The 243,148-nt window shown below is 33.3% G+C and overlaps 37 protein-coding genes and 1 long non-coding RNA gene across 76 annotated transcripts; 18 read left to right on the top strand and 20 right to left on the bottom strand.

The window, feature by feature from the left end:
• Positions 1-1,034: 1,034 nt before the first annotated feature.
• On the bottom strand, positions 1,035-5,790 carry LOC105196589 (probable E3 ubiquitin-protein ligase RNF144A). Its single transcript, XM_011162608.3, has 4 exons — positions 3,836-5,790; positions 3,553-3,715; positions 3,120-3,442; positions 1,035-2,989 (listed from the first exon to the last, which is right to left on the bottom strand). Exons 1-4 carry the CDS (start codon positions 4,622-4,624, stop codon positions 2,753-2,755), a joined length of 1,512 nt encoding a protein of 503 aa, XP_011160910.1. The 5' UTR covers positions 4,625-5,790; the 3' UTR covers positions 1,035-2,752.
• A 1,556-nt stretch (positions 5,791-7,346) lies between these two features.
• LOC105196513 (activating transcription factor 7-interacting protein 1) lies at positions 7,347-26,851 on the bottom strand. 6 transcript variants are annotated; one of them, XM_026135109.2, is made up of 15 exons: positions 26,710-26,851; positions 16,085-16,406; positions 15,550-15,651; positions 14,397-15,374; positions 13,047-13,363; positions 11,648-11,908; positions 11,160-11,564; positions 10,887-11,031; positions 10,523-10,710; positions 10,047-10,142; positions 9,854-9,914; positions 9,634-9,707; positions 9,451-9,550; positions 9,198-9,367; positions 7,347-9,101 (listed from the first exon to the last, which is right to left on the bottom strand). In XM_026135109.2, the coding sequence occupies exons 2-15, from the start codon at positions 16,341-16,343 to the stop codon at positions 9,006-9,008; spliced, it is 3,252 nt and encodes a 1,083-aa protein (XP_025990894.1). In that variant the 5' UTR covers positions 16,344-16,406; positions 26,710-26,851; the 3' UTR covers positions 7,347-9,005. The 6 variants fall into 6 exon arrangements, with proteins under 6 accessions (XP_025990894.1, XP_011160813.1, XP_039309155.1 ...); XM_026135110.2 differs by having other exon boundaries at positions 9,006-9,101; positions 16,097-16,406; XM_039453220.1 differs by lacking the exon at positions 26,710-26,851 and adding an exon at positions 21,527-22,181 and having other exon boundaries at positions 9,006-9,101.
• A 304-nt stretch (positions 26,852-27,155) lies between these two features.
• Positions 27,156-27,904, top strand: LOC113003850. Its single transcript, XR_003268709.2, has 2 exons — positions 27,156-27,288; positions 27,678-27,904. It is a non-coding gene; the product is annotated as an uncharacterized LOC113003850 (long non-coding RNA).
• A 3,593-nt stretch (positions 27,905-31,497) lies between these two features.
• LOC105196535 (striatin-3) lies at positions 31,498-38,005 on the top strand. 2 transcript variants are annotated; one of them, XM_011162526.3, is made up of 11 exons: positions 31,498-32,270; positions 32,697-32,800; positions 33,632-33,835; positions 33,999-34,197; positions 34,390-34,551; positions 34,652-34,796; positions 35,408-35,532; positions 35,645-35,823; positions 35,937-36,268; positions 36,484-36,795; positions 37,186-38,005. In XM_011162526.3, the coding sequence occupies exons 1-11, from the start codon at positions 32,001-32,003 to the stop codon at positions 37,353-37,355; spliced, it is 2,202 nt and encodes a 733-aa protein (XP_011160828.1). In that variant the 5' UTR covers positions 31,498-32,000; the 3' UTR covers positions 37,356-38,005. The 2 variants fall into 2 exon arrangements, with proteins under 2 accessions (XP_011160828.1, XP_011160837.1); XM_011162535.3 differs by having other exon boundaries at positions 31,499-32,270; positions 34,393-34,551.
• A 1,548-nt stretch (positions 38,006-39,553) lies between these two features.
• On the top strand, positions 39,554-44,540 carry LOC105196546 (lysM and putative peptidoglycan-binding domain-containing protein 2). 3 transcript variants are annotated; one of them, XM_011162555.3, is made up of 5 exons: positions 39,569-40,006; positions 40,180-40,453; positions 41,713-41,862; positions 41,949-42,076; positions 42,813-44,540. In XM_011162555.3, the coding sequence occupies exons 2-5, from the start codon at positions 40,274-40,276 to the stop codon at positions 43,048-43,050; spliced, it is 696 nt and encodes a 231-aa protein (XP_011160857.1). In that variant the 5' UTR covers positions 39,569-40,006; positions 40,180-40,273; the 3' UTR covers positions 43,051-44,540. The 3 variants fall into 3 exon arrangements, with proteins under 3 accessions (XP_011160866.1, XP_011160857.1, XP_011160848.1); XM_011162564.3 differs by having other exon boundaries at positions 39,554-40,453; positions 41,949-42,072; positions 42,813-43,262; XM_011162546.3 differs by having other exon boundaries at positions 39,569-40,453.
• Positions 44,541-44,659: 119 nt separating this feature from the next.
• LOC105196562 (E3 ubiquitin-protein ligase RNF180) lies at positions 44,660-45,718 on the bottom strand. Of its 6 annotated transcripts, none has more exons than XM_011162590.3 (3): positions 45,619-45,718; positions 45,043-45,248; positions 44,660-44,948 (listed from the first exon to the last, which is right to left on the bottom strand). In XM_011162590.3, exons 2-3 carry the CDS (start codon positions 45,223-45,225, stop codon positions 44,802-44,804), a joined length of 330 nt encoding a protein of 109 aa, XP_011160892.1. In that variant the 5' UTR covers positions 45,226-45,248; positions 45,619-45,718; the 3' UTR covers positions 44,660-44,801. The 6 variants fall into 6 exon arrangements, with proteins under 6 accessions (XP_011160892.1, XP_025990897.1, XP_011160886.1 ...); XM_026135112.2 differs by having other exon boundaries at positions 45,623-45,671; XM_011162584.3 differs by having other exon boundaries at positions 45,458-45,660.
• Positions 45,719-48,072: 2,354 nt separating this feature from the next.
• On the bottom strand, positions 48,073-49,581 carry LOC105196468 (trafficking protein particle complex subunit 3). Its single transcript, XM_011162427.2, has 2 exons — positions 49,306-49,581; positions 48,073-48,795 (listed from the first exon to the last, which is right to left on the bottom strand). The coding sequence occupies exons 1-2, from the start codon at positions 49,342-49,344 to the stop codon at positions 48,298-48,300; spliced, it is 537 nt and encodes a 178-aa protein (XP_011160729.1). The 5' UTR covers positions 49,345-49,581; the 3' UTR covers positions 48,073-48,297.
• Positions 49,582-50,358: 777 nt separating this feature from the next.
• Positions 50,359-54,647, bottom strand: LOC105196477 (intracellular protein transport protein USO1). The gene is made up of 9 exons (XM_039453019.1): positions 54,180-54,647; positions 53,911-54,014; positions 53,678-53,841; positions 53,387-53,605; positions 53,157-53,276; positions 52,790-53,025; positions 52,639-52,708; positions 52,094-52,554; positions 50,359-51,606 (listed from the first exon to the last, which is right to left on the bottom strand). The coding sequence occupies exons 1-9, from the start codon at positions 54,245-54,247 to the stop codon at positions 50,409-50,411; spliced, it is 2,640 nt and encodes an 879-aa protein (XP_039308953.1). The 5' UTR covers positions 54,248-54,647; the 3' UTR covers positions 50,359-50,408.
• Positions 54,648-54,827: 180 nt separating this feature from the next.
• On the bottom strand, positions 54,828-61,310 carry LOC105196492 (ATP-binding cassette sub-family B member 7, mitochondrial). 2 transcript variants are annotated; one of them, XM_039453020.1, is made up of 11 exons: positions 61,286-61,310; positions 58,194-58,442; positions 57,900-58,107; positions 57,455-57,621; positions 57,095-57,373; positions 56,838-57,012; positions 56,448-56,605; positions 56,169-56,332; positions 55,917-56,046; positions 55,550-55,825; positions 54,828-55,474 (listed from the first exon to the last, which is right to left on the bottom strand). In XM_039453020.1, exons 2-11 carry the CDS (start codon positions 58,227-58,229, stop codon positions 55,223-55,225), a joined length of 1,845 nt encoding a protein of 614 aa, XP_039308954.1. In that variant the 5' UTR covers positions 58,230-58,442; positions 61,286-61,310; the 3' UTR covers positions 54,828-55,222. The 2 variants fall into 2 exon arrangements, with proteins under 2 accessions (XP_039308954.1, XP_011160755.1); XM_011162453.3 differs by lacking the exon at positions 61,286-61,310 and adding an exon at positions 60,981-61,279.
• Positions 61,311-62,142: 832 nt separating this feature from the next.
• LOC105196500 (all trans-polyprenyl-diphosphate synthase PDSS2) lies at positions 62,143-65,100 on the top strand. The gene is made up of 7 exons (XM_011162466.3): positions 62,143-62,298; positions 62,994-63,355; positions 63,434-63,559; positions 63,656-63,863; positions 64,262-64,528; positions 64,629-64,784; positions 64,889-65,100. The coding sequence occupies exons 2-7, from the start codon at positions 63,027-63,029 to the stop codon at positions 65,042-65,044; spliced, it is 1,242 nt and encodes a 413-aa protein (XP_011160768.2). The 5' UTR covers positions 62,143-62,298; positions 62,994-63,026; the 3' UTR covers positions 65,045-65,100.
• A 685-nt stretch (positions 65,101-65,785) lies between these two features.
• LOC105197346 (nudC domain-containing protein 1) lies at positions 65,786-71,326 on the top strand. 2 transcript variants are annotated; one of them, XM_026135102.2, is made up of 5 exons: positions 65,786-66,039; positions 67,104-68,076; positions 68,921-69,288; positions 69,809-69,940; positions 71,050-71,192. In XM_026135102.2, the coding sequence occupies exons 1-4, from the start codon at positions 65,925-65,927 to the stop codon at positions 69,910-69,912; spliced, it is 1,560 nt and encodes a 519-aa protein (XP_025990887.1). In that variant the 5' UTR covers positions 65,786-65,924; the 3' UTR covers positions 69,913-69,940; positions 71,050-71,192. The 2 variants fall into 2 exon arrangements, with proteins under 2 accessions (XP_025990887.1, XP_025990886.1); XM_026135101.2 differs by lacking the exon at positions 69,809-69,940 and having other exon boundaries at positions 65,791-66,039; positions 71,050-71,326.
• A 248-nt stretch (positions 71,327-71,574) lies between these two features.
• LOC105196455 (ras-related GTP-binding protein C) lies at positions 71,575-76,148 on the top strand. Of its 2 annotated transcripts, XM_039453018.1 has the most exons (7): positions 71,575-72,298; positions 72,607-72,767; positions 73,767-74,173; positions 74,255-74,391; positions 75,261-75,403; positions 75,487-75,635; positions 75,749-76,148. In XM_039453018.1, exons 1-7 carry the CDS (start codon positions 72,296-72,298, stop codon positions 75,946-75,948), a joined length of 1,200 nt encoding a protein of 399 aa, XP_039308952.1. In that variant the 5' UTR covers positions 71,575-72,295; the 3' UTR covers positions 75,949-76,148. The 2 variants fall into 2 exon arrangements, with proteins under 2 accessions (XP_039308952.1, XP_025990888.1); XM_026135103.2 differs by lacking the exon at positions 71,575-72,298 and having other exon boundaries at positions 72,755-72,913.
• A 995-nt stretch (positions 76,149-77,143) lies between these two features.
• Positions 77,144-82,619, bottom strand: LOC105196434 (gamma-tubulin complex component 5). 2 transcript variants are annotated; one of them, XM_011162374.3, is made up of 15 exons: positions 82,429-82,619; positions 82,036-82,152; positions 81,525-81,956; positions 81,179-81,444; positions 80,904-81,072; positions 80,518-80,734; positions 80,135-80,435; positions 79,879-80,057; positions 79,498-79,804; positions 79,205-79,421; positions 78,820-79,111; positions 78,547-78,747; positions 78,111-78,193; positions 77,865-78,024; positions 77,144-77,545 (listed from the first exon to the last, which is right to left on the bottom strand). In XM_011162374.3, exons 2-15 carry the CDS (start codon positions 82,105-82,107, stop codon positions 77,499-77,501), a joined length of 2,943 nt encoding a protein of 980 aa, XP_011160676.1. In that variant the 5' UTR covers positions 82,108-82,152; positions 82,429-82,619; the 3' UTR covers positions 77,144-77,498. The 2 variants fall into 2 exon arrangements, with proteins under 2 accessions (XP_011160676.1, XP_039308950.1); XM_039453016.1 differs by lacking the exon at positions 82,429-82,619 and adding an exon at positions 82,342-82,410.
• A 270-nt stretch (positions 82,620-82,889) lies between these two features.
• LOC105196423 (E3 ubiquitin ligase Rnf157) lies at positions 82,890-89,314 on the top strand. Of its 2 annotated transcripts, XM_011162363.3 has the most exons (9): positions 82,890-83,277; positions 83,390-83,508; positions 84,747-85,012; positions 85,087-85,228; positions 85,630-85,833; positions 85,929-86,171; positions 86,786-86,946; positions 87,079-87,346; positions 87,570-89,314. In XM_011162363.3, exons 1-9 carry the CDS (start codon positions 83,190-83,192, stop codon positions 87,744-87,746), a joined length of 1,668 nt encoding a protein of 555 aa, XP_011160665.1. In that variant the 5' UTR covers positions 82,890-83,189; the 3' UTR covers positions 87,747-89,314. The 2 variants fall into 2 exon arrangements, with proteins under 2 accessions (XP_011160665.1, XP_039308951.1); XM_039453017.1 differs by lacking the exons at positions 82,890-83,277; positions 83,390-83,508 and adding an exon at positions 83,523-83,677.
• On the bottom strand, positions 89,305-91,239 carry LOC105196408 (60S ribosomal protein L10). Of its 2 annotated transcripts, none has more exons than XM_011162347.3 (4): positions 91,099-91,239; positions 90,916-90,944; positions 90,230-90,535; positions 89,305-89,692 (listed from the first exon to the last, which is right to left on the bottom strand). In XM_011162347.3, the coding sequence occupies exons 2-4, from the start codon at positions 90,936-90,938 to the stop codon at positions 89,362-89,364; spliced, it is 660 nt and encodes a 219-aa protein (XP_011160649.1). In that variant the 5' UTR covers positions 90,939-90,944; positions 91,099-91,239; the 3' UTR covers positions 89,305-89,361. The 2 variants fall into 2 exon arrangements, with proteins under 2 accessions (XP_011160649.1, XP_011160655.1); XM_011162353.3 differs by having other exon boundaries at positions 91,055-91,162.
• Positions 91,240-94,579: 3,340 nt separating this feature from the next.
• LOC105196389 (trafficking protein particle complex subunit 8) lies at positions 94,580-104,284 on the bottom strand. Of its 3 annotated transcripts, none has more exons than XR_850750.3 (11): positions 103,876-104,032; positions 101,963-102,404; positions 101,403-101,648; positions 100,178-100,702; positions 99,520-100,039; positions 99,124-99,309; positions 98,308-99,048; positions 98,065-98,233; positions 96,577-97,648; positions 95,731-96,098; positions 94,580-95,647 (listed from the first exon to the last, which is right to left on the bottom strand). XR_850750.3 is itself a non-coding variant. In XM_011162325.3 (11 exons), exons 1-11 carry the CDS (start codon positions 104,030-104,032, stop codon positions 95,625-95,627), a joined length of 4,341 nt encoding a protein of 1,446 aa, XP_011160627.1. In that variant the 5' UTR covers positions 104,033-104,284; the 3' UTR covers positions 94,580-95,624. The 3 variants fall into 3 exon arrangements, 2 of the variants coding, with proteins under 2 accessions (XP_011160627.1, XP_039308949.1); XM_011162325.3 differs by having other exon boundaries at positions 95,839-96,098; positions 103,876-104,284; XM_039453015.1 differs by having other exon boundaries at positions 95,839-96,098; positions 103,720-104,283.
• A 1,033-nt stretch (positions 104,285-105,317) lies between these two features.
• On the top strand, positions 105,318-109,505 carry LOC105196371 (cytochrome b561). Of its 4 annotated transcripts, XM_039452371.1 has the most exons (6): positions 105,641-105,877; positions 105,963-106,181; positions 106,933-107,151; positions 107,236-107,444; positions 108,508-108,665; positions 108,742-109,505. In XM_039452371.1, exons 2-6 carry the CDS (start codon positions 106,130-106,132, stop codon positions 108,890-108,892), a joined length of 789 nt encoding a protein of 262 aa, XP_039308305.1. In that variant the 5' UTR covers positions 105,641-105,877; positions 105,963-106,129; the 3' UTR covers positions 108,893-109,505. The 4 variants fall into 4 exon arrangements, with proteins under 4 accessions (XP_011160614.1, XP_011160606.1, XP_039308305.1 ...); XM_011162312.3 differs by lacking the exons at positions 105,641-105,877; positions 105,963-106,181 and adding an exon at positions 105,318-105,439; XM_011162304.3 differs by lacking the exons at positions 105,641-105,877; positions 105,963-106,181 and adding an exon at positions 105,429-105,611.
• Positions 109,506-109,889: 384 nt separating this feature from the next.
• On the top strand, positions 109,890-113,631 carry LOC105196363 (chitinase-3-like protein 2). The gene is made up of 6 exons (XM_011162284.3): positions 109,890-110,386; positions 110,745-111,011; positions 111,413-111,694; positions 111,792-112,028; positions 112,110-112,533; positions 112,837-113,631. Exons 1-6 carry the CDS (start codon positions 110,328-110,330, stop codon positions 112,984-112,986), a joined length of 1,419 nt encoding a protein of 472 aa, XP_011160586.1. The 5' UTR covers positions 109,890-110,327; the 3' UTR covers positions 112,987-113,631.
• Positions 113,632-113,905: 274 nt separating this feature from the next.
• Positions 113,906-118,891, bottom strand: LOC105197340 (signal recognition particle 54 kDa protein). The gene is made up of 9 exons (XM_039452370.1): positions 118,814-118,891; positions 118,183-118,359; positions 117,386-117,615; positions 116,731-116,881; positions 116,502-116,650; positions 115,380-115,641; positions 115,138-115,246; positions 114,782-115,048; positions 113,906-114,316 (listed from the first exon to the last, which is right to left on the bottom strand). The coding sequence occupies exons 1-9, from the start codon at positions 118,889-118,891 to the stop codon at positions 114,219-114,221; spliced, it is 1,521 nt and encodes a 506-aa protein (XP_039308304.1). The 3' UTR covers positions 113,906-114,218.
• A 1,788-nt stretch (positions 118,892-120,679) lies between these two features.
• Positions 120,680-123,537, bottom strand: LOC105196356 (COP9 signalosome complex subunit 1). The gene is made up of 5 exons (XM_011162271.3): positions 123,349-123,537; positions 123,067-123,159; positions 121,839-122,963; positions 121,559-121,693; positions 120,680-121,232 (listed from the first exon to the last, which is right to left on the bottom strand). Exons 1-5 carry the CDS (start codon positions 123,373-123,375, stop codon positions 121,155-121,157), a joined length of 1,458 nt encoding a protein of 485 aa, XP_011160573.1. The 5' UTR covers positions 123,376-123,537; the 3' UTR covers positions 120,680-121,154.
• A 1,074-nt stretch (positions 123,538-124,611) lies between these two features.
• LOC105196349 (homeobox protein MSX-2) lies at positions 124,612-127,349 on the bottom strand. The gene is given in 3 exon segments (XM_011162259.3): positions 124,612-124,881; positions 125,493-126,073; positions 126,076-127,349. Coding segments are annotated over 3 exon segments (780 nt in total). The 5' UTR covers positions 126,200-127,349; the 3' UTR covers positions 124,612-124,806.
• Positions 127,350-132,774: 5,425 nt separating this feature from the next.
• LOC105196342 (adenylosuccinate synthetase) lies at positions 132,775-137,687 on the top strand. 2 transcript variants are annotated; one of them, XM_039452928.1, is made up of 7 exons: positions 132,775-133,262; positions 133,705-133,761; positions 135,614-135,716; positions 136,025-136,388; positions 136,462-136,854; positions 136,988-137,244; positions 137,322-137,687. In XM_039452928.1, the coding sequence occupies exons 1-7, from the start codon at positions 133,062-133,064 to the stop codon at positions 137,369-137,371; spliced, it is 1,425 nt and encodes a 474-aa protein (XP_039308862.1). In that variant the 5' UTR covers positions 132,775-133,061; the 3' UTR covers positions 137,372-137,687. The 2 variants fall into 2 exon arrangements, with proteins under 2 accessions (XP_039308862.1, XP_011160549.1); XM_011162247.3 differs by lacking the exon at positions 133,705-133,761 and having other exon boundaries at positions 132,780-133,262.
• Positions 137,688-137,835: 148 nt separating this feature from the next.
• LOC105196327 (protein ARV1) lies at positions 137,836-150,605 on the top strand. Of its 2 annotated transcripts, none has more exons than XM_011162223.3 (4): positions 137,836-138,116; positions 149,388-149,491; positions 149,562-150,078; positions 150,218-150,605. In XM_011162223.3, exons 2-4 carry the CDS (start codon positions 149,408-149,410, stop codon positions 150,340-150,342), a joined length of 726 nt encoding a protein of 241 aa, XP_011160525.1. In that variant the 5' UTR covers positions 137,836-138,116; positions 149,388-149,407; the 3' UTR covers positions 150,343-150,605. The 2 variants fall into 2 exon arrangements, with proteins under 2 accessions (XP_011160525.1, XP_039308865.1); XM_039452931.1 differs by lacking the exon at positions 137,836-138,116 and adding an exon at positions 144,213-146,945.
• LOC105196318 (1,5-anhydro-D-fructose reductase) lies at positions 140,025-143,911 on the bottom strand. The gene is made up of 4 exons (XM_011162194.3): positions 143,183-143,911; positions 142,366-142,533; positions 141,655-142,008; positions 140,025-140,685 (listed from the first exon to the last, which is right to left on the bottom strand). The coding sequence occupies exons 1-4, from the start codon at positions 143,255-143,257 to the stop codon at positions 140,308-140,310; spliced, it is 975 nt and encodes a 324-aa protein (XP_011160496.1). The 5' UTR covers positions 143,258-143,911; the 3' UTR covers positions 140,025-140,307.
• Positions 150,098-155,549, bottom strand: LOC105196334 (WD repeat-containing protein 37). Its single transcript, XM_011162237.3, has 6 exons — positions 155,149-155,549; positions 154,359-154,780; positions 154,154-154,279; positions 152,258-153,020; positions 151,685-151,931; positions 150,098-150,502 (listed from the first exon to the last, which is right to left on the bottom strand). Exons 2-6 carry the CDS (start codon positions 154,633-154,635, stop codon positions 150,380-150,382), a joined length of 1,536 nt encoding a protein of 511 aa, XP_011160539.1. The 5' UTR covers positions 154,636-154,780; positions 155,149-155,549; the 3' UTR covers positions 150,098-150,379.
• A 606-nt stretch (positions 155,550-156,155) lies between these two features.
• LOC105196316 (DNA replication licensing factor Mcm5) lies at positions 156,156-159,834 on the top strand. Of its 2 annotated transcripts, none has more exons than XM_026135084.2 (8): positions 156,156-156,437; positions 156,513-156,768; positions 157,148-157,320; positions 157,390-157,724; positions 157,824-158,170; positions 158,278-158,711; positions 158,800-159,097; positions 159,369-159,834. In XM_026135084.2, exons 1-8 carry the CDS (start codon positions 156,286-156,288, stop codon positions 159,429-159,431), a joined length of 2,058 nt encoding a protein of 685 aa, XP_025990869.1. In that variant the 5' UTR covers positions 156,156-156,285; the 3' UTR covers positions 159,432-159,834. The 2 variants fall into 2 exon arrangements, with proteins under 2 accessions (XP_025990869.1, XP_011160464.1); XM_011162162.3 differs by having other exon boundaries at positions 156,159-156,437; positions 158,800-159,071.
• Positions 158,539-161,844, bottom strand: LOC105196317 (aldo-keto reductase family 1 member A1). Of its 4 annotated transcripts, XM_026135086.2 has the most exons (8): positions 161,216-161,844; positions 160,909-161,073; positions 160,564-160,767; positions 160,375-160,491; positions 159,892-160,286; positions 159,535-159,770; positions 159,385-159,461; positions 158,539-159,076 (listed from the first exon to the last, which is right to left on the bottom strand). In XM_026135086.2, the coding sequence occupies exons 1-6, from the start codon at positions 161,276-161,278 to the stop codon at positions 159,725-159,727; spliced, it is 990 nt and encodes a 329-aa protein (XP_025990871.1). In that variant the 5' UTR covers positions 161,279-161,844; the 3' UTR covers positions 158,539-159,076; positions 159,385-159,461; positions 159,535-159,724. The 4 variants fall into 4 exon arrangements, with proteins under 4 accessions (XP_025990871.1, XP_039308864.1, XP_025990870.1 ...); XM_039452930.1 differs by having other exon boundaries at positions 159,385-159,770; positions 160,909-161,098; XM_026135085.2 differs by having other exon boundaries at positions 159,385-159,770.
• Positions 161,845-162,214: 370 nt separating this feature from the next.
• LOC105197320 (eIF-2-alpha kinase GCN2) lies at positions 162,215-172,393 on the bottom strand. The gene is made up of 13 exons (XM_039452925.1): positions 172,272-172,393; positions 172,016-172,185; positions 171,484-171,745; positions 170,850-171,401; positions 169,587-169,961; positions 168,585-169,118; positions 168,270-168,424; positions 167,390-167,832; positions 167,039-167,315; positions 166,324-166,837; positions 164,517-164,999; positions 163,099-163,994; positions 162,215-162,525 (listed from the first exon to the last, which is right to left on the bottom strand). The coding sequence occupies exons 1-13, from the start codon at positions 172,326-172,328 to the stop codon at positions 162,399-162,401; spliced, it is 4,845 nt and encodes a 1,614-aa protein (XP_039308859.1). The 5' UTR covers positions 172,329-172,393; the 3' UTR covers positions 162,215-162,398.
• A 1,291-nt stretch (positions 172,394-173,684) lies between these two features.
• Positions 173,685-175,570, top strand: LOC105196309 (eukaryotic translation initiation factor 3 subunit I). The gene is made up of 5 exons (XM_011162146.3): positions 173,685-173,801; positions 174,154-174,400; positions 174,483-174,763; positions 174,850-175,050; positions 175,168-175,570. Exons 1-5 carry the CDS (start codon positions 173,799-173,801, stop codon positions 175,414-175,416), a joined length of 981 nt encoding a protein of 326 aa, XP_011160448.1. The 5' UTR covers positions 173,685-173,798; the 3' UTR covers positions 175,417-175,570.
• A 1,238-nt stretch (positions 175,571-176,808) lies between these two features.
• LOC105198471 (MOG interacting and ectopic P-granules protein 1) lies at positions 176,809-198,668 on the bottom strand. 9 transcript variants are annotated; one of them, XM_026135092.2, is made up of 10 exons: positions 198,491-198,668; positions 190,529-190,781; positions 186,313-186,412; positions 183,065-185,449; positions 182,857-182,945; positions 180,714-180,851; positions 179,780-179,956; positions 179,380-179,502; positions 178,978-179,082; positions 178,550-178,864 (listed from the first exon to the last, which is right to left on the bottom strand). In XM_026135092.2, the coding sequence occupies exons 3-10, from the start codon at positions 186,380-186,382 to the stop codon at positions 178,550-178,552; spliced, it is 3,402 nt and encodes a 1,133-aa protein (XP_025990877.2). In that variant the 5' UTR covers positions 186,383-186,412; positions 190,529-190,781; positions 198,491-198,668. The 9 variants fall into 9 exon arrangements, with proteins under 9 accessions (XP_025990876.2, XP_025990883.2, XP_025990877.2 ...); XM_039452926.1 differs by lacking the exon at positions 198,491-198,668 and adding an exon at positions 198,259-198,278; XM_026135091.2 differs by lacking the exons at positions 190,529-190,781; positions 198,491-198,668 and adding an exon at positions 188,019-188,084 and having other exon boundaries at positions 176,809-178,864.
• A 1,266-nt stretch (positions 198,669-199,934) lies between these two features.
• On the bottom strand, positions 199,935-200,946 carry LOC105196295 (uncharacterized protein KIAA1143 homolog). Its single transcript, XM_011162121.3, has 3 exons — positions 200,712-200,946; positions 200,448-200,580; positions 199,935-200,333 (listed from the first exon to the last, which is right to left on the bottom strand). The coding sequence occupies exons 1-3, from the start codon at positions 200,820-200,822 to the stop codon at positions 200,152-200,154; spliced, it is 426 nt and encodes a 141-aa protein (XP_011160423.1). The 5' UTR covers positions 200,823-200,946; the 3' UTR covers positions 199,935-200,151.
• A 531-nt stretch (positions 200,947-201,477) lies between these two features.
• Positions 201,478-206,028, bottom strand: LOC105196279 (vacuolar protein sorting-associated protein 26B-like). The gene is made up of 6 exons (XM_026135105.2): positions 205,894-206,028; positions 205,594-205,737; positions 204,703-205,097; positions 204,508-204,614; positions 204,114-204,325; positions 201,478-203,684 (listed from the first exon to the last, which is right to left on the bottom strand). The coding sequence occupies exons 1-6, from the start codon at positions 205,894-205,896 to the stop codon at positions 203,421-203,423; spliced, it is 1,125 nt and encodes a 374-aa protein (XP_025990890.1). The 5' UTR covers positions 205,897-206,028; the 3' UTR covers positions 201,478-203,420.
• A 1,187-nt stretch (positions 206,029-207,215) lies between these two features.
• Positions 207,216-208,489, bottom strand: LOC105196270 (cytochrome c oxidase subunit NDUFA4). The gene is made up of 3 exons (XM_011162094.3): positions 208,302-208,489; positions 208,080-208,226; positions 207,216-207,440 (listed from the first exon to the last, which is right to left on the bottom strand). Exons 1-3 carry the CDS (start codon positions 208,350-208,352, stop codon positions 207,381-207,383), a joined length of 258 nt encoding a protein of 85 aa, XP_011160396.1. The 5' UTR covers positions 208,353-208,489; the 3' UTR covers positions 207,216-207,380.
• Positions 208,490-209,477: 988 nt separating this feature from the next.
• On the top strand, positions 209,478-213,344 carry LOC105196263 (palmitoyltransferase ZDHHC3). The gene is made up of 7 exons (XM_011162084.3): positions 209,478-209,865; positions 210,159-210,341; positions 210,635-210,820; positions 210,910-211,046; positions 211,213-211,297; positions 211,447-211,659; positions 211,739-213,344. The coding sequence occupies exons 2-7, from the start codon at positions 210,261-210,263 to the stop codon at positions 211,898-211,900; spliced, it is 864 nt and encodes a 287-aa protein (XP_011160386.1). The 5' UTR covers positions 209,478-209,865; positions 210,159-210,260; the 3' UTR covers positions 211,901-213,344.
• A 1,998-nt stretch (positions 213,345-215,342) lies between these two features.
• On the top strand, positions 215,343-221,779 carry LOC105196254. The gene is made up of 3 exons (XM_011162073.3): positions 215,343-215,597; positions 219,934-220,012; positions 221,164-221,779. The coding sequence occupies exons 2-3, from the start codon at positions 219,965-219,967 to the stop codon at positions 221,425-221,427; spliced, it is 312 nt and encodes a 103-aa protein (XP_011160375.1). The 5' UTR covers positions 215,343-215,597; positions 219,934-219,964; the 3' UTR covers positions 221,428-221,779.
• A 3,970-nt stretch (positions 221,780-225,749) lies between these two features.
• On the top strand, positions 225,750-231,261 carry LOC113003841 (serine-rich adhesin for platelets). Its single transcript, XM_026135088.2, has 3 exons — positions 225,750-225,835; positions 226,377-226,432; positions 228,537-231,261. The coding sequence occupies exons 1-3, from the start codon at positions 225,812-225,814 to the stop codon at positions 231,259-231,261; spliced, it is 2,805 nt and encodes a 934-aa protein (XP_025990873.2). The 5' UTR covers positions 225,750-225,811.
• Positions 231,262-235,501: 4,240 nt separating this feature from the next.
• Positions 235,502-236,370, top strand: LOC120358342. Its single transcript, XM_039452285.1, has 3 exons — positions 235,502-235,594; positions 235,993-236,045; positions 236,147-236,370. The coding sequence occupies exons 1-3, from the start codon at positions 235,502-235,504 to the stop codon at positions 236,274-236,276; spliced, it is 276 nt and encodes a 91-aa protein (XP_039308219.1). The 3' UTR covers positions 236,277-236,370.
• A 989-nt stretch (positions 236,371-237,359) lies between these two features.
• On the top strand, positions 237,360-240,756 carry LOC120358508. The gene is made up of 3 exons (XM_039452940.1): positions 237,360-237,418; positions 237,787-237,854; positions 239,748-240,756. Exons 1-3 carry the CDS (start codon positions 237,416-237,418, stop codon positions 240,478-240,480), a joined length of 804 nt encoding a protein of 267 aa, XP_039308874.1. The 5' UTR covers positions 237,360-237,415; the 3' UTR covers positions 240,481-240,756.
• The last annotated feature ends 2,392 nt before the right edge of the window (positions 240,757-243,148 follow it).

Genomic DNA, 243,148 nt, shown 5'->3' with positions numbered 1-243,148 from the left:
CGGAACAGCGCAATGAAGAAACAATTTATGTGACCGAAACAAAAATATTCTTTTTACTCTAAACGCATACATGTGCTGACTCAAAGGGTTAATATTGAGAAAAACACGACTAAAAAGATGAGCGATTTCTTATCAACGAGCATAACATCTAGATTTATACAATTTCACGTATTATAATTTATGTATTTACACTATATATATATATATATATATATATATATATATATATATATATATATATGCATGTATGTACGTATATGTACATAAATCTAGAAACGAATATGTAAAAAATAATTTATATATATATCTTTTTTATTATATATGTATTATGTTGTATATATTTATATCTATTTGCTTATTTGTAGACACTTGATATTATCCTGAACAAAAATTTTTAATTTTCCTTGTTCGGGTCCCTGGAAAAATTCTTCACGGACCGTTTTTTCGACGGCCCTGTAGAAGTATCCAAGTATCGTCGAGTGGGGAAAAGTAGAAACGCAAGCAAGAGTTCGGCGGCTTCCCTCCCTCCTTGACTTCGCTGAACCGAAAGGCCTGTTAACGGGACAGTTTAACGCGTTCGTGATATTTCAGAGTAGTGGCATTGCCGATACAAAAAAATATAACTCGCAAAGAAAAAGAACCAAGGCTTACAAGGCAGAAATACTTTTCAGACCACGGCCGCGCTAAGCAAACAGAGCTATCGTCCTTTTTATCAGTTAAAATCTCGCATGCTAGACGCAAGTCACAGAAATAATTTATACCGCATTTCTCGGTTTTGACGTCATCGATATCGATTGGCCGACCTTGGGCAATTCTTTCTCTATTTTGTACGAGATGCTGTACACGTATACATCTCATTAATATTTAACAAATTCTTGTTTTTCTCTTCTCACGCTCGTGCATGCGAAATATTTAAGATCTGAATTTAGGAAGTTCTTCTAGCGACCAATTATCGCGGTCGATAAATTCGAAAATAAAAACACGCCCGCAAAAAAAACCATTTGGAAAGATAGATACGCAGAGCATACAATAGATTACTTCTAGTTCATTGTACCTTTATTTTCTTAACACACGAGTGCACACACACTCAAATGCATAATTACATACACGCACACGTACGCGTGTAGATCTTCCTTTTTTTATTTACATACGATATTAATAATACAACAAATGAGATATTTCAACAGTTCTGACAGTAAAATAATGAAAGTCAGCTACAGAGAAACTTATCAAGTAACGCAATCGTCTGCTAAACTCTCTGTACCGTATTATTTGCGAGAAATGCATTTTTTGTCCAAACGTAACGACTTTCCACACTCTTCATCATTTAAGCGTCCACATTTCACTATATATACAAAATACCACATATATTTATTATGCAATCACATACATATATATATTGTTTTTCTGTTGTTTCCTTGATATTTATATTGTTTATTATTTGCGAAGAGAATCTGTTTTTTTCTTTCTTGAAGATAACATATAACTATTGTCCAAAGTTGATTATTTATATCCGTGACCTCCAATAATCTAAATTTAATTAATAATGCGTATTAGATGATTATGAATGTAATTAACACGTTTCGGTAAAGCGAATTTGCTTCGTTGCGGATTTCGAGCTTCTGGAAGTAAATTCTAGTAGAGTCTCGCAATCACATGGCACATATTGATTTATAGATTCTTAATGTCAAACGTTAACTGCACAGCTCACACATCGATCGATAACGATAACGTGTTAAATACATATTAACAACAACATTCCCTCGATTTCAATGATAAAATGCACGTGAAATAGATTCTTTTGTATGTAATAGTTATTTTTACTCGCTATGCTTTTATACTCTCGTTCTAAATTAATGTACATGTAATATACATGCGCGATTAAATCACCAAAGTAAACACGAAAGCACCCACAAATTAAGATAACAAGAATATAGAATATTGTGCAATCTAATACTTTACATGATCAAAGATTCGTTTTACTATAAAAATGTAGATCCGAGCCTTACACATAATTCGATGCGGGCACACATATAGATATACACACACTATATAATTTCAATATAATTTAGTTATGTTACATAATCTAATAATTGAATAAAACCAAATAATTATATTATCGGTGTCCCGGTCGCCATTTTACAAGGGCAATAAAAAATAAGCTCACATAGAAATCAACAAAAACACAATTATAATTTACAGTACAAGTATTTTCACGACGTACGATCGTAACATGCTTTTGCGGCAGTATAATAAATCTGACATCCCCAATATACGCAAATAAATTCCTGGAATGTTTTCGTATAAAAATTCGTTGAATGAGTATTTGTAAATTATTAAACTTGCTTGTGACTCACATAATTAATTACGACTCGTCATAAAGACTATCTTTTTTTATAAAATCATCATATAAAACTTATCAGGTGACTATATAAAATAAACGTATTATAACTATACAAATTACAACATCTCTTATTTTGTCCAAACAATGTCTAAATAAAACATAAATATATAGTTAATCACAATATACTCCCATCTATCTCCTCTCTTGACTGAGATATGCACATTCTTGCCCTTTATATTATCTTCTAGGAGCAAAAATAAAATAAAACGTAAACTTAACAAAATGCAATGTATATCTATATAAGTTGCCAATTATATTATCTCCCATGTGCGGAAGCCTAGGAAGAGTGCTTATACTTTATCTCAAGGAAATAATTAAGCGAGAATCTATTAAAACGTTTGGAAGGTCCTATGTCGTCGTATCGCCTTCCTCTTGTTCGAGTCTGGAAGAGCCGCAAACGCGACATTTACAGCATACGATGCAAGGTGCCGCTAACAATAGCAAGGGCGATGCGACAAGTAGAAGTAGGCCAAAACCAGCGAAGATCCCGATTACTTGCGTTCGATGCCATATCACGGACGCACGTGAGTGGCCCAATTTATTCTTACATGGTCCCTTGTCGTAATGTCGCAATAGAAAGTCATCCTATGCACCAACAATTTACAAAATTAATTTAACATCTTATGCCGAAGCATTCTCATATGTATAAAGTTAGCAATAGTTTGGTCTGGAACGTTTAACCGCATACTTCCTTTACCGCTACAAGAATACTTACATCTAAGGATGTTAAGCAGTACCAGCAAAACACATGTTTACATCTTTTGCACATCATTTGAGCACAACCTTCGTCCTTTTCTATCGGCACGGAGCACATAGGACAACATTTAATGTGATCGCTACCGAACGGTATTCCTAATGGAAGATCTGAACAGGGCCCATTGTGCCAAGGCTCGCGGCATATTGAACAGAAATTTGTAGAGCAGTTGGGACAGTGAACAGGACCTAAGGGAGTGCCGCTTCCACTGTTGCCATTTATCGAACATATTGTTTCACAACCCGCTCGTGGACACCACGCGCGTCCCTTGTCCATCGACACATCTGCATACAGATTATATTGATTATTAAGTGTATAATTTTCGACTGGATCACTTTGTGAAAGAAGGAATACACAAACTAAATAAATACACTAGAGAATCCATATTACTTACCTCTATTTAAACGAAACTTGCAGTGCTTCTCCACGAGTTCAGTGTTGACGAGGCTTGATATCTCTTTCAAAGATAGGATGGCGCCGTGATCACACTGAGCATCGGGGCAACTAATTTCATATGCACCTTCCTCAATCTCAAACTCTACATAGGCACGCATGCACTAAAAGAAATCGTAGGAAAACAGAATGATATAAGTGTATTTCTCTATAATATCTGATGTAATCTGTAATATCTGATGTCCTTCCTAAATGACAACAGAGTTGGAAAGGTTTAGACTTACATCTTTACAATAGGAACAACCGCATCCATCGATCTTAAACGTTTTGGAGAGAGAGGTGTCGACGAGACACAGCTTACAAAATATCCGTCCGATCGTCTGCTGTGAGCCCGCAGGGACAAAATTACCAGCGGCTAGGCTGTAACGTGAGCTGGATGCCAGGGACAGCAGGCTGGAGCAGCGGGAGCAGACTCTGCTGCGATTGATGGGTCTGCCCTCGAGGGCCGAGGTGCTCAGTCCCACAGCGGTCTCGCACTTCCTGAGCGCGCCGCCGGGACCCAGATTCATCCAACTACCGCTGCCACCGTCGCCGCTGCCGCTGCCGCCGCGCGCCTCCAAACTCGCGCTACTCTCAGGTCGCAGGAGAGGCGCGTCCGCCTCTCTGCCCGGCAGCGTAACGCCGGTCCTCTCCGTCAGGGACAGGTTCACCACGCTGGCCTCTTTGCGTATCAGGGGCAGCCTGATGCCGCTGAGTTTGGACTTGTCGATCTTCTTCTGGTTGGCCGTGACTTTAGCGGATGGGTTGACGGACGTGACCGAACTGGTCGCGGCACCCATGTCCATCAGTGGTGCCCGTCGCAGGACGAGCGAGTGTAGGCTAGGCATCCCCTGGACGTCGCTGCTGGTTACGGGCGACGAGGAGGAGGAGGAGGAGGAGGAGGAGGTGGTGGTGGTGGAGGAGAAGGAAGAGGAGCAGGCGGCCTGCGTTCGCCGATCCTCCGCCGACGAGGTGCTTCCTTCCGCGCCCGTCGTCGTCGTCGTACGCTCGCCGCTGACAGTGAGGGAACGCATGAACCCGAATAATCATATGTACATGGCGAAATCGCACAATTTACCCCGGTGTAGCTGCGCGGACGTCGATGGGCAAGCCTCGCGCTGCTCGTCATAATCCTCGTCGTTCGTGCGTCACCTCCTACTCACACGTATTCTACGTACTGCGCGTCAGGTTTCTGAAACGGCACCGTGCACCCACCTCATCTCCGAGTGTCGTAACCAACTTTTCGCACCTATACTGTTTGACGTTTACATTATTTAGTATTCCCAGTCTCGGTACCGAGCTCGCGGGACGGGCATCTTCACGACGTACGGAACACCCACAACAGCTGATCGTCCTCGGCACTTCAAGACGGAGAGAGAGAGAGAGAGAGAGAGAGAGAGAGAGAAAAAGAAAGAGAGAGTGAGCGTGCGTGCGCGCGCGCGCGCGTGCGAGGTAACCGTGAAGGAGTGCGAGAAGCAAAGTGGAGTAAACGCACTGCCTGGCGAACGCTGCTACGATGCGACAATGTGCACCCGAATGCGACGCGCGGCACCTCAACGTCAACGGCGGTGACGGTCGTCGATGTAGCGCTTCTCTCCTCCGTCAACGATTGTCGCACGACCGTCCAATTCTCGTCCTCGCTGTTGTCGTCGTTGTTGTCGATTTCACTATGCGTCCACGGTACACGAGACGCGTCCGACTCCGTCGTGTCGCCTATGTCAGCGCGCCGCGATCTTCGCCAACATTTTCACCTTCGCCGTCGCGTATACATTACTGTGCACGCATACACGCACACACGCACACACACACGTATACACCCACCCACTCCGGCGCGCGCGCGCGAGCGCGCACGGCGCGGCGCGCGTTCATAAATTATCGGAGCCGCAATAGTACTTCCGCCCCCGCTTCCTCATTCGTTTTCCCTTCTCGCTGAGATTGACGGCGACGGGCCACCCTCGCCTCGCGATGATTAGCGGGACTGCGTCTGCTGCTACGACGTTGTCGCGACGTCGCACCCCGCTGCTGACTCATTTGACGAGCGAATCGTGCGGTAAGCACGAGGGATCACACCTCGGGAAGAGGCATGAGACACGCGGGAGAACCGAGAGAGCGACGGTTCCCACGCAGGGAGACTGCGAAAGCGCAATTTCAAGACTAACGACGCTCCGTTGAATTTGCGTTCGCCATCCGAGTCAGCTACACCTTCTGCACTCTATTTCTCTTCCTCCCTCTCTTCCGCGCCGCCCTCCCCCCCTAATCCCGGTTCGACTGAGTTTAAAGGGGCATAGGTACCTAAACGCGTCAAAACAAAGCCTAACTTTGTAAATTTTTTGTAGAAAAACGGAAAGAGATAGAGGAATTGGGTTTATTTCATTGCAAAGATTGCATTTTTCTCTCTTTGTCATTTAAATTTGACTAAAAAATAAATGAAAATGGCGTCGTTATTAATATTCTTGTGAAACTTTAAAGACACGACTTGCGGCGACTATTGCCGTACTCGCAAAACTTATCTAAATGACACCAATTTTATAAAGTTGAAACATAAATTTAGTGTTTCAAGTAGCCGTGTTTCGAAATATTACGTTTGAACAAAATGCAGGCAACTAGTCAAAGTTAAATATTAGATTCTTTTTCAACAATTTTATTTGGTTTTTTGACTACGAAAACAAAAATGAAATATTGTGAAAAAAAAGTCTACGTCAAAGACTGGTTTTTATTGTGTCTAGAAAAAGTATGTAAAATTACAAGTCACACGATCAAGCTGCATTTTAATTTAGGATTTGCAATATAAATATAGATATAATATGTTTAATGCTTAATAAAAAAAATTCGTTACATATGTATACATATTTCACAGAACTATAAATTTAAGCACATATAACTCCGCAAAAAATTGTCGTATCTAAAGTTTCTTTTGCTCTCCCAAGGATAAAGTCTGCAGTTTTTAAAGAACATTCATTATAATTTATCCTCCCTTTCTCCCGCCGTCTTTCCAAAACTAGGAACGTGTTACGTCCTTCCTGTTCGAAATATTACATTATTTGACACAGTTTATAATGGAATCAACTATTTCGCAAATATTATTACAATTTTTTATTTTAAATAGCATATTAATATTCTTATAAAATTTATGTTTAAAACACTATAATTTGAAGAGCTTGATCGAGTGACTTGCAATTTTACACATACTTTTTTCTAGACACTAAAAAATAGTCTTTAACGCAGGATTTTTTTTATAATGCTTCGTTTCTTTTGCGCAGACCAGAAACCAATAGAATTTTTTTGTAATAAGATCTACATTCAACTTTTACTAATTGCTATTTTATTCAAACGTAATATTTTGAAAAACGGTTGTATGAAATACCAGATTCAAAGCTTTTATAAAGCATTTTGCTTTCTAATAAATTTTGTGAGAACGTAGTCATCACAAACCGTGTTTATTTTTTTTTTTAAACAAATTTCACAAGAATGTTAATAACAACATCATTTTTAAATATTTTTTTAATAAAATTTAAATAAAAAAAAATATATATATAATCTTTACAATGAAACAAATCCGACTCTATCGCTTTTTGTTTCCGTAAAATTTGTAATGTAAAAGTGAATTCTTAAGTGAACCCTTAAGAGTTTTTAAAACAAAAATGGGCTGAAAAAAATATATTTAAGAATTCAAAAAGAATTTTTTTCGGAGTCTCCTTTTTTATTTGGGATGATACTAGTATGAATAGAGAGTTACTCAATAGTTGTGAAAGGAAGTTAATTAGAGTTGAAAAGTTTATTGTGTTCATACTGTTTAGATACAAAAGAGATGATTAATTTAACTATTTAGTTTATTACATGAGTTATGAAGTTTATTATTTATTTTTAATCAGAATTGAAAACGTTCACGTTCTATATATAACGAAGACATATAATATATATAGGCTGATCCTTAAGTATTCTAAAAAATTTTTAAAACCAATTCCTCACATTAATTAAAAATGAAAACTTCATATAACCATACATCCGAAACAACTTAGTTTCAAAAATACAAAGTATCAAAGTTGAGAGAAAATTTTGTTTTTAAAAAAAAATTCGAAAACCTCTCAAGTTATTTTGATAAAACTTTTGATCGGTTTCAGCAACGTCATTAACTTGAATCGACCGGTTAAGTGTCAACCGTGATTAGGTATTTTTGATCAATTCTACCGACAAATGCGATTGGTTAATTACAATATAAAAATCAGTCGATTAAGTTAATAGCGTAAAATCGACTCTTTGTATGTTTCAAGGAACTAAAGGCTTATTTTTTAGGTCGTACATTTTTTATTCAATCAGAAGCAATCCCAACAATTTTTGAAACTAAGTTTCGGACATAATCATGTTTTCATCTTGAATTAATATAAGAAATCACCCCTTAAAATTTTTTAAATATTTAGGAACCATCCTGTATAAGTATGTACACACATTATTATTTACACACAAACGATTTAATTAATGCGTTTCTCGTATATAAAAAGAGAATTCTCTATGACATACATTAGCGTTATAAATATTCACCGGAATTTTGGTGTAAAAAATTGAGCAAATTATATTATCCAGAGTAACGATCGCCTCGTAATTACTGGAAAATATTATATTAAAAAATACGGTGGTTGGAAATACCAAGCACCCAATAAAATAGTATTCAATGATACTGATTGCAAATAATTTAGTGCATCACTTAGACTTTTCGGTTGGCCACAAATAATACATTTCCTTATAAACCAAAATTTTCTAAAAACTTATCTAATTTATGAATTATGTATGTTTGAATTGTATATGAAATCTTGTTTACTAAAATTCTCTATTTTATACAGTGCAACGACAACATCATGACTAAAAACGGGACATTAGATGTCTTAAAAACGATTTAAAATGTCTTTAAATCGTTTTATGTCTTGACATGTGTACTGTCTAAAAATTTATTGTTTACAAATGATAAAAACCAGAGCGCAAACACGTCCAGATAATTTCATGAATTTATCATTAAAATGTTTTTAAGAAATTACAATTACATTGTAATATCAATATTTTGCCCTAAAAGAATGTATGAAAATTTATCTGTTAAAAGAAATTTAAAAAAGAGAATTTATATATTATCATTATAAGTTGGAAATTATGTACAATAAATTATGTGTGAAATTGGAAGCATTTAGATGGGTAATTAATGGAAGCAATGGCTACCACATCTGCGATCAGTAGTCACGCATGTCCAAAAAAAAAAAAAAATTTTGAAATTAGTTACATTAATCGTCAAAAGAGATTGTTGTAGTATATCGTGTTATTATGAAACATTATCTACAGACTATTTTTATCACAATACGCATTAAACGTAAAAGAAATAAAGAAGAAACAAAAAATGAATGAAAATCTCGACAACTTAATAGTGCTCCTTTACAAAGAGATGTTGCCAGGTAAACTGTACTGCCCCTTTCTAGAATGTGTATCAACTGCTCTGACCGCAAAGTAATAATTGTTACCCTCAGAAAACTGTAACAAGAACATAATCATTCATATTAATGTAAATTCCAAACAACTCGACAGACTATCCTCTTGACAAGTTACAAAGTTGATGTTACAATTTACCTGAGTCAAAGTACATGCCATAGGAAGTGGCAGTGCACGCACATCTCCCACCTTTTTCCACAGTGATGTGCTAGGATTCACACCAGCGACTTCTTGGTATGCATACAATTGATAACTGGCGATATCAGCATATTTATCCGATAGAGTCATGTTCCAAGATAACACTATGCCTATAGACATTATCGTTACATTAAAAGTTTCGTAAAACTTAAATATCAATTATTAATATAAAATAGAGACATTCATAGTTTACCATTCGAGACTTTTGAGATCTTTAACGATGGCGCAGGTGGTGGCAGTTTCCAACCAGGCGTTACCGCATAACTTGGAATGTCTGGCAGTGCCGCTGGATGCTGAAATAAAACATCACTAAAATTATAATCGTATTGAACAAACAAATGTTCACAAGAATAGAATCGTTACTTTTGATACTCACCTTACTTATCTGTATATTCGATAGAACTGGCGTGGCTAATACACGTACAGCACCATTCGTGATTGTTGATATTCCTATTAATAAGAAAATGAATAAATAACAAAGTAAAGATATTACGACAAATATAACATTTTTTTGGTACAACTCTTTTCTTACCAGTTCTTGAAAGCATTAAAAACGTTAAAGTATGATATATTAATATATATCTTTATTTAATTACCTGTCTTATATGTAACAGTTGAAAACGGTGATTTATTATTAGGTGCGTTCACCGGCCGTATCTAGAAAATATTCAATTTTTTTATTTATATTATAATAACTTTTTCAGCAATATTACAATAGCTTTCTCGTTTTTAGACATTTAGAAAACAATCGTTTTTTTGATGAAAAAACAACAAATTGTTACTACCAACCTGTACTTGCTGATTAGTATTGGCTATTAGTACTTGTCTTGGAGAACCCGTGCCACTTTGCATTACGTACGCCACTCTGGGAGGATTCACATTATTCTAAAAATATTTAAATATGTAATAAATATTACACACACACACACACATATACACATACATATGACACATTGACATATGCACGTTCGTACATCTCTTTTATTTTATTTTTTACTAGCTGTGCCCCGTCACACGTTGCTGTGGCTCAGTCCGGTTAAATGGAAAAGTAAGAAAAGAGAAAGCGCGGTATACAATTTTTGTGGATATACATTTTTTTTTTAAAACACGCGCGTATTCGAATGCAACGTTGTGTCAAAATTTCAAAGCATTCGTTAAAGAACTTTCGGAGATTTAAGATTTTGAACAAACAAACATTTACATTTTTATTTATATAGATAGATATTATATTCAGATGTATAGTATAATAGGCAAAAAATACTTACAACGAGGGTTTGTGCTGACGGCTGATTAGTTGCTATCACTTTTATACTAGCTGGTTGCGTCGTCGCAATTGCGACATTTGCCGGAATTGCTTGTATTACTCTTTGGAAGGATTGAACAGGTTTCGATGTTACATTTAAGGTTGATGATTCTATTATAGAAGTTGCAGTTGTAGTAACTTTCGCATTTGCTGTAATACAAGATTCGACATATTAATGTGGAAAACGTGATAATTACAAATGTCATTAACTAGCATCGCAATGGAAATAGTTTATGGTTTTAAAGTATACTCTCTTTGTCTATATACTTTGCACATATATGCGTATTTATATATAAATCTATATGTAGAAAAATAGGTGAACATACATTTATTTTTTTCCTCCTCATCCGTAAGATCAATAAAATCGTTTCTTGGTTTTGGAGCTATCAATGGCGGCCGATTTACTTGATTTTGTATTTTGCCATTTAGAACAATAGTCTGATGTGATTGCGACTGAATCTGCTGTTGCGGCTGCAAAATTTGTGTGTAATTAAATTAATGCAATATTATAAAATAAATGTTCTCATTTGCATTTGCTATAAATATTATTATTTTAATAATATTTACAATAAATGCAATCTTTCTCACGTTATACTTACAGCAGGCAAGATTGGTTGAAGATTGCTAGTAGACTGAGTGGACAACGTTAACGCGGGAGGGTCCAATGGTTTAGCAACAACTAAGGCTGCAGGTGTCACAGTGGGAATTACCGTCGTTTGGACAGAGGTTTGAGTGACTATAGGAGTAGTCATAGTCACTACAGGCCGGCTCACTACTGGTGATCTTATTTTGATTCCGCGTCTTGGACTTATCGCAATGTTATTCGTCGTCTCAGTAGATGTAGAATTGTTCGTAGCATTCGTAGCATTCGTGGCGTTTGTTGTATTTGCTGTATTTGTGGTGCTCGTGGTGTTTGTAGTGTTTGTGGTGTTTGTGGCATTTGTATTGTTTGTAGTTACAGACTTGAGATTCGTGGCTTGCCGCAAGTTCTGTACTCCATGTTCCTATCGAGTGAAGCATTTAATCACCATTAGCATAATTTCAAATAAACGCAAAATGTGTTAGAATCTTCGCGATAAATAAATACCGTTATAAAGTTAACTTGTAAGCCGACGGATCTGTTTATCTTTATAGGCGCCACAGATTTGTCGGGATTCGCACGACGATCTATCTCATTGCGCTCCAGAACCATCTTGAAGTCCTTCACTTGCTTCATCAATTGCTGCATCCTTGTACGCGTTATTTCTTGATATTTTTCGGATAGGCGAGCTTGTTCTCTAAGATGTCCAATTTCACTGCGCATCGTGATCGTTTCGACAATTTTTTGAATCAGAAGCTCCTCCAGTTCCTTAAGTACATTATAATAGTAATATATAAGTAATAATTTTATATTTTGTAACAAATTGAGATTTATTATAGATAAAGGTCACCAATATCGATATATTCATTTTGGGATTGTATTTATTTTTTAAACAAAAATTAAAAGTAAAACTTTAGAAACATAAATACAAACTAGAAAGTGTCTTCTATCACAATATAGCAACTTTCATATTATTTCGAATTTTGCAATGATTGAGATTTTGAAGAATAAAAATTAATCAGTTCTTTTAATGAAAATTATACATAATGCATAATGGATACGAATAAGACATAAATGTGTCTCGTACAAGAGACGACATAATTTATTATTTCTCTATAGTGTTCATTGAGAAAACTAATTCTAAAATTTCTATTCCTATTCCTAATATTCCTTTATTGTGAGCAGGGTCTAACTCGCGCGCGCGCGCGTGTGTGTGTTGTATGTGAGCATGTGTTGTATGTGTGCATGTGTGTGTCATTGCATTAGTCAGCAGAACTCGGCACAAAATGCACATTTCAACTGATTTTCAGCTTAAAGCTTTCCCCTTACCTCACTACTTCCAAATGCCGATTAACATTTGAACTGCGTGCAAGTTGGTGAGATAAAGGAAATAGCGTTAGCTGAAAATCGGCTAAAATGTGCATTTTGCCGAGCTCTATATTAACGCAATACTACCACATGGATCACTTGGAGATAAATGTTGAAAAAATACAAGAAATAAAAATAGTACACAATCTTGTAAAAACAAAGGAATGACTTCAGACTTCGAGCGATTTGTCGATCTATCACAGTAAATCAATAAGATAAGGTAGCAACATAAGTCGCGTCGACTGTGTGTATGTGCTCTTACCATAAACTACGGTCTACTTGATGCTAAAAATACTTCAAAGCATTCTTTGATTAGTCAATTTGTAAAATTTTTTGTTTTGATTGGTTAATCAAACACTTCAAAACATCTGTAACATCAAATGGACTACAGCTATAAACGCGTTTAGGTATACTATATTCTTATAGTCTCTAACAAAAATTGTATTAAATAAAATTGAAAAATTGTACTAAATGAAAAAACAACTACACTCTAGAAGATAAATAAAAAGTCAAAAAGTGTCAGTCAACTTTTTTTTACCTCTTGTGTAAGTTTTGGTAATTTTGCTTTAAGATCCCTCCGAAAAAATTTCTCAATGAAGGATAATTGTGTGATATCTTTTTTTTCCTCCGAGTTCATCCTCAGTTTCTTGATATTACCATTACAAACTTCGTTTTCCGAGCTACGTTTTAACGAAGGAGGTGATGCAGGACGTATATCCTTTTTCAGCTTGTGATTTACTGTTATAAGTTCTGTACTATCGTTAGAATCACTATCGCTATTAAGATACTTTTTCCTGATTATTTCTTCCGCATTTTTAGCAGTTTTTCGTTTTTGTCGTCCACTCTCCCTTTCTTCTGTAATATATTAAAATGCAAAAATAATTTGATATTTAAAAATATATAGCAAAACTTACAAATAAACTATAGTAAACTTTTACATGTACAACAAAATATACAGACTTGTGTAAAAAAATTATTTATTTTATAGCATGTACTTTCTTATAATTAATATATTAATAAAATTAATTTTAAAAAATAATAAAAAAATAACAAAAAAAAGTTCAAAAGTTCAAACAATTAAAAATTAAATGAAATAAGCATACAAGTCGAATTAGTTGTTAGGTGCTTTTATAAACTTTATATAGCAATATCGTTATAAATTTTATATAGCTACATACAAATTTACAAACGTTTTGATGTTAATCATACTCAGTTGGATAAAGAAACAAAATAATAAAATTAAAAATAGCCGCAATGTCGAATAGAAGCTGATGTCTTCTGAATTAATTTCGAAAAATATCAAAAGAGAAAGAATTGCATCAGAACACAGTGCCTCAATTTTGATACAATTTCTTTTCTTCCAACATTTTCCAGAACCGGCTTACCAAGACATCAGCTTCTGTTCAACATTACGATTATTTTTAATTTTATTATTGTGATTCTTTATCCAACTAAGGATGACCTAATCTATGATTGAAACATTTATATATCTATTAACCATTGTTATATAAAGTTTATAAGCACAACTAGTTCAACTCGTATGCTCATTCATTTATATTTAATTTAAATTTTAAAACAGTTATCTCTATCTTCTTTGTATATATTTATCACTTAAATTATTATTACATTATCATAAATACATATAAATATCAGGACACTTATAAAATAATATATATAACTCGCTAAAAAATTTCTGCGTAAAATAAAAGTTATGTATATAAATCATCCATAAATCTGCTTAGAAATCATAAAGTAATATAGTATTTGACTATATAAAACTGAAGATCTCTATCAAATCTTCTTTGCTTAATGTCCTCTTTTTTGTTAATCTCTTATTATAGAAATTGATGACATGCCATGTTTTGCTTTTGATGTAAGTATTTCCTACCTTGTTTATCTTCATGATTTTGTACGGTATCAATTGTTTTTCTAATTCGTTTTTTCCTTGATACAACCGTTTGATCGTTTTTAGTTCCATTATTAGACTTATTAGAATTATCCGCACTGATAGGTGATAATAATATATCTTGTAATACAGACGATTTCTTATCTACAATTGTGGTTTCAGATTTATCAATATCATCATCTTCGATCGTTACTTCCATGTTGTCTTCAACATTGGATAAATTATTTTGATTTTGTTTCAGTGAAGTATTCGTCAACTTGTCCGTGACTTTTGACATATTTGATACATTTTTGCCTTCTGTTTCGTTCGCAGGCTCTGAATTTTTGTTTTTACTTTTATGTAAAAGAATATCTTTATGAGATAGTGAATCATTGGAATTATCAGATTTGACTAAATCCACACAATCTGAACCATTATTAAGGTCGTCTTGTGAGCGTTTTAATAAGTGATTATCATCTTTAATATCTTTATCTATAATTTTGTCCCCTAAATTATCATCATTGTTATTAGAAATAATTGTAATCGTAGACGATTTTTCACTATTAGATATATTAACATTAGCAGAATCTCTAGAATCATTACTGTCTATATTGATATCTACTTTATTTTTTAACTCACAAGAATCTGTTGTCATTATTTCTTTACTATCGTTAGCTGTCTCTTTTAGATTTTCTTTATTCTGAATTGTCAGTTCTGCGTCTCGAACATTTGTCTGTACACGATTATTTGTAAATAAATTATCATTTTCTAATGCTGTATGTTGTTCAATAGCTGCACTAAAACGTGCATCGTTTACATCAGTAATTGTTAAATTTATGTTAGATTCTAACGTACACTTTTCATTAGATTCATTAATAATTGCATTGGTATTTTCCGAATTATGTGTACTATCTTGTATTTGCTTATTTTCGGATGTACATTCATCTAAGGGTAAGGCTGAATTTTCTGGGACGTTAATTGCTGCAACAAATTTTGATGAAATAATTCATCTCTTCTTTACTTTCAATTTTGAAAGTGAGGGCCAGTAAGAAGTAATTATATGAATTATGTTTAGAAATTTGTATCAACATTTTTAATACTGTAAAAACTACTTTTTTCATAAATTATTTACAATTTTGTCGTTCAGAGACATTACCTGTATTATGCTCCTCCTCTACTGCTTCTTCATCATCACAATGCTTGGAAACTTCCACAGACTGCTGCACGTCAGAGCACAATGTCTTCTCTACGATTGTATCTAAAATTGAACATTTTAGTAAAGAAATTAAATTAAATAAAAAAATTTTTCTTAATTATATTTTACAAAACATAACCACTCTTCCTCTTTCTTCCCCCCTCCCTTCTCTCTCTGTAATATTTATATTTCATATTTCTATAGATTTATATGTATTTTTATAACATTTTATAAAGGAAACCTGACACAACTTTCCGATATTCATTCAATTCTCCTTGAAATATGTTACTAAACCTACAACATGTTTTTTTATATGTCTAATTCGAGATTTAAAAGACGAAAAAATCTCTTAAAGTTAACATTTATATTTTATTTTAGACAATTATTAAACAAAATATATTTAAAAAATGTATTAAACAAAACTTCAAAAACTACTTAATAACATATAATAATAAGTAATGTGTTAGTCTAATGGTCACAGATAAAAAATAGTTACCAGTTGTTTTACTTTTTAGCTTTAATTTCGCGGTATTTATATCATTTCTTGTAGCGTCTTCTCGCTCAATATCATCGTCGTCAGATAATCTCAAGCGCAAACTATCATCGGACAGTGTATCTTCATCGTCTCCTTCTTCTTCCGCACCAAATAATAATTCTTCTTCTTTCTCTTTCGACAGTTCATCAATGTCAGTATCGACACATGAGACTATGAGATTAGATTCTGAATTATGCACTCCAGTATGTGCCTTCTCCATTATAAAATTGAGCACAGTAAAGTGTCACTGTTCATTTATCTCGTCTATTAAATATCATTCAATCTATAATTAAATAGAAAACTACATGAGAAATGTATGTACAATATAATACTATAATTTTATTTCATACATTATATGTATATATCTGTACTATATATACCGTATAGCATATATTACTCTCCTTATTATCAATGAAACTAAGTGTCCAAACTAGGATACTGGGAATTAATGTTATGCTACATTCACCAAATATTATTACTTTTTTAAAGCAAAATTCGATTAGAAATTTCGATTAAAAATCTTTGCTGTTTGACCGAGGCAAAACATGAATCAAATCAGTTAATTGTAAATTAAAGTCAAAGATCAAGGTCAACTTTTTAATCAAGTTTTCCTGGTTACAACAGTTTTTCGCTGCACTACTTACATCCATTGCAAAAAGTTTGTTTATTTATTTAATATTGTGTTTTATTAATTATTTAATATTAATTTAATATTATTTTACTATCTTTCACATATATTTTTAAAGTTAAGTAGAAACAAAGATACAATAGAATCAGATCTTTATTGTAATTTTATATAAATACACCTTTTGATCTGATGTTAACAATAAACCAGCGAACTTGAACACAAGTATGCTTACGATAGAGATGCACTGGCAAAAATTTTCACTTTCAATCGAGTTTTCCCTAAAAAATTATATTTACTAAATTTGTAGCATAAAATAAATTCCAATAGCCTATATCCGGACAATTGTAAGTTTCATGACTGTACATACAAATACGTTAACAAATCTATTAACTCAGAGATAAATTTAGTAAAACGGAAAAAAACTGATATTCTAGTAAATATATTTATAAACTTTTATTACCAAAAATTTTTACAATCATAAAATGGTGTGTTTATATTTTCCGAAAATTTATTATTTTATGATGTAATAGAGGTGATATATTATTGGCCGTATAAATATGTATATTATGACCAATCTTATTATCTCCGTTATTAGGCAAATACTAGTAATTAACTTATGAAATCATTTGTTTAATAGTTTGCCGTTATGTGGTGACGCGCGACGCCAATACACAATAGCCGATATTTGTTATAAAGCATTTTTACTTTTAAAAACATTTCGAAACTTTTTCAAGGTACATTTTAACATTTAATTACATTTCCTCATTCTTTTTAAACGTATTATCATACAAATGCATGTATACTGTTTTTTTTTGTTGTTTAACATTTTATTCGACTATACATTTGGAGATACGCAAAATTAAACAATATTATAGAATTTTACTAATATGACCCTTATACGTACTGACGTTTTAATAGGCCTCTTTTTCAAAATTTTCATATCAAAATTATTTGATAAGTTGACTGTAATTTTATTGCTAATCTATAGAGTACATTATATGTATAGATTTTCAATACTGCAGTCTATATACAGAAGGTTTATATGTATGCACATACATATGCACATGTTCTACAATATTTTCTCTTTATTTGGAAAAAATATTTAATTTTATAACAAAATATTATGTTTTTCAAATTAAAATCAACTTTTTTAATTTATTCTTGTAGTAGCCATATTACCCGTCTCTGTCCCTCTTCAATCTATTATGCAATGTCGTTATATTTTTATAATAATATTTAGTAATGTTCAATATAATAAGGCCCAATTTTTTATTATCTGTGACTTATAATTAAACTTAACCTGATGTTTTAGCTTCACCAATGAGCTTCACCTATGGCATTATCATAAGTGAAACCCATTGGATAAAACGTCAAGTTCAATTTAATTACAAGTTAACCAGATAATGAAAAATTGGACTTAAATATGTCGTAATTTTGAGTCTAAAATCTATTGAAGAATAGTTAAATAAATATAATTTAAGTTTTCAATTTAATAAAGTTACTATATAAAATGTAAATGAGTAATCACAATATCACCTTCTCCTCTACTGTCTGTAGTTTTAAAAAATATATCATAAATTATAAATGCGCGTAATGTTTTTAATACTAAACCACTTACAATTTTTAAGGCTACTACAGAAATATTTAAAAAAAGTTTTAATATTCGTGAAATAAGTTATACAGGCAGTTCCATTTCATATTCCGAGCGACAGCATCAATAGTCGCGCATATACATCCGACACTTATCCCTCATCATCAATCCTGCGCGTGAAGGTATTGTCAACGAAAAACGCAACCAATTATAGAGTTGGCATTATTAAGACATTGTTTGTCCCATGAGTAACCTCCCTACATGATTTATATTTCATCAAACATAATAGTGAGAAATTAATACATTTCAAAGAATAGAAAGAAGAGGCAGGAGAAAGAGCAAATAATTTCGATGCGGTTTTGAACGATATCTCTCGTATGAATTTCAAACAAAGAATTGTTTACTTTGGAACAAAGTAGGTAAAGGAATATAGAGACGACTGTTCCATTATCACTTTACATTTGCATAATTTCTATATTCTGAACTATAAACTAAAAGTAAACAGGAATCTAATGTCTATTTCCAATGTAGATTAACTTTAATCTACACTTTACTTTCTCTAACTTTTTCTAATTCTGAAAACTAAAAAATAAAGAGAACGTTAAACCAAAGTGAAAGTTAAATCTACATTGGTGTAAATGAACATAGAGAAAAGTAATTGTTAAAATTGATTCATGTTTAAAATATCCCTCTCCTTTCTCTTCCTTCCCCTTCCCTTTTCCACACGATATGGTTAACTTTTCCTTTTAGTGCCTTTTGTGGCCATCAAACTCATTTCTTCAATCAGCACTATATCCAAAATTGAGAAATTAGACGTTTTAAAAGTGTTTTTAAGCTATGTCAAACTGAAGGTCAACTTTAAGAAGTCTTTAATGTCCATTTCCATCAATCAAAATTTAACTTTGATTTCGATTTAACTTATTCTTTCCTAATTCTTAGAACTAAAAGATAAGATAAAAGTTAAACCAAGATCAAAGTTAATTTGCATTGTTAGAAATGGACTTAAAGATTTCTTAAAGATGTCCTTCAGCCTGACATTGTTTAAAAACACTTTTAAAACGTCTGATGTCTCAATTTTTGACATAATGCTGATTAAGAAAAAGAAATGGACAACCACAAAAGAAGGAAAAAAAGTTAAACATATTGTATAAACAAAAAAGGGAGGGGAAAGGTAAAAAAATGAAAGGAATATTTTGAACATAAGTCAATTTTAAAAATAACTTCTTCCACCTTTTGTGGTAGTCTTTTTTTTTCTCAAGTAGCACCATGTCCAAAATAGAGACATTAGATATCTTAAAAATCACTTAAATGTATTTATAAGCTATAAAAAGACATCTTTACATCTATTTCCAATATAGATTAACTTTGATCATAGTTTAACTTATTCTTCATCTTTTTCTCATTTTTAGAACTAAAAAAGGTCAAAGAATAAATTATATTGAAATCAAAGTTAATCTGCATTGATGAAAATGAACATTAATGTGTATTTTCACCGATATAGATTAACTTTTATATTGATTCAACTTATTCTTTATGTCTTTCCAATTCTTAGAACTAAAAAAGATAAAGAGCAAGTTGAACCAAAATTAAAGTTAATCTACATTGACAAAAATAAACATAAGAAGTCTTTAATGTCCATTTTCACCAATGCAAGTTAACTTTAATCTTGACTTAACTTTTTCTTTTTCTAGTTTTAAAAATTAGAAAACGATGAAGAGAGTGAGTTAAACTGAGATTAAAGTTAATTTACAATGATGGAACTGGACATAAGTTGTCTTGTGTCCCGATTTTGGATACTCGTGCTATCTTGGTTGGAAGCGAACAAAATTCATCTCCGTTGAACACGCCGATATAACTGTCGCCCATCGCCTTAATTTTTGCGATCAGTGCAGAGAGGTTACCACCGGAGATTTCGCTACACGAAAAAGCGTCTTAACGTTTTGACGCCAACTGTACACATGCGCGCGTGCGCTCGTGCTTCATTCTGGATCGATGCCCATCGTGCGCGAGGTCACTATTTTGCTGAGCATAACGAGTGACGTATAAACACGACCCAACAATGAAACGAGAGATTCGTCGCGCTCATAAGTGAATTGTGCGTAATGCCTCATGGAGATTGCTCATGGAGATCAAACGGCGCGATCAGGCCCTGCCTAGGGGGCCGAGGGCCCTGACCTCGTCGAGGCAAAAGATGGCGGGCTGGGGACAGGCGTCTCACGCTAAGAATCGTACAACGATGTGCTTCGTAGAAGGAATTGCTCTTATCTTTTGTGATTTTCGACGCGATCTCGTTGGTCTAACATTTTATTTAATTTTTTGTTTACTCGGGCAACGGCCCTCGGCGAATCACGTTGCCATGCAACCTCGAACGCAGAACACGTTAGAGGAAGCGCACTTACTATGTAAAATCACTTAATAAAGTGCATCACCTTAGAAAGATCGTGCCCCTTAAATGGAGCAAATTGTTTTGTACCGGCATCGAGAGTTACGTAGACGGTGGACGCGCGAGCTGCAGTTGCGAGAAGTTACGCTTGATCGGGAGGGCGTTCGTTCGGCACAAACGAGACGCCACGAGAGAAGCGAGCGACGGCACTTCGATCGGGAACAGAACGCTTTGCGGAACGGTCGTATATGTTGTTATCGCCGCTCCACGCATCGCTCCCTTCCCCAAACGCGTAACGTCAAAACGCGAATTAAAGAAACCGCGCGAACTGGCCTAAGCGTCATCACCACAGGTCTGCGCATCGAGCGTGGAGCGTGGAGCACACTACACTTAGGCCCCGAGTTTCCATTCCCGATGATTGCCGAATGTGCACGAAGCGTCGAAAACGCGAGCAGAAACTGCACTCGTGGCCTCCCGATTCGCTGCGCAATAAGAGGATCTTATTTTTAACCCGCCGCGTACAGACCCCGGGCACATTGGCGAATTATTTTTCGCAAAATTTCCCCACTCCGTCGTTTTCATCCGTCTGTAGGAGCGATAAAAACATATGGCACAATCCAAATACAAATTTCTTTTTTCACGTAATCAAACCCAAAGAAACATGGTTCGTTTCCCACTACTGCACTCATATGTTCCATTCCATTCAATTTTTTTTTTCTTTCAGACATTTTTGCAAATTTGTATTTTCATTCGAATGTAACACTGTGTGACACGATACGCTGGTCTTATCGATTTTATTACCTTGTCATGTAAATATTTGCATAATTACTGACACACATGCAATTAATAATCCTTATATTGGGCCCAAAATTATTTCATTGGCTACGTCTAACGTACATGTGAGATCTTTTAACAATTTATACATAGAATCTTCGTCACGGATTCGTTTTATTGAACGGTTGATGAACAGAACCCTTCCCTTTTACTCGGCGCACCAATGGCAGAGCTCATGGTGGGGGGAACGGCGCAGCTCCTCGTCGTATGCCGATCGATTTTTGTCAGTTTACTTCGATCTCAAGTCCAATACTTGACCGTAATATGGATTCTGATCTTTTGATTTTGATAAATCAATTCTATCTTAATCATGTTTATATCCATGCGTATCGTCTGGTAGACGTCGATACCAATATGAAAATTCTTATTATACAATAAAACAATCGAACATCATATTATATGACTCAGCATATTTTTGATCTTAAAATAATATCTATTAGGAAATTAACATGCTTCCTCCTCCTGTTTTTATTTCCTAGGTCGGATGTTATGTAACCTGTATTTTCCGATAAAAAAGATTTCATTACATTGCCCACTTGCAGGATTGAAAAATTACTTTTTAACCCTTTCAATCTCGAATTGTTTCTATTTGAAAAAAATTTTTTCTCTGTCCTAGTTTACACCGAACACTTGATACTAACAAGTAACTTTCTATTAAATTAATCATAATTTCGACGATGCATGTAAATGTATACATGATATGTATATTTAATTATCTTAATTCATCTTCTTAATATCAGCTTAATATATTATTCTTTAAATTTATTACCGAAATTAAGATAATTTAAGAGAAAGTTACTAGTTAGTCCAAGTATCAAGTGCTCAGTATAAACTAGGCCTCTGTTATTGTTCTTAATAGTTCAGAGATGGTGATTTTTTCAAAATTTTTCTATTAACGATTTTGGAGAAATCAAAATATTGTTCTTATTATTGTTGTTCAAATATCGATTAATTTGACATCTAGATGGATCTGAAGATTGCCTCAGAACAGAATGACGGGTGTAAAAAGATTAAAAATAATTCGTCACCGTTATTTATATTATATATACGTTTTCGAATTGAAAAAATAAACTGACCAGATTTGATAGCCATTTAAGTCTATCAAAAAATAGATTTTGCAAAATCTTGCTACAAATCTTGTTGAAGCATACAAATTTAATACAAATTTAATTCATGATGATATTGGCAAAACGCTAGCAGACATATACATCAGCTGACATAATTTAATAGGCGAAAATATACGGGCAAATGTATATATAAGTGCACATAATCGGAGAGTAAATTGGCGGCTCAAACCGATCAAGCTCTGTCGTCAGAGAGCGCTATGCAAGCTTGCTCAACTTCCCTGTCAATTCGTTATATGGTTATGTTTGCAGGCTTTGTTAACAAAACACAAGTTTATACACAAGTGACACTGAGGCCGGTATTCATAGTCGATTCTTATATTTAAGATCATCTTAAGTATCATCTGAAGATGCCATCAATCAATCAGAGAGCCGTATTAGCATCTTAAGACGTTACTTAAGACGATCTTGAAATAAGAATCGACTATAAATCCCGGCCTGAGTATGTCATAGTCTGAACGATTTTGATCCAACTTAATGACAATTTGCTATCAATTTGTTTAATAAATATATTACTAATAACGTGATAATTAATTTGTAATTCTGAAAATTAACTTGTTACTGTTATTTAAAAAGTAACAATTACTATTTCCGTTACTTTTTTAATGCTAAAACAAGATCAAATTAAAAACACAAAATTTACTTTTCTAATACTTTTTCTTATAATACTAATAAAATAAATCAACAAAAATAAAATTAGTAAAAATCGTAAGTAGATTATTAGACTAGAACGAGATAAATCAATAAATATAATATTTTACCAATATGAGCCAGATATTTGTGTGTACAAAAATTAATGAAACAATATTATATTGTATCCTTCATTCACAAAACCACAAAAAATTGTACATTACTGTTCTTTAAAAAATATAATTATCTTACTATTATACAGTTATAAAAAAAAATTACACAAATTAAACTAACTAGAAATGGCAATACCGGTCAAAAGCAGCTCTTAGTGTTCAACATTTTTTAGGTGAATTTACAAACATTTATAAGATTCCCCAAACTGAGCGCCGAATTATTTTTCTGGACTTACAACACAGATTTTTAAGAAGAACCCCCAATGTAATATCACGAAATTAAATTGCTAATCAATTTAATTATTTTAATGCTTGCACGCATCTGTACTATATCCCCCCTAATCCCGAAAAATCACACAATTTTGATATTTTTTTGAGACCTAAATAAATAAAAGGTTTGTTCGCGTCGCATTATCCAAGAGCACTTGGATCACTTGGATCACTTTTACCACCAATCACAGCAATAGTTCTAATGCTGTGATTGGTGGTAAAAGTGATCCAAGTGCTCTTGGATAATGCGACGCGAACAAACCTTTTATTTATTTAGGTCCCAAAAAAGTGTCAAAATTGTGTGATTTTTCGGGATTAGGGAGGATATAGTACAGATGCGTGCAAGCATTAAAATAATTAAATTGATTAGCAATTTAATTTCGTGATATTACATTGGGGGTTCTTCTTAAAAACCGAACAAATCTAAAATGTTAATTTAGGTCCCTTTAATGTGGATCCCTAATATCAAATTGACCTATCACGTTTTCGAAAAAAAAAACTGAAATTAAATTGAATAGATAATTATCTATTCAATTTCATTGTAAATTTGTAAATTATAACAAAGTAATAATACATAATAGAAAGAAAAATCGGCAGAAAAGCACAGTTAATTTTGTCCGTCTTATTTTAGAAACTTTTTTTTTAATCCTTCCAAGAAGTTTTGACATCGATGTTCTAAATTCAACTCCTCTAACCTGATCCGCCCTTCTCCCCCACTCCCTTCCTACTACTGTCTCAATGTCCCAGTGCGAACTGCGCATTGCGGACACTATCCGCACTGATCAAAAACTACTTCCTTTTTTAGTAAAAAAAAAAAAAAAAACTTATCTGTAATTACGGTTTTTCAAAAATATAAATGTCTGAAAATTAGCGATTGGACTAAAACGAAAATATTTGTAACAAAAATATCACACCATTTTTAATTTCAAGCAGTTTTCCAATTCAGGTTTAATCTACAACGTAGACATTCTGACAGTTTTTTGTCTACTTCCAGTATAACCAATGATCATGCGAAATGAGCGATTACGAAGCCTTAGGCAGATGCAACATAACCTCGGCTCGTGATTGGTTAAAGGCTACATTCCACGTAATTTCAAAACTACTCGGAATAGATTAACAGAAAACTCTCCTCATGTAATGTTTTATGAACTTATTCACTGTAGTAATGTTCGACAAATTTTTGGAGATTGGATAATGTACAATATAAAAATCTAAGAAATATGATATATTGGATTTTAAAGTAATGTTGTAATTTTAAATTAATAAAAATATTGTTAGCTGTTATTAACGATTCAAAAATTCATCCATATGATAACGATAAATTTATTTTATTATAGTATATTTAAAAGACCGCACTCAAAATTTTTATATTTCATCCAAACATTTTATAATTTATTACTAAATAATTTTATATATATATATATGTATATGTATATTATATATTTATTATTTATGTAGTTTATGAAAGTATATAATAATTCGTTCAAAAATGTCTGAATAACATATATTATACGTACAGAAAATCAATAATTGCAGTGTAACAAGAAAATTAAAATTATACAAATTACTAAGAATTTAAACAATCATAAAATATTAAAAGTTCAAAGATATCAAAATTATATTGTATTATCTTTTCAATATGTGTTATTTTGTGCAGTAGCTTTTAGATAAAAGGTCAACCAAACAAGTAGCGCCATCTGTTGTTACTTTTATCTTGATGACAAAGAATGTCACATTGTGATGCAATAATCTTGCAAAACATGAATTTATCTTTCAGTTCATCATGTTTTAGTTGCAAAATCTTTTTACAGAAATAAAATCTTATCATAATTGATTATAACTAAATACATTATTCTCCAATGTATAATAACATCAAAAGACACTTGTAAGTGATAGATGACAGAACATTTATTGTTATTAATAGCTATAATATATTCTTGTAAAATATTATAAATTTATATTAAATAGTCTTCAAAAAAATACAAAGCATTTTTTTATTTGAATATATATAAAAATACAAATACAAGACTATATGATAAAGCAAAATATCATGCATTCATAATCCTCATTCAAAATGCTTTAATCATAATAATAAATAAAAATATATCGAAAAAACATATTAAAAAATTTTTCAAAAATATACATATCAAAACATTTCTATAAAAAATTAATCAGATTGAATGAAATCTTTAACATTACGCGTATTTGAAATGACCAGAGTAATATTTTGGTCACATGTTATTGATGAACAAATACAATTCGTATACAAAGGTCATGGAAGACAATTGAAACAAAAACTAATATTTACATTAACCTAAAATTTCAGAAAATTATACCAATATTTGTCAAATTTTGTGAAAATATTATATACATCCGTATATTATTGATTTACAATACTGCGACGATATATAATATATAAATCGTGTTTTCCGTACATTAAAGTTCTATTGGTCTCAAATTAATGAAATCAACCATACATTCTGAAGACACAACAAAATGGCGTACATAAGATAACCTAAAATGGTTCCTTCGTCAAGACGTCTCTATAGCAACACCGCTGTTGTGTAGATTTGGGCCTTAAGACCCAATTTTAGTTATATGCTTCGATCCACGGTTAATTCCCATTTCTAATCATTATATTTATCTTGAAAAAATTACATAAAAATAAAAGTGAAAAAAAATTATCTTGTTTTAAGCTTTAAAAGATACACAATCTCCTCTCATATATCTTGAAAATCTGAACGGGATTAAGATATCGTATATAAGACATATAAATGAGTTCAGAATTTGGAGGATGAAAATTTCGCGAAAATGTTCCGTCCCCACGCAAATGTTCCGTCCCCACGCAAATGTTCCGTCCCCATAACGTTTCGATTCCCACGATTGCTCCTCACAAGTCCAGGCGGTCTGAGCTAGATAAGAGTATTATCAAAATAATAACTGATAGACTTACGTTATATCATTGTGTGGGGAGCTTTCTGGCAGTGGTGTGTTAACTTTTCGCCACGTGGAAACAGGTTATATTTACGATAAATATGCCAGAACGGACTGCACTGCCGATACTTGACCAACGAGTGACTACAACGTCGCAAACTAAACAAGCGACGTTGGCAACGTTGCCGGTTCCCCACTACGATTACCTCACTTAATGCTCTGGCCTCTGGTACAATAATCTGGAAAATACAACAAAATTGCAATTAATTAAGCGATTAATATGAGGTAGTCAAGTGAAAGAAATTTATTAAGAGGCAAAATACCAAAGTACAAGGATAACGTAACGCAAGCAAACGCATATCGTCAAAAAGTTATCGACCTACACATCGTCGTATGTCCGCACACAATCTCATCTGCGCGTGCGCAAATGTTCCCTAAATTCTCCGACCATTCTACGATCAACAATTTTAGCCTAACTGCAAAGACTGCCTCTTTCCTTTTTTCCCTTTTATCGAAGAGCTTGAAGAGTTTACGCGAATATTCCTTTTCGTTTATTACAATCACACTCGCACGAGATGTGAATGTTATCGCAAATCCGGTAAGTACTGCAAATACGCGTCGAAATACGTCACAAATGTGCTGTCATATTTTGTTAAGTATATTGTACGATTGTACGTACAATGGTAACGAAACGATGTGTTGACAATTAATTTAGTACAGAAATGCTTACAATTACGTTACTATACTGTTTTGAAACAACAATGCCAACGGTATAGTGTTACAATGTTTACCACATACGGGAATTACCTTTGAGGCCGTTGTTCGAAACCATCTTGTTTTTCTATTTGTGTTCATAATACAATTACTACTTTGTGTTATAAAATTGGCCATTGTATACATGATATTCTTATCTAATTATGATAAAAATACAAAATTATGTACAATTATAATATTCCTAACTTAGGAATAATTGTTACAATGTTCTAGATAGCAAACTGGGCGTATTATTTGTCGTCATTTTAATATTAAATTAAATATCATCATGACGTCATTTTGATGTCAAAATGACAACAAATAGTAGCAGCTTTCTACTTGGGATCTTTACTGGACGATTACTCTGGGATATTAAAAAAATGATGTACAAAAATTAGAATAAAATAAGCATTTCTTTATTTTTGTGTTATATTTTTTATAATAAATTATTTTGAAATTGATGAAAGAAGGGCTTAACTATTTGTTTAAATAAAAATATGCCATTGACAAATAATATATAATTTTATATATATAGATGTGTGTGTGTGTATGTAACACAAATACTACTTACTCTTAAATCTATATGTAAATATAGAGATTTAAAAATTATTTAAAATTATTAAAGACACACACACACACACACATCTTTGTACATACATATATGTAACGCGATATACATATTTCTATTGTATACATAGATATGTATATCTATCTATATATATATATTTTATATATATATATATATATATATATATATATATATATAATATATATAGATATTATATATAATATATATATAGATATATATATATATATATGTATATATATGTATATATATGTATATCATGCGCGCGTGCGTGTATGTGTTTGTAGTATCTCTTGCCTTCTTCTTTTACATAAAGAAATGTACACGATACACCCAAGCGAACAACGAGTCACAATAACGTTAAAATAACATCAAAGTGAATCGTAATTGATTGAAAAATTACTTTCAATAATCATTTTGCAGTCACTTTAACGTCATTTTGACGCCGTAATGACTTCCTGTTCTGTTTGGGCAATTATACAATAACTCCATAAACAAAAAAATAAAAAATAGTATCAATTAGAAAAAGCAACTAGAATAATTAATTATCCATTATAATTCGTCTTTATATTGGATTAAGGAATTAATTTTATTTGCTCCTTTTTATTTTGTATAAATTATGTTATAGCTCTTGCCATTTATAATTGTAATAGCCTGACATTAATCATTCCGCGCACTATTCAATATTCGGGTTCAATCGAGAAAGTAAACCACTCTCGAATTCCGGTATACAACCTGCTAGAAATCCATTGAATTTCTCAAAGTCCGACGAAGTCCAGTATAATTTGATGAATTCCATATATTATACGATGAAATTTAGCTTTTATAACGAACTTTTGGTTAAAATCAGTTAATCAGTTATTAAAGAGGGATTTTTGATAACCTTTTTTTAGGGAGATCTCTTAGCAATCATAATAAATTCCATTGAATTCCGACGAAAGTCCGATGAAGTCTATTGAAGTCCGTAGTCTAGTATACATCTATTTTCTGAATGATTACGTCCTCGTTAATTGCTCTAGTACTTTTTTAACTGATACTATTTCTTACTATTCTATTTACAGAGTTATTAGAATTATATTATTTGCTTATAAAATATTTTTCATCTCCTTTAGAAAAAATAAACTTTAATAAACATTAACTTTTAATGAATAAATAACACAAACACACAAAGAAAAAAGCGTTATGTCCGAGAGACTACATCTATCTATTCCTATATATTTTGACGCTCTGAAACTGAATATAACCTCAGAATTACGCCATCAGATCAAGATTTTTTTTACTGGGCTGAATAGTGTAATTTTAAAGAATATTTGGCCATTTTTTGAGTGTAAAAAAAATCCTGACCTGATTGAGTAATTCTAAGGTCATATTCGGTTTCAGGGCGTCAAAATACATAGAGATACATAGGTGTAGTCTCTCGGACATGACACTATTTTTTGTGTGCTTATGTAATCAACGAACTCTCGAAATAATCAATAAAAAAAAAGGATAAAGTGGAAAATGAGAGTCAAGCGCTGTAGATGATGCGCATCTATTAATATTAAAATTATATTTCATACACAAGTTCAATGTTCAACATGAAATTTTTATTTTTGTCATATATTTTTCTAGCAAACAGAAATAAATTGATATAAATAGAAATAGATTCGTATAATTGGCGAATCTAAATTATTGATTTTTTAATTTCAATCCAATTAAAGTTTAAAGTTCCTTGAATCCATTTTAATCCATGAAACAAGATTGAAATGAAATGATTTCTATTCTTTCAATCTAAAAAAATGTTTTCACAAGTCTTGCAATCTATTTTCCCTAACAACATAGATCTCCGAGGGACGCCCGTGAGACGTCTTAAGAACGTTCCTGGGACGTCCCCTGGATGAAGTGTGCTGTTAGAATTAATTTATAGAATTGAAACGACTGCTAATTGCTAGTCTTTAATCCAAAATTTATTCAAATAAATAATTAAACTAGATTACAAATTTTCAATTTATTTAAACTCATTTCCATTTATGATTTATTAGGGTTTGCTATTTGTGTTCAAGTCATGCGTTTTATCATTGATAACTCTTTTAATATTGAATCTATTAACTTTCTAGTGAATCTCCACCTTTACGTGTCATATATCTACGAAACTATAAAAAGCAAGCACATTCCTTAATGATTCCGATCAATGTTTATACAATGGTTATTTTCTATCTATATATGTTAGTCACTATTGCATCTAGAATTCCAATAGACTATTCCGTCAAACGGAATGACATTTAGAGACCTTTAATTTGGGTGTAGGTAAGGTGACCTTTGCTTACTATGAACCTGACCTTTTCCATTTCTCTTATATCTTAATAATAATTTAAAATACAGTAAAGGAGATGAAGAACTTAAGGTATGAATGAATAACAGTTATATCTATCAATACGGCATTTTAAAAAATTCTCAGAATCAATTGTACATTATTGTAAAGTTTAATAAAATTGTAATTTTCAAATTAATTAAATAAAATGCATTTAACACTTAGTAATACAAATAAATTTATTATAATAATTTAGGAAATAATATAAATATATCTATGTGTGCGTGCGCGCCCACACACGTATTTGTATATGTATGAAATAAACGAAAATCAAGAAAATTTATAATTCCGATCGATGAAATTTATCAAGTTATAAGATAAAAATATGTTCTGTTAATAAGCGTCATAAGATAATAAGTTTTCATAAACTTTTTACATTGACTATATATTAGTATTTTTAGGTAATATTGATCTGCACATGCGCCCTATTTATTTATACAGCGAATGAATTTATACAGCGAAGTTCGAACTTTGCTTTCTTCATTTCTTTACCCGATTTCTTAATGTCACATATCTCTCACTCGTAATCTAAAATTTAAATGCGATCAATTAATTTCTAGCTCTCTCTACGCCCACGCTCATTTAAATCTACGCGGGCTTCAAAGAAATTTTCAAGTAAGCCGTATAGCGCTTCAACCGCAATGGATTTGAACCCAACCCATGATAAATTAATGACATCATATGTTCTACATTACGTTCTAATTGGACGGTTTCAGTACGTGACGTCATCAATTCAACTTGGGTTAGGTTAAAAAAAAAAAACAATCAAAAACGCTAATAATTTCATTTTCGTCGAATAACGAGCGAGTACTTAAATGTTTCGAAAGTAGGACGGGAGGTGATCGAAGGTTTAAGTACGACGCACATGCTTATAAATACTGATATTATGTGACGTTCATACAGTGACGAACGAACGGTTGTGCGGTCGACATCACGTTCATTGGCCGAAAAGATTGTCGCGCAAATAGGATTGGTGGACCAAGCATAGGCGAAATAACGGGATTGGCTCGCTATCAGTCGGGATGGGCCAATGGACGACCTTCGTCGCGATGAAACGCTGCCGTCCGCCGAGTAGCAAGGACTAGAAAAACTAACGGGCGATCTACTTGGGTGAGAGGGTCGCAGCGCACGACGGCGACGGGGGTAGTGAATGAGGTCCGTCGATGCCGATAAAAAGGGCGAATTTCCGGTGATGCGCGGATGTACCGGTCGGCAAGGTGCCCGCGGCTGAATTGCGTGCGGCATGCCGTGCGGTAACTTTCACCTGCTGAGCCGTCGACGTGCAGCGAGGCCGACGCAGCAGTAGAGAGAGAGGAAACAACACGGGTCCCTAGTCCCCCGTGCTGGCTGACCGACCGCGATCCCTTCCGCTTTTCCGGAAGCGAGCGTCGCGCGGACGTGTGTGCACGTCGGGCGGCCGCGGTGAGAGCCGAGAGCGCGAGAGCGGTAGGGCTACGGACTTTTCCTCCGCACGGGGTCTCGGAACGTAACTGCGTCCGCATGCGTAATAATTGTCTCCTTTTCCGACGGGGCCGATCGAAATACATTGTCCGACCGGAGAGCACTCTCGGGGTACTCCGCGAAGGAAGGGAAGTTGCTGTAATGGCCGCCGTGTCATGAAATGAAGGTGCCCAGCCAGTTTTGTGGTGCCACAATGGAGGATAGCTGCAGCCCCGCGTCCCAGAATCACAACGGCCAGCTGGCCGGCGGCGTGAACGTATCCCTCGCCAACAATAAGCATCAGGGCGGCAGCGACAATGGCAGCAACGGCGACGCCAAGGACCAGCGGCCGCAGTACTCGATGCCTGGCATCCTGCACTTCATCCAGCACGAGTGGGCCCGCTTTGAGCTCGAGAGGTCCCAATGGGAGCTGGACAGGGCAGAATTTCAGGTACGGGGCCCACCTCCCCCCGCGGCCGACGGCGACGCGGTGCCCGAGGGTCACGCGCGACCTGCGCGCGACAATTGTCAATCCGCCTTATTATCGCCTCAGCTGTCATGTGACGGAAAGGGGGCACATAAGGAAGCACCGAGCGAACTCGGTTGTTTCGGAACTCACGCGGATGAAATATGTTAGCGACGCGACGCAACGTGTTGGCGAGCAACACTTAACTTCTGAACACATACTCGTATCAATGTTGCTTTGATTTGTCACTCTGTCAAAAGCACAGTAAACGCAGCTGTTATTCTTTCTTTGTATTCAACCTATCCGGAGCTTGATGCTTACACATAGTATATACTATATACGAGGAAATTATGAAAGTGACATTGCTGTAATGACAAATTGATCAACTTTTCCTAATGTTTCATTGTGCAGGCTAGGATAGCTTTTCTTCAGGGTGAAAGAAAGGGACAGGAAAATTTGAAGAATGACCTCGTAAGGAGAATAAAAATGTTAGAGTATGCGCTTAAACAGGAAAGGTAAATGAATTAGTAATATTAATTGCAATTGTGTCATCTAATACATTGACTGCTACAATATACACAGTCATCTGTAAATGAATGGAACTCTTTGTTTTTGAGAATGTTTTGTCATTCAATTGGAAATGGTAGCAGTCTTTTATAAAAAGTCACATTCAACAATATTTTATGACAAAAACTATGAAAGAGAATATGTTTGGTTTCCTGAAATCTTTTTTAATAAAATTATATATCATTTATATATGTATAATATATATATGAATAATGCTATCAATGTATTAAAGAATTTGAGAAATATTTTTGTTGGTATTAATATTATTTTGCAAAATTATGTCATTTATACTTGAATAATATGCATGAGTAATATTGGCAGTCAATATGTTAAAGAAAGATTTAAGAAATATTGTTAGTATTAATAATTATTTTATGAAATTGCATGTTATATATGAATAATATGTATAATACTGGCAGTCAATGTGTTAAAGATTTAAAAAGTATTTTGTTAACATTAATATTTTAAATTCAAATATCATACATCTTTAACAAATAATACTGGTATGCACATGTATATTGTATATATTAATGTAAGGAAAATAATTATACTTTTTAATTTTTTTTTTAATATCATATGTTTATAAATTTTGATTGTCAAGTCCATAATGTGAAATTAGATGAACTTGATTGAAATTTAATATTAGGATTTCCATAAATGAGAGATATAAACACTAATATTATACCACTGGACTATCATTAGACTGATTGCATTATATCTACTTTACAGTAACATCTATTACAATGATCTTATAATGTCAATTCTTGTAATTTCTACAGAGCAAGATATCATAAGCTAAAATATGGTACTGACCTAGTAATGCAAGGAGATGTTAAACCTCCTCTTTATGAAGAAGGTACCACGTGCAATATCTCTGAAAGTGGTAGCGGTGGTGGTGGCGGTGGTGGAGGAGGAGATGGAGAAGCTTCATTTACATCCGTCAGTAACGTTAGTTGGAGACAAGGTCGTCAACTTCTGAGGCAGTATGTAAAATATCTGTTTTAATTTCATCGGTAGTTTCAAGCTGTCAAAGCTAATTTTTGCATATTTATTTTTATATTTAAGTTATAATTTTGTGTAGAGATAAAAACAAAACATTAATATCGGATTCATAAAAAAAAGTCACACAGTAAAATATATTTTCAGATATTTGCAAGAGATTGGATATACCGATACGATAATAGATGTACGGTCAAACAGAGTACGATCGCTGCTTGGTTTAAACAATAACACTGACACAGAGGAGATGAATACTCCAGCGTTAAATGGAAATGAAGGAGTAGCACAAGATAAACAAGAATATAATGAGAGTCTCGTACGTCGAAAGCAGCAGCATAATAAGAAGGTAATGTTTCATATTTTTACAAATACATTTACATTTTCTGAATTTAACAATAAAGTTTTAATTGCATAAGTGCTAATTGTTGAATTTCGTATATTCGAAAGGTTTATAATAAAATGAATTATAATAAAAGCTCAGAAAGCAATGGAAAAGTATCTTTACATAATCTTGTATAAAAAAAAACATTTATTTTAGCAGCAGCCATCTTCTATAGCAGAGGCAATGATATTAGACACAGAAGCGGCTGTTATAGCGAATTTCGAATTTTTGCGTCATACGGATATGGATATGGAAGAGGAGGAGGGAGATGTGGAAGATGAAATTTATGATGCAAATACAGATACCAAACCAAATAAAGTAATTTCTATATATTATTACTTTATATATTTTTATACTCTATATTTCATTTCTTTGCCACATCTGTGCTTTATTAATATGGTTTTTGTTTGTCTTTTAGGCATCTATTCCTCTTCTAGCGGAGGATGTTGATACAGATGCAGAGGCAGAAGAAGTGTTAAACGAATTAAATCTTCTCACAGAAATTGAAGAATCACCACCTGGTTCTATTCATCTGGAAATGAATTCTAATTCTTCAGAATGGAGTAAGTATGTTATTTTACATGTATGTATTTCAAATGTTTTTATATTTTAAAGTATAAATCTAATTCATGGGTTATAATACTTATAATATTACTAAATTTCAAGAAGGAGAAAAAATATCATTTTTCGAAACTGGCCTTAATGCTTAATAATATTGCTATGTCTTTTTAAATACATTTTTCAGTTCTATAAATTGCTGGTTCAAGTTGTCGGACTTAAAATGCAATTATAAATTAAAGCTATAAATAATATCTTAAATTGATCATCAATTTTAATGATGTTATAAGCATCTTAAAACGCTCTAAAGAATTTATTGCGAAAAATTATCACTCTAAAGATTTAACTTAAAACTCCTTTATTCTATGATGGATATCTTATCAATTTGTCCAATTTAACTTGAGATGTTTCTAGCTTCAATTTATAATTGCATTTCAAGTTTGACAACCCATATCGGTACACAGTACATAGAACTAGAACACATATTTTTTTTTTTAATTAATACAGAAATATTAAGCAACAAGACGTTTTGATCGAAAAATAGGTATTTCTTTTCTTTCTTGATTTATTATAGTTTTACATTTTGCAATTTGATAATTTAATATCTTCCCCAAAGATGCAATACTACATAGAGGATTACAACCAGACTCAAGACGCCCGAATAAGGAAGGTGACTCTACATTGGAATTAGGAGAATTAGAACAATTATGTGTTAACAATGATGCAGAAATATCGTATGATGTAAGTTACTAGAATTTTTCCTATACATACTTACATATATAGATATATATATTGCAGAAGGTAAATTGGTATGATTTATTAATACTCATAATGCCTAATGTTTTTTTTATAGATGGTTTCCACTACAAAAGAGACATTCAGGAAAACATGGAACGCGAAATATACGTTACGATCGCATTTTGACGCTGTCAGGGCACTTGTCTTCCACCCCACAGATCCAGTCCTCATCACCGCGAGCGATGATCACACGCTGAAATTGTGGAATCTTCATAAGACTGTACCAGCGAAAAAGTTCGTAAATTCCATTTCGTTTTGAGAATAATCGATCAATTACAGCGTGTTATTTTCCGTATGTATTCTGTATTGTATTTATTTTTATATTTATGTTGTGTTTTTTTTTGCAGGTCAGCCTCGTTAGATGTAGAACCACTTTACACATTCAGATCACATACTGGACCTGTATTATGTTTGGCCATGTGCAGTATGGGCAACCGATGTTACAGTGGTGGCTTGGATGGAAATATCCATTGTTGGACACTTCCATCAGCCAACATCGATCCATACGACTCGTATGAACCAAGTGTCCTTAGTCATACGTTAACAGGACACACGAACGCTGTTTGGGGCTTGAGCATGAATTTACGTACTATGCTGTCGTTCAGCGCAGATGGAACTGTAAAATTATGGGCTCCACAGGCACCACAACCTCTCCTCCATACGTATGTTTCAGAACAAGGTACGCAAATATTATCTAATATTTTAAGCTTGAAACAATACGCTATTAGATCATGACTAGCTAGTAGCGAGTTGTATATTATTAAAATAACATGGGAGTCTCAAATTTGCACAGCTTTATCTAACAAATATTGATCAAATGTAAGTTTTCTCTCTGTGTTGTATATTTCTAGATGATTGTGTGTTATAATGATTGCTTTTCTTCTTGTTTTATAGACGGTATACCGACTTCGGTTGATTTTGTCAGGGACGAGCCGCACAAACTAGTTGTGGCTTACGAAGGAGCTTGCGTGATATTTGACTCTGAAACCGGCGCGATCGTGGCGCGACTCGAGGCGAATGAGACGAAAGGCGTGAATCGTGTAGTAGCACATCCGACGTTACCGCTCGTCGTGGCCGCACACGAGGACCGGCATATTCGATTTTACGATCACCGGTCAGCTACTCTTGCTCACGCAATGGTAGCGCATTTGGACGCAGTTACTAGTCTCGCTGTAGATCCTCATGGTTTATATTTACTTTCAGGAAGTAAGTACAGGGAGAAAGAAAACTAACTCTGCGATTATAATCTTATCGCGGTAATAAAAATTCTGTAGCATAAAACGGTCATGTAACACGCATAAGTTAACATTAGAAGTATCAATATTTGTGTACTTACTAAAAGGAAAATGAATTATTATAAAAATAAAGAAAATAATGAAAAATGAAATATTTAATCATGACAAAAGAAATAACTGATGAAAAATAATAAAAATTTCAAGTTCAAATTTTATTTTCTCTATCAAACAAGAAAGGGGGATTAATTTAAAAAATAGAAACGTTTAATAACTTGCTCGGTACTTCTAGTGTTAAAAACAGAAATAAAATACGTTTTAATGTACTGTTCTAGTTTCTAACTCAGTATTTAATGTCGTGCAGGTCACGATTGCAGTATAAGATTGTGGAACATGGACAACAAGACTTGTGTTCAGGAGATAACAGCGCATCGGAAGAAATTCGACGAAAGTATTCTGGACGTAGCGTTCCACCCATCACGACCGTTTATAGCGAGCGCCGGTGCCGACGCTCTCGCCAAAGTGTTTGTGTGAAATGTGTAAAATCCAAGAGACACTCTCGTTACATCAAAATGATTTCTACTATTACATCAAATCGAGCAGTTTTTGTACTCGTATACTTCATTTTAGATAGCCTTATATAACTTTATGTGTCACATCCACCATACATACGAACTACACATACACATAAACACACATAAACACAATTCTGATATATTTCCGTTATAACTCTGATCGTTCTACCATTTCCGAGGTACAGATTTATAAGGAAATCAAATCGCTCGTGTAGTTATTCATAAAGAAAAAATGAAAAAATTATCAGTAACTCTTGTCTGTGACAGTTTATGGGGAAAAAAATAATTTTAAATAATATAAACGCTGCTTGTTGATGTTCAATCATCATTAAGTAGCCGATACTATTTGGAATAGCGGGGAGGGGTAAATCGTGTAGAATATTAGCCGATATAGTCCTGATAATTAGAGAAAATCAGCCCCTTACCCACAGAATCCACGAAGTACACTGCCGCGGTAGCGTAATATTTATCCTTACGTTAACTATTTATTACCAATATCGCCGTTACTGTTGCACAGCTACTGGGGATTAATACATCGTAATAATCGACTATACAGTTGCCCTAAATGAATAAAAAACAAAAATATATGCATTAATTAGTCTCCCATTACACATAATTTTTTTCCTGCTGCCTTATATATTCATTGAGGCTAGCACATAGAGTAATGATAATGATAATAATAATAATAATCGTAAGCTAAATATAATAGACATAATATTAATAACAATAAATTATAATTGTGTGTTTCTCTCTCTGTAATATATTGTATTTAAAAATAGATAACTGTGTAACGTATTATAATGAACATTTTTTTATTAAAATCTCATTCCATTATTTTCTTATTTTACATTCCCACGAATATCTGGATCGTCCCCCCCCCCCCTCCTAATACCCCGCGAGCTGCGAGCAAGCAAACTCCTTTTTCCTATTCACCGCGTAAACAAACGGGGTCGCGACGCGATTAAGGAGCGATCGATCGCTCACGCTTCTCGGTGAGAAAGTTTCGCGCGGTCATATGATTACCTCATTTTTTATGCAACCGCACGTGATTCCCAGACGGGGCGCGTCTCATCTTAAGACCGGTCTACAATAGCGTAGTTTTGTAAGTGATTGTAAGACAGGTTAAACGTTTACGTGTAAAGTATAAATAAGTATAATTTATAAAAATATAAAAAGTATAAATAATCTACATTATATGTATACAATGTAAGCTGTTTTGCACATCGTCTGTGTAAACACTAATTCATGGATAGAAGATTCAAATTTTATCAGAAATAGTGACAATTATACTGTTCCTTTATTTTTAACATTATACATATTTTTATTTTATATCAACACTACAATCACATATGTACAATCACATTAGTCTATACAATTTTATAATTTAATTACTTTTTTTGTACTGTGCTGTTCAATTTATAATAATTTATCAGGGATTAAGCATTGGCACGTAAAATATAAAATAAATACTCAACTACGTGCAATGTAAATTATGTAAACAATAATCTATGAATTATGAAAGATTGAAAAGTAAAAATTTTATTTTATTTTTTAATTTTTAATATTATATACTTTTATTTTATCAATTCTTAAGTTAGATATATTTATAATTTTGTAGCTTAATTACTTTTTTCCTTTATTATATTAATTATCTATAATTTGTAATAATTTACTATAGTTTTCCGTGGATGTTTTTGGTTCCTTTTCTAAGGGAAACAAAATTTATTGGAAAAATTTTCTTACAACTGAGAAAATCAGCGAAAAAATAGAAAAAAATAACAGTTTTTTCGAGCTCTTAAAGTTATATAATTTACATTATTTCCAATGTCTAAATGAAAAAGATACATGTAAACGTAAAGTAAACAGTCTACGTAAGCAGTGTATATTGACATAATCTTGAAATTTACGGTACAACCCTGTTGTAAAATACGTATTGTACGGCGCAGTTTGTACATTTCCATCAACGTAAATTACCTTTAATCTCGGTTTCTGTTATTCTTAAAATTAGAAAAAGATAAAAAGGAAGTAAAACTGAGAATAAAGCTGATCAGCATCGGCAAAAATGGGCATAGAGTTGCGCTTTACAACTATATTTACGGCTACGACTACTACATTTATTGTAGAACGGCCTTTATAGAAGGAGGAAAAAGATAATCCTTTCGATCTTGCGACTCTGACAGGCAGTTTTGCGGTTTACGCAGTAAACGCGTACAATTGTCGCGCGCTCACTCTCTCTCCCCGGGACATTTCATTCCACCCTTTCGCGTTTAATGTCATTTCCCAACGACGGAAGAAGACTATTGCCATCGCGACGATTGCCGCCTGAGAAAGAGAGGGAGAAAGAGAAAGAGAGAAAAAAAAACACTCTCCGTTCACGCGCGACCGCCGCTAAGGCCCGCTAATCAGCTGAACGCGATCAGCCATAGCGCGGGGCGATCTCGTGATACTTTCCCGTGATTCGCGATCAGAAATCGGGAGAGATCAATCAAGGGCCCGTCAATGATTCCGAGAAAAATGACAAGGTCTCCCGTGAACGCGTGCACGCCGTGCCAGGCATGAAAGTTGAGCATCTCAGTTCTCCGAGTGATTTGTTGTCGTTCCACGCGCCTCGTAAGTGTTCAAATTCATCGAGCGGTCTCGTCCTCCCGTTTTTGCGTACGGGAGAAAAGCTCGAGATCGAGCGAGACGATGCGCGTTTTCCTCGACGAGGCGTCGAGAGACAACCTCGCCGACGATCGGGAGAGCCAGAGAGAAAAATCCATCCTAATCCGCGAAATCCTCAGACAGGTTATGTGAAACTCGTGCGAGTGGATCACCGAAACGTACGTTGACGAGTTATGGTGCGTGCCGGTTTCTCGTGAGCGTCCTGGAGGCCTAATGATGGAGAGGAACGGTGCCAGGGAGATGGAGGAACGCCGGTGCATTCGGGATACGGGGAGGACCCTGAAGAAATACGGCAGCACGGCCAAACACATAACGCGGACCGAGAGTCTGGTGAAGCACACGGTGTCTCCTACGGACACCCTCCAAGGAATAGCGCTTAAATACGGAGTTACGGTACGGCCCGTCCTCGCATATCGCCCTCTCATTCATGTGCCTTATTGATAATATGCCTAGATGATGTTACCAGATGTTCAACCTTCAGTGGGACAGTCCCACTTTTGAGAAGTCAAACATATTAATCCTACATTGATTAACCTGGATCATATTCACTAGAGCAATTTTTTTCTAATTTTCCCGATTCTCTTTCTCCTTTTCTCTTGAGTGTTAAATGAATATACTAGAATTTCTTTCAGACTTTAAGAATCCAAAAATTCTTTTTGAAAAAACATTATCTTTTTACAGTGACTTAGGTAATTTAACCAAGCAGTGAAAAATAAGAGTTTACGGAGGGTTAAATGTCTTTATTATAACAGGAAAATTCTGCTAAAATATACTTTATAAATTTAATTTGTAGCTACTTTATGATTGCATTTTAAATCTAATCATATTGGCATAGTTTATAGAACTAAAAAATGTTTTATAATTGATATATGGAAATATTATTGAACATCAATGGCACTTGTTTTTTTATGTTATATCCCAAGATTATAAAATGCTAGCAACTTATCAACGGTATGCCAGCAAACTCGATCATGACTGTAGAACATATTCTGTCTAATGTTTTTTTTTTTAAGAGCCACTTATCAATTCCAGTTAATCTAATTAATTGATTAGTCTATTAGAATTGACATAGTTGTCATTTTACATAACAGACAGATGCAGTTGGTCAATTCCAATGGAAAATTCAATTAGATTAACCAGAGTTGATGAAAATGGCCCTAAGCTTGGTTTCTATTCATTACAATTCAACTATAATATAAGAACAGAAATGTGTTATCATAGGAAAAGACCCATTTGGTCAAAATAAAGATAGCACCAGATTTGATAATATGAGATGCCATGAACTTTATAAGCCGATTATCTATTGCCTATAAATTACCATTTAAAACATAAAATATCATATTAAACATTAATGACCAAATGAGCCTTTTCCTATGATAATGACACAAATGCAGGAGAAAATAGTTGAAATGTTGTTGGCATGTTTGGCTATCTGAGTCTAATATATTCAATTTATTATTTTTTATTAATTTTGCTAAATTATAATGATAAACCTAATACGTTTAAATGGTGACGAAATTGTCCCGCTTTGGATTAGAAAATATCTGGTCACATTGTTCATTCACGTGCACACGCCGTTTCGGGCAACATTACGCTTGTTCAAGGCAAAAATAGCGTATCTAATATGAGATTGACGTTTCTGATTCTTGCAGACAGAACAAATAAGAAGGATCAATAGATTGTGGGCGTCGGATAGTTTATTTTTACGGGAGCATTTGCTTATTCCTGTAAGCGCGGACAGTCCCGCCTCTACATGTAACAATGAATTGGTAGCTTCTGAAGAGCACGATGTCCCTCCAAATGTAAGTAAAGTATAGGAGGAGTTGCCTTATTGCGATAGATATGTTTTACGAATGTCTTATGAATAAATATGTGTCATATTTTGCAGATATCTAGTCCTTCTTCAATATCGTCACCTATTGGCGACGAAAGTTCAGTTAATGATTTCTTAGCTAAAATGGATACCTCGATAGCTAACGCCAAAAGAGAGGTCAAACGCGCTCAAGGGAATAGTGAGTAAGTTATTTTCTATGCCTTATAAGCATTCAATGAAATTACATATTTTCACATACATACAAGTGTTATATAAAAGATCTTATATAAAAAGTACTGGTGATTTAATCAAGATATGAGAGGCGAGCTAGATAAGAAAATAAAAATTTATTATCTGTAAGCTCTTGAGTTTGACAAGGGACCTCTTACAACTGTCCAGAACCGGGTTTGATTCTCCTTGAAATAAAAATTTGAGACATGTAAAACAAAAATATAAGAGATTTTAGAAATACACGTATATATAAATATATGTATTTACATACATAAAATGCAATACCAGATAATTATTTTGATAGGAATCTTAGACTATTCTTAGTCCTACTCTTTTTATATCAGACTAACCTAAGATTTTAAAAAATGACTCAAAACTATGAAAATATTTTGAAAAATATTAGATTTAAAAAAAATTTAAATATACAGTAAAGCATATTTGAAAAACCATAAGTTTTATCTCAAATATTTTACTATACATTTCACTGTTTCATTAATAATTGTTTAGAATCAAATATAAGCGTTAGTTTTTAGGGATTGTTTCATCCGTCATAATTTTTAAATATTGAGCCGATATAAAAAATTAGATTTTTATGTTTGATAACATATTTTAAAGAGAATTTGTTCTGAATAGTTGTGACCTTTGCAAGTGCGTTACATCGAAAAACATTAAATTTTATATCTTTATTCCCATAAATTACTTTTGCAGATTTTGCACTGATGGCAATGACATTTACGTACAACGACGGCGTGGGTCTGCCAAATTACGAAACTCATTCCCGACCACATCGAATACATACTCGACGTCCTCCTCTGACTCCGTCAGACCTGTGTCCTCTAGTGATATGCACAACTTTCCAACTGCTGTAGTTATGACGCAGGGAAAAAAAGTAAAGACTTCCTTGCAAAGACTCGAGCAGCAGCAAGACGAGATGTTCCAGTTGTAGCGTCTAAATTTCATTGGACTATAATATCCTGTGTGTCGATTGTAAAATTAAAAAACTTGTAGGAAAGGATGTACTGTATATCAATGGCGAATAGGAGGTCTTGCTTCTCACGCGTCTGACACGTTGGTTGATCCAATATTATGTATATTAATTGAACTCCGCATTGCTCTCTTTTTTTTTTTATTATTGAAAGACCGTTCGTATCCATGTAGCTGATCTAAGCAATATTCTTATATAACTATCGCTGTATCCCCAGTTTTATGACTGTTTCGTCGAGAATGATATCATGAAGAATGGATCAACTAACTTTTATACGTAGCGCTGAACTGTTTTACATAACGTTGATGAGTGGACCATATGTGCCTTGAATATGAAACTCTACGTTATGTAATAATCCTTTTCTGTGCTTCGTCTTTATCTGATTAAGTCACATAAAATGTTATATATGTTTCTTTTTCAAATACTGTTTTTCTTCTACTTTTTTTTTTAGTTTAAACCACTGTGATGAATTACCTAAAAATTTGGCAGAAAACCAAAAACAGCTTTAAGAAAACTAGTTATTATGTAGTGAAAATGAAGAGTGCAAAACTATAAATAAAATATAGACTCTACTTATCTGAAATATGACTTCTTAAACTAATTGTTACATCTGTTATAACGAAAAAATATATTTTATTTTCTCTCTTAATAAACCTTATAAAAATTTTTTTCACAAATAAAAAAAATATCATACGTATACGATATTTTTCTAATATTAAATATATATAAATGTTAGTATTGTTTACAAAAGAATACTAGTGAAAATGATTATATGTAAATTAAAGGGGCAGAAAATACTCCTGGCATTACTAAAGCATTACGAATTAGTTCTTCTAATATTGATTCTTAGCTGGACTAAGTTTTCTAAGAGTAATATTGAATTCATGGAAGTGTAATAATAGAACACATTTTAAATAACATTTAATCAATTCAAAATTATTATTGCAAAATTATCAGCAAATTCTTCATAAAATGTATCGTACAAATGTTACGAAGAGATTCAGCAAATAAAGAAAGTTTATTTTAAGTAATGTTATAAATAATATCATTTAATGTCGCAAAGCGATTGAGATTAGAAAATAGCAATTTAAAATTTATAAATATATAAACAATTTCACCTAAACATAAATACACATTGATATACATTGTACATCAAAATCTATAATATATCCAAGTTTTGTACATAATCTCTAAGAAATCCTCTATTTTACACTGTACATACAGTATAAATAGCAGCACTGTTGATAATGTTGTCTGTAATTAATATTATGCAATACCATTTCACTGTAAAAAAATATATAAAAATGTTATATCTTATAAATTAAGATCTCTGATGCATCCTCGCCACTATATACATATATATAGACAATATATACATAAGTTGGAAAAGATGTAACTAAGTAATGTAAATATGAATTAAATAAAAAAGATCTAATGAGATCTAATAAAAATAATGAAAGTTTGGCTAGAGTCCATTATTATTTGGCGCATGACAACAATCTAATAAAAAAATAATTTATATATTATTTAAAATTATAAAGTTGTCACAATATGATTTATTACTCTATCATTATTTTTATTAGTTATCATTTATTATTACTTCTATAATAATAGAAATATAATTTCTATAAAAATGTATCACACAAGATCATTTACATAAAACACAGGCAACACGTATACACAGTTCTGTTTTTACTTATTGTCTTTAACTTTCACATAATATCTATTTTAGAGTTAACTATTCTTATAGGAGGCCTCACATATTTGTCGCAGCAACATTTCATCTCATTCACAAAGTTGAAAAATCCTAAGCGACTGTTGCAGTGTGGACAATGTAATTTTCCTTTGGTCCAAGATTCCTATCAAAACAATTATCTAGTATTGCATTTCACGTACACGCATAATATATTTATATATACACATATTTCTAAAATCTTGACAAAGAAAGTATACTTGATTGATAGCATTCATAATCCAATCTGGTGCATTCTCCGGAGTCAAGTATGAACAACAATCGGACTCATCTGCTTGGCATCCTACATCTGTTTCCCGCTGCTTTACTTCATGATGCGCATTAAACAAGACAGAGTCACCCTTGAAAAGAGATTTGCAGCAACGCCTGCATCTCACTTCCATGATACAAAGACAGTGATAACTACCTGAGCAATAAATTATTGCTATCATCGATTTCAATGAATTTATGAGAATGCCTTATCAATCACCTATATATTTTTTAATATTTTAAACTAGTGGAAATTTAATCAGAAATTAAAATGTGAATAATCCTTTGTTTCAAGAATTTTTTAAACTTATATAACTTTAAAAGATTCTTTAAAGAAAGGATAATTCCTATTTTAATACTTATTACCTTCTAAATACCGATCGCATTACAGAATAAATTGATTTTCGAATTGGTTTGACAGATCACAAAATTCTTTTATACAATAAAAATACACCAAAAAAAACTTGGATAGCATAGATTTTACAAGAAAATCGAAAGAAAGAAAAGAAGCCTGAAAATGGGCATACCCACGATTTAGATTTTAGCCACACAACACCACAGAACATATTTTTGAGACGCCATCTCTGCAACGTGGATATACACTACGATGCCAATGTACAAATCAGATCTCGGAAAGCATATCATGTATCACTCGCGACTGTTGGCACACCTAGCAAGCGCCAAGAGCGCGTATACAAACTTCAAATTTTTTCCTATCCTAACGGCCGGCTCTCGCGCGATTCATTGAGCCATCTTGTCGCGATTTATGCGAACGTAATCGAGACCAGGCGCGAATACTGAAACATGAGGCCGAATAAACAGTAGATACAATTGAATTGACTCACCGTTCACCGATGGTCCCTCCATCCAGCTCTGTCTCGGCCGCAGCTCTCGAACGTTTGAGCTCCAAGATCCTCCTCGCGACGATGCGTCTTGATTCACACTTGGCACGCGCGTATTTCGCTTTCGACACTCACGCCCGTTGAAAACTCGAGATACGGAATACGGGGCAATGGAGAAGACGTACGCGATTGACGCGTTGCCGTCTGAGTGGATCCAAGATCCTCCTCACGAGGATTCGTCTTGGTTCACACTTGGCACGAACATGCGACACTTCGCTTTCGGAATTCACGGTACTCACGCGTGTCGAAAACTCGACAATGCGGGCATACGAGGCGACGGAGAAGACGCGAAAAACAATAGAACATGATAGAACGCGACACGACTTCGCACCATGCATCGTGTCCAACACGACGGATGTTGGCACGAACACCCGACACTCAGTGGCAACATATATACATACTGGCCGTCCGACACAACTTCACTGTCAACACTCCACGACATTCTCGAAACACTCGCTCGCATCAAAATATTGTATAGTCGTGAGCTAAAAGGTTGCAACACATTTTCTTCGATTGTTTTTGAAATGTAGACTTGCTCATTAAACGGCGAACGTCATTGGTTCTTACCTGTGGATCCAACCAATTAAGCATCAAACCATCTACCATCAAAAAATGTGTTGTTATCTTTTAGCTCACGACTATACGGGACGACGAGGATGCGAGTTGAAACGCGCCACGACGCGCCCGCTGGACTACGCACAGCAACGCACAGCCGTGTATGTGCTGCGTGTGGCGCTGCCGTCGCTACGCAGTATGTATGTATGTACAGTCGCCTGCATTGTAGTTGCGACACTTTTTTTTCGATGATTTTTGGAATGTAGCCTTGCTCATCGAGCGGCGAACGTAATTGGTTAGCTCCACAAGTAAGAACCAATCACGTTCTCAGCTCTCGTTATAGTTGCGCGTTCAGAAAAAGTGTCGCAACTATAATGAACACGACTGTACACGGACGAGCGGTCACTCCGGTCAGTCGGTCGGTCAGGTCGGTCAGGTAGGACGGTACGTAGTAGCGACGTGTCGCGGCGCATTTCGACTCGCATCCTCGTCGTTCAGTACGAGTGTTTGACGTGAACGAGTGTTTCGAGAGTGCCGTGGAATGTCGAAAGTGAAGTGAAGTGTCGGGCGTTCGTGGAAACATCCATCGTGTCGGATACGATGTATGATGCGAAGTCGTGTCGCGTTCAATCGTGTTTTTCATCTTCTCCTTTGCCTAATATCCCGAGTTTCCAACGCTCGTGAGTACCGAGAGTGTTTCGAGAATGCCAAAAACGAAGAGTCGTGCCAAGTGTGAATCAAGACGAATTGTGAGGAGGAATTGCGGCCGAGACGGAGCTGAACGATAAACGAAACGACCAGCAGCGAACGGTGAGTCAATTTGTACTCGTATCTACTGTTCATTCATCCCTACAATTCGGTATTCGCACCTCATCCTCATTGCGTTCGCGTAAATTATCGTCGGTACAGTACGACAAATCAGTCTGCCGCGAAAGCGGTTAGAACAGGAACGGTTTGAAGCTCATGTACGCGCTTCTTTTCGCCAGGTATGCCAACAGTCGCGGGTGACGTGCTTTCTAACCTGTACATACATTGGCATCGTAGTATATGTCAACGTTGTAGAGATGGCGTCTCGAAAAATCGTATCTGTTTTATCAGTTTTTTTTCAAAGACAAAACGGAAAGAAACGTAAGAGACAATTTTTATAATTTCAAAAAATTGTTAAACTATTAAAAAAAAAACTTTAGTGTACCATTTTTTAATTTCAAAAAACTTAATATGATTATCCATACAAACTCCCCTGGTGGATTTAAAAATGTTTTGTTTGTACTGGAAATTAATTCTTATTCCTATATAAGCATACCATTAAAAATATATTTCTAAGCGTTTTTTTTTAATTTTCATATTTTTTTCTCAACTTTACCATCCTGTATTTTGAAAACTTTAAGATACATTTTTTACAGTTTATAGGATCTTTTCTTCACAAGTCAAAGTATATAACTCCTTTAAATTTTTTACAGTCTTAGGAATTACTATATAAAAAAGATTTTTTATACTAACAGAAGATAGGAAATAACTCGGGAATCAATGTTAAACAAACTTGGTATGTATTGCGTATTCTCACTATCGTTGCGAACATTAATATGAAATCCACCATATATTACTTTTACTCGAAAGTATGCGGAATGCAAGCATTGGAAATATACGCCTAATTATTATAACATATCAAACTTAAAGATACAAGATACTTTATCATTAAATTGACAAATACGTAGATATCGCTTGTACATATTTGGATAATGAATGCGTTTAATCTTCGCCTGCTGGTATTGCATCCTCTAGCCTCTTGACAAATTTCACCCGCAGTTCCGTGACATTGTCGTTCTTGAGCTGATCCTGCACAAACCAGCAGGCGACCTCCATTTGCACCATTTCGCAGGCACCTCTGAGCACGCCAGGCAGAATGTTACAGTACTTGAGATTCGAATAATTATCTGGTAATTCTGCGAATTCCGTCAGAGGATTCGTTTCGAAGCAAAGGGAAAACTCGTCGCCAGCTGGGCTCCAGTTTGTGATCGATGGCGTTATGCCTAGAAATATCTTGAAACCGCTTTGAATCTTCTCGGCTGTGTCTCTGAAATCGTAGCATCGGCCGGAGCCAGTCCTCGCCAGAAAGTCCTCTATCAGCCGTATCCCAATGTTGTATCCCATTCTTTCCAGCTGTTTGTTAACGTCGTCCACGTTTTCATAATCCTGGAGTAACTGGGCTACAAGTGCACCATAAGTCAGAGTGAACAGTTCAGAGTTCTGTAATGAAAAAAGAACAATGTTATAGTTCTATAACTCAATTCGATATCAATATCTAAAGCATGAATATGTGTGCCTTGAAATTTGGTATCTATTAGGCTATTACGAGCTAACTAAATTTAACAATGTTAGCTTTATTGAGACTCTGATATTATTATCCATTCTTGGAAAACGATAGTATTAAAAAGATATCTATATTTTTAAAAGTATCCTAAATATAATAAAGGGTATATTTGTGTCTTCACAGGTTTAACAATGTTAGCTTTGATAATTAACAAATCAGATTTGTTAATTATCATCGATTCTTGGTGAACGACTGTCAACTACGTAAAAGAGATCGTATGAAATATATTCTAAAAAATATATCCCATAAAGATTTACATAATCATAACCTCAAATTCCGTTCGATATTAATCTTGTATTTGAGACAGACGTGAAAGAATCAAACGCACTCCATTAACGATGAACGATAGTATGTAAATATTTCGTAAAAAATAGTGTGACACTTGCCACTTTCTTTGCATCGAGTTTCGTTCCTGTTCTTGACATGTTGACAGTAAGCGACGTACGGTCGTATTGGTATTAAACCATTGACAACTGTTCGTGTCCGTTTTTGTCCGAATAAAAATTAAAGGTTAAATAAAAAATCGATTGCTAGGAGACTAAAATTATTTAAATAATTTTCATTGTCTTCTCGGTAATTTATGTTTATATTTATTTACAAATATCGAGTTGTCTGTTATATGCAATGCACTGCCCTGCACATTGAAATGATCAGCGTTGCTTTTTATTGCACTTGTTGCATTAAAAATTAAATACATACGATTAAATACATTCGATCTTCAGAGAGAATAAGTAACAAGAAATAAAGTGAGAGCACGGTTAAATTAAATTATTAAATTGAGTAATCGTAAATTAACGTAAGTTCATATTGTTTATTAATTCTTTGCAATACTGTTCTTTTTACAATTGCACTTTTTACACTTTAGCTACGTTCCTTTTCTCTTTTTAAAAATTAATAGTTAAAATATACAAATGTATTTTAAAAATATAAATAAAAAGGGCAGAATTAAAACAATTAATCTACAATCAGGAATTAAAGTACAATTGGGATACATTCAACTTAATAAATTTTTACTATAAAATAATAAAGATAACTGATAAAGATCTAACATTGAAAAAAAACTTTACATTTGTTTAAATTTCTTTTATTTATTTATATAAAATAATATATACTTAGTTTCATTTTAATAATATGTACTTAGTTTCATTTTAATTATAGAAAATAGATGAAGAAAATTTCTTTTATTTATTTATATAAAATAATATATACTTAGTTTCATTTTAATAATATATACTTAGTTTCATTTTAATTATAGAAAATAGATGAAGAAATGAAATAAAGATGCAGTGTACATTGCATTTGTTATTTTGAAGAAATATATGCAATGATATCTTCAAGCAAATTGATGAAAACTTCAATACACCAAAAAAAATGTATTCCTTCTTTAAATACTTCATTTTTAATATTTTTTGTCGAAATTAAGAAAAGCGAGACGAAAGTAGGTCTTGTGCTATTTATTATGATCCTTAAAACAATCGTTTCTAAAATTTCAATGAGATTTACTACAGGTGCTCCTGACTTTACTTTCTATGTGATTGTCTTCGAATATATCTCTAATAATATCGCGCTTCGGCTTCGAGTGCGCGGGTAAACCCCGATGTAGATTCTCCATTATCTGCATCCGATTCACGTTGGCATTCTTAATTCTTTGGTTTAGGAACTCGATATTTTCATTGTCATCGATAGCTTTCATCGTGGCCAACAGCTTCTCTTTGTTGTAATTAATTGTCTTCTTGTCACTCGTTTGTATCACCTCTTTCATTTCGCTCTTATTACTCTGCTCAGTCTGAGGAGACACGTTGAACGATTTGTCAACATCTTCTAATGAAACGTTTAGTTTATTTTGCGTTCTTATACTGATATTTTTATTTGATGTTTCCCCACTGTCATGGTACATTGTACTGGCTATTTCCTTCTCTTCAGTCCCAAGATATTCTTTTTCCAAATTGTCCACGGGCTGACTGCTCCCATCCGAACGATTAATCGCAGCTTCTTTTTCATAGACTTGCTGTGAGTCTTTCTCCACTGTCTTCCTCTTCGAACTCGTCAAAGTTTCCATTTTTTCATTTGTGTTATCTATATCATGATAAATCTTGTCATGCGACATGTCTACATACACTGGCTGATCTTCCAAAATTTTTCTTCCTTCCTCTTTTGTACAATCTTCTCTTTTGATGTCCGTAAGGAAGTCGTCTATTCCATTACTGTCCAAAAATTGTTTATCCAACGACATTTTGTTTGAGTTTGAAAATTGTTGAGGAATCTCTGTACTTCCTACATTGACGTCGTCTCGAACGTTATCTGATATCCTCTGCAACTGTGCACCCTTTAATCTCTCCATAGACCGTTCCGCGACGTCCAAAGTGTTGTATTCTGAATGAATGGCACTGTTAAAAGATTTATCGAAGTGTTCTTCAGCGTACCTAGATAAACTGGTTTGAAAGCCATTGCTTTCAATGGAAGAATCTCCGTTCGTATTTATCTTCCCTTCGGAATCAACGTCGGAGCCACTCTCATAAAGATCGTTATGCCTATGACGTAATACTTTCGATTTACTCTCATACTTCTGAAACGTTAAGTCTTCCGCTAGACGTGTACTAAACTCTTCCTCGTCTTCGTCGCTGTAGTTTCTTGCCTTTTTCATTATATCATCCAAAGTGTCGGAGGTATCTGTGCTATTAATCAATCTAAAACAAATACAGCAAAGAAACACTGTAGCACTGAATCAAAATCAGGAAACCATTATATTAATATAATTACATAAATATGTATGTCTCCCAAAAAATTTACATAAAAAGAAACGTCAGATATTATAAATAAATTATATTTATACTCGTATTTATTACTTATATTTACACATATATTTATACTTTTAGTTGTAATTAAAATTTTCCCCTCTAATTACCACGCTTATATTTTCACTTTTTATTTATTTTTATAAAGATTTCATTATATAATATTGCTTTATGTGATTTCTCAGGATATATTCTTCTTACACTGACAAGTTGTTAACTTGAATAAATTTTTCAACTTGATTAAGTTGAAAATTCTTTCTTCAGTTCAATTTATATATTTAACTTAATATATTTAAATCTATATAATTTAAAAACATAAAAAATTGAAAAATTGAGTCAAGTTAACAACTTTTTTTCTAAGTAGTGTATACACACATACCTTGCGTACAATTCTCTAGATCTCTGTGGGGCGTTGTAAGACTGAATGAAATATTCGTTAGCATTCTCACTTTCTCCATCTTCGGACGAATAATCGAAATCAGCGTTCAATTGCCTCTGCAATTTTTGTGAATTCTGATTTTTTATTCGGCTGAATAATTTTCTCAATTTGCCACTTTCACTTTGATTATTTAACTCGTCCCTCTCCATCGCTTTGTAATCTATCGATGTGACTTTTTCATCATCACGTACTCTCGTTTCCGAATCCTTTGATCTCAAATCATCCATAGAATAAGCAGTTTTACGCATGTGTGGCGATCTTTGTAAACGAAACTTTCGTATCTGTTGAAAGTTTGCCATTGTTTCTGACTTTAACTGATCTACTGAATGATTGTGATTAACATTATTTGTTGGCCGAGTTACTTTTTCATCATCATTGGATTCCAATATGTCGAGTGATGGCTGTAATCACGTTGAATTTATGAAATCTTTGTGAATGCTTAATTACTTAAACGCTTGATCACATACAAATTACAGTATGCTCACCAAATTATCCTTTGGCGTACCATTTTCACTCCTTTTATTTCTACTAGACGCTTTAATTGAATTAGAGATGCTAAAATATAGAACATTATATAAAAAATTTTACATATTATTTTACATATTATTAGACAAAATGCAAATATAATTTTTCTACCTGACATCCCTGAGATTTGTGAGAGAATGACTACCTAAGTTTTTTTCTTTGCTATAAATTGGCAATTGACCATTACAATACAATCTTTTTTCTCTATTGTCTAATAAACATTCTAAACTTTTCAATTTCTCTATCGTCTCTTGTAAGTTCTTCTGTGTCTCTTTGTGTTTAGAAATCTCAACATGTAATTGATGCTTCAAACTCTTAGTTTCAAGAGCGAGTTTTCTATGTAATAGCTGCAAAAGAAATATTTTTGCTAAAGCCTTAGTTTTATAACATAAATAATATAATCTAACAATGTAATTAGCGTACTTAATTTTTTTTATTTATGTAAATGTAATTTCTAAAAGTAAACGTTGAAAGTCACCTGTATAGTTTCTTGTTGCTGTTGCATTTTATAATTCATGTCGGATAATTGTAACTGTAATTTTTCTCTCTCCTCAAGATTTCGATCTTTACTCAGTTGCAATAGATGTTTATTTTGTGACTGTAAATGAGAATTTTGAGAAATTTATATGGACACAAAAAATGAAACATTCATATATTTTATTATTTTATAAACAACAATATTATCTGAATATATTATGAAAAACTTACATTCGCAGAGTAAAGTTCATTTTCTTTTTCCCTTAGCAGGTTGCACGTATCCTTATGTAATTCCTTCAGCTTCTTATATTTTGTTTGAAGTACTCTTAGCTCTTCATGATGCGAATTTATAAGCCGCGGTAACTCGGCATTTGTTCCCTCGTAACGCCTCAATGCAGAATCCTGTCTTTTCTGCAGTGCCTTTAATAATCTATTTTCATTAGCTAATTCCTACAAGAAAAAATCAATTTTATGTTAAATATCTTCAATATTAAATTAGATGTCACAATTTTTGGTACTTACATTGAGATGGTAGTGTGCGTCAGCTAATTGATTTTGTAATTGTTTAAAACGAAGCATTTTCGCTGACATTACCCTTTGGCCAAGCATACTTTTATTACCAGATTTTGGTTCACCTGAGTGATTGCCCAGTGATTGCTGCTTCATGCTGTCTCTATATGGCGCACCTATATATGTATTTACAACATGATAAAATATTACAATGTAAGTATATTCTAATAAGTTTTTATACAAACCAAGTAAGGGATTTAAGCATTTTTTGTTTGGAAGTAATATATTTTTGCAAGGTAACAATTTTTTGGATTCCAGTGTTGAGTCTTTTGAACAAGGCTTTGTTTTTCTACAAATTACATATTATATTTAACATATAAAAGATAGATAAATTTTTAAATCTAAAATACATATATATAACTTTATACACATGTATAGAACTTTATAATATATCTAACATTAATATTTAATTACATCATAATTTATATGTTGATACTCTCAAAGTTTAATTTACCTAGTGACTGTTTTGTGCACAGTTGTGTTAAGTTGTACTACTGGTAAGATAGAGGCTTCAGTTTGCATTTTATATGTAGACGCAGCGTATGTTACAACTCGCGTTGTAAATGCGTGTAATTCATCTTTATAGCATCAAATTGTCAAAGAACTGTCAAATGCTCATTGCAGGCTAGTCGGCAACCATAACTGTTTCAAATGGTTGGCATGGCAACATCTGTGCAAGCATTAGTAATCAATGATCTTTTCATTAATCTAAAATAAAATAATTCTTAACATTAAAACACATGTTAAATATTAAGATCTTTGATTAATTATTTATTGCAGTTCAAATTTTATCCATAATAAACAGAAAATTCAATTTTAATATTAAACTGATTAAGTATATTATATATATATATATTTTTTTTTTATGTTTTAATAACTTCTCTTTATTCTGCCTAAATTACATTTCACAAATAATTTTATAAATATTTTAACATTGCATTATATGAGAATTATTTAATAACATTTTTTAATATAGGAAAGAAAATTATGTAATATATACTACTATATATAGATATTAATAAAGATAGAAATATATATATATATATATATATATATATATATATATATATATATATATATAACGCTATTGAAGACTAATAAAAAGATCACAAACGTAATATTTATTATTATTTAATATATACAGTAACTTTGTAACAAATATTGTCGCTTATCTTTGATACTTATATTTGTATGCACAGCATTGTAATATTTTGACATTTTTAAATATATTTATGAAATTATTTTTGTACATCTCATGCACAAAAGTTTTATCACTCTCTGTTAAATTTAACGTATAAAACAATATTTGAAATAATTGATTCCTAAATAAACTAACATTCACATAAATATCGTCGTCTATTTTTAATACTTATATTTGTATACACAGCACTGTGATATTTAATAAAATTTCACAGATAATAATCTATTATTTTTACATAATTTATACATTTGCCAAATCTCGGTTATAGAGATTTAAGGTAATAGATTATATTATCTTCAATTAAGCTGTTCGACTTGACTTTCTTCTTTTTGTTCTTGAGACTTTTTCATACCTAAATATTGAGCCTCCCATAATTTGCTATAAAAAGAATTTGGTATAGATAATAATGATTCGTGGGTGCCTCTTTCGACTAAATTACCCTGATCTAGAACAAGTATATCGTCAGCATCCATTACTGTCAATAAACGATGTGCAATTACGATTGAAGTCCGTTTTTCTGTCGCTTTACGCAGAGCATCAAGTATGTTCTGTAAAAAAAAAAATTATTAAAGTCTATGCGTTCTTTAAATAATACGACAAGATATAGCAATCCTGAAACTTACATGTTCTGTAATGGAGTCTAACGAGGAGGTAGCTTCATCGAAAATCAATATGGGACTGTCTTTTAAAATTGCTCTAGCAATCGCAACCCTTTGTTTTTCTCCTCCACTCAACTTTAAACCACGTTCGCCTACAGGTGTATCATATCCTTGCGGCCATTTCAGTATCGAGTTGTGTAAATTTGCCATTTTCGCAGCTTCGAAAACTTCGTCGTGTGATTTTCGCAAATTGCCATAGTGCAGGTTATAAAATATGCTTTCGTGAAAAAGCACTGTATCCTGCAATTTTTAATGAATTGTAACAAGTCCTACAGTATTTGTGCATAAAATAATTAGCCTTATTTATCAGAATTATAGAAACACATATTACCTGTGGCACAATTGAAATACATTGTCTGAGATCTTCCAAATCAATATCTCGAATGTTCTGATTGTTGATGTAAATATTGCCACTCTGTGGCTCAAAAAATCTGTACAGCAATCTTACAATTGTAGTTTTACTAAAATATAAAAGAGAGTATGAAGTAATCGTATTATCAACAATTATTAAATATTAAGCATTAATGAATCTATAATCAGTTAGTCTTGTATGTATCAGATGTTAGATTTGTATATACCTTACCCACAACCAGATCCTCCAACAATAGCAACCTTTTTGCCACTCGGTATAGTGAACGATACATTTTTAAAAATAGACTTTCCTTCAACATATTGGAAATTTACGTTTTTAAATTGAATTTCCGACGAATCTGGCGTCACATGAAATCTTAATGCGTTTTCTTTTGACTGTTAATAAAGATCCAAAGAACAATTTGATTATTTGCGAATTACAGATTATGTGAATTATATTATAGATGAAAGGATAGATGACTTTTAATACTTTGCATCCAAACAATCTTACTTTGATTGCAGTGTCCGTTGTCATGAGAATAAACATAGTTTGCATGTCGATAAAAGCTTGTCTCACTTCTCGATAGACAGAGCCTAAAAAGCCTAAGGGAACTGAAAGTTGAAATAACAAGGCGTTCACCATCACTAAGTCACCAACAGTCATAGTACCTATAAAATATAAAAATATAAAATATATTTTAATGTTTTAAATATTATATATTTAAATATTAAATATTATTCATAAATAAAATATTTTACATATTTATACAATACTTATAAAACATAAATATTTGTAAAATATCTATAATAATATAAAAAATATATAGGCGTTAATTTTTTTCTAGAAGTATTCTATAATTTGATTTTATAAACTAAAGAAACAACTATAAATTAGTGATACCATTTACGATATTTTGCGCTGCCAGTACCATGATAAGACTCAGTGCACCGCTGAAAATGGCATTCTGTCCGAAATTCAACATTGCTAAGCTCGTGCTGGTCTTGAGGGACGACGTTTCATATTTCTTCAAAGATTGATCGTATCTTTCCGCTTCGAACTTTTCGTTGTTAAAATACTATAAGGCAAAGAATAATATAAATTTAAAACCATTTTTTTAACCCTCTTTAAAAGAAATTTGAACGAAATTTCCTACTGACCTTTACAGTTTCGTAATTGATGAGCGAATCTATTGCTTTATTGCCTGCCTCATTTTCCGCTTGATTCATACGTATTCTGAATTTGGTACGCCACTGCGTAACACCCAGCGTGAATATGGTATAAATACCTACGCAACTCAATGCAACTGCCGAGTATTCCGGTCCACATTTTATCCCCAATATCACGCTAACCAACGCCAGTTCGAATATTGTAGGCACAATGTTAAATACCATGGCGTTTAGAACAAAATTAATACCGCGACTGCCACGATCGATTGTCTGCAAGGTATAAACATTTTTCAAGTACATAGTTTTAATATAAAAATAATAAAAGAAAAAAATTGAATTCTGAATAATTACCTTCGATAAAGCACCAGTCTGTCTGTTTAAATGAAAGGCCATATCGAGATTGTGCAGATGTACAAAAACGTTTTTCGCTATTTTACGAATAGAGTGTTGCGCGACTTTTGCGAAAACCGCGTTCCTAAGCTCGCTAAAACCGGCTGCTCCGGCTCGTGCTATTCCATCTGCAAAGAAGATCACTCTGGAATTATTTAAAATCATGTATGTAATATGAAATCTTTGTTACATATCAATTTTTTCAGTGCTGAATACTTTCAATGAAAAAGTAAAAGTAAAAAAGTAAAAGAAATAGTGAGTTTAACAAATAAATCTTGCGTACACGAAATTAACGTTCTTCAATTTTTGTTTATTAGTTTTGTTTACTCTTAAAGTTAAACATGTTTATACGGTCATAGCACTGAAAGACTTAAAATATTCCAAAATAAGACGTTAGAATCCCTACATCCTACAAGTAGTGAGGTTGCTACAGTCGCGACTGTTGCAGGTGCAGTTGTTAAATTCATAGCAGCACTACCAGATACCGCCGCTGTATGGGCGTTTAAAATATCTATGGCATACTTGAAAATAAATGGCACTAGAACGTTTAAAACTTTAGCTCCTACAAGTAGACCCACTGCTATTTTCACTCTTTTCCGTATTTCTGGATCATCCTACAAAAATACAATAAATAAATATAATAAATAAGTATAAATATTGTACATATTGCTTGAACTCTAGGTAACACAATATTACTTACTTCTGGCCAAATGTATCTGAGCATGCCCTTTAGCATGTCCGTACTGGTAACTGATTTATCCCGTAAATCAATGACATCTCTGCTCAAACTAGAGATGCCAGGATGGAAACAGTTTCTTTTCTGCTGGCCAGGCTTCGCTCCGGTTAATCCAGTAACAACTGATACAAATTTCACTGGCGGCACGACAGACTTAGATTGCGGCACATTTTTCTTTTTCTGAGCACGGTCGATCACATTGCCACTGCAACACTATAAAATATATAGCAATATTTAATTTTTATAAATAATTAATTTATGTCGCGACAAGCCTGATAATTATATATTTATATAGAATTATATAAACATGTAACAAATGTATTCATGTGCTTCGTCAAATCAAAATCTTTGAAGAATAATTAATGTAAAATTAAATGAGAAACTGATCACCTTTATTTTGCGTAACAAAACATATAGTATGATAAATTGGTAAACTATTATTTACATAAAAAAATTTACGGTTTGAGAAAAATTTAGCGCATTTTTAAAACATTTATATATATATAGTAATTTTAAAAAATATATATTTTTTGCACGCAATGAATGAGAAAAAAATTAGAGAAATACTTCGATCGCTATTTATTATTCTAACATCACAATGTTTTGTAAAAACAAGATATCTTATGTTTAATACAATTACACATGCAGTACAAAATGCATTTTCTAAACATATTTTGTGTATTATATTGTACAAAATAATTTTTATATTATACTGTAAAATATTTAATATAACTATGTTTTCTCCATACAGTTAAATGCCGCATCTAAGATATTAATATATTCTTCTACGAGATTAATCGCGATTGAAAAGCTCAAACTCCTGAGTTTTACATTCCTCATGTTATTTAAAATATACACATATTCCATTTTTTTCAAGTTTAAAATATTTATTCCTAGCTTATTGATTGTATAACGTTCATTTGTATCAAACGTTTCGCTATACATCTTTAGATTCCAACGGTTCCTCTCCAATTTTGTACTCAATATAAATAATGTTATCGTCGCATTATAATTTAGACCGTCGCGAGTAAATGACATACTCTTATGGAAGCCGTTGAGCATAATAAAATCTAACTTGTTCCTCGAAACGTCAAAACATCTCTGTATGTCAAAGATGTCAAACTTAATTTCATCAAGAGGATTGTGTGGAATGAAAAATCCATAATCAATGTACAACTTAAGACTGTCATGCGCGCCATAATTAATAAACACTTGCGATCCTTTGTCGAATGGCTTTAAAGTGACAATTTGATAAAATTTATTTTGACAGTCTGACACAGTGACGATAGATACTTTAACGGCAGTGTTTATATCGTGATTAAATAAATCTAAGAAGGGCGCGAGCGCCAGATTATTCGGCTGTTTTATATTGAATACATTTTCTTTGCATACTCCATTGTCTATATATACTGCTCGTGTATTGACAACGTAGTATGCCCATTTATACTTTGCAAATGTTATTATCTTTTGCAAACACGCATTGCAATGAGGACAACTGTTTCTACTGTTAATATCTAGGCGTTTTACAGCTTTCATTAGCAAAGAAAAGTCTTTTTGCAATTTATGCGCTTGATGTAAAGGATGTAAAATAAAATCTGGTAATATTGCTTTCTCTTTGTTTGAACAAAAATCTGGATTCGTGAAAGACTGCGGCAGTGTTTTCAGATAAAGATACCACTTCGATTTTATCCCCAAATGCGTCTCGTATACAAGAAACGTCGCGAGCATACATTGAGGACTAAAACTATCAGTAGTGCTATACAGAAACAAAGTTTTAACGTCACTCTGCATCAAGATATCCGTCGTTATTAACATTCGAAGGGGTAATTGAATTAGTACTTCATTTTTCTCTATGCGCTTTAGTGTTTTTAAACCTCTGCCTGAGAGAGGAAAATGCTCCGGTATAAAATAAGAAATCGACATGCAGTTTTCACTTAAAAGCCAAGATTTTAAACATATCAAAGATTCATCAGTGTTCTCATTCGAGTTTACAAAACTAAGCCTCTTCTTCTGGCAGCGTCTTCTCAACGTTCGTCCCATTGTATACACGCAGATATTACATCTGTAGAATCAGTAACAAAAAACCTTTATTGCATATAAGTTACCTGTAATAAATCTTTAAATTAATTATAATTATCATATTATGTAATATATGTATTACATTTCAATAGCTTAAAATTTTTTTGTACATAAGAGATCTCAAAACGTAATATAACGTTGCATAAAATAATTACTGTATATGAATCTGAATTATTGGGAATCATAGGAGTTTTTCGATTCGACGATTGTACAATTGCATTAAGCACAAATATATTTTTCGATAAATTAAAAAATTCTTTTTAATTTAACGAAAAATTGTGTGTGCGGCGCGCAGTTTGAGGGAATCATGTAAATGTCCATAAATTCACTTAGAAAAAATTATTGAACACTAAGAACTGCTTTCGACCGGTAATGCCGTTTCCAATATTTCAATTTGTTAAAAAATTCTTATTTTTCAAACAAAAAAAGCCTTGTTTCTCAGACAATAAAAACAATCATAATGTAAAAAAATCTATATAATTAAATACTAACTGAAATATAACAAAATATGTAACTAAATAATAAAATAAATGTATAGCATAAAATATTATGTAACATTTTAAAGCAAGTGTGCACAGAATATACGTGTAGTACATGTTTACATAATTATGTCAGCAACTAAATACAACTGTTATAATACATTTATAAATACAGAATTATTGGATGCATTACCCTGACGCCCGGTGGGGAAAATACGGAAATACGCCCGGCAATGTGGAATCTATTAGATAATATTAATCGTGTCGTGATCCCGCTGCAGTGTGTATTTTTCGTCGTACTCCACAGTTTCTTGTTGCGCGGTACTTCGCGCGATAGATGACCGCACAGTACGCTTAACATTTTTATAATTCTTTTTTTTCAGTTCTTTCTTTTTGTGAAAATATTAACTGAATACTAAAATAAATGCCATTACAAAACGTTGTATATAGACATATATCAACCATGCGTGATGATCATGTAATCACAATAATCCTAACCTTATCACGATACAGCGATTAGAACCATGGTGGAAGTATGATTAGAACGGAAATATTGCTCCCCCCCTGGTATGTACACTAGCGACGCATATCTATTCTGGCCGGAATATGAACTGAAAAGTCATTCATTTTGCGACCCATCGTTAAAAACAGTGTCTCGTAAAATGGATGTGGGTTGTTATCCGTACTAACATCCATTTTGCTGTCGATAAATCATCTGTCGTAAAATACATGATTTAACATTATATATTTAAAATATTATTTTCTGATAGTAAGAATATATCTACACGATTTTTTGAAAGTCGACATATAGAATATTAAAAAAATAAGTTAAGAAACGCTGTTTCATTTGCAGAAAATTTTATTTAGACACAACCGGGAGATTAATCTGAATTAAAATCTTACGTTACACAAATTGTTCAATTAAAAAATGTTTCGTTTAAAAAATTGAAACATCTAAGAAATATTGCGAAATGTTTCTGTAACATCTCTGAGACAGCTCTGAAAGGTTTCACGTAAAAGAATCGTGAACATTTTGCTATTGCAGAGCTGTCTCAGAGATGTTGCAGAAACATTTAGCAATGTTTCTGAGATGTTACAATTTTTACATGAAATATTTCTGAAATATCTTTGAAAAATTTCGGTGCAGTATGGGGTGTATAGTTAAACCTGTGCAACGGGCTTTAAGGAAGAAAAATTCTCATAAAATTTCAATAATGGCGTTTTCGACTACAGTGGATTTTAACCCAGGTTTGACACCATTTCCCGGAATCGTCCAATTAGAACGTCGAACAATCCGTTCTAATTGGACGAAAAACCCACTGCAGTCGAAACACTATAAGAGTGTGAGCGTCTTCAATAATACTATAGCTAATGCTTTTTGGTGTTGTATGTATGTGTATGCGTCACAGAACATATGTGTAACGTAATGTGACATTCCAGCAAATACGATTTGAACGTTCAAGCTGTCCACACAATATCTCTTTTATTTAATTGAAACCGTACAACAATCGGTAAGTTTCTTGACAAATATCATAAAAAAATTTGTCAATTTCATTTGCAACTATTACGCCATCATTAGCTTTTATGTATATGTGAATAAATCATTTGACCTATTTTTTTGCATCACTTGTGAGTATTGCATGAGAGTCAGTTCAAGTTTTTTTTTTTTGTTATTAACATGCTTACGTAGTTTTTTATCTTTGTTGATTCCAAGAATAAGAAAACTATGTTTTAAAGAATTTTTACTGACTAACAATTTTATATTGACATAACAAAATTTTTTTTTAAATTACATTATTATTAGTATTATTAATTTATCGTCAATACTAATTACCAAGGTTTTTTATAAATTTTAATATTACTTTTAAACATTAAAAAATATTTTTTTTTTCTAATAATATGGATGACACGATTGCGTGAGAAATTTTGGAAAGTTAGGTCAGAAGAGAAAGTTTTGATGATTCATACCTCTTCTGTTAATTCTTAAATACACAGACATATAGTTTCTCAATTATATTATATATAAACTTTTGTTTGTTTAATGTTTTGAAAGCTTTTATTTTAGTTTTGACCATTACTTAAACATTTATTATCTGTCTCTTAGTGATAGAGAGCAATAAACTGCAGCCAAAACCTATGCTTTTTATTCTGTATTTACATATCAATTCTGAGTCTCTTTGATTAATTAACAATTTTTTTTTTATAGAATACCATCTACAGTATTCTAAGAAACTAGACAATGTTTGTGAACATAGTTGTGTTCAGGATTTGGAGAGGTAGCAGTCTTGTGAATACATTTCCATGGAAGTCACATAAGACTTTCCAGAGAGCAATCTCTATTTCTGCACGAGACAAATTCTATTTTAGTGACATTAATCAGGCTGAAAACAAAGTAGCAGTAAGCCAGAAAACAGACTGGAATAAAACTATGTCAGAGGCAGAGAAAATTGTTGGATATCCAACATCCTTCTTAAGTTTAAGATGGTTGTTGAGCGATGAAATTGCCAATGTTGCATTGCACTTAAGGAAGCTGGTTGGATCAAATCATCCTGTATTGAAAACAGCTAAGTAAATATCATGAAGTATAATTAGCAACAATCCTTTTTCAATAACAGAAATTTTACTTATACTTCTTTCTTACAACAGGTCTATTATTTATAATGGACGTAACACACAGGCATTTGGTCTCATTTTGCTGTTAATTTCCAAAGCTGCTGGCCACTTGAATGCAAAACCTATAGAAGAGGATAAAGCTGCAGGTGTATTACATAGGTATACTATACATACAAATTTCAACACTGTTGACAATATGAAAAAAAATATTGCTTTGAAGAGAAAAAGATACCAAATAATATAAACATGTTTCAGTCAAAGAGCATTGGCGGAAATTACAGAGATGATACGTACCAGCAACTTAATACATAGAGGGCTAGTAAACATAAACACAAAAGATACAGGATCTCTAGAATCTTCAGAATTGAACAATATAACTTTTGGGAATAAAATAGCATTATTGTGTGGTGATTACTTGCTCAGCAATAGTTGCACTGAAATGGCAGCTCTTAAAAATCAGGATGTAATTATTGTTATTTTATTTTCATGTACTGTTTTTCATTATCCCAGCAGATGAAAATGAATTGAAATGAATAGAAATGAAATTATTTCGACATTTTCGAATTTATGCTTTAGATTTTTTTAATTTATTTGAATCCAAATGTAACATAATATGCATAAAATAATATAATATGAGTACTTGTATCCAAATTCAACATGATGAATAGCTCATTTTGTACTTTATTGTATTTGAGTCTGTTTCATTTTAAAAATATCTGGAACTCTAAAGCTCAAACTTGGATAAATTAAACTAAATTGCAATTTTCAATTCATTTGAATTTATTTTTGTTTGCAGGGATTATAAAAAAAAATATTTTTTTAATTTAAAATTTTTATAATTAAAAAAAATATTTTTTTCAGCTTTTGTTACTAATATCGGCTGCAGTAAGAGATTTATGTCAAGCAGAGTTTGTATCGCGCAGAGACAATCAAAATTTTCCCATACCATCAATACCACCTGAGGATCGAACGGGCTACGCACTGAGGGAATGGACGCTTTTAAACACTTATGGTGCCGGATCATTGCTTGGGAAAAGCTGCCAAAGTACATTAAAAATAGCTGGGCATAGCAAAGAAATAGAGGAAAAAGGTTATGAGTTTGGGAAACACTTGGCTTTAGCTTGGCAGGTAATGTATTTTTAATTCAAATTTCCATTAAATTTATATGATTTGTGCTATAATTTTTTAAACTGTTGATCACGTATCTTGTGCAATAACATCTTTACAGGCTTCATTGGATTTGGGTTTGTGCATCAATAAAGATAAGGAAATTTTGCAGAACTTATGTGCAGCTCCAATTATGTTCCATGTTGAACATGATCCATCAATTTTAGTAGAGCTTGATAAAGGATTGGAATCAGTTGAAAATGTCGATTATTTAAAGGTTTTAAATCAATATTTAACAAGATTTATACATGATTTAATTAATTACTATCTCATCATGTTCAATAAAAATATGATTATATGAATAATGTTTTATGTATATAGGTGCTCGAAATTGTCGCAGCTGGTCCAGGAATTGGACTAACTAAAGAACTTGTGAAACAACACTCGCAAAAAGCAATGGAAATCTTGAGTGTTTTTAAAGAAAGCGATGCCAGAAAAGCATTATCTAATATTATTGTTGCTATAGGTGACTTTTAACAAAAAATGTATTTTTTTTTATTTTATTTTATTGGCTACTAAACCATTTCAGCTTATATACTTTATATTATTTATGTAACTTATTTGGTCAATTTTCTTCTATATAATTTTGCTTTATGTGTGTGTATGTGTATGTATATGTATATATATAGCCAAATTATATAGAAGAAAATTGACAAAATGAGTAGTTATTGCCGAAATTAGTAGTTTTTTTCGTTTCTTTCTGGAAAGAAAAAAGCCTTCTCAATCTCCTCCGTGGACATTCTAGTTATATAATGCTTATATCACATTGTTAAAAAACAAATTGTTTATAATATAAAATGTAAGATATTTATTATATAAGAATTGAATTTATATATATATATATATATTTTATAAATATTTCATACATATATATATATATATATATATATATATATATGAAAATCAAATATTTTAATATGATCATGTTGCTTTTATATATCTTTATACATATACATATAGTATTTATTACATGTTAAACTAGTTTTTTGTACTTTATAATATATTGTAAAAACTGATGATTAAATTATATTTTTTAAAGTAATTTAATATTTTAATTTAGAAAAATTGTGACTACTTTGTATTATTTTGACACTATATTTGTATTTTATTTTGTATTAGTTTTGTATTAGTTTTATTGCATAATATTAATATATTTTATAATTTTTTGCTATCTAGAAAATATATTTTTTATTATTAACATATATATTATTTGGCACTAGATGGCGACATGACCGCGATAACAAGCGTTCTGGTTTGGTTGGGTTATGTTATCATGTGAACAAGTTGTCCTGTCAATCTAGAATTCGTACATTTTTTTCTTTTCTGGTATTATTTTATTTTTATTTTATAAGAAATAATGACAGAAATAATCGAGTTACGTCCTAATAAAAGTTTGATAAACTCGTCTTTTGAGAAGTATCAATTTTCTAATGAGATTGTACCAGTAATTTCCGAAAACAAACTATGTAATCGTAAGTACACAAAGCATATATATTTTGAAGTATTAAGCTACGTTCCGTTTCACGCATGATGTATCATTTTATCCTTGTAATTCTCCGAATGTCAAACAAAGACGAATTGATACATCATGCGTGCAACAGAATGTAGCCATACGTATAACTATACAGGGTGAGACAAAAGTTTGGATACACCTAAATAACTCAGAAAATATAAGTTTTACAGAAAAGTGTTTCAGACAAAAGTTGTATGGCTCAAAAAAATCTATTTATTGATCTTATCAATTTGACCTTGAATGGCATTGCCAAGGTTAGTTTAATATTTTTAAATGGAACACCCTATTTTTGATTCCAGAATCTAATAGCTGGTGTCAAGACCTTTCCAAAACACTGTAAGAAAGTTTATTTTCGTAGAGTACTTTCTGAGTACTCAACGAAAGGCTTGAAAGCTACAGTGCACTGTAACTTTCAAGCGTCATAACTCGGAAAGTACTTAACAAAAATAAACTTATTTATAGTGTTTTAGAAAGCTCTCGAAATCGACTACAAGAAAATGCAATAAAAGCTATAATTTTAGAGTATCGGTACTTCCCTAACATTCTGTATTTTTTATTGCATTTTCTTGTAGTCGATTTCGAGAGCTTTCCAAAATACTATAAATAAGTTTATTTTTGTTAAGTACTTTCTGAATTATGATACTTGAAAGTTACAGTACATTGTAGCTTTCAAGCCTCACAACTCGGAAAGTACTCAACGAAAATAAACTTTCTTATAATGTTTTGGAAAGGTCTTGACACCAGCTATTAGATTCTGGAATAAAAAATAGAGTGTTCTATTTAAAAATACCGATCTGACCTTGACCTGACCTTGGCAATGCTACTCAAGGTCAAATAGATAAAATTAATAAATAGATCTTTTTGAGCCATACAACTTTTGTCTAAAACACTTTTCTGTAAAACTTATATTTTCTTATTATTTCAGTTATTTAGAAGTATCCAGACTTTTGTCGCACCCTGTATAACTTGGATGTACCTCCAAAAAAAAGACAGAAAATATAGATAGATATTAAAATATTTCAGATGTATATAGATTGGAGCCAAATCATAATCAAGAGTCCTGGCTGGAAGCAAGGCTCTTCGCTTTTCATAATCATTTATTTAACAATGTGTATGACATGTCATGCTGGTTTATCGATGAGACCTCGGCCATCTGGCGTTTAGATAAAGATGGTTCCTTAGATCAAGTGTATAAATTACATACAAAAAAATGCCCATCAAATGTAATTTATAATCCATCGGTTGGATTTACCTCAAATAATATTGTCGCAATTTCTGATGGTGGTGAAAGCCTGCATATATTGATAGGATATACGAGAGAAAATAGAAAGGTCTTTCCAATGACTCTTGAAGAGCCTGGAATCATCATGAATGTTCAATATGTAGAAGAAAGTTCAAGAATTATTTTAACAATGTGTGCCATTGCTGCAGACGATAACCAGAAGAAATATACACGCCTCACGTTACTGTCATTTAATTTGTGCATTGAAAATGAAATAACAGAAGTTCATAATATAGATAAACAGATATTAAAGGTACAAGGTACAGTAGATTATGCCTATGTCGAAGAAACTGGAAATTATTTACATTCCATTTGTCAGGATAATATCAGATTTGAGAATGAGAATGCACAAGAATCTGTAACAGAACAGCCAAGTGTCAGTTCGCAAATAACGATTCCAAAGTACTATTGGTCGCAGGATGAAGATTCGCTTACTGTTTGGATTAAAGTACCGAAACAGCATGGCAATAAACAACCTAAAATAAATGTGAAGTCATTAGAACTGTCTGTTACAATAGATAATGAGATATTAATACAAGGACAATGCCAACATAGATTGGAGGAGAACATGGCCACTTGGAGGCACAAGGAAGGCACTTTGCAAATTGATTTAAGTAAATATGAAAATGGATTGATGTGGAGCGAATTGATCAAAGGTGATACAGGAGGTGAATGTTTACCCAATGAAGCTCTTGCTTCAGAAATTCATACAAGGTATTTTTTTTAAATTTACTATTTAATTATTACACGTACGTAACATAAACAGTTTTAAATTCTCAGCTTATTTTTATATAATGTTATTTTTAATATTTCATACAATATTTAATCAAAGGGTTTCCAACAAAAATTAGTTCATAGTTCAAAAAGTTAATTTTCAGGGAATGAAAAACTTATTTTAAACTGTTTATTGTACAAATATGATAATTTTTTAGAGATGTATAGTAGACATGAAAATAAAGTTGTAATCTTTAATTAATAGTTTGAGGACACATTTAAAAGATAAAAATAATAACCTCTAGATTTATTTAGTTCTTGCAGAAATTTTGTATTTTCTAACTATTCTATAATATTTTACATTCATCTTTTTATAATATTAATGATAGAGTGAAGAAGGAAATATTATTTAAAATATAAAGCAATAATTTTTTTGCTTCTATACAAATATTTTTTTTTAATTTGTATATAAATATAATTTTTTTTTTTGGACTTATAACAAGTATGAGAATTAAGAAAATTAAGTTGTAGACTTTTATCAATACTTTTAAGGATCGATTAAAAAAAAAAGTTAAAAAAGACTTCTGGTCTTGTTTAGTTCTTGCAGAAATTATATATATTTAAGTATCATTTATTCATATTTCTCATTTTCTGTTTGATTCTTGCTGAAACAAAATTATTGACAATGAGACTCCACTGATAGAAAATAATTTGGCCCCACATCATAATTCAGATTTTAAACAATGAACTTGTTTGGATTTTGTAGAAAACCTTTCATTTACCTTTAAAATTACTTTATTTTATTATATTTTAATGGTTATTTATAATGCTATTGTTTACGTAGGCTAGCACATTTATGTACAGACCAACAAAATAATAGTGTTGGAGGAGATCAGCCTTGTGTGGGGTTCAACGCTGAGCAATTAGAAGAGTGCGATCTAGAAGGAAAAGATAACTTTTTGCAAAGGATCAATCTTCTAACACGGGCAACTACTCATCTAGCTAGATTAGGAAGCAACAATCATGTTTTGTTTACGTACAAAAGATGTGGGCAAATAGTATGTTTAAGATACGATCACGATGCCTGTATCTGGGAAATAGGCAACGGGAACGACGATACTCAGTGGAATTTGAAACACGTCCACAGTTTTCCTGGATTTGGCTACGTCGAAGCTAGCAAAACCAATAAAAAATTTTGCGTGTCTCCGATTGGTAAGATAGCAGAAATATTTTTTAAATATAGTTTTTCTGATTTAAAAAATAATAAATATAAGACAAAAAGTGGTGCCAGTCGAAACGTATCTTGGTTAATAATATTGTCATATTAATTATCAAATACATTTTCAATTTTATTAAGTGCCGATATAATTAAACTTAAAACGTAAATTGAAATTAGAATTAATTTTCAAGTTAATTTGAACGGTTTTTTAATAATAAAGCTATAAGAATTTTAAAAAACTATAAAGAATGTAGTATAAAAAATATTCAGTTCTTTACACTTAAATACTAGGTGCGCAACTAAGTGTCCGGGTTTTTTTTTTATCAATAAAAAATGGAAAATTTCAAAAGAAATACAAAAAATAGTTTATTCAAAGTATCGTCCTTCGCTAGCTACACATTTTTGTCATTTCTCTGGCAATACATCAATACCGCGATGATAAAACGATGCGTCTTTGGACCGAAACCATTCATCCAACCAATTTTGCACTTCTTTGAAATTGACCAAGTGTAGCTCAGCCAAGCTATGCGCCAGCGACTGGAACAAGTGAAAATCAGAAGGGGCCAAGTCTGGTGAATACGGCGGGTGCGGTAACAGATCCCATTTCAGCGTTTTGATGGTGTCCTGGACGATGGAAGTGCGATGGTACGGAGCATTGTCGTGCTGCAATATCACTCGTTCGTGTCTCGTGTCCCATTCTGGTCGTTTTTCGAGCAATGCATGATTCAAATTAATTAGTTGTTGTCGGTAACGATCCCCATTGACAGTTTCGCCCGGTTTTAAGAGCTCATGGTACACGATTCCTTTCTGGTCCCACCAAACGCAGAGCATGGTCCTCTTTCCAAAGCGATTTGGCCGTGCTGTCGATGCTTCGCCAGATGAAAGCCACGATTTTTTGCGTTTAGGATTCTCGAAATATATCCATTTTTTATCGCCTGTAACAATTCGATGCAGGAAACTCTTTCTTTCATGCCGCAAAAGCAAAATTTCGGAAGTGGTTCTTCGATTTTCCATCTGTCTCTCAGTCAACTCATGCGGCACCCATTTGCCTTTCTTTTGAATTTTACCCATGGCATGTAAACGTTTGGAAATACCTTGGCGAGTCATGTTTAATATCTCCGCAAGTTGATCTTGTGTTTGTGTATCATCTTCATCCAATAACACTTGCAGATCGATGTCCTCAATTGTTTTTGGTCTTCCGGAGCGTTCCTTGTCCTCAGTGTCGAAATCGCCACTTCTGAAGCGTTTAAACCAATCTTCACAGGTAGTTTTCGATAGTGCATGTTCACCGTAGGCCTCCTCAAGCAAACGACGTGCTTCAGCTGCATTTTTTTTCAAGTTATAGCAGAAAAGCAAAGCTTCCCTCAAATACTGTTTACTTGGCACAAAACTCGACATCTTTATTGTTAGAAAAAATATTTTTGCGTTGTGATATGTGTTGGTATTTGTGAACAGATGTCCAAGCTATAACCAAACACAACTTTAAACATGTATGTCGACTACATGTGTCGTTAGCGCTATCCCTGTGTGAAACCCGGAAACTTAGTTGCACACCTAGTAGAACTGAAAATGTATTTATAAAATTAATTTGAAAATATCAACAAGCACCAAGTTTATTCGACCAAACAATGGCACTACTTATTTCTTGTTCATATATCAGTCTATTCACCTTATTGTCAATAATAAGTAATGTAATAATTCTATTCTAATATAATAATATTACACTTGCATTAATTACACTTGTTTTGCCACAGATGGTTCGTACATAGCTATAGTAGAACACACGAGACATGTGTTTTTGTACGAAAAACCTGATGCCAAAGCAAAGTCCGCCAAACAGAGAATTGTGGACCTCGACTGCCAAGCTTCCCCCATTATGGGCGTCGTTGCTACAAATAAATATCTGATTGTACTTTCGAAAGATAAATTATATCGTTTACAAATTCGCACGTGATAATTGTGATCTGCAATTATTACAAAAATAAATTAACATTTTTTAAACACATAAATGATTACATATAATGACACATATAATTATGTTTTTTATTACATACAACAAACTAATAATTTATCATTTATTTATTTTAATCTCAATTTAATATCTAATATATTGAAATTGATACTTTTTGTGAAAATACTATTTAATAATTATAAATTTTTATTTTTAATAAGAATTCAGTTTCTTGCAACTCAATTTAAATGATAGTTTCAATCATTGAAAGTATTTATATATTATTTTCTATAAATGAAGATTTTAGAATGCGTATTCAATATGCATACAAAAATTGTACTGAATTTAATTTTAAAATTTGTCACATTGTGTTCTATTTATCGCACGCGCGATTGGTTGATTTGTTTTAAGTTTCATTTAAACAGAACAATCGAAAATTGTCATAATAAATGCCTGTTTTTTTATATAACTGCAGTAGTATTTTCTGTACTTAAAGTGAAATGAGTGGACCTATTTGAAATTTGTTAAAAAAAAGAGGGAAAATTCTAGTGCAGTCCAGTGCAGTAATAAAAAACGAACCCTGGGTTGTTCTCTTCGCGGCAACAAAGAACTGACCGAAATCACAAAAGACGCGACAGTATGGCGACCTTTGTACCGCACGTGTGATCTTTCTGGGCATATGCCTCGCGCAGATAAATGTGAATTGGTCCGGATACGCCTTTGAAAGGTTAGAGATTACTCTCCACAAGATTCGTGATTACGGGACTGTGACGTTACGCGGCCACTGCTTTGACGGAAGGCCAATCGGAGTGTCGAGTGATATATAACGTGTCAGACGACTGCTGGATCGTCACTCACGTCGCACACCCTGCGCTCCAAGTGCTCCAACTGTAAACAAAGATATATTAAATTTTGTCGCCTATATAATTTTCTCTTATATGCAGTCGTGCGGCTGAACGGACACGGCGTGACACCACGTTTCTCGGAGTTTCTAATCCTCCGGGAGAACGGCCGGAACCTTGGAACAAAAATTATTTAATCTCGCGAACATGGTAAGTGGGCGAACAATGTTTGCTTACGATCGAATCGAATCTCGTTGAGAATATGTATGATAATTAAATGTGTTGCTAATGTAAAAAAAAATTATATATATACGTAATCTTACTAGTATTTCTGTCGATTATTGTATTTTGAACGTATGAGCACGCGGGAGTAAATTATGATAAATTGTGACAGTGGAGTTAACAATAGGGCTATCCCTCTAATTGCGAAACGATATCGATCGAGAATTTGTCTGGCGTGAGTCATATATTTACAAGTTTTTTCTTTTAATAGCATTTCTTCCATAACATTGTTCCAGGATGATGATGATCATTATCAAAGCGGTTATGACGACCACTATCAAAGCGGTTCCTTTCCAAAGGATTTCGGGTATGCGCCGTTCGACGGTGAAACTGAGGGATCTATGGATCCATTAGCTGGAGAACAAAAGCCTAGAATACTTTTGATGGGTCTCAGACGGTAAGGTTAAGTTCTTTGCAGGGTAAATCAAAGGCTATTCTGCAATAAATGCTTTCCAACAACACTGGTGACATTGTGTAGCACAATGTACGTTCCAGTGCTTTCCAACTGTGACATAAGTTGACACAATGGTGCACAGCTAAAATGTGTGTGCTAACTGTGTGTGTGCTAACTGTGTTTGTCATCACTTTGTATCATTTCCCACACAGAGATAATGACATAAAGATGTTATCACTTATAACTATATGTAGGATACCCTGATATTGTGATATCTCATCGAGTGACAAATGTCATTATTACGATTTCTATGTTCCTGAGTTCATAGGTACCAACATTACATTTTTAATGATAAAATAAAAATAAAATAAGAAAGCTAAGCAATGTTTCAGCTGCAAGTGTAACACAGCATCATACAATGTGCAACTATCTTCTATTGCTGGAAAGTAAATGTAATGTAGGGTACAGTTATATACCCATCAATACAAATTAGCTTTAATCTTGGTTTAATTTTCTTTTTATCTTGTTCCACTTCTAAAGAGAGATCCAGGTGTTTATCTTATGGATTTTAAAAAGTTTGATATTGAAATATAGTATTTGATGTTATAAAAGTAACATTTAGTTGACCCATGCCAGTGAGTTGAAAAAGTGGTTATAATTTTTTTTTTTTACTTTTTGAGACTGATTTCTTTTTTCTTTGATATATTTTTTTCGTATTTTTAATTTGCCCTGTAATATTTTTTTCGTATTTTTAATTTGCCTTGTAATATTTTATGAAATATTTTATATTTATTTAATAAACAAAAATAAATTATTTGAACAGATCACAACGTATTATTTCAAAATCTTTATAAAAGTTTCTATAAAATCTTTAAATATTAAAAAAAATAAATTTTTAGAATATGTATGAATAATTATAAGTGTTTTGTGCTGTTTGGGAAATTCATCAGGCATTAGATTTGATCAGTATTTATCCTTTATCTTTTTCCTTTTGTTCTTCAGAAGTGGCAAATCGTCGATACAGAAGGTGGTATTCCACAAGATGTCACCAAACGAGACGTTATTCTTAGAGAGTACAAATAAAATAATTAAAGACGACATAAGTAACTCGAGCTTCGTACAATTTCAAATATGGGATTTCCCTGGACAAATCGACTTCTTCGATCCTACTTTTGACAGTGATATGATATTCGGCGGTTGCGGGGCACTGGTGTTCGTGATAGACGCGCAAGATGATTACATGGAGGCACTCAATAAGCTTCACGCGACAGTTACGAAGGCGAACAAAGTCAATCAAGCGATCAAGTTTGAAGTTTTTATCCATAAAGTGGATGGACTGTCTGATGACTGTAAGATGGAAACACAAAGAGATATACACACGAGAGCCAATGATGATTTAGCAGATGCTGGTAAAGAAAAGAGATTTTGAGATAAGAATTTAAGGAAACAAGCACTGATTCTTTACTCACAATATGTGTATTTTTTTCTAGGGTGCGATCAGATACACTTGAGTTTTCATTTGACCTCGATATATGATCATAGTATATTTGAAGCATTTAGTAAAGTTGTTCAAAAGTTGATACCACAGCTGCCTACCTTAGAAAATTTACTCAATATACTCATATCAGTAAGTATATTTCCTTTCTTCTTTTTCTTTAGCAGTGGTAAATACCAAGGTTGTGCCTTAAATCTCAAGGCATTACATCTTCATGGATTATTTATATTATTTTATATGAATCTTTTTTTATATATAATCAATACAAATAATTACAGATGTGCAAATTAATATTTTTTTGATGCTAAATTGAATCATTGAAACACAACTTTTAATTAACAATATGAAATCTTACTCTTTGAAGATCCGAAATTTTTGAATAGTTCAGATTTTATCATAAAGATTCAAATTTGAATCAAATAGTTTGCACATTTCTACAAGTAATGTAAATTATTATAAATTGGATAAATCGGATAGTATAGAAAAAAGTTTTATTTTACGTTTTATCCTTAATTGAGATGTATGGATCCTATAAACTCCGATATTTTTTTCAATTATGCGCTAAATTTTTAGATTGTGTTTTTAAATATTATTTATAGCAAGTGTTTTTCGCAATCTTACCTAATTTTTGATTAAAAAATTATTTTAAGTTATATAATTTTATTTTTTGGATTTTCACTTTCAAAATAAAAAAATCATTTATGTTAACTTTAAGTAAAAAAATACAATACATTAAAATTTTGTCTAATACACTGGATCTATGAATACCAGTTAAAAAACTTTGGAGCAAATTATTAAATTACAGTTAATCTGATTTTAGTTTTAATAAAAGAAGAATATATAATATTTACTTAAAAAATAGAAAATGATTCCACTACTTTTAAAATCAGAATTTTCAATCCATAGATTATTGTTTACATTGTGTACATATAGATTATTTATTTTGCGCTCAACCCTGGTAAGTAGAATAATTTTTTAAATTTATAATTGTGCTCCAATAGAATTCAGCGATTGAGAAGGCATTCCTATTTGATGTTGTTTCAAAAATATATATAGCAACAGATAGCTCACCTGTTGATATGCAGAGTTATGAACTATGTTGTGATATGATTGACGTTGTTATCGATGTTTCGTGCATATATGGGTAAATAATCACATTTGCTTACATGTGTACTTATTTAATGTATAATATTTTATTTTTTTTTTTTGTACTTACATCTGCTGCAGATTGAGAGAAGATTTAGAAGCCGCTGCATTCGATAACCAAAGTTCCAGTTTAATTAAATTAAATAATGGCACAATCCTGTACTTGCGTGAGGTGAATAAGTTTCTAGCGTTGGTCTGCATCTTACGAGAAGATAATTTTGACAGACAAGGTGAAAATAATTATTTTAGTATATTTTATACGTTTAAAAAGAATGACGTTTTTTTTTATATAATAACGCACACGGATCGCACTATTATTTTTATTTGTCTTTCTAATTTACAGGTGTGATCGACTATAACTTTCTTTGTTTCCGCAAGGCAATACAGCAGGTATTTGAATTACGAAACAAAGCATTAGCCGCGACAAACGCAACCAATCACTCATCGTCGCCTGTTAGCACAAACGAAACACCAAACGCTCCCACAGTGTCACAAACTGGAACTATTGGACAGAATGGTACCGTTGTAATTGCGCAGAGTTAATCTTTATGTGCAATCTGTATAGAATCTATTAAGCACGAATGTAATATAACAGACTTTAATATTAACTTCATTTATTAATTATTTGGAGAGATCTCTTTTTTGCAAATATATACGTTACAAACACCACACATCTTTTTTCCCTCTTAATATTATACTTTTTGTAATATATTATTAAACATGAAATATATCTTTCACATCAAGAATGGCTTATATAAGTGTGTATAAGCTGTATATAAGTTATATATATATATATATATATATATATATATATATAAATATATATATATATATATATATAATTATACATAATTATTATACATAATTATTTTCATATTTTTAACCTTAAATTATAGCAAAACTTTATAATTAATATTTGTACCATAGAACATTGCAATGCATATATATTATCAGTTATTGCTTTCCTTATGTATCTTAATGAAATATATGGCAGCATCTGTGTGCGTGTTCAAATCTATATCTTTATATATTGTACATACAACATATTTACGTTCTCTCTCCTAGCTTTGGATTATAAAATTACAGTTTGTAATTTCTTTTATCCAAATGACTATAATTTTATTGAATCATTAATTATTATAGAAATCGTAATGCGTTTCATTGTATGTGGAATTATCGAATATATTTTTATTTTTGTACATATCTGCTTAAAATATTCCTTACGATGTTACGAATTGGTGACAATATCTTTCATCTCGTCGTATAAGGCACATGATGACGAATTCAGAACAAAGAATTGTTCCTCGTATTGATACCAGCGCATATAAGAAAAGGTTTGTTCATACTTGTTCAAGGATACTTCGACGGGCAATAATGATTCTGAACTAGAATTTTAAAACCATTGGTAATCGTATACATTAACTAAAATAACGTGCATCAGTCACATTTTTTTACCTCATTTGCCAAGTTCTTCCGTAAATTAATTTTGGGATTGGCAAGGAGATACCTGATGGTGGTAAACTTTGGTGCGCGATTTCTGTCAGTAAAGTTCGACTAAGATCGGTGATAAGTTTAATGAATTTATCATTATCTTCGAATGATTTACTATCGATGGAGGCCGCAGACACGGGCATCAACTTATCTGGAAGGGATCGTATAGGAAAATGGGATATTGGAACTTGACACAATGGATAATAATTGTGTTGGTAATCATGTACAATAAGAACGATTAGGGTAATTTAAATAATTTTTATTTTAAAAAATAAAGCAACATATTTTTCTCTTCTTATATATACAAAAACAATGTTACAAAATAAACGCGTAATGTTCTTATGTTATAAATATTACAGATCTTTGTGCAACAATTATTTAAAAAATAATTAATATAAAAAATTACAATTAACATTAATCATGAACAAAATAATAATGTACTGATCTAAACTAATGACTAAATACTACATGTATATTGTTGTAGTATAAAGCAATGATTGATATAAGTGAAATGGAATTGATGTCGTTAATCCCAAATGGAAAACTCGGGATACACACTGTTGTTAAATCGGTACAAGAGTTGACATTCTATTAATATAAAGTTAAGTACACGGCATACTGCAATTAAAGGCCGAACTTAAGGCAGTCACTGTAAATAAAGCAAGAGGAAGGTGTTATGTGTCAGAAGCAGTATTGTTAATTATCATGCAGCGATTTAACTAATCTATTAGTTAATATTTTTTTATAAATATATGAAAAATATATTCAAAATTTGTCAGTGCATATTAATTACAATGATATATCTTCGAATAATTGATTTAAAAAAAGTAATTGAACATTCTTTGTTCTCAACATTGTGATGATTGGCAAATATTTTGACAATATTTATGAACCATTGATTGAACTGTAGAATTGTGGACAACTGTATTGAAATACATCAAGTACCGCTAATAAATTATAAAACTTACAATAATCCGCATCCTTATGTTGTACCGCATTGTGCAAAGCTAAGGCAAGATATGTATGGTATTTTATATAACTGTGTTCCATCACGTCTAATTCTGTAGCAGCTAACAATAATTTTTTACGTGACCATCGGTCTCGTATGTGAATACACATTTCGATCATCTAAAACATAATAATTAAGCAATAAATAAATTCTATATAAATGGATATTCCATCGTTATTTATAATCATCCATTACACATACATACATTATTTATAGTGGTCATCAAATCTTCAAATTCCTCTGTTAACAAACAATGCTCGTGAACTTTGTTCAAGTATTCATTGTGCACTGCAAAATAATCACTTGTGTTTTTGTTAAAATTATTGAGGTTATTCCATTCACTTGGAAAAAGCTTTATACAGCCTTGGCCAAAAGTATTAAACATCAATATTTATTTCATTCATCGGAAATTCTTTTGTACATATTCTTTCTTATTATCTATCGACATTATATACAAGTTTAAATGATTCTTGAAACAAAGGATATGTATATAACTTACATTTTAATGTTTGCTTCAATTTTTTATAGTTAAAAATATTTTAAAAAATATAGTTTAATGTATTTGGCCAATATTTCGCAATCGCACAAGACGAAAAAATTTTTCTCCCATCTTGAAAATAATCTATCACAACTATCATTACCTGATATAATTGTATCGAGACTATCTGCCTGAATCAAAATTTTTTCCAATATAAAACCCAAACTCTGTAACACTTGACCAGACAAGTACGTATGTATAGACCCTATTGCGTGCAGCAACCAAAATCTTAAGCACTCGAGACGTCTTATGTGAAACTGTTCCAATCTGTCTCTTACACTTGGCGACCTAGAACCCTCTAGATCTGGAAAATAAAACGATGAAACGATATAAATGTATCGCAAAAATATCGTACCTTAAGTCGCGTGTTATTTACCACCAAATCTCAAGTTATTTAATGTCCACAGAGCCCACTTCAATTTCAGTTGAAATCTAAATATTTCATTGTACTTTTCCAAAACTTTTTTAGTCAACACTAAACTTATAGGCCATTCTACTGTATAATTCAGTGTTATACTATTTACAGCTTGTAATACTTGACGAGTAGTGATATTGCCGTGAACCGTGATCGACCAACGTGAACTTGTATCTGGCCAATATTGAGAGAATACTTCTTCGACAATACACGACAAAAAATACGAATTAGCCCACATTTGATTATTTTCAATCTAGAACAAATAATTATTATATCACAAAAAAATATTAATAAGAATATTATTTTATAAAAATATTATTTTTAATTAATATCTTTCTCTTCTTACCTCGTGAAACAAGATTTGATAGAATTTATTCATAACATGTCCAGCTTCCATCATATAAACAAACCTCAGTAGCTTTAAATGTGTTTGCAGCTTATATTCCTCAATCATAATATTTTTCACTAATTTGCTAGCACTGTTGTAACGTAAAATTAAAATCTCAGACAACGTATTCTCCAAAATGTTTTGCATTGGCAATATATATGTTATCTTTTGTAATCTATAAAGAAACATGTTATCTTTAATGTAATTATCCTAATATATTAATAACTTTTTATAAATAGAAACATATGTACTCTTTGTATAAATTATGTATCTGGCCTTGCTTTGCTTTGGAATTATGAGTATTATGCATACGAGCATCTACGGTATCATTTTTATATAATTCACATGGCATGTACTCTTCCATAGCTTTTATGAAAAACGGATTGTGCATAGCTGACAATTGTTGTATTATATTTTTTTCAATATCGGCATCGTGTTCTTGTAATGATATTTTATCTATTTGCAGCGCAATGTCTGTCTCCTCCACTGACGGACTATATTTAGATATTTCTGATAATAATTTATTTTGCAGCTCGATATTCAATGCATTCCTTATATCTGCAATAAATTATAATGAAATATGTAAGTTCGCAATAAAAAAAAAAATAAAGCAAAGCTAGCCAGAGACTTACCCTCATCGTCCATTCTCCATATATCAGCAATTCGATCTAGAGAAACAAGTAATTCAATACTGTGACCCATATGTTGTACTTTTTGCAATAAGAATTGCATAATTGGATCTGTCGAGCAGATATCATCGGATAGTCGAATCGTAAATTTTTCAGTTTGTTCATCTTTATCCTCGCTAACCCTAATATACAACTTATTAAATATAGAAATAAAAAATATATGGTTAACTTTGTTAGAATTTTAATTCTAATTTTTCACCTTGCAATTATAAATTCATCTCGCCAATCTTCTAATCGTCCTTTACTCAGCCACGTATCAATTATGTTAAGATAAACAGTAAGACTACACAGGTACAAATTTATACAAATATTTGTTCTTTCACGATTATGAGAATTTTGCATCTCATAATACAAAGATGATAACAGTCGAGATGCGCATTTCCAATTAGGGCTAACTTTCCAATCAATTATAATATTCCGATGTATATCATAGAGTATTTTTATAGTATTTAAATGTCTTCTCAGATTGGATGATAAAGATAAAAACGTATTGCAATTTTCTATAAAATAGAAAAATATTTAGCAGTAAGATTACAACACAAGATTACAATGGAGATAAACAGATGATTCACGTGAGCTCACCTTGCTTCATAATATCCTTTTCCATATTAATTACTTCAGTCTTAAATTCGTATAGGTGTTGCCTAAGTGCAGCATTATATGCTTCGTAAGTTAAAGGGGGATTCTGAAGTTCTGATTCTTGATTATAAATAGGTTGCAAATCACCTCCAAATCTTTCCATATCATACATCATTGAATAATACTTGCAGAATGGTGCAAGGATACTTTCAAAAGCAGTCTGGAAATAGCATTCAAATACAATAATTAGATATAAAAAAATAATTATATATAATAATTATTTTATTCGATATATCAAATAATTATATCACTCAAATAATATAATTCTGTATAATATAATCCTGCATAAAAGATTGTACAAGATGTAAAACCTAATTAGATGTACGTACTGTTGTCAAACTTGGTATAGATATGTCAGCACATATTGAGAATTTTGATTGACTGTCCTGTTGGAACACTACCATTGACGTTTGAACATAAAACATCCATAACAATTCTCTGCACACTTGATATTCGCTGAGAGTGACTACCTTATATGAGGTTGACTTTGTTTCATGCCTGTAAGTACATTTACAATATTATGTATGCAACTATTGTCTCTTACAAAAAATAATTTTAAAAAAGTATAAAACTATAATTTAAATAATTTTTAATTAAAAAGTACCATATGTCACAGATACTAGTGTCACAGGATCGTCTAACAATGGGATACTTTAGACATTTTAAATTATTCCACCAATCAGTTTGAACATTCGATGAAAGCCATTTTCTAGATTCGAGATCTTGCATCAATGCCAGGGAGAATTTGTCTGTTGCACTATCAGAAATTTCAGGAGGCTGTGCAACATCTAATTGAGTATTATATACTTGTACTGGCAAAGAAATATCATTTTCATCAGTCCCTTCTTCTTCTGACAAGTCAGACCATTCCTAAACAAATAAAAAAAAAAAATTAAAAACATTTTGAACATAATAATCTTACGAAATATATTCCTTTTAGAAATACATACGCTCTCGCTATCATCGCTTTTATAATCGCAAAAAAAATTTTCCTGACCCTCCTTTAAATATTGCGCCCAGTCTATTTCTTCTGTAATACTGTCTTCATTTCCAGTGGCCGCGTTAAAACTGTGTTCCCCACGCGTGAGTTTCAAGCTATCTAAGTTTGACTTGTTAGTCTCAGTGGCCAAATCCAGTAAGAACGTTAACAAATACCACTGTAGATCATACTGTGGATGCTGCTCAAAGTCAAAACTTGACAAGAAGGAGTCGATCAGTTCCTGAAACGTTTTAGCTACCTCATATTTTCCATGGATCGAAAACTTTGTGATTAGTGCGTTTATCGCTTCCTTGGTCTCGTGACTGTTGACAGAGAGGTAGCGATGATGTTTGATATTTGACAAACAGAATCGTTCACATATTCGAAATCCTTCTTCATCTTCCTATACATAAGAATTCGCATGTCTTATAAGATGTCATTGTTTCCCATACGTATAAATGTCAATTGGATCACACACATACCTCGAACAATGTAAGCGCTGTTATAAGCCGCTTTAAGTCATTGTGAATATCATTTAATATCCGAGTGCTCATTTTTACGTTGCACTGAAGTCATTGAACAAATATATGTGGGAGGTACTAAAACACAAATTTCATATATACATATATAATTATCTTCTAATCCGACTTTTTAATTTAAAAAATCAGGGAAAATGTACAATGAAAATGGTGACATTTTTTTTTCGAAAATATAAGCATGTTAAAAAAAAGGTAATAGATATATGATATCATTAAATTTAACATTCAATATGAATCAAAGAAGTTTACACTTTTATTCCAAGCAAATGCTTAAATCGGCTAAATCGTCTTGCGTTTTGATGATAGATCTCCTAACCTTAAAAAATGTTTATTTACCTCTTCATAAGACGCTAATCATTTTCTAAAACTGTTTTTTACATAAAAAGACTTCAAACAAATGTATCATTCTCAAAAATTAAAGTGAACAACCTAAATTATACATTCGGAATACATCAGCATTTCGCGCGAATGTATATTGGCTGTGTTCCGATATTAACTGCCAGTACTGAAAATGTATAGTATATGTGACATGAACTATAAATTTTCAGTACTGCCAGTAAAAACGGAATACAGCCTATATCGACATTTTAGGTTTGTTTTTTTATTACTGCAGTGAATTGCACTAGATTGCACTAGAATTTTCTTTCTCGCTTTCACCAATTTTCAAACATATCTACCTACTCTAGGCCTGTTCTTTTTATCTGAACTGCCTGCACTAGTTCACAGTTTATCTTTTTCTTCTCATATCGGAAGAAGAAAGATAGTTGAGAATATTATTTAACGTGGGATTGGCAGCATTGACAAGTGATTTCCGATGACCGCGATCATGTTCGCTAGTGCGATCTTCCTGTCTCCTTCGCGTACTCCTTTTTATTTTTTACTTTTTTATCAATAGTAATAAACCGACGAAGTCGAATCAACTTTACTCATGTTCGCGAATCAACGTGATAACCGTCCACAGTTTTTGTTCGCTTAGCGGTAAAGTGCACGTGCACGCGCCCTTGTTCGTCGTTAACCGAGAGACAGATACTGACAGATACACATCTGTGAACTTGCCGTTTGTTTGCCGTTTGATTACCGTGATCGCTGAGCGAAAAATGGGATCATTGACGAGTAGGCAGAATGCTGGCGTCGAGGAGGTCGATATCACTTCGAACCACGCGTATAAATATCCTCCGCGATCTGGTATTCAATTTACTTATATAACTGCAAAAACTTTGCGTTTGTAATTACAAACGTGTCCAATATTTCTTTATCTCCTCTCTACTAATACGTGAATGTTACTCCCGAATCGTAGGATCCTACTTTGGCAGTCATTTTATAATGGGCGGCGAACGATTCGATACACCTCAGCCCGAGGCGTATCTCTTTGGAGAGAATGCAGATCTGAACTTCTTGGGCAGCCGACCAACTCCAGTACGAATGTCAAACAGTACAAAATTATTTTTTCTTTAAGCAGCTCCTAGACATTCAAAATTATTGCACAGTATTTGAATATTACAATATTGTCCAACAATAAGCTACAATCATGGCTAACTTGTCTTCGACCGATCTCTATCCATGGAAATTAATTGAAATTTTGAAGGTAATTTAAACTACATTTTATATTTTTCCAAAATCAAGTACGAACATTTATTTTAGAAACTTGAAAGTATATTCATAAATTTTTCGAGTTTTTTTTACCATTTGAAGTAGATGAAAAAATGATCAAAGAAGCAAGTTGCTCATGATTTTATTAAGAAAGTACCCAATTAATATAATTTATTACTGCTATAATTTGGACATAATACTTTACATAACAAATCTTTCGTGACATTAATAAATGTGCAAATATTATACATTATTTACATAACAAGTATATGATACTTTAATATATAGAATTTAAATGTTGATAGTATATAAACTTCTGGTGGAAAAAATTGTACAAAATTCTACACAAATTTAAGAAATGCTACAAAATCTACATGAAAATGCTAGAACTGAAGCACTTTAAAATTTTTGTATTTTTGTAGTGTACTATGTCTGTAATTTCTATAAATTTCTTTGTCATGTTATAATGTACTACATTTTACATATTTCTAAATAGCTCTGGCAAAAAAATTTCTATGAATAAGTACAAAGTTTTATTAACAATAGGAATGTGTAGAAATTATTAGTTTTTTCATAGAAATATTTAATTACCAAAATTAACCAAAGTAATGATTCTCTATTTAATATTATTTAGCAAAATGACTTCAATTCTAGCATTTTTTGTAGAGTTTTATAGCATTTCTTAAATTCATGTAGAATATTTTTCACCATGTACTATCATCATTACTTTTGCAAAAGAATGAAATTATAATATAATTACAACATTATGTCTATAACTTTCACATTTATATAAAATATGATACTAAAACTTATAACTGTTATATAGTAAATACACATCTGTATTGCTTGGATACTTGTTTCACATGGTATCTGAATTATTAGTTGTCTGAAAATTGTATTGAATTTTTGAATCATCTTGAAGAATATTGTATAATATATTATCTACGGGTTGCTTTATGTGAAAGTATTAATATATAAAGGACCCATTTAAATGTGGATACATATACATTGGACTACAGCTGTTTCATTTATTCTCTTTTATTAACTTTTAATCCCTGTTGCAGTTTCCATATCCTCCTCCACAAGCCAACGATCCTACGAAGACATTGAAGAGCCTAGTGAACATACGCAAGGAATCCCTGAGACTAGTCCGCAATATGGATCAGACGTCGACATCTTCGCATTACCACAGCGTTAAGCATTACGGCGACAGTGATATCGACAAGAAACCCAGTCGTTTCAACATTGAATTTGTGTTCGATTGCGATGTGAGATGTGCGATAACGATTTATTACTTTTGTACTGAGGAGGTTTCAACGAAAGGAGTGACGTACGTACACTGCAAGTAGGAGACATTGCTACACAAAAATCACTTCATAAACAAAGTTATTTTATCGAATACAGATACATACCGCGAGATCCATCTATGAACTCTGAAACATATCATTATAAGAAAGGGGCAAATCAACTCTTCTCACAAACATCGCATATATTCGATCCAACATTGTATACTGAAGAAGATCTGATGTATAATGCAGATAGAGAGGTACTTGCATGTGTATATGTATTATTTTTAACTCTTTAGCGGCCTCGTCATTTTGTCGTTAAATTTTTTTTTATTTATGTCACCACACCAATCAATGAATAAATAAATAAAATACAATTACATTTTTAAATAAAAAACTTTAATCAAATCTGTATAAAAATTAGATCTATAAAAATATCATGTAGTTTGCAATTTATTATTTTAAAGTCTTATTATTTTAATAAGAATTCAAAATAATTTTTCTTAAAGTCATTTGCTGATGACTGGTACAATGACCTTATACATTCTTATACCTACGCGTAAAAAATGAACGTTGCAAATATGTAACACTCGCCGCCATAAAGGGTTAATAAAATTGATATTTTTAAGAAAAATGAATAATTTTTTTTTGGAATTTGCAGATTATCCCAATCGCTATACATTGCGTAGCAGAGGAAGGATCGGACGATCTGAAACAGTCTCACACAACAATAGCCGTAGTTGAAAAACATTCCGATGGAACATACATATTGAAAGCGCTTAAACAGAAACTTTATGTGGACGGTCTCTGCTATTTGGTACAGGAGATATATGGAATTGAGAATAAAAATACTGAAAATTCAAAGGTACATAAGACTGTACTTTCGCCAATATTTGAAAGAACAAATTATTCCAAGTATCTCTAAGAATTATATTTTTACTTCTTTTTCTTTTTGTACAGCAACAAGGTAGCGACGAGGATACTGAGGACAATGGCTCTGAATGCGTTATTTGTATGAGCGAGGTACGCGATACGTTAATTTTGCCGTGTAGACACTTGTGTCTGTGCAACTCCTGCGCCGATTCGTTGCGTTATCAAGCGAACAACTGCCCCATATGCCGTGCGCCATTCAGAGCGCTCCTGCAAATTAAAGCTCTTCAGAAGGCGACTGGTACAATTATATCTAATCCGCCATTGCCGGAGGTGAGAATAGTCGAATAACTCTTACATGTTTTATCATTTTTTTATTATCTTTAAATGTATTTTATAGGGCTGGTAATCAGTTCAAAAGTTAAATAATAAAGTTAATAATTTTTAACTTTAACTAATTATTTTTAAAACAAACTTATTAACTTTCTTCCTAAATTAAATATTTACTTATTAAAAGAAAAAAATACATTCCCATGTAAAAAAAACAATATTTCATATAATTTAATTTACAAATAAAATATTAAATTTTTATTTTAAGATCCATATTGTGATTGTTATTTAAAATAATTTAATTGAAAAAAATTATGACAATCTAATTTAATATCACTAATTTCTCAAAATTAACTTTTAATTTAACTTAATTGAATTTTAACTTTTAATTGAATTGGCTTTTGTTTATGTAATTTTTAACGTAACTGAATTAATTTTATCAGTTATTATAATTATAACTTAATTTAAAAAAATCACTTATTCAAGCTCGGTATTTTGTGATAGTATTTAAGTTAACGCACTCTTTATGTACATGATTATTGTTTATGTACGATATTGTTTGCTATTATCATTAAACATTTCCTTTGATATACATATACTTTGAATTATTATTCCAGGGAAGCTGTGAGAATATCCCGTCTGGCTACGAGGCGGTATCTCTGATAGAAGCTCTAAATGGACCTTATACTCCACGAACTGCCATTATCGCGCCAGAATCGCCGGATACTCCCGATACAGATACAGCGAGTGCCATTCAAGCCGCGGAAACTTTAAATCGGTTTGTATTATTTATATCCTTAAGTGATCCCTAGATGCTCAATTATTACACAATATTATTGATCGTCTAGGAGCAGCTTCATAATCATTCTGTAATTAATGTTTATAAAAAATAACATGTACTCATTTGCAGCTCGGCGGAACGTACCCCAATCTCAAAACACATATCCGCCAAAGAAACCGATATGCCAGCCAGGTCTAGCGGTACTGCTTGTCCGACCCCCGAATTCCGTATGTCCGTACTGTTAGCCAGGGATGAGCACTCAGGTTCTCAAAAGGAACTGCACAATAGATCTCCAGCTATGCGAACCAAATCAGTACATTCACGCGATAAATCTGGTTTAAGAACACGCGACACTTTGAGATTGGTTAATGAAAAACAACCAACTTCTTTATATGAAGTAAGCATACTTTTATACGACAAAAAAAATTAGCTTAAGGCAACTGATTTCAACAATTTAAATTGGACAAATCTGTGTTTAAGAAATCACTGTTTTTTTTCCAATATTATTGTTTTAGAAATTGCTCAATTAGAATTAATTCTAAGCAATTGATTTGTTTTTATCTATATAGAATAAAAATTACATTTATTGGAAATTTAAATATATTAATACATTTTTAAAGGGACAAGGACAAGACGAAGATAGCGAAGCAGAGAAGTTATCACCGTTGTTAGATGCAGCGAGAAGTACCGAAGCTCTAGATGTACATTCCCATAGAATATGCGACATCGATATGGACGATGAGATTCAAAACACAGGAAACGATAATGATGCCGACATCACCTGTCACTCGCATTAGAAAGTGACCGAGAATATTGTTCTTTGCATGATATTCGTTTTTATTTTTCAGGCATTATTTACGCAAAAGTTTTATTTTGTGTAAATTGTAAATGCAGATCATTTATTTATTCAAATGTTTTGAACTAGAATCATACTGAATTTTTTATAATTTTTCAAATGTAACTTATTGTTATGCATTTTGATTCAGACCAGAATGGGTGCTTTCCATTTACATGACTTTTAATAACGAGAAAAGAGTAACGCGGAGGAAAAGATATTATTAGCTTAAGAAGTTAGGTGCAATATGATAAATGGAAAGCTGATACATTATCCAATTTGTGAATATATAAAATGTAGAGATATTGATTTATATAACTTTAATTGTAGATATATATTTGTATACATACAAGCGCGCAATTGTATTCAGAATACAATATTTATTTTTGTAAAAAAAAGAGATTTATATAATTTAAATAGGATTTAATAAGATTTAGGATTTAGGTTTAGATTTTTCTTCTATCTTTCAAGGTACTGTAAAGTACTATTAATCAGAGTTTTATGAAAGTAGAAATGAAAAGTTCAGTTATGTTACTAAATGGAAAGCCCCTAATTTCCCTCTTATAGTATAAAAATGTTTGTGCAAATTTTAACTCTAGTGTAAACAGATACGAAAAAAATTGTGTTTCTAAATCCTTTACTATAATTCTTAGAATCTCAAGTAAAATGTGCAATTGTATGTACAATTTATCAAATTATAAAGACTGGGACAGTAGACTTTGTAAAAAAGTAATGATATATATCGCATTTTTTTAGACAGTAAAATATAATATATATTATCAAATTCATCTACATGCAAATTGATATTAGATAAGAAATTTCTCTATTTGACATTTATCGATTTTTACTTTGCAGGAGGTAACTAAACTTAGAGGCACAAATTGAACGTTGGGTAGTAAATCTAATGGTGTAATGCCTGTATCAAACTAGAGATTGAGATTGGATTAGAAATTAACTAATCGAAAGAAAATTAGAAAACCAATCTGAAATTTAGTGAATTTTGTTTTAATTGGTCAAATTCTAATTCAACCTTAATCTTTGATACAGGCATCACATAAATAGATAAATATCAAAATGACTGTCAAGCCTATCATTTTTAATCCTCACTAGCCAATGTGGGATCACTCATGTTTTAAAAACACTTCTATTAAAGAATACATCATAATGAGATGGTTGTCAACCGTAACTTTATTTAATTTCAGCCTTCTAGTATATGATTAAAAAGTGAAATGGCAATAATAATTGGTGAAACTATGTAATTTTGGTACGTACTGTACCGATGTATGCAACGCGGCAAATTTTGCCCAGATGCGAGTGACCCCACGTTGGCTAGTGAAGGGTAATTTGCATTTATCAGTTTTCTTCACTTTTCTTCAATAAAATCATGTCAATTGAAAGATTCTTGAAAAGTAATAGGAACCATTATTAACTCCTGAATATTCATAATTATAAGAAATAAGAGATAATTCAGGATATTACATTTTAGATTGTTCTAGGATTTTTTTAGTAAATATACTCGCTTTTTTCTGATTATGTTTTTTATTCTCAATTCAATGTCCAAAATGTCCTGTACTTATTTAAGCTGTAGCAAGTACTTTCCTGAACTTCTTCCACTCGTCAAGTGGTCCATGCTCGGGTAGATACTTGACATTGCAACCATCTGGGGCAAGGCGGCCTGCTGTTTTCAGGTCTTCGTATTCCGTACGATCGTATTTCGTGAAGCCCCACTTCTTCGACACATAAATCTTTTGGCGACCAGGAAACTTGAACTTGGCACGTCGCAGAGCCTCGATGACGGCCGCCTTGTGACGATCGGAGGAGCGCACGCTCATGATTGGCTGGCCAATGTGTACTCTGGCTACAGTACCCTGAGGTTTGCCAAAGGCACCTCTCATTCCAGTTTGAAGCCTACAAAATAATAAATAACTCTGACTATCGAATTTATAAGTTTAAAAAATTACATATCAAACTATAGAAATCAAAAGGTCCATTTTTCTGCAATATTTAACTTTTCTTTTTTTCTTTCACATTAGAAAAAAAAAGAGAAAAATGAACAGAGCAACAAAATCAGCTAAAAAGACCACAGATCAAAATTGTATGAAAAATTTAAACAAATATTTAAAAAAAAGAAATAAATTTTATTATCTTATGTCGCACAATTACATAATATTTTTAATTTAGAAAAATAAAATTGAGAAAAAAACCAGTTTTACAATTTTTTTCTAAGTTACAAAAAAATAACTAATAGTGAGATATTTTTATTTTGGAAAAATATGCTTGTGATAATAATATTGATGAATTAGTTATTAGAGCTTTTAAATTTGAAAGAAATTTTAAAACCATTGACATAGAATAAAGATAACATTATTTCAAAAGAAAAAAAAATGAAAAAATTATTTTTTTTTTTAATTTCCAAGTAGTTTTCTGAGCTAAAAACATACATACCTATCAGCTCCAGCACACGATAACATTTTGTTGATACGAATAACATGGAATGGATGAAGTCTCATACGAATATGAAACTGATCTTTTCCAGCATTTTTCACCATGTATTTGTTGGCGCAAATACGTCCGGCTTCCAAGGCCTCGGAACTGAGCTGCTCATATTCATCCGACACCAAGTGCACGCACAATGGAAAATCCTCAACAGATGCCTTCTTTTTCCCAAGATCAAAAATACGGATCTTTGGGTCTGGTACACCACGACAAAATCTCGATTTCGGGTACGGCTTGTTTTTACAATACCGATAACTAAAAAGAAAGAAAATTCTCAAAATACAGTAGTACTATTACACACTTTAACATTAAATGTGTCACATGCTTTAATGTTAAATTTCAATATTAAATTTGTATTGTTAAAATTGTAACAATAAGTCAAAATTATAATGCGTTTTCATAACGAAACATTACGCAAGATAACGTAATTGCAAATTTAATCAGAAATATGAGGTCTAAAAAAAATCTAACCCCACAACACATGGAAGCTGGTGCGTGGAATATAAGCAATTTTCGTAAATGTCTCTCGAGTAAAAATACCATATGGTATCGAAAATAAATGTTATGAAGTTCGCTGATAAAGTACAAATTATGATTTGTGAAGGCGACAAGTAAAAAAATTTCACATTACGTACCATCTCGCTGGTCGGCGTCCCATCTTAACCTGCAAATTATATTAAATTTACATGAGAAAATGCTAGAAATATATCGATTAACGTATTCAGAATAGTTTAAAAAAATTTGACATGCAAGAAAATATTTAATGTATATTACGATGTCGAGAGATAACGATGGATAAAGAAATTTGATTGTCTCACCAACTTCAGGTGGAGCTAACCCCACATGAAAAGGAAAACGAAAGAGGGAATGAACATCATGAAGTTCTTCACGATTGGACGACGAGAAATTCATCATGAACACCACGTGAGCAGAACTGCCAATCCTTGATCACAAAAATTCCTTGATCACAAAAATTCCAACTCACGTTTGAAAAACGCGGCTGATTGGTGTATCTAGGATACCGATGTACCAATCATTATCGATGTATGTACAGTCGTGAGCTAAAAGGTTGCAACCTATTTTCTTTAATGCTTTCTGGAATGTAGACTTGCTCATTGAACGGCGAACATAATTGGTTCTTACCTGTGGAACCAACCAATTACGTTTGCCGATCAATGAGCAAGTCTACATTCCAAAAACCATCGAAAAAAATGTGTTGCAACCTTTTAGCTCACGACTGTACATAGGGTGTTTACGATAACTAATCGGATCTCGGATTGGATTGAACAATGGTACTCAACGTAAGTATAGAAAAATTCCCTAGGCTAATCGGATTGACGATTGCTGTCTCAAATGTAATCCGATTGATGACGAAAGCGTGGAGACCGAGAAGCATGCTTGAAAAGTAAGTCTCTTTATTTTTTTAAATAATAACACAAAAAATCAAAGATTAAGTTAAAAAGAATGATTTGAATTTAGATTTATTGTAATTTTTTTGTCTAAACACTGGATTTCGTTTAAATTTCTGTTTGTAAAAATTAATTAATCTATTCTAAAGTTTGTGGTTATATCGGAAACAAATCAAAATTAATAAAACAATTATTAATTATTAGGTACATATTAAAGCATATAATATTTCAAGCATATCATATAGAATTCCTGTTTATTATAAACTTAGTAAACATAACTTTGAAATTATTCAACTACATTATACATTAATCAATATTAATTTATATGTTAAAAATCAATAATGTTTCTAAAAATGTTCTTTTTATTCTTTTCCAGATCGTAAATAAACTTCAATTCTATGAATAAATAAAAATTACTGGAAAATGGATTTATATGAAGAGGGCATTATTGAACAATATATCAATTTGTGCTAACTTAAAATTTGTAAAATCTACTTTTCTTTATTAGTTGTTTATTAGAGAGTAATAATATAAAAATGTAATATACGCATCATATATGCATACAATTATTTTAATTTTATTTATGTATATTCCGTTCTTATATTATTACTCTCTAATGAACAACTAACAAAGAATAGCAGATTTTACAAATTTTAAGTTAGCACAAATTGATAATGTTCAATAACGCCCTTTTCATGTCAATCCATTTTCCAGTAATTTTTATTTATTCTTGGAGTTGAAGTTTATTTACGATCTGGAAAAGAATAAAAAAAACATTTTCAGATACATTATTGATTTCTAACATATAAATTAATATTGATTAATGTATAATGTAGTTGAATAATTTCAAAGTTATTTTTACTGAGTTTATAATAAACAGGAATTCTATATGATATGCTTGAAATATTATATGCTTTAATATGTACCTAATAATTAATAATTGTTTTATTAATTTTGATTTGTTTCCGATATAACCACAAACTTTAGAATAGATTAATTAATTTTTACAAACAGAAATTTAAACGAAATCCAGTGTTTAGACAAAAAAATTACAATAAATCTAAATTCAAATCATTCTTTTTAACTTTATCTTTGATTTTTTGTGTTATTATTTAAAAAAATAAAGAGATTTTTCAAGCATGCTTCTCGGTCTTCACGCTTTCGTCATCAATCGGATTACATTTGAGACAGCAATCGTCAATCCGATTAGCCTAGGGAAATTTTCTATACCTACGTTGAGTACCATTGTTCAATCCAATCCGAGATCCGATTAGTATCGTAAACACCCATACATACGAGGTGTGTTCAAAAAGTATCGCGAATTTTGAATTTTCGCGGGTTACGTATATTCGAATTTCGATCTTTTTGTGGCGTTATGTTGGTACTCATGTCTCTCACTTATGCCAACAAGGCCATTTTGAATGTTCACTTAATTGTTGACAGCTGCTTTGCTTGCACGTGTTTTGGATCGTCTTCGATTTTTACCTATTCAAAAAAATGGATCAAAGAACCTGTATCAAATTTTGTGTGAAAAACGAAATTAAGTGCGCGGATGCATTCCGAATGTTGACTGTGGCATATGGAGAAGCTACCTTGGACCGAAGCAACGTTTATCGGTGGTACAAAATGTTCTCAGAAGGCCGAGAAGATGTGAACGACGAAGAGCGTGCCGGACGCCCGAGCACTTCAACAACAGACGAAAAAATTAATGAAGTGGAGAAAATGGTATTGGCCAATCGTCGAATCACCGTTAGAGAAGTTGCTGAGGACCTAAACATATCGATTGGCTCGTGCCATTCGATTTTTATCAATGATTTGGGCGTGAGACGGGTCGCCGCGAAATTCGTACCAAAATTGCTCAATTGCGACCAAAAACAGCATCGCATGAACATTGCTAATGAGATGTTGGACTCTGTCCGCGACGACCCAAATTTGCTCCAGAGGGTCATAACTGGTGGCGAATCGTGGGTTTATGGTTATGTCGTGGAAACCAAAGCTCAATCATCTCAATGGAAGCTGCCGCACGAACCAAGACCGAAAAGAGCGCGCCAAGTTCGGTCGAATGTGAAAGTTTTGCTGACAGTTTTCTTCGATTGCAGGGGCGTGGTGCATCATGAGTTCTTGCCACAGGGTAGAACGGTCAATAAGGAATATTACCTGCAAGTTATGCGCAATTTGCGCGAAGCAATCCGCCAGAAACGCCCGGATTTGTGGAAGAAGAAAAATTGGCTTTTGCACTACGATAACGCCCCTGCTCACACATCGTTGCTTGTGCGCGACTTTTTGGCCAAAAACAACACACTAATGATGCCGCAGCCACCGTATTCCCCAGATCTGGCCCCCTGTGACTTTTTCTTGTTCCCTAAACTGAAGAGGCCCATGAAAGGACGTTACGCTACGCTTGACGAGATAAAGACGGCATCGAAGGAGGAGCTGAACAAGATAAAAAAAAATGATTTTTTGAAGTGCTTCGAAGATTGGAAAAACCGTTGGCACAAGTGTATAATATCTCATGGGGATTACTTTGAAGGGGACAAAATAGATATTCATGAATAAATAAATAATTTTTGAAAAAACACAAAATTCGCGATACTTTTTGAACACACCTCGTACATACACATTTGACTCTAACAAAATTCAAATGGCGCGCATTTCAAATTTAAGATACGTAATTAAGATAACACTTTTCAATCATGATAAATATTTGTAAATACTAAATTTTAAATTCATATTTTATCTCAATTATTTTTCGATAAAATCATGCATGTTGCAAAATTTTCCGTGTTTTTTAAATAAATTTATGCAAAAGAACAAATATAATCGCGATGTGTAAAGATGTACACACAGTTAAATATATATGCAATTGTTATATTAAATAACAACATTTATATCAACTATATCTACACAATTGTACATATATTTATATTATCAAAGATTTAATACATTCTCTGAGATATACTTACAGAATAAATATTCTAACACATGCTATTAAATTTACAAAAATCTAAATCTCTTTATTTTATAAAGGATAATTTGTCCCATAGTGATTATATATTTTTTTACAAGTTATTTAAAAACTTTTTATGTTCAATAGGAAGTTCAACGTGTTATGGAGAGAAAGACAATATGCTACAAACGCCGTTAAAAGTGCTAAATAATTGTACCCATTATTCACTTAACTCACAAATTTAACAATTTTTATATACAGAGTTCCTTTCTCGCATTATATCGTAAACTATACTGAAACTCTGTTCACGGAAAATTGACTTATGTACATTTCTTAAAAAATACACTGTACAAAAATTACAAGCCTATTACCTAAAAGATCTCCTTTATATTCCTCCAAACGCTTAAAAAAAAAATCTTAATATGCGTCCGCGTTTCATGTGTTTGCAAAATGTTTAATCTCTATTCTTCACGTTATCATAAACAATCACATCATCAATCGCCAAATTATTAATACATGTTGAGTTTACGTAGAGAAATGAAAATATTTTTTTTCTTTACAACAGAAGAAGTTACTTTTTGCTTATCCGATACGTCGGAAATTTAAATAAACTCATTTGTAGTAAAAGAAAAGAATCTCTTTCGTCGATAAAAGTAGAAAAAGCACAAAAAGTAGAAAAAGTGAGGATAATTATAATTATTGATAATTATAAAAGTGTTTTATAGACGATATGTCTCGATAAAAGGTAACGTGTATCATTTATTTGGCAGTCAAAGGTATGCAGTCATCCCCAATTGAGAAAAACTGTTCAAAAATTCCTGCCATGCGCGCTCAACTGCTTCGTAGATTTACTGTGAGGTAGCTTGTGACTAACGGGTTGTAAAAAAGTTAAGTAATTACATTATAGTGACTGAACGTAATCGATCCCGAAACTGGAGATTTTGATTCACGCAAATACCTCGCCGTGTACCCACCTCAGTACAAAGAGTTATCGCGCAAAGCAATCAACGCCTGAAACATGATATATCAGGTAAAAAACATCTTGACATTATTAAAATATCAATTGTAATATAATGTAACAATTTTCAACATACGGCGTATGTACATATACTGACAAGGAATGATTCTGAGTTACACTAAAAAGTAGCACTTCCATATCCATTAATGACTCTGTAATCGCGCGATGAACATAATCTACGTACTGCCGTCGTTAACGATACATATACTCTCCATTTTGCCTTTCTGAGCGACGTACTCCTGGTTATTTACAACTTTAACGGAGATCTCTACTCGTGCGGCCAGATCGTACGTTCCCGCGCTAGACAGCACGGCGTGTAACTCCACATTATTACTCGCATGCGCTTCGACGTTGGAATAAATTGACGAGTGACCAGCGTATTTGTAGTACGTCGAAGCTTGCGGTGAATATAATTGAGATTTAATACTCGGAAGATGAGTTTCGCTGCAAAAAAATTGCATATATACATATATGTGCAAAGAAAAAGAAATAAAAACAAATAATAAAATTGCAATTTAAAACATGAAAAAGTTTAAAAAAAGAAGAGAGATAGAATACATAGAGAAAATTTATTTCTTTTAACGATATTTGTTGATTAAAAAACTTAATTGTTTAATAATAAAATAATTTTCAGGGATGATTTTATCTCTCTAGAATAATTTTGGGTAGCAAACAAAAATTATTTATATCGGAATATCCTCTATGCGCAGGGCTTATAAGTAAAAAGTATTTGAAATACAAAATATAAAATACAAAATAATGGCAATCTTTTGATTTAGAGTTGTATTTTGTATTTCAAATACTTTGTGCCCAGCTATGCCTGTATGTATTGTCAAAGTTTCATAATTTTTTAAATTTTCGAGGAAACCTTTCTTTATAAGTAATGCAATATTTTATACATTATATTATTTTTTTTTCTTACCTACTAGTACCTATCGTGGTTATTTTAACATCAACTCGCATCTCCGAGTGATTTTGCAAGTACATCGTGACGGGAACAATACACAATCGGTTTCGCTGAAAATTGTGTGTGACATGCCTTTGATGACTAAGAGAAAAAGAGATTAGACTTTTCATATGTTCTGCTTCCCACACGGAATCCTTAAGAGGAATAGTTATTGCACTCGATACATTTCGATCCGGCCCAAAAACTTTCAAGCGTGCGCCAAATTCGCTACGCTCGGTACGCGGTTCCTTCGGATGTTTGTAGGTATTGTTCAAATGCTCGAGCTCGAGATGATGCTGTCCGACCGCCCTTCGGGTGATCACGCCGCTCTCCGTCACGTTGGCGCACCACTTGACGATAAGCGTAGAATTCAATGCCATGATATCCGACACAGAGTTACGCTCGGCATTCTGTTGCTGAAATTGTTGCGCGTCGTTCGCGCTCTCGTTCATATCCAGCGGCTGAATGTGACGTCTCTGTACAAAATTGATGAACGGATAATCGCTGATCAGTGTATTGTCGCCCTCAGGAGTTAGGGACACGTCGGAAATGGTCGACTCGCTGTCGGCTTTCTTTTTATTCAGCTTCAACATCAGATGGAACACTTCCTGAGGTTGCACTTTTACGCTCGATGGCAGAACCGAGGAGTGAAATGCGGACCATATGGCGCTTTGAAGCGACACTTCAGACAGGATGATTTCATTTATAGATGGATCATGAACCTGATTGGTATTCTTAACAGACATGATTAAATTTAATGTTGGCGAATCGTCTTTAAATAATCTGCTTCTGACGGCAACTGCGGTGATCTGTATCGAGTCTAACACCGTTAATTGCCAGCTGTGCCGGCACAAACGGTGTTTCAAAGTGGCTTTTGATTCGACGCTTTCGTAATAGAAGAGCAGATCTAATCTGTGAGTTCCCTTCACACGAGGTGCTTGCACCCAAAGTGGCATTTTGTGAGTCTCCCCTACATTCAACACACCGTTCTTGGAAACAGGTAATGTCACTTTCGTGACTGATTTACTGCTCTTCTTTGCTACTAAATCTGCAAAAATAAATTTTTAATTTAAAATCATCCAACACAATTAATAACAGACATTTTAGGCAAAAGAGGAATATAAATAAATCATTAGGTCTTTTTTTATTAAATTAATTACGTTTCAATTGAATTATGCAAGCCAAAAACAAACATATTTTTACAATCATTTTATAATACATTTTAGCAGATATTAAAGCATAATTTTTGTAATATAAATTAAATCATATAAGCATAAAAAATAAAGGAACATGCTCAATACAACTTTATTACTTATTACATGAAATAAATTATTTTTTTTAACTTTATTTTTTATGTTCAATTATTGACCTTGTTTTTCATATAATTTGCTAAAACTTTATATAATAGAAAATAACTTATACCAAGAAAATATATTTAAAAAAAAGTCTTATAAAGATGCTTACCTTCACTTCCAAGTTTATCGACTTCCGCGTTTCCTAATGTAAAAAGTTTGGCGTCGGTCGATGCAATATATATATTTGTCAACGGAGCATTACCTATGTTCTTTAATGTAATTTCCACCCTTTGTACCTCACCGCACAACATTTCCGGCGACAGTTTAGTAAAGAGTATCTACGAAGAAGAGTAGAAATTTTAAATTTTCATATTTTACGCAATAGGTAATGACATTTTTCGAGAGAATATACCTGCATGAATGCCGCCTTTTCTATCACGTTCATTTCCAGCCTATAATCTTTCCCATATACGTTCACACCAGGTTTCTCTTTGACATTCTTGAGTTTGGGTGGTGTAATCTCGAACAATCTCTTACCGGCAATGACGATGGATGAATTTGCGATTGACGGATCGCTCATCGTCTGTACCGGATTGGACAATTTGTAACTTATACCTAGGACTTTTAACTCGCCCACCCGCCTGGGCGTAAAGGACAAGACGATATTCTGTTTACACGCCGGTTGCAACAAAATCGCGTCTATGACGTCCGAATCAACTGGGCTTGAACTGTCAATCGTTTTCGTTTCGTTCGTGATAGTCTCGTTATTGCAAGTAAATGACCATAGCAAGGTCACGTCTGACAGCGGTAGCGGAACGTGTAACGGATTGTGCAACTCAATAGAATAATGTACCGGTTCGTCTAGAACCGCGTTGGGTTTTACGGTATTATTACTTGTTTTAGAATACAGCGCGACTGTCGGTTTAAATATCATGGGTGAAGAACCCTGCGTCTCAGTTATCAGCAATTCCTCCATTTTCGACCATCTGGCGTCGTCCATTTCGATATCGAATGTGACGTGACTCGCCGGAATATTATTTTCGGTTTGTTTGCCCATTGGGCCGTATAATACCTTGATATTGTTACTGTCCAGTAACGGCAAAGGTAAAATAGGAAGTTCTATACAACTCGTGCCGTTTTCCTGAAACAACAACTGCGTACGGCCACATAAAAACCATTTAACATCAATATCTATTGTAATTATCATTGTGTTGCGTGTTATACTCACGTTATGAGTGTGTAAAAATTCTCGTAAAAATGCAGCTTGTTGCGGAGCGTGCTGCTTACTAGAAGTATTAAGTAATTTTTCAAACGCCTTTACAGCTTCGGGGACTTGTTTCAGGGATGCGGCTTGCCTACCAATTGTGAAATGGATGTGATCTGCTGCTAAAGACCAGCCCCTTTCATAATATACCTAATGTCACAGGTATCACTTATAAAATAACAATTTCATTCATTTCATTCAATAATAACAAGTTTAGATGTTTTAAAAACAACTAGAAGTTATTATTCTAGTTATTAATATAACTAGAAGTTAAAATTAACTAAGTTAAAAGTTATTAACTTTTTAACTAAGTGTTACCCAACCCTGAGTTTTCACCAGAGACAATACGATCGTGCCTACCTGATACGCTTGCTGATAACATCTCAAAGAGTGCTTCTTTTGGCCGGCCTTCGAGAACCTATGTCCAGCCAGAACTGCGTGAAATGCGTATTTGCGCATCATTTTCGGCCCGATGAAGCAATAAGCGGCTTGTTCGAGCAATAAAGCTGAACGTAAATCGGAATCCTCGCTGGTCATCCGTATCAACTGCTTCGCGGCTTCTCCGTATAATCCCCGACCCTTTAAGCACTCAGCACTGAGTAGCGTTGCCCTTGTCGCAAACTGAGGCATTTTACAGCTGTTCGAATAAGTCAATATCGCATCGTCCATGTACTCAATGGTCTTTTTGTTCGTCTCGCCTTGCATGAAAGCGCTTAAAGCAGCCATCTCAAGAGCGCCTGCATAATATACCCAAGCTTGATCCGCCGCAAAGTCGCGTTTTGCGCTGTGATACGCCTGATAAGCGAGCGAGTAGTGACCAAACATGAAACACAGATCACCCAAGCGTCGTAACTGTAACTCTGGCGATTCTGCTGTGTAACTGAAACGCAAATAAAATTTGCAAAATTTCTGAACTGCTAAACGTGCTAATATGGACTAACTTTAAGATTGGAAAAAAACTATTTCTTATAAATATAAGTAAAATAATAAAGATTAATGAGATACAATTTTCTCTTACATTACAGCATTCGATGGAGCCGATCCTGGTGCACCAGGTTTATTTGTACTAAACCACCTTTTCGTAGCGCTAAACAGCGATCTACTGACCCTCTTGTTTGAAATAACATCGTTCAATAGGCCAATCTGCTTTTCTACATAAGGCAACAAACTTCGCAAACAAAATTCCGTTATCAACGTTCGTAATCTTTCTAGATCTTGTGTGGAAAGACGAGCACCGTGTTGAGCAACTACATAATTCGGAGAATCCGCCCAGACATTCGTATTTATTGGTGAATTAGTAACAACAGATTGACCCTTGGTATTAGTTGTGGGAATAAAGTCTTGCAATTTTTCATTATCTGGACTGAGTGGATGAATTGTGACTGGAACTGCTTCTTGGCCAACTTCTAGATTCGCATTTGCCGACTCGGATATTTCAGATGAGAGACTAATCGTATCAACTCCAGTGACTAACTCCGCCAAATCAGGAGAAGGCAATGGAACACAGTTGTGTGGCATCAATGGCGTCCCGGCTTGACTTGTTCTGTAATAGAAATTGTTTTTATAAACTATAATTTTTTAAAATACGTTTAAAGTATAGAAGACTGCTAATATATTATTTACAATATATCTAATAATACTTATATTATTATTGTTATATTATTATTAATAACATTTAATTATTAGTATAATTATATATAACTATTATAATTATATGTACCAGAGATTTTCTCAAAGTATAAATTCCATTGATGAGTCGCAAATTGCTTTTTCATGAGTCATGAGAAATTTTCAGCAATGGTAAAAAAATTGAAATCAAAACCAAATTTTTAAACTACAAACTTCTTATGCATAAAAATGATTTGAATTAGTGAATTCAAAACATCAGAACTATTATTAACAAATGTAAAAAATAAACGCATTCTTAATATTATTATATTTATTAGAAAAAATTTTATAAAATTATATCAATCGATAAAAATATCAATAAAAAATAAAAAAACAAATATAAATAAATAAAAAATAGTACAAATAATCATCTATTTATCCATCTCTCTGCGCTTTTTCACATCCACTAAAACCAGAAAGAGTCGTAAATTTGCTCTTTTAAAAAATGAGCGCGGTTTACACTAATTTTGGAAACCCTGATGTATACTTTATTATAATTATTAATATAATAATGTATGATTATCAATAATTATAAATTTATTATAATCATAAATTTAAATACATGAAAAACATACTTTTCAGTCTCTGTAGTCAGCTCGCTCGGCATGGCAGAAACTCCACCCATATCCGCAGGTGTACGCGGAGAACTGTTCTGTTCGCTGCTACCAACCAATTCCGAATGTTTTGTCAAGAATTGACTCCAAGGGTCAGGTAAATGCATGTTATCGTCAGAAACACCAGGCGGTCTCGAATTCATTTGCAATAGAAAGCAATTATTAGCGCCATAAATAGTCTTCATGTCTGTAAAAACTGTTTCTGCTCTGGAAAAAAAAAAAATAAATATATTTATTTGTAAAAAAAACTGATTTAACAATATATAACGCTTATCAATATTAAAAAATAGTACATCATTTTCTCTCTCTCTTTCTATCTTATAATTTTAACTTGATGTATAACTAAAAAGCAAAAAAATATACATTCCTTTATTAAAAAAACTGATTTATTACTTTAAGATATTTATCAACGTCAGCAAACTAAATTATTATTTTCTCTTTCTCTTATAATTTTAACTTGATATATGTAATACAAAAAATATCTATTGTATACACAAAATAAAAAAAAACAATATACTTACTTATTTCTATCATCCTGAATAGCATCATGAACTAAGATGTAATACCTAAGGGCATTATTATTGAACCATTTAGGTAATTTTCCCGGTATACTTTGATGCAATTGGGCTCCCATAGTCTGAATCTTCTCCAATGGATTGTCCTCTGCCGTAGAGACAACTATCATACACGCGAGCAGATGCTTCGTGAATTCGTGATCCGACGGAAACTGGACGCTCAGAAACGTTTCTCTCCATGCCTCGAACCAAGGAACAGAGACAGGGATATCTAACTCAGTCGTGCCGATGTGAACTGTGGTTGTGCGTTCGCACAGGGCAGTACTGACCGCTTCACTTAACAACTTCTTGGCAAGACTGGGTTCTGGTGGCCGCATATTAATGTCTTGTATGGAAAGTCGAAGATTTCTAATCGCTACCGTGTTACCTTGGGGATCCTTAAAGTGACCTAAGGGCAGATGCTACTATTAACACTTGTATAGACTATAAAAGATATTAACAGAGTGTTTACTCAAATTTCATAAAAAAATTCCCTGAGAATTCCAGGATTTTTATTTAAAATTCAAAGTAAGATTACAGAATTTTTTAAATGCAGTTTAGAATTTATTTTATTATATAAGTTTTTCAATGTACCTTAATACAATCACCAAGAAAAGCCATTTAAGTTTTAAATACTAAATTTGAGAAAGTAATATAAAAACATGTAATATGAGTACATAAGTGGCATATAATAATCTGTCTATAATACATGGATCTAGTTCATTGGAAGTACAGAAATCTGATTAAATACAACATCAATTTAAAATAATGCATTGTCCTCTATTATTATTTCTACAAAAACAAGTTAGGTGGATGTACATGCTATATTTATTACTAATAGATTATCCACATTTTGTGTTTTATTAAGAAAACAATGATAAAAAAAAACAATTTTGTCAAAAAGAGAAAAAAATAAAATTTAAATTTAAAATTTCTTTAAATATTAGTAAAATCCCATAAAAATCCATAATTTTCAAAGATATAAAAAAAAATTCCTTGAATTCCAAGTTTTTCTCAGGTAGTAAATACTCTGTATTAAGCTTAAACTTATAAGTTTGCAATAAATGTACAATGGAAACTCCACTGATTGCTGATAGAAATTAGGTCTTTTGTAATAATATATACAGAGTATATATAACTCACACCCCTTATAGATAATTTATAAAAACTATATTAAATATTCAAATTGCTTGCATTTTCTTGCAAACGTTTCATTCACTTGTTTGACACAAAGCTTTTGAACATTCCCAAATATACTTTCCCTGACGTTCCCAGATCCCAATAATGGGTATTTTTTAAATTATCTACTGTTCTGATTAACACGAGCTACCACTCAATTTGATTCTGATAAGAGACAATCCAGAGTTCTGGAAATCTTAGTTCAACATGGTGATTCTAATATTAATATAATGTACATAAATTTTACATACAATCCTTACAAATTCTATTTCCTCCATCCACCCTAATCCACCAGTAACCGTCATTACTGAACACTAAGCTATGCCCAGTTATGTCATTGACATTGACATATAAATTTTGCATCAGCAAAAATACAATTCTTAAACCATTAAATTTTAAAACTAAATAATTAGATTACAGTGTGTTTATAAAGGTGAGATTTTAAACATTTTGTCAATAAAAATGTGAAATACGTGAAAATGTATTACATGGTCTATTTCTTTGGATGTAAAATTTACGCATCGATAATATAATTTAAACTGTACATCATTCAATAGCATTAACATTCCAGGTTTAATAAAGCACTGCAATTGGCGTGTAAAGTCCAACTTTTGGTACAACCCGTACGCAGTTTCCAATGCGTAGGCATCCTTGGCGAACGGATGACGTAGCTGGCGCGGTTTACCGTCCTCTCGCCTTACCTTCGGTGTTCAATTTACAGAACGGCTGGAGCAACTCGACGAACGATAGATTATTCTTCTGGCACGCGACATCGGCCGCGGCCGAGCAGACCACGGCGATCTGCGGAGAGAAAGCGTTGCCGATAAACTCCCGCGGGGTTAACTTGCACTGCGCCATGATCCTTGCGCGCGGGGCCACCGTAACATAACCCGTAAGTGCCGTAAACTCTTCCTCACGCACGTAGCACCGGACGTAGCGCGCTCACCACCAATTCGTAATCGTCCCACATTCCGCGATCACATCACGATCATTCCCGCCCGTCGTTATCTCGCGAGTCGACGTCGTACGTGTCTCGAAACGACAACGCATCCCCGTGCGGCCGCGCCGATAAACATGTCCACCGTCGAACAGCTGTTTTTCCTTCTCTTCCCCCTCACTCGCGCTGCTTGATGACAGAACGTCCACCATGAAGTAAACAATATGCGAGAATTGCGACCGAACCATTGTAGGCCGGTATTGGATGCTTTCCAGCAGATAACTTAAAAAAAATTACCGATCAAACCAAGCACATTCAAGCATTAAGCCCGTATCAGACTACGCATTGAAAATTGAAGATTGAAGATTAAGCTTTGGCCAATCAAAATAAAAGGAGTTAAAATTTCCTTGTTTTGATTGGTCAAATTTCAATCTTTAATCTTCAATCTCAATCTTCAATGCGTAATCTGATACGGGCTTAAGGGCCTCTTTCACCAATCTCGGTTAACCGAGAGGTTAATCTATTGGAATTGACCAATTGCATTTGTTATTTCACACAACAGGCAATGCAATTGGTCAATTTCAATGGACTAACCGATTGGTTAGATTGGTGAAAGAGGCCCTAAACGCAACTTTTATTTGTAAAAATTGTTGCATTTGTGCATAATGCGATCAGTCAAATCGATAAATTATTTTTTCTTTCATCAAATCTTTCACCAATCTTTGGTTAGCTACAATAATCGAACGAATAATTCATCGGAATGGATCAATATCGCATCTATCTGTTATGTGAAATGACATATGAAATGAGGTTTGTCAATTCCAATGGAATTGACAAAATAATTGAAATAATTGGTCAGTTAGATTTAATTGATTTGATTGATATTTGATTTGTGTAAAATCAATCAAAAAATAAATCAATCAATAAATTGATTTGATTTGAGTTTTTTTCTGATTAGTTAATCAAATGTTGCGAAGCATTTATAACATTAAAGCTTTGTGTCCACGATGTTAGAAATCAACTCGAGATCTCAGACAGATGAGAGAGAATTGACCAATTGCATTAATCAATTGGACGAATTGTTCAAATGCGGTTGGTCAATTTTCTTTTTGTCCAATATCTCGGATTGATTTCTAACATCAAGCATAAGGCTTTAACGTTATAAATGCTAAGGATTAATCAATTTCCTCGTGCACAGTTATGCAGCTATGCAAGAGTATGTGCTTCCCGCTTTATGCTCTGTTATGCATGTTCGTGTAGAATGCGCTTTATTTGAAATGTTGTTCCACCAGTTTCACTCATACCGTTGATAGTGTATGGAGCTGCAGGTGAGAGTTTCCTACCTTCTCTTTTTATCTCGGTGAAAAATCGATAAAAGGTCTCTATTATATGACGTCACATGGGGTAACGCATATATGCATACATATATATAGATCTTGCGATACTTGTTGATTTCATCCGGCAGGCATCATTTTTTTTTTTGTAGAAATTGCATCGGGGGTGAGTACATACATGTGTGATAGGCTTGTTATGCTTATTGAAAGGCCTCTCTTGTATCGTTTTGCGATAACAATTATCACGTCGCCGATAAGCAGTAGAACCGACTGGTGTCGATCTATTTAGGAGATAAGAGTGACAGCTGGCACTCGAGTAATTTTCATATCGGCTGGCGTGCATAAGATAAAATACACATTGTCATCTAATAACGCTGCACATTTCGTATAACGAAACGTCACTGTTCTTTTATACACACGCAATTCGCACACGTATGAAGTTAAAAATTAATTTATTTTGTTATTATTTTTATTCAACACGTTTAAATGCTTGAGTAATTATTATACGTTCTTGCAGACAGCGATCGCGTGCATTTTGTTTTAATTGTTTTGTATGTAAAAAGGTATCTCACCATTTGTTCTTCTGTCTTTTGCTTCACCTGTTGCTCCTACAAAGTCCTACCATTACATTAATGTCTGTATGAAAAGAAATCCATCGTCATTATTATTGTTATTTGGACTTTTATGCATAAAATGCATATGTCAGATTATCCGTATGAATATGCAAGATGCGTAGGTACGTGTACAACAGCTAAGAAGTTGACAAGTTTAATAATGCCATGGTTATTAATTTAATATTTGAATAAGATGAAACGCAAAATAAACTTTATTTAAACATTAAATTAATAATAATTAGAGCTCATTAGAAGAAGATAAAATAAAGATCAAAATACAGAAATAAATGTTAATAGCAAATTCAGTCAGGCACTTGCATTACTAGTTTAGTGCATATTAAAAGCTGCTATACAGCTGAAGTTATCAAAGTTAGGTGTAAAAGCAGATAAACATTTTAAATAATTAAATAGCCAGTAATAATAATGTCATATTATTTAACAAAATATACATATATATTATTTCTTTGTTAAAAGTGATTATATTATTGCTATTGTACTTAAATATTTTATTTGTAGCAGGCTTTAATATGCACTAATCCAGTGTTATGTGCCTGAATTAGTAAGTTTATTCTACAAATCTTGCATTACATAAAACTGGTTAACTATAACTAAATTTAAATTTAAATGTTGAATTAAAATTTAATTATTCTTATTAATTTAACGTTTAATGGTTAAATTTATAACTGTAATAAAACTTTTAAATTTAACATATAATTATAGTTTACTGGTTTTATATAACACAAAAGACATTTATAGAATGAACTTAATGTGTATTAATTTATATATTTTGAGTTTTATCTTATTTTCTATACATGTATTTATTAATATTTGTTATAATTATTAATGTTTATTAATATTTGAAACATTTGTCAGATATGGAGCAGATAAGAGAGTCACCCGAAACGCAATCTCTGGAAGGTTTTATTCCTCTTCTCAGTATTACTGAGGGATGTGGCGTTCTTCTTATAATTTTAATGTTCGTGTGGACGGGTTATTATAGAAATGGTTTCTCATGGAGATCGAATCCCCAGCTCGAATTTAACTGGCATCCTTTATTAATGATTATAGCACTCGTGTTCCTATATGCTAATGGTATAGTATATACATATAAAAGTAGATTCCTACATGTTATATGCTCGCATAGGTATGATTTACAAGTCTGTTTTCTGCTTACAGCCATGCTTATCTACAGGACGCAAAGGAACGTTCGCAAACGACGATTAAAGTTAACTCATGCGGGAATGATGTTATTTATCGTATTATTAGTGGTGATTGCTCTAGTGGCCGTCTTTGACAGCCACAATCTAGCTAAACCTCCTATTCCGAATATGTACTCGCTGCACAGCTGGGTCGGGTTGACTACCGTAATATTATTTTGCTGTCAGGTAAATCTACAATATGGAACCTGCCTTTTCAAAAGAATTTGCAAAAAAATGTTGAAAGATATATTTTATATGTTTTTCATTACATGGTATTTGTCAACACATAAATGTGTTACTATTACGTTTTTGCAGACGGTGATTAGATATATTTTATTTTCATGTTTTTGTATATGTAAAAGGATATTCCACTATCTGTTCATCTTATGTTTCACTTGTTGCTCTTCCAAAGTCTCACATTACATTACATTATATGATTACATTAACGTCTACATGCGAAGAAACCCATCATTATTATATGAAGCATATGTTAATTTGCATGATTGGCTAGTAACTAGTTAAAAAGTTAAAGAAGTTAAAAGGTAAATAACTTTTAACTTAACTCGGTTAATTTTTATTGAATTAACTTTTAATTTTATCTAGTAATTTTTAAAACACAAACTTTAATTTATTAACTTTTTTCCCAAGTTAAAAATTTACTTACAATTAGATAAAAGAAAAAATATTTAAAAAATTTTTTTTATTTCATAAAAATTTAATTTATAAATAAGACATTAAATTTATTTGAGGATCTATATTATAATGGTTTTATTATTAAAGTAATTAAATTCTGATTTTAAAAAATTACAATATTTTAATTTAATATAAATAATGTTTTTTAAAATTAACTTTTAATTTAACTTAATTTAATCTTCAAAGTAATTTTTTATTAAATGACTTTGTTCTTGCAACTTTTAACGTAATTAAATTAATTTTATAAGCCATTAGTTTTAACTTAATTTAGTTTTAAAAAAAACTTAATTTATCCAATTCTCCTGACTTGACAGTTGATTATCGTTATATAATAAGAGAAATTTGCAACTTTGTTGACATAAGTATAATACGTACAGTTTAAAGTTAATATTTAATTATTATTGGTTTTATACATTTATATAGATTCAAAAATTAAATTAACAAAAGTTCTAGATCAACTCATATGTGAGTCTAATTATAGTGAATTTTCATGGAATTTTCTGGAATTTTTAATATTAAACCTAAAGGTACGTGTGTTAAATTTCCTCGTTTACAGTGGGTCGCTGGATGTGTCTCGTTCCTCTTTCCCGGGTTGCAGACTCCATTACGGGCTTCTTACATGCCGATACACATGTACTTCGGTATTGCAGGCTTTGTAGGTGCGATTGCCTCGTGCTTGTTGGGACTTAACGAAAAAGCGATTTTCGCATTGAAGTTAGTAGCAGCAGATTATTGTTCAGAAAAAGAGCAAACAATTGGAACATAAATTTTTTAATGTTCGAAATTTCAGGGATTACTCGTCCTTCGTGAGTGAGGGAATTCTGATAAACTTCATGGGATTGCTGCTCGTAGCATTCGGAGGCTTGTCCGTATACTTGGTGACACAGGAACGTTATCGACGCATGCCAAGACCCGAGGATGAAGTCTTGTTGTCTGGTTAATGTACGAATTGTTACCTGATTCGCTCCTTGATGTAAAAATATCTGGTTGCTGTTTCCAAATTAATAAGTATTTTATTAATGAGTACCTACTACAAATTCTTCGTTATAAGCCTTATATTAACTTAATGAGTAAAGACTCTTTATCAAGTTAAGATTCTTTAAGTAAGTTTGATCTGATTAATCGAAGCACAAATGCAAGGATTAGAAAACGGTAATATTTTATTTTGTTACATTACGTCAATATCTATTATATTCTAGTCCAAAGATTAACTTTTTATTGGCTTTTTGATATTTCTTTTTGATAGACAAGATATATCTATTTATATTTTTATGTTAATATATATTATACACATATCTACATTAATATATATAAATTGTATTTATAATTCTAAAGCAATCATATTTTTCTAAAAACTGGTGCTGTGTATGCAATATATAAGTATGTAATATATAATTATATTATACATGTGTGTGCGCGCGCAACATATACGTATATTTTGCAGCTATTTTTTGAAATAATTTAATTGATACTCGTTAATTGATTGAATTGTAATATATACGTATAAAATATGTAATACCAATATATATGTATGAGATCTCATCGAAAAAGCAATTTTGTTGTTTAACATTGTCTGTGTTGAAAAAAAGTAAGGGCCGTGCAGAAGATTAATTTTTGAACTTTGAGTTTAAAAAGCCGATCATTCGCTCGTCACAGTTTCCGGCCGAGAACAATTCTTTTACCTTCTTGTACGAATTAAATTATTCCTTGGAAAACAAGCTTGGTATTAAACTTGAATTGGCATTTATTAGTTGAAAATTCACCTAGTAGCACTTTAGAGTTAAATATCGTAATTTCGTTCACGGAGTGAAAATCGGAGCCATGATTCCTTTGAAATTGCAGCGGGAAACGAACGAACCTCGACACCCACGCCGCTTTCTGGTTCCACCCCCTCCCAGAACTGCATTTCCGAACCAATCGGCGACGGTCCGCGGTAACGCGAAAGAGAAAAAAAGAATAAAACTTTTCGCGCCGTCGTACCGTGCGGGGTACGCGCGTATATATTACCGCGGCCTATTTACTGCTATTTACTTGGGTCGCGACGGGTCGCGATGGCATACGCCCATTCCGCGCTTATGCAATCGTAAACATTGCATATTCCGCGACGCGTGTACGGGCATCGCATTCTTCTCTATTAGCTACGCTCTCGCGGCGTACCGCCCCCGCGTCTCTCGGACGCTGTCGTCAAGGGGGTTATCGGAGCGAGTGCATTTGACACTCGATCGCGGCTGACAGCCAGACAGCTGCAGACAGCTGCGCGATCGGTCCTCGATCGCCCACATCGACGAATCGTCCTCTCGTCCCTCATCTTTCGCGCGCGGAAAGCAATTCGGAGCGTGGGCGCTCGTCAGTGCAGGAAGAATAATAAGTCATTCAATGGTTAACCAAATACCTGTGCCGCAGGCCAAGTATGAATTGCTAACCAACATACGACAGTGAGTATTCCGTGGCGAGAAAGGCACGCCCGAGGGGAACAGATGCACTCGCCCTTCGTGGCTGTTTATAATTAATTTGTTATTAATATATATCGCGCACGAGAGAGGGGGAAGAAGGGGAGAGGGATAAAGGAAATTTGTATCGATTTCTTGTCAGCGCTCTACGACAAACTGCACGTCATCGGTGGCTTTTGAACTTCCCCGCCTCTCGTCGCGAAAGGTCATCGCGAGGATCCGCGCCGTTGTTGTTTACGTAAACGCGACGTAAATTGTAGCGACATAATTTCCCGTATCCGGCGGTGTCCTCGTACGTGTCTGTATACCAATGGCATGATGAAACGGAGCATCTCTTTCGCAGACCGCGCTGGAGAACGCAGGTAGTCTGTCTCACCTTGTCATTCTTGATCGTCGGGGTGCTGTTTATTACGCGCGCTTGGTTCGGCATACTTCTGCTGAAGGCACCTAGGGCCGATAGGTTCGTCGAAGAGCATATTGACGATGCCAAGATTGCTGCGTGGTTACGTCGGGCTCGGATGTACGCCGAGTCGACGAAGGAGAATCAGAATGCGGACAGGAACACTAGTGTCGCCACATCGGAGCAATCCCACCACCATGGTACAACCGGGTGAGAATCCTCCCCCTTCCTTGATGAACGTCTTTACCGCGTGATCTATTTTACATCTTAGTAAATTAAGTTTACATTAAATAACAAAAATATATCTAGTTTTTTTACATAGGAAATGTTTCTTTTACAATTTTATTCTTTTACACAGTAAAAGATACAATTTTTATTTTTGAAAAAAAAGTTAATAAGTTTATGTATTTTAAGAACTAATTAAAATTAAATATTAATATATTTAAAATTTAACTAATTGTGATAGTTGCATACTCCAGTTTAAAATTTTGTTATATTTCTGCTAGCATATTCTGTCAATAAAATTTGTAACAAACTCTATACAATCTTTTAACAAGTTTGATTGTCTGCCACAAATTTGTATTTTATTTGAAAATCTATTCTATGTTTAGTCAGGTCCTCGTATGCTACTATACAATATCGGGGGACCTGAACACGTCGTGGGAGCTCAGTCCGTCGCACATTGACCCTCATCTTTGTACGCATATTATCGTGGGTTTTGCGAGCGTGGTGAACAACACGCTTGACATAGGTGACAATGCGCGAGTATACGAGCAGGTAGTTGCTTTAAAGAATCTTGAACCCAACTTGAAGGTCATGATCAGCGCCGGCGGAAACAATGAGCTCCATGATGGTTTCTCCGAGATGGTGAAGAATCACGCAAATAGAAAAAAGTATGTATCACCTTCTGCTCTTTCCATTCATGCACACGATATTACATTAGGGATACGTGAATATCTTTTAACTTTATTATAATATTCTTATTTCCAGATTTATTCAATCAGTATTAAATGTTATCAAAACCTTCCGTTTGGACGGCTTTGACGTTGACTGGGAGTTTCCAGCCTGGTTGGGAGCGGACGTTCGCGAAAAGATACACTTTGTGCAGTTACTAGAAGAATTGCGAAAGGAATTTGATCGTAGTGGACAAAAATTGATTTTAACAGTAGCAGTTGCAGCACCGCAAGCCATTGTGGATCAGAGTTATAGTATTCCTGAAATGGCAGAGTATGTGTATCATTAAAGAAAAATATGATAGTTGCGAGAAACTTGAGAGAAACAATTTTATAAATTTTCACTATTTTTCAGACACATTGACTTCATAAACCTTATGTCGTACGATTATCATTTCTACGTTTGGTATTTCCCAGTGACAGATTTGAATGCCCCGCTTTTCCCTCGTTGTACTGAAACAGGCTATTTGTCCACGTTAAATGTGAATTTCTCTGCTCAATATTGGATAGCGAAGGGAATGCCACGGGAAAAGGTTGTCGTCGGCATACCGACTTACGGTCACACTTACAAATTAGACAATCCATTGAATCATAATTTACAAGCGCCAACCAGCGGATTCGGACAGCTTGGCGTAAAAGGTTTTGTGTCTTATCCTACGGTTTGTCAATTTCTTCAATCTGGAGCTGAGAGCGTCTTCAATAAGGAAAGCCGTGTACCATATGCATTTAAAGGCAGAGAATGGATATCTTACGATAATGAGGAAAGTGTCTATTACAAGGTAACATATTTTACTTTAACACAAAAACAGATTTGTAAAATCTAATGTATAATGTAATATAGGATCACTGCATCAGTCAAACAAATAAAAAAAAGAACAATATATTTTCAAGTAAAAGATAAAATTTTAATCAAATCTATGAAGATTGGATCTAAAAAATTTCATTTTATTTGCAATTATTTTTAAGTCTTACTATTTTTAAATCTTATTTTTCGTAAACATTCATTTACTGGTAATTATTCAGTGATTGGTGCGAGACTATTTTACATTGATATAAACTAAATTGAAACGTTTGTGTTGCAGAGTACATGGATTCGTACCAATGGTTTCAAAGGAGCTATGATTCTATCTTTAAATGTTGATGATTGGAACGGCAATTGCTATGGTACAAATGAAACGTTCCCTTTGACACGTACCATCTCGAAAGTATTATTTAAGGAGTCGGACAAGTAATAAGAACGTTAATAGGAATTAAACTCTAATAAATACGCGCAGTCAATGAATCTATCTATTCCGAAAGCTTATAGCATCTTACATTGAAATGATCCATTCCGTCGCATTCCTACTTAATAATTTGTTATTTATATTCTACCTCAGTTGCCCAAAGGTTCTTTGTACAAATAAGTTGCTGAAATATTTAAAGCACAAAGTATTATACGCTAAAATAGGGCGTAGCACTTGTACCTGGTTAAGTCGAATCAAAACTATTTATACGCGAAAATATTTATGCGCTCGTTGAATTTTATATTAGGTACATGTATATATGTTATTTCCTACATGGCTACTATTTTCTTATGCTTTACAAGCAAATAGTATCTGAAATAATTCTAAAGTATTCTGTATTAATAACTTCGAAGGAAGATACTGTAATTGATGATAAAAAATTATAATTGATTTTAAAATGATGCTATTATTTAGAATTGAAAGCAGTCTTTTATCTGTTTTAGAGCAAAAATTTTCGAATTTGCGAATGGTCAGTTTTATTTTTCAAGTACTGCATATAAATAAGATAATTATTATATAAGTTTTCAAGACATGTTAACTGATTATACCAATGTCAAAATATGAAATATATGAAACTGTTTTGCCCGAAATTTAAAAACGGTTGTATTACTAATTTTTATTTCTGTATAACAATACATACATTCCTCCTTATATGAATACTTATGTTGATAATTACATTTATCACATATAGTACTTTTATTATTCGATATCAATAATAACATCTAATTGAAACGTTTTCCTACATTTGTGTAATTGTAGTTTATTTATATATTAAAAAGATAACAACAAGCTTATTCATAAATAATACCGTCTAACAAAATTTATATATAAGGATAGATGAAAGGGCTATGAATAGTGTCGAAATAAATTAGTTTTCTCGTTATGACACGCATTTCATAGCGTATTTTGATAATTTATTGCATTTACATCCAAAGATATTTACGAATTCGATCGGCGATTTAAAAAAATCATAGAAAGATAATCGAAGAATCCAATATTAACGTCGCTGCATATTATTTTTATGATTCCATTACTTATAAAACGCATGTGTGAAAACAAAAAGTTTTAAACACAAATTTCTCCAGTATTGTAACTCACATACTGCATAACTTTCTTGTGAGACGTTTGTATTTGTATTTATCTTCCTTAACGGCAGCACACATACTGCCTAGAACCTCATCTCAGGATTTACCACCAAAACCTCCCATCAAATTTCCCAATCCACCTGCCGCGCCTTGTTGTAATTGTTTCATTATATTTTGAAGCCCTGGCATACCACCTAAAAGTAATCATGGTAAAAATATTGTCTCTAAAAAAAAATTGTAAAATATAAATTTAAAAAACTATCGAAAGCGCACACCATAATGTAATGAGATCTTGCGTACAACATTCTTGTGAAGAACATTCGATAGTAAGATGTAGAATTTATAATCAATTTTCTCAATGAATATTAAACCTAACACACATACGAATAAGATAAAAAACCTAATGTCATGTCATTTGAGACACAACGGACACAATTTACTATTTATTTATAAATGTTCATTGAGAAAATAAATTCTAAAACTCTAATTTCTATTCTTTTAACATTTCTCCATTGTGTACAGAATCTGAGACTTAACTCTGGTAATGAACTATCAAAAATGAAGAATTTGTATATATATATATATATATATATATATATATATATATATATACAATTTTAAATTACATTTAAGATTTTAATCTGTATAAAATTGCTTACCCATTTGATGTAATACACGCGGATCCATCATTTTAGCCATTTGATGATTTAGTTTTGCCATTTGTGTAGGATTAACATTTTTCGCCATATCTCCTGCTTTGAATAGACCCTTTATGCCACCCATTTTCTTAACAACTGCGGCGAATTTTGTATATTGCGTAATTAAATCTTTGACTTCTTTTTCTATTACACCAGAACCCCTCGCCACTCTCGTTATCCTTCCAGGTTGTTTGCTGAATAATTTAGCGCCATCTCTACTATCCAATTCTGGAATAAAGATATGATGTAATAAATGTTGTTGAGACGTTAGATAAATTGTTACAAAAAAATAATATAAAAACATTTAAATAACGAACCTGCGTCATTCATACTGTCCATAATAGTCATGAGTCGTTTTAATCTTGCCATTGATTCTTGTTCTGTTCCTTTCGACATAAAATCTTGACTAAACCCAGGAATCATACCCTATAAACAATTAAACTTTAAACTTAATCATAAAATATTAATATATTACAATATTCAACTTTTACAACAAATACAAACATTATAAATTTTGTTAGAAACATATAAGCAAGTGTTAATTTTTAACGTTATTTACCATTAATTGTGAAAATGGTCCCATCTTCATGATATTTTGGAATTGTTCATACATGTCTCGTAAGGTAAATTGACCATGTTTGATCTTCTCAAGTAATTCTTCATTATCGTCTAGATTGAGTTCGTTTACTTTGTCGATGAGACCTTCAATATCCCCCATTCCCAACAACTTGCTAATAAATGGTTTTGTTTTAAACGGTTCTAAGTCGTCTATATGTTCTCCTGTACCAACAAATATTACAGGACTTTGCGTTGCTGCAACACTGAAGAAAATTAAAATGTCAAACACATATATAAATACGAGAAAAATGATTAATTATTTAATTGCTTATTCTAAAAGTAAAAGTCAACATTTATAATAAAATAAATTAATTTTTTAGTTTGCATATATATATATATATATATATAAAATAAATGTACAAATGTCTCTACTTATGATATTATGTTCCAAGCGAGTTTTATTTGTAAACTGAATAGAATTTATATTTCATGTAAATAAAACATTATGTAAAATATTTTATTATTAAAACCAACTATACAAATTCACACATCTATTTAAAAAAGACAAAATAAAAAATTTGTTTAAAAATTATAATTTCTAATATATTTGTTATTATTAAATTGATATCTAGCTCAAATACAGATTAACTTTAAATATTTAAAAAAACAATACTATTTTTTCTCAAATATATATATATATATATATATATATATATATATATATATATATATATATATTTATATATAATATTTAATACTATAAAATTAATTTTTAATTTGAATCAGTTACAAGTGCTTAATTAGTTTTTCTAGATAGCACACAGATTCAAAAAGAATTAAAAAATAATTCAGACTTATGTAAATTTAGAATTCTTTTTGAAATGTAAAAAGAATTTTTTTTCTGTAAAGAGTTGTTTTTGCATTTGAAAAAAAATTTTGGACTAATAACACAAGCCTGAATTCTTTTTGAACTCTCTGTGCTTTCTGTGTTGTCATAATCTATATTAGTTAATCTTTAATCAATGACGTTGACAAAGTCCGAAAATTCACAAGTCAAACTAGTCGTAAGTAGAGTGATACAAAATTGTATATAAAATTACTAGAAATAAAAAAAGGAACTTACGCAGAAAGTGCCCCACCACCTTTAGCATGGCCATCTAATTTTGTAATTATGATAGAACCAACGTTAACGCGTTCTTTAAAAGCTTTTGCCTGCGCTTCACACGCCTGACCTATCGTTGCGTCCATTACAAAGATTATATTATCTGGTTGCTGCAAAATGTGAAAACTCGGTATTAAACAGTTGATTTTTTTTTCTAAGCATATTAGTAAAAACGTGCTATATATTTTACCACAGCATTAGCGACTTGCAACATTTCCTCGAACAACGATTCTTCCTGTTTATGTCTTCCACTCGTATCTACAATAATAATCTCATATCCTTCTTTTTTAAACATATCGACACCATCTTGTGCAATTGCTACAGGATCTACTTCTGTATAACTAAATTCAAAAATTATTCGTTAGTATAACATAAAAAAATACTAAACAATAGTATAATAAATCTGTTCTTTTTAGCTGAACTTTTTGTATGGTTCATCTCTTCTCCTTTTTTTCTTTATTGAAGAAAAAAAAAGAGAGAAAAGATACAAGAAATTCAATAAAAGAACAGATCTAATACTACAGAATGTAATAAATGTTAGAGATGTGCAAATCAAGATATTTTGACATCAAATCGAATTGAACTAAAACGGCAAAATTTTGAATCAAGTTGAATCAAATTATAAAACATTAAAATATTACTATTAATTAATAACATAACTGTTGAGTAGAATTTAAACACACATATTAAATACATAAAATAAAAAAGGTTTTTATGTAAAAAAAGAATCAAATTGATTATATAATATAAAATCATTCAATTACAAATTGTATAAAATTGTGTGATTCATATTCAAATAGTATGCATGTCTCTAATAAACATTTTCTTTATTCAACTTTATTTACCTTCCATAAAATGGTATTCTAGCCTTTGTGGCGTTCTGCTTTATCTGATCGTATGCACCGGCGCGAAAAGTATCGGCACATACTAAGCACGCCTTCCAATTTTTCTTAAGATAATGATACGCGAGCTTGGTACAAGTTGTTGTTTTACCGGAACCTTGCAAACCGACGAACATAATTACGTTAGGACGGCCTTTCACTGGTTGATAAGCTTTCACTCCAGGATCGATCAACTGAAAGAGAATTATGGTTAAACATATTTTCGAATGCTAAGCTATACCTTTAATTATTACACATTTTTCCAGAATTAGTAAAATTTCATGTTGACAATATTTTTAATGAAGTCCATGTTAGTGGTAAAAATTGGTATTTAAAAAAAAAACCTAACAAAAGCTGGCCTTTCCTATTAAAAATGATAAAATAAATAGAAAATAATGAGTGTAATCAAATAAAAGCTTTTTCAATTTAAGATTTATCCAAACATCTGTAACAGATTATGAACTGACATAGCAAATAATTAGTTCTTTATTATAAGATGTTGAATAGCAAATGCAAAACTTTATAGGTAAAACTTTTAAAATTTTTTTTATTAAACTAATAACTAATATTTGAGTAAAATTTATAGCTTCAAAATTTTTGCTAAAAAAGTATTTTGAATATTAATTAGAATTGCAAAAAATTAATATTACAAGATTTTATTATTATTAATTTATCACCCAGTTTTTCCCACCCAGTGGACTTTTACGACTAATTCTATATGTACATATCATTGCCAGTAAAAATTCTAATGATGGACTAACCTTCACAAGTTCTTTAAAGACTGCACTCTGTATCATCCTCCTTTTATTAAGACCACCAGCCATATCTTCAAAATCGATAACCTGGCGTACATTTTCTCGTAATTTTTTGACTAATCTAATATTTACATCAGCTTCAAGTAACGCTGCACATATCTCCTTCAGCATAGAATTTAAAACCTGTCGAGACAGAAGCGTTTGTCAATAAAACTATCAAACTAATTACATTAGAAAAACAGAATATATAATGTGATGTCAAGAGCAAAGCACATAAAACTCATTGACGCAGAAAATTAAAACAATTCCAAGAAAATTATTTCTAAAAAATCAACAAAGATAATTCTTTGAAACTCGTTATGTCGTCTGTAATGCATGGCAATGTTGCGGATTAGGGCAAATCGAAAATTTAGTTAGGCTATGGTGTAAACATAAGTTTGGCACATATAATGAAATTGTTGCAGATAAATGGGGATTTAGAAGTGCGCCACGTGAAAACGGGAGAAACGATATCGAGACGCAAAACGGAAGATGCGAGATTCTAGCATTCGGGTTTTCTGTTTACAAATCATTATCCTCGTGGGAATCCACGTTCCATGTTGTCCTCCGCGGGCGGACCGATGATAAACAAACTCACCTCTTCATTGATGACGGTCGCATTGCTGAGCGACCGCAGGGCGGACGTAATCTTACGCCCGAGATCCGCCAAAACCATGTTTGGACGTTGACGCGTTCACGTCCGGGCTGCGAGAAAAAAAATATGTATTCCGCCGAATTAGCGGTTAGGATGCTAACGTATAAAATCTGTCATCATGTCCCTTGGCCAACACGGCATGACGACACATCCGGTCGCGAGAGAGCGGTCAGCGATCACGCGAGAGAACGACGGACGTCGTCGTCGTCGGTCGTGCGGTACGAGAGTGCCTGGCGTGCTGACGCCTGCGGCCGATATCTCCAGTTCGTCCGTTCACTCGCGCGTCAGAAAGCACACTTGGCTTGTTTATACATGATCGACGAGACCCCGTACGTGGCCGCCGTCGTCCATATCGATTGGAACTTGCACTCGTACCACTACGTGCACTCGGCGCGACCTATATCCCTCGCGGCCACTCGCGGCGCGGTGGAAAACAGTCACTTCCGGATCCGCGAAACCGCGAAACGTGCGCGCTTGTGGTCTACCTAGGTCTGTTCTTTAACAATTTGATGAAAATTGACAAAACTGAGCAATTTGTTTGACAAATAAGGTCGTTGCAGATAAATAAAAATTTTGGATCGCGCCGAATGAAGACGGGAGAACCGATATTGAGACGTGGAATCTCAGTATTCAGGTTTTCTGTTTATGCTAAAAATCGGTTCGAGATCTCTCGGACAGAAAGAGAATTGACCAATCGCATTTGAAGAATTCGATCAACTGATTAATGCGATTGGTCAATTTTCTCTTTCCATCAAACTTTGATTAACGTAATTGATATAAAACAAATGTAAAACAAAAAAGGAAAGAAAAAATAGGAAAGATGAACCATATAAGTTCAGCTACAAAAAAGACGAACATAAGAATCGGCCTTACCAACTCCGAGTAATTTAATTGATCAGTTAAATTCATTAAATTGTCAACTGCAAAATTTAAAATTGATATCTAATTTAATTTTTTAATAATTTTAATTAAAAAATTATTAATTTAAAGTGTTATACTTTATATGAATAAATTATAATTAGAAAATGGACAAATAACAATTAAGTTTTGCAGTTAGTTATTGTTAAATTTAATTAGCTAATCAAGCTAATTGTAAATGGTGATAACGGTCCTACAAATTGACTGATTAAATTTATGAATTACTAACTATAAAACTTAAAATCTTATTAATTTTTTTCGTTTATTTTTTTTCAAATTATGATTACTTATGTAAAATAAATATAATTTCAATTAATAATAACAAAGGCTTAATGAAATTAGACGAAAGATAATGTTCACATAAAATTTTTCCTGGGAGGCTAAAGTTTTCCTCGGAATGTAGTACTGTCAAAAAAGAATAATTGGGCCATACTTTTCAATTGAACTTCTTACACGGATCTTTTCACCTTCTCTCTCTAAAAAAAAAAAAAACCGACTGATTAAGGCCAATTAAATTTATGAATTGTCAACTGCAAAATTTAAAACTGATCACGCCTAATTTAATTTTGTAAGTATTTTAATTTGTAGAGGAAAAAAGAAAAAAGAAAAACTGTGCAAGAAGTTGGCTATATAAAAAAAATAGACCAAAATCTTATGCTATATACAAAATCTTATTTAAATTTTAGTTACAACACTTATTACTCGAACTCATATAACAATTATATATTTTATCATATAAAAATTTTTATTCGCTCGATAAAATACTGCAAAAATATCGCTCATATAAAAAATTAAAAATATTACAAGTCAAAATTGTCTTACCACTTCCATTGGATTAGGAGATTAGAAATGTGAAAACAAAATAAATTTTAAAAGGATGATAGATCTGCATAAAACTGTAATATAAATGAATTTATTTATAATTATTCTAAATCCCAGCAGAATATGTTAAAGTCTTAGGTTTATTCACATCGCTTGTATACAGAGGAACTTAAGATTTACAGTTTCTCGGTATAATTTTGTTGCAAAAGAGACCACATCGGTATGTTAATTAGTCGGGAAGTTAGTTTATGTTACACATTTTCCTCTTTTATGATTCTATTATCGTTATACTGAAGATAAAATCACTTTGTTCTTTCAAAACAACGCAACAAAGCGATAATATATTTATATTTATATATATATACATGCCATATATATTATATGTGGAAAATGAGGTACGGGTCATTGACTTTGCAGAAATAACACAATGTCAAATGTGATAGTGAAATCTTATCTCATACCTAGATGGACATGGCAGTTGAAAGAGAGAGATACGCATATAAATTTGCTTCATCCGGAGTGAGACGTCAACGCGCGTATAATTTTAATTTTTTACCGCTAAAGTGCCATTTCCAGGTGCAACTGACATTTCACCTCCTTGTGTGCTGTCGCGTTGAGGACTCTATCATAACAAAACAATGCATTTTTAAATAAAGTAATAGAGATATTTCTTAATAAGTTTATACAACTGATACGTATATAACAATCAAAATTATCAGTTCAGTTATATTTATTATAAATGTATTAAAAAATTAATGTATTTATAGATTAACAATACCTAAAAAATACTATAGATCTTTATATTTTTTCCTCTAAAATTTGCCTAAAACTTTTTATCTTCTTAAAAAATCTTCTATGATAATAAAATACCAATTAGAAATTTTTTCATGTGGCAACTTTGGTAACAATGGATGAATATAATCACGAAAAGCTTTCTTTTCAGTTTACCTTCACGTGAATTTGTTGTTTCAACATCGCGGCTCTTAGAATCAACATACGAGTACGCCTCTGATAATCCTTTCCAACGCTCATAGATTTTTCAAAAGTAGTGCTACGTTGATCGACGTCCTTTGCATACAAAATCTGTAAAAATAGTATCAATTACGCAGTTAGTTCTGTATATTTCCCGATAATTTGTTAAAATATATCTATTTACATTATGTAGATATATATTTAAAAATAAAATTTAAAAAATATAAAATGTTATATATAAATAAACAGCCCTCACCTTGTTGTGAGAATCTATACGAGCTTGAATCTGACCGTCGAGAATAAGTTGCATCAGCTCATCTTCTAATTCGGATACAGTTCTATTGAATGCAGTCGCCATTCGTCTCATGTCCGCGCTTAAGTAAGGACTAAAGTATTGTATCAAGGCCCTATTTCGAATTTGCGTATACAACAGGTTTACGTGAGGCGCTATGTACATATCCAAGAGAATATTATCCTTTATCTCGTCGAGCAACTTCAAACAAGATGCATATTTTGATTCGTAAAATTTAAAAATTATATCTCGAAGTTGGGGTTCTAATTCTAGAAACAATTTGAAGGAACTACTAAATATAACTTGTTTTTGCAATTCGTGTCTGTCGAAGGTGGCTAGAGCACAGAGTCCGCCGTAGAGAGCTACGTTTCCCGGGGACAGTAATTCAGGGCAGTCGCAGTGATCTAAGGATGCTTGTAAAAAATGCTTTGCAGCCATTTTATATTTTCTCGTTGCCAATTCCGCCAAGCCCGCCGCTACTTTTAACTTAGTGACTATCGCCTGATTGTTGTCTTTACCATGCAATTCCGGAAAGTCTGGTGTACTTTCAGCCTTAGTAACGTAACTAAGTACGTGAGACCAGTTTTGTAAATAAACAGAAACTTTGATCACGTTCAAACACATGTTCACAACGTGCTTGCCGCTGGTACAGTAATCCCGCGCCCGAGAATAACATTTTAAAGCATGAACGAGATCGCCACAATTCAAGTAGTGATCTCCCAAGTCATCGTGGCCTCTTCGTATACTCTCCTTGATAGAGTTACTCTTGTAATTTTTCAGATCGGTGTCAAACTTTTCTAATTTGAGAGCAGCCTTCTTAGATCGAGTCTCCACCCATGTCTGATCCATCGTCGGCATATCTTGAGAAGTTGATTGCGCCGCTATATCCGGTAGTCCAGGGGTATAACCCATGGCCTCGACAAGCTTTTTATGCAGTACTATATAAAGTCCAACATTATATGTGGTCATGACATAGGTAATCGCCATTTTCAGCGCTTCTATTCGTAACGATGGACAATGATCGGCGATATATATAAGTCTGTGTAGTTTTGCGAGTCCAGTATAGCTGTTGGCATATACTTCCAAGTCCTGACAAAAAGAAAATATAGGTAATATAGTGAGAATAGAATGAGAACTGAATTCTTGTGTTAAACAAATAGAATTTCTAGAGTAAATTAATCCTTATACATACTAGAGTCGGATTTTCTACTATATACGGTTCTTCCTCAGCATTATCATTATCCTCTGTAGGAGCATCAACCTGCATTGGCTCCACGACATTTTGCTGAAAAGAATGCAAAAGAAAACATCATTCGACCCTGTGCTAGAGTATTTCAATCGGGATTGCAAGACAACAAAAGGGATGCGAGCGAGAGAACATTCGGGATAACCCCCACGACGGTTTTTTTCTCCCCCAGGTCGCGCGCGATTTCAGGAAGAAATCGCCCGCGCCCGAACCAGACAGGATAATTACCTGAACGTCGTGAACTTGCAGCGGCATTATTAGCCTTATCTGTTATATTAAAACGGTAATTCGTCGCGCAGCTATTGTGATAGAAATTACCGCTCGTGAGGGTGCGAGAACTCCGCGTACCAAGTATAAATTAAATACGAAGCACGCACACACGTACACGCGGAACGCAGAGGCCGACGCGCATCGGGATGAAAGATCGACGATGCTGTCATCGATAGGGAAGCTGTGTTCTGCTGCCCTCGCGCGGCAGCTATTCAAATTACACGGCGGGTTATTCGATCGTGGAATAAAACATCGCGCGCACCGACTTGTTCTTTCTCCGCGTGATCATACTCTGATTAACTTAATCGGTATTTAATCCAAACAGTAAAATTATTTTAAAGCAGTGACGTGGTCTGCCTATGAATTCTTTGTCGCCCAGCGATTTATTCAGTCGATTTATTCGAATAAAATCACATCTTTTCTATTTTATGTAAACGATAAAAATAGAGTAACACAATACGATTTACAAATTTTGGTTATTTTAAAAATAATTTATATAATTTTTTGTTTAAAAATGTAGCTTATTTCATAAATAATATGTTTGTAAAATATATAATCGTTATCTGGTGGGTATTTCTTTTATTTTTTTAGAAGTTATTAAACAGATCCATATTTATAATAACATCAAAAACTAATAAATTGTAGAGAATTCAATTAATAATGTATGTACAGTATATATTATAATAAATAATAGTGATTTTAAACTAGAATTTAAATCATTTCAGGAAATTGTTTACTTAAAAATAGTTGAGATTTTTCAGATGAAATATAAGAACGGAATATGAATATACTCTTTTCAATCTCACTTCGCGAAACGGAAAAATACGATGTAAATCATGTTTATTTTTTTTATTCTCTATATCATAGACTTATCCCGAAAAAATTCCTTTGTAATGTGGAACTTTCTTATCATCGCGTACGAAAGATTATGGTGCTGTTTGCCGCGCGTTCGATGATTTATAACAGACGACCTTCGGCTGCGTTTGTCTTGGCACTTGCAGTACTTTAAGCATCATTGCATCCTTCTTGTTTATCAAACATTAAACAAGGATAAATGCAAGCGCTACAAGCGTCGAAACGAATGCAGCCTTCCTCTCCTCGGTCGTGCAAAAATTTTCCGTTAAATGCTAACGCGCGATTTTTTCAATAATCGCGCGTTCACGAATTTCGTTGCGCGGACCCGATTTCTTACGTGACTGAAAATAATGGTAACAATCTTGCTCTAAAGTCATAAATAATTTTATTTACAGTACAATAATCGAAGAGCACGAAATAAATAGTCGCAGTGCCGGAGATTGGGCTACTCGGAATAATCGCGATCCAGATTCGTCGGCGCAACGTCGATCTTGACGACCGAATCGTCCGTCTCGATTCGGATTCCAACAGAACCGCTGCCGATTTCCACCCGTCGTCGAGTCATCGCGCCGTTATCGTGGACTGCAACGACTCCTTTCTCTGCCTCGCTCGACGATTTTGAAACCAGATCTTAATCTGCAAGCACAATGAGAAGTTCGAATTTCGTTAATCGCGCTTCTTATCGATCGCGACGAGTCGATCGATACGGAGCGGGACAATTTCTTTATTTACTAGCAACAGAATAGAGACGCGAATAGACACTTTTTATCCGCAGAGATAAGCGCGGGTATCGCAATGCGACTTTCGAATTTGAATGTTACACTATACATTTTATACAAATTTAGAAAATTGTTCCAATTCTTGCATTTTTATGTGTATTTTTGTACTCTTTAAATTTTTTGGAGTGGAATTTCATCTAAAAGATTGGAATTACACTCCAAAGATTTTAGAGAGTAGCATTTCTTAAATTAATGTAGAATTTCTTTTTGCCAGAGAACTATTACAGTACATGTACAACATTTCAATATTAGAATTTTCGTCTCGAAACGAACTCAGGTGTCTGTTGACGGGTGTCACGGTATAAGCCTGGGACATCCTGTATATTTTTATTTCTTTATTTATCCTTGTATTTATTTTAGTCTTTCGCACAGTCCATACGTCTACATTTATCGACAAAACGCTATTTCCCGGTGGCTCGCGATCATCCCCGCGACATTAAGGGCCGACAATCCTCGCAGCCGACGTACTTTGCTCTGTGGCAGTCTCAGCGTCGCGGACATCTCGACGACTTCATTCCTGGTCAGGTAGGCGCACCTCCTGTACCTATCCTCCAACACCTGCAGCTGAGACGAGGAAAAGGGGATGCGGGGATGGTCGCCCGCTCGTCGCTTGATTCGTCTCTCGGCAAAGGACCTCCTGGGCAGCCTCGGCGGTCTGTACCGCGTATACTGGAGCCACGTGAGATCGGTCCGCCGCGTCGCATCCTCGCCGTCGCGATCGCCACCCCGCGGTCGTCGTTCCCCGTTGACGAGGAGAGCGTCGTCGCGGCGCGTTTCGCCCGGCGGCGCGTCCCGCTCCTTCGATCCGTTCGCGCGTTCGCCGATTCTCGTGCCCCGTCTTGGGGAATCGCACCCTGGAGACTCGCGCCGAAATTTCCGCACGTTGACATCGGCGTCCGTCGGCGGGAGCTCGTCCGCGAGGATGCGGGCTATGCTGAAGTCCGTGTTCCCCGTTCGCGAGGCTCGTGCTTCGCTCGTCATCCCGAGAGTTTCACTAAATCCTTCAAAGGACGAGCCCTTCGCTATATATATAAATACATACATACGTATGAGGGATACACGCGAGAGTTGCCGGGGCGCACACGCCCGGGCCCCGTGGGGCACGTACCCCTCCTCTTCTCTTTTTTTTTTTGCGAGGCGCATCCTCTTTGCGGACAGATCCAAATTAGACGCATAGTTGCACCGCGCGATGGCTATCGCGCTGCTCGCACGACGGGGACCACGCTTCGGTAGACGCTCCTGTGTACCTGTCCCATTGTTGCGGCATGCTCTTATACCAGTGTATTATCTGCGATCTCGCCGCATCTTCCGGCTACTCCCCGGGTAATAACAATGTAATTGATACTCTGTAGCGAGGAAAACGGATCGCCGACACGGAGCGGGGAGCCAATCGGGGGGATCGGGAGACCCGATTTCTATAGGGCAGATGTCCCGGCGCACTGAGGCCTGTATAATTAAAAAGCCACAGGGGTCATCGTAATCCGGTAATATATCCACTTCGTTAATGTAAATATTGAACAGCGTGCGGGAAACATGGCCCCGGTATATTGTTACTTTACCCGATACACACGCGATCTCTCTTTCTCTATCTATCTATCTATCTAGCTATTTACGCTCTTATGTCAGACGATACGCGAGCAGATCGGGAAACCGTTGCCTCGTACTACTACTTGCTCGGAAATTTGCAATTTCGAAACCTGTCGCTCTTCTTTTTCATATCTTCGCCCTGGGAACCTTTCCCAGACAGAGAGCCAAATCTATCGAAAACGGACGATGCTACCGAGGATACTCTCTGATGCCATCGTCAGTGCGAAAGTCTTGGCTCTTTTTGGCGCTAGAGCCTGCGTACGTACAATAAAGGAAGAAGAGATATTGGGAATGAGAATTGAAAATTCAGAATCAATTTCTTCAATAAATACTATCTGATGAAACAAGTTATGTTGTATTTTGCACAACACATTTATGTCTTACGTTTTATTCGTATCCATTGTGCGTTACGTTTAATATTCATTAGGAAAATTAATTTAAAAGTTTTTAATTCCTATTCCTTAATACCTAATATTTCTCTATTGTGCGCAGAGCCTTGAGGTCCTTGTACAACGCGAAGGAATAGTGATAACAACAGCGATAGAATGTATAACAGTATAGAAATGTTCAATCAATCAGAAGCCACAAAAGCCACATCTGTTGTCTATCGCTATTGCTAAAAATCATTATTTAATAAGTTTTATGCAAAATATTGATCGTAATGCATGATCATGTGTTACGATCACTACAACATGTAATGGGTATATATTCAATATACTCTCTAAAATCTTTGGTGTGGAATCCCACTCTAAAAGTGTGAAAATCCTGCCAGTCTTGATAAAGAGTGGCAGGATTTTCACACTTTTAGAGTGGAATTCCACTCTTTTAGATAAAATTCCACTCCAAAAAATTTAGAGAGTAAAGAATGAATCTTAATGGTTGTTCCACCACTTTATCATAAGAGATGACTGCAATTTTAAGATTCAGTCTGTATATGCGTATACATGTATACACATTTAAAATAAATATTACAGTTGCAATCAGCAATTTAAGTCAGTAAAACATTGGGATAACCATTGAGTTGTATATTCAGTTTCTGCAAAATTATCAAAAATTTTCCGCAGCCGAAACAGTAGACTACACGATTCCGCGAATTCCGCTACACGATTTACGATGCTTACAGATGAACTTTGTTACATCTTATTTCCTGGCGTTTTGCCGATAGAATTTGCATTTTCGACAGACTTGGCCATCTGCAATCCAGAGCAAAATGTTAGCGGCATGCTTACCAAGTTTTAAGAGTTTATTCCAGAGCCAAGTCTGTCGAAAGCAGCAAAGTATCTTACAAATTTTGTCGGCAGAACGCCAGCGAGGATGTAGCATAATGAAATAATCTAATGAAATATCACTCTTGCTACAACGTATGAGTGCATCATGCACAGAAAAACATTTTTTAATTTAAATGTTTTAAAAAATTTTCTAATAGATGTAATTTTTAAATGCGATTTTGATGTAACGATGTGATAACTTCTCTTACAGAAAAAAGTTAATTAGCTCTTTACTGATAATGAGTGTATTGAGTTCCCTTAGAATTTTTTTGCATGCGCAGCTTAAGAAGAATTTTTGAGTTATATCGTTATTGTAGTAAATGAGCAATTAGAAATTATAATAGACATCAAGAAATGGCAGATTAAAAGTAGACATCAAGAAATGTCTGCAACGGAATATCTCATTTAAATGTTACGAAACGACGGACTTCATTCAATTCCTGTCGCCAAATCCGTTGTCAAATTACGTCAGCGGATTCTGCGGAACAAAATCAAAGTAATTATTATTGATACGGTGACCTCTTTAATCGAAATATCCGACTGAATCTGCTTCAAATCCGGTAATGTATCGTTAACATTTTGTTTACTGAATTAACACAATTAAGCAAGTAGATCAAGTGCGCATAACTCAAGAAATTTTTTTCTGTTTTTACACGCCGACGATCGTTCCGCTTGAACAAGAACCGACGAAGAAATATCGTCTCTGTTTCGCTACCCGTTTAAAAATAAAAAAAAAAAAACAATAGATAAAGGCGCAATTTACATATCGAGCGCGCAGTAGATTATCCTTCAAATTATCGCTGTCACGCAAACAGATTCTTTATTTCATCAGCAAAATCGTAACTATTTTATTCCGTAGTTGCATCCAAAGTTTAAATAATTTTGCTTGCAATTACATATTAAATTTCTATAATAAATAAATAATATTCTTTAATCTATCATTTAAAAACTGATAGGCTAAAAAAATAATGCTTATCGGAAAAAAAATACGAGGGAGAAGATTAAATATAATGCGAGGCTAACATAATCAGTTTTATCGATTAAATGCAACACGCACAGACGATTTACGAAGCATATAGATCCCTATATATCAATATTTCACGTACATATATACACAATTTGTCAAACATTACATTCTTTTAAATTAGATTTTTAAACTTAATTTTTACGATTCAACATTATTTATTTTACACCTAGCTCTGCTTTTATACAGCTTTTATATAACTTTTCTACAAAATAAATGTTTGGTAAAGTAACGGTTTTTGTCGCCATATTGAAGTAAAAGTCGATAAAAAAATATATAATTTTTTCATTTTTTCTTGTTTTTAACAAAAAATAGACTAAAGTCGTATAGATTAGAATATGATTTTAATTACATGAAAAGAATTATAATTTTGTGAAACAAATAGAAAATGTATTTTGTTGGTAAAACAGACGATACCATCATTATTTTTAAAAAAAGCATTACAAATCAAATTGTTATATAAATGTTCAATATTTAAAACAATAATTAATATCTCGTAAAATAAATTTTGCGCAAAATTACAATAGATTTGATAGAATGTGTGTTATATTTTAAGAAATTATCTCTCTTATAATTGTAACAATTTTTATACAAGATTCAGAAAACGTATAAAATACAATTGTACAACAAAATATAAATTTAAAATGCAATAGACAGCAGTAATGAGAGTCGGAGAAAAAACTCCGCACGATTTATGTGAAGAAAAAAAAGTTTTCAATTAATTTGCTTGAATTTTTTATATGTTTTAGTACTTGCATCCTTAATGAAAAATCTACAATTTACAAAACATTTCTATGTCTAGTTTCTGAATAAAAAATATTCGAAGGTGTCTTTCATATATGACATCCGCTCACGTATGTATATTGAAACATATGAATGTCCGTGGATGATTGCGTGCGTGCGTGCGTGCATGCGTGTGTGCGTGTGTGTGTGTGTGTGTGTGTGTCAGCAGAAATAAGAACCATACGGTTCAACACTCCTATAGTATTTAATGACTCCAAACCTTCTCTGCGTGTGCGTATTGTGTGAATATGTGTGTGTGTGTGTGTGTGTGTGTGTGTGTGTGTGTGTGTGTGTGTGTGTGTGCGTGTGTGTGTGCGTGCGCGCGTGCACAATCACTCGTAGGTGAACATATGAGCGGTTGTCATGAAAAAAACCTTCAAATATTTTTAATTCAAAAACTAGACATAAATGTTCTGTAAATTGAGATTTTTCATTAGGGGTGCAAATACTAAAACATAAAAAATTCGAACAAATTAAGTGAAAACGTTTTTTTCATATAAATCGTGTACGGGGTCCTTTAAAATAAACTAATTAAAAATCGATATACCAAGTTACAAATTATAGTAACTTTGTTTTATTGTAACTTATTACAACTTATTTGTAATAACTTATAACTAATTTATTATAACTTTCAGTGACGTATGTATTTTTTTTTATAATGCATATATGTTATGCTATTTTTTTCTTTGGTAAGAAAATACTCTATTCAAAATTAATTGTAAGCTTTTTAAGAAATAAACTGATATAGTAAAACTGTGGAAGAGATAACAAATAATATATTGATAAAAAGAAAATTGTTTAGAAAGAAATTGTACATTTTACAATGCAGCAACGCGCATTGCTAAGAATAACAAAAGTCATCGTAACGTCAAAATAGTCTCAAAATGATTATTAAAAGTCATCTTTCATTTAATTGCGATTCATTTTAACGTCATTGTAACAATTATCGTGACCTGCTGTTCTACTTGGGTCATGAAAGGTTAAAGACAAAATTTTAATGTCTATTTCTATCAATGTAAGGTAACTTCGATCTCGATTCAACTTACTCTTTCTTCTTCTTCTTTATCTAGGATTGAGTCCTGTTATTCCTGCTTTCACTTGTCCTGTAATTCTGACGTCCTATTCTCCCCCTCATCTTTTAAATGGACAGCCAGAAGGTCTTCTGCTTTGTGATTTTTGATCTTTGGTCCATTCTGTCCACGTGGTCTCTCCATTGCTTTTTCTAGATCTTATCCATCTGATTAAGTCTTCTGTGTTTGGTTGAATAAAATTTAACTAAACCAATTAAATTTCTTATTTAGATATGGACAAACAAATATATGGATTGACACAACAAAAGATTATGGTTGAAAATATTTGTGATATTAATATGAAAATGTGATTCAGTGAATCAAATTTTTAATTATATAAAACAAAATTTTTGATGGTTGATATCAGATTTAAATTTTATTTTAAATCAAATTTGTATTAGTATTACCAAATTTTCCAACTAAATTATATTCTTGCGTCAACTAATCCACTTTTGTTTGCTTATATCTAAAGAGATTTAATTGATTCAATCAAAGGTTAATTTTGTTCAATTAAATGTTTCTTTCCATATAAGTTAGACAAAAAATGCATAAACAATAAATACATAATATATAATTATGTCTATTTCAAATTATTAACTTAATGATTTGATAGATAGAATGCTTGATAGACATAATATCCACACAGTATGCTTTTTCCGAGAGATACTGCAGTCAAGAATTGATAAAATGTTTCAATAAACTGATTATTATATCAGTAACTGATGATTACTATTCAGTTACTAATGAAATATCATCAGCTACTGATATAGTAATCAGTTTATTAAAACATTTATCAGTTCTTTTTTTCAAAGGTAAACTTCAATTCGAATACTTATTTATATATTTATAATTTAAATATATAAATATTTGAATTAAATAAAATTTAATCAGTTGTCCAACTTTTTGTTCTTAGTGTGGCATGTCATATTTTCATAAATTAAAGACATATATTAAAATAATTATTATATAAATGAATAACTATCTCCCAGACAGCACATAATATTTATGATAAATATTTATTACTATTTATTTTTTTAAATATATAAGTATTTTGTAGATATTTTATATACACAAAGAAAAAAATCAAAATCTATTAAAAATGTTATTAAAATGTAGACTATATACATAATTTATAAATATATTATATATTTTTACGATAAATCTTCATAATCTATTCAATCTAAGGATATAAAAATATTTATAAAATATTTAAATAATTTTATTATAAAAATTTTATAAATCTTTTTAAAATATTATGTGCTGTCTGATGATCTTATAGAAATATCTTTTTTTTTTTATTTACTTCGGTATTTAGACCCTGATTGCATCATTGCGCGCGGAAATAAATCGCCCCGCATAGGAATCGCGTTTTCCTCCTTCATGCGTGTCCGGAAGATCGGGGCAAGATGCCAAACGGAAAAGCGAACGAGTTTCCCCACTTCCCAGACAACGTGACGTGCACGAAACTGACGAAACTCGAGTCACGTGCGCGCGAGTCTCGTGCAATATTAACGTACGATTCATATGAAAATTGTAATGACGTCGGCCGACGAGGTCGTTTCCACTCTAGGACTGAAGCGTGGTTGCATCACTTTTTTTATGATAAATAATAATAATAATAATAATATACGCTTCTTGTTCTTAACGATAGTTGTCGGTGTCGTTGCGCAGATATTTTACATGGCAAGAAACCTGCGCAATAACATCGACAGCTATCGTCATCGTTAAGAACAAAAAGCGTGTCGATACATACCCGGTACGACCTAAAGAGATAATTTGCCATTGTTTTCATTCTCTTGTCAGCGGAAAAAAACGGTCACGCATGTCACGCGAAAGAAACCACGAACTCCTATTACTATTCGTGGATAAAATTCGCTGATCGATGCGCATAAAACGGAGCACACGATGCGAGCGATGGAAACCAGTCCTAGAATCCGGATTAGGTTAGGTTTTACAGAATCAGCGCGCGAATTCGGCGCGTGACGGTGACAACGCGGAGGGGCGTACGGTGCGCACAAGTGCGGGAGGAGCGGCGTCGGGGAGAGTGGAAAGGAAGGGGAATGTGCGAGCAAAAGTGATCGAGAGCGACGGTGGTGACGGCTGATTCTTTCAGGTTCTTCGCCCACGATCGTCCCGGTCCCCACGAGCTTCGCCGCGTCAGCTGTTTCTCGGCGAGAGGCGGAAGGATTCGGTTCGGCAACGGAGCGACGACGCGCTTCTCGATCGCGACTTAAAAACGGCGGGCGCGTGACCCGACGACGATCATCCGTACGCGTGTGTTCGCGTGTGTGAACCCGATCCGAGGATGCAGCAGCAGCAGCAGCAACCGCAAGCGAACGGCAACGGCGCCCCGGCTTCGCCGAGGAAGAAGCAACGAACGTCCACCGTGAGCGGCGGGCCCGTGTCGAAGGTCACGGTGGTCCTCGGCGCGCAATGGGGCGACGAGGGCAAGGGGAAGGTCGTGGATATGCTGGCCATGGACGCTGACGTTGTTTGCCGGTGTCAGGTACGGTTTCCCTAGCGCTCCGGAAATTCGCGTCACGCGACGATGCTGACGATGACGCCATTCTTTCTCTCTCTTTCTCTCTCTTTCTCTCCCACAATTCCGATCACGCGGCTTGTTTCCCCCGAGGAAAGGTCGATTCGTCGCGAAATAGGGTTTTCCTCTCCACCCGCCACGCGGGACGACAATCCGGTCTCGTCTCCTTCTCGGAGAAGAGAACGTTGTCGTCCGTCTTTCTTCTCGGGTTCTTCGCGCCCGATGATTGATCAAGGAACAGCGCGTTCAGTGAGGATTCAGGGAGGGTTGTTTAGGTTAGCCTGACACGCGGTTCCAGGAAGCATTAAAAATATTTCCACGAAAGTTGACGTTCCTCGGCGTCATCCGCGTGATACGGAAAATGCGAAAGAGTACGTCGTCCCATTCTTAATAGCTTTTATATTTTTAGCCGCTGCCGTTAAACGCTTGTGTGTCATCTGACCTGTGCGCGCGAGCATCAGCAAACGTATAACCTGACGTCTGATATTACATAATTGATGGCCATAAACGAAATGTATTTCCCGAGGTGGAAAAAAAGCTTTACATAGTTGTATCGTTCACGGTCATATCTTTACGACACGAGAAACGGTGAATTATTTTATTTCTCTGTAATCTATATCTGTTGCGTGTCATAAGAAAGAATGTGGAATTTTTTTATTTTTTTTTATTTTTTTCAAGGACACTCCGCATAATTAACGACTCCGCGGAATCAATGTTCTGAATAACTGATCGATAATTAGGCTAATGTAAGAAAATTGTGTAATATCAGTGTCTTATGTATATATACATTCATATCTCTATGAAAGAAATAATTGCAGGGTTGGGAACAATTCGTTACTTTTTTGTAATGATAAAATGAATTATTGATGTTATAGTATTTAATATCGAATTTTAAGAGATAGTCAAGACATAAGATTTGCGCATCTGTTCTCTGTGCCAAAGATTTAGGTTTAAATTCAAAACACAATCAGATTTTTATTTGGTCACTACCTCTTTGGAGACAATGGCAAATCACCAATAGGCTTTGCCATTATGGAGCATGCATGAGCTTGCATTAAATAAAGACCATTTGTATTAAATTTATTTAATAATTCTAATTCTTTATATCAAGATCTTTATTTTGTTATACAACACTTGTCTTTATAGAAATGTAAATTGCAATTTACAATCACACACATTTTATCTACAATCTTTATCAAATACTTTTTTTTTTAAATATTAATGTTATTAAGAATGCATTTTAATATTCACATTGCCAATACTGAAAATCTTTATAATTTATGTTACATACATGTGAGTGTAAAGAATATTTGTACAGAAAAATGTATTTTAAAAAATAATTTGTACTTAATGTTTTAAACTGCTTTTCAATATAGTTAGTCATTATCAATACTGAGTACTGAAATATCATTTTTAGAAAGTAAACATTACTCAGAAATTTATTAACGAGTACATATATTCACACATAAAATTTATTGTGTTTATGGTTAATAAATTGCTATTAATATTTACTTTTTCTGAAAATAAAGTTTTAAAAAATATTCTCTAACTTTTTTTTACACTGTATTGCCAGTATTATAAATTTAGTGTTTAATATTGATAATGACTATATCAGAAAGCAATTTAAAATATAAAGTATGTAAACTATATATTTTTCAATATTTAAATTATATTATAAAATATAAAAATAAATAAAATTTATAATTGCATTTATTATAACTAATCATTAATTTGATTGACTGCATTTGCGCACTGAAGAGGTGTGCAAACTATTAAATGGGCACAAAGATAATAAAGGAATAAAGTAATATGATAAATGTAATGGTTGAATTTGTTATCATAAAAATATAACGACATTACCATTACCATTACAGACAGAAAAAAGTAACAGCTTTACAAGTAACGTGTTATTTCCCAATCTGAATGTTAGATCCATGTATATTGAAAAAAAAACTTAATGTTACAATTGGAATTAATGTACTGCTTTTTTGAATAGAGTTTAGAAATTATGTAGTAAATCCAATGTGAAATGTTACATTCTGACATTCAATATAAATTTATTCTTTATAATATAAAAATGCCACGATATAAAATTACATTTTGTTTACATTTTTCTTCTTTTTTGCACCTTTTTTTATTTTTTTTATTTTTTTACTCTAATAGGCAAACATTTCTACTCCCATTCAGGTTTTAATGCCATTTTTATGTTGTCGGGAAAGTCATCGCGTATTTTGATTTCCAATGATCAAATTATGCGATATTTTCTGTCATAAATAATGGCAAGTCCTGTTTCTTCAAGTATTAATGTAATTTCGCAGGGAGGAAATAATGCAGGGCATACTGTAGTTGTAGAAGGTGCCGAATTCAACTTTCACCTTCTGCCTAGTGGAATAATCAATCCCAGATGCAAATCCGTAATAGGTAATGACTTTTTCAAATCAACCAGTAAAATTAATTGAATTATAGATATTCTGGTTTGTGAAAAAGTAACATACGGTCACTGTGATGATTTTAATGATTAACGTAAGATGAACGAATGTAGAATAATGCTTCATGAAGATAAACAAGATACTAAGATTATGGATATATATAACAGACAATTATTCCACTTGTTCTCATAGGTTATTCTATGTCTCTTCTATAGATATTAATTTATTACATGAATGACTCTGTTAAATATCGCGAATTATATAATTGATTTATTCATTTGGGGTTTCTTTTGTTTGCAGGCAATGGAGTAGTGGTTCATTTACCCGGTCTGTTCGAGGAATTGGAGAAGAATGAAGCTAAGGGACTTAAGGATTGGGAAGACAGGCTTATAATATCGAATCGAGCACATATAGTGTTTGATTTTCACCAACAGGTTGATGGATTGATGGAATTGGAAAAGGGCAAGCAGTCATTGGGAACTACGAAGAAAGGTATAGGGCCGACATATGCGGATAAGGCCGCCAGAATCGGGCTCAGGATTGGAGATCTTCTCGGAGACTTCGACAAGTTCTCCCAAAAGTTCAACACCTTGGTTACGTCGTACCAGAGAATGTTTCCCTCTTTACATATCGACGTTAAATCTGAATTGGAGCGTTATAAGGTGTATGTATAATAGACTGTTCTTCAGTTTGATTGTATTTAAAACATTTGTGATATACGGCTGATGCTTTTGCAGATACGCGGAACGCGTAAGGCCGTACGTGAAAGAAACGGTACAATATTTGCACCAGGCTCTGAAGGACGGCAAAAAGGTTTTGGTGGAAGGCGCCAATGCAGCGATGTTGGATATCGATTTTGGAACTTATCCATACGTGACAAGCTCGAATTGTAGTATTGGCGGTGTATTGACAGGTCTCGGCTTACCTTGTAGCACGATCGGCGAAATAATCGGCGTCGTAAAAGCCTATACCACCAGAGTTGGCGACGGACCCTTTCCCACAGAGCTTTTAGATTCTACGGGAGATCTGTTGCAGAAGAGAGGCCACGAGTTTGGCGTAACCACGAAGCGAAAGAGGCGGTGCGGATGGCTCGATTTGCCGTTGCTGAAATTTACGACTGTAGTTAATGGGTGCGTAAAATGATTTATTATTTAAAATAATGTATTTCATCCAATAGCTGCTCGATGTTATATTACGTATAGACATTGCAAAATGTCGCTTTTACTATACTCTCTATATAGATCGTTGTCTTTTTTATTCTAGATACACCTCTATATGTTTAACAAAACTCGACATCTTGGATACGTTACCAGAGATAAAAATATGCGTTGGATATCGGTTAAACGGGAAGGACATAGATTATTATCCGGGCAGTATTTGGGAATTGGCAAAGATTGAAACGGTGTACAAAACGATCGAAGGCTGGCAATCCACTACCGAGGGTGTACGTTCCTTAGACAAATTGCCGCCCAATGCACACAAGTACATACAGATCATAGAGGAGTACTTAGATGTACCAAGTACGTAAACGCTTTTCGTACATCGTAGCACATGCTTGAATCTACGAAAATGTTAAATGTAAATTATTTTGTTACAGTCAAATGGATCGGCGTGGGAGCGGGACGAGAAAGCGTAATTGCCCTCTGACGATACACGATCTCCATAATGTTACTTAAACGCACGGCATTAAATGTATTATTAATTTTAATTCTATCCGTAGCATTTGCAATACAAAGCTGATAAGCGCACAGTGAGCGGTATTGTTACAATAAATTTTCAGCGAATGTATTAATCTTGAAACAGAGCAATGTACAATTGTAACAATTGTGAATGCTTAGTCATTTTGTAGTCGATATCTAACAAATGAGCGGAAGATTATTAAAAAATGTTCGTTATATTATCCATTTATTTTAAATGGACATTCTGTTTTATTAGACATATTAAAGTATTTTTGTTTCTCGTCCTTTTATTCTTCAATTCATTTCCAGTTATACAATATAAAACTTGTCAGATGCTAAGTTTGGCAGTGTTACCGTAATTTTGTTGAAAAAATTAAAAATATGCAGTGATAAAAATGATGCACATCAATATATTACAAAAACTTTAAAATCCTTTTTTTCATATTTATTTTAATAAATTCAAAGCATTCATTAATTTGCGCGTGCGTACTGCGAACCTAACTTAACCTGATTTAACCTATAATCGCGAGTCAACCTGCAGTTATTAAATACCATAAAACTTCATGGACAGGTTAAAGAGCAATTTTCCACGAGCCAGTGGAACATATCAAAAAAGTGTATTAAATAAAAATCCTAAAAGGCTATTTCGCCTACAGAATTAATAAAAAAAAAGAAAAAGAGTAATCACCATCCGACGATATAACCAAAAAACTGTAAGTTTTTATATTTCTATATTTTGTATAAATTGATATATGTTTTGTATATACAAAATGATTATAATTTATGGAACACAGTAACATACTATAATAATTAATAGCTCGAGACATTGCAATATATTTCTCATTCATATTTTGCACATTTATGCGAAAACAATTTTGTCACGTTTAATTCTTACCCTATAAACATGGAAATTCATATTTTTACTCACGAAAATTTTTCAAAAATAAATTATGCGTTTTACTTTTTTACAGAATTAAGTACAGATATTTGTTCTAGAAAGTATATGAATTTTTAGAGATTTTTTGAATTCTTTTAAATAGATGAAAAAAAGTTGAACTTGAAATATCTGTATTTATAAGACTAGAGTATCGCTTTTCATACATATAGTAAGAGTTAACATTATATGAATACAATTTATTTGTAACAATGTTTTAGTTATACAATTCCAGCTAAAGTTATTGAAATTTAAAAACTGCAGGCTTCTTATTAGAGGTTTATTCTTTTTCCTAATCAACGAAAAAATTTTTTATTATAAAAGCTTGAATTTTGGCTTTGAAACAAACTGCAAAGACAAAATAATGAATAATTTGGCTTACAACAGCTTATGCTGCATAAATGATCATATTTTTCTATAGTTTTAGGTAGAGTTAGGTGGTGGTAACTATTTAAAAGAGAAATAATAAAGTTAAAAGATTGATAATTTTTAACTTAACTAAGATAGTTTTTAATTATTATAATTATTTTTAAAATACATAAACTTTAACTTATTAACTCCCTTTTCTCAGTTAAAAATTTACTTACCTAGAAGAAAAAATAAAACTATTTAAAATAATCTATAAAATTTTTGATAATATTTTGGATACATACCTAATACGTACATGATTAATCTATTTTTATAGAAAAATAATAACATTCAGAATTACTTTGCTGATTTATTGTAAAGAGATAGGCATTGTTTTTATTTGAATATTTATTCACTGTTTACTCATGTTTATTTAGGATCTGTTACATGTGCAAAATGTGTATGTGTTTTGCTTCCGATAAGTAAGACGATTAATGATTAGAATATGTAATGCACATATCTTATTAACAAAAAGTAAAGACAATAGAATCACGAAGCCATGGAAAAATGGCTCAAAATAATTGAGGTGAAATTAGGTAACATAAAAGCATCCTACATTTTTAAGTATAATTCTGAAAATACCTAAAATTTTATATTTAGTCGCTTGTATTGCAAATTTTATGCGACAATTGATCTAAATGTTTAAGTGCTAATGTAAATTGTGTTGGAATTCTATATATCACTGTTTTATTTTTAATAGAACAAATCTGTGTTGGAAAAAAAGGTTCTTTATAAAAATCAATTCAAATCGTATATCTGACTGTATTGCCTTCATTATCTATAAAATGATTTATCTGACAAAACCCATTAAGAATTACAACAGTACAAACAAAATACATACACAGCATCTGCGCCGGTTACGCGTCGATTTTATAACGCCACGACGACGACGGGATATGAGCGTGCTCGACAGAGGTCTAACAATAAGCTATAGTCTTTGCTGATTGAGGCTCTTCATCGTTAAGTCTAATTTTTGGCACTTAACGGAAGCGTGCAGCGCGCAATTACGTGTGTCCGCGACCTTATGTGTATCCTGCGTATGTATATTTACAAATATCTACGCTCGTGGCTTAATTAATGTATGGAACTTTTCGATTTCATTGAGATATCAAACCGGAAAAGCTAGAAAAGGAATCTTTTACCCAATGATGACACTGTCGAATGTGATTTGGCAATTATTCCAAGAAAATATTTTCAACCTGATACGCAACAATTTTAGTTTAATATATTAAAGAACATATTTAAAAAATCACAATTGAAGGAAAAGATGGATGGTCTCTGCTTGTTGAAATTAATCTTTATTTTTAATGTTTTATGGAAATTGTAAAATTACACTTGAAATATTTACTTTAAGTTGAATATAACGGGAAGTACTTAATATACGTAATTAACTCCATTGAGTTTATTCTTAAGCTGTATGCTTAATTAGAAATTATGTAAAGATAGCATCGGTTATAACATACGATAAGGTTTTAAATAAAGAAAGCAATCTTTAAATCATCATAGCGAGAAACAAAAAAAATAGATATGGCATATAAGAGAGTTGAGGCGTGATCTTATTTTTAGTAAGGAAATTCTGGATGCTCCGAAACACCTACGAAAAATTTTGTGAAATCACATATGCGTCCAGATTTCCCTTTGTCGAGAGCATTTAACTTGTCGACATCTTCAGCCTCGAGGTTCCAATCAAATAATTCAAAATTCTCTTTAATTCTCAATGGATTGCTACTTTTCGGTATGGTTATAATATTTTTTTGAATGTTATACTTGAGTAATATTTGAGCAGCAGTTTTTTTATATTTTTGTGCAATTTCTAGCACAGTTGGATTTTGTAATAAATTTGGTACAGCATCTCCCCTTCCTATTTTTTCGATAAATCCACGAGTACCCAAAGGACTATACGCCGTTACGCTGATGTCATTATCTTGACAAAATTTCACCTAGAACATAGAATATCAACGTTTAAAGCTATATCTACAATGAGTGCATTCATACAAGAGCGATATTTAAGTCTTATTTTTAGACAAAAACAGCAAATTAGCAAAGTGTTAATAACGAACATAATAGATTGTATGTTCTTCAATATTATTTTAATTAGAAAGATGTAATAATTAGGTTATCTTATTATAATGATAACGAAAATGAAAAATTATATTATTTGGATGCACAGAGTATTCGAGCACAATATAATCAAGAAATTTAGCTTCTAAAATTATATGTACGATTACTTTCGCGGAGCTGTTTTATTTGCATTTAGAACATAATGTTTGAAGAACAAATAATATCTTACTGTATTGATTAAGTAAAATGTGGAAAATTTTTTTCTTTTCATTCACACGACTTCTATCAAAGGCATAAATAATAAATTTAATTTTATCTGAGAAAGTTAATATGTTTAATCATCGATTGAACTGTTTATTGAGCTTTGTCGATGACCTATGCAATTTTGCGAAAGATTTTACACTGATTGTGCAATAATATTAATTTAATATTAATTTTTCGTTTTTCTTCGTTCGTCTTTCTATCTTTGTGCTGCATTCTGCTCGAACAGCAGATATTATTTGTTTTTCAAATAACATAATTGGAACAAATAATGTTTTATCATAATGCAAATAAAACAGCTTCGCAAAAATCATCATGTTTATGGTCTTAGAAGCTTTCTCGATTGTATGAATATTTTTTATGCATTCACATAATATAACTTTTTATTTTCACTTATTACAAAAATAAAGTAATTTAATTATTTCATCTTTCAGTTAAAATAATATTGAAAAATATACAATTCATCATGTCAGCTATTAATAAATTTTTTATTCGGGTTTACTTTATAAAGATAGGGTTTCTTTCAAAATATCTCTCCTGTGCGTTTTGCACTCACTGTATGTACGTATAAACAAAAAGATACTTACCAATTCTTTCTGCTGAAAATATACGTGCAATTCGATTTGCAAATTTGAAACGGGCAATTTGGCTTTATTTAAAATTCTTTTAATTTGATTGATATTGAAATTGGATAATCCAATCGCTTTCGTACGTCCTTCTAACACCTGCTTCTCCATTGTTGACCAAATTGCCAAATGATCTGTATTTGGATCAATCATAATTTCTCCTTTTTCATTCATGGGAAGTAAATTTTCTTCAACTTTTGCGAATGCAAATGGTACATGTACTAAATATAAGTCCAGATAATCCAGTTGCAAATTAGAAAGTGATTTCTGGAGCCACTTTTCTACGTCTTCAGGTCTGTTACCACACGCTGGCAACTAGATATTAAAATATTAAGTATATAAATATATAAAATTAATAAAAATAAAAAAAATTGAAATTAATGATAATTCTCTGTATAAATGTCCCCGTAAAACTTTTAAATAAACAATAAAAAAAGTTGTAAATTATACAGCATGACTCATAAAAACAGTAATTTGTATATTTTGATTTGAATCGAAGATACATAAATAACGAAGGAAAATGAGCTTGAATTATCTCGCTAAAATATACATACTGCTGCAATTTAAAGCGCATGCGATGAAGTGCGTGCTAAAACAATACTTTTCTTGATTTATTACTACATGTAGACATTATTATTCATATTGTGTTTAAAATAAATTCGATTGTTATACCTTGGTAACAATAAATAGATCGGATCGCTTGATTTTGCCAGAATCTAACCATTTTTTTAGAACTTTGCCAATAACATGTTCGTTTTCATATACCGTTGCTGTATCGATGTGCCTGTATCCAGCTTCCAAAGCCGCGTTTAGAGCTACTTCCAGCTCCTCATCCTTTGCCTATTTTATCAATATATATTTTATATATTATATATAATATAATAAATAATATGTACGTGCTAATCATATGTCATCATGCCAAACAGAAAAAGCTGCTGGCAATGAACAGGGATAGAGTGAGCTCGAAAAAAACCCACCGGGTTTTAATGAGTTCGAGCCACCTAAAAAAACTCATTTAAATCCACTTAAAAAAATTTGTTCACATAAACCTACTATATTGTGTTAACAGATTGGCGACAGAAAGGCGAGCAGGATTTGTAGCTCGTATTTATTTTCGGCTGTCACACAAAAATGAGTATCAATTCAACAATTCACTATTTTATATATAAGTAAGAATATAAGATCTTTTTGGATGAATTTATAATTTTAAACAAGCGTAACATATCATGTAAGTAAATTTAAGATCATAAATTCTTCCGAGAAGATTTTATATGCTTGCTTATATGAAACAATAAATTTTTTATTTGATAATAATTTTTTTCTGTATAGTAAACAAAGTAACTTATTAATTGACTCTTTATATAATAAACAAAAATAATAATTACGCGTTACATTGTAGTAGATTTATTACATTAATAATGGCAGTCAGGCGCGTCACTTTGACTCGTGGATTAATTTTGCAATGCAAGCTGCTCTTTTATAAACTTACATTCCAAGTTCCAAACCCCAAAATTGGCATTTTCTGCCCTGTTGGTAGAGATACACTTGACATTTCTTGAACCATGATCAGTGTGTCTTGTAACGATAAAGCAACTGCAGACTGCACGCTTCAAATCACAATATAAAAAGGAACAATAAGTTCACTTTCGGTGTCGGCACCTTTAATCAAATGAACGACAGATCGTTATATTCCTGGTTGTGTGGATCCAATAGCGCTTTCGAACGTAATGCTGCGTGGTGTTTTAACGGTTTTAACTCGACTCGTACTTCATCATGATCATGATGTACCATACCCCCACTCTTTTCCATTTTCCGTTATCTTAACTTACGCTCTTGCCTACGTTTGCCTGTTACCCATTACTTTCACAACACTATACGGGTGTCCCAAAGTTATTGAAGCTTTCTTATATGATTCTTTAGAATAATATAAGACAAAAATCCCAATATCGAGACTAATACTTTTCAAATTATAAGCGATTAAAGTTGACCAATTGTAGCGATTAAAATTCGCGCGTTTAGGAAGATACGTCGCATAGTAGTGCCTTTGAACAATGATTTTTCAATATTTCTTTCTCAATATTAACATAATTTTGCATATAATAATAAGACGATAATGAAATCACTTTTAAGCTTTGTCTTGCTTATATGTAATTACACGTAAGAGTTAGTGTCAGTCTATAATATTGTTACGTTCACGTTACAGTCGTGAACCACGTATTCTCGCGGAACCACGTTCTCACTCGCGCACAAAATAATGAGATAAACTTTGTAAAAATGTACACCCATGGAATTTGATTCTGTCCATGGGGAAATTTTCCAAACTAAGAAGTCGCTATCTTTCTACATACATTTTATGATTAATGCAACGACCAATAAGCTCTAGTTGTTACATTAATCATAAACTGCGAGTATGTAGAAAGTGGTGACTTCTCAGTTTAGAAAATTTCCCCATGGACAGAATCAAATTCCATGGGTGTATATACCCCCATAGAATTTGATTCTGTCCATGGGGAAATTTTCCAAACTAAAAAGTCGCTATCTTTCTACATACTTACAGTTTATGATTAACGTAACGATCAATAAGCTCTAAATAGAGCTGTCAAAACTGTTAAACGAAGTATGTTACGAGCAGGAATAACTTTCCTTATACTTTCTTATATTTTATTTATTAGTTTTGGTAATTTGATTTATGCATAACTCGACATTCCGATTCCCGATATTAGGCTTAATTTAAATTAAATTACAAATAAGCAAGACAAAGTTTAAAAGTCATTTATTATCATGTAAAATTATGTTGATATTTAGAGAGTGAATCAATGTTCAAAGGCAGTGATGCGCAACAGCTGCTACGGCTCGCGAGCCGCGTGACCACATGGCCGTAGGCATTACGCATTTAATTTGTAATGTATATATAAATTACATACGCACTATCGAATTAGATATTGTACAGCACGCAAGATTGTGTCTATTTTTGAAAGTCGTTGTTTAAAATAGTAGTTTGAAAAAAGGTTGCGCGCGTGCAGCATTGTTCAAAGGCATCTTCACTATTATGCGATGTTCCATATATGTTTATTAAGCGCATGAAATTTAGTTGCTGCAATTGGTCAACTTTAATCGCCAGACAACGTATAATATTTATGATAAATATATATTAATATTTATTTTTTTTTATATTATAAAAACATTTTAGAGATAAAGTAAGATAAAAGTAAGTTTTTTTCATTTCGACATTCAAGCATTCAGGATACATTATGGATCTGTTTTACAAAATTTGTTATTCTAATTCTTCGCAATATTTAACAAATAAAAAATTGTGATGACTTGTTACGTCTATCAAAGCTATTCAATATAAATCTAAACATTGGATGCATAACGTTTGTCTTTATGAGAAATAATCACTACTTATCTATCTCCATCTCTATTTACATAAATTTTTCAATTGAATTCATAGATGTTAACAGTCTGAGTAAGAATATATAGAGACCTGTACTGTTTTACTATTGCTTTAATAGTACAACTTTCATATTCCTGTTATCATGCAACTAGTCAACTCAAGGTTGACTCTATGAATATATTTGTTACTAAATACTATTTAAAGTAGTATATTGAATGCGAGTGATGTAATATTTCTTTTAAATGTAGAAAATATTTAAAAAATTATAAAATTTTAAAGAAATTTACCTTTTAATAGAAATAAAAAAATTGTTAGAAAAAAGGATTAAACTCCTTATTACTCTCTATTTTTTTCCCTTAATATTATTTCTGCATGTTATTTCTTTTTCCTTCTTCCATTTCCTCTTCTCTTAAATTTTTTCTAATTTTTATGAACATAATACTCTTCGTCATCTCTCTTATTGTTTCTTATTGAATATTGCACTTTCCACTTCTACTTTCATGGCAGCTTTTTTTTAAAGAAAATCCTTTTCTCCCTTCGCTCTTACTCTTTCTTTATGTATTTTCTTTATTCTTATTCTTACTATTCTTCTTTCCTTCATTCTCTTTTATTCCAATAATACACTTTCTCACTTACTGTAAAAATCGCAAATTCTTATTAACTGTAAACGGAAGAATTTCGTAACGGTGAAAGAATCTTCATAAAAATTGATTCGATTCGTCTCGTATATTTTATTATATTGCTTTTATTATCTGTAAAATGATTTATTTAATAATCCAGTAAGAATTACAGTAGATGAAGTGAAACAAAATAAACGATAAGTATATCTTTGAAGATATATCCTTAAACATATTTTTAAGATATTCGAAATTTACGCAAAAATAATAACAATGTTATACATATAAGCAATAGCTGTGTTTAGCAGAAAAAGCTGTTTTGCACTGTTGTAAAATTCTTTAATGCGATTAACTTTTACCCTTGATTCCTGTCAAATCTAAATGTACAAATCATATTAAAGAATTTTATAACAGTTGCAAAGCTGCTTATTCTACTGAGCGCAGCTAATTATACATGTGTAGTAGCTACAGATTAGTAGTAATTAATTAAAATGATTGCATTCTTGCACGCTTAACAACCGTAAATACTGGGAATCTCTTATTAACAATCTATAAATCGTGCTGAGGTAGTAATTTATAGATTTTATGAATTAATTTCTCGATAATTATTGTGAAAATTGCAAAGTAAGATTTTATTATTCAATTTAATCTACTCTATAACATCCATGAGAGATATTACAACTATTATCAGACACCTAATAATTATTTAAATGTACATGTGTGTGTGCGTGCGTGTGTGTGTGTGTGTGTGTGTGTATGTGATATTATTGTATAATAAAAAAGTATGAATATATTATAAATATATAAATCTCATATTAAAATATATTATAATTATATGTATCAATTTTGCCTGGATTGAAATATAAGATGCTCTTTTATAAACTTACGTTCCAAGCTCCACTCCAAATTCCAAGCCCTAAAATGGGCATTTTTTGCCCCGAGGGCAGAGGTACACTTGAATTTTGTTCACCCATATTCAATGTCTCGTAACAAAAAAAAAACCAGATTGTATATTAGAAAATAATATCGGATATATTTCTACCACTTTTTTCTATACTCCACCACTATCTTTTTCTTCCCCCTTGTCTATCTACATAATTATCCATAACTTCTACTATACTATCTATAGACTTTTGTATAGAATGCTTATACTCCTGAATAACTCCTTGAATAATTCGTAGGGAAGTTTCAGCAAGTTTACAGAGCATACTTTAGAAACAGTAATTTGATCTGGATCGAAGGTACATATAAATAATAAACCATCTTAAACTCAAAAATTCATAAAAATCTAAAATTTTACAGAAATAAAATATACGTGAATCTAATTATTTAGCTGTTTTGACGATTAGTAAAAATATATTGTCTTTGGAAAGACAAGAAGTTATAGATACAGAATGTAAAATATAGAACTACAGAAGTATAAAAAAAAAAAAAAGATAAAAAATTTATAATATGTAGTATTTACAAAAAAAAAAAAATTAAAAATACGCTTTTATAATATCTGATTTCTTTTTTCGAAATCTGAAATTTTCTAATATTTGGACATTCAAATACGCCATTATAGATGATTTAAAAACTTGCACATACAACTGTGCTTTGACAATAATACTTGATAACAACGCTTACGTTATTATAAAATAAAACTATATTCTTGTAAATCAACCAGTCGTTCAATTTTTTTCTTTATGGATCATTTCATCACTGCGCATTCCCATCACTTTTGTCAAAGCTTACGTTATACTTATATAAAGTCGGACGAACGAATCGAATATGATCGTTGACGTGTTTGGCCGCGATTCATTCAAATCCAATTATTTGCTTCGTATAATATATAACCTTATTAAATATAATTTTAAAAAAATTATTGATTGTTGAATTATTTTTCGCATGCAAATACAATGACTTGTAACGTGAAAGGTTAAATCAAAAAGTCTTATTTTCAACATCCTGTATACCATATAATGTATTTGTTTTCGCAGATGCTCGGCATCTTCTTAACATAATACATATGTAAATTAGAAAAAATATAATTCTCTGGTTATTGCGTTGTTACATATTGATAAGTTAATAATTGTAAAAACATCCCATTAACTTGAAACATAATACACATATAAATTAGAAAAAATATAATTCTCTGGTTATTGCATTGTTACATATTGATAAGTTATAATAATTGTAAAAACATTCCATTAACTTGCAGGAAACATAATACACATATAAATTAGAAAAAATATAATTCTCTGGTTATTGCATTGTTACATATTGATAAGTTATAATAATTGTAAAAACATTCCATTAATTAAAGGAAACATAATACATAAATATATAAATTAGAAAAAACATAATCCTCTTGTTATTGCGTTGTTACATGTTGATAAGTTAATAATTGTAATAGAGTTAAAATATATTAATACATTTTATTATAAAAACATATTAATACAATTCATTAAAAGTACATACATATGTTTAATAAATTTAATTTAGTGTAATAAAAGCAATAAATTTAAAAAAGAGAAAAAAGGAAAAGAAAAGAAAAAGCGACAAAAAGATAATTATTTTCATTAACTATTAAGTTCCTTTAAAGTATTGAAAAATTTTCTTTTTATTAAGTTATATTACATATACATATGCAAAAATATATTTCGATTAAAATGACTGGGATGCGTGTACTAATATCAGTTAAGCTCACGTACTCATTCCTAGTTTAATAAAACAATTTATAAGCAATTACCAAACAAACTCATTCCAAGACCAGTTAAGCCCTGATAAAGTTCTTGCGCCATGCGGACGCCTTGAGGACACATTCTGCGCGATTCTTCCTGTCGCTGAAGATGTTCTTGAAAATCATACGCGAAAACAAAAAAAGATGTCGAAATTACTAATAAACCTGTCTTTTAAATATTTGCATAATAATAGCAAAATTAAAATTAATTATTAATCAAACTTTTTTAATTAATTTAAATTATTATTTTTAATAATATAATTTTTTTTTATAGTCAAAATGTCTGCTCAAAATGCTTTCATAAATAACTACTACAGAATCACTGTTTAAAATTGCTGCTTAGTGTGACGTAGGCTTTGACAAATTCCTGATTAGTGCTTTCGGAAATATGCGCAAGAGCATATCCTTGTCTTTATATCATGTATTTTGTTATCAATAATAAATGCAAGTATGGCGTAATATTTCTGCTAAATTTAGAATATGTAAATGTTAAAAGAATTAAAGAATTTTAAAGAAATTTATTTTTTAACAGAGATAAAACATTATTAAAAAAAGGCAACCCTTTCTTTAACTCAACAGTCAAGTCTTTAAATCAATATTTGCTGAACCTCAATAAGAAAGTGAATACGAGAAATCGTCAATATAATGAGACAAAGATTCTAAATTTCTCTTTATACATTATATATCTGTGTAATACAAAACGTATATTTTATTAGTCCCACATGACAAATATCTCGTGCAATTTAATTTAATTTTAATCTTCTTGGATTATAATAATAGATAATAGGCATTTTAATAATATATATGAATAATATAACAATATAAATAATTTTATTTCTAAAAATAAAGGATTAATGTCATTTCTATACGTGTACATAGAAATAAAAAATATTTATATATATACGTACATACATACATACACATATATATATATAAAATTATTCATTACTAATTATTTCAGATATTTGACTCTGTCTAATAATGTATATTTGTATAAATTGTGGAGTTGAATGCAAAGAGCTTTTTCGGAGATACTGCCCTAGTGTCCTTAAAATTTTAAAATGTGTAAGTGAAACATGAACTCACATGCTTACATTGCAATTATATTTGTATTGTCAATTTTGTGTTATTTTAGGAGAATTGTGGGATGTTAGCTGACAAGTATATCGAATACGATCCTGTTATAGTCTTTGTAGACCTTATTCTAATAGAAAAACCAGCTTATAGACATCTTCTATATAATAGTAATTTTAAATCTTATTGGAAGATAGGTATAATATTATGGCTGGCCGAATCATTCAGGGTTTGGTCTTTTTGCGACGTAAAGGAGACAGAATCAACTGCGTCAGAAATGGACTTGGTTGATAATGCATTACAAGACCATTGTAATTTTTACAATTTGCTGGCACACACAGCACTCGCCTTTGCAGCATTTATTTGTGCAGTTATCATAGTAACCGAATTAAAATGGTTTATCATCGGCAAAAAACCATACAAATACAGCTTAAAAGATTTAAGTCGCGCTCTAATAGTCGGGGGCTGTGGTAAATTATTAGGATTTCTAGGAATAGTGTGGCGGCACATAGCCTCAGGTCCATATTACCTTCTTATTCAAGGTTACACCGTTTTATGTCTTTTAACTGCATATTCAGGTAAGAATCCAAAAAAACATACGTAAGACATTTATAGTTTTATTGCAACTTCAAAATTCACATTTTCTATTTATAATTTATCTTTGATCAATTACTTAATAATACGTACAATATATTTTGGTTTTTTTTTTTATTGCAGTTGTCTGCAAGAGTGGAAGGGGAGGATCTTTGATTGGATTAATTGCTGGATTTTTACTGTATGGTTATATATGTACTTCCATTTCTAAATTGCACCTAAATATTCCCAATATCACACTAACATGACATAAAATACCCGATAAAACCACACAGTTTTTGATGTTCAAGCATCTTTAACGGGAAGAACGCTCCAACCTAACACTAGTCTATCGAAACCACAAGAAAATAAATTACACACACTGCTATCTTCCAACCAAGCAACAGAGCACACCATTCTACGATGGCCCTGCAAATGTAATTATATTATTTTTTATTAAGATACATTTGTAATATATATGTACATATTATAAAAAAAATAAAGAATAAATTTGATCGCGTTATGCAATTTTTATACATTATAGTTATGATTCAATATGAAGTAGCAAAATACAGAATGTTCGGGTGCAACAGGTGGGAAAAAATTTGAGGAGTGATTCTAGATGATGATACAAGACGAAAATCAAGAATAATAAAATTGCGGTTAGGGCTTTGTTTGTAAATGTTTAAATATTTATGTAAAGTGTTTAAACACGTAAATATTTAGACATAATTACAAACAAAGCCACCATCGAAAGTTTGTTATTCTTGATTTTATAATTTTAAATATTTAAATATTCACATAAAAAATTTAAACATTTGTACGCCTAAAGCATAATTTATAATTAAAAGAAAGCCTTAATCACAATTTTGTATTCTTATTTTTTCTCTTTCTCATCTATAACTACTCTTTGAATTTTCTGTCATCTGTTGCCAACTGTCCTGTATATTTGAAACCTATTACATTTTAGTGTTTAAATAAGCTTATATTCACAACTGCATGATTTTATAGTTCCAGCAATCTTACAAATTTTCTTATAACATCGTTAGATGAGTTAATATTTTTTTTAAACTAAATTAAGTTAAAGTTAATGGTTTATCAAATTAATTTAGTTACGTTAAAAGTTACACAAACAAAAAATTAATTCAGTTAAGATTAAATTAAGTTAAAGTTATATTTAAAAAGCAATATTTATATTAAATTAGAAAGTCATCATTTTTAAAAATTAGATTATTCAAATTATAATATAGAATATCAAAAAAATTTCTGTTTTTTGTAAATTAAGTTTATAGGAAATAGCAAACAAATACGTGGAAATGTATTTTTTCTTAAAACATTTTTTTTACGTAAGATGTTTAATTTAAGTAAAAACATTAATAAGTTAGAGTTTATATGCTTTAAAAATAATTAGTTAAAGTTACAAATGAACTAAGTTAAAAGTTATTAACTTTTTAACTTTATTATTTTATAGTTATTACTCAATTCCATTCTGTAATGTAATGACTTACTTGTTATCACATAAAATATATTAGTAAAATGTCACTAATTAGTTACCTAATTGAAAAGGTAAGTTTTTAAATATGATAATAAAAACATGTAATATGTCCTTACCTGTCTACTAGTTCTAGGTAACCTCGCCAAACGTTGACCACTTAGATCAAATAAACGTATTTGTCTATTGTCATGTGGTATTGCCACTATCCCGGTACTAGAAACTGATAGTCTATTAGCAGCACTATCTCCACGTATTGTCGCTAATGGACTCCGTATGTTACGCAATTCCCATACTTTTACACTTCTGTCATCCGAGCCAGATACAATTTTATCCTCCCTCGTAAAGACTGCAGACGTTACTGTTCTGTAAAAAAAACACGCTACATATTAATCTTATGCATTTAATGTAAAGAATATAAATAGAGTTATGAATATTAATTCTTTGAAAAAGTAGGTTTGTTATGTTTCAACATTTCCCTATTTTAAAATATAAAAAAAAATTATTGAAATATCTGTCTACATTATAGTTAACGATTTCACAGTTATTTTGATAAAACGTTTGAAGAAAAATTAATTATTGAATATTTTATTTTTAATGAATGCTGGTTTTACAATTATAAGTTTTGTTTTGAATGTCGTGGACCTACGTGTTCATTCGATTATTGTTAATATTAATATCAATATACGTACTCTGTATGACCTTGAAATACCGAAACCGAGTGTATTGGTTCTCTAAAATCCCACAGTCTGAATGTATTGTCTCTGCTGGACGTGACGCACAATTTTTGCGTGTGATGCGTTGATACGTGGGTCAATTCTTGATCGTGTCCACACAGCGTGTGTATAATCTCTCCTGTTTCTGTGTCGTACAAATTCGCCGTTCTGTCCCAAGAAGCTGTGACTAACTGCTCAGCACCAGAAAGCCAATCTGCAGCTATTACAACGCTCGTATGACCTAAAAGTTCACGTATCGGCGTCCTTAGAGTCGGAGGATCGTCTTGCTCGTCATTATTACTAATTAAATTATTAGCAGTGGATCGTTCGGAACCGGCTACTGGTAATTCTTCTAATGACGACACTCTTTTCGGCATATCCCAATCGACGGCCGCCTGCCACACGTGAGCGGAACAGTCGCCGCTTGCCGATAAAGCTAATTCTCTATTTGGATGAAATCGAACCGAATTCACGGATCCATTGTGACCGATATATTGCAGTAAACATCGGCTGTTGTCAATTGCCCATATACGTGCCGTATGATCGGCGGAAGCAGTTGCTATAATGGATTGGCCTGATCTGCCTACGGACACTTCCCATACACCATCTCGGTGACCCATGTATTCTTTTTGCATGGTGCAAGTCATAGACGGAGTTTTAAAGCTTGAAACTATTTTACTAGTCTGTGCTTTCAATTTGTGAGAAGCTTTAATCTTTTGCGCCGAGTTTGCACCCATTGCTAAAAAAATAAAGAAAATTGTTATTACAATTCAAGAGTTTTTAGATTATTTAAAGTTGTGATGAAATCAGTATATAGTTTACATGTGAGATAATTCTACAGATCGGAAGCACTCTTGGATGTAGAATGTTAGTTCTGGTCTACAATAAGTGAGTAAGCTTTAAATTGTAACAAATTGATCAATCACAATTGAATGTGAGCAGAATAATCAACTACTCAACGGTTGTTCAATTTCTTATGGCTTAACCTATTGTAGACTGGGATTTTAAAATAATCTTTATTTGAAACAATTAAGATAAGAAGAGCTTGAGAGCAGAGTGTTAAGAATACAGAAGTTTCTTTTTATTTTTTATATTCGTAAAAAAGAAGCAAAGTGACAAAAAAAAAGAAACACAATATCAAAACCAGAGTTGGATATTAACTAGTTAAAAAGTTAAAACGTTATAAACTCATAATTCTTAACTTAATTTTAAATAAGTTAATTTTTAACTTTAACTAGTTGTTTTTAAAATACAAAACTTTAAGCAATTAACTTTTTTCTTAAATTGGATATTAACTAGTTAAAAAGTTAAAAGTTAAATAATAACTTAGAAGGTCATAAAGCTAATAATTCTTAACTTAGTTTTAAATAAGTTAATTTTTAACTTTAACTAGTTTTTAAAATACATAAACTTTAATTAACTTTTTTTTTAAATTAAAAATTTACCTACATAAAGGAAAAAAATACATTTATAACATAAAAAAATATTTTTGTTATTTCATATAAATTTAATTTTTCAATAAAATATTAAATTTATTTGATATTGTAATTTTGTTATTTAATTTAATTTTTAAAAAAATAACATTTTAATTTAATATAAATGTTTTTCAAAATTTTTTCTTTCAATTTAACTTAATATAAGATTAAAGACTCGTTTTCTGTTATATTAACTTAATTAACTTTAATGTAACTTTTAATTGAGTTAATTTTTTATTTGTGTAACTTTAATGTAACTAAATTAATTTTAACTCATTAACTTCAATTTAGTAAAAAAAAAATATATTGTCCAATCCTGTATTTTTCTTTTTTGTAACGCCTCACATAATACACAAATTAATATGCATTTCTATATCAACATTAAAATAAATCTTACATTTCTGCTTAGACAGATTTTTCGTTTCGGGATAATCCGTGAGATCTCCAGGAGGTAAACTGCGCTCACCCGATCCATAGCACTCCCTTTCAAGTTTATCATTCAGGATGTCGATCTTTTCCTGCACTATAATGAGAAAACCCAACAGCTTCAGCAAGCATATCTGAGGATGATGAAATAAATAAACAACCAAAAGTATACTTACACCCAAGATTTTCTGTGTACAACATCTCAAATTCCTTTTCGATTTGCTGAAAGAGTTCATACAAGCGGCATCGCAGGGCCGGTGGGATCGGGCTGTCCTCTAGCTCCGAACGGAAGGTGACATAGTGCAACGCAGTGGGTTGCAACGGGGTCGAGCCACTTTGGCTCTGTTGGGACTGTAGCTCTGTGTCGGTACTGCTCTGCACGCGAGGTATGGAAATCCTCTTTGCTTTGCTACTGGATTTACTTCCAGCTGTGGCTGGCGGTTCGCCGGGCATGACTCGTCACTTAACAAAAATGACACAAGCAGCAGACGAGCATGTCCCAGTGATGCGTCCCCGCGGCATACATCGCCGATCTCACTCCGATCTCAGCGCAGGACTTCGACCTGCATTATTACTCATCGCGCATACCATACACGACCTAATCAACAGAATAACATGAATTAAATGCGTGAATCAACGTCGCGTGACATTTTCGAGCCTCCGCTAAATCGGAGACTGTCCCCGGACACTTGTCGCGCGTCCTTGTTTCGGCGGACGCAAACGTCAAAATCGAACCCAGTCGGACCTCGAATTCGGGAAGTGCGAATGAAAAAACATGATGTCAGCTGTGAAAAAAAAGGAACGTGGCGGGAACATTTAAGAACCCATCTCTCCGCCCGGAATCCGAGGTCCCATGTGATTTATAAACGTGCGGCAAATTAAAAATGCGATCGGACCACGTGAAACACCGAGTCTTCGGATCTCGTAGCTCCGATAACGCAAATCTGGCGAATACATTCTGCGTACCATTTTGCAGGTGTGATCTCCGACGTTGATTCTCTCTCGCATTGCGTTCCTCCAAGCGACACCATCACGTGACCGCTCCTCTGAGATCACCAAATCGCCGCTGATCCTCGGAAATGAAGTAAGAACGTATTTTCAATGTCGCTCGCTCTTTTAAGATCGCAGACGGAAGCGTAGTCGTTCGCCAGGTCAATAGGGTAATCGGGAGGCTCGAGCGGCACGACAGCTCATTTACGATATCTCGCCACCAATTTCGTGACTCTCTTCACGCTGGTGACGTTATCGAGCGTAAACTCGCAACAGTAGGGTCGCATTTATCTTTGATATTTCGTGACACCTCTTCCGTCTCCCCGTCGACACAACGCACCATGTTGATTGCGTTCTACACATGCGGGGAATGCGGAGAACGGGAGAACCCCGCGTATGACGAAGTGGACGAAACGTTAGGCCGAATTCAAACTGCGTTCGATGTTCGATATTGACGAAGGTCCAAAATATCCAATGGAAAAGCCCGCTTTGTCGGCACGAAAGAAATGTCGCGCTAGATACATTCTTTTATTGGATGTCAGGTCGATTCTTTTTAGAGCGCTTTCGTTCGACGCTCACAATTCGCTCTTGGAATATCATATGTTGTTAAGGAAAGTTCGAAATTAGAGCAATAAAAGTATAAAAGCTTTTTTTTTATTATTTTACATTTGTAAGAAAGAAGAAAAGCAACAAAAGAAGCGCAATATCGAAACGCGTTGATTGTTTTACGAACAATAAACACGTTAAATACAATAAACGGTGTTTTCAAGAATTCTCTTTAAAAGATTCTTTAAAAAATTGACCAATCACAGAAGAATATAAAAGAAACACTCTTCTGTGATTGGTCAATTTTTTACAGTTTGTTATCGATCAAGGCTCGAGGAATTTTGGAAATATTCTAAACAACCAATCCCCTGCCGGTATTTCGTTCATTTGATTGTATTCATGAAATACCGGCTTATGACTGTCCGTATGTATCAGCTTTAGAAATGCCTCGAAAGTTTCCCGCCGAAATGTGGATATTTCGGCGGCTTGATAGACACGCTTGTGGATTTACTTACATCGCATTCGCACGGTCCTTTAAACAAACCAAACAAGCTACCGACTCGCGAAATGGAGGGCTTCGATGATCCGGGAGTGTTCTTCTCCGATAATTTCGCGGTTGACGAGGTACAAGAGAACCGCGTGAATCTCCAGCACTCGAAAAAGAAATTCAAGGAGTTCATCCGACAGTTTCACGAGGGCAACTTCAACTACAAATACCGGTAATAAGAAATGACGATTCTTTCTGCACGCCTGCTATTCCATCTGATAATTCGACAGCGTTTAAATTTCTCCAGGGATACCTTGAAGCGCAATTATAATCTCTGCAAGTACTGGCTGGAGATCAATCTCGAGGATTTGGCGGCTTTCGACGAGTCCCTCGCGGAGAAGATCCAAAAGCTTCCAACCGAGTACCTGGCTGTTCTGGAGGAAGCTGCGAAAGATGTCGCGGACGAGCTTACGGCACCTCGACCCGAGGGCGAGGAGAAGATGGAAGATATTCAGGTGTTGCTGTGTTCAGATGCTCATCCGAGCTCTCTGAGAGGAATGAAGGTAATATAATTCTCGTGATTCTTAGAAAAAATAAGTTTAACAAATTTGTCTAAAGCTTTACTGCCATAAAAAATTACTGGATGACAAGCAAAGTCACAAAAAACTCTTTGATATTAGAATGAATGGGAATATTCAGTAAATATAAAAAGTATCGGTAGAGGAAATATTTTTTAAAATCTTGTTTTTAGAAAGTAAACATTAATTAAAAATTTATTAACAAATATATCACACAATCTATTATTTATTATTAACTGTTATACATTGCTAATTAATGTTTACCTTCTAAAAATAAGATTTTAAAAATATCCTCTTTGTACATACTTCTTATACTCATAATTCAAATCAGGTTTTAACATAATTATTCATGTAACTGTTGCAGCCAGATATTGTTTCCAAGCTTGTTAAAGTTCCTGGTATAATTATTACTGCATCTGGCATCAGATCAAAGGCGACGAAGATCGCGATACAGTGTCGCTCTTGCAAAGTCACTCAACCCAACATTCCTATCAAACCTGGTCTGGAAGGATACACCCTACCCAGAAAATGTACCACGTAAGGCCCTTTTTAAAAGTGCTTTATTGTTCGCATTGCAACATCTCATAAATAATTTGGTTTGTTCAGGGAGCAGGCAGGTCGGCCAAAGTGTCCCCTGGATCCATTCTTTATAATGCCAGACAAATGCCACTGCGTAGACTTCCAGGTACTGAAGCTTCAGGAGTTAACGGATCACATACCACAGGGCGAGATGCCCAGGCATTTGCAATTGTATTGCGATCGATATTTATGCGACAGAGTTGTACCTGGTAATAGAGTTCTGATTCTCGGGATATATTCCATTAAGAAGGTATCTAAGACAGGTGGCAAGAATGCAGGAAGGGAGAAGGCATTAGTAGGCGTCCGAGCTCCATATATTCGTGTTCTTGGTATCTCCGTGGATGGAGAAAATACCAACATAGGTACTGACGTAATAAGATAAAAACGAAATATTACCAAAAAGTGTCACTCAGTGAGTTGCATTTATTTCTTTTTTTCTTTTTTCCGTGTTTTCTATACAGGAACTCAGCCACTCGTTACATCCGAAGAGGAGGATCTTTTCACGCGCTTAGCGGCGGATCCTAATTTGTACGAGAGAATTGCAAAGAGTATAGCCCCTAGTATTTTCGGTGCAATCGACATCAAGAAAGCTATCGCAAGTTTACTGTTCGGCGGATCGAGAAAACTAATGCCGGATGGTTTGTGCAGGAGAGGCGATATTAATGTCTTAATGCTGGGTGATCCGGGTACTGCCAAGTCACAGTTATTGAAATTTGTAGAAAGAGTTGCTCCCATAGCAGTTTATACATCAGGAAAAGGTAGTTCTGCAGCCGGTTTGACGGCGTCTGTATCGAGAGATCCAGTAACTGTAAGTTATATTTTTGTTAAGAAATATTTTTTATGCACACAATATTTATAATTAATTTAATAAGTTTATTTAAATATTTTTATGACCACATATATTGCCGTTTCCAGAGAAATTTCGTTATGGAAGGAGGCGCTATGGTTCTCGCGGACGGTGGAGTTGTTTGCATAGACGAGTTTGACAAAATGAAGGAGGACGATAGAGTAGCGATACACGAGGCTATGGAGCAACAAACGATCTCTATAGCAAAGGCGGGAATCACGACAACGCTAAATACACGATGCTCCGTGTTAGCAGCGGCAAATTCGGTCTTTGGTCGCTGGGACGATATAAAGGGAGAAGAGAATATAGATTTTATGCCGACGATACTATCACGTTTCGATATGATATTTATTGTTAAAGATGAGCATGAACACAACAGGGATGTAACTCTAGCTAAACACGTTATGAATATTCACTGTAACGCTGGGCAGATCACAGAACAATCGGTCGAGGGTGAAATTCCTGTACATATTCTCAGAAAGTATATCAACTATTGTAGAACGTAAGTTTGCCGTATTTTATCGCACATAACGTATACATCTTATAAAATATAACACATTTTTTTTTACATTATTTCTTTTATAACATAGGCGTTGCGGTCCAAGACTTAGTGTAGAAGCAGGGGAGAAATTAAAAAATCGTTACGTAATGATGCGAGCTGGTACGAGAGAACATGAGAAAGATTCTGAAAAACGATTGTCGATACCTATAACAGTCCGGCAGCTTGAAGCTGTTATACGAATCTCCGAAGCTTTGGCCAAAATGCAATTACAACCTTTCGCTACTGAACTTCACATTAATGAGGCTTTAAGACTCTTCCAAGTATCTACATTAGAAGCCGCGATGTCTGGATCACTAGCAGGTCTACTACAAATTGATAAATATAAAGTATAATTAAAATTTTCTTAAAGTAAACACAAGTATTTATTTTTGAATCATGTACTGAGTCATATCAAATAAAATTTGTATAAAAATATACAATGTAAATTGCAATGTATTTTTTAGCGGTTTCAATTTTTTATCTATTTTATATACTTTATATATTTTAAGTTAAACGTGAATAAATTATATTTGATATAAATAGACCAAAGAAAATACTTTTAATTACATATTTTAACTATTATAAAGTTTTATAACATATGTTACAATCTATTATCAGGAGCAGAAGGATTTACCTCGGAAGAAGATCATGAAATTCTATCCCGCATTGAAAAGCAATTGAAGAACAGATTTCCTATTGGACATCAAGTCTCTGAACAAAATATAGTGAAAGATTTTCTCAAGCAGTCATTCCCGGAACGCGCCATTTACAAAGTTATACATACGATGATACGCCGCGGTGAACTTCAGCATCGTTTGCAACGTAAAATGTTGTACAGATTGCACTGATGTATAACAGAAATTTCTCCAATGTATAATTACATACTTTGTATCGTTGTGCTCGTATGTGGTAAGTTATGTAATTCTTTCTCAACTATTTTGATACAAACTAACAATTTGCACGTTAATTTATGATTATGGAAGTTCGTTTTTAAATGGATAATGTGGATGATCTTGAATTCTGAAACAGACACAATAAATGTAAGAAAATTTTATTTTATATGAAATATACAATTTTTAAACATCATAGAACATTATGAGTTATATTTGCGATGAAATAATACACATATTCTCTAACTTACCCTTTAAAAAATAAGAAATTAAAAATTCTTCCTTTAGCACCTTTATCTAAGGTACTCAAGATTTTCATATTCTCCTCTGTTAAGGCAAAATTGAATAAATCGATATTCGACTTGATTCTCTCTGGAGATGAACTCTTAGGGATAATTACAACTCCTAGTTGTAGTAAATGACGCAATAAAACCTGTGCCACCGTCTTTTTATGTTGTGCAGCAATATTTTGAATAATTGGATGATTCAGCAAATCAGGAAATGATTCTGAAGTGTAGTCATATTTTGTTTTGAAATGTGTCTTTGCAGCTGGAGAGCCTAATGGACTGTAACCGGTCACGACGACATTGTGTTTCTTGCATAATTCTCGAATTGACGTCTGCTGCATGTACGCGTGTAACTCTACCTAAATTATAAACGTCATCTCGATTATATTATCAATAAAGATTAAACTATATTTGAAAGATAGATTTATGTAACAGTCAACGATTTACCTGCAAATTACTCGGCTTAATTTGTGCGTTTTCCCAAATGGTCGAAATTTGCTGTTCGTTAAAGTTGCTTAAACCTATAGATCTGGTCCGTCCTAATTCAACTTGCTTCTCCATCTCCTGAAATAAAATCATTCTGATTTCTCAGAGATCTTTTTTATGTCAATACATATTACAAGATTGATTTCGTACTTTCCACACCGAGACAGGGTCTGTATTAAAATCAAATATGTAACTTCCATCTTTATTTGTCGCTGCAGTGCATGTATTCTCATCTAACTTAAATGCAAAAGGCATGTGAATGAGGTACATGTCTAAATACTCTAATCCAAGCTTCTTTAATGACAATTTAATAAACTTTTCTACATCGGATGGTCGATTGCCGAAATGGGGTAACTGAAAAAATTATAAGAATCTCTAAATACAATTGTTGCAAAGATAGTAATTAACATTATTAACTGTAACATTGTAATTATTAAGTAATAAATTTTGCGTCAATTCAGTAATCACTGAACTAAATTCCGTACAGTGCATTACCTTCGTCGTGATAAAAAGTTCTTCTCTAGTACCACCTTTGTCAAACCATTTTTTCAAAGCTCTGCCGATTGCATCTTCATTATTATAATTCGCCGCTGTATCAATATGTCTGTAACCACATTGTAAAGCAGTGCTCACAACAGTTTCGATCTCTTCTGGTTTAGCCTGGAGGAACAGTTGTTTTACTCTCCTTATCAGATTGTTTCATGTCAATGCAATTGGTGGTAGTGATGACATAAAAAAAAAGTGATTGATGAGATGCATTATTACTATTGTCGGATATCACATTCTAATATTATTTTATCACCTGCCATGTTCCCAGTCCCACTGTGGGCATATCATATCCTGACAGCAACCGTACAGAATGCATACTAGATTCTCATCAATGTTGTATTACAATGAGTGTAAATACAGCTGTTAAAATTAAACGTGTTAAAGCAGCATTGTCATTCGGAAGTAGCTCCAAGTTTGAGTTCGCAGCACCGTACGCAGCACTAATTTCAGGTCGAATTTTAGCGTACGAAATGTAATATGGTGGTGATACACTCGGACAGACCGTTTCTAAAGTTAGAATAGCTGCACACTAGTGGACACGCGAGTCTCTAAGGTCCCCGCGCGTCGTAATCGCAGTCATATATATCGTTTCAAAGTCGTATTGATTCGGGGAGGAGGGTTGCGCCGCAGATCATTGATTTTAATGCGAACGTATGCTATTTCAGGAAGAAATGAAATTAAAAAGAGCATTGTCATAATGAATGACATCGGAAATTTATATAAAAGATGCTATCAAAGCTCAGGTATTACCGTAAATTATGTAACTGAATAATTCAGATCATTAGCTCACGTGAGCACGTCTTCTGTTCATATGTAGCACGCCGTTAATATCGTCCAACTTTCAAAATTTGTTTCCCCGAGATTGACATTCTACGAAACAATAAAACAAACGACGTAAAATTAAAGATATGAAGATAAAAAGGGTGTAGTGTGACACGTTCGTAAAACATAACACAAACTGCGATATATAATTGCGAATTGTATTCATATACGTTCATGCAAGTTAAATGGAGATGAATTTTAGAAAGAATTGCTTCTGTTTAATCTTAGATTTTATTTTTATATATAAATAAAAGCATATTTTTTAGAGAAATCAATTCTCAAGTTGGGTAAAAGTCATGTACGTCTTTTGAATACATTTTAATCTTCCAATAAGGGTTGGAACAATTGAAGAAAATGTATATAAAAATATATGTATATGTTACAATAAACACACTTAATTACATTACATTTATATTGAAATCGTAGAGCATTATGTCTTAATCTCATTTTTTTTATTAAACGTTGATCTTTAAAAATATATATGCAGTACAAAAATGCTTAAGTATCTAATGTATATGTCTTGATCATCTATCATACAATTCCAATCACTCATCAGTATTGATCTCACATAATTGTTACGAAAATATATGTATATTCTTCGGCGTCGATATCACTTATATTAGCGTCATATGTTTACTATCTATTAAGCTATAAAGGATCTCTACAGGCTTGGACTTCTCGTTGCGTAATTCCCTCATTTCTTCGCATATTTGTTTGACATACTTCTTATGTCGTGGATGCCTAACGATACAATATTATTGTTATTAATACAGTTGCGTCATTATTTGTATATGATATATAATATATTACAATCAGGGTTGAGTAAGTTTTTTTTTAACTAAATTAAGCTAGACGTTTAGTGGTATACGTAATCAATTTAATTATATTAAAAGTTGTATAAAAAATCAACTCAAGGTAAAGTTATGTTAAAATTAAATTAAAAGTTAAATTTTGAAAAGCATTTATATCAAATTAGAATGTCGTAATTTATCAAACTAGATTACTCTAAATAACAATTGTTATAATTTATAAAAAAAATATACTATTTAATATATAAATTAAGTATATACGAAATAACAAAGAAACATTGTTTTTATATGGAAATGTATTTTTTCTTTTACACGGATAAATTTTTATAACTTGTAAAAAAAATTAATAAGTTAAACTTATGTGTTTTAAAAATAACTAGTCAAAGTTAAAAATTAACTTTAAATTAAAAAAATATTTTAATTTTTTAATTAATTATTATTACTCAATTCTGATTATAGCATATATTATATTTATTAAATATACGTGATTGTAACTTATACTAACTTGTCTATTACGATCTGAATACTTTTTTGAAAGGCCTGTTCCTCTTCGTCGATCTCCAGAAAACTGATCATTGTTTTTATAACGGACATCTCCAAAAAGACTGCAAAGACCTCTACAGGAACTTTGTACGATATTCTTTGCAAGGACGAGGACATTTGTGCTAATATGGTATTCTTAAAACTTCTCCTGCCACTTCCGGACAGTTTGTCTCGCTCAGAGAGAATAAAATTAATGTTAACGTTAACGGGATTGCTGTTCGCTACAGATATATCATTCCCACTCATTTTACTTTCAGATCTATTCAAGATCGGCAACGTGGTTTCCGATTGTCGTTGTAAATATTCGACAATATCTTGTATGGTGTTCCATTTTTTCTCTTGAAATCGATCCCTCTCCCACGTTTGCACTCTTAAAGTACCGTTTCTTAATAGTACTATATGATTTATAGAATTTTCTTGGCAGTATTCCAATATCTCCTCCATAGTGCATAGATCTAATGTTGTAACTTTTAATCCTAATGACCAGATTTCTCGTAATACATTAATCATATCCTTTTCTCTTCTTCCCTCGCTATCAGGACTTCCTTCGCAGCATATAGCCACGTCGATACCGCATTTACTTTCGCCACCCTCGCACGCCTCGATAACAGCGGACACCAGCTTATCTAACGATATGCTAATACCAGCGCCGTATTGTTTCGTCTCCTTACCAGCCATTCCAGTACGCTCCAGAACTTTTCTAAATGACACCAACATTTTATCGTATCGACCACCCGCGGCTATTATATCTTGACCGCCTCGTCTCCGTCTATGCTGTAGCTCGCAAGTTATTTGATATATCACACCGCTGTATTGTTGTACATTGTACGTTAATAAAGGTACGACAGTAATAGGCCACTGTAAACAAAATTATTTATGTAAATAATTATTCAAATTATGTATAAATATCTTTCTACGTACGGGGTTACATTTTGAGGCTTTTGTCATAATTTGAATTGATTAAGAACATTATTCATATTTCATATAAATAAAGCATTATTTATACAAAATAAGTATTACTAAATACAATTATAGACTTTTACGAGTATATTTAGAAAATAATAAAAAATTATTTAAAAGATTATAATTTTTAATATTGGGTCATTAAGTATGAAACTTTACACATGTGAATATTAAGATATTCACATGTGTAAAGTTTCATACTTAATGACCCAATATAATAATATATTTGTTATTATAAAATTAATATTTTGGATCACTGGTTAACGAGTGCTCAATCAGTAATCAGCTTTGTTGAAAAATAATCTACTAGTTTATTTTTAGTCAATAGCATGTCAGTCGTAAGTTCAAAAATTCATAAATCGAGAGTCGTAAATAGAGGGATATTTATAAATATATATATACATATTACGATGTTACCTTAACGCCCAAACTTTCTACATTAGATATTACAGTCTCTATGTCTTTTAAGCCTTCTTTGGCTAAGCCAGCAGCGTCTCCTTTTCTTCTCGTTATTGTTCTCAAGACACTGGTGATTTTCGCAACGGAGCTTTCCGTTTCGAGTAAATTGAAAAGTGTTTCCATAGCTTGATCGGTCAAGCATAAACTTATCAAATGTGTTTGGACCTGGAATTTAGTTAATTTCCCGTCGCGAGCATCCTGTAGTATGGAATATATGTCCTGATACTTGTCCTTTTCCACACCGCAGTACATTAGAACAGCTTGTAATAGCGACGTATGATTTAGGCGCACTATAAAATTATGTTCCCGAATCTGCGGTAACTCGTTAAAGATCTCCCATATAATGAAGATCAATTCAGCCTCCGTCATTAAATTGCTATCTATAGGACTAATGATGTCGAAAGCACATTCGTATAATTCCCTTGGATGAAATCCTCGAGCCTATGGTAATTTGGTTTTAAAAAATATTAATTTACAATCATTATACGAGGTGTGTTCAAAAAGTATCGCGAATTTTGTGTTTTTTCAAAAATTATTTATTTATTCATGAATATCTATTTTGTCCCCTTCAAAGTAATCCCCATGAGATATTATACACTTGTGCCAACGGTTTTTCCAATCTTCGAAGCACTTCAAAAAATCATTTTTTTTTATCTTGTTCAGCTCCTCCTTCGATGCCGTCTTTATCTCGTCAAGCGTAGCGTAACGTCGTCCTTTCATGGGCCTCTTCAGTTTAGGGAACAAGAAAAAGTCACAGGGGGCCAGATCTGGGGAATACGGTGGCTGCGGCATCATTAGTGTGTTGTTTTTGGCCAAAAAGTCGCGCACAAGCAACGATGTGTGAGCAGGGGCGTTTGGTACGAATTTCGCGGCGAACCGTCTCATGCCCAAATCATTGATAAAAATCGAATGGCACGAGCCAATCGATATGTTTAGGTCCTCAGCAACTTCCCTAACGGTGATTCGACGATTGGCCAATACCATTTTCTCCACTTCATTAATTTTTTCGTCTGTTGTTGAAGTGCTCGGGCGTCCGGCACGCTCTTCGTCGTTCACATCTTCTCGGCCTTCTGAGAACATTTTGTACCACCGATAAACGTTGCTTCGGTCCAAGGTAGCTTCTCCGTATGCCACAGTCAACATTCGGAATGCATCCGCGCACTTAATTTCGTTTTTCACACAAAATTTGATACAGGTTCTTTGATCCATTTTTTTGAATAGGTAAAAATCGAAGACGATCCAAAACACGTGCAAGCAAAGCAGCTGTCAACAATTAAGTGAACATTCAAAATGGCCGAGCTTGTCGGCATAAGTGAGAGACATGAGTACCAACATAACGCCACAAAAAGATCGAAATTCGAATATACGTAACCCGCGAAAATTCAAAATTCGCGATACTTTTTGAACACACCTCGTATACAAAATATTATTCGTTACTTTTATTCGCTGATATAATCTATTTTGTACGATGACAACGTATTATTTCAAGTTAAATTTAAAGTTTAATCAATTTAAGATGGAAATCTTGTTTAGAAATTACTTAATACTAGAACTGCCGATGATGTCAATTTGGTAATTTTCTATTCTTATTTTCGGTTAGTGGAAAGTTACTTTGATATTATTTGTATTATTAGAATTATTTGTATACTCATTCAAATATTTTCAAAACGTTCTGTTCTGTATAATACAAAAAATTAGATTAACAGAACCAAAATAGCACATCGGTGGTTCTAGCGTCAATGTATCCTCTTGACTTAATACATACCTTTTTATCTCTGAAAACACGTTCAATAGAATATCTTCGAATATGTGAGATATTATTCCACACGACGTATCGAGCAAAAGGGGTACGAAGATCATGAGGAATGGAAACTATACTGCCAGTGCGGGTCATCAATTTCACGCTGGATTCGGTAAAGTTGGAATGCTGAACGGATTTAGGCATTAAGAGTGGGGTCGCAAGATGTATTCCGCCGTGTTTTTGAAATATCTCAACGATCTTTTGTTTGACACTTTCCTGTAGAAATTGCTTTTTTGAGGAAAGAACTGGCATTCCCCTAGCAGGCAAATTCATGTCATAAGTAATATCTTCCGCTGGCGTAACATCTTGCGTGAAGCATGATGCCACTAAATATTTATATGCTTTACTTTGACTATTAGACAACGTGTGACGCATCACTTCTTGCAATTCCGTATCTTCTAATGGCGGCGGCAAATACGCGGAAGAGAGTAATTCTTGAGCAGTAGGCCGTTGACTTGGATCGTGATTCAGCAACCAACTAATATAAGTAAAAGAATTTAATATTATTATTTTGTATTTCGTGTAACTTACAAGGAGTAGTCCAATTTGAAAATCTTTTAAGGTAAACTTGGATAGAAAAAAAGTTTATCACATATTAGAATGTCTGTATTGCCAGTTTCATAATTTAAAAAATTTTTGAATTGCAATATTTTTTTGCGTTGAAAATATGAATTTTTACCGTATGATATGAACTTGAGGTGACATATCTGTTTCCGATATCTCAGGAGGGAAAATAATTTCTTTCGAGCGCAAGTTTAACAGGATCTTGACGCGCTCCATTCCGGTAGTTAACGATTTGTACGTCATTTCGAAGAAGATAATTCCCAGACTGTAGATATCCACTTTTTGATTATAAATCGCTTTGGCGGCTTTCGCAGAAAGTTCAGGTGCTACATATAAAGCTGTACCAACTTGACCGGTGAGAGATCCCAATTCTTCCACGTCATAACTTCCACCTAGATACAAAGGATACGGTTGAAATAATTTGTCATTAATATATGCTATACTATATAATCATGCGTACTCGTACCTTTCTCAAACTGTGATTCTTTATCAGCATCGATGGTGTGAACCCACGACGATAATATATTAGTTGTGGCCAGTCCGAAATCTCCTATCTTGACATGATCGTTACTATCGAGAAAGATGTTTACGGGTTTCAAATCTCTGTGTATCATACCCTGCTGATGAATATGCGCCAGACCTTCTACAATTTCTCGAAACAGTCTCCAGTAACGTTCCTCATCTTCATACAAACCATTATCTATGGCAGTTCTTAATGTGCTTTTCTCACAGAATTCCATTTGTATATACATAAATTGAATCTCCTTTACTGTGGTATCTTCACTAGAGGTTTCTGTACTTTTTACGTCATTATTCGAAACGTCTGATGCCACTGCGGATTTTTGTGATACACTATCTCTTTCGAATTCAATACTATCAGAAGATTCGATGCGTAGTAAATTTCGCATTCTATGAAAGACAAGATTGAAATTAATTTTTTTAACAGCAAGATTTCTTTATGCGATATATTTTTATCTTTTTATGAATTAAATATAGATCTCATATATTAAAACAAGTTACGTGAAAATATTAAATATTATAAAGGTATTAAATATTATATTAAAGCTCTGCGCACAATGAAAGACTATTAAATATTAAGAATTAGAATTTTAGAATCACACAGTTTCCTCAATGAACATTATAGATAAATAAATTATACACAAAATAATAAGTTGCGCTGTATCTTGTACACATTTGTCTTGTTCATATCTATTGTGTTACATTTAATGTTCATTAAGCAAACTGATTCTAAAGTTCCAATTCCTGTTCTTAATATCTAATATTCCTCTATTATTCACAATGTGTTTTAGATATAACTAGTATTATCTTGAAAAAAATTATCTTACAGGAACGAACAGTGTTCTTCGCTATCGGAATCAGTCGAAGAGTCGCTATTCTCATCATCGCTATCAGCCACATTCGCCCGAGATTCATACGATATATTCCACTCAACGTCGCGTAACGGTGGAGCAAACTTTTCTATCTCATCACTTTCCAGTTGCTAAAATTCACGTCATGTGTATTTATAAGCACAAAAGTCTGATTATAATTATGAATTTCAATTAAATATCTAAGATATCTGAATTTAGTTCAACTATAAAGTAGAATGTTGTTACAGCTCTTCCTGTTATGAGCGACATCATCGTGAATAATATAATTACATTAACTATGTCCATTTTGTCCTGTGTGATGGCCATTCTATCTGAAGACGTGGTGATTGGCGTGAACTGACTATGCCTGATCGAATCCGTGGTACTCTCGATCCACGAATTGTAATAACGTACTACGTTCTCGTGATTCATTCTGGAGAGCAATTTCACTTCGCGCGTAATCTTCTTGTTCAGTTGTTTTTTCTTTGGATTCAATTCTATGCGTTTGATAGCGTAAATACCGCCGTCTAGTTTATTTCTCACTTTCAGAACATCGCCAAAGGCTCCTTTTCCTAACCACTTTAAGACTTCAAATTCATTTCGTATTCGCGATTGTCTACCCATCGATGGCAAATGCAATTGAATATCGATATCTGGTTCTTCCGGTTCTAAATTGTCTTCCTTCTCATCGTGATTCGGTATCGTGGGTGATAAGCCACGTTCTAACGGTATTCTTATAAAACCATGTTGTTGCAATTGTTCCGCAGACCAGCGCATTCTTTCATCATCGATAAGACATTTCGAAATAAAGTCTCTCAAATGAAGCTGAAAAAATTATTTAATTTAAAATACATGTATTGACCATTGACACTTTATGAACATAAAAATGTGCATTATTATTTAAAAGTTTGGTTTTTACTCTGTTTTTAGATATAAAAAAGAACAATTCTTTATAATTATTTTATTAAAAATATCAATTTTTAACGTACACTATTGGAGTAAAACTTATGATTGAAGTTCAATTTTTCCACATCAATATTTATCAATATTAGAAAGAAAATATTTTTAAATAACAAATTATATTTATTGCTCAAATTTTATTACTTATTATTTTGAAAATGGCAATGCTAAAAATTACTTTATTAAAAGATATATGTGAATGAAATCATGTCACTGTCCTTCACATTTTTAAACTGGAGCATTTTTTTTAAATTTTAATTGTTTCCAAAATTTAGAAATGGTTCAAACTTTTAAGTGGCAGTATATACTATACAAAAAAAAAAAAAAAATTACCTGTGGGATTACAGTTAGATCGATTTCCTCCCCGGATATGATAGTTCCTTTAAGTAATGAAAGCAGTAATATTCCATATCTGTATATGTCTGCCTTTTTACCACCTCGACCTTGAATCGTCGGAAAATCGTGTTCAGTCTTTGCTAAGGAATTTGAATGATACATATCTGACAGTCTCTTATCTAAAGAGTAGTCGGACAATCTTACAACACCCGTATGGTCTATATAAATGCTGGTGTCGCGTAAATCTTTATGCACTACATTATTCTCGTGGAGGTATCGCAACGCTTCAAGGACACCTGTTGCCAAATGTCTCAACATGTCGACGTCGACTGGAATGTTTTCCATCAGAAAGAAGGAGCACGTGGTTCCAACCTACTTTTACATACAATCAATATCGTGAACGTGAAAATTATATTTTTATGTCCATTTCCACCAATGTAAATAAACTTTGATCTTGATTAAGGGATTACAGGATCTTTAAATCGAAAAATAGAATATTTTTAACACCATGTAAAACTTTTATTTAAAAAGATAAATAAGTGTTTTTGCTTTAAAAATATGTATTTTTATCTAAAAAAAAGGAAGATGTAAAATGTAGACTAAATATGAAAATAAATAAATAAGTATAATAGCGTTCTAAAAATATTTATATGATAGCCACGATTTAGTCGCGATAAATTATCTGAAATTAAAAAACATTTTTTTTTTTGCTCGAATACTTATCACTTTCGGACCACAGAGGGAATTTTTATAATTTTATATTTTTTTGCGACCCTGAAACTGTACACATTTAAATTTGAAAATTGTTTTTCCAAAATGTTTCTTTTTCTCTTTGTTACTTGAGGAAAAAATTAAAAATCTGAAAAAGCTTCCGTGATCCAATGCAGAATATTATTAAAAATATTGCTTTAAAATTAAGCAGATAAACCATGTTTGAATTATCGTGGCTATCACTTTGAAAAATGTTCAAAGTTTAATATTTTTTAAATATAATTTTGCATCTTACTTTTTTTAACAAATGCATATTTTCAAAACAAAAACACATCTTTAAAAGTTTTACATTATGTTGAAATATATCTTATTTTAAAATTCCCTAGGGTTCTGTGAAGTATTCTTTATCTTTTTCTAATTTTTAGAACTAGAAAAAGATAAAAAACAAGTTACACCGAGATCAAAGTTAATCTATAATGATACAAATAGATTTGGCATTAATCTCACAAAATATTGCTGTTCCCAATATATGTGCACATATTTACATACCACGAACTCTTGCAGCACGTAAATCACCACGTTGTTGTTGTTCTGTAAATATTTCATGTTTAAATAATGCACGAGATTTGGATGATGCAATCTGTACAAGTGATTCAGCTCCTGCTCCAAACTGGCAATCTGCTTCATAGCGTGATGTATATCGATGGCTTCCTGAGTGGCGCATCCACCGTTCGCCATCGAGCATTTCAACGTCCATTCCGTAATGGCTAATAGTTCTCCAGTGGTCATATCTACGCCAGCGTATACCACGGAATCCTTCATGCTATGCCCCAGGCATTTTCCTCGGTGCACTTGCCTCTCGCCTTTATTACTGTCAAAGTGGATGAGCTTGGTGCCTCTATGCTCGCATAGTGATCCTTCGGAACTCTCCGACGTGCTGACACATCGACGTCTGAAACGGTTCGTCCCTCGCTCGTGTGGAGACGAAGGTATGGATCGAAAGACAGTGTCAAAATCTGTGTTCAGTCGAATCGTTTCCTTCCGAGTGCGCATTTCAGCCTTTAAGGCCTCCTGACGTTTTTGAATGGCGTCTTGTAAAACCTGAGAAAATATCAGCAATATTAGTGATAACAACAACTGAGCTTCATAAAGCGCAATCAGGATGCAATGTATTAAATCAAACCTGTCTTTCTTTATCCTCTTTCATCTGTTTCTCTTGCATCTCACACTGTATCCTCTCCTGATTTCTCGACACCATCTCTTCGTAAAAGCTACTGTAACCAGGTTTATTATGCTCATGCAGGTATTTCTGTATATGCTGACTGAATTCAAAAATCATAACTTCGCCCTTCAATTGTTGTGCCAGGTTTTCGAGTTCCGATGACAAAACTGCGACCTGTTGATGAGACAAACCTCTGCTGTCCTTCAGCTGAATGGTTGGTACTCTAAAACATCAAATAATGACAAATAATCACATATATTTTAAATATTAGATGCATTGGCTGAAAAAAGCAATTTCACAATTGTTATAAGTTTCTTTAGTATTATTATATTATTAATAAAAGATTCTTTAATATTACTTATATATTTAGATTCAGCAGAAACTAAGGGCAAGAACCAGCCATATTAATAAATTTTGTAACAATTGCAAAACTGCTTTTCCATTGAACTCAGCCATTATAAAGTAAAAGTACTATAGAAAATGCAAAACTTACTCATCAGGATATTTGTCGCAGCATATAATGTGCAAATCTATCTGCGCATAAACCTCCGCCGGTCCAGACATACCTTTCTGTGGTGTCAAGGTAACTATGATATCTAGAGGTTGCCATTTCTTTTTGTTCTTATTCTTCCTCAAGTCGCGCAACTCGTCCCCAAAGATGGACTGTTGTAAATGACAAAAAATTATTACGAGAGCTGTGACACGGTTCAAAGAACTCTTTCGCGCTTATGCGTAGCATATCGCAGTACCTTCAAGACCTCCAATTCATTTTGCTGCCGGACCTTGCATGATTCGACGTGAGACATCTTGCCACGTCGCTATTCGCCCATTATACGCAGATATTAGCGAGTTCAAAACAAAACGGAGTAATCTGAAAAAGAGAAAAATAACTTTCGTACTTGATCTGAGCATCATTTCTTGAGGATACATTAAATTCAGTAAAAACAAATCGGAGCGTCCGGCGAAAGGAGCTGTCGCGAATGTGTGTATAAACACGTGTATCATGTGTGAATGACGCGCGTGCACAGAAACGCAACAAACGATTGAAATAGGTAAGTCACGTCTGCTCACCTGGACTCGCTACACATACACACTACATCGCGACACGCTTCGCTATATTTGACGTTCGTCTTGAGACACCTCGAAAATATCAATTTCAATTTGTCCAACTTGCTCCAGAGCCCGGCTCCAGCTGAGCTGCACTTTTGGCAGTTTGTGCAACTCGTCGCGGAACACCAACTTTCGCAACTTTATTTTGAAGCGCTTCTATTTCCCGAAAAAATGGTCATTGAACTACGTAGCCAATGTCCATTTTTTTTTGCGTCGGTAATGCCCACGTTTACGTGGTTTTCAACGGTGCTATGCGTTAGATAAAGACAGCTTGTTTGTTATATAGGTGTAGCTAAAATAAATAATTATTACATCTAACAAGATCATTGATGCAAATTATTAAAAATATATATAATTACAGAATGGTAAATATTATAAAATAATAAAGAATATTGTTTTTTTATGTAAAAATGTACCCTTACTTATAATAATTATTATTTAAAACTATTATTTTTTTATGTAGATAATTTTTTAACATAAAAAAAATTAATGAATTAAAGTTTAAATGTGTTTAAAAAATAATTAAATTAAATTAAAAATTAAATTATTTAAAAATAATTATTAAGTTAAAAGTTATTAACTTTTTAACTTAATTACGTAACTTTTAATTTTTTAACTAATTATTAACCCAACCTTGATTTTAGTACATCTAAATTAATTTTATAACATAATTTCTAATTAAAATTTTTACTAATTGCATTTTATTTTATTATAATTAATAAAATATATTTGATCTTGAGTAATTCTAGTTAAAATAATCACTAATTAAATTTTAATGATAATGTAATTATCAAAAAACTTTCAAATTAATTCAAATACTACGCGATGGATGAACCAATCAAAAACGATTTGAGAGCATCATGCTGTTCGTATGACAATTTCTTTAAGCGTGTTGATTGGCTACGGGATAGAGAAATTTTCGAGTCTCCAGAAAATCTCTATCTTATATCCAATCGGTACTTCTGTCAAATTTTCTACGACACATGAAATATCAGCCTTTATGCGCAAGTATTATGTGCTCTCGCCTTAATAATTGCAAATTGCAATGCAAGTTGCAACCAATCTTTTCCAGCGACTCAAGCGACTGACAACGCGGATGGCAAGAGAGAAATTTTAACTTTGTCGATTTATAGAGGACACGCGATTGTAGAGTGAAACGCCAAACAATGGTTAGTTTTTATCGGCTACGCGCTGATCAATTCATCTATTTTTTTTCGTAGCGGAAATAGGCGTTATGAACTAATAGAACATGTGATAGTATAACCTCTTTCGCTTGTTGGAGTTTTGTTCAGAGACATGGTGCTACGATTTATTTCCTAATTCGGAATTCATATTTATTTTTTGTTCTTGTGAAATAATGATTTCTTTTCTCCTTTCAAATTTTTCACGTTGCATGTCAAGCGGGAAAGGGAAATACAAGTTTTTTGCTCGATAATCGGTTTCAAAAAGCTGTCCAATCATTCTGCGCAACCCATCCCATTTACACGCAAAAATCTTGCTGATAAATGGAATTTATTTCAGAAACCCTTAATGTTGCACGGGCACGAGCGTGCCATCACCAAAATAAAGTATAATAGAGAGGGAGATCTACTGTTCTCCGCCAGTAAGGATAAGCAACCCAATGTTTGGTATTCGCTGAACGGTGAGCGTCTCGGTACCTTCAACGGGCACAATGGCTCTGTATGGTGCATCGATGTCAACTGGGATACTACGCGGTTATTATCTGGCAGTGGTGATAACACTTTGAGAGTCTGGGATTGTCAAACTGGTTAGTGCATATGAGAGGGTCTCGTAAATTAATTTTATTTTGTGTGTCATATATGAACATGTTTTTGTATAATGTTGTTCAGGTAAGGAAATTGGACAGCTGCACACAAACAGTTCTGTAAGAACGTGCGGCTTCAGTTACTCGGCGAACCTCGCGGTGTTCTCCACTGACAAGGCATTGGGTCACCAGTGCGAGATGTTCATAATGGACGTACGAAACGTTGATTCTACATTATCACAAGAGGACGCGATCTCTAGAATCTTGGTCAATGGTCCTAGGATTTCTGCTATATTATGGGGTGCCCTCGACGAGACTATTATCACTGGTCATGAAGATGGTGAACTTAAACTTTGGGATGTGAGGGTAAGTGTTTTTTCACATTAATTATGGAAATATGAGTTGATGATAGTAATAGTGATAGTAATAAGTATTGTTTGTAATTCCTACAGACGGGAAAGAAGCTGTCCAGTGTTAAAGGTCACAAATCTCAGATAAATGATATGCAATTCAACAAAGATGGTACCATGTTTGTAACTGCGTCCAAGGATCACACGGCGAAACTTTTTGATAGCGAGTCCCTGGTGTTATTGAAAACTTACAAGACGGAAAGACCTGTAAACTCTGCTACAATATCACCGATTTTTGATCATGTAAGATTTTTGTCTTGGAGATAGTCATCCATTATTTTGATCTTTAGAAAAGATAGAATAGAATATTGATACAATTCCTATTAAATTCTACGCTATTATATAAAAATTTTTTTGTAGGTGGTTCTTGGCGGTGGTCAAGATGCCATGGACGTCACAACCACATCCGCGCGACAAGGCAAATTCGATTCACGATTCTTCCATTTAGTATTCGAAGAAGAATTCGCACGTTTGAAGGGACACTTTGGTCCCATTAACTCTCTCGCTTTTCATCCCAACGGTCGCAGCTATTCTACAGGCGGAGAAGATGGCTATATGCGTATTAATAATTTTGATCAGTCTTACTTCGACTTTCATTTTGAGTATTAAATTGATCAATCTTAAGATATATGTACATAAATCGTTCTATACTAGAATAATACTTACGTACATGTATCTTTTGATTGATAAATAAATTATATACTGTGTGTAATCATTTTTCCAAACTAAATGAAACTTAAAACAGTACTTTTTGTAAAAGAAAGTGAGAGTTTTATTATTCTCGTAACGGGTTACAGTTTACCTTATGCTCGTTGTAAATCTTTTAATTCTTGTAATTATTTTTTTTTATAAATTAACGATTATTTACACAATTTCACGAATTGCCGCTTATCATAAAAGGGACATAAATGCACATGAAAGTGATGAATTCCTGTCAAATTAAAAATTGATCTTAATAGTCCCATCCGTTCCCATTACTACTATTGAAAAATAGATGATATACAGATTTGTACAAATTTGTAATATGTATTTCGTACAATTTTTAAAAGCATTACTTGTCGCTGACTTGTGTAATGAAATTTGACAATATTTTATATTAATTACCACACAAGCTTTCGAATTATTTGTTGCAAAAGCTGGGACATAATAAAACAATATATATTAAAAAAAAAATTATATTTTTCGACTACCATGGAGGCTTCATAAGCAGCGATAAATAAAATATGTGGATACAAACTTTGTGATATTTGAAATGTACAGCTTTTTTTTATTTTTTAGAAACGGGTGAGACTAAATCAGTCCCTAAACGTCTCACTTATAATTAAAGAATTTTTTTATGATTTTCGTTAAGTTGTCCATGATTGCGAATTTAAAATCCGTATATAATGGGATGTAAGCTTGAATTCGCGACCTATCATTTACGAGTTCGTCGCTGTCACATGGATCCAAATGGCATAACGTTCTATTAAAAAATTACATAAATTATTTAATCCAAATTCTTTGTTAGAATTGTATAACATGATTATATCAAATTGCATTTGACATTAATAAAATGATTAAAATAACATAATAGATCTTATATAATTGTACAATATTATTCATAAATACTATAATTTTGCTCATTGTGTATGAAACATCTATTAATAAAATTTTTCAATACAACCAACCTTTTTTCAGAATAAATTCTTTTTGTTTTTTTATTATTGTTAATAAAGAGTAACATTATTGACAAATTTTTATTTAAAAAAATTGGAATGAGATGAATAACAATAATGATGAAAATTACAATGTATGTTATAAGTATGTAATAAAAAAATAATTATTGTAAAATATTCTTAAATCTAAATCAAGTATACAGATTCTTTTTAATGCATACCTTTAATAAGGCAAAGCAGCTGTGTAGGTTTTGCCATATTTCTTGCTTGATGTTAAGCTCTTACTGGTCTTCATTGAATACATTTTGAAACAGCGCATATAAAGGTTCTAAGTGTACTGCAAGAATTTTAATTCAATGTTGGTACACACTTTATTTTTATAATCATATAATATTGTACAAATTATTACAATAAACTATATATTTCTGTAATTATGTCTGTTTCTTAGTTTTACCAACATGGCTTGCCATAAGCGTTTGGCAAGATAGCAAAATTAAATAATACAGCCATACAGTGCAAAAATGCACCATCTTCATTGATTACGACTTTTTCTTCTAAAATTATATCCTACAATAACAGTACAAAAAACATTATTTAGACAAATTGAAATTACTAAATTAAACCCGTTATTTCATTTAACGACTATCTACATAATGATGTAATAATCCTATAATCGTTTTCGGAGTGTATACAAGAAGAAAATGAAATGAATAATCTCTTCTTGTGTACTATGCTATTGCTATACTATATATTATAACTTTACATATTTATATATATAATATCGTGAATTTTTATATTATATATATACATATATAAATGTAGATGTATGCCGCGTGTTGTGTGTGCTAACAGGATCAATGTTTCATTCCATATTCACGTTTATCGTTTATCAGAAAAAATGTATACACGAGTTGTGTGCCATCCTATTTTATTGATATATTTCTTTATATTATATCCTATGTTAATGTACATTTTTGTTGTTCTTATGAGAGCGCTAAAATAAAACTGGGTATTTTCTGTTTTTTTTTTATTTATTACAATATACGCGACTAAAGGGTTCAAAAACCTATAGTAATATAGATACAATTTACAAGATTCGATTTAAAAAAGAAAACAAAAGATTTCAGTATTACATCATAAATTATCCCATACACACAGTTTTATGAAATATCATAAATAAAAGTATGACGATAATTTCACTAATTGTTATTTAAAAAAATGTATGATGACGAAATGTGTATATATATATATATTATATATATATATATATATATATATATATATATATATCCGAAGAACCAGGGTAGCTAGTATACACTTGTTGTTAGTACCTGTGTACTATAGATTCGCGAGACAGTCGTGTGGGCACTCTGGTCAATTAGTACAATATATCGCATCATATATCGTTCGGAAACTATTTCGCAAACATGATGTTTATCGTCCTATCAAACCGGAGATTAAGGGACAATTTCATTGTCCCAAAGTCATATTAGCATCATAATAACAAAATAGAATAAATTCGAATATATTTATCTTAGAAAAAGAATTTACATTATAGAGAATTCGCTATGTAAGAGTAAATCCGTTTTGCGCGTGACGTATTACGACGTATCGTCGCATCGAAATGTAAATACACTTGATATTTCGCGCGCGAGAGAGTTCGTGTTACATATATAGGCGTTTATAGGTCGGGAGTATGCAGCTCTAGGAGTTAACCAAGGAATCAGACTGAAGGCCACCCTTTAATGTTTTTACAGTCTATTTTATGTAGGTCCGATAACAACAATAAAAATTCTTAAATAAATATATATCGGTATAATCATTGATGGAATATTATTACGCAGTCAACTAGTTTCCTTGTTGTCAAGAGTCGTAAGTTTTTTTCATTTTTTTTCCTTCGTTTTCTTTCTCCTTTAGATGTTTGGAATTAATTCGCGTCTTAAAGCATAGTATACATACACATGTACACGTTAACGGCACGCGGCACGTTAACCACTGTACGTTCGCAGTGATCGGTATGGAGTACCACAAAGAGTTATGCGAAATTCGATCAGACAAGACACAATTATCACTCAAGCTCATCATTGCTATTTTCCCCTGCCTTGAATCGCACCGGATCTGGTTGTGGGTTTTGCCGGTTGCGGAATAATCGTGATCTCGTCGTTAATCTTCAACGGTTTTAGAAGTGAGTCGTTCGATCTGGACGATGGAGATGCAGGCGTATTTTTCTTATCCATTACTCTTTTTGCTACGACACTATGTGCCGAGTATACGTGGTTCTCGAACTGCTTGTACATTCCAAACGTGGCAGTGCAAACTGTACACTTATATGATAGATGTGCTGGTTTTAATGTCATCCCGTGATCTCGAGCAACATGATTTAATAATTTCCATTGATATACCTACAAATCAACAGTACAGCTCTCACAAATGATGTTCATATATTCCTGTTTATAATCTTTCTATCTTTTGAAAACAAAATCAAATAAAATTGATGTAGAAAATATAAACTTACCCTGCCACAAGCTGGACAACGACCTGCATCTTTTCCTTTATTTGCTGCCTCTTGCATACTAGATGTGACAAGCCCATGAGATCCTAATAAGTGTCTTTCCAAACCCTATTCAGAAAAAAAATATGTTATTTATGTTATATATGTATAAGTCGTGTAATTTTTAAATGTAAGAATTTTATCGTAAATATTATAACATACTACAAAATGCTAATAATTTTATTTATAATAATTTTAATAAAATATAATTCTTTTAACAATGTTTTTGACATTTAAAATTTATATTTTATTAAAATTAATATAATGAGAAAATATTGTATAAAAATCAACGTATTTTCGATGATGAAAAATAATTGCATTTTCTAACTTTGGAAATATTTTTTAAATAATTATATAAAAATTTACCTGATCTGTGAAGAATCGGAATTGGCATTTCTGGCAGTTTAATGGAGGTCTGTTATAAATCATCTTTGGATGTATTTTTACTTTATGGATCCACTGCATATGATTTCTTAATTGTTCTAGATCCTAAAATAAATATAATATTATAATTTAATACAAAATATTTAAAAAATTTATTATTCATTAATTTACTATATGTACTATTTTGTTAATATGTAATGTAATAATCAAAGCTACAGTTTTTATACATAATTAAACTTATTTTATAAATTTCAATTTAAAATAATAAATTATCAATAAATATATATAAAAAAAATTTTGACTTAATGTTGCTTATTACACATTTGCACAATACCCAAACGGTCATAAAAAATAAAAGTCTATAAATTTATTATACACCCACCTTAATATATCCATCACAAATTTCACATATAACAAATGTATTTTTTCCTCCAGACTTTGAAGAAGTTCCCGAACCCGGAATGGAGGTTTGCGATGTTGTACGTGGTAGTGGAGTAATAGATATACTCGGCTGACTTAATAGCTTCGCTGTAGGATTTTTTGGACTGGCTGTTGTATTCTGAAAAATATAAAGCATTAGCGTTATTTAGGAAACACAAATTCCTGTATCAAGTCAATAATGTTATTTTTTATAAATCAAATAAAACTGTTTTATTAATATCCACCTGTAAAATCTTATATTAAAGTTGTACACATGTTATAGATTGTTTTCTTTTCAAACGTGTGTGTGTGTGTGTGTGTTTTAATAGAACTTAAATGAATTTCTGTCAAAATAATTTATCAAAACGTCATATGAAACGTTGCTTCCAATTTTATCAATTATAATGACCATGTAATAATTGCAATTTATTACTTCTTTATCTTGAAGCTCAACATAAGTGGTTTCTATTAATAAAATTACGTAGACATTAGATAATGAAAATTCAACATTCATTACAATCATTACACATAATAAATGTATAGTCGTATTATATATATATATCACTATTACATATGTAGACGGAGAATGTAAAATATTATTACATTTATTTTAATCTATGGAGAATATAAATGTATGTATGTTCTTTGAATAATTGGCGTATACTATTAATTACGCAGAAAATACTGGTTTGTAAGGATGTTCTTTATGCGTGGTGTGAAAATTTTTAAGCGACTACGCAAAGTTTATTCGATCGTTCATTCGATCATAAACTTGGAGAATGTTAAAAAGCCTTATTTTTCTTATGCACCTGCAAAGTATGTCATTCATGCGATCTCACATATATCTCACGAAAAATCAGTTACTCTCCCTGGTTACTTTCCAATATTTTATTTACCTGTGATGAGGACAACCTAGACAGAGAGTCGATTACGTTGGGTACAAGTGCAATTGGTGTGGGTTGACCGGAACTGCCGCCGCTACTGCTACTCACTCCCGAGACAGCCGACATGACAGTCCCAGAGCCACCCACCACCTGCCACCACCCATATATCTTTTTTACTAGTTCTTGGAGCTTCGAATGTATTTAAGTGTGATAATTTTATGTGTCTACACACATTCGTAAATATTTATTTATGAAAAATCAGAGAATGCGTACATTAAAAAAAATATGGACACACGCGTCTATTGCTCTATTGTTAATTAAAGCATGTAGATATAATGCATAAAGAGAGATGCGATATAACTTGTTATTTCCGATGTAATTTATGTCTAAGTTAACATAGAAATCTAAATCATAATTTTTCTATATATCGTTTATTTGTTAGAACATAACTAAAAAAAAGTTCAAAAAAATCGATTTGGATGTTTTGAATCATTAAAATATCATTAATTAATTTTGACATCTTTGATATCTAATTGTAGAGGAATAAAACTATCGACTTAATTCTTTACTCAATGTACTGAAGTTTCAGTTCTCAAAATAAAATCTTTAAAGCAACCCGTTTTAATTTACGATATTCTTGATGCAAAATTCTCTTTTCTCATTTATCTTTTTAATTTTAGAGCCTTATGTTGTTTTATCAGTAACAAAAAAATTTAAAAACCCGTTCTTTTCTTGTAAACAACTAAAAAATGACAAATTTTGAGTTATGTCGAAGCGCAATTCAGCGAAATATGCAGTACAATTTTGAGTATGTCTACCATGAGATCGTACATTGTATATTCTAGAACTACAGCGTATTCCACGTCAGTGAATCACAAGTCTAATAATATTAGCATTTCTATACAGCAAGAGACACCATTACTGTATTATTTTCGTAATTAACTAGCTAGCTTTTGCTAACATAAATGTTTACATCACTAAAGAAAATTTGATGAGCATATTCGCAAACTTTTCCACCCTTTTTTTTTAACGTCACCCACTGCAGCAATATGTAGTATTTAAACACAAACTATTTTATATTTGTATATTTTACGCTAATTTGTCTGTTTTGTTGTACATAAAATCATGAGTACCAACTTACGATAAAATAATGACATGTGCATCTTTATCTAGAAAATTTAAGATAATAGAGTATATATAGCTAAATTATTATCAGGATATTTACTCAAATTTTGTAAAAAAATTCCCTGAATATTCCCGGAATTTTATTCAAAATTTAGTTAAGATTAGAAAATTTTTTAATGCAGCTTAAAGTAAATTTATTTTATTATAATTATCTTTTAATTTTTCTTAATTATACAATCATGAAGTCACTTGAGTTTTGAATATTAAATTTGAGAAAGTGCTAAAAAAAAAAAATGAATTATACAGCATATAATCGGTTCTTGTTAGACGGTTTAGCTCACCGAAATATAAAATGTGTTGAAACATATAATTTTGTCAGAAAAAAAGATTAAATTTCAAATTTATTTTATTATATCTTTTAAACTTATATCTTAACTTAAAAGTAAAATTTCCAGAATATGTGAATAAAATCCCATGAAAAATCCATAATTTTCAAGAATAAGGAAGAAATTCTCTGAAAATTTTTCAGGTCTGTAGTAAATACCCTGATTATATGTACATATAATAGTAGCCGAGCACTATATAAATATAATTTGACACAAAGTGGATACACACAGCCATCAAATGTTTATATGCAGCATGTAAATTGTGGTTTTCTCTAATTTTAAAAAGGGCAAAGACTTGTCAAAATTCTCATCGCCCTTGTATGTTAGTATAAGCATATTGAAATTAGCGGTCCATGAATAATAATACATAATTGTGTAATGTGTTCTAACTTTTTTTAAATATAAGACCACCTTTTAAAACGGATATTTTCAATTAAAAACTTGTTTACTTCACTTTATTTCTAGTTTATTCTAACGTGTACTCTTCCGTCAATTTCCGTGAAGCACGAGTTTTTAATTTCTAGTCCGTTTCGTTGGCCAATCACATTTTACTTTATACTTTCATGTTTTCCGCTAAATCTAATTGTTAGTGTTTGCATTTGCACAGCGAGTACACATCTATATACAGTAAATATTATTATTACCTGGAATATTTGGTTACTACCAAACTGGTATGACGTGGGTACCAATAAACCAGAAGATGTAGGACGATACATCATTCCTGCAACATTATCTGAAATACAGCTTACATTAATATATCGTGGATGGCAAATTCATTCGATGTGCGCGATACATAGAGATCCGAGAAAATATTTCTCACTTTATTTTCGTTATATGTGGTAAAACATTTACCTTGCCGCATTGTAGTAGCACCTGGCCGCAATGTTTTCAGGTCGGAGTATCTCGGCTGCATCGGTGGCCGTCCCCTTCCACGACCTGTGATCGGTGCGGGAAGCAATTTTGGTAATAGCGGTTGTGGACCTTTGGCGCTCATCGCCATAGCCGCGAGCGCGTTCGGATTGGTCGGGCCGACGGGTCGCGCGCGATTTAATCGCGGTATCTTGGCCGGTGGCTCCCAATCCACCGAGGGTTCCAGATTCCTCTCCGGTCTGAACTTCTTCGTACAGGCGAGTATGTGCCGTGTCAGTTTGCCCTTCTGATTGTCCTCGAACGGACAGTTTGGGCACTGATGGAAAGCAGGACCGCGCTCCAATCTACCGCGAGTATTATGCTCCGCTTCCATGTGATACAAGATATCGTGAGGACTACGAACCTCCATCGGACAGAAGTTGCACTTGTAAACGTAATTGCGCATATGCGGCGTTTCTAGATGATGCTGCATGACTAATGTCGATTCCGTTTTAAAACTACAGAACTCGCATTTCTTCATCTCTAAATGGAATGGTTCGTTATTTTCTTTACTAAATTCTAAATTCTTGATAAGTGAATTTATAGCTAATTGAGTCTCGGCCGATGTGCTACCCTTGCCCTGTTTACGTTTTTGAGTCCGTAAGAGATCAGTTTGCACATACTCCTGAACAAGGTTCATTCCAATTTGCATGAAGAACTTTCCCAATGGCAGGTCGAAATATGTCGGTATTTTATTTCTGTCGTCTTGCCTTAACTCTTGTTTGTCACTTGTACCACTAAATCCATGCTCGATCAGGTCTATTGAACTGTCACCTCTATCGTCTCCGTCACGCTTGCCCCTGCCCTCGAGGTCACTCTCCTCAGACTTGTCATTGCCTCTTTTAGTAACATCCAAAGGATCTTCCTTATACTCTTCATTGTCCTTAATTTCGTCAGCGAGTTTTTTCAGCTTCTCCTCCTTTTCCCTTTCTTCGATGCTTCTCTCCAATTTAGTGACAAATTCTTTCAATGGCTTTAGGGGTGGTTTTTCGTATACGTAAGGTACTATGAAGGATGGTGCTTCAACCACGAACATATCGTCGGTGAGTGTCGGTAGAATCGGCGGTATCGTCGGTGTAACTGTAGTCATGCTAGTCTTCGGGCTGAGTTGTGCCGCTTTCGAGGTCATGGGTACTGGCGTGATGGTTGTCCTCATATTGGGATACATCGTCTGCGTTGTCATACCGCTCATCGGGACAACCGAGAACGGGCTCGAATTGGAGACAGAGTGGTGAGGTTTGTTGTTACTCACGGGAACCCCACCGCGTCCCGAGAGAATGGAGTTTGTATCTATTATAACTAATGTAGGTTCCTTCTTACCACCCTTGATGGACTTGCTACCAGCAGCAATCTCTACCAGTCGCTTAGTATCATTAACAACGATAGTGGTTTTACTGTTTCTTATCGGTGATTTCAGTTTCGAATTCTCCTTATCCTTGCTATCGATACCGGCTAGCGGATCCTCCGGTTTAATCTCTTCTATGTCAGATCCATCGTCATCTACCTCCTCTTCCAATTCCTTCTCTATGTAGCTTGTTCGTTTAATATTGCGCGAGCTTCTCCTCGGCGTGATATTAGTAAAATCTATCTGCTTCCGCTGCTTCTTTTGTTTCAAGGAATCTTTCATGCGTTCCAGTGACGAATCATGATCGTTGCTCTTCGCGCTGTCGGTTATCTCTTCAATGTCGGGGCTACCGCAGCTCCCGTTTTCTTCGCAGAGTTTGTCCGACTTGTCCATGTTGTCAACCATTTCACTACTGTCACAGCTACAATTTGATGACATGTCATTGTTGTCGTGCTTCTCGATAGTTTTCTTCGAAATGAACACATCGTCATTATCCAATTGGATTTCTGTAATGCTCTCGTCAAGACACTCTATATCAGAGTTATTACTTTGTTCGTCTACCTCCATAATTTCACAGGATGTGTTTTTTTTACACTCGGTTACACGAGTTTTAGACACTTCACTAGAATTGTTCGACTCACTTACACCACGGGGTGAGCTCGTTGCTTTAAAGTCATGTTTCAAGTCAAACGTTTCACCCTCCTTACTAGTATTACCTACTGCTTTATCTCGCTCACTATCTTCATCGTTTCCTTCTTCAATCTCGGCTGCTCTCTCGTGATCATCCTCGTCATACTCTTCCTCCCCATCTTCTTCTTCTTCCTCCTCCTCCTCCTCCTCCTCCTCCTCTTCTTCTTCTTCATCGTCCTCTTCTTCAGCAATCGAATCTTTCAATGCTGCCTTGTTTGTATCGTCACTGATGTCCATGTATTCTTCGTTGTCAGCACTATAGCTCCCATTGACACCATTTGGAATAATCATATCTGCAAAAAATTACAAAACATTTAATAGACATATAATTACTATTTAATATTATTTATGAAATAAATATCTTATCATTTCAAAGCACCTATGTTACAAATACATAATAATGATCACCAAGAAATTTAAACCTCAATTCAAATGACAATAGAAAATATATATTTCTAAAATCAATTTCTCTGACAAACTTATTTCCATTTAGACACAAGGTTAAAAGTATCCATAGAATTGCTATAAAACCAAACAAGATACACTGTATTCAAAGCAAACACATTCTACCACAGATATCAGTTATAAATCACATTAAAAAAAATGTATGACAATAAGCATACGATTATTTTCCAAAAGTTACTTTCCAGCTGTAATAACAGATATCTTTAAGTAACATAAAGTAATGCCACATAAATAATTACTGTCAAATCTCGATCAGTAATAAACAAATTAGATAACAATGTTATTGTCGTTTTATCAGTGCCAACGAGACTTCTCTATGAAATATGTAACATCCCTATAAATTACAACCTCTACTTGCACACTTAATATATTATACATAAAGAATAAGAAATCGTTAGTGTGATAACTTTTGCACGTTGTCGTAATTTTTGTTTGTTTTATGACCAGTACCAAGTCCAATCAAGCTGTTCAGTCGAGATATTTCTTTAAGAGCTGTCAAGAAGCTAAGGAGTTGCGCTAAGCAGCCTAACATTAAACTTGATACCGATCGTACGAAACGACAACGCAGAAAAGCCCCACTAGGATCTACAGACCCAGGACCGAGGAGATCCATAGAGTTTGGAACGCGAAACTGGAATAACGTCGAAAGTAAATTTTACCGAACGCGCCCAACAGGCGGCTGTGCGCTCACCTTTCAAGTGCCTGTCGGGACTGCTCCGTGAAGAGTCCTTGGCGGCAGGCTCCTCCAGCGTGCCTTCCATGAGTCCACCGTGGTCCGCCGCGCGGTCGATCTAAACAGTCAACGACACATTACTGAACTGACAATCGGTATGAAGACGCGGCAGGAGGCGAGAAAACGAGGCGCACGAGACCGGGCCGCTCACATTCACCACTTCACGGGGAGACGATGACGGTGGAGCGATGGCGAGGGGATGCGAGGGGAGAGAAGGGAATTTTTAGCGGGGCCGAATTTTTCAAAATGGCGCTGCTAATTCCGCACTTGCGTCCGCTCTCGCTCCCATAACCAACAAACTTCCCGTCCGAGCTCGAGGGGGGTATCCGATGTCGGGTGTGCGCGCGCGCGCGCGAGCGGTACGCTGCACCCGGGGCGTTTCGAACGAACGAACGAACGAACGAACGTCGGCACGACGGCGGCGACGACGACGACGGAAGCGATCGGCGATGGCGTCGCTCGGATTCCCGTAGCGTCGTCCCGAGTCCCCCGCTCTCGAACGCTCTCTCCTCTCTTCACTCGGTGCGCGAGCGAGTACACGATCATACACGATCCGCCGTGCTTGCACGCGCGCACACGCAAACGATCGACGGAACAGACGCACGGACGGACAGACAGACGAACGAACAAATGGATGGATGGATGGATAGACGGACGGACGGACGGACAGACGGATGGATGGACAAACCGACGCACGAAGATCGGATATCCGAGACTTAAAGCTCGAGAGAGAGAACAGTTAGCGTCGTCTCCCCCAGTTTCCAGTTAGCGCAGTCAGTCACCTGCGTTCGCTAACCACCGCTAGTGTCTGCGAACGCCAGTCAGTCACTTCATCAGCCAGTCAACCAGCCAGTCAGTCAGTCAGACGTCGGTCTCGACCCTCCGTGTCCGCCGCATCTCCCCCCTCTCCCTCTCTCTCTTCGCTCTCCTCTCCTCTCTCGACGTACCAACCTCGTCTAAACCTACACCCAGAAAAAGACCCTGCACGTACACGAAGTGTACGTGTATACGCAACGGCTGCGCGCGCGCAAAAGCTTTCCGACCAGGCGTTACACGTTATACGAGGATCACGATGAGGATCACGTCGAGGGAGACGATATGTCTCGAGCTTCTCGATGACACCTTCGGAAATAGTCGTGAACGAATCGCCGATACGCCGAAGGAATGTCACGTTCCCGTGCCCGTGGGGTACGTCGTCGTCCACGAGCGTGACGTTCACATCACGAACCTCTCGCGACGTACCCTGGCGTCGCGAGGGGGCGGGGGACACAGGGTTCCGGGGGATACAAAAAAGCGGAGCTCGTCGTCTCGCGCCGGGAGAAGGGGCGCAGGGAAGAAGGCAAGACGGGAACAAGAGGGTAGGGGAGGAGGAGGAGGGAAGGGAGAGAGAGAAAGAGTGAGAGAGAGAGAGGGGGGGTGAGGGAGGCAGAGGCGGAGGGAGGAGGCCTCAGCCGCCGACCGGGATGGCGTCGACGAAGAGGTTATAACGTAAGACAACGAAAGATAGAAGGATGAATAGAGAGAAAGAGAGAGAGAGAGAGAGAGAGAGAGAGAGAATTTTCTATCATCTGACTGGGTTGACAGATGATCGACAGTCATTTGCTGATTTGCTTCAGATTAGCGAGAGAAGAGCGATTATGAACGATCTCCTCAACAGTATATACCCGTGGATGCTGCCGCCTGCTCGCGGGGCATCGCTCTCGGCGGTCGGTCATTCCCGCGCTTACCGACACGAAACGCGCACGTTTCCGCCAGCCCGACGTCCTGCTGTTCTGACTCCTGCTGTTCTGACTCGTGATAGCCCGGTAATCCTCTCTCTTTCTTTCTCTCTCGGTGTCACCTAGCACCTAGATACGCTGCTCCTAGACGTCACGTCACGTCACGTTACACGCGCTCCTCGCACTTCTTTACGCTTTGTCTTTCCTTTCTTCCCGCTGCTGCGCGCGACGCGGCCACTCCGATCCCGGGTGTCGCGGGAGTGCAGAAGGTGCACGGTGCACGCGAGCCTACGCCACGGCTCCTCTCCCGAGAGTGCGCGGGGCGAGACGAGAAGCGAGGCGAGGCGAGGCGAGGCGACTCCCCAGCGGTGTTTACCGTATCCAGAGGCGTCTTCGTTCCCGGTGATCGTGCGTACGTCCTCGTTTATCCTCGGCGACTGGTCCGTCCTCCCTTCACGGGCGCGCGCGCGCGCGCCGACTCGCGAACTCGCGCGAACTCTCGGGACGACTTTACGGAGTCACCAAGGAGAGAGATACACTCTTGCGTGATGCACTCGACTCGACGCGCCGCCGAGGACGCGACGACGCGAGTTCGAGAGCGCAGGAGCGCGGGCGGACAGACGGACGGGAGGGAGGAAAGAAGGGAACGAGAGAGAGAGAGAGAGAGAGAGGCAGACACGCATGCACATCGGTCGCAACGTAAAACCTCGTTCACCGAGACGCGACACCGTGTGTCACTCGACTCGTACATACGCGCGCAACGGCAAGCGATACGCGCTCGAGACGATCGCACGCCTGCCATTCATGCCGCGCGTAATCCTCGCACGCTTACCGCGCTTCTTCGTTTTTCCTCCCTCGTACCGAATGCCGTGTCGGGAACGCTCGGTCCCTTCCGACACGATAGAAAAAAAAAGGTGTACGTAAGTCGTCACGGTTTACCGCGGTTCACAGATGGCGCTAGTAATCTTCTTGTGTTACAATGCGGGATTGAAATGTCGAGAGAAAATATTAAGTAGGTTTGAGGGCGTAAAATATTAATAATTTAAATTACAACGTAAACTATTATGTGTCGTATATGTAAACAAAAATCAACGGATCATAAAAGATTCAGATTTCATTAGAAAATAGGAAAAGTCAGGTGCGTGAATTTCTTCAAGATTACGTCTATCAGGATTATTTACGAATATTTTTTATGTAGACGACGCAAGTAATGTAAATTATTATAAGTTGGATACTTTGATATAGAAAAAATAAAAATATATATTAAAAAAAAGAATATAATTTTTACTACATCTAACAAAATCTGAATCTTTTATGACCTATTATTGTTTACATAAGTGACACGTAAAACACGGTTTATTTATATTATATACGTATAACATGGATTATTTTACACGTAAATGTCAACTCTGATTTTAGAAAGTTACAAATATGTATAGTGATCTGTTATAAATAATATACTCATTATTATTCAAACTATAAATTTTATAAAAAAATTATGCAAATTTGATTGATTTTATTTATTATGCTCACTATTTGTCAACCTATGAATTTTACACAAGAAAATGGTATGAATTTCATTGATTTTACTTACTATATTCATTAGCGGTCAAGCTAGGAACTTTTCAAAACAAAATAATGCAAATTTTATTGATTTTATTTACTTGAGTTACCTTTGTCCAAGGAAATTGCGAAGGTACGACACCACATTTTAATTTTATTCGTTTGTACGGTGAAATCCCGACAATCTTCCCATTTGAATCAAATAATAATTTTTTTTTTTCTATATCGTGCTTTTGAAAATGTTTCTCGCATACAAATTGTTTGCATGCTACAATCGCCTTATTTCGACGTAGGGCTCTCTGCCATTTTTCCCGAAGCACATCGTCTGTTGGGACACTAAAAAAATGTACCCTTTCACTATTCAACTTGTACCCGGAGGTGCAACCGGGCACTATACATCCAGGCATAACAATCAAACTTAAAATAATTATCGAGATACCAAATTCGTCAAATCTGTTGAACTGTAATCGCTTTTTGCGAGCCGCTGAACGCAGATGAGAAGATAACTAACGCCATCTGTTGATTAATATTTTTCGGCGACACATCGCCGGGACCAACTTACATACGGAGATATCTTATAATTTTACATCTCGAATCGGAGTCGGAGGGGGATGGCCACACGCTTCGTACCCTCCGGGTGTACGAGAGTGCAGAAGGTGCAGGTGACGCGCGAGCGGGTCTATCGCTGGTCGCAAGCTCGAGCCGCTTCCCCTCCCGGCGGAGGAGTTGAGGTTAATTCTCCGGAGCTCTCGGGCTCTCCCTTTGAGATGCGATCTGCCCGCGTTTCCCTCTAATCCGTCCGTCTCCCGACTCGTCCGATCGTTCGTCCAACGATCCCCCAACGGTCCGGCGGCAATTCCCCTCGACGATCGGGACGCACGGTCTATACGCACCTAGAGATGAAGAGCCGAGAAGAAGAAGAAGACGACGAGGGAGACGACGGCGGCGGCCACGGCGAGGGGCGACGACGAGGGTTGCCTACGCGAGCGTCGGGCGACGCGACATCGTCGCGATCCTCGTCGATGACGGCGACGTCGTCGGTGGCTGTCGCGTGCAGTGATGTGTCCGGCGGCACTCTGCGATACTCCGAATATCACTCGATCGCTCGTGGGGGGCACGGGGTTACACGCGGTTTATTCACAAAACCTGTAAATAGGGAACACACATTCATCGCTGATGATTGGCACACTAGAGGGCAGGCGCGACGGGTGGGAAGCGTTAAAAAGTTTACGATCAGGGCCGTAGCGAGAGTCGCGGGGCGCCCCTTTCCTCCCCCCTTGTCTCTACCCCCCTTGCCGCCCTTGCCTTGTCGTTAAAGGCCTATCCAGATGAGACTTGGATATTAAATATATATATATATATATATATATATACACGTGTGCACAGAAAAACCGACCAATCGCGCGCACCCGATACGGGAAACGCGACAATATGGCATCCCTTACGCCGGCTTTGATTAGTCGTTCGCGCGGCCCACGCGAATCCGTCTGGATAAACCTTCAGAGTGTGCAGCTGCGCCTCTTTTTTTTGTGAGAAATACCGTCGAGGAGAGAAGGTGGAGGAGAGAGAGGCGGCTCTCCTAGGAGAGATCGTTGTCGAATAGGCCCCGTTGCGCGAACTCCTGTATCGCTTCACCCGTGGATTTATGCGAATCCCGGTGCCTTTCGGCATGACAAAAGTACGCGATCAAACGAATATACAAATATACGGGACGCCCCCGCTATCGCAGCACTCGGTACTAGATTTCTTCCCTCGGCCGAATTACCGTCGACTTTTCTTTGACATAAAAATGTTTGCCGATAGCTTCCGTGTAATTAGCGGTCGAAAGTAACGGCACTTCCATAAAATGATAAAATTACATTCCCCGATTTTAGAACTCTAAATACTTAGAATTCGAAGGCTCAGCTTATGAAGATTACGGGCGACGTTCGTCAAATTCTGATTAAATTTCGATAGAATTGCTTGAAGCAAAATTTTCAATTTTCATTATCATTATATTTATTAATATGTTATAACTAATAATATAACTTTTAATTCATATTTCTTTATCTATACTCTCTTCTTTCGGTACAGAGTGTTTCCTCGTGATTTGAAATCATTATTCTTTTTTAAAATGGGACGACACATTTTTATAGGAATATTCATTCTTGTAGGATACGTTGATATTAAAGTGACCTTAAAAGAATCACATTTAAGTGTGATTTTTTTTTTAATGTTTAAGGTCATCTAATCCTTTAGCATCCGTCGTTGCTCTGAGAGACAATATTCGGTTTCGTCCAGACATCGAACTAATCGATATTTGAACAACAATACATTTTAATTTCTCTAAAACCGTTAATAGAAGAATTATGAAAAAAAAATCAGGTATTATCTCTATATTAATATAATATTAGAAACAATAATAAATAGAAAAATAAATTTTTTTTCAAATAGAATTAATTTGGGGTTGAAAGAGTCAAAGTCAATATATCCTATATGATTGAATGTTTTCTTTTCACAAAAATAATATTACTCGTTAATTTCAATGCTATTAACAAAAATATGGCATTTCATTAAAAAAAAAATTTTCAAAATTTTATAAAGCATGAAAAAAAGTGTCTATCATAATATTTATTCTTTCAAAACAAATATCTTTTCGCATCATTAAAAACAACACATATTTTTAATGATTGAATTATAAAAAAAAATTACCCTATATATATTAAACAAAATATTAATAATCTTATACGCGTTAACAAAACAGTACTTGATAAGTTAAGAACAAGTCTGGTCGGAATCATTTTGAGATAAGCAATTGGAAAGATGCTGACCTGTCTCAACGGTGATGGAAAAATCGACCTCAAGTCGGCCAAAGAATGTCGGCCCATTAAGTTGTAAGACGATAGCATATATCTCCGCAGAAATGCCGATTTTATCTTAATTACTTTTAAAAGTAAAACTTAAGGTGTTGAAATATAACACAACAAACAAAACTCGAGATTTTCGGGTCATCTTATCGTAGTAAGACAATATACAACAGGGAAGAGATTAGAGCTCCATAACGGTACAATGCCATGATGCCGAGAGGAAACGTGTAGCACTATGCGCATCCTTCCATCCTTAAATTCTCAATTCTCGTCGCTCGACGGAAATAACGGTCTCTCAGAGACTGTCGGATCGTTTCTCGATTATGAAATTAATTAAACGATGAATAACTGTAATAATTAAAGTTTTGTACAACGTGTTCGTAAGTTCAACACTTGGAATAATAAGCGTCTCCTTTTTTTTCTTTCAGTGTACACTGAAAAAAAATTGTTTTCAAATATTTTTTAAAAATATAATTTCCTCGATTAAAAGAAAAATATTTCCTAAGTGGGAAAAAAAACTATTTTGTACTAATATTTATTTAAAGGAAACGATTTGATCGGAAGAAGCTTTTTTTCAGCGTAATATCCCACACGTTTCCTGGCGAGCCTGACAGCTTGCGCCGAATGATGCGTTTTTGCGTGCGTGTGCGAGGGCGAGCATTTACTTCGAAATCAATTTTTCGGGTTCCCGTTCTTCCCCGCACGACGTTTTTAACTGTTGAAATCGTTACTGTGCGCACCGACGGTACACACAGCGTTGCCAAGTTTACACGCAAAATCAATGCCGTAATAAAAGTAATAATAAAGCGGTTGAGTAAGAGCGAATCCTCGTATGCAAAATGGGTTCTTGCCGTCACGGGGACATATTCTCAGAATCGCTAATTGTTAACAACAACTCGCCGCAGAATCGTAAACCCTCCCGGAAATCTCACGTTTTTTTTTATACAAATGTAATTTAATATGTTATACGTAATTAATAATTCTTGCTAATATATTTTTCGTAAGAAAAAAAATCACAAGAAAAAGATACGGAAAAAAAAAAAAAAAAATCATAAGAATAAGAAATATTATTGAACATTAAGATCCTGTTATGGCCGTTGTCGACCTTTTCTCGACTTTAATTGTGTTGTACACATCGCAATCTTATCCTAGTTATTAATTGTCTTTATTTACAAACACGACGAGCTATTTTTTTTTTCAACAAACATACAGAAAGATATATACTTTAATTAATGTAATAAGAAATGTTTTTCATATGTACGTTTATAGAATCTTTTCTACGTTGTTATGGAAGCTTTTCTAGGTCACAGACCGTGTATCAAGAGAAGAACTGAAAGAATCAGTGCAAAAACGAGGCAATCCCGTGACTGAGAAAATAAATAAAACTTGTAATTTTTTTTATAAATATTTGAAAAAATGTGAATATTTAATGAATTTCGAATTGCATTTCTATGAAATAAAGGTCGCACGTTACAGTTGCTTGACCGCCCCCATGAACTATAAACGGGTTGGAAATAAACTCTTCGATTTTTGAAACCTATTTTAAATGCGAGTCCGTATGTAAGGTAAATTAGAAAAATTATTGACTCACCTAATTCTTGTATTATATATTCTCACCTAAGACTTGTACTTTAATGTCAATTGCACTGAATCGAGGCCGCTGTCGCTTCTAGAGTTAACCTTTTGCATTTATAATCATTTGTTTGTGTAAAAAAAAATTGTTTTCTTTCTGCACCACGATTGTGACAGTCGGTTGCAACACAACGCTTTCTTGTCACAGAAACGATACCTGCATCCGTGCAATTAATCGCATAATCGTGGCGAAGTTGGCCGTTCTAATTTTTTCCCCCCTCAAACGACGGCGCCTCTTTCTTTTTAGCGACAAAAAGAACAACGAACGAATACAGCACGATTTGTTTGCGATTAGTGTTCTTAATTTGTCGGGAAAATAAAATCGAAGAAAAAAAAATCAGTTCTTTTTCTAAATTTTTTTTTCCCTAGAAAATGTAGAAAAAAATAAGTGCGATAATGCGAGATGTTAGTGTTATTAATCGAAAAGTAAAATTGATGGAAAAATTCAACTTTATGTTTTTTTCTCCGAAAAGTACAGATAAAAAAGATTGCGATTAAGACAGCGGACTTTATTGATGGACTACTTATTAGAGTTCTTAAATGTAAAAGAAATCTTAAAACCATTGATAAAAAAAGAACAAAAAAGGTGAAATCATTTTAAAAGCAAAAAAAAAAAAACAGAAAAATACAGGAAAAAGAAAGTTTTTCCGAAATTTCCGATAATTTTTTCGGTTTAATAAATTTGCGATCGCTCAACGTAAGAAAGCAACGTACGGCAAACGTGATGGAGGAGCGGTGTTTCTCACGATTTCACCATATCTGTGTTTAACACGCGTAATTCAATCGCCGTTATACTTTTACCGTAGTTCATAAGTTTAGAAATAACAGCGACGTCGTGCGCGTGCGAGGCTTTCAATCTAAAATAAAAATTATTTACTATTTTGGTTCGGTTACTATTGGATGTTACTATTTTGATTTTAGTTGAGAATTGTGTTTCGAGACCGAAAGTACTCAACGCGCAGTTTGAAAAGCTACACAGTTGGAATATTTGTGTTAAATTTAACGTATACTGCATATCTCAAACGGTGCACTCTTCTGTGTTAATTTAACAAAAGATAAATGTGTAGAAAGCAATAAATGTAAAAAAAAAACTAGCACAAAAAGTGTAATATTTTGACACAATTTGGAAGTAGAGTGTGAAAAGATATTTCTTTAGTAAAATTAATATTTACAATATGATATATACATTTTATTCATTTATCCAAGAATTTATGTATTAAAATTATATTATTTTTACGTTAATTGATCGTCTAAAAATTGTATATTATTTTAACCCTAAGAAATGTTTATTAATTTAACACAAAATACTCAAATAATATTATTACATTGAATTAACACTTCGATATGTTAAACATTTAACACAAAAAATTTAATATATTTAATAAAGATAAAATTTTTTTTACTGTGTAGAATTATACAATAAAATCACAGCAGAAATATTAAAATCTGACTCTGACCGTTAAGGGTTCCTCTACTTAATTAATTTGTTATTCGCACAACAGTCAGATCTTTCATTTATTACTAAAATTTTTGTCTTATTTATAAAAAGTTAAAAAATTGTTTAATTTTTTGACGATATAATAATAATAAAAAGAATGACACGTTTTGCAATTTCAAATAATTTTTCGGAAGTGTGCGAATCGCAGTATTTTATATATTTGGAAAGTACAGTTTAAAAAATTAATATTTTAAATACTGCAAATCATTATGCAACTGATGACATTCGACATTGTTTCAATAAAAAATACGATAAATAAGTATTGATGCGCAGATGCTCTTGGAACTATTAAGGCTCGTTGTCGATGTGGGTTATCTCGTAAATAGACGGTCTTTCTCGAAAGCCTTATCTTACTTTTCGTAAAGTGGATGAGGCTTATCTTAATTTTCATAAAGTGTACGAGGAAACGTCCAGAATAAAAATCAGCCGCGAACGATCGGTCGACAATAAAATCCCGGTTATTAAATTCAATTAGGATTGTGTGTATTGCAATTGAGTATTCCTTGGTCAGACGGAAGATATTGATTTCAGGTCTTCCTCCGAAAGCAAAGCTCTTCGAACGTTGTCGTACGTTTCTTCGGCGACTTTTGAAGAGTTTTACACTTATCAGAAAACACCATCGCTATTGAAGAACTCTATTCTTAAAAGTAATGGTGTTTTCTAACATAAAAGAGAGAACATAAACCGTTTGGATAAACGGTGTCAGTGCCCTGATTCTAAGATGCTATTGCAAACGATCCGAAGGTATCGTGCTGTACGTACACCGAGAAAAAGATACTTGAATATTTGTTTGTGGGTATAAATTTATTTTATTGAAGTAAATATTTAAATACGGCAGAACAATTAAATGTTATTTCTAACAAATAAATTCATAAGAAAAATGAAATATACTTTACGGAAATTAGATAAATTTCATAGAAATATATATTTTGTTGTCAAATTTATTTATACCTAATAAATATCAAACAAAATGTCATAAGTAATATTTCGATTTTTTTCTCAATGTATTATCATGTATTATTCTTTTACATTAAAAAGTTTAGAATGCACACTGAGAAAAAAGTGAAAAATTAACAAGCAAATGTTGCTCATGTTTCTTTTTCTTGTCGACATTTATTAGTAATAAAAAAAATTTATTGCGATGACGAAATATACGTTTCTGTGAAATATCGCATTTTTCTTATTAATTGCTAGAAATAACATTATATTTAAATAAAGAAATAAATTTATATTTATCCAAATAAATTTTCGAGATTTTTTTTCAGTAAATTTTACACTGGAAAAAATTGAAATATTTAGAAGCAAATGTTACTTGTGATATTTTCTTCGATTTATTAGTTATAAAAAAATTTTATTACGATGACGACTATACATTTCTATGAAATATATCTCATTTCTATAAAATATACTTTATTTGTCTTATTAATTGGCTTATTTGCTAAAAATAAAATTTTTCATCATATTTAAGATTTATTTTATTGAAATAAATTTATATCCTACAAACAAATTTTTAAGCTTAATCTTTTTTCAGTGTACGATTTGGTCAAATTAATTTCGGTATGTTCAAAATCTCCCTTCTTCGCGTTTTTTATCCGCAAATTAATTTTTTTGCGACAAGAGAAAGAAGTAGATGTAAAATAAAAGCAGCTGATCACTAATATTAGAAATAAAAGTTAGAATCATAGAATGAGTTTCTTCAATGAATATTAAATGCAATGCACAATTGACATTAATAAGACATAATACATAAACAGTGTTGCCACATTGACAAAATTTTTCTCCATTTTAGGGGATTTTTTGGAGGATAAGTTTAGAACAATTTTTAAGACAAAAAATACGTCAATCTAGTATTTTTTCTTCTTCAAAAAAAATTTCCCGTATGTACAACAAAATGTAAATTTGAGGAAAAATTTTCAAACTTGGCAACACTGTACATAAGTATATTACATAAAACAATACAATTTATTCGTTATCTATATTTATTGAGGAATCTTATTCTAAAACTCTAACTCCTAATATTTAACTCCATTGTGTGCAGCGCCTAATTCCGCGTAACAAATTATCGTTATATCCAGGGATTTCGCGCGTCAGGAATCAATTATCACGCGAAGTAAATTATTCGAACGATTTCGTTGACGTGGACGAGATTGGCAATCTGAGAACTTGACGCTCCTGTTCGCGATTAAAACTCCCTGGCCATTTTGGGTTCCTGGTATTGTTTATACCGATGCAAGCGTGTTCGTCATTACGGTCGTAAGTAACGTGGAAAGGTTGGTACAGTACATACCCGCGTACGTGGGTATGTATTGTACGTTCAAGCGGTCTCTCCGCGCGGTGGGGCGAAAACGCGGCGAGGAATAGATCAGAAGGGAGCGACGGCGGGGGCGATAGGGCGCGAGGGCGCCAAGCACTCGGAGGACGCGATACGGCCCTGATACGTCGTTCTCTCCACCAGCGTGTCGCAAGCGTGTACGACACTAAGCGCGTGCCGCGAGGAAGACACGGAATCCGATCACGCGGGACGCGAACTAGCATTCACGCTCCCCAGTGAGTAGAGAGACGCGCTCTCTCTCTCTCCCCCCTTTCTTTTGCACTCGACCGCGCTTTTTCCATCTCGCTCATCGCACACGTATACATATATACATACACGACTCACGCACGCACGCACGCACGCTACGGTAGCGAGTGGACCGATCGGGGACTCCCGCCATTTCCACGCGACGGCGACGTGCCGCCCGCGTCGAACAGCTGCCGACCGCGGCACGGCTCGTCATCCCCCCAGACGGACGATGATCTCTCGGCCGTGGTCGACACGCACGGCGACACACGCATTCCGTCTCGCGCCGGATCTCGCGCGCTTAATTTAAATTCACACTGACCGTTCGTACGGCGCGCCGGCGAACACCTGCAGTGGCACACGCGGCTCCCAACGTCGCCCACGATGCGTCGGCGTTGCTCGTGCGTGAGCCGACGGCCCGCTCGCATCCACACGATGTTTATTTCGGCCGCAACGCGACGACGTCACCGTTCCGCACCTCTCACCCACCGTCGGCGAAACTGCCAAGATGGCGACTGCCGTCACGTGACCCGCGACGTTTTATGACGTATCGCGGATGTTAAAGGGCCCGGCGACCGGCCACTCGCGTTTGTTGCACGTCGTCACGTGACCACGTGCACGTGCACGTCCAATGGGAGACGTGCTTCCCTAAAAATAAGGGCGAACTACGGTCAAAATGGCGTGAGTGGCGTGGACCGGTGGACGCAGTGTTACCGTTCGGGACGCATTTTCTCGCACTTGGCCGTACACGTGACTCCAGTGAAGTATCAAATTCAGAGGAATAAAGCTACATTTAGACCCCGTCACAATCAGAAGAGATAAAATTCGTTCTTTTTGAATGGCTCTTTTACCAATTTCGGAATTCATTTTTAATTATATTTAAAAAATATAAATAAATCAATAGGTATTAATAATAAAATAACGTACTTACCTAATCTAACCTACTTCTACTGCCTATATCCTACATCGGCTGCGTTCTAAAATTCACTGTTAGTACTGCAAATCTATAATTTACGTAACGTAAACTATATATTTTTAGTACTGATAATGAATTTCGAAATGTAGCCATCGACGGAGCCGGGCACCAAAAGAACTCATCATCACAGATGGCTAGACATGACTGGTTTACCGCGCATGCGCAAGAAAATGCGTCCGAACGGTAACACTGCACCGTGGACGCGCGCGTGGCCGCCCGGCCCGGCGTCCGCCCTTTTCAACGTGGAATAGACACGATGATTCGTCGTGGAAGTTACCTGGAATGTCAAATAAACAGGAATCGGTTATTTGTTTCCTTTTACAACAGTCGTTACCTACAATCGACTTTTTCGTTTGCACTACAACAGTCGTTACCTACAATCGACTTTCTCGTTTGCACTACAAGAGATTCTATACGACGCTCCACATTCTGTGACTTCGATTTTAATGATACTTCCTGACCTAAGGCTTGTTTTCTGTTCCTGCACTAGACTGCACTGGAACGTTCCTTCTTGCTTTCGCTAACTTTGAAACATCTATCTATTTCATTTTAAGTGTACACTTATTTAGAAAGTTCAGGAACAGAAAACAAACGGCTAATTACATATGCATATGCATATGTTTTAACTATCGAACAGAATATAATGCATATAACAAATATGACAGAAAAATATAATTTTTATAAAATGGATTATATTCGTTTCATTAAAAAATCTTTTTTTTGTGAAAAACCGTCATTCTAAAAATATTGGCTGTTACATCTATATTTGTATGTAAATATAAAATTCAAATTCTTTTTTTATAAAATATATTTTTTACAATTTATGATCGTTCTTTTTACACACAATTCTCTAGCAATGTGTTTCTTAAATTAATAATTATAATCATGTGAATTTCTTACATGATCTCAATTTATATTATACATTATTTACAAAAAATATTCTATATATATATATATATATATACAAGACGTAATATGTTCAGTCAAGTAAGAATCTGCATTTAATGCTATCCAACGTCATCCTCATCATCATCATTAGCATCGAAGGACAGGACAGCTTTTTGCTTTTCTTTTTTCGCTTTCTTCTTCACAGGTTTATCCGTGACAATAGTGTCAGAAGCCGCGTCTGCCGCTTTAGTCTTGCGAAATATAATCTTCTTAGACAAGTCAGCTGGGGCATCGTTTTCTTCTGCAATTGATAACTTTGATAGATTGGTTATTGAAAAAACTTATATGTTTATACATGTATTTAGTTATATAATAGTACGTATATCAGATTTAGGACTGAATTTTGCTTCCCTACCTTTTTCCTTCTGTTTGTTGAAGGCGTCCGCTTCTTCCGCTGTTAAATCGCCAGAATTTAATACAACGACAATAGGTTTCTCATCAGCTAAGTCTTCCTTTTCATCGTCAGACAATTCTGGCAAGGCTTCCCTCTAATTTAACAAATCATTTGAATAAATGTTAAACTCTACACCATTTTTAAGATTACTAATTAACTATAAACAAATTACAAATATGAAAAAAATAGCACATTATCCATATCAAGTAACTCATTGATTCTTACCTTTGTGTCGACAGTCGGGCCTTCCTTGTATCCAATTTGTTCTTTCAGTTCTCGTAAAAATTTTGGTTCGTTCGGTTTGATGTACGATATATTGTGCTTCTTTCGCGACATAATTTTTTTTTAACCTTGTACTTCACAAGATATTTGTAAAACGTTAACCTATTACAAACTGTAAACAGAATCTCGACGCGAGATCGTAATGAATGTTTCACATAACCTTCGTTAGAAAATTCACACCGAGTGTACATTCTGATACAGCCAATAGAAGAGTGGTTTTTGTAGGGACATTAGTCGATTATATTTAAATCTCTAGAAAACGGCTCTTTCTATTGGATGTCTTCACACAGTACAATCAAGAACAAAAATGTTGATCACATTTAATGTGGGCAAGACTGAATTGCACTGACAATGAGCGCCCTCCTCTATCAAAAGCAAACCAATCGTTGAAAAGAAGGGGCGGAGCAAAGCTCCATAAATATACATATTTTATTAAATAAAAACACAATCGATTTATGTTGCTATTAAAGTAGGCAAACAGATTCACCTTTAATTGCTGTTTTTCCTTTTACACTTTACGTAATCAATACGTTACACTATTGAACAATTTGGTAAAAAAAAAAGGAAACGCGTCAGTTTTTGTTTGAACATAAGTTTTACATGGTTTTATAAAATTTATGTTTTACTATTAAAAAATGTTTCTTTTTAGTTATGTAAAGAAAAAGTATAAAATCGCTGGTAGGATTCAAGTTTGGATAATACTGGGTATATATACATAAACCAATTAGTAATATGATTCCAATATACATGTATGTGCACGTACGCACTGTATACAATATATTCATATATGGGCATTAAAATATACAACTAGTTGCATATCGCATGATAATATGTATATACCTGTACATATTATATATATATACATATATATACACATACACATATTTGACATTTCAAATAATTCTAAACCATTTTCTCTTCTTTCTCTTACGTACACACATTTCTTTCTCTTTCTTCAATCATTCCTTTTTAATTCTTCTTTACAAGATTAAAATATAACAAGGTTATGAAATAGGAAAAGTTTCAACTTCTTATATGAAAGAAATTTCTAATGTAAATTATATGTATACATGTATGTATCTGTGTATGTATATATGTATAATCTAATATTATGCATGTCCTCGATAATTTTTTTACAATTAAAACTTCTGTGATATAGAACAGTACAAAACGATAGGTTTCCCTTTTGTAGCAATATTACTTTCATCACTGCAGTCTTATGATTGCATCAATGAAAGGAAATATGTCCACACTCAACTGTCTGTGATATTACAATATGTAAATACGTGTATGTTTACATATACATACAGAATTTGAGTAAATCGTGGTACAAGAGAGATAATTTTTCGTCAAAGCAGTCAAATAAAACATGCAAAATAAATTTTCGTTATTGACTTAATTTTCGAGAAGCGATTCGTACAACGAAATAAATGGACATTACTTTCACATTCGAAATCGATTTTCTCAAAAACTATGACAATCAATGGAAAATTTATTATACAGTTTTTATATTTTTTTCACGGAATATCACTTATCTCATACCACGATTTATTTGAGTTAGTAATCCAGTTAGTCATTATTGCCAGAGTGAAAAGTCTTACATATGTATATATACTCACACACGTATACTACAGTTATATATTTATTTATATATAAATACACGAGGCGGCTACCCCATTATTTAATCTATCATAGTCCACACTCGTGTTCAGAAAGGCATATCAACTTGAGCAGATGTATCGTGTGTATTTGAAAGATTAATGTTACATAAAATGTCACGCTTCTGCATATAAAACTCTATTTTATGTAATCGTCTCTATGTATAGGTTACGCTAAACTCAAAGCCAAAGGTAATCTATAACTCGTGTCGTGCAATAATCGACATCTTTCTTTTTTTTGTACAAACTCGTTCTAAAAATAAGTGCGATCTTTCTCGCTCGAGGCGCATTGTGTGGTTTGTATGTAAACCATTTTCAAAAACATGCATCATATACACACATAATTAGCTTTCTCGTGTCTTCGTTTATAGTATTCGTAGACTAAGTGAACGGATTAATATGGGGCAGCCTTTGTGAGTATATATTCATTTTGTATTTATAAACTCTTTTTGCATAAACATGACGCTGCCATAGATTTCGGATTCTCAGAATTATATAGTGGGCGGGTCAGTGGGCACAATTCTCTGTATAAAACATTTAGAACACTGTAACACCCAGATGTTTTGCAAAATGTACCGTTGGTTAATATTTGATTAGTAAGCCGTCCATTCAGGAATACCTATACTGTTCGTTTATATTAGACTCATTTACAATATGGCTCGTTAAACAATATCGAAATTATTTTTTTTCAAAATATGATAAAGAATCCCCCTTGTTTTTTAAATCTATTTCCTCATAATATTATAATTTTGATCGATATTTTACTAGTTACAAATCATTCGCTCTCAATTATATATAATGTATCCAAAATATTTACAACTTTGCTAGCAGGCTTTTTACGCATCCCGCTGTTTTTCTTAATAAAAACAAATCTCCTAACATGATAAAGGAGATTTTTAAAAATCTAATTCTTTTGCTGCATATCTCAGCCATATTTAACGTTCTCAACTAATCTGGGCTATAACTGGCACCAGGAACAAAACTACGCGGAGACTCAATCACTTTCTGGACCGCCTTCTTTTTCACCTTCGCCATCTCCTTCCTCTCGTGTCATGCCTTCGATTGGTGCGGGAGTATCCTCTGTGTTCGTAACGTTACTCGTCGGCAGTTGATCGGAATCAGGCGGCACTGATGGTGGGCCATTCTGCGCGGCGCCTTGCGGAAATCCCGTTTCAGCCGATACTAAATGTGACGGCATATGTGGCGAGGCCGTTTGCGACTTTCTGCTCTTCTCACCTTTCCTCCATAATGTAATCTCCTAAGTAAAATACAAAATAGCAATGGTAAAATGGAGATACCGGAATATAAAACAATATTCTCATTTTGAATATCCAAAAAAGAAATGATAATTTTAGAAAATCTTGAGTATTTGAAAATTAAAAAAAAACCTTTTTTTTGTGCATTTTTCTTTTTATGATGCCACACCTCTATTGTTCTTTATATTAACAGTTTTAAGAATTTTTTACGTTTAAGAGCTTTAATAAGTAATTTATCAATAAAATTCGTAATCATTATCAGCCATATTTTTCAAAAAAAGTACATTTTTCTAATAAATTTTATTTTTAAAATAAAAAGCACTGATATCTCATTATCAGTTGTTTTTGTATTTTTCTTTTTTAAAAAAACCTAATTTTATTTTTCTGGTAAAGTTAAGAACAGTAGGTATAGATTTATACAAATAACTCACTTGCTGCTTGAAGTATCGTCGATCTTCCTCATCCATGAGAACTAAATTTAGATAATATCTAACGCTAAACTTTTTATTAATATCGCGCATTGTAGGCGCCAGATCATACCCCGCCAAAAATACTCTTATAGGAATAGATTCCCCTCGAACAGGTGCACCATCCATGATCTCGTACTTTGCTATAGTTTCGTTCTCGGTAAACGTGTGTGGGCCTGCAAATATGTATTCTAATTATTGCCTTAGTATCACGAATTTATTACAGAGGGAAAATTCTCAGGAAACCAAAACTCGCATCTCAATTTTGCCAACATGCAATGCTACATTCATACAAAAGTGCAGAAATTATAATTAATTACTATCACTACGTTACGCCGCGATGTATAAATTGACATACCAGAACCTGTGGTTTCTCGTTTGATGATTGCTATCTCCATATGCTTTATTTTTATTCTAACCAAAAGAAAATATATTTTGCCCACGATTACATCTTTCAAATGATATCTGAAAAGACAAATGGTTATCAGCACCGTACATTCGAAAAACCAAATTGTTAGAGCAGCCCAGGTGTATTTACATAAATATAACTTACTTGCTTTTATTATATTCAAATTCGATATGCAAACAGTCTTCAATTCCAACCTCCATTTTAATGGGATTATTCATATCTGGATAGGAACTAAGAGTGTGCACAACTAATTCGAGTTCTTTTATAACGTCACTAATTCTTCGTACAATTGTCACTTTCAAGAAATATCGTAGTCGCACATTGGAACCAGTGTAGCTCTCGAATGGTTTCTCGACATTTGGGAACTCAAATGTGTACACTGTATTATGTGTCAGTTCCCCTGGCCTCGCCAGTTCTTTCACGAGGCTTGTAAATTCGTGATGATTACCTCTGTCATAGTATAGCTCAATTTGTCCAATAAATTCTACTTTGACACCATGATGCTCTAATTTTCCAGCTTTCCTCAAGCTGATATTAATCTGCAAGCATTGATTTAGTGACAAATTAATACCATTAAAAGCATACATGATAAAACAATGTAAAAAAAAATGAAAAAAAAAGATATGTTACAGGTAATCAAAATAACGGAGCTCCAAATAAATTTATTATAAGATAAATTACATCTACAAGATGTATCATAGACATTTCTCTATAGTTATATCGTAGATCAATGATACATTAATCAGTAAACAAACATAAGTTTATCATCTTATCATACAAATTGATAAAGCATATTTCAACTTTTACAAATGAATGACGTATGATTTTCTGAGTTGACAATTTGCTAGATACGTTATATTATAAGAGAAAGACTGCACGCCGGAGGTACAGTATATACATTCAGATTTCATCGGACAAGCAAACCTGGTGCATCAAACATATTGAATGCAAGCACGTTAACGTTTCAGGCCTATCAAATTGCGTCGGCCAGACGAGCAATGAACGAAGGTCGACGTTCCGGGGAGTAGGTCTTACCTTGCCGGACACGGTCTCGCCGTCGTAGTAGAGCAGGTGCCGCTCTTTTTTGCCATCCTCGGACTTGATGTCCGCGGTCTTCCGCGTCTCAGCGCCATCCAATGTGATCTCTATGTCGGCGGATTGACCGAAACCAAAGAAACTCTGCATGGAAGAATTTGAAAGCGGATTAGAAATGCATGAGGTATCAAAAAATCACTGGGTACGAGGGGGGAGGAGGAGCCGATGACACCCGGCACCGATCAAGGGTCTCGGGTTACGGTGGGCCGAGGCCCGCACCCCCGTGGGAGGCGAACGCACCATTTTCTAGGGAAAGGGACAGTCTTCGTGGGAGCGATGAGATACTCCGGCGTAACGCCGCAGTCACGCTGACAGGATCGGCCGTACCGCGGATCAATGGACAACTCTCCAAGGCAGCATTTTCCTACGTGCACGAGACCTACGTGCACGAGAGATGAGAAAAGTTGGGTTATTTTTTACTCGTTTCCTCCCGAAAGTCACAAGTAGCCAATATGGCCGCGCGCACGCGCCCCCTTTCCCCTCCCCTCGCTGTGCGCGCTGTCAAAACTCTCGCCGGTGGCGCGCGCTGCGTGATCTATCGGCATTTCTTCTTTTTTTCTTCTCTTGCCATTTTTGGAATTTGGACATTATCAGACCCATCGGGCGTCGGGATGTCGCGATATCGATTGTCCAGAGATCCAGTCCGAAGATAGCAATTGTAGAGACTTGTTGCGTATCGGCTATTATCGGCGTTTCCAAACCGCGCAAAGAAAAAGTGACATTACTATCGAGATTCTGAGTAAATTTCGTAATTAACAATAGGATCCAGACACAATTGGACCAGCACATGTATGTTTAAACTGAATATTTATGTTTTTACATGTTGCGCGGCATGTAAAAGACGGAAATTTGTAATTACCATTAAATGATAAATTATCGACACTGATAACGATAATCAGAGGCAAAATTTATCTCTCGTGTCGTTAAAATCAGGACGTTTAAAATTGTGTATAAGCAATACGTTTACAGTATGAATTATATAAACTATGTTTTTATCATAGAAGATTCAGATTTCATGAAAAATATTGAAAATTACATTCCGTTATACATCTTTAATATTATGTTTTTCTAATTTTATCAATACTAGTCAGATTACTAGTCATATTAACAATCACCTTAATTATTTTTTTTCTGTTCAATTTAATTATCCAATTTATAATAATATAACTCACATTGCCTGTATTTACATAAAAAAAATTCGCGTAAACACATAGTGTAAACAACACAGTAATTCATGTCAACGTAATTTTGAAATTAAAAATTTTGAAACGACACAAGCTTGGTCAAAATTATATAAATATTAAATTATTGATATTTAATATATCAATTTATTAGAAATTCTGTCTCATGTTTTTTTTGTTCGTTAATGTGTTTCCGTATCAGCAGATTTTTAAGGGGCATTATGAAGGACGTTCAGAAAGACATTCTAAAAATGTTCGCAGGATGTTCCTCAGATGTAATGTGCTGTGCGGATAATTTTTATTTCAGAGTGTGTCTAAAAATAATCCAAAATAAGACACTTTGAAGGCGTAGTAAAGATATCATAAATCGAGTCATAAAAGTTTTTCTGATAATTTTCAAACACGTCATAAGAATTTTAATAATTTTTTAAATATATTTTTAAGACATACGTTTTCTAAGTAAAAACAAAAGCGCTTAGAAATAGCGACTTATATATATCACAATTTATTCTTATAATAAAACTATAATAGTTTAAACAGCGTAGCTCAATACTCGGGCGCTTGGCACTTGGCTTGCCTGGGTTCATCTTTTGAAAAATGTAAAAACTGTAAAAAAAAAAGCAGATAAACATGGAGGAATTTCCTTTGGAGCAATCGATTTGTTCAAATTCATTGATATTAAGCTAACTTTAGACGATCGCATTTTTCAAGACAGAATTGTACCACTTATAGTTTCATTAAGTTACTTCCCAGACAGCACATAATATTTCTGAAAGATTTATGAAATATTTATAATTATTTTATAAATATTTACAAAAATATATCATGAACATTTTTGTAATCTTAGATTGAACAGATCATAAAGATTTATCATATATAATAGATGTATCATATAAAAATATGTATAAAATATTATAAATAATCTTTTTACTTATTATAAATGTGTTACATAAAATATGTAGTTTTACATTTATTTTAATAGCATTTTGAATAAAGATTTTATGATTCCTTTCCTTCCTGAAATAAAGTCTTTGACGACATTTTGACGTCAAAATGACGACAAATAATGTTATAATAGCTTGCTACCTGGGTCGTACACATATATATGCGTATGAGTGCGATTCTTCATAAGTTTTTTTTATAAACTGCGCAAAATTATAAATAGAATTCTATTCTCAATTCTGACGCGATTTGCAGATCATCCAAAATAGGTTTGAAGTAATTATGTGCAATCTTATTCAGCACCTTATATGATTTGTCCTTGTAGTAGTTCCATGGCTCGGCCTCCCGCTTGTTCACCCAGGAAACATCGGTGGCGCGAAACGCCAAGCGTAACGTGTACAAAGTCGCACCGGTGGCTGCTACTCCTACACAGAAGTACAGTGGGAACAGCTGGAAGAGAAAAAGAATGTTGAGCGGTGTTGCAGCGTGCCACGGCGTAAAATTTTGCAAGTGTCGCATGCTCACAGCCGGATTCTTCATCACGCTCGCAAAACTCATCCCCTGCATCTTCTTCATGATCGCAGCGTTTCAGCGAAAGATCCGTGCGGTTTTTCACGATAAAGCGAATCAGACCTCGTACCTCCGCGCACACTTTTTCGTATTACTGAACGACGTAGATTAGGACCGATACTTATCTGACAATTGCGCGATAAAAAGTGGCCGATACGCGATAAGAAAATCGCCGAGCGCGATTTTAAATGTTAAATTTAAACCGCGATAAAGTCCTTGACTCTGTCGGGCAATGAATTATAATTTCTATCGAATGATCGATTTTTGTTAAAAATAAACGTATAAACAAGTTCTAAAATCGTATTATAATTGACTTTTGTATAAATATTATATATTAAATTTATAATAATTTATCTTCAATTATATTAAACCTAATCCTAATAAATTATACAAATATTAAACCTAATGTTTACAAGTGCTGTGAGTGTGCTAAAACGAACGTAGCCTTGGAAGATAATATATCGCTTAATTTTAAAGTTACGCTGTTAAAACATCAGTAAAACAATGTTCCACATGCTTCCAATTATTATTAATTTTATATAGATTACTTTGTTTTGCACTTTGTTTTTCAGACAGCATAATATTTATAAAATATTATACTTATTTTATTACTTACAATAAATATTGTATGAAATATGCAATCTATATTTTGATAGCGTTTTGAGTAAAGATGTTATGATTTTTTCTTTCAGTTATATAAAATATTTATAAAATATTGACATATTAAAAAAATAAATTGTAATAAATATTTATATTTATCAAAAATATTGTGAGCTGTCTGGTTGTTTATTGTTAGATTTGGGTCATTGGTGGACGATTATTTTTTAAAGAATTTTTAAGTTTTAAAAAATCTAAGAAAATTCTGTTATACTCTCTTTTTTTAACGTTTAAGAATACGATTTTACAATTCTGATATTTTACTTTTTTTATCCAAAGTTAAGGCATAATCAACATAATGCAATAAAAAATTGAAAATAAGGAAGGTAATCAAAAAAGGACAAAAATTTACTTTTCTAAAAAAATTATATTTAAAAAATGGTGTCTCGCTCCTTTGAATTAATAATCGGTAATACTAGTCTTCGCTTTTATCGACTGCGTTCAATATGATCAGATGGCGCTTCTCTTCGCGATAGATTTGCGCACATGGCCCTAAAATCGCGATAACGAATGGGCCGACAGGTAGGGAAGGGAAGGATAGGAAGATAAGGAAAACAGAGGACGAACTAGTCTCACCGATACGGAGCGACTCTTCTTTTTTTTTACCGCGGTATTCGTACTTTCGCGATTCGAAATTAAAGCGGAACGTTCAATGTATTTATGACTGTACGGCACACCATTGTATGTGCACCTAGTGCCGCACGTACGTCGCTCGATCGTGCAGGCGACGTCCGAAGGTTCGATCTTCGTCGCGCGCCGCGGGCGCTTGCCGTGCACGCGTTTCGCGACGCTGCGATGCGGAACGTTGTGATGACAGGCATCGCACGTTGCTCTTTACGGACGCGTGTCATCGCACCGTGATGTAAGTACATGCTCGATTTAGACCGCTTGTACATCCTCCGAGAGGAGGACCGAAACGGAGCCTCGAGACTCGAGCTTGCCATCCCCGCGCTCTCATTTTGGCCAAGTGCAACCATCTGATTTTCGATTTGACGTTATCGTTGATAAATGAGATTGCAGACGTTTACTTTGGTATTAAACGAGATCTGTATATCGGGCAAATAAAGCTCTGGCTCTATTCAACCATTAAAACTCAAATTGTTACTTCAAATGTATAGTTGTTATCATTGCAACATCAGCGTTTGTTTTTTGCAGGCATGTGACTGCAGATTTTCATGTGTACAAAGGCGGAGGTGTCAGTGGTTATCCTTATGTCTTGTGAAGACTACAGTTGTTCAGTGAACAGCGGTTTCAACGATGGATTACGATTACATGCCCTTTCACAGGGAAAAAGACTTTCATAATAGATGCTGTGGTGGGAAGCTCTGGTGTATCAAGGCAAAGTATCTTTTGAATATGATTGCTGATGTTTTTCCAGGGGTGACCTTGATTAATCGATCATTGATTCATCAAGCAATAATATTCTCTCTAATCTTTACATCTAATCTTTCATTTTTCAATACATGAAAAGAAAGATGAGATTAAGAATGATAAATTATATTAGAAATTTGCTTTAAGCATTTCTTTTAATTGAGTCAATTAAGTTAATCAGAATTAGTCAAAGTTGCCCTGAAAATTACATTGTTGTTTCAATAAATAATCTTACTGTAGTATGTCTCTATTTTTTTTAGGATATATGTGGTATCATATGTGCAGTATTAACATGGATGCTGATAATCTATGCAGAATTTGTAGTGATGGCAGTGATTCTTATTCCTACGATAAATTCATTCTATTCTAGTTTAAATATGGCCATTTTCCAATCTCTAGCATTCCTGGCCTTTGCGTCGCATCTAAGAACCATGTTTACAGATCCGGTAATTGAGATAACACTAGAATCTTATTTATTGCTAGAGATTCAATGTGCATTGTGTAAAATAAACATTTTCTTTTTAAATTTATGCAGGGTGCAGTACCGAAAGGTAACGCAACGAAAGAAATGATACAACAAATGGGATTTAGAGACGGACAGGTTATTTTTAAGTGCCCAAAATGTTGTTCTATTAAACCTGACAGAGCTCATCATTGCTCTGTTTGCCAAAGGTGATCTAACGGAATCAAGATTATGTTAGATGCGGTCTATTTGACGCTATAAATGCTTCGAGGCAATCAGAACGAAGAGTTTTATCAATTAAAGATTGCTTCAAAGCATTTTTAGCAACAAATGAACCGTAGCTATAATCTAGCACTGATTATACTGTAATTGCAGATGCATTAGGAAAATGGATCATCATTGTCCATGGGTTAACAATTGCGTAGGAGAAAATAATCAAAAATACTTTGTACTTTTTACTGTAAGTATTTCACAAAGCACATATTATGGCATATATTAAGGCTCCACAAAGAATCAAGTTGATGATGCATTTTTAATGATTGGCGCAAAACTATCTCGAGATATTTCATACACAATATTTATACGTACACTTCGTGTGCTGTATTTCAGTTTTATATAGCGGGCATATCACTGCAATCTCTGTTTCTGTGTATACAACAATTTACCACGTGTGTCAGGCAAGAATGGAGGGAATGTTCCACATTTACTCCACCGGTGACGGTGGTGTTATTGTTATTTCTAGCATTCGAGGCACTTTTATTTGCCATTTTCACTGCTGTGATGTTAGGCACACAACTACAAGCTATTTGGAATGACGAAACCGTATGTATACGAAACATTGTCATTTCTCATGCGTACATAAAAACATTGCAGCTTGTATTTATCAAAATATACGTTACAGGGTATAGAACAACTTAAAAAAGAAGAGGCTAGATGGGTTCGCAATAGCAGATGGAAATCAATTCAAGCGGTTTTCGGAAGATTTTCGATAGCGTGGTTTTCTCCTTTTACCTCGCCTCCTAACATGAAAACGAAATTAGATTCTTATCTATATTCTGTTTGAATTATATTTTGATACATGTATCCATGACTTACATATAGAGGAATATTTAAGGTATATAAAAAACTAACGATTAATGATGTTCGATTAGTATACAGGCTGATTTTCGGATATATTACAACGGACTACTACAACTCTTCTCTAACTGAAGAGAATAATACAAGAAAATATTGCATAATTTTTAAGATTATTTTATATAAAAAAAAGATGTATGTTCAGTTTATAATAATGAAAATCTTGTACAATCTCGCGCATAATCAAATTTTATATATCAGTTTTCAGATTTTTGCTTATGAAAAAGAAATATTTCTTGTGATAGTAAAAATATTGACGATTTGCAATATTTAATAGAAATGTAGTTAACTATCATTATAATTGATGATTCACATTATTTTATAAAAATTTTATTTATTATTGGCTTATTTCATACGTGTACATCAGAACATTTATATAAATATCTGTATAGCTATATATAAAACAATTCTTACAATGATAAGTAAATTACAAGAGATGAGCGAGAACGAATATAGAATATATATATAATATATAAATTCTATTATTTATATACTATGATAATATTATATGTAATATATAATACGTTTATATACATATAATAGATATATATGTATGTAAATGTACATTTACATCTTTTTTTGTGGGATATTTGTAATTTTATACCGCTATCAAAATATTGTACGAATTTTTTGCTATGACAGCATTAGAAAAGTACTTAAGAAATAAGTCACAATCAGGGCCGATTTACGTTTTTTTTTTTTTTTATCTTCAGGTATAATAATGTATTGAAGTGCTACATATAAATTTTGAATTTAGATGTAACAAGATTTTATATTATGTTATATTTCGTAAAAAATAAGCGCATTTTAATACGTTGCAAAACTGCACTTTTAAACGACATATCTTCGTACATGACATAATCTATTTATATCCATAAAACTTCAAAATATTATTTTTTTATTGTTTGTTGATTAAACTTAAATTTGTATCTCTAGCTAATAGAAGTAAAATCGGCTCTAGTAACTATTATGATACTTTATCTAAAGAAACGTAATATCTTTTTAAAGATAAAGTATATTTTAGAGATTATTTTGATGATCAAAAAAATGTAATCCATAGAAATACTGCGACAACTATACATTATAATAATGAATAATAGAAATGGTTCTCTTCGAACATTTTCATTTCCTACTTTGAGACTGGGATTATATTTTATATTTATGTAAAAACGCATGAAAATTTAATTGTATCATACAAATACATACGAGACGTATAATGTTATTTTCATATCATTTGATTAGCATATCTTGTAATTGTAAAAAAAAAAAAAATATTTTACGTTGCAAAATTTTGCTTCCAAATTACATCGAATTACAAACGTATTCATAAGAAACAATAAAGATTGATCTTCAGGGATAAATTAAAAAAAAAAGGCTTGGTGATTATGTTATTTACCTGCACCTACTCAAGTAAATTTAGGATAAATAATATATGTATATAAATATAAATAAAATAAAAATAAATCACATATTTCCATCTTTTTATGTCGTCAATGCGACGTTGGCTATTAAACTCTGAAGAAGAATGCGTCTGAGCGTGTATCAAGGATTAAAGCATGAATTTCATCTTTTTTAAACCAAGTTTTTCCCATGATAATTAATTCACGCGCCTCGCTCCGTACATCAACACAATTTCATCCGAACTCACGTGAGCTCCGACTAACGTTGTTCCCTTGTTAGTCCGTGCACTCGCAAACAAGATTTCCCTGCTTGACTTGGAAACGAGCGATCAGTCCGCGCGGCGATACTACTGGCCGCTATTAGGAAAAGGATCGCCGATAATTAGCATTTCAATTTGTAGCCGTGATTTCTCCATATCGCTTTCTATCCTCGCTCTCCACGAAAGGTCTGAGTAAATATATTTTATATCATAAATACAAATATAAGAAATTAAATCTCTGACAATAATAACCGCGTAATAGAATATGAAACGCATAAAGCGCGCGTCCGGAGTTGCAACTACATAAATTTATCTGCCCGAACAATTTTACTTTTGCAAAAGTAAAAGTTGCATTAATAAAACTGATGCATTGCGTTATTAATCTTGTACACTTGAATGTCGCAGTACTCTCGATTAATTATTTTGATTACTATCAGCGATTGCACATACAAAAATATTAATATGAAATATTATACTATTAATAATTGTAATATTTATTATATTAATAATTAGAATATTTATTAATACTTATAATAGCAATAGTTATTATTGATGGTATAATATGTTATATTAGTATTTTTAAGAGAATGTGCAATCACCAATAGAAATTCAATAAAAATCCAAATAATTAATCGAAAGTACTGCGTTAGTCAAACGTACAAGATTAATAATGCAATGAATCGGCGAATGAAAAGTAAAGTTATTCAGGCAAATGATTTATTCATAATAATATTTATAATATTAATATGAATGTTAAACAATGCTTGTACTGAAAAAAAGTTTACATTCAAGTAAATATATGCAACTAAAAATAACTTATTTTATACTAGCTAATATTTATTTAAATTAAAGAAACAATTTTAAAATATTTACTTAAACATAAAAATATTTTTTAGTATGTATATAATATTAATGACATATTACATTTAACATACTGTTAATAATAATTTTCTAAATGTAATAAAAATTGTTGATTGTTATAATAGATTCGTTTCTTAAGTTTTCGATGGGACATTTTGTTTAAATCGTTTGTCTCCATTTTTTCCCTAGTATTAACATCTTTTAATATATTAAAATATTAAATTTGCATTTTATTATTAATATACTATTTATTAACATAAAATATTAATAATGATCTGTTAGATATAATAATCGTTGATTGTTACAATTGTTTTTTTAAGCTTTCACACGTTTAAATCGCTTTTGTCTCTGTTATTATTATTGAAATGATATAGTACAACATGTTCTTTTGAAAAGTTCGCGCTACTCGCGCGAGAAGGCCGTATCTCGTAATTTCATTTAGCCGTATCTATATTTCTCTCATAGCCCTTTTTACCTCTCTATTATATTTCCATCAAAAGTGAATTAAACCAAGCTTTCCGACAATAATTTTTTTTTTTTCCATGATAAGAACATGTTTAGTGGCAGTGATATCTCCTCGTACGTTAAAGTTGTTGCAGTCAATTACCTGCGATCTGCCGTAAAGCGAGCCGGCGCGGCGGCAAAGAGGCGTTATAGAAGTAAAGTGTGTCTAAAAAGCGCGATATCTGGCGGAAAAAAGAACGATTTATCCACTCGATGGAGATACGCATGTCCATCACGGGCCCGAAGCGCGCGCTGCACTCCGATTGGTCGGGCGCCGATAGCGCGGCAAAAAACGAATGCGTGCGTGCGCGCGCGCGCGCGGGGCTCGGTCGGCGGGGCCCGTTTTCCACTTTCATCGACTTCCGTTTTTGCGGACGGGGGATAAGCGATACGGCGGCGGTTTCCATCTCGACGGACGCGCGCGCGTGCACGACAAGGCCGACAACGAGGCGGCCGACGATCGAAATCCGCGTCTCGTCACGAGCGCCACTGCCACACCGCCATCGTCATCGTCGTCGTCGTCGTCGTCGTCGTCGTCGTCGTCGTCGTCGTTGTTGTTGTCGTTGATCGCTGGCTTTCACTTATTCGCAGTGATACCTCGGTGAGTCTTTTAGAAGCTCCACATGCACGCAATGCCAGGAAATTTCCACTTGTGTGGCCTACTTTAGACAATAGGCGAGTTTTTTTTTTTTTTTTTTTAATTCATCGATCGATCTATCGAAGAATTAAAGAACTTGGCTAATCTGTAGTTTCGAATTTGGAACGGGATCCCGAGTTTGTTGGCTTACAACTTTATGCACGGTGCATTTCAATATACGTATTTCAATATACTGTTCATTTAATATCTATATTTATTTACATGTGTATAATTAATATCTATTGTCATTATACTCATATACACACGTATATACGTATTTACTTCTTCACTATTTTTCTGACATTAAAATTTTAGGTAATAATATAAAATTTTTTTAAATGCTGGTTTGCGACATGCAATTTGTAAAGTGTTTCAAGTAATATAAAATTATAAATATTCGTATGCGTATTTTACATTTATATATCTAAATAAAAAAAAAATATTTCAAAAAATTTTTTATACATCCGTGTATGTTCAATCTACTTTCCATTAAACTTTCAGTACATGATACGGATGATACCCGTATTATTTTATTCGACTACATTTTTGATTCAACTTTCCGACTGAGAACTCATGCTCAAAACGAAGGTTCATCAGTAAATAACATTTTTATGTACACGCTTAAATCCCACAATATCATTCTAATCTCGAGTAACATTTGTTTCAGTTCGTTCTAATCGATTTTTTTATGCACTTTTAAAAAACGTTTGCACAATATTTTATTAAGCAATAACGAGAGAATGTATCTACACCGCAAATCCAAGCGTGTACTTTTATGTGTAATTCTTGAACTTTTTACACGCTTAGACGTGTAATTTAATATCGATACACGTCTAAGCGTGTGTAAAAAGTACAAGAAGTACACACATACAAATGTGTAAAAAATGACTATGCGATTTTACACATTTAAATCCAAGTGTGTAAAAATTATACACTTGGATTTGCAGTACAATAATCATGTAAATAAAAAATTTTTACTTTAAGGCAATGATGTGAGAATAATCGTTCACTTTAATTTGTGCGACAAACTGTAGGTGACTTCAACCAAACTCAATCAGCGATTAATTTAAATTACTCTTACATAATTCTAATTGTAGCTAGTTGTCCTTTAACAATTCTTTCCATGTGACAAAAAGTTAGTTACTTTTTTTCTTATCCACGAATTAAATACAGTACAAATACAAGTATTACTATAATTTCGTATACTTATATAGTATACACATTATGAGGAATATTTTTAATTTTCTTACGTCATAATGAAGTACATTCTCCATTTCTTCTTTCATATTTATTTTTTTCAGAATTTTATGTATTGTCATAAATTTTTAATGACGGTTTTTAAGAAGCCTTCAAATAGTGCGACAGAAAAAAAAATAGTATCAAATTAACAATTCATTGTTTCATATATAAGCAAGAATCTAAAATTTTCCTGGTAGAATTTACAATTTTAAACAAACATGATTTGCTTACATAAAGAAAAGAATTTTCTTTATGCAAGCAAAATTATGTCTGTTTAAGATTATAAATTTTTCCAAGAAGATTTTATATTCTTGCTCATATATGAAACAATGAATTGTTGATTTAATAATAATTTTTTTCTGTGTACTTGTTAGATATACACTTAAAGTACATAATTAAAACGTGTAAATAAAAGTATGTATTACTGAGTTAATCATCAGTTGCATTGAACAGAGTTGGATCGAAGTCATCCTTTGTATATTCTAACACATTTCGAATATGCACGTATATATATTTTTTAAATTTTTCGAATATTTTTCGTACATTAAGTATATAGTAGATATTAAAACTGTAAGTAGAATTCTGACGGGAATTACAGATCGTCCAAAGTGGATTTTAAACACGCGAATGAAGCTAATTCTACCGACAATAAGCCTAATGGTTGTCTTCTTTTTCTTTTTTTTTTATTAAAAAGGCTTTGTTTATCAAACAAAAATTTTTTTATTGTTAAACATGATTTGACTAGAGAGAATGGCAGGTTGCTCCATATAATCGGCGAAACTGGTTTTTCCGACTGTTGAGTTTCTGTGAAAGGCGCGTTCTTTTTTCATTTATTGACTGTAGAATGAATAAAATGAATAGACTGAATAGAACGAATAGAGTGAATAGGGCGTTGTTTCTGCCTTTGCCAAAGATTATGCTTCATTTCTTTTTTTAGATTCAAAGAATAAAAGAGAGTTACAATGTCTCTAACAAAGTGCGTTTGACCCGCGGTGCATCGTCTTCTAGACATTTGATTTACGAAGTGGCTCCGTGACGAGCCGTGCGCCTCGTTTCGTCACGCCTTGCTTGAACACTTTCGCTTTCGTGCTCCGCGGATCATCTCGTGATTCTTAATTGGACACTGTGTAATCGCCGTTTTACGGCTATTTACTTACCGATGCCTTATCTCGCGAGGCAATTTGATGCGATTAGCGCGGTATATATAAATGTTAAATTTTGCCCAGCGCGCAAGAATGCGAGAACGATTTGGGATTTGGCTCTCTTCATGGAATAATGGCTTCTCATCTCGCGTACGAAGGAAAGCGACGAAAAACACGGTTTTTCTCTCTCGCGATCTGTTTCGTGTTTCAGCACGATTAATTAATATATAGAATTAAATTTTTTTATTAAATTTATTAACTTTGCAAAAAAATTGGTAGAATCGGCAAGTACGATCGCTAATTAATGCGTATTTCTATTCGTAATTTCACAAACAGGAATACGCTTATTATACGCTTAATATTCTTATTTATTAAACGCGTTATTTCTAATTTACTGCGTATTAATTATCGCACTCGTTCCTGCTAATCCCGCGAGTCCTACAATATGCTTGTTAGATACGCATTTTAAGTACGTACGTAATTAAAACGCGTAATTAAAAGTGTGTAAACAAAGTTGTAAACACAAAGTTGCAAAGTATTTGTAAACAGATTTCACGTCGACTGAAAACTTGATTATTCGATTGTAATCGCGTTTACGACTAACTCGGACGCAATTCGTCAAGAATTGAGAGCTTAGCTTGAAAGAGACTTTTTAATATTTTTTTATTAAACATCGGGGACATCCCTTAGACTCTTTTTTTTTTAAATATTTTTGCATTGCCTCCACGTGTTCGGAACGATTACCTAGAACAATAACAGTTGGCCGCGCAACGAAAGGCATTACATTTCGTTAACGGCCTGTTTCGCAATAGGTGAACGGTCAAGGTACGTGCACATACGTAACGGAGAATGGAGAGCGACCGTAAAAATGTGATTTTAGAGCGAGCGTACCGTAGATAGATCCGCGTTCAAAATGATGCACAACGCATCTGTATCGTTAATCAGAGTGGCCCCAAAACAGCGGAAATCCTTTTAAAGATTTTCTTTTCTAACTTGGAGTCAGTCTCGTTTCTCAACGAGAATATCAAGCGAGATCATCGTTCAGTGTACCATCTCAACCGTATGCATCGTACAATCATTGCAATCAAATCTCAGATTGAAGTACCATCGATGAAAATTTCATAAATAAAAAATGTAACGTTATTATTTGATTTCTTGATTAGCGGAAAGTTATTCTTTTCCGAATCATGTTTGTGGATCGACAATTGATAATCTTGACATTTGCGCTAGGGAAAGATCGGCTTCAAATTATAGCTAAAGAATCTGTCGTAGGAAGAATAACTAGCGATTTTTAAAATATCTGTTACATTAAATTTCAGTGTCCATGAAAATAAATTGTGAAAGCAAAGCAAGTCGAGCTGTTTTGTAATGGCAAATTTTCTTATTCTCATTTCCGATATTGTATTTTTTCAATTTGGAAAATGGTTTTGATCTCCATTTCTTTTTTTCCTCTGTCTCCTTTTGCTTACATTAAATATGCCGATTTATTTTATTTAAATATTTTGTGTTTCTTTCTTTTAGAAGGCTTGTACGTATGTACATGTATGCTGCATAGAAATGCTTCTATTATACAGGATGCATCATTGTTATACACAGGATGTATTTTAGTCTAGATTTATCTCATGTGAATCGAAGCAATGCTCACGTTCCGCACGCAATGTTAAATTATATCACTCCTCGTATTTGTGGTTATTAACATCAAACGTAAATACGCACATATGAACTGAACAAACACGACATTTTTTTTGCAGCTAATAAATTGCAATTATAAACATATTTGCCACATGGCATAGCGTGTGATTAATTCGACGAAAAACCGGATTTATATCGCTTTCCCTGTTTCATCAAACAGTCGAGAGAGTTACATTGACAGGTTCATCGTTCTATGTATGTTACTTAAACGTTATTTGTCATTTTAGTATCTTGGTCGCGCGAGAGGTGATCAGGGAAATGGAACGGAAAATGGTAATGATATGGAACGGCCGCAATATTTCATTGGTACGTATAATTGTTTACTATTAGCCGAAAATTATCACATGGCATCACCACACACATAGCAACGATCGTGAAAATATTCATTGTAAATCGTTAAATTATCGTAAAAGAAACGTGTAAATCGTTAAGCTGTCGTAAAAGAAGTGCAAATCGTTGTACCATTAATTATGGCCGTCAGACTGTATAGCTATGTAAAGAAACTCAGAGCTGTACTTTAATTAAAATGTACGCAATTCTAAATTCAAATTATTGTTAAGTTAGTTTATTTGTAATCCTGAACAGATATTTATCGATCTAGTAATTATTAGAGAGTGATCGATCCTTACAAGTAATTATGTTTTTTTTTTATATCACAGCAGAGTATTACCTTTTTTTTTTGATATAATTTATTTCAATTTATTTTGTGAAATTAAATCTTTAATCTTTCTTTATTAATTTAATCTTTTTTTTACAGTTTCTTTAAGATTGTAGCATTATTATTAAATTTGCTGATTCGATGATCAAATTATAATAATTTGAGATATTCTATCTAGCTTCAGTTTACGATTGCATAATCATATCGCAGTTTATAGAATTGAAAAATATATTTAATAATTAATATGAAAATACTTTTAAATACTAAAAAAGATACGTTTCGGTGGAAAAATAGCAATTCTTATTTCTTAAATCTTTAAATTTTTTCTTCAATTTTAAATTTCGACAGTTCAAAATTCGCAAGACATTATATTTGTTAATTTTTTCAAATTTTCAAAGAAAACATCAACGTCTTGAATATTTGTTTTTCTGTCTAAAAGATGTCTAAAAAGATTTTATTGAAAATAACATTGTAGAATTTCTAAAAGATATCTGCAAACATCTTAAAATGTTTTTAACATCTTCTTAAGGTATTTGTCACATAAGACACTTTTCAGATTTTTAAAAGATACTTTTAAAAGACATTTTCAGACTTCTGAATAATATCTCAAAATGTTGCATAAGATCGTCAAAAGATATCTTTTCTAAACTTTTCGAAAAAAAATGCAAGACATTTCAAGACATGGCAACCTATTTTTAGAAATTTAAAAGATATCTTTACAAGATCATCCGATTGTCCGATTTTTTTTTCACGTTACTTCTTTTGATAGCAAACGATTAAATTGATAGCATTATTGCAGGTTTTTTGCTTTTTCGTCACGTTAATTGTCTTTGCGTCGGCATACGATCCGGATGACAAGTCTCTGAAGGACATTCTCTTACCGGAGGGTCAGTTCGAGGCGTTTTATCTGAAGGGTACGCAAGATGAGGAGCAAAACGCTGTGAGGCCGCCGCACCTTCACGGATCCTTTCATCAATACCGAAATCCGGCATTGGTTGACGCACCCAACAGCGCGGCATACGGATTTCGTTTCGACGGAAAACGTCGTTTCAATTTCAGTTGAACTATCGCGAATAATTCCAAGTAATAAAACGAAGGAGTTCTAAATATGTCAGAAGTATTACTGCGCTTTCATCAGGAATTGCGGTTATCATTTGAAATATGAAGATCAAGAATGCACAGTTGCCTGGCAGTTAGCGGTTAGAGCGATTTGCATCATTTTGTTTAGTCATGCGTATAAACTGAAAGTGTTTATGCATAAGAAAATTTCACATATACCTTTTTTTCTAGATAAAGGCCGCGAATGCGTTTTACCATTATCGTAATAATTTAGCAACAATTAAATAAATATTTGATGCTTTCTTCGAACATATGTTCTTGATTTATGAAAGAATAAAATATACATACATATCGGATTATTCGTGTTTTTTAATTAGACCCCTTATTTATTTTGTTAAAAAAAAAACTAAGCTGTCATGTTCTAGCAAAGTACACTCGAATCAACTCAGTCGAGATGATATATGATTAATGGTCGAGGCATTCGTTCAATTAAATTACAAGATCTATCTTACGTTGACATTGTTGAATTAATGAAGTCTGATAAATTTCCCAACATAAATCATTTTGGATTAGATAATAATTACAAAATTAAAATCATTATTTTCTAATCAATCATGGATTCGAATTTTTCTAGTCGATTCTAGATGCGAGAAGGAATATTCGAATAATGTATCAGCCATATTTACAACCCAATAAATATGTAATTGGATAATGTTCTAAATTTATTCAAATTATTTTATAAATCCTTTTAATATTGCACAAGAGAATAATAATGTTCGTACAATCAGCCAACTGAATTTTATTTTAACCAAGTTTAAAGCTTTGAAAACTCTAAAGAGATTTATTGAAAATTGGAAAGTTGTGATAAAGAGATGAAAGTAACGAGTTTGCTAAAAAAAAAGATCGATTTTTAATTGACTAAGCTATTTATAATTCGAAAGGTATACTGTGATTTTGACCATACATATGTATACAGTGTACATATAACATATACCATAATGCACTACATTCAAAGGTGAGAAAGTATGTGCTAAGTATATCAAGAACCTGCTCCGGATCATATCAGCAGGACTCATCATAAAAATTTTATGTAAGACATAGTTACTTGATTACACGAGTGAGCAAGACCGTTCGTAGGCGCGTACAACTTTTGAGTGTACGCGCCTACGAACAAGACTGGTTTACTCATTCGAAGGAACCGATTTGCCGCCAGATTAGATATTATTAGCTGTCTCGTGCGGAATGTATCGGCTCTTCTTAGCATTTCTATGGAATTTTCCAGACCTTTAATCTAGACTTTTTCCAGACTTGTAATCGACACCGTTACCACGCCTCTTCCGTTCGCGATTATTCTCGAGTACTCAATGATGAGTATAATTATACGAAAGATTGTGATTCTGTATATGGAATTATATCAGAATTGCTTCCACTTCTGCGTATCAATTAATTAGACGGATTTCTACCCAATTGAGCTGAGCAACGACGTATAATTCCCATTGACAACGAGGGATTAAGAATCCAATGCAATCCTCAGTTCTGTTCACAAAAACTTTCTACGTTTAAGCGACGGGTTAGAAAACTCTAACGCTTCACGCTGGAGATGGTAAACTCACAAACTCACGCAATTAAAATGGCGTGTAAATGATTTTACTTTCGTTAAGCCAATAGCCTTCGTTATGACTACTCTCGCGTTAATTTAGAAAATGTCTGAGGATTTCAATAACAAAAATATATTTTTTTTCGTTACAGCTTTACAGCACAATATATTTTCACAGTTATCGTGACAGCTGTGACAGTGAAAGCGCTGCACAAATTTGATGAGAAATTTTGTGTATTTTTCCGTTATATATATCTGAGAGTTTTCATCTCTGTAATTATGATAGTTAAATTTCTAATTTTTTCAAGCAGGAATTTTCCAATTTTCGTGGATTATTAAATTTAGAAATGGGTGATGTAATATAAATTTATTTTGACAATTAAGTATTTACATGTTACACAGGATGCCCCAAGTTCCCCGATATAGAACAATATCTATTAAATTATATGACGAAATAAAAATTGTAATCTGTAATTATGTATCTTTGCAAAAATAGATGTGTACAAGTATTGATATCTTTTATAGAATATTGATTAATTATTTGCCTAATTAATTTCGAAATAGTATTTCGGCAAAACGATAACGATATAGCGAATCATCTTACGATTAGTAATAAATTTGCAAAATTAAATTTGGAAAAAATTGTTCGATAATTAAGAGAAATATTTTAACTTGAGGAAAGTATATAAAATCACACAAATAATACAAGCACAAAGACCTAGCTGCGTAGAAGGCATTCTTCAATTTGTAAAAATATTTTAGTTGTATTATATGTAAAACATTAAAAAATATAATTAATCTATTTACACGCTAAGAAAAATGCACTATTATTCTTAAATTATAACATAAAAATATTGCAATAAAATATGTGTTATACATTCAGCTGGATAACATTTTAAATAGTCAAATGATTGTTTAAATAATTTTAAAATATTTATTTTTCAAATTTGAATTTGTGTAATTTTTGACAAATATTATTCAGAAATTATATTCCGACAAAATTGCTGCGTTATAACGTATCATTTTACAATTAGCGTAATTATTACGGAAAGCTGACCTCATGGGTAATGTTCGTTCCCCAATACTCGTACATGAAATTCGGAACCCGAATTGTAAGCAATCGATAATCCTTGTCATTCTCATGCTCTTTTCAGATTGCAGCGAATCCATGGTTATTGCGTTCCAAAAAAAACCGACTGATTCTAGATGGCTCTTGTCACAGACGGGCTTCTATCTGCAATACCTTGGCTTGTAGGTTCCTTTTGAAACAAGAAAGTGTCCTTGAAATTGTGAGCAATGAGATAGAGCGCAATGCAATGTTTTATTGGCCAATCGGAATGGGATGACATGACAATGACGTAAAGGATGGAAAAGTACGTCGTCTAGGATCCGTGAAATCAAAAGAATAAGGCCGTAAAAGGCTTGCGGCAGATGTCCACTTACTAATTATCTATTAATTGAGCGATCGGATTGTGAACTGGATAGCACGCAACTTGCGGCACGTTTCTAAAGTTTCTAAAATGCGATAGCCATGGAACCGTAAGTCGCTGCAATTTGAAAAAAAAGCATTGCTGTCATTAGAACGACGAAGACTATCGATCCCTTGCAATTTTGATTCCAAATTCAATGTACGAGGATTGAGGAACGTCAGCCTTTGGCAATGTTCTAGGGAACTCTTGTCACAGACAATCTTCTACCTGCAAAATCTTGGCTTGCAGGTTTCATTTGAACCAAAAAAAGTATCCTCGATGCTTGAAATTATGAACAATGAGATAGAGCGCATTGCAATGTTTATTGGTCAATCAGAAGACATGGGATGACATGGCAATGACATGGTAAAGGATAGAAGGATACGTCTAGTGAGTCTAGCCGGATCAGAAACCAAAAGAATAAGGTCGTAGAAGGTCTTACTGTACCGTAGGAAGTCCACTTACTGATTAATTATCTATCAATCGAGCGATCGGATTAATAACGCACTGGATGACACGCAACTCGCGGCACGTTTCTCAAGTTTCTAAAACGCAATAGTCATGGAATCGTAAGTCGTGGCAATTTGAAAAGCGCATCAGAATGACGAGGACTATCAATCGCTTACAATTTTCGGGAACATCTTGACGTCGATTTATGATACCGTTTTGATAACCCAATCCTGCGTGTCGGGCACATTTTTTTTTTATTACAACATTCTAACAAAGTTTGCACGTACGTATATTTATAATCTTTTTTTTTCTTACTTTTACTCATAAAATATATTGACGCAATTTAGTTGTTAAATTCGAGAGAGTCCATATAAAAGATGGAAATATCAAGAAAAATCTATAAAAATAAATTTAATTATCTAGAAAATAAATTTAAAAATGAACAAAAAACATTTGCGAAAGACTTTATTACTTTTAGACATTTTATCATGTACGTAATTTACTTGGAAGTGAAGCTGTGAGGAGGAAAGATCTCCTTGCGAGCACCTTCGAGAAACCTTGTTATAACGTATCACAATAAACACGTTTGTCTGGTCGAGCTGATTGCAATTTAGAAACTATGAAACATATCTCTCAATAACAATAAGGAAATATAGAAAACGAATTGCTCCGGTTAACCATCCGGTTTTTGCGAGATAGAATATGCGTTGTGTATTGGGGATTATACACCCAAGATGCGTTATCGTGCATGCTTCGACACGAACCCCGCTCTAATAGCTGCGGGAGAAGCTTTAAAAGAGGTGCGTAACACTGTAGTCCAACAGTCTTCGCAGTAGATCGGTAGGTGAGCGGAATTTCGTGCGAGCTACGATATGAGGATCACGTGTCTTATTACGGTGAGTGAAGACAGCTCACATTGGAGAACAATTGTCTTCGCAGTGAGAAAAAGTGAACGACGAAATTTACAATCAACGTGACTAATCGCGCTAATTTGCCGATACGGATCTTCCGCTAACATCGTCCTATTTCGATAGTAACGCTTCATTCGATCATTTCGATAAAGTGAACCCAAGGATACGTGTGAATCAGGGCAACTAAAAATTAAAACTATTTTTTTTATCGAAATAATTTTTACCTTTTTAATTCAACGAAATAATTAACAATACGCTCATATTGACAAAATTATATCTTTATAAAATGAAGATCTTTTAAATGATCCATTAATAGATTTTTTTTAATGCTAAGTAATAATGTTAATTTGAATTTTTGTATAAAAAAAATTTAGTAAGAGTCCGAAGAGAATAAATAATATTATTTGAATTAATTACAATTAATTATTACAATGTATAATTTATAGTACTATATATATAATATAATAGAAATACAATAACATGTTCTATTCTACATATATGTTTCTCATGTATGCCTCATATGTAGGTCTGTGCGTATCTATCGTCAACAGTATCCACTGAGGAAACCCAATATTTGAATAAGTAAGTCGATTTTCATTTTTCTCGTTTGTTATTTATAAGAAAAGTTTTTCTAAAAGAAGAGTTTCTTTCTTCTCTTCTTTTATTATAATATTTTAATTTTATAAGTATCAGATATAAATAATAAAAGTGTATTTAAGCAAATCTTATAAGTAAACAAAATTTTAATTTTATTTATTTAATATGTAGAGGAGAGAAGTAGGTCGTGAAATAGATGTAGGATGTTGAGATAGCATAATGTCTCGTATAATCTACGTTGAATTCGAGAAACAACCGGTATTACTTCGTTACAGTCTATTTAGACATTATAGAATGTACTGATCGTTAGTGTTCTACGTGTTTCTACAAAAGCAAAATTTCAGTTTTTCAGGCAATAGAAATTTTTACAGGTGCATATTCTTCACGTAACTTTGAAAAGTATATTAGGTATTAATTTTTTAATTTAATTCTAACTTAAAGAAGAATTGAACTTTGAATGTGGCTTTCAAATAATATAATTGAATTTAATGTGTGATGTAATGAGTGTATTATAAATTCAATATAAAGTTTTATTATGTACGGGATGTCGTGTAGTTCCGTGTGAAAACGACGGGCTTGTGAGTGATAGTTGTCGTAAGTTTGAAGTCACATGTCCCATATACAGAAATTTTTAATTCGTAAGCTTTAGTGGAAGTTACAGAGAAACTCTTTAGTTCTAGATGGCAAATAAAGACTGATAGTAGTTGTAATGGGATCTATCCGCTTCCATTATTACTATGTTATGTATGAGAGAAAAAGAGAGAGAGAGAGAGAGAGTCATGGGCTACTTACCAATCAAAAACATTCTAAACGACTATTGTGACTAATGTTATGATCGCATTGTAGACGTTGCATAATATTTACTAGTGCAGCAAAGAAATTATTTTAAAAGATTACTCGTAAGTCCAAGAAATTAGTTAAAAAAGAATAATTTTTTTTGGCAAGTAAAAATATATTTCATGAAATCTTTCTAAAACTTGTTTACTTTCAAGCACTCATTAGCGTGTAAGATTCTTAATTTGTAATTTTTTATAAATAAAAGTGTCTTTTACGACATTGGTAGTAAGCCACGAATCTCTTCCTATCTTACAAACGCATCTTTTTCTCCCTTCAGTAAATTGTAAATTATGTTCGTTCTATCCGTTCGTATATCCGGTAAATTTCTATCTGATGATCGACGATTGATAAAACCCTAAGGCTAACAAACTTGTATGCATAAGAATTAACACAAAGATGTCGTATTAATATATATACTGAGTTATTTAAAAAAAATAAAATAGCATTTCACCACCTACTTTTTTCCTCTAATAAAATATAATAATAATAGAATAATATAATATAATTTAATAATATAATATAATATAATTTTCCAGTTCATGCGATAAATAGACAAGTATTTTACATACGGAGGGTGTCTATAAAACCTATCTCCACCTCTTGTATTTCGGAAATAATTTAAAATTATGAAAAACTGTTTTCGAAATATAAAAGGTAGAGATAAACTTTTTAGATACTCTATACAAAAGTTGAAGTCGATAGCTTCAGAGTAGTTTTAGAAGTATCATGTCGGCTTAAAAAATGTATTTACTTTTAAATTTACGTAACATAAAAATCAATAAACATTTAGCTACGTGTATAAATGTTTGTAAATATTTTTTAAATACATACAAGTAAATGTGTAACAATATAAAAAATATGCGCAGCGGTTCTCTTTGAAAAAATTCCCCCAAATAAGCAAACTTTTCTTATTTTAGAATACTTCTTAATAAAATATATTATTTTTATTACTAAGCGTTATTCTACTGCGTACTTGTATAATTTCAATCTTTTTTCATTAACACTATTATTAAATTAACTATCAACTTTTTAATTTGTGATCATATTTCTAGCTGCAGTTTATGATTGCGTTTTAAATTCGACAAATCAAATCTATGCGCAGTTTATAAAATTAAAAAATGTATTAAAAATATCATTAAGCATCAAGATCCTTTTCGCTTAAAAATGGTATTTTTTTTTCTTCTACTAGTGTTATTCAATCTTTTCATTATATAAGTAATACATATATATTACATATTATTGTTTTCTCCAGGTTCCAGAGAACAGAATCACAAAAAGAATTTGTCTTTGATGCTACGACGAGGAAAGAAAGAAATCCCATCATTGGGATTCCACCCGATGTATTATCAATATTGCAAGTTACTCGACCGCGGGAACAAATCAGTATTGTCCAGAAGCCTTATTACAGAAAGGTCCGCCAATCTCCGTCTAAACCAGTAAAACCTTTACAACAATATCCTCTTAATAGCTCGAGACGTCCGCCATTAAAACGTGTGAGAATCCGCTCGATCGACGGATATGAGGTGAATGAAAATGAAGTCAACGAGTTCGTTCAGGAAGGGACTCCAGAAGAGATCCCAGACGAAGGACCGATTTACATCAAGCCTGTGGTTCGCGTCACAAAGAAAAATCTTTTCGATTCTTTTCTGGAAATATTGGATCAATTGCTGAATCCGGGGGAATCCAGAAAGGAGCTGGGTCCAATCGTCGGACCCATCAAGATCCCGGGATCTAGTCGCAAGATCTTTCTGCGCCTGATGGAACCGGTCGACTCGAGTCACGTTAACGTGCGCTTCGTAACGCAAGTACCGGTTCCCGTGGTGGATGAGAAGTCTATCTTAGGCAAGGAACACAAGACTGCCTTCTCGTTTCATTCGAACAATCCCGCTACCACAATTTTGAATCGATACCCTATCGTGTTGAATGACGAGATCTTCAGTTCCTCCAACCGTCATCAGGTTAAAGTGCCTCAAAACGCCACTCGCGTTTCCGCCAAAGGTCGAAAAGTGCAACCTAAACCTACGACTAAGCCAAAGAATCCTTCGGAAGATGCCGTGGAAAGCAATACGGAAAATGTATTGCCTGTTAAAGTGGCAGCTGCCAGCGGAGCGGAAAGCGATAAGAACCACTTGTACTATCAGTATCACACAGCATCGTCGGGAGACGATGCTGTGAAACAGGTGACGGAGATAATTAAAAATGAAGAATCGAAACACGAACAAAGTTTGAAGAACTCCATAGAACCCTACCAGCTAAGCACGCATCGTTTGCCTCTTCGGCAGGTGGCCCCGTTATACCCGCTATCGGCGATGGGACATACCGATTCTAGCTCTTACGAGAATACGTACAAAGTACCGAGCGACAGTCTCACCGCTCCCGGTCAGTACACGAGCTCGTACGAGCAATACAGCGACGCTAATGCAGGCTCGGTAGTCTATGATCAATTTTACAGCATCCCGAACACTTACTCGACCACCTATCAGAAGCAAAACGAGTTTAGTAACGCCCCGAGCTCTTACTCGATCTCTTATCAGAATCAAAACGAGTTCAACAACGCCCCGAGCTCCACTTCTTACGTCAAGCAGAACGATCTTTTCAATGCCCCCACCACCTATGCGAGTTCTTACGAGAAGCCGACCAACGTTCCACCATCACCGCCGACCACTTACGCGACTTCTCACGAGACGCAAAACGTCGTTCAAGCTGCTTCAAATTCTCAGGATGCACTTCGTGTCGTTGATCCGCCAGCTTATAATCCTGAGCCTCGGCAACTCTTCGGAAATCAAGCCAATATCGAATTCGAACCTATAATTCCACAACAGCGTTACAATTTTCCTAACGAGGTAGGCTCGTTGCCACGCAATAATGCGCAGAACGGCCAACTCTCGAACGCTCAGGTGACATGGGGTAAGCCGAAATGGGAGAATTCTGAAGCGAATTTCCAGAAAAATGAGTCTAATTTCCAAAAGAGCGTGGAGATCACCTCCGATGGCAATCGCGAGAAATGGCATCCGCTTGCGTTCGTGGCCGAAGACGCGGATTGGCAGAAGGCGTTCACCAATTTGGCGAACGTCGCGATTGGTAATCATGACGAAATCATCACGAGAGAACCATTGGTCAATCGTCCGAGACAGGCTCCGCGAAGCACTACGCCGGGCACGATCGAGAAAGAAAGGATCGATCAACGTCAAAGCAATAGGCGTCGCAAGTCTTCGGCCGCGGTTACTCGAAGTCCAAGATGTTCGCCTTCGGACAAGGGGGACAGATGCGAACAAACGGAACCCACGATCGCTTCGCTGCTTCCAGCGGAAAGGATCGTCATGGAGGAGCAAATACAACCGGTTGCCAATATTAAACAGGTTGTGATTACTCCAAAACCGATAGTGAGCACTACGATCGAATCTTTGCGATTGAACGCTACGAAGAGCAGCTGGATAATACAGGAACCGCAGCCACTGGTGATGACGACCGAGAGTCCTACGACCGAGAGTCCTACGACGAACAGCGTGACAGAGAAATCTTCGTCATTGATTAAAGCGATTAAGAGTACGACGGGGAAATCAGTCGAGAGTAAAACGAGAAGATCAATAGTGAGTAATTTAATAGAGAAATCTGTGGCGAGCAGTACGACGGAAAAATCGACAAGTGGCACGTCGGAGGCGTCAATACCAAATAATACCGCGAAAAGGCTGCGGTTGCCAAAGCGGCCTATGATAATGAAAAAACCGTCTTTTGTATTGAAAAGAGACGAGTCGGACAGCACGACGCGAAAGACGATAGCGGATACCACGACGCGAAAGACGATAGCGGATACCACGACGCGAAAGACGATAGCGGATACCACGACGCGGAAACCGACGACGAAAACGACGAAAACGACGAAAACGACGAAAACGACGACGGAGTCGTCGACGGAGAAAGCGAAGACGAGGCGACCGAAATACCGCAACGCGGTTGCAAAAACGAGTACCACTTGATAATTTGTTTATTAATAGCGCGTTTCTTTTTTAGGCAATAATCGATGGCAGTAACGCCTGTTTTTATGCATCTAAACGTTAACACATTTGCACACGTTAGTCATGGCGATGACAGCAATGCGCGATACTAACCGAAATAGTTTGTGATTTTATATATGTTTTAAGCAAAATAGAGAATTATCCGTTCGTGTATCTGCGTGTATTAGAGGAGTATGCTTGTGTATCCAGCAGATGCAATCGATTAAGATTATCGATTGTAATTGCAATTATTGATATATGTATGCATTGAAAGATCGAGTATAGTAACGCGCTTGCTGCCTTATTTCTTCGAAAAACTGGTTGTCGTCATTTAAATTCGAGGTATTTGTGAAATCTCTAAAAAGAATATTTACACAGGGTATAATGTTTACACAATTAAGGATAATTAATTTTGAGGAATCAAAAAAGGGTTAACCGCACTGAGACAAAAAGTTGTTAATTAGACTGAAATTATTAACTTGATTAAATTTCTTCAATTTAAGCATTTAATGTATTTTAAGTTAAACATATAAATGCTTAAATTAGTTCAAATATTTTATGTATTTGAGTTGAATACTTGAAATGAAAAAGTTTAATCAAGTTGAGAAATTTGGTCAATTTAATAATTATTTTTCCCAGTTTACATGTTCATTGAGCGTGAAGCATGTTAGGAATAAGATATGCATTACTTTTGCATATGATAAAAAACCTCGTGATTACATTATTGTTTAAAAACAATACGTGTTATTCATCCTAAGGTTTTCACTTATATGGCATATGAAATACAGATTGGCTCGAGATGATTGTCATTTTTTTCTGATGTATAAATTCTGTAATCAAATTGGAAGTGGCCTTCTCTCATACGAGTCAATTAAATTTACTAAAATTAAAATTTATTTTGCCAACTAATTAAAATGTTAGACTTTACTTGAAGTTACAAATATTAAATAAACGATTTTGTTATTTATTCGAATCTTTCCTACTTAATATTCTTGACAAAGAAGATTCGAATCGCAATATAATAACAAAATCCAAATATAAAAACCAAATACTGAATCTTGAAATGAAAGACATAGCCATAGTTATAAGTCATCGTATATATGTATTAAATTAAACCTAACAATGTTGTTAACAAATCTTCAAAGTGTCATCAATTTGTCATACGTGTGTGGAGGAGACCGGGGCAATTCGGGAGACGGAGCAATTCGAAAAATAGAAATATCTTTTTATGGGTACAGATTAAAAATTTACTTTAAATACTGTAAACGCGTCCTAATGCAACGACGCTGCTAACAAAGTTTTGTTGGTAACGGCGTCACATTGAAGTCGTAGTAGTGAAAAATGTGTTTTGTGACAGTCGAAGTAATTTCTGATAGCCAGCATTTCTTCGAAATTTAAGTAAGATAAATAAGATTCTTTTTGAAAACTTTGACCAAATGTACCAAATACACAATTTAATACTCAATAGATGTAATTACACAAAATACGAATAGTCCCTGACTTGTTTCGAAAACGCTAAAGCAATAAAATTCTTTATTGTGCGTTCATATTTTTTTATTGTAACATTTTTTTCATAATACTATATATTCTTTTTTAAATAAAACAAAGTCAATAATAGCATTTTTTCCATCTTGAAACATAAATTTCAGAATATTTTTGAACTAGCTTCGAATTACCTCGGAATCGGGGGCTATTCGAAATATTTGGCATTGGTCGACATTTTTATATGTTTTATATTCAAAACAAGTACATTTTCGTGTTCTATCTATGGCATTGTGAAGGGAAAGATTCAACCTCTCAAACAGTCCAACTTTTTTTTTTAAATAAATGTAGGACTCAGGAGACGTAAAAGAAAAAAAAGTCTTCCAAATTGCCCCGATCTCCCCTATATACATACACACATGCAAACAAATTGATACTATGACGTATACACATTCTGTATATTTTTTATTGCACTATTTTTAAGTTGTACATAAATAAATAGATTATTGTATGACTTCCTCTCTAATCCAAACTAATTATCATTTCTTAAATAAATAAATGAATAAATAAATAAATGAACATTTCACTTTTGATTTGTCCTAATTTCTAAAATACTTTTACAAAGGTAAGTTACATTATACATGACGAATGGGAAAGCAATGTAAACAATGTGGGTATTATTATTGTTAAACTACAATTAAGAATCCATTTAAAATAATGTGTGTTATTAGAGAGTTTTGATGTACGTTTTAGATACATTTATAATACAATGCAATGTTAAATGCATTTGCATTAACTATATCTCCATAATGAAAGTAAAGTTAGCAACTTGGAAAATAACAGTTTAGTGAGAATATTTTCACGAAAATGTGTATCGCTTAAAAAAAAAAAAAAAAAAATTAATTTTACATATGTCATTAAGACCGATCAAGCAATAATTATTTTATACGGTTCACTAAGATTTATTAATTGTTTTCTGAAAAATCTGTAATACTTTCCGTTTTAACCGACGATATGAGCGAAGCCATTTAACGTACATACAGTTATTAGAGATATGATAAACTTTAACAATTTAAAAATTGATAAATAAAATAAAGAAAAAAAGCAGATAATCGTTATAACCGTGCTCTAATTTCTATGATGAATGTAACTCTTCATTAACTGCTCATCTACGAGTTCGGCAAAAGAAAAGAAGCGAGTGACAAGTGGTAAAAACGCGACTAAATGCACTTTCCAACTAATGGTTACGGCCCTTGCATCGATCGTCGAACGGTTTTCCATCCGCTAGAGATTAACGTGGCCGTGAAACCATCATGGTCTGCGATTATGATCAAGATCGCCGAGGCGGTCACGCTGTGGCGATCTTTTCTTTCATTTCTTCTTTTCCTTCGACCGCTGGAAAATGCGAACGCGCTACTAATCGTAGAAACAAGTTTGTATCGAGATAATATATACGTGCGTGTAGGCGGTATTTTTTGTGCTGTTCGGCGTTAGGTCGATTTCACTTTTAAGTGATTCTTATAGTGCGTCTGATCATTGGGTCGATTTATTGCTTGCACGCTTGTATCTTCAAGATATTACGATTCCAAGAAAAGAATATGCTGCATCGTATTACGATTCACTGCTAAGTTGCTTAACAAAATTCATAATTTTTGTATTTACATATTTTTATTTATATAAATAAAACGATATTCCACTGTGACCGCGAAGTGTATCACTACATATAAATTAAAATTTTTATTTATTTCTCTCCATTCTTGCCTTAGGATAGTTTCAATTTTAGAATACAATATACATTTTTAATGCTCTCTTAATTCTTATTGTATTACTTAATAGTTATCGTTTTATAATTTCATAACCTACGATTCTGTTTCAGCATAATTAAATTATAATTATAAACTATAACTAAATTTAAATAATAAATCACAATTTATAAACTATTTATAATGCACAAATTAACTCTGTAAAATATATATTTATTATATTTATTATTCATTCTAATATATTTTTATCCCGTTGTAATATCTTATTTCTCATATTACGTTCTATTGTTATGCTTTAATTATTAATTAATTAATTATTTATTTTTATCTATCCTTTTACCTCGTTCTAATGTTTGCTTTATATTTATTGCCCTTTCCCTTTTTTTGACTGTTTCTTCACTTTCATCACTTATAAATTTATCTATCAGTTCTAATCGCTTCGCATTGTCACGATACTTGTGACATTTTCTTTAATGTGCTCTTATTGTAGCTATTCCGTCTCCTTATTCGCATTTATATAATAATTAAAAATCACATTTTCACGATGATCAGAAAATGTTTGTCTTGTGAACAAGAATATATGAATAAAATCACATTTTTCTCTTCATTTAAGCTTATATCAAAAGTAAATAATTTTTAAATAAATATACTATAATAGTATTGTAATTGATGTATTCAATTAATGTAATCAGAGTTAAAAATTACAAGAAATTACGAAATATAAAAATTTAGCAAAAATGTTATAATAATAACAATATTTCTCATCAAATCGATATAAAAATGCATAAAAATAAATAGGGCAAAAATACAATTTAAAATCCAGTAAGAAAATTGTTTGTTGATATTTTAGAACGATAAATACAAGTGATAGTGATGAGGAATGCATGTTGGGCGGAGTTTCATGGAATATTTTGTGTTAAGATTCACCTCTCTAACTGCTGGATGCACTATATAAACGTTGGTTTTATAGCTACACGATGCTCAGAAGATATCTCTCGATTGAACAAAGTGCCTCGAGAAAAGCTTTAGAAACGGATTGTGAGTGTTTCAAAATGAGGAACAAAGTTCTGGTAAGATATATTTATTAAAATACCACGTTTAAAATGCTACGTTTTAAATTTTAGATTAAATTCAATATTTAATTGAAAGGGTAATTTATTTTAATTTTATCTTGATTTAATTTTAATATTCAGAATTTTAGTTTGATACCAATTAATTTACAATTAATTTTAATCCAATACACTTAATGATTTTATTTTTATTATATCTTTTTTATTTAATTCTGAAAAGTTTGAATAATATCAATCCAATCAAAAATAATAATGAAATCGACGTTGATTCAACATCAAAATCATCAAATTGATATCAAATTCGACGTTGATACCATTATCATTCTGGCTACGAAGATAATTAGATATATTAATAATTGAACATATTAATAATTAAATTACATTTTTGTTTGTTACAGTACACTCTCTTCTTCTTAATAGTCTTTGCAGTGATACATCAATCAATCGAAACGTAAGTATCTACAACAAAGTAGTAATACAAAGCAAATATAATAAACATGTGAAATATTTATACATGTAAAAATATTATTATATTTTGATTTTTTCTTTTAGGAAGAAAGTGGTCATACACGTCCCTTATCGAGTGAAAAATGTGAAACATACGCATACGATCTATAAAATAATTGCACATCGTGGTCACGGAAAACACAAAAGTGATGACGAATATTACGATGATTATTGAAAATGTGTATACTCTCATAGGTTATAACATCATAGTAATTATTCATGCATAAGTAGAGCAAAAATCCAAAGAGTAGTCATTATATTTTCATTAATTAAATACAATGTATTTCAAGCGATTTTCTTTATTTTATGATTTGTATAGTATAGTACGTGATGTTATTATGTTTATAAATAAACGACATGTGAATTCGAAGATTGTTTTTTTGTCATTTTTTCCATCGAATATAAAATTAAGATTATTCTTAATATTAATACAAATTAATGCAACATTTTCTTGAAAGTTTGGAAATTAAAAAATATTCTTTAATTAAAATAAAATAAATAAATAATCATTAAAACAATGTTAATTTTATTTTTATCTTTCAAATTTATTTATTATTTTTACTTAATTACTAGACAATAAATTAAATAGTTTTTAAACATTTGTTTTACATATTTCTGACAATCAATTTAAATTTTAAAAATTGAATATTTTATTATTTATTCTACTTATGTCTTATCTAATTTGTCATAACAATTATTTAATACAATTTTATTTAAATTTCCATAGTAATTATGATATTAAAATAAATATTTAATCAATAATTAATATTAAATATGTTGCTATCCCAAATAACATTTGGATTATTATTAATATGAATAATGACTATAAATGTATATTTATTTGTCATTTAATATAAACTTAATATTATGAATCCCTTTAATATATATAGCTTCATTTTAAAATAAAAGCTAACTGTTCTAATGTTTCATTACTAATAATAAATATTATTTGTTGATTAAAATTTAAAAACATCAAAATATGGTATTTCTTTTTTAAATGCTTGAAATATCAACCAAAACAAATCATTTTACCGTGACAATGAACTTGATCGGACTATTTTCATGGTTTATTGACCCTATAATTTCTAAAGCCGCATTAGTCACAGTTCGACAGATAAAGCATATCACCGTAAAGATACAGCGAAAGTGATCACCAGCCGTGAACTGTATCGCGATATTGTCGCTTCACAAGATTCGCTTCGATGAAAAGAAGATGGGATATAAATGGCGATTCATTGTCAAGAATATCAAACAGCAATTGACTGTCAACGCGTTTGCGATCACGGACACGACGCGACGATTCGACAATAAATCATGGTAATAATAGTGATAAAATATTAAAGTGAACGATATTAAAAAGCGATTTATATTAAAAGTTTACACACACACACACAAATATTATAAATCTAGCATTTTATGAATAATTTTGTGAGTAAAAAATGCAAGTGAGAAATTTCGAAACAATTCTGCATGACTGCTCCCGAGTACCATAATTAGTGATTTGAATTATACAGTTAATAAGAATTATGTATGCGTGCATCGTTCTTGCAAATTCAAATCAGAGAGAAAGAGAGAGAGAGACAGATATCGGTATAACGGAGTCATAATCAACATAAATATCGCTGATTAAGTCAGAAAGCACGTACAACTGATTTAAGTGTAACAACCGCAACTTTGTGTTTCAGAGGATCGTTATCAGTCTACTTTTCATTCTGTCGAACGGCGTGCTGAACAGCGGAAGCGCCAAGGAGCAGTGAGTATGCAACGGCACTATGTTATTAGATAATTTCATTTATTTTGCACGGAATACCTTCGAGAGGCGCTTGGCGTTAGACGTGACCAGAGAGCTTTACGCTTTCTTGCAGAGAAAATCATAGCTCACGCTTACTCTCGTTCTCGATGGCAAATTAAAGGATGTAAACACTCGTTTGTTCACATTACGTCGTCTCATTAATCATGCTCTTTTGTATTTAATTAATGTGCTCTAAATTTGATACATCTCATACTAATATTAGGGTAACTCCGGCGCAGAAGCCAGAAAAAAAGGAGTGAAGATATAATAATTTGTACGCAACCACTCTATTATATGCCTTGCATATCAGTATTATATCAGAGGGTATTATGGCTACTGTCGACAATATGGTTACCCCTATTATCTCCGTTATTAGATGACGTATTCTAACAATTGCTTATGGAGTTATTCATTTAGTAGCCTGCCGTTTTTTAGTGATATTAATATGACAATACATAATAAGTGACAATTGTTATAAGGCATTTTTACTTTTGAGCACTTCTAAACTTTTTCAAGGTTCACCTTTAACCTTTAATTACTCATACTTTCTCATTATTCTTAAACTTGAGTGTATTATCACACGAATATACATACACTTGAGTGTTTTTTTATTATTTACCTTTTTATTCAGCTATACACATTTTGAGTTATATAAAGTTAAAACAATAACATGGAATTTTATTAATATGGCTTTTTAAGCAAAATTTTTATATTGAAATATTTCTTCAATAAATCGATCGTCATTCTAGAGAGCGGTGTTTAGAAACATTAAAAACATTATTTTATGTTTGTTGTTTAATGTTAAACAGGGATAAAATGACATTTCTAACTAAATTTCTAATGGTATTTTTAAAGTTACTGAACGCAAGAAAATTCTATATTAGAAAAATTCTAAACAATGGAAAATTAAAAATACATAATTTTGTAACAAGATACTGTGTTTCTTCTAAACTAAACTAACTTTTTTAAATTATTCTTATAGATAGCCATATTACAATCACTTTTTTTCTGCCACCGATTATGCAGAGCATTAGATTTTTATAAATCACGTCCTAAATAATAAATATCTCATTATTTTGAGCCTAGAATCTGTCAAACAACATTTTGACGAATGTAATCGTTCAAGTTTCAATAGAAAATATTAATTATAAACAAAATGATTCAATAAAATGAAAATGGGTGCCATATTACCCTCTTCTCCTCTATTATATCAGTACAATGATGTATTGTCAATTTTTTATTATTAATATTAACAAAATCATCTTATTGTTAGTGCAACAAATGCAATTCTTGTAAAATGACTATATTATTCTATAGAAATTATAAGAGATTTAATGATTATTTTGTGATACGTGTGTGTGAAGAAATAGTAAAGGATGAAGTACAGCAAAATATGAGTAATTAGCCCATGGTCATGTATCCCATTCTTTTTGATAAACACACGGCAAAAATGCAACGGTTTTTACAAGAATTTTTTTTTCAATTATAAGAAAATACATATTTCATATTTCTCATTTTTTTTTATAGTAGAAGACAGCATAAAGTTTTTATTGTATAGTTTATTTATGTATATAATAAATATTAATAATTCATTATGAATAAATAATTGTTTGAACACTGATTGTGTTTTACGCCCTTAAACCCGCGCTGACTCTCACTAGCCTGTTTTAGCTGTTTATTTTGTGTTAAATATTAATAAATTAAATTTTAGATAAGTGCAATATATATATATATATCAAAGTTACCTTATATCAAATTAGAGTAACGATCTATTTGAATAGTATAGTTATAGCACATTTGTAGTATTTTTGTTGATCCATGGATTGATCTCATTTATTTATCATGTTTCAACAGCGTGCACTTCAAGATTCACGTGCCCGAAATAATAAAACACCATATTCACACGAAAACGGTGTTCATACATATTCACAAGCCGGATATTTCGCCACCGAAGAAGCACAAGCCCAAGGAAGAACCACCAAAGAAGAAGAAGACCCATCACAAGGAAATACATCACGAAGATTGGAGTTCCTGGAGCACATATGGCTACCAGGGCGATCACGATGATAAATCGGGCAATGATTTGCTCAAGAATCAACAGGATCACAAGGACGATGATGTTCACAAAGAGGTGGCTCATAAGAACAACAATCCCTTCGCCCAGTATCCATATCACAGGGATTCTTACTTGCCCCAGTTGCCATACGAAGACAAACCTGAAGATTATCTCAAAGGAAAAGACGGCGACACGATAGGATATTCGTATCCGCCGCAGTACGCAGTGACGGAGAACGTCCAAGAACTAGATAACAACAGCATCGAGCCTTATATGCACACATTCGAGGAAGGTTATCATAAAGAAGGTGAATCCGTCAGTGGACACACTTACTCGGATGACGTGACGAAATTCTACGACAACAAACACGAGGAAGGCGAACACGAAAAGGGTAACCACTCCGCTGAGCAGTATCAAAATGAATCGAAGGAAAGAACTCACGCGGGTCGTTACTTCGTCGATGATTCGGATTACCAGCCAAATAAAAAAGTGGAGAAACGTGTGCGGCCTAAAATTTGGGTGCGGTTGTAAAGTAACGGTGAAACGTGAATAAAGAGACGTGCCAATTAGATAGACATTAATTAAATTCTGCATTTATCAGCGAGAAAAATTAAAAAATGAAAAAAAAGAACGGTAGAAAATTTAACGATATTAAAAAGAATTAATTGCATTATCGAAAAAATTATAAGCTGATTTTAATCACCCGGTGACGTCAAATATCCGGCCAGAAATAAACAAGATTTGGAGAGATGTGAAAGTTAAGATAAATATGTATTAATAAAAAAAGGAGTATGCGTTTTAAATATTTCTAATTAATGAATATTAAACCAAGATTATATATAAATATAAAAATGTATTGAGTTAAATAATAATAATAGATAAGAAATTATAATAAATAAAAATTAAGAAAATTGTATTGAATATAATATTAGACATTATTGAAAATTACATGTTTAATAATTTAAATATTCACACGAGATGTTTGCTAAACGTGATGAAGAGGTAATGACTTGTTTAACAAGATAATAATATTGCAACTCAAAACACCATCAACAGATAATCCAATCACGGGTAATTATTATGAAAAGATACAACATGTACTTAGCCTTAAACGTCTCAAAAAATTGATAATAGAGATTGACGCAGCCATGAAATCCTCGTTTGCGAAAGTATCATTCATTTGCGGCATCTGTGAATTGCATTATATTATAGCGTGCTACTACATTATAGTAATGATCAATCTATTTATTATTGCCTTCAGCGTTTTCGCGTTCCACCTATTTGCTTTTCACGCAAGAAAGACTTCCAGCTCGCAATCGTCGACGTAAAAAACTTGACGGAAATTGTGAACATCTTTCTTTTGTATCATCTTACTTTAAATATACAAGATTATTTTTAAACATTTGTACCTTGGTGCCTTGCATTTTTGGACGATAGAAAATTTTCCGATTTTATATTACAGATAATCTCATTTCTCGAATTTTTTTTAGAACTCTATGTAGGATATTAAGATAACCGCGAGTATTTATATAAAACGTTTGAAAACATAAACGCACGCTTCTTTTCAATATATTAAATAATAAATCTAAATACGATATGCCTGATAGTATGCAACCCATTGTACTTAGAAGCGAGAAGGTCTCGTAGCGCAAGGTGCGATAGTATATGTATATCCGTTCAAATTGGTCATTGCCTAGAAATTTTCCAGTATACTATCAATAAAAAAATTTTATATCAAATCAACGATGTGGGATATCGGGTGTTATCCCTTAGAAATATTAAAAAGACGCATAGAAATATAATTGTAAAAAACGAGCGGATTAAAATTAGATTTTAACAATTTAAGTCATTACTGCTTTCCGTGATCTAATAGTTAAAAAACTAGCGGAATGTTGAAACAAAGCAGCAATAATCTAAATTATGTTGTAACCATCATAAATCTCGTTTTTTTTTACTTACGGCACTCTTGTCTTTTGCTAAAGCTGTTCCATTTTTATCGAATACCATCACGCGGTTAAGAAAACACGATTTCTATTCAATACATGTTGATTAAACTAGACTTCTCTCTTATTTTGGTTATAAAAATTAAATATTGATTTTTTATTTTAGAATTTACTTGAAATTTTATCCGATAAAAATAAACTGATTTAGAAGTCTTTATTACTCTCTCACTAGATCTAATTGGCGATCGTCTTTTCTTCGAATGTTGCTCGTTATCGATTCAATAATAAAATAACAAAATATAAACAATAGAATATAAATGAAAACATTAAAAATGAAAAATTTATGTAAATATAATTATTTGTTATAATTAGGCCTCAGATGTCGAATTGGCCAAGACACCCATTCCGGAACGTAGGGAGATCTCAAATTTGATCACTGACTGAAATGTTATTTTTCCGCAACAAATTCTTTATAAATTTTTTAAGGGAAAAAAGTTCTAACATATAAATGTTTGTTAATATTAGTTAAATTGAATTTCAATTTAATATCGTGATACTACTGTTTCTTATTCAACTTAGGACGGTGTTTTAAGGTCAAAAAATTATTCGGCGCGCAATTTCGTGAACTTTAAAATGTATATAAAATCACACAATAAATACTAGCACCAAGATCTAGTTTTGACCTATATAAGGCTTTTCGTTTGATAATGGGCTTTCATATATGGATCGATGTACTTTATTTAACCTTTAAACACGTAAGTGGGTCTGAGAGACCCCATATGAAGTTTTGAACGCTTGCTATGTGAAGACGGAATGAGATAGGAGGTTCGGACCAAGGCGTAAAAAAAGTTTGAAATCTCCTCTTTCGATTGATATGGTTGATTAACTTTTTTGGTCAACTAGAATTCGAACGGCACGGCAGCAAAATTTTGTTAAGGTCAATGCGACCCATATAGTGTGTAAGTGAAACTTTTTTTGTGAGTATTTTACATAAAAAAGCTAGACAAAATACGTTCGAACAGGTCGGTTTGCGAATGTTACTCGCATATACTTTGTTTAAAGTTGGAATACTATAAAATGCTGTAGAAAAGGGAGTTTTTCTGAAATATGAAACACATCAATTTTCAATTTTAGACACGATTTAATCAAAAATACCTCATATTTGCCTTATTACATAAGTACATTTTTTAATAGAAATGACAATGATATAATTTTTTTTTAAGTATGAATCTTTAGCTTTAAAACGCCGTAATGTA

This window comes from Solenopsis invicta, chromosome 8 (genome assembly GCF_016802725.1).
Source record: "Solenopsis invicta isolate M01_SB chromosome 8, UNIL_Sinv_3.0, whole genome shotgun sequence".
Lineage (NCBI taxonomy): Eukaryota > Metazoa > Arthropoda > Insecta > Hymenoptera > Formicidae > Solenopsis > Solenopsis invicta.
Note: the sequence above shows the minus strand (reverse complement) of the source record. Positions and strands in the feature narration are given on the sequence as shown.

Coding starts and splice junctions, on each gene's coding strand:
- LOC105196342 (XM_039452928.1), top strand. CDS start 133,062: ATGCAGCAGCAGCAGCAGCAACCGCAAGCGAACGGCAACGGCGCCCCG. Junction 133,263..133,704: donor ACGTTGTTTGCCGGTGTCAG/GTACGGTTTCCC, acceptor TTATATTTTTAG/CCGCTGCCGTTAAACGCTTG. Junction 137,245..137,321: donor GGAGTACTTAGATGTACCAA/GTACGTAAACGC, acceptor ATTTTGTTACAG/TCAAATGGATCGGCGTGGGA.
- LOC105198471 (XM_026135091.2), bottom strand. CDS start 188,069: ATGACCGACCGCCGAGAGCGATGCCCCGCGAGCAGGCGGCAGCATCCA. Junction 179,957..180,713: donor CTAGGTTGTCCTCATCACAG/GTAAATAAAATA, acceptor TATATTTTTCAG/AATACAACAGCCAGTCCAAA. Junction 179,083..179,379: donor TCCGATTCTTCACAGATCAG/GTAAATTTTTAT, acceptor TTTTCTGAATAG/GGTTTGGAAAGACACTTATT.
- LOC105196279 (XM_026135105.2), bottom strand. Junction 204,615..204,702: donor TTTGAATATAATAAAAGCAA/GTAAGTTATATT, acceptor TTGTCTTTTCAG/ATATCATTTGAAAGATGTAA. Junction 203,685..204,113: donor GACGATACTTCAAGCAGCAA/GTGAGTTATTTG, acceptor TATTTTACTTAG/GAGATTACATTATGGAGGAA.
- LOC120358508 (XM_039452940.1), top strand. Junction 237,855..239,747: donor AGCGGAAGCGCCAAGGAGCA/GTGAGTATGCAA, acceptor ATGTTTCAACAG/CGTGCACTTCAAGATTCACG.
- LOC105196263 (XM_011162084.3), top strand. CDS start 210,261: ATGGATTACGATTACATGCCCTTTCACAGGGAAAAAGACTTTCATAAT. Junction 211,047..211,212: donor CATTGCTCTGTTTGCCAAAG/GTGATCTAACGG, acceptor CTGTAATTGCAG/ATGCATTAGGAAAATGGATC. Junction 211,298..211,446: donor AATACTTTGTACTTTTTACT/GTAAGTATTTCA, acceptor GCTGTATTTCAG/TTTTATATAGCGGGCATATC.
- LOC105196363 (XM_011162284.3), top strand. CDS start 110,328: ATGGTTAACCAAATACCTGTGCCGCAGGCCAAGTATGAATTGCTAACC. Junction 110,387..110,744: donor TTGCTAACCAACATACGACA/GTGAGTATTCCG, acceptor TCTCTTTCGCAG/ACCGCGCTGGAGAACGCAGG. Junction 112,534..112,836: donor AGGAAAGTGTCTATTACAAG/GTAACATATTTT, acceptor TTTGTGTTGCAG/AGTACATGGATTCGTACCAA.
- LOC105197346 (XM_026135101.2), top strand. CDS start 65,925: ATGACAGAAATAATCGAGTTACGTCCTAATAAAAGTTTGATAAACTCG. Junction 66,040..67,103: donor CGAAAACAAACTATGTAATC/GTAAGTACACAA, acceptor AAAATATTTCAG/ATGTATATAGATTGGAGCCA. Junction 69,289..71,049: donor ATTTTGCGTGTCTCCGATTG/GTAAGATAGCAG, acceptor GTTTTGCCACAG/ATGGTTCGTACATAGCTATA.
- LOC105196513 (XM_026135109.2), bottom strand. CDS start 16,343: ATGGAGAAGGCACATACTGGAGTGCATAATTCAGAATCTAATCTCATA. Junction 15,375..15,549: donor AGAGGAGGAGCATAATACAG/GTAATGTCTCTG, acceptor AATTTGTTGCAG/CAATTAACGTCCCAGAAAAT. Junction 9,915..10,046: donor ATACTAATCAGCAAGTACAG/GTTGGTAGTAAC, acceptor AATATTTTCTAG/ATACGGCCGGTGAACGCACC.
- LOC105196309 (XM_011162146.3), top strand. Junction 174,401..174,482: donor AGTCTGGGATTGTCAAACTG/GTTAGTGCATAT, acceptor AATGTTGTTCAG/GTAAGGAAATTGGACAGCTG. Junction 175,051..175,167: donor TATCACCGATTTTTGATCAT/GTAAGATTTTTG, acceptor ATTTTTTTGTAG/GTGGTTCTTGGCGGTGGTCA.
- LOC105196500 (XM_011162466.3), top strand. CDS start 63,027: ATGTTTGTGAACATAGTTGTGTTCAGGATTTGGAGAGGTAGCAGTCTT. Junction 63,560..63,655: donor GCTGCAGGTGTATTACATAG/GTATACTATACA, acceptor AACATGTTTCAG/TCAAAGAGCATTGGCGGAAA. Junction 64,785..64,888: donor AAAATGTCGATTATTTAAAG/GTTTTAAATCAA, acceptor TTATGTATATAG/GTGCTCGAAATTGTCGCAGC.
- LOC105196562 (XM_039453222.1), bottom strand. CDS start 45,273: ATGATAGCAATAATTTATTGCTCAGGTAGTTATCACTGTCTTTGTATC. Junction 44,949..45,042: donor TTATGAATGCTATCAATCAA/GTATACTTTCTT, acceptor TTGTTTTGATAG/GAATCTTGGACCAAAGGAAA.
- LOC105197340 (XM_039452370.1), bottom strand. CDS start 118,891: ATGGTTTTGGCGGATCTCGGGCGTAAGATTACGTCCGCCCTGCGGTCG. Junction 117,616..118,182: donor TCTTTAAAGAACTTGTGAAG/GTTAGTCCATCA, acceptor ATTCTCTTTCAG/TTGATCGATCCTGGAGTGAA. Junction 116,651..116,730: donor TGCAAGTCGCTAATGCTGTG/GTAAAATATATA, acceptor CACATTTTGCAG/CAACCAGATAATATAATCTT.
- LOC105196434 (XM_011162374.3), bottom strand. CDS start 82,107: ATGAGCACTCGGATATTAAATGATATTCACAATGACTTAAAGCGGCTT. Junction 81,957..82,035: donor CAGCGCTTACATTGTTCGAG/GTATGTGTGTGA, acceptor TCTTATGTATAG/GAAGATGAAGAAGGATTTCG. Junction 79,112..79,204: donor ATCAAATCTTGTTTCACGAG/GTAAGAAGAGAA, acceptor TATTTGTTCTAG/ATTGAAAATAATCAAATGTG.
- LOC105196535 (XM_011162526.3), top strand. CDS start 32,001: ATGAAGGTGCCCAGCCAGTTTTGTGGTGCCACAATGGAGGATAGCTGC. Junction 35,533..35,644: donor ATGCAGAAATATCGTATGAT/GTAAGTTACTAG, acceptor TTTTTTTTATAG/ATGGTTTCCACTACAAAAGA. Junction 36,269..36,483: donor TACGTATGTTTCAGAACAAG/GTACGCAAATAT, acceptor CTTGTTTTATAG/ACGGTATACCGACTTCGGTT.
- LOC113003841 (XM_026135088.2), top strand. CDS start 225,812: ATGAGGATCACGTGTCTTATTACG. Junction 225,836..226,376: donor GGATCACGTGTCTTATTACG/GTGAGTGAAGAC, acceptor CCTCATATGTAG/GTCTGTGCGTATCTATCGTC. Junction 226,433..228,536: donor GAAACCCAATATTTGAATAA/GTAAGTCGATTT, acceptor TGTTTTCTCCAG/GTTCCAGAGAACAGAATCAC.
- LOC105196356 (XM_011162271.3), bottom strand. CDS start 123,375: ATGCCGCTGCAAGTTCACGACGTTCAG. Junction 123,160..123,348: donor TGCAAGTTCACGACGTTCAG/GTAATTATCCTG, acceptor CATTCTTTTCAG/CAAAATGTCGTGGAGCCAAT. Junction 121,694..121,838: donor GTATAGATTCTCACAACAAG/GTGAGGGCTGTT, acceptor CTATTTTTACAG/ATTTTGTATGCAAAGGACGT.
- LOC105196492 (XM_011162453.3), bottom strand. CDS start 61,148: ATGTTAAGCGTACTGTGCGGTCATCTATCGCGCGAAGTACCGCGCAAC. Junction 57,622..57,899: donor AACCTCACTACTTGTAGGAT/GTAGGGATTCTA, acceptor TCTTCTTTGCAG/ATGGAATAGCACGAGCCGGA. Junction 55,475..55,549: donor TAGACTCCATTACAGAACAT/GTAAGTTTCAGG, acceptor TTTTTTTTACAG/AACATACTTGATGCTCTGCG.
- LOC105196327 (XM_011162223.3), top strand. CDS start 149,408: ATGTATATTTGTATAAATTGTGGAGTTGAATGCAAAGAGCTTTTTCGG. Junction 149,492..149,561: donor TCCTTAAAATTTTAAAATGT/GTAAGTGAAACA, acceptor GTGTTATTTTAG/GAGAATTGTGGGATGTTAGC. Junction 150,079..150,217: donor TCTTTTAACTGCATATTCAG/GTAAGAATCCAA, acceptor TTTTTATTGCAG/TTGTCTGCAAGAGTGGAAGG.
- LOC120358342 (XM_039452285.1), top strand. CDS start 235,502: ATGCTCAGAAGATATCTCTCGATTGAACAAAGTGCCTCGAGAAAAGCT. Junction 235,595..235,992: donor AAATGAGGAACAAAGTTCTG/GTAAGATATATT, acceptor TGTTTGTTACAG/TACACTCTCTTCTTCTTAAT. Junction 236,046..236,146: donor ATACATCAATCAATCGAAAC/GTAAGTATCTAC, acceptor TTTTTCTTTTAG/GAAGAAAGTGGTCATACACG.
- LOC105196589 (XM_011162608.3), bottom strand. CDS start 4,624: ATGCGTTCCCTCACTGTCAGCGGCGAGCGTACGACGACGACGACGGGC. Junction 3,443..3,552: donor CAAGTTTCGTTTAAATAGAG/GTAAGTAATATG, acceptor ATCTGTATGCAG/ATGTGTCGATGGACAAGGGA. Junction 2,990..3,119: donor ACTGCTTAACATCCTTAGAT/GTAAGTATTCTT, acceptor GTTGGTGCATAG/GATGACTTTCTATTGCGACA.
- LOC105196334 (XM_011162237.3), bottom strand. CDS start 154,635: ATGCCCGGCGAACCGCCAGCCACAGCTGGAAGTAAATCCAGTAGCAAA. Junction 154,280..154,358: donor GTACACAGAAAATCTTGGGT/GTAAGTATACTT, acceptor TTCTCATTATAG/TGCAGGAAAAGATCGACATC. Junction 150,503..151,684: donor TACCTAGAACTAGTAGACAG/GTAAGGACATAT, acceptor TTACATTTGCAG/GGCCATCGTAGAATGGTGTG.
- LOC105196468 (XM_011162427.2), bottom strand. CDS start 49,344: ATGTCAAGAACAGGAACGAAACTCGATGCAAAGAAAGTG. Junction 48,796..49,305: donor AACTCGATGCAAAGAAAGTG/GCAAGTGTCACA, acceptor TTTTCATTACAG/AACTCTGAACTGTTCACTCT.
- LOC105196408 (XM_011162347.3), bottom strand. CDS start 90,938: ATGGGACGCCGACCAGCGAGATG. Junction 90,536..90,915: donor GGACGCCGACCAGCGAGATG/GTACGTAATGTG, acceptor CTTTCTTTTTAG/TTATCGGTATTGTAAAAACA. Junction 89,693..90,229: donor TCGTGTGCTGGAGCTGATAG/GTATGTATGTTT, acceptor ATTATTTTGTAG/GCTTCAAACTGGAATGAGAG.
- LOC105196270 (XM_011162094.3), bottom strand. CDS start 208,352: ATGAAGAAGATGCAGGGGATGAGTTTTGCGAGCGTGATGAAGAATCCG. Junction 208,227..208,301: donor GCGTGATGAAGAATCCGGCT/GTGAGCATGCGA, acceptor TTTCTCTTCCAG/CTGTTCCCACTGTACTTCTG. Junction 207,441..208,079: donor ACAAGGACAAATCATATAAG/GTGCTGAATAAG, acceptor TTTTTTTTACAG/TTTTTACATTTTTCAAAAGA.
- LOC105196546 (XM_011162555.3), top strand. CDS start 40,274: ATGATGGAGAGGAACGGTGCCAGGGAGATGGAGGAACGCCGGTGCATT. Junction 40,454..41,712: donor CGCTTAAATACGGAGTTACG/GTACGGCCCGTC, acceptor TGATTCTTGCAG/ACAGAACAAATAAGAAGGAT. Junction 41,863..41,948: donor AGCACGATGTCCCTCCAAAT/GTAAGTAAAGTA, acceptor CATATTTTGCAG/ATATCTAGTCCTTCTTCAAT.
- LOC105196371 (XM_039452371.1), top strand. CDS start 106,130: ATGCATAAAATGCATATGTCAGATTATCCGTATGAATATGCAAGATGC. Junction 106,182..106,932: donor TGAATATGCAAGATGCGTAG/GTACGTGTACAA, acceptor AACATTTGTCAG/ATATGGAGCAGATAAGAGAG. Junction 108,666..108,741: donor AAAGCGATTTTCGCATTGAA/GTTAGTAGCAGC, acceptor TCGAAATTTCAG/GGATTACTCGTCCTTCGTGA.
- LOC105196254 (XM_011162073.3), top strand. CDS start 219,965: ATGGAACGGAAAATGGTAATGATATGGAACGGCCGCAATATTTCATTG. Junction 220,013..221,163: donor ACGGCCGCAATATTTCATTG/GTACGTATAATT, acceptor GCATTATTGCAG/GTTTTTTGCTTTTTCGTCAC.
- LOC105196455 (XM_039453018.1), top strand. Junction 72,768..73,766: donor CTTTTGATGGGTCTCAGACG/GTAAGGTTAAGT, acceptor TTTGTTCTTCAG/AAGTGGCAAATCGTCGATAC. Junction 74,174..74,254: donor TGATGATTTAGCAGATGCTG/GTAAAGAAAAGA, acceptor ATTTTTTTCTAG/GGTGCGATCAGATACACTTG.
- LOC105196295 (XM_011162121.3), bottom strand. CDS start 200,822: ATGTCGCGAAAGAAGCACAATATATCGTACATCAAACCGAACGAACCA. Junction 200,581..200,711: donor GCCCGACTGTCGACACAAAG/GTAAGAATCAAT, acceptor TTGTTAAATTAG/AGGGAAGCCTTGCCAGAATT. Junction 200,334..200,447: donor CAACAAACAGAAGGAAAAAG/GTAGGGAAGCAA, acceptor TATCAATTGCAG/AAGAAAACGATGCCCCAGCT.
- LOC105197320 (XM_039452925.1), bottom strand. CDS start 172,328: ATGTCTCACGTCGAATCATGCAAGGTCCGGCAGCAAAATGAATTGGAG. Junction 167,833..168,269: donor GAAGAACACTGTTCGTTCCT/GTAAGATAATTT, acceptor TGTCTTTCATAG/AATGCGAAATTTACTACGCA. Junction 165,000..166,323: donor GTGTTTTCAGAGATAAAAAG/GTATGTATTAAG, acceptor AAATTACCATAG/GCTCGAGGATTTCATCCAAG.
- LOC105196316 (XM_011162162.3), top strand. CDS start 156,286: ATGGAGGGCTTCGATGATCCGGGAGTGTTCTTCTCCGATAATTTCGCG. Junction 157,725..157,823: donor TGGAGAAAATACCAACATAG/GTACTGACGTAA, acceptor TTTTCTATACAG/GAACTCAGCCACTCGTTACA. Junction 158,171..158,277: donor TATCGAGAGATCCAGTAACT/GTAAGTTATATT, acceptor TGCCGTTTCCAG/AGAAATTTCGTTATGGAAGG.
- LOC105196477 (XM_039453019.1), bottom strand. CDS start 54,247: ATGCAAACTGAAGCCTCTATCTTACCAGTAGTACAACTTAACACAACT. Junction 54,015..54,179: donor GTGCACAAAACAGTCACTAG/GTAAATTAAACT, acceptor TGTAATTTGTAG/AAAAACAAAGCCTTGTTCAA. Junction 53,277..53,386: donor ATGAACTTTACTCTGCGAAT/GTAAGTTTTTCA, acceptor TCTCATTTACAG/TCACAAAATAAACATCTATT.
- LOC105196423 (XM_011162363.3), top strand. CDS start 83,190: ATGGGATCATTGACGAGTAGGCAGAATGCTGGCGTCGAGGAGGTCGAT. Junction 86,172..86,785: donor CTAATCCGCCATTGCCGGAG/GTGAGAATAGTC, acceptor TTATTATTCCAG/GGAAGCTGTGAGAATATCCC. Junction 87,347..87,569: donor AACCAACTTCTTTATATGAA/GTAAGCATACTT, acceptor ACATTTTTAAAG/GGACAAGGACAAGACGAAGA.
- LOC105196389 (XM_011162325.3), bottom strand. CDS start 104,032: ATGGCGCAGTGCAAGTTAACCCCGCGGGAGTTTATCGGCAACGCTTTC. Junction 102,405..103,875: donor CTGTAAATTGAACACCGAAG/GTAAGGCGAGAG, acceptor ATCTGCCCTTAG/GTCACTTTAAGGATCCCCAA. Junction 101,649..101,962: donor ATTCAGGATGATAGAAATAA/GTAAGTATATTG, acceptor TTTTTTTTCCAG/AGCAGAAACAGTTTTTACAG.
- LOC105196318 (XM_011162194.3), bottom strand. CDS start 143,257: ATGGTTCAAGAAATGTCAAGTGTATCTCTACCAACAGGGCAGAAAATG. Junction 142,009..142,365: donor ATCTATTTATTGTTACCAAG/GTATAACAATCG, acceptor TTTAATATCTAG/TTGCCAGCGTGTGGTAACAG. Junction 140,686..141,654: donor ATTTTCAGCAGAAAGAATTG/GTAAGTATCTTT, acceptor TCTATGTTCTAG/GTGAAATTTTGTCAAGATAA.
- LOC105196317 (XM_026135085.2), bottom strand. CDS start 161,278: ATGCATTCTGTACGGTTGCTGTCAGGATATGATATGCCCACAGTGGGA. Junction 160,768..160,908: donor AACTTTTTATCACGACGAAG/GTAATGCACTGT, acceptor TAATTTTTTCAG/TTACCCCATTTCGGCAATCG. Junction 160,492..160,563: donor ACCCTGTCTCGGTGTGGAAA/GTACGAAATCAA, acceptor ATTTTATTTCAG/GAGATGGAGAAGCAAGTTGA.